Source organism: Schistocerca cancellata, chromosome 3, assembly GCF_023864275.1.
Source record: "Schistocerca cancellata isolate TAMUIC-IGC-003103 chromosome 3, iqSchCanc2.1, whole genome shotgun sequence".
Lineage (NCBI taxonomy): Eukaryota > Metazoa > Arthropoda > Insecta > Orthoptera > Acrididae > Schistocerca > Schistocerca cancellata.
In genome coordinates this window covers 186,256,671-186,545,028 of record NC_064628.1, presented here as the reverse complement: position 1 = coordinate 186,545,028, position 288,358 = coordinate 186,256,671, and the positions used below count along the sequence as shown (strand labels likewise).

The window sequence follows — 288,358 nt, the reverse complement described above, 5'->3', positions numbered from 1 at the left end:
ATTAACTTATCAAGATTTATAGAAGACGATATTATTACGAGAATCAACGCAGAAGAGGATGGCATAAGTGGTGAAGACACTGAAGAAGAGAAGGAAAAGAAGAACCAAGGATTCCAAGAAAGAAGATTTATTTCATCATCGTAGAAGAAGTCGGAAATAAAAAAAAACAGACCATATTTAGAACAATCTAATAGCCGAAGCAGTCTCATTAAGAGGACGCAAACACTCTGCCATTTCTTCAAGCAGCGTGCCAAGTTGTTTTCCATCTTAATTTAGGTAGAAAAGAAACTCTGACGTTTGCCTTCTCTATGGACTGTGATGCGGGTCGAGTCGAAATTGTCATTGTTCGTGTGAACAACTGAAAATTGTTTCATAAGTGAGCTTTAACAGTGTAAGGTATGAGACTAGAAACATTTTAATTTAAAATTAATAAAGTAGATGATTCGCCATTTAAGCGTGTAGTCATAATGACTTCGCTGTTCAGATTATAAACTTGTGTCCGCGATATAGCCCCTCCCCATTCCTCTCCAGGGGTGCACTCAACCTCGTGATGCCAATTGAGGAGCTACTCGACCGGCTAGTAGCGGCTCCGGTCAAAGAAAACCATCATAACGACCGGGAGAGCGGTGTGCTGACCACACGCCCCTCCTATCTGCATCCTCAGCTGAGGATGACATGGCGGTCGGATGGGCCCGATGGGCCACTTGTGGCCTGAAGACGGAGTGGGTGCGTGCGTGCATTCCTCTCCACACACAACCACCTCCCCCAACATAAGGCATTTCCGTATCCTAAATAGAAACTATTTTAAAGTTTTAAAGTGATTACTTCGCGATAGAGATCAACAGCAGAGCCGCCAGGGAGATTTAATTTAAGTTTTGGGTGGTTAATTTTCTAGTTGGCGAAATAGTATCTGCCATTTTGCTGTGGTCCAGCAATATAAAAAATGGCAGCATCCCAGCTGTAGGAAAGAATTGTCTTCATTCTGGTACCGCACAAACTGAGCCGTTTCTTAGCGTCAGAGTTTATCAACCACTCTGTGTCTTTCTTTCACATCCAATAAAACAGAATCTTTAACTAATTGAGTAAACATAGACTGAATGAGCAGAACAATGTTGACATTTTCTAAAAGAAATCATTAACAGTATTTCATAGTATATTTGTAACATTAGCCGTAAAGAACTCTCTTTCACATTTAGATTTTGCAATTGTCAATATAAATCGCATAAAGTGTGAATTAAGAAGGGACCGGTTGGCAGGACACGTTCTCGGGCATCAAGGAATCACCAATTTAGTATTGAAGGGAAGAGCGGAGAGTAATACTTGTAGAGGCAGACCAATACACTTAACAAATTCAGAAGGGTATATGTTGCAGAAGTTACTCACAGATGAAGAAGCTTGCACAGGATAGAGTAGCTGCATCAAACCAGTATCAGGACTGAAGACTACTCTGTGGATTCATGCTCGTGAGGAATTCTTGTAAAATGTACCTGAGGGTTGAAATAACCCCAATAAATATGCGAAATATGACTTCACTTGGCATTTTAACAAAACATAACAACTAAAAACAAACGAGCGTTCAAATAATTCCACTACACATGCGAGAGACGATTTAAATGGCATTTTAACAAAACGTAACACCTAACGGCAATCCTAGTCTTCGACTTTGTTCAGAAGTAGTTGTATTCAGTGAACTGTCACCCTATACCGTTATAACCTTATTGTCGTGTAGCTAATTTATGTGACAACATAACGCACATTAAGTCATTACAGTATTATGTTGAGGTAATGGCTCAAACTGTCATACATAAATCACGTCTGCAGGTCAAATTGCTCGAAACTACACACACTCAGCGGACTGATTAGCAGGACTCTCCCACGCTACCGAATTTGTCCATCACTTATGAATATTTGTCGCATAAATTACCCAGACATCATTACCTTTTCGTTGCACTATGCCTCAATATTTTCAACACTTAAGGCGACTCTTTCAGATGTGGTTACTGGAATTAGACTTACCCATGAAAAGTAACTTTTCTTCGTTGCATCCATAGGAACATCGATTCTTTCTGTTGTTCTTACCAACAAATAAATGTTTAAAAATAGGGCAAGCAAGTACTATTCAAAGTTCCAGTGCAAAATGTAAGCAAACAGCATTAATATTACTAACGAGGCGACTACGCCTGCTTGTCATCAGCGATTTCGTACAAATTTATGGTACCAGCAGTGCTTGACCAGACATGGAAGTGGGAGTTACAGATAGCCAAAAATATTATTTTTGGCGCGGGTCGTGGGCCATTTACGTTGGCGTACTTTCCAGACGGTGGTTGGCACAGGGGAAAAATACAGAACAGTAATCTGTAGGTGCCTAAGTGGAAACATTTTTAATTTCTTCTTTCAATTTTCACGTTAACTACACTGCAAATAAACAGACGTATTGCTCAATATATTGTATGTCATAATATTTTCATGAAAGACATGGAAATGAAAATTTGGGATTTCAAATAAATTTCCAGCAACGATTTGCAAGGTGTACACGAGAACTTCATATATAATATTAGATACTTTCATTGTTTCACAGTTGATGATTTACCCGTGCTGGAGTGATAGTTGTAAAAACAGGAGAAGCAGTAATTGCCTTGGCATCTTGCACGTTTTCTAAACGCCGCATTTTTACAATTGCATGTTAGTTTTAGAGTTTATGTAGAAGAAGAAATTTGATTTGCATTGACAAAAGGTTTCTCTTATCTCATAGTGTGACAGCAAACCGCGCCTAACACATGATTTCACCAAATATTGGCATTACAATGTATTTTGATGCAGTCTCCTTGAGATGTGATCCATTTTTCCCTTTCGATAAGAGCAGTTTTGGAGCTTTTTGGTCTAATTCTTTACCTGACGATAAAAATAGCCATCGCAGCGTTGCAGTAACGAGTGCATTTGTGGCGAATCACTTTACTAGTGCTTCATGGAAATTCTCCTCCACCTTGAAAAATCTGGTCATATAACTGTGGATTTGGTTCTCCTCTTCATGATAAAGTTAGAAGAATAAATCTGTTCTCCTGCACATAGGGCTTCAGTACATCTAATCTCTAATCTCAGTCCGAACAAGTCTCAAAAATGGTTCAAATGGCTCTGAGCACTATGGGACTTAAGTTCTGAGATCATCAGTCCCCTAGAACTTAGAACTACTTAAACCTAACTAACCTAAGGACGTGACACACATCCATGCCCGAGGCAGGATTAGAACCTGCTACCTTAGCGGTCGCGTGGTGTTCTAGACTGTAGCGCCTAGAACCGCTCGGCCACTTCGGCCGGCAAACAAGTCTCGGAAAACCCTAACAGTACTGACCGACCGCCGTGTAACCCTCAGCCTACAGGCGTCACTGGATGTGGATATGGAGGGATATGTTGTCAGCATACAGCTCTCCCGGCCGTTGTCAGTTTTCATGATCGGAGCCGCTACTTCTCAATCGAGTATCTCCTCCATTTTTCTCACAAGTGCTGAGTGCACCCAGCTTGCTAATAGCGCACGGCAGACCAGAAAGTCACCCATCCAAGTGCTAGTCCAGTCCGATATCGTTTAACTTCGATAATCTGACGGAAGTCAGTGTTACCATTGCGGCAAGGCCGTTGGCCCTTGATTAAATCAGTTACAAATTTTTGCGTGAGTTTGTGGTAAGTTTCCCAGATTTTGATGAAATAATGACGACATTCCTATAATTTGTCTCGTTCTCTTCCACTAAATTTTCCTTTGTCTTTCCTTTTCATATCTTTTTTATGAAATTCTGAATAAATACCATATATTTAGCATTAGTTTGGTTTATTTGCAGCGCAAGTAACGAGGAAACTGAAAATAAGAAAAATGTTTCCGCAAGACTCGGCCCACGACCCTTCGATTTCCTTTAAATACTCTTTCACTGCGCCAACCGCTGTCTAAAGCGATGTTAAGCCTCACCCGACCCACACCTTAAGTGCTATTTTCTCCAATCGCTTGGGCATCTCCCATCTCTGTCACTTTCAGTTCTGGTCAAGACCTGCACGTACCATAAACTTGAGCCAAATCGGTGATGAGGTGTAGGTGCGGTTCTCTTGTAACTACCCCGGAACCCTATACCAGTCGTAGGCTGCCTATCTAACGCCTTCAGCGGCAACAAACATTTGATTCGCGTGATTACTGACCGAATTTAAATGTCATCATCAACTTATGAAGAGGTATAATTTTACGTTAAAAGTTTTCCTGGTGTTTTAATAGATTACCTCTTTACTACGAACTATATTCGCAATAAACTTTGCACACAGTATCTACATATATCTCTCAATGTACCTGTAAAAGTATATGATTCTGCGACAGATGCGTGAAAAAGTACATTTCGCTTAAAATGGAGCCCAAGTTACGCAGACAATGCTCATCCAGTGTTTCATACGAGAGCGCTTAGCAACTTCCAAGAAACTTTAACTAAAACTTCAAACCTTTTCTAAATTTTTCTCGCTTACATCCAAACGTCAAATGTTTAACACATTAACAAATATGTAATCAGATGCCTGAGGCTGTTTTATACATACCAGATCGATTCTTTAATTCCCGGCGGGGTCAGGGATTTTCACCTGCCTCGAGATGACTGGGTGTTTGTGTTGTCCTCATCATTTCATCATCATCCAGGAAAGTGGCGAAATTGGACTGAGCAAAGATTGGGTAATTGTACGGGCGCTGATAACCACGCAGTTGAGCGCCCCACAAACCAAACATCATCATCTTCATCATCATCGATTCTTTAAAGAATTGGGGGTTTGCTGTTTAAACATAAGCTATCGACATCGGGGGAGGAGGGAAGAATAACGAGAGCGGTGCCAGAAAACCCTCCTGAACGAGAAGACCTGGAACGCAGCGCCCAGACGGCGGGAGAACGGACGCTGTACCTGGAACGCGCGCGGGGCGCGGACCGCACCGCCTCATGGGAAGCGCCTGAGGGAGTAGCGGGAGCCGGATTGACCTATATATACCTGGCGCCGGCTCATTGCCGGTCAGTACATCAGCGCACCTGATGATGGCAACGTGGTCGATTGCCGAAATATTGTGTCCTATGCACAATCATACCAGGCTGTTCACCCGAGATGTATTTCGTCATAAGCCACACAACTACTCTGTCTACTCACATTAATGTGACCGTCTGTCATTATTAGCAGTTATTAAAACGTGCTATACTGTATTACAATTGCTGTAAATCTCTGCAACCGTCCGTTTATTCCTCTTATATCTTGCCACCTCTAGTACAAATAAGGCACTAGTGCCCTTCACATCCTTTAATAGTCAAATTTGAGTTAGTTATGACGATTAACCGGGTATTCAGAATAAGATTACTGGTCGAAGCTCCTACCAACGAAACTATTGTGATTACAGCAAAACTGACAGCTTGTTCGACATTGAAAAATTTCGATCGCCTTCAGACAATGTGGATCGTGTGCGTGAAATACTTTCTAGAGGACATAACATATCAATGAACAATGGAACACATATTTCACAGGTTAATATTTGGGTGGATCCTCCTCAAAACATCTTCGTGGGTAAACGTATGACCTCTAGTTGCTGCTGGCTCTAGGTCCCAGAGATCGCAAGCCTTATTTTCACAGACTTCCGGTGACGAGTAGCAAAAGTTTAGTTCAGAGGTTAATCTTCGTAAAGAAAATACCGTCCATAGCTTTACAATGTAACACATTATAATTTGCCCGTTAGGCGTACGAAAAATGAAGAGGAAAGAAAAGAAGATAATATGTTAGGTGGTGTGTCATTATCTAAAACTGATTGGCAGTTATTTTCTAGTGAGGGTACATACCTTGACAGGTTCCAAGCCCTTTTTTGCATGTCGCCTCTCATTTTCATCGATTTTATTGATGTTTTACATCATTGCACGGTGGTAACAGGCCAAATAAGGTTATTGTAATGTGAGTATTTTTACTGAGAGCTCTAAATACTTTTCACTTGATTCCTGTGCATGTTGGGTTACTTCCCTGGATGGCCTGTGCGAGGCGAGCATTGGAGGACGCGGCACACTTCGTTTCTGGTTGGGCGCTGCACTTCTCCGAATACTGAGAGGATCGAACATCAGTGGGCTGAAGCATCTGGCTGAATGACTGACAACAGTCGAGTTTCACCTATTGTATGCAGGGCGAAACGACCTGCGAGACGTCTGAGTGTCGCCGCAGTTTATGTGTTTACCATTCCGACGCATCCGGAACGAAGTCTGCTGGCACGACTGACTGCATTGTCCTCATAATTCCGAGAATACTTGTGGACGGTGCCCTGCCGGGCGCGACTATTTGGCACCAGATGGCCAGTGGTCTAGGCATGTTGTTTTCGTAACCGGTCAAACGACAAGTTCAGTGGGCTCAGCTGAATAGCAGAGGCATGATTAGTAACTTAAACTGATGCTAGTTGACGTCATAAAGCCCTGCTCGAAATTGGAGGGAACGTTCGCTATTGGCGCGAATGATGTTCTGAGACAGTGTGGGGGAGTTTTGGAATGAGCACTGAATGCTGATTCGCGGATTCCGTGGATGGTAGGGAGTTGAGCAATATTGGCTTTGCTCTTGCATTGCGTGGGCGCAGGGCATTCGGGATCTGATCTTCACCAGAATCGGACGGTCTTGCGACTTAGTCGCACTTTTTCGGCAGAACTTAGAATTCTCGGACAGTCTTCGAGGCCAGGGGTTGAAACAGAGCTGCTGCACAGCAAAAGTCGGTGCCTACATCATCAGAACGCTACCTACCAACGACGTGCTGCAGATTACAGGTCTGGTACAGTATTTTGCGGCTTCGTCATTGTAGGACCAATCATTTCATACTGAATCCCTCAGCAGCACATGCACTCACTTTGCTACAAGTGCACCTTTGTTGTTTCTCCAAGTGATCCAATTTGAGCTCTCATACTAATGGCGACACTACAATATGACCTCCAGTCATTATCGTCAGTCTATTGCATCACAGAGGGTAGGAGCCCCTTGTTCTCGAGCCAACTCTTATCCTCATAATAGTTCAGTATACCCTTTCCTTTAACCCACTGTTTGTGTCAATAACCATGTGCCCTTACGTTCTGATGAATAATAAATCTCGTTGTAATATTTAATCCGCATAACATTTCGATGCAGAATCTCATTTCCTCTTGTTTATTATGATAAAGTTCTCTTTTTTTCCTCTGAGTAGATTACTATTTTTATTAAATTATTGTGTGTGTGTGTGTACCCCTTATTTTACGAACTAGCAGGGTCCACCATCATTTCCTTTCATTACCGTTGTGAGCATAATTAATTAGGTGGCAGGTAAGAAGGGCGTCGAGTGCATGTCTCGTTCTCATGCAAAATTCGTCAGAATTAAAGAGGTACAAACTTTTCTCCACCCCGGCTCCTTGCAATCCACGTATACTATCCCCCTGAAAGCACTGTTATGATCTTGATGGTTGCATTCGTAGCATCATAGTAGCAGTTCTCATTTCTGTTCAGACAGTCACCTCATTCAACTCCACGCTTACCTGTACACAATGGCCGGCCGATGTGGCCGCGCGGTTCTAGGCGCTTCAGTCTGGAAATGCGTGAGCGCTACGGTCGCAGGTTCGAATCCTGCCTCGGGCATGGATGTGTGTGATGTCGTTAGGTTAAATAGGTTTAAGTAGATCTAAGTTCTAGGGGACTGATGACCTCAGATGATAAGTCCCATAGTGCTCACAGCCATTTTTGTATTCAACGACCACCGCTCTTCAGGCCACCTGCCGAGATATAGATCGCGTTAATGTGTTGCTCAATGTTCAGTTAATAAGAATGCGGTATTTATATCACCTCGCATATGTGGGCAGCGTCTTGCTCCGCAGATGAAGTTAGGAGACGGTGGCTACCTGTAACATCAACTGCATGACTTTTTTTTTTTAATTTGTGGGAAGGTCTTATAGGACCAAAGTGCTGAGGTCATCGGTCCCTAAACTTACACACTACTTAATCTAACTTAAACTAACTTGCGCTAAGGACGACATACACACCCATGACCGAGGGAGGATTCGAACCTCCGCCGGGGAGAGCCACGCGCACCCGTAAAAGACGCCCAGACCACGTGGCTAGCCCGCACAGCAAAAGCAATTATGAGCTGTATACATTTTTGGAAGGAAGTAAGTTCATATAATAGTGTTTTAGAAACTTTGTGTTAATATTTACTATTGCTTGATCTGGTATGGGTAGTTCATTGAACTTCAATAAATATCATGTATCTATAATTTTCAAAGAATAACTTGTGGTTATAGACAATGGAGAAGTGAGAGAGAAAAAAAATACCGAAAATAATACAATCTGCACGCGTCTTTACATTTCGTAGACCCGTGCGCTGATCACTGTTTTCCTTGTTCGCAATAAGATAAATATTATTTAAAATAACGATATATGAATTTGGTGACACCTTTCATTTTGTTACGAAAGAGTAAAACCTTGAATGAACCGTGATTCTAACCCACGCTCACGAAATTTGCCCTTGATCTACAGTACATACTTAGTTTATACAACTTCACCACTACATCTGTTTGCGTTCCTCTCTCAAGTATGTCTGGAAAAATCGAATTCACGTCCACTTTCTCGGCACATCTTAGGTTTCGGCTCTGATATCTATCTAAGATATTTTGAATTTTCACCCTGATTTTATCTAAAACAGTAGTGTAGCGGCTTTAACACTTTCAGAGGTGTTATGGTTCAAATGGCTCTGAGCACTATGGGACTTAACTTCTGAGGTCATCAGTCCCCTAGAACTTAGAACTACTTAAACCTAACTAACCTAAGGACATCACACACATCCATGCCCGATGCAGGATTCGAACCTGCGAACGTAGCGGTCGCGCGGTTCCAGACTGAGCTCGGCCACTCCGGCCGGCTCAGAGGTGTTACCCTGACGTGGTTCTCAACGAATAAGCCGAAGCTCTTCGAAATCACTGGGCCACAGTCATGGGCGTCACCTGCACTAAATTGTTGCGGGGACGACTCAATGGACAGGATACAGATCACAAGGGGGTCTGAAAGGGAGATCCACCTGAAAATTTTTTTTTAAAATTACAACCTAAAACTACTTTTTGGAGCCTCAGATCAAATGTTTCAATGGTACCGTATTTAAAACCCCTGAAGCGTGCCAATCTATGCCTGCACTGAAATTTATTTTGCGATTACGGAGTATAAAGATGTTATACAATATTAATATTTAAATTTATCAATAGTGTGTGTATGATTATTATCCTAAATAGCCATGGAATCTATTCCAAAGTGATAGTTTTTCACACTAAATTCTGCTTTATTTTTACTGGAAATGTAAAGAAGTAGAGTATTACATACATGATTTTACTTAGTTCGTTTTCCTAATATTAAAAATACAGTTAAAAGAGCTAAACGGTAAACTATGGAGTAAGAACAAAAATGAAAGTCGTTAATAAGTCAGAAACGATAATTGAATACTATGTCAAGACCTTAAGGTAAAATAATCTTACAAAGTTCGTTCTAAAGTAGCCAACTACACTACTCCGTTTTAAAAAACTCAGATACAAAAATTCTTGAACAATATGATTGGATTTAATTTACTGGCACATTAGAAAACACTACAACCGTTAAATCTTACTGTACAAGAGCTTTTACTGTATGTAATTAGTTAAGTTTGGATACATTCGTTCAACGATGTTATTTTTTTTGTCAACTAAAACTCAGTAAATTGGAACTGCTTTTCAAAATATACGGAGGAGGCAGGTTACCTGCGTCCCCCTAGTGCTGACGCCCATGGTCATAAGGGCTGGTCTCTCACTCTTAGTGGCGGATTAAAACTGCGTGCCGGACCGTGACTCGAACTCGGGACCTTAGCGTTTCGCAGGCATTTCATATCAGCGCCCACTCAGCTGCAGAGTGAAAATCTCATTCTGGAAACATCCTCCCGGCTGTGGCTAAGCCATGTCTCTGCAATATCCTTTCTTCCAGAAGTGCTAGTTCTGCAAGGTATGCTGGAGAGCTTCTGTGAAGTGTGGAAGGTAGGAGACGAAGTATTGCGGGAATTAAAGCTGTGAGGACGAGTCGTCAGTCGTGCTTGGGTACCTCAGACGGCAGTCGGCTTTCAGCCGTGAGATTGTGCGGACGGGCTCGGCGCGCCGGGCAGCGCTCCGCAGGTGTTGTTGTTTACCCTCTAGCGCGTGGTTGCGTCGTTGCATTGCCTTATAGTACCAGTACCGACCCGCCATGGTGTTCTCATATCGACAAGCTACAATCAAACTAACGTTCAACGCATCGTACACGAGACCGAAGGCCCATGAAATTGAACGATTTCTTCGAGACAAAATGCACATAGAATCACAAGAACTGATAGGCATTCATTTGTCTATTGTATCCAGAACAGTGTACCTCAAACTGATTGACGAAGCAGCCTGCGACAGACTATTCCAACGATCTGCAAAAGGCTTTCGCTTCTGTCACGCAGACGGTAATGTGAGCTTGGTAGGAGTTGACCATGCTAGCCTGGGGGTGCGTACTGTGCACATCTTTGAACTACCGTTCGAAGTTTCTGGCAGCCTTGTCGTTGATGCGCTGCGGCCATACGGCACAGTTCTGAGCCACACAGAGGAGAAATGGAGCACATTCGAAATGTACCCTGTCCTTAACGGGGTACGAAAAGTGCGCATAGAACTTAAGAAGCACGTTCCATCATTTTTTCGTTGGTGGCTGCCGTGCAATTGTTATATATGATGGCCAACCGAGGATCTGCTCGGGCTGCGGACAGGAGGGCCATGTTAGAACTGAGTGTCTGCAGCGCCGCCTCGTTCAGGTGCCCCGCAATGAACTTCCCCAACGATCCACGATGACCTCTCTCCCGCTAACGTATGTGGAGGCGGCACGGCACGATGTGATGGATGATCAAAACCTGCTACCACCTCAAGCTGCTGCGAGCTCCGTTGGAGAGTCAGCGCCGTCGATGACGCCGCAGCCAAACAGTGCAGAGGTTCCTACAACCTCTACCCATCGCAGCGTCGTGTGCACTCAGCCACCGTCACTGTCGGGATAGGACGCAGGGATTCCTGGTGACCGAGACCGTGTCGAGCCCCGCCCTTCAGTGGATGTCGAATCTCGAACCCGCAAGCAAAAATCACCCAAGCGACACAAGAAGAGGCGATTGTCACTTGAAGAACTGGACAGGGATGTGAAGCCGGCGGAAGACATCTACTTCGTTGACTCATCCACAGTTGCAACGGACTCCAGTGGCATCATTCACCAGAAGGCGCCTGAAATACACGGAACACTTTCCTGCATCTGGTGGACCAGAAAACGAGGCGCATTGCGTCGACTCCCAAACTGTGAGCTCCTGTGAAAGCGACCAGCCACCACTGACATCACAATCCTCTCTTGGTGATTGGGCAGACGATATGGAGGCCGATGATGCACAGCAAACATCGATATCTCCAGCAGAGCCCATGGCTGACATAGAGCCCGGAGGGCTCTGCCAGTCAGGGGATCATACGGCACAGTAATGCACAGCATGTGGCTGGATGGCTGTGTGGTGTGCGAGATCACTGTGGGCTTGCACCAGCACACTGCCTCCGCCACTTGATATGACTCAGTCATACCGTGTGGCAACAGCCAATGTCAATGGTGTCCACTCCACTGTCAAGACTCGCATGTTACACGACATAATCAGAGCGGCAGACTTGGACATTGCCCTTCTTCAGAAGGTCCGTCCCAAGCTGCGGTTAGACCTATATGGCTACACCACCTACAGCCTATCCTCTGGCGATGGCGCAGGAGGAACGGCCATCCTTCTCCGAGATGGCAAAGACGCGACGGACGTGACGTACTTGCCGAACGGGCGAGGCATCACGCTCATACTTGGCGCAGTCTGCCTCATTAACGTCTACGCTCCCTCCGGTAATTCGCACCGTGGTGACAGGCATGTCTTCTATTCGGAGGAGGTAGCCCCACTTTTGCAAGGAAATATGGACCATTACATAGAGGGCGGCGATTTTAAGTGTTCTGCGGCCCGTGAAGCAGATACCGCATTACGTCCCATACCCAGCCCTACAAGCGTTGATACGTGACCTCGCGCTCCACGACACATGGCTCTTATATCATGGGAACCAGCGTGGAAATTCGCACTTTACCAGCCGCTCTGCCAGTCGTCTGGACCTGATATACGTCTCGCGTGGCCTCCGCACAGCAACCCGTGATGCAGAGCTCTGGCCGACGGCCTTCACGGATCATCTCGCTTATATCTGCACTATCACCTTACCCCGACAACTCACAAGACGCAGTAGAGGCCCGTGGACGCTGAACGTCTCCCTCCTTCGCGAGGAAGCGTGTAGGCAAGCTTTACTGACACGTAGCGTCGATGTATCAGGCGCCTTTCCATGTATGCTTCCACGTTGCTGTGGTGGCTGGGATGTGTCAAACCTGCACTCCGAAAGGCCCTGATGGCCTACGGGCGTGACAGATCGAACTGGTAAGGGACAACATCGGAATTTTACTGTACAGCGCTACGTGAGCTGACGACGCAACCGCCGTCTCCCGAACGTCATATGTCCGTATGCATCCAAGCTCGTCTACTTCGCATCAGGGCGGAGCAGCTAGGAGGTGTCCGCATCCGTGCGCGAGTGCAAGACTGTATCTCCAACGAAACGGAAGCAGTGTATCTCATTGTGCGCGAGCGGCGCCACTGCAAACGCCAGCTCATTACAGCGGTAAATACGGAGGAGGGCGGCCGCGCAGTGACGCAAACGAACATAGCGCACAGTTTCGCCCGACACTATGAGACCTTATACATGGAAGATCCACGAAACATACGTGATTATGACGAGCTGTTGCACGATTTTCCCGCCCCTAGGGACGTGCCACCCGATGATAGTCTGCTGTTGCCCATTACATCCGACGAGCTGACATCGGCCTTGGCACGTGGAGCGCCGAACAAGTCGCCTTACCGGACGGTTTACCCTTGGAATTCTACCGCACTTTTTACGACCTTATGGGTGACAAGTGACTCCAAATGTTTCAAGACCTGATTCGCCCTGATTTCGCAGTCCCCACGGAATTCACAGACGTCATCTTGATCCCAGTACCGAAACCGAATGGTGGTTATAGGTGGCAGGACTTCCGCCCCCTCACACTCCTCAACAACGACTACAAGATCTTCGCCCGCATCCTCCGCGCGCGTCTCCACACCGCTATCGGGAAAGCCATCCACACCTATCAGACATGTTTAGGTGGTGTCAGCAACATTCATACGGCATTAGGAGCATACCGCGACGTAATTTCTTTGACGGCGGCCTGCAAACTACGAGGAGCCGATGTCGCCGTAGATTTTGACCACGCATTCGACCGCGTCGACCATGGCTTCTTATGCGCAGTTTTGCAACACATGGGCCTCTCTCCAGAGTGTGCACAGGTGGCCCTTCGACTGATCCACGGAGCGCGCTCCCTCATGATGGTCAACGGTTATCAGTTTTGTCACATTGTTGGACGGTCAGTGCGACAAGGGTGCCCCCTATAGGGTATCGTATTTGCGGCAGCGCTTGAACCAGCTTTACATGGTCTACGGCAGCGATTAACAGGCACTTCCATGCGGGGCGTGACCTTTCGTTGTGGTGCATTCGCCAATGACGTGGTGTTCCTGGCCAGATCAGAAGATGAAATGCATATGGCGCTACAGTGGCTACGCCAGTACAGGGCGGTCGCTGGGAGCGTCATCAACGTGAAGAAGACAAAATACATCGATGTCGGAGGGGGGCTTTCCCACGCAACGGCGGTGCCCTTTGACAAGGTGCCCGTACTCAAATGTTTAGGAGAGCACTTCCATGGCAATGTTCGCCGCACGGCTGCGGCTACGTACCGCTGGCTCCTACACCAGACACGTGCTCTGCTGCAAGACAACAAATTGCGTCGCTTGGATATGCTCCTCAGGACACGTTATGTCATCACCTATCTTGTCTCCAGACTGAACTATTTTGCGCCTGTCCTTCCCTTGACGGCTACGATGGCCGACAGATTTCAAGCAGCATATGGACATTTCGTAAGAACCGGCCTTGTTTTTAAAGTCCGATACGTCACCCTGACATTGCCGCAGCGGGCGGGCGGTATCGGTTTAATTCATGTATATAACCGTGCGCGATCGCTTTATCTGAACACTATGCGTCGCACGTGGACCTCTGCCCACGTCACTCTGACGGGCACCCTGATAGCAGAAGTGGCACCACACTCTCTGCATCTCCAGGTTTCTGTAGGACACATTTCATCAGCACTCGCCCACATCAGAGAGTTCTTGATTGACTTTAGCTACTTACGGTCAGAACTTCCGGCGACACGGATACACAGCACGAAAGACTATTATCGCCTCTATCAACAGCAGCAACCTATAACTACGGTCGCCCACAGACATCCTGAAGTTGCCTGGAACGCGGTGTGGCGAGCGGTACACACGCCTTTTCTACCTACGACGGAGCGTTCATTGTGGTACTTCGTTGTGAATGGGAAGTTCGGTACCCGTCAGAGGCTACATTCCATTCATCTGATGGACGACCTCTTGTGTCCGACATGCTCAGTCGTTGACTCGAATGCACACCGCCTGACTTGTGCCACGCAGCGCGTGCTGGCATTACTCATGCAGCGATTGCCGGAGTCTATCTCCCCTGATGATATATTGCGCCCCGACGGCGTATACTTTCCATCAACCAGGACGAACGCCGTTAACTGGCTAAAAGGCATGGCCCTTTACTACATATTTTGCGATGCTCCCAAAGGTACACTCGACTTTTGGTCCCTACTGATGACGACACATGCGTCTTTCACCCGCCACCCGAAGTACAGAATCCGTTTCGCTAATTATTTAGTTTCATTATTTGCGGACCTGCTCACTACGGCGTTTCGGGTATGAGACGCTGACAATGACGAAGAATCCTCGAGCATATTGATCCTCTACGAACGGAATAGGGGGGAACCCTCCCAACAGATGAGAAGGCGACTCGGACGCTCGGCTACGGCAGTTGTAGGGTCTTTTTTGTAATTAAAAAAAACTCCATAAATACAATACAAAATTAAAAAAAGACGGTAGAGCACTCGCCCGCGAAAGGCAAAGGGCCCGAGTTCGAGTGTCGGTCCGGCATACAGTTTTAATCTGCCAGGAAGTTTCATATCAGCGCCCACTCCACGGTAGATCGAAAATCTCATTCTGGAATTTGTTAAGTGTTGTTTCATTACTAACGACACCAGACCTGTCTCATATTTTACATTCAAGGTCAGAAATTCTTCCCTGAATTTTTAAAGTGTTTTGATCCCACTTATGTTCGCATTCAACAGCCCGTTTACTTAAAACTTTTTCTATATCTGAAACTGTTCTTCTCAAATGGAAGAATACGTTCTTGCACTCAATTACTATTTCAGTTTTCAGACCGAAAGTTCTTTCGTCCACTTTCGTCACTACCAAAGGTTCTATTTTTTTCTGGATGTTAATAATTTCAACATCGAACCTTTCATTAATTTGTCCCTGCATATTAGCCACTTTTTATTTATGGAATGAATTTCATTTTTCATTTCAGTAACAGCAGAACTCAAAGTACATACTTGTTGGTCTACCTGTTCAGTATGTTGACTTAATTTTGTGTTATGAAATTTCATTTGAGTTTTGAAATCGCTAACCTGCGTTTTAAGTATTTCAAGATTACTACCTTGGGTCTTAAGCTGGCCTTGTAGGTTGCTACCTTGGGTGGCAATTAGGTTTGAATTTCATTTTTCATTTCAGTAACAGCAGAACTCAAAGTACCTACTTGTTGGTCTACCTGTTCAGTCTGCTGACTTAATTTTGTGTTATGAAATTTCATTTGAGTATTGAAATCGCTAACCTGCGTTTTAAGCATTTCAAGATTACTACCTTGGGTCTTAAGCTGGCCTTCTAGGTTGCTACCTTGGATGGCAATTAGGTTCATTTGGTCATACAACATTTTTAAATAGTCACACTCATCGGTTGTCTACTTACTTGTTCTAAAGAATTTTCTATTTTGTTTTTGCATTTTTTTCCTTTATTGTAATTTCATGCCTCAGACAAGGCGGGCTGGCAGTGGTCTACGTATGCCGCTCTACGGCCAATAGATACAACAGATAAACATAGAACGCAGACAACATAAAAAGCATGGTAATTTATGATGAACATTACATGATAGATTAGAAGCCATTCGACGGAACGCGTGGTACACAAAGGTGGTCACCAGTAAAGGAGACAAAGACATGCAGTTGGATACATGAACATAGGAGGACACCGATGAAAACACTGTAGCACAAAATGGAGAAAAACCGATGCACGGAAACACTGGTGACGATCATCAGCGAAGCACTCACAAACAAGCTGATGAAGTGGGGTTTGGGGTGGAAGGGAGAGGTAGGAGGGCAGGAAGGAGGGGGGGGGGGAGATGGAGCCAGTGGGAGAAATAAGGGAGAGTGGGAGGAAGGGAGAGAGGAGGGGTTTGAAGCCTGGGGAGGGGGGAAGTGGAAGACATGGGAGAGAGGAGGGGGGAGAAGGAAGTTGAGGAGGGACAGAGGGAGCCCTGGGGGAAAAGGGAGGAAGGGAGGGGAAAGTCAGATCTGTTTGGATGGGTAAATGAAAGGAACAAGGACATAATCAGGAATGGGTAGTTGGTGGAAGCCACGTTGGGCAATGGTATGGAGAGTGTGAAGATAGACAGCAGGCAGGATGCAAGAATACAGCTGTGGCAACGGGCTGGGATAGGTGAGGATGGGAGAGACAAGCAGGTGTGGGAGATCGAGCTTGTATTAGGTGTAAAGGATCCGAATCCGTTCGAGGAACAGCAAAATTTTCGAGTTCTGACTTTGCCTCATATAGTTCTTTCAGTTCTTTCTTTATTTGTGGCGAATTAAACAAGCCAGTTGATTTGTCCACATAACCGCCATTCTCTACAAGATTCTCATCATTTGCGCCATCTATTTTTTCTTGTTTGACTTCGGATGCTCTCAACATCTCGATGGGTTCATTTACGTATTCGTAATATTGCGTCTAGGCTAGCTGCCTATCACTAGTGCCATCTCTTATCTGCTCACGTAAACCACTACATCTGCTGACAGCATTTCCCATGGCGCCCGGCACTATTTCTTTTTGTTCACTCGGTGTGGATACTGCATTCACACCTTTGTTCACTCTCACTGTACACTACAGGCCATTAAAATTGCTATATTATACTAGAACTGACATGTGATTACATTTTCACGCAATTTGGGTGCATAGATCCTGAGAAATCAGTACCCAGAACAACCACCTCTGGCCGTAATAACGGCCTTGATACGCCTGGTCATTGAGTCAAACAGAGCTTGGATCGCGTGTACAGGTACAGCTGCCCATACAGCTTCAACACGATCAAGAGTAGTAACTAGCGTATTTTTACGAGCCAGTTGCTCGGCCACCATTGACCAGACGTTTTTAGTTGGTGAGAGATCTGGAGAATGTGCTGGCCAGCACAGTAGTCGAACTTTCTTCTGTATCCAGAAAGGCCCATACAGGACCTGCAACATGCAGTCGCGCATTATCCTGCTGAAATGTAGGGTTTTGCAAGGATAGAATGAAGGGTAGAGCCACGGGTTGTAACACATCTGAAATGTAGCGTCCACTGTTCAAAGTTCCGTCAATGCGAACAGGAGGTGACCGAGATGTATAACCATTGGCACCCCATGTAAGGTGTCAGGCAAATCCAACACCTTCCATGAAAACCCTGACATGATAGCAAATCCGGCAGTATGTCACATAGCTGCAAATAAATCCTGACATTAAATTAACCAAAGTAATACGAACAACGAGTGAGCAAATCGAATACCACAGACTAACACAAGAACGCCTAAATGCATGTCATACCTTCCCACCGTGAAACAGACGCAGTTCCGAGGGGAGAAACGAGAACAGAAGCCGAGAGCAGAATCGTGTAGCCTAGGAGGCCCTACGATAAGGGACAGACACCCACGTCGCCAGCTGACCGCCAAAGCCACCCCCCAGCCCATGTTAAAAGATAGAGCCCTCCAGAAGAACAGTATAGATCTTATGTTAACACTAAAAGGGCCACACCAGCTGCAAGTTTCAGCGTGAGACTTTTTCGCGTCTCTGTTACGTTGCAAACGTTAAAAACATTGCCCCACCACGAAAAGTATAACGTTTCTCATTGGATAGAAGAATTTTTGTAGGCGGAGCTTAAGGTTAACATTGAGACCCTGAATGGTCAGATGAAAACACAGCCAGATAGTTTTTTTTAAACCAACTTCGGTAAATTGTAGTAAGGAGAAGTTAGGAGAGAGTTGCTTCCGAGACGGTGAGGTGCGTGGAGCTGTGCCGCCTGCTGCCCCCTGACACTGCCTAAACACTGACAAGGTAACGGACGCACGCAATGCCGCATTTTTGAGCGCATAAGGCTTCACTCAGAACTGCAGAAGTCTCATCTGTTACACCCCCATTTTGCGTAATACTAGAGTCGATCGGCAATTAAAGCTCATGGTGTTCGCATTTGCTACGTGAAATTAAAATCTGAAACGTGATGATTTCTCTGTTATATAATTATTGAGAAGCCACATCAGCTACTGTAATTTACGACAAGTTAAATATGTAATTTAAGATAATTGAGGGTCACTGTAGACCATTTTGATAGTTTTCTCTTTTGTGAAACTTAATGTAAACCTAAATTATAGATGTGATATGGCATAGGCCATCCTTCGATCCATTGTAGAACTTGGAAACACATTCAGGGAATATTCGTTCACATTTTTGTTGAACGCAGTTGGTTTTTACCATCCTGAACAAAAATATTTCCTTTTATCAATAGTGCAATTTATAAACAATGTTTTATGAGTAGAGTAAGATTTCCAATGGTAAACTTAACTGCTTTTTCGACGTTATTTTACCAGCTAACTAAAAATAGGAAATTCTTGAACGCCTTCCACTGAATTTAGTTAGTATTAAGATTCTTTTACAGGGAGTGCAGTGGAGCTGACGCTGAAATCATTAAGTATTTGATTATATCATCGCTAGTCTCACTGAACTCTTCTGAACTCTACATGTCGTGTGTGGTCTGGCGTCTCCTTACCAGCAACAGGTCCCAGGTTCAAACTAGTCAATTCGCCAAAAAATACGCTCAGAGCGTCGTTGCGCGAAAGTGGTAGGGAGACACGACTTAGAACAAACAGACACCACGCAGAATGTTAGACCCATACCATCACGCCGGGTGATATGCCAGTATGGCGATGACGAATACACGCTCCCAATGTGCGTTCACCTCGATATCGCCAAACACGGATGCGACCATCATGATGCTGTAAACAGAAGCTGGATTCATCCGAAAAATGACGTTTTGCCATTCGTGCACCTAGGTTTGTCGTTGAGTACACCACCGCAGGCGCTCCTGTCTGTGATGCAGCATCAAGGGTAACCGCAGCCATGGTCTCCGAGCTGATAGTCCATGCTGCTGCAAACGTCGTCGAACTGTTCGTGCAGATGGTTATTGTCTTGCAAACGGCCCCATCTGTTGACTCAGGGATCGAGACGTGGCTGCACGATCCGTTACAGCATTGCGGATAAGATGCCTGTCATCTCGACTGCTAGTGATACGAGGCCGTTGAGATCCAGCACGGCGTTCCGTATTACCCTCCAAACCCACCGGTTCCATATTCTGCTAACAGTCATTGGTTCTCGACAAACGCGAGCACCAATGTCGCGATACGATAAACCGCAATCGCGATAGGCTACAATCCGACCTTTATCAAATTCGGAAACGTAATGGTACGCATTTCTCCTCCTTACACGAGGTATAACATCAACGTTTCACCAGGTAACGCCGATCAACTGCTGTTTGTGTATGAGAAATCGGTTGGAAAGTTTCCTCATGTCAGCACATTGCAGGTGTCGCCACCGGCACCAACCTTGTGTGAATGCTCTGAAAAGCTAATCATTTGCATATCACAGCATCCTGTCGGTTAAATTTTGCGTCTGTAGCGCGTCATCTTCGTGGTGCAGCAATTTTAATCTCTAGTAGTGTATGTTACAATTTACTTTTGTACGCAACGTCTACTGTTGTTCACTCCACTGGACTTGATGTCACTCTCGCACCACTGGACATTCACTGCTCGAACCACACTAGTTTTTCATTAAATACTTATTGTACTTTATTATCGAGAACAATAAATGTCCTGCCACGCGGCGCCTGATGTATGGGTAACACTGGCCGCCTTAAAAATCTAATCGATGTTAACGCTATATCTCTGGGAAGGATTTTTGAGGAACGTGTTTCGGGATGCATTCAGTCTCTTGATGCCAATTGAGGAGCTACTCGACCGAATGGTAGCAGCTTCGGTCAAGAATACCATCATAATTACCGAGAGAACGGTGTGCTGACCTCACGCCCCTCCTATCCGCATTCTCCTCGGACGATGACACGGCGGTCGGATGGTCCCGGTAGGCCACTCGTGGCTTGAAGACGGAGTGGAGTGACTGTGGTGTAACCTAATGGAAGGAGGGCAATAAAACTGGAATTCGATTCCGAAACACTCCAGAACAGTATAAACAATAGTAAACGATGGGTCATGAACAGACGACCTCCCAGCACAAATGCAGGTTGTAACGTTACATATTAAAATAGCTCGCCAGCCTAATTAAGCACTCATGTGTCAAGTATGATGATAAAGCAGAAGGCAGTGCTAAGGCTAACCTAACCTTCCTCGACACACGCTAAAGTCTTTCCTTATTATCTGTTCACACTACAACACATTAACCTAACCTTGCAGATAAATGTGCTAACTAGTAAGTCAGATAAGCTAATGGCCATTGAGATAGTAAACAGCAACATATGTCTCGCAACAACACATACCTAAATGAACTAGGTGCAACAGTTTATAAAACCAAATACCGACAGACGTGAAACCAGTAGCAATGCCTTGATGAACAGGGAAAAGCTTGAAATGATTCTGAATTTAAGTCAGGGGGTCTACTAGCGATCATAATCTGTAACTTCATTTGCCTAATACAGGGTCTCTATGCATGTGCATTAACCAACTTACATGAGGAACCTTAAACTTTCACGACTTGAAGAACCATGCTCATTAACAAAATTACACCAGTATGTGTGAAAGAATGTACTATTCTTGTCATTAATTATTGGTTAAGTAAAGCACAACAAACTATAACTCTTTAAAGAACAAACGTGCTTTCATAAGAAGTCTTTTGACCTACTGAAAATTATAATTGGCTGTGCAAATGACAACACAACGTTAAATTCAACTTCAGCCACTTTCTCAAAATAAATTAGGACATTAGGAATTAAATTCACTAGGATAGGAGTCCTGTCTACATTTGCGGCCGGCCGGAGTGGCCGAGCGGTTCTAGGCGTTACAATCTTGAACCGTGCGACCGCTACGGTCGCAGGTTCAAATCCTGCCTCGGGCTTGGATGTGTGTGATGTAGTTAGGTTTAAGTAGTTCTAAGTTCTAGGGGACTGATGACCTCAGAAGTTAAGTCCCATAGTGCTCAGAGCCATTTGAACCTTTTTTTAACCAGATTTGTGATAATCATGGGTGTAAGATAGAGTTTTTAGTAACACCATGATTAGTATTAAAATTAAGCAAATTTCACTAATACCTGGTACATTTACAGTGTGACAAATACAAAACAATTTAGTGGAAGGTTGGTGGAACCGGAGGCGCAGTTTGCAGTGGCTATTAACCTGGCGGCGATGCAGTCATAGCAGTACTGTTGGCCTCGCCCTATTACTGATTTTCTTGGTGTCGAAATAATAATTTTATAGGGCCAAAAACCATTCCATGATTACGGTATCACCAAATTCAGCATCCGAGGCCCACAAATACTGACCTGAAGCTCTTCCGGCCACAAAACTCCAGGAACATGAGCCACTATGATCCTCTGCTCCTAGCGAGGTGTTAACCACAGCACTGCTCATCATATACTCTTTACTCGTCACAAAGGACGAGTTGCCACTTGCGCGCCAGTCACACCTTTACTCCCGTAGCTGCAGGGATTCCCTACATATTTTACATTAAATCCCATGTTCCATAATTATGGACCAAGTCATTTATAGTACATTACATAACAATCATTTCAGTAGTTATTTAAATTCACAAGGATAATTTAAACAATATCGTTCAAAAGTTTCACATAACTGAAACATGTATACATAGTCAAAGAATTTCCATGATACGTGCAACATTATACATAAGCAATGCTACAAATTGATATACAGATATCGACACAAAACAGGTCAAATATAGGTGTTACAACTACAATTAACTAATTTGTTTATTGGGACATACCAGAGCTGTGTTTGGCGTCCCCTAGATAATTAAGGAGAATTTAAAAGCCTCAAATCACCCCAGTGTAATCTCAGTTCAGAACATAATTAAGATATACAAAGAATTGAGATGGATGGAAATATTTTAAAAAATCAGTGAATATATTTAAACCATGATAAGGTGGCATCGGACATATACTTTGAGAATTCCGTCGCCGTAAGAAGGAGGTTCGTGGGCCACGTTATTTCTGAGCTAAAGTGAGATAAATACTGAAAATACAGTTTACATATAATGTTGAAATTTTAGGATCATGGATTAAACAAATAACGAGATCACAATAGCGTTAATCATAACTATAATTACTGAAGTACACTATGCTACTTACATTGGGAATACAATATTAATCACTAGTGATATGTTGATTATCCGCACGTCTGTATGTCGTCCGCTCGCAGTGGAAATTTCCTTTTATAATTACTAGCATGCGCGAGTATGCGCCCTTCAGTGCACAGTGACTTTTTATAAAATTAAAGAATTTAAGTTAGAGTGGCCAGTCTAACGCATGAGGCTCTCCCATGACTCCATTCCAGACCAGATAACAGAAAAAATAATTAACAAAAGACTAGACATCCTTTCTGTGTCTCACCAGCGATCACATGCAACCGCGCACAATATAACTTGCATTGGCTTTCGTGCTTTTTTAAACAGGCTACTGTGCTTAAGGAAAAAGAGATTTACATGCTATGGCTAAAAATGTGCCTTTAAACTGCCCCCAAAGTTGTGAGGAAAAAGTTCACGTCTTTAGACTAGCAACTTTCCCAAGTGGATGGCAAAAATAAAAAACATAAAAATAATAAATACTCATACAATTTCTTAAACATAACAACATATACAGATACATTATGATTGCATTTATTTACATTTTGACAAATCAAGTTTTTAGCCGGTCTTTAAGTTGCCGGATTATGTCCCTTTGTTGACCATAGTCCGTTATTGTAGTCCGCGCGCATGCGCTTCACTGTAGGTTGCTGCCGCGCTGCGATGGTTGCTAGATACTCCGTCTCGCATAGTTGCCGGTTTCAGTCTCTATTGCCGCGCGTACATTCTCGGATGTATCTCGTCGTGATAACGTCCACATGACTGCATACCAAAGTTCCTTCTAGGTAAGTACTTCACTACTTTGAAAAGAAAATATTTTCCATTGGTTTTCAATGTTCATTGTACTGGTATGGTTTATAATTTATTCATTTCTTGCATCCGTTAGGTTCTCGTGCCGTCAATTGACGTCAGCGGTCAAAGTCCATTTGTCGGTGTTATTGCAGATGTGACACAGGTTTGTATTGTCCATTAAAGTTCATTACAGTGCACCTTTTCCTTGCTTTTAACTAAGGAAAGAGTTCATTTTTGTCGTTTGGTTGACTATTTTGTCGTTGTTCACAGATCCGGTCGTACGTAAGAATTGAAGTACGTAACTTGAGGTTTGCCACAAGTGTTTAGTCCCGGAGAAGGCATAGAAATCACTTCCGACGTCACAGTTTACTGATTTGGTTATCCATTGTTCTCAAGTTAGTGTTCGTCATATGTTGAATTATTAGCATTTTGAAGTGCTCCATAAGTTGCTCCTCCGGTCGCTTGCATGGCATTACATAGTTAGTTTCTCATGTTGTTAGTGAGTGCGGGCGCACTCCGACGATAATTGTTCGCGACAGCTTGCACTCGTCGTCAAGCATAATTGGCATAATGTCTTTGTTCAGAGTCGTTTGGACTGCAAATTTCACCGTATCACGTTGTTGTCACTGTTCGCATTCACACACAAGACCTAACAACGCACTTGTTCATACACGCGAATAACTACACACGTAAACACACCGATCACATTGTGCTTGACAAAAAGTTGAATTTGTCGACATTTATATATTCTGGTCCTTTTTTACATTCTTGTCCTTATTTACAGGTATAGATCAATACATTGACATGGAAATAAAATTAAGAATATAATTACAACTATGTTTCTCACTCATTCATGTGAGGGTTTCATGTTAGACATGTACAATATTATTCACATTTCTCCTTCTGTTGTGATCTAGTTCTTACAACTAAATAACATAATGAAATAAGTACCCTTTGTCAACAAGGTATGGAAAGAACTGTTTTCAAATCAAAAAGTCAACAAATATATACAAGTTTAAATTCACCTGAAAATAGAGAATATAAGGCAAAATACACTCCGGGAAATTGAAATAAGAACACCGTGAATTCATTGTCCCAGGAAGGGGAAACTTTATTGACACATTCCTGGGGTCAGATACATCACATGATCACACTGACAGAACCACAGGCACATAGACACAGGCAACAGAGCATGCACAATGTCGGCACTAGTACAGTGTATATCCACCTTTCGCAGCAATGCAGGCTGCTATTCTCCCATGGAGACGATCGTAGAGATGCTGGATGTAGTCCTGTGGAACGGCTTGCCATGCCATTTCCACCTGGCGCCTCAGTTGGACCAGCGCTCGTGCTGGACGTGCAGACCGCGTGAGACGACGCTTCATCCAGTCCCAAACATGCTCAATGGGGGACAGATCCGGAGATCTTGCTGGCCAGGGTAGTTGACTTACACCTTCTAGAGCACGTTGGGTGGCACGGGATACATGCGGACGTGCATTGTCCTGTTGGAACAGCAAGTTCCCTTGCCGGTCTAGGAATGGTAGAACGATGGGTTCGATGACGGTTTGGATGTACCGTGCACTATTCAGTGTCCCCTCGACGATCACCAGTGGTGTACGGCCAGTGTAGGAGATCGCTCCCCACACCATGATGCCGGGTGTTGGCCCTGTGTGCCTCGGTCGTATGCAGTCCTGATTGTGGCGCTCACCTGCACGGCGCCAAACACGCATACGACCATCATTGGCACCAAGGCAGAAGCGACTCTCATCGCTGAAGACGACACGTCTCCATTCGTCCCTCCATTCACGCCTGTCGCGACACCACTGGAGGCGGGCTGCACGATGTTGGGGCGTGAGCGGAAGACGGCCTAACGGTGTGCGGGACCGTAGCCCAGCTTCATGGAGACGGTTGCGAATGGTCCTCGCCGATACCCCAGGAGCAACAGTGTCCCTAATTTGCTGGGAAGTGGCGGTGCGGTCCCCTACGGCACTGCGTAGGATCCTACGGTCTTGGCGTGCATCCGTGCGTCGCTGCGGTCCGGTCCCAGGTCGACGGGCACGTGCACCTTCCACCGACCACTGGCGACAACATCGATGTACTGTGGAGACCTCACGCCCCACGTGTTGAGCAATTCGGCGGTACGTCCACCCGGCCTCCCGCATGCCCACTATACGCCCTCGCTCAAAGTCCGTCAACTGCACATACGGTTCACGTCCACGCTGTCGCGGCATGCTACCAGTGTTAAAGACTGCGATGGAGCTCCGTATGCCACGGCAAACTGGCTGACACTGACGGCGGCGGTGCACAAATGCTGCGCAGCTAGCGCCATTCGACGGCCAACACCGCGGTTCCTGGTGTGTCCGCTGTGCCGTGCGTGTGATTATTGCTTGTACAGCCCTCTCGCAGTGTCCGGAGCAAGTGTGGTGCGTCTGACACACCGGTGTCAATGTGTTCTTTTTTCCATTTCCAGGAGTGTACATAATAACTAGAGCACTGGACACTGAGGCGGTGATTAAACACAAATGTTACCGCGTAACGAAAAGGAAATTTATGCAGTAAATCATAACCTAAGGTAACCATGCAGTGAATTGACCACTGTGTTCGTGTCACTCGGTGTCGTGTATTTTTGTCTCAAATCGTTGTGCTCAAGAAATTCTATTTGTTCCGCAGGCGTGCGTGGGAATCGATGTCACAATCTACACATCGTACTGCAAACTTCTTTAATAGATGTGCCTTGCACAATCATATATACTTAATAACAAATAATATCCCTTACCTTCTATCTTAGTGACTATAATATTCAGCATCAGCGTTCTGCAATCATTTCTTCTTTCTTCAGTCAGGTACATAAATATTACTTAATTAATATTAGTATCCTCTGCCTGTCATTATTCAGTGCATTCCCTTAAAAGTACTATTTACATGTAGTTATTCTGTGTTGTACGTTTTAATGTCTTTCTGCGGATATAATCCTATAATCTTGTCATTTCTCCTGTTCTTTAGTAAGTACGCTCCTGGATGCGGTATCCCGTGGATTGTGGATTGTGTATGGACCGTCGTAGGTAAGTCTCCACTTAGCATTCTTATCCATCAGAGCTGAGGATTTGTGGTGAGTACGCATAAGTACAAGTTCATCTTGCTTGTAGTTTAGTCTTTTCTTAGTTTGTTTACTGTAGTGTCCTTTTCTTATCTTACTTTCCCTTTCCAATGTAATGTAGACTTCTCTTGGTATGTCTTCTAGTGGGACTTCTTCGTGTTTCAACTTCGGTATTGGATTACTCAATTCATTTCTTTCTACTATGTTAAACATAATTTCCATAGGTGTATAGGTAGTGTCATATATGATTTGGTTTGCTTATTTGGTATGTAAGTCCTGATAAACCGATTGAGTTCCCTAACTACTCTTTCTGTTGGGTTACCTTGTGGTGCAAATTTACTAATGAATATGGGTTGTATGCTGTTGTCGGATAAAAATTTCCTCCAACGAAATCCTGTATAGTATGTGGCATTGTCTGATAGGATTTTAACAGGTTTTCCTACATGTGGTATGTAATCGTTCTTAAATCTCCTGATAATGGCATTTGCTGTTGCAGATTTCAGTGCATCCAGCTTCATGGGATCTGGCCTTATGCCTTGTGCATTTATTATATGTCCTAGAAATTTTATTTGTTCACAGGCAAACTTAGACTTAGATAGATTCACTGTACCACCACATTCCGTAAATCTATTTAGTAGCTTGTTAAGAATGTATGAATGTTCTTCCCATGTGTGGGTGGCTATCAAAAGATCTTCCACGTAGTGTGTGACAGAATATTTTAAGTCTTCATTCAGTACCGTCTCTAAGGCTGAGATGAAAACACCAGAGCTGATATTTAAGCCAAAAGCCGGTACACAAAATTGATAACTCTTTTCATTAAACGAAAAAGCTGTGTATTTTGTACACTGAGGTTCCAGTCTTGTTTGCCAGAAGGAATTGACCAAATCTAAGGAACTAAAATATCTTGCATCTAGAAATTTCTGCAGTTGCTCAAGGTTCTCAGGCTTTGTTCTAACAGGTAGTATAATCTGGTTTATTGCCCTAGCATCTAACACAAGTCTAATGCTACAATTAGCTTTCCTTACAACTTATAGTGGGCTGCAATATGAAGATGTGCTGGGCTCAATAATATTCCACTTCAGCATCTGTTATAACTCTTTACAAACTACAGCTTTCTGTGAGTGTGGTACACTATATGATTTGTAGTAGAATACTGTATGAGACTTCACTTCAATGTTATAAGAATATGTGTTAATTACTCCTGGTCTATTTGAGAAAACACTGGCGTATCTATGCAATAGTTCTGCTAGTTCACTTCGTCCACCCTCAGATAAGGCCGATTATTGCTGTACCTTACTCTGTATAGTTGTATCTGTCTCAAACATGTCTTGCTTAGGTACTGGTGAGCATGTCTCTCTATCATCATGTTCATGCATTATCTGTAACTTGTATCCTGGACAGTGTTTATCATGGATTACTTCTCTAGTTTCTAAGTGCATGGTGTACTGATTGCCAAAATCCTTAAAGCTACATGTTTGTGCAGAAAAGTCAATTATAGCGTCCTTTTCACGCAAGAAATCCAGTCCCAGTATAGCATCACATATTAAATTAGGTACAACTAAGAATGCCCAATTTATGGATCCATTCTCCACTTGAACTGGAATATAAACGTGCTTCTTAATACTAATAGGCTTCTTACCTACAGCAGTCAGTATGTTGCATCCTTGCACTGGAAACACATCCACTTGTCCATGTTCTTGCATTAAATTGCAAAAATTCTCAGATAATATGCTTACACTATCTAATGTGAGACTTGTAGTTATACCTCCTACTTTTGCTTTAGTGGAAGCAAGTACTACTATTTTGTGTGATGAATGGCAAATATTGTCATCATTTTCAGTGAGTTCATCTGATAAATTTTGACCATAATCATAACGTAAGAATAACACAGGTTTATGTATGTAAATACTTCTTACTTTTTCTTGTTTAGTACTTACGGTGTCAGTCTTAAAAAATTCTTGTAAATCAAAGTCGCCCCCATAGTATTCCTCAGCCACAACTTGGGGTCTAGTAATGGCTGTCATTAGTTTAAATGTCTGTCTTGTGTTCCGTCAGTCTGTCTTGGTGCAGGTGGGTTATTGTCTACCTCTATTATGTTTACTTTCGTGTACTGTCTAGTCCAGTCACCCGCATTCCTTCCTTGTTGCTGTGTAAAAGTTGCACTAGGTGTCTGTTGTGTTGTGTTCTGTACTGCATTGCTGTAATTCCTTTGCGGCGGTGGCTGTGATTGAGTTTGATGTTGCCATGCGCCGTTGTTTACATTCTGAGGCTGCGGATATGCTGGATATTTCATTCCGTAATTTGGGTTATTACTGTACCAAACCTGCCCCTGTTGGTTTCGGTTACCGTTGTAATTAAAATTTTGTGGGTTATTTTGCCAGTTTGACCATTTTCATAATTGCTGTTTTGTTTATTGTTCCGCCTGCGCTTATAGCCATTGTCGCTAGGCGAAAATGTGGGATTAGTGTTCAAGATGGGTGGCTGCATATTAGGTACACTGTTGCCAGCATAATTTGCATTCGCTGCAGGGCCAAATTGCGGCGCAACATATGCTACGGTAGGTGGTGTGTATTGATGAGGTTGGCTATACTGCTTGTTTTGGTTGGAATTACGACTGTCGTATTGTTTGTTGTCATGTCGGCTGCTACGCTGATCTTCAAATAACGGAATAACACTGTCTAGAGCCTGGAGAAAATATTCTATGTCGTAATCCGGTATATGTAACAATTTCTCTTTGATATAGAACGGTAAACGTGCTGTCAGCGTACGGAACAGATCTAACGTCTAAGATTTCCGTACTTTGGATTAAATGGTTTGGGTTCTACGATCTGTCTCCTTATTCTTTCTTGCACGGTATGTGACCAGAATTTTGACAGGAAAGCATTTTCGAATTGTTGAAAAGTTTGGGATCTGTCTGCCTCATTATAGGCCCAAATAGCTGCGTTTCCTTATATATAAAATACTGCAAAATTAATTTTCCTCCGCTCACTCCACGTGCGAGGAAATGCGTCTTTGAAAGCTTTCATGAAAATTACATGATGAATGGTTTTCTTGTCTGAAGTAAAAAATTGAAAGGTTCGGTGTTTTATAAAACTTTCTTGCTGTCTGTCAGATTGATCTATGTTTCCTCTTCTCGTCCTTTGTCTCTGATACATTTCAGGACAAGAAGACTGTGGGTCAGAATCATTTCCGAAATTTTGGTTTTGTTCTACTTTTCTGTATTTACATCTGAGTTGTCTGAATAAGTTTCTCTCTTATGTCTGTTACGTCTAGACAATTTATGTTGGTTGTGTGTTTGAATGTAACTATCACTGTGATCTGAATTGTCTGTACTGTCAACATCGTGTACACGTTGTTTACACATATTCATGTGCGTGCGGCATCAGGTACTTTGCTCGCTTTCGTTACAACATATACATCTACAGTCTGTTTGACTACTGCCGATAGGTTTGTCCTAATGTATTCGTCAAGATGTTTGTCTTTTCAGTCAATCCACTCATGAAATTCTTCATTAATTTTAGAAAAAAGTCTGTCTGTCTGTAATTTGATTGTCTGGTCAATTGTCTTTGTCATGGTTTCTAAATCTGTCTCTACTTGTGTGACACGCTTCGTGATGTCATCATGAGTAGTGACGCACTTTTCTAGTTTTGTTGTCACGGTGTCACACGTGCTACTTAACTGTTTGACATTGGTTTCAAGAACATTGATTTTGGTTTAATTATGTTTTTCTAAAATTGTTAGTTTTGCAAACTTCGTGTCAATTTCATCGATCCTTTTGTTTAAGTCAGCACCAATTTTGGCTAATTTAGCGTCATTACCCTCAAGTTTTTTGTTTATTTCCTGAAATTTTTCTGTAAACAGTTTGTCATTGTTCTGTTAACTTGTATTCATCTGCTGAAATTGTTGCACGACTGCATTGATAAATTATGAGAAATTTACTGTTTGAACATTATCTGCCTCCGGTAAATCGTGAGAATTTACTGCTTTTGATTCAGTTTCCATATCTTGCGACTCTGTGTTACTGTCTGTTGCTACGGCTAGATTGTTTAGGTTCTGTATTTCATTTACTGTTTCGCTTGTTTGAGCATTAGTGTTTTGAGCAAGCGTAATTTGATTCTGTGCTTCTTCACTGGATACGGATCTCGCAGTAAGCGAACTGTTTATGTTATCTATTCTATTTGCCATACTACGAGTCGTGACCATATCATCAGCAAAAATGTAATAAAATTTTTTTGCAAATTCAGTAAAGTGAATGCGTGAAATATTTTTAAATTTGTCTCTACAGCAAATGAGTATCTACAATGTTTAGCTTGTATGTAACTGTTATTCAAACAATGCATAGAGTTGATCTATTATTGACGATGTATCTAGACGTTGTAACGGAACATATTAAAGGCTTTACTTTACCAAAGTATGCGATACCCTCCAAATTCAACCAGTTTAATGAGTATTTATGATTATAGAAAAGTTATTGGGTATGTTAACAATGATTGCATAACATGTCTGCATAAACAGTCAACCCATTAAATTATACTGAGTAACTGACCCACACAAAAGTTTATATCACTTGATCACTGATACAGCAAATGTCATCATGTAAAAACACTAAGTTCATCTTAAATTATTAATATGAAGTACGAAAAATGGTGGCCAACTTTGGTATTTTAGATCTCCTTAATAAAAATCACCCAGTGAAACCTATTTGTTCACTAGGAGCGGTTTCACTCAGTATTCACGAAATCAATCCTATTTTAGACAAAAACCAATGTAATTCTTAATAATTCATGTTATTTACTTATTTATGCAAATTAGAGAAGTCAATTGACAAACTTCTAAAAAACGGCCTTTTTGTAACAAAGAATTATTCTGTCAAGTCAACAAATCTGTCTGTCATTTTAATAACATGTTAAATTATGTAACTCAATGCAAATTAATAACTTTTCTGCACAAATTATGATAACAGATGTACATGTAACTTATAAACTATATCTCTTTTTAGTAGTTCTTTGACAATGTTATAAATACGAGCAGCAAGAAGGGTCAGGAGGCAGTCGGAATGTCACTTTGGTAAAGTGTGTTTGTGTGTTATTGTTTGAGGTAGATAAACAATGCAAAGAACATGTAAAGGAAGTACTACTTTGTGTTGTGTCATGGTCTTTGGTGGACAGTGGAATTAAGATGGCCACCAGAGTAATAAATATTTGAAGTTTACATATTTGTTGGTTTCGCTCGTTCTTTATCATCAAAAGCACATAAAAAACATGGGACCTCATGTTTTTAACTCTAGACAACCAGATTTAGAGCCAGCATCAGCAACGAGACACGGCAGCAATCCAGCAAGTAGCAGCGATTACCACAACACAATGCATTTTAATGGCGCCAACCTAACATCAAGTGCTAACAAGCTCCGTAAATGGGAGTGACATAGTACGATTATAGCAATTAGCAATATCTACGACTAGGCGACCATTACAAAAGTGGGAGCTCGTCCGGGATCTTTAAGTGCATCGATGATAATAGTGCAGCGATAAATTTCATAAGTGCTTAGCATTCCAAAAAAAGTTTATTTGTGCAGTGTGGCAACAGTGAAAATATGTCGAAAATAAATAAATAAAATAAAGTGTGTTAGTGCGACTACGAAAAACTATCATCACACCACTCGGAAGATTAACGTCTGGATTATGTCAATGGAATTCATCAATCAAGACTTCAGCTTCGATAAAACCGAATAGAAGTGAAGAAAGCCAACAGGAACACCGATCACGACATCATAGTATAGCTACATAAAGCTTTTGTTGTTGTTGTCATTTAAAATAATTAATAGTTAACATGCCTCTACCTGAGAGGGATGAGATTGTAGGAAATGTAAAAATTGAACCAGGGGATGGTGAACAATTAAACTTAACAGAGTGGCTAGCAGCCTTTGCAACTCAAATAAGCTCGCAACTTAAACAATCGAGTGAACAAGTAAGTTCAAATTTTGATCTATTAAGTACTCATCTCAATGAGAAGTGTGAGGAAATTAAAACTACCCTCAGTAAGGACACTAGAGAACAGTTGATACACTTCAGAAAAGAATTTCAAGTTAAAGTTGAAAGTTTAAAGGAAAACATACAAGCTAACACAGACAGCATTGCTGTCATCTACAACAGAGTAGATACTCAAGCTGAAAGATTAGATCAGAAAATAGACAAAACATCAGAAAACCTTAAACAAGAATACAACCTGTATACCACTAATGTAGATACAAAAGTAGAAAATATACACACTAAATATACACAATTGGAAGATGCATTGATGTCAAAACAAATGATTTACAATCAAAATACAATGTATGGGCACATCCAAGTGAAATGCTTTCCTGGTGAAAATCTGCACCCTATTGACTTTATTCATCAATGTAAGGATATTTTTGTTGTAGGAATGTCAGATAACATAAAAATTAAGTTAGTAAAACGGCTTCTAGAAGGGGAGGCCCTATCCTGGGCAAATGAGAATAATGATTCTTGGAATACTTTTGAAGAGTTTGAAGCTAAGTTTATTTGTAAATATTGGTCACAATCCATACAAGCCAGATTAAAGTCAGAATTTCTAAATGGACCAGTGTATAGAGGGAAAGTAGGGGGAATGCATAAGTTTTGCAGAGATCAATTGAAAAAGCTTGCTCACTTGAATAACTCGTTTGATATTATGACACAAATTGATGTTTTAAAAAGAAGGTTACCAGAGAGACTGCAGTGGGAATTGGTCCATGGACCATACGATTCAATGGAAGAGTTCCTGAAATTTGTAGATAGATTAGATAGGGCCCTAGAAAGAGAAAATAACCAAAGTTTTGGCTCTGGCAACAACCAGTATGGGGGGTGGAACAGGAATGTAAATAGAGATTATTATGGGTGGAGAGACTTTGAAAATTCTGGAAATAATGCTCCAAATAGGGGAGATAGGAGATATGAAAATGATTTCAGAAACAATACACAGGAGGGAGGATGGAGGAGAGATAACAGGAATGATATAAATAGGTATTGGGGAAGAGAACAAGATAGAAGGGGCTTTGTTGAAACTAGGGAACAAAACGACAACTACAAACGGACAGACCGAGGGAACCAGCCGGGAAACGGTGGACAGTCCCACTAGATGTCCGTAGTTTTGGGGCTAGACAATATTATGACAGGACAACACATAACCGAAACTGGAGAAGGAGAAGATACAATGTAAAGAGTAAGTACCATGAAAATACTGATGTTGTTAGAATGAGTAAATTAGAATTTAATAAAGGGTTTTGGGATACTACGAGTAAAAGTGATACAGTTAATGAAAACAGTGTTCAAGCACAGGTAGTTAGTGAAAGTGCAGAAGTTGAAGGTATTGCAGAGTTCCATAGTTGGGCTGAAAAAGATACTGGTGTTAATAACAAGTCAGACACACCACGAATAGAATCTATTTTGGGGGGTTTATTTGATAAGAAGGGGGATGACGAAGTGTTTAATGGAGCCAAAGACTCAATTGCTGAGATTCAGATGCATAGGGGGGAAACAGAAGATGGGGTTGTTGTGGAGGAGGAGGAAGAAGTAATAGAGGGACATTTAAATAATGATCCTAAATCAAGTGATGTTATGGATGAGAGTGTGGAGGAAGAAATAAAAGTATTTGTAGAATTGAAAAGTGATTATGTGGTAAAGGTAAGTGATGTGACAAACATGGGTAATAATGAGGTTAATTTAAGTGAAATGCAGACTAGAGAATGTGTATCTGAGGACAAGCTATTGCCTATTGGGAACTATGAAACACTAATCTATGAGAATGGTAATAATAATAATATTAATGAAAATATAAAGGGATGGAATGTAAATGTGTGTTTTCAAGAAAAAGGGGAAAAATTTTTAGAAGTTTTGTGGAACAACTATGGAAACTGTATAAACAAAGATGCCTTTTGGAAAGAATTAGCAAAGGTAAGTGCAACCTTGTATCCTACATGGTGGACAAGAATCCGTAGTGGGCTTTATAAAAAAAGGGGGTGAAAACAGTAGTTTGTTAAGTGACAACACAGTGTTAAAAGGAACAGATGAAAACAAAGGTTTATGTTTAAATGTCAATGCTTTGCAAACAGAGAGGGGTGTGTCTAAGTGTAGGAAAGAGACATTAGACTTAGGAACTAAAGAAATTGAAAATGATCTATTGTTTGAAAATACTGAAATAGACAAAGATGTTGAGCTAGGTTGTCCATATGTTAAAGTAAACATTGACATTTGTCCATTTGAAATAAAAGAAAGCCCACATCCTAATGCATATAGACTTATCTTTCCCAGATCAAGAAGGTTATTTGGATTAAGAAACATCACTGAACTGAAACCATATAAACATGATTAAGCACATTTCCCTGTTTGAATACAGTTACTTACCCATTTTCTGTAAAGCATGTTATCAGCAAAGATTTTACGGGGTGTGTCAAATAGCAACTACCACTCATCCTACAGACCCTGGAAAAGTTCCAGATCTCTGAGAGAATGGTTTTATATTTTTATTGTCACTATAGAATATTAAATTTTGAGACATCGTCTTTACTTGCAATGGGCAAGAAGGTGACAAACATTTACTACTTTCCTTTTGTATTGTTGAATATGGGACATACTTGCACCAAATAAAAGACAATGAAAAAAATTGTTGTGCAAGACCCATCATTTTGTTACTATTCTTTTCTTAGGCATAAGATTTGTGTACAATTTTCTACAGCTAATCAGATGTTCACCAAGTTTGATGTTTGTGTTATGTTGTGACCAATTTAAGTGTCCAATTTTAGTATTAAGATGTTCTTGTACTGTCTTGACTATGTCTCGCAATGGGAGACAATATTTAGAAAACTCTTCCTTTTTTTCAAATGCATATTATATTCATACATGTGACTTCTCTAGTGTTTGTGTTTATATATCATGTCCATACTTATAATTATGTTCTTTGTTTTCATTTCTTTTATGTGGCTCAAAAAGAGCAGACAGTTGCAATATTTTCCTATGGACATATGATCTGTCCATCTATGTAATATATTTATGTTCCTTCTATTATCTTGATTAATCTGTGACTCAATGAGAACTGACTTTGAAATAATTTACATATATTTTTTATATATCTTAAAATCGCAGGTGATATATTTGTGTCTGTTTTTGATCATTTTCCATGTGGCTCACTGGGAGCAAAGATTAACATTTTTTTTTTACTTTCATATATTACTAAATATTTTTATTATGCTGTCATACTGAGAGGCATAACACAAAGTGCATTTGAAACAACACAACTAAAATATTTGCAGGAAAAAGTCATTTTGAAATGGTGTAATGGTCATTGCATACATACACATTATGCATAGTAAAACAAAAAAATTATTAAAGTAGTACTTTTCCAAATTTTAACCATTTGACACATTTGTCCTAGTCAGCTATCATTAACGTTCTGTAAATGATATTACCCGAGGGGGGTATTGTAACGGAACATATTAAAGACTTTACTTTACCGAAGTATGCGATACCCTCCAAATTCAACCAGTTTAATGAGTATTTATGATTATAGAAAAGTTATTGGGTATGTTAACAATGATTGCATAACATGTCTGCATAAACAGTCAACCCATTAAACTATACTGAGTAACTGACCCACACAAAAGTTTATATCACTTGATTACTGATACAGCAAATGTCATCATGTAAAATCACTAAGTTCATCTTAAATTATTAATATGAAGTACGAAAAATGGTGGCCAACTTTGGTATTTTAGATCTCCTTAATAAAAATCACCCAGTGAAACCTATTTGTTCACTAGGAGCGGTTTCACTCAGTATTCACGAAATCAATCCTATTTTAGACAAAAACCAATGTAATTCTTAATAATTCATGTTATTTACTTATTTATGCAAATTAGAGAAGTCAATTGACAAACTTCTAAAAAACGGCCTTTTTGTAACAAAGAATTATTCTGTCAAGTCAACAAATCTGTCTGTCATTTTAATAACATGTTAAATTATGTAACTCAATGCAAATTAATAACTTTTCTGCACAAATTATGATAACAGATGTACATGTAACTTATAAACTATATCTCTTTTTAGTAGTTCTTTGACAATGTTATAAATACGAGCAGCAAGAAGGGTCAGGAGGCAGTCGGAATGTCACTTTGGTAAAGTGTGTTTGTGTGTTATTGTTTGAGGTAGATAAACAATGCAAAGAACATGTAAAGGAAGTACTACTTTGTGTTGTGTCATGGTCTTTGGTGGACAGTGGAATTAAGATGGCCACCAGAGTAATAAATATTTGAAGTTTACATATTTGTTGGTTTCGCTCGTTCTTTATCATCAAAAGCACATAAAAAACACGGGACCTCATGTTTTTAACCCTAGACAACCAGATTTAGAGCCAGCATCAGCAACGAGACACGGCAGCGATCCAGCAAGTAGCAGCGATTACCACAACACAATGCATTTTAATGGCGCCAACCTAACATCAAGTGCTAACAAGCTCCGTAAATGGGAGTGACATAGTGCGATTATAGCAATTAGCAATATCTACGACTAGGCGACGATTACAACGTCATGTTGTCTCTACTAAGCTGTGTATCAGCCATATTACAATAATTATTGTCGTACTTTGAAAATCTGAATAAAATTTTCAAAAAAAAGTCTCACTCAGTAGTAAAAATCACTTCTTTTTTTTAACTTTTGCAAAATTTCACTATGTATCGCGAGTTCGTGAAAGATTGCGCCAGAGTCAAATGCGATAGATATGATAAGTCTGTCCTACCTTCTCTGTTGTGGTGATTGTTGTCACAGTCTGACCAGATTTTCCATTATGCTTTCTGAATTTAATATTCTTTCCATTCCTTCTTGGTGATTTCTCAGAGTAATGTTTGCGATGAAACATGAAACAAAAAAAAATTATTAGCTCACAAATAACGTCCTGGCCAACGTGTCGCCAATGTAAATAATACATATATATATATATATATATATATATATATATATATATATATATATATATATATATATATATAATTTTGTTTTTTTATAATTTTTGTTGAACTGAATTGAGATGGATGGAAATATTTAAAAAATCAGTGAATATATTTAAACCATGATAAGGTGGCATCGGACATATACTTTGAGAATTCCGTTGCCGTAAGAAGGAGGTTCGTGGGCCACGTTATTTCTGAGCTAAAATGAGATAAATACTGAAAGTACAGTTTACATATAATGTTGAAATTTTAGGATCATGCATTAAACAAATAACGAGATCACAATAGCGTTAATCGTAACTATAATTACTGAAGTGCACTATGCTTCTTACACTGGGAATACAATATTAATTGCTAGTGATATGTTGATCATCCGCACTTCGGTATGTCGTCCGTGCGCAGTGGAAATTTCCTTATATAATTACTAGTATGCGCGAATATGCGCCCTGCAGTACGTAGTGTCTTTTTATAAAATTAAAGAGTTTAAATTAGAGAGGCCAGTCTAACACGCGAGGCTCTCCCTCGACTCCATTCCAGAACAGATAACAGAAGAAGTAATTAACAAAAGACTAGACATCCCTTCTGTGTTTCACCAGCGTTGACATGCGACCGCACACAAGATAAAGGAAAGATAGAAAGGAATGCAAGTGACACAGCGTTAACAGATACTGTAAATAATAACACATGTCTTATGCCAAGAAATGTCAGAACTGTTCATAATCTAAAATTGCATACCAAAATGTTTAATCGTATAATAGTTCCTGTCATTGTGTCAGCAGTTGAGGGTGGCTGCACAATTGTAACACAGTCATTTGCGAGGGAGGAGTTGATACCGTGATTTCTGTTTTATGTGGTAGATCTTAATATCACAGAGGATAGCCAACTTCTCCTAGCTCGACGAGACATTTTTACTTAGAATGTACATAAACTTCCTTCAAGCAGTTCATTAGAGGTGCTGACAAAGATCTAATCTTACTGTAAGAAGAGTATTGATACGTAAATCACACTAGCCATTAGTTTAAACGTCACTTGGACGAAACCTGTTGCCGACCACTAAATCAAGCATGCGCTTCAAGAAAACTTCTACTTCAACGTGTAGCACACACTGCTATTAACCGGTCAGTTGCAAGGTTCGGTAAAGTTATTTTTCCTACACCTGACTGAGAATCAGGCACAATTCCACGTCTCAGAAAAACAAAAAGAATCGTTAAGGATTACATTGAACTAAAAATAGGCAACCGGTTTAATGTCCTCACAATTACTGAAAAGTTAAGGGTGAATATTTTGTTTTAGCGACCTTATCTTTCATACCCCCACCCCCCGTCACGAACCATGGACCCTGCCGTTGATGGAAGGCTTGCGTGCCACAGCGATACAGATAGCCTTACCGTAGATGCAACCACAGCGAAGGGTTATATGTTGAGAGGCTAGACAAGCGTGTGGTTCCTGAAGGGGGGCAGCAGCCTTTTCAGTAGTTGCCGGGGCAACAGTCTGAATGATTGACTGATCTGGTCTTGTAACATAAACAAAAACGGCCTTGATGTGCTGCTACTGCAAATGGCTATATGCAAGGGGAAACTACGGCCCTAATTTTCCCCGAGGGCGTGCAGCTTTACTATATGGCTAAATTATGAGGCGTCCTCTTGGGTAAAATATTCCGGAGGTAAAATAGTTCCCCATTCGGATCTCCGAGCGGAGACTACTCAAAAGGACATCGTTATCAGGAGAAACAAAACTGACGTTCTACGGATTGGAGCGAGGAATGCCAGATGCATTATTCGGGCAGGTAGGTTAGAAAATGTAAAAAGGGAAATGGATATGCTAAAGTTAGATATAGTGGGAGTTAGTGAGGTTCGGTGGCAGGAGGAACAAGACTTCTGGTCACTGAATTCAGAGTTATAAATACGAAGTCAAATAATGATAATGCAGTAGTAAGTTTAATAATGAATAAAAAATAGGAACGTGGATGAACTACTACGAACAGCATAGTGAACGCATTATTGTAGCCAAGATAAACACGAACCCCACGCCTACCACAGTAGTACAAATTTATATGCCAACGAGCTCCGCAGATGAAGAAGAGAGTAAAGAAAGGTATGATGCGATAAAAGAAATTATTCAGAAAATTATTCAGGTAGTCAAAGGATCGAGGATTCAATAGCCATGGGAGAACAGAATTCGGTAGTAGCAAAGGTAAAAGATGGAAAAGTAGTAGGTAAAAATGGAGTGGTGGTAAGGACTGATAAAGGAAGCCACACGGTAGAATTTTGCACAGGGCATAACTTAATCATAGCTAACAATTGGTTTGAGAATCATGAAAGAAGGTTCTGTACATGGAAGAAGTCTGGAGACACTGGAAGGTTTCAGGCAGATTATATAATGATAAGACATAGATTTAGGAACCAAGTTTTACATTCTAAGACATTTCCAGGGGCAATGTGTTGGTTATGAGCTGTAGCTTGAAGCTGAAGAAACAGTAAAAAGGTAAGTTTTTCCGGAAATGGGATCTGGATAAACTGAAAGAACCACATGTTGTAGAGAGTTTCAGAGAGAGCATTATGAAATGGTTGACAAGGACAGGGGAAAGAATACGGTAGGAGAAAAATGGGTAGCTTTGAGAAATGAAATAGTGAAAGCAGCAGAGGATCAAGTAGGTAAAACGACGAGAGATAGTGGAGATTCTTAGGTAACAGAAGAGATATTGAACTTAACTGATGAAAAGAGAAAATTCAAAAACGCAGTAAATGAAGCAAGCGAAAATAAATACAAACGTCTCAAAAATGTGATCGACAGGAAGTGCAAAATAGCTAAGCAGGGATGGCTAGAGGACAGATATAAGGATGTAGAAGCGTATATCACTAGGGATAAGGTAGGGATACTGCTTACAAGAAAATTAAAGAGGCCTTCGGAGAAACGAAAAACACCTCTATGAATATCAAGACCTCAGATGAAAAACCAATCCTAAGCAAAGAAGGGAAAGCAGAGAGGTAGGAGTATATAGAGGGTCTATACGATGCCGATGTACTTGAGAGCAACGTTATGGAAATGGAAGAGGAAGTAGATGAAGATGAAATAGGAGATAGGATACTGCGTGAAGAATTTGACAGAGCAGTGAGAGGCACAAGTCGAAACAAGGCCCTCGGGAGTAGACAACATTTCATTGTAACTACTACTGATAGCCTTGGGTGAGTCAACCATGACAACACTCTTCAAGATGTATCAAATAGGCGAAATACCTTCAGACTTCAAGAAGAATATAATAATTACAATCCCAAGAAAAGGAGGTGTTGACAGGTGTAAAAACTACCGAATTAGCAGTTTAATAATTCATGGTTGCAAAATAGTAACACGAGTTCTTTACAAACGAATGGAAAAACTGGTAGAAGCCAACGTCATGGTAGATCAGTTTGGATTCCGTGGAAATGTTGGAATACGTGAAGCAATACTGACCCTACGACTTATCTTAGAAGAAAGGTTAAAGAAAGGCAAACCTACGTTTCTAGCTTTTGTAGACGTAGATAAAGCTTTTGCAATGTTGACTGGAATATTCTGCTTCAAATTCTCAATTTGTACAGAAACCAGATGGAAATTATAAGAGTCGAGGGACATGAAAGGGAAGCAGTGGTTGAGAAGGGAGGGAGAGAGAGTTGTAGCCTGTCCCCAATATTATTCAATCAGTATCTTGAGCAAGCAGTACATGAAACAAAAGAAAAATTTGGAGCAGGAATTAAAATCCATGAAAAAGAACAAAAAGTCTGAGGTTTGCCGACGACATTGTAATTCTGTCGGTGACAGTAAAGGACCTGGAAGAGCAGTTGAACGTAATGGACAGTGTCTTGAAAGGAGGATATAAGATGAATATCAACTAAAGCAAAACGAAGATAACGGAATGTTGTCGAATTAAATCAAGTGATACTGAAGGAATAAGATTAGGAAACGAGACTTAAAGTAGTAAATGAGTTTTGCTGTTTGAGGAGCAAAGTAACTGATGATAGCCAAAGTAGAGAGGATATAAAATGTAGACTGGGTATGGCAGGAAAAGCGTTTCTGAAGAAGAGAAATTTGTTAACATCGAGTATAGATTTAAATGTCAGGAAGTCTTTTCTGAAAGTATTTGTATGGAGTGTAGCCTAGTATGCAAGCGAAACATGGATGATAAACAGTGTAGACAAGAAGAGAAAGAAGCTTTCGAAAAGTATTGCTACAAAAAAATGCTGAAGATTGGATGGCTAGATCACGTAAGTAATGAGAAGGTACTGAAGAGTATTGGGGAGAAGGGGAATTTGTGGAACAGCTTGACTAGAAGAAGGAATTGATTGATAGGACACGTTCTGAGGCAACAAGGGATCACTAATTTAGTACTGGAGGGAAGCGTGGAGATTAAAAATCGTAGCGAGAGACCAAGAGATGAATACGCTAAGCAGATTCAGAAGAATGTAGGTTGCAGTAGTTACTCGGAGATGAAGAGGCTTTCACAGGATAGAGTAGCATGGAGAGCTGCATCAAACCAGTCTCTGGGCTGAAGACCTCAACGACAAAACAACATCTTTCATAGTTGTCCAATGGCAGAAAAGCCCAAGACAACTGCATACCTTAATGCTATAAGGGACAGAGAAGTAATATTTCAACATTATACTTAATTATTACATTTTATCTTGGATATCGGCCCAAATATTGTGGTACTGTAGCTGAAGAACATCAGGCGCACTTACATAGAAAAAAACCAAAGTTGATGTAACATGTTAGGATGGAAGTCTTGTCATAATTGCCGTCGGATATTGCAATTAACGTGATAATGTATTAGTGGTCCAGGTAGATTTTGGGATTCGGCTACAGGCGTAAGAAAAATACCGCGAATCATTACACTAGTCTCACAAAATACGAGATCCGTGGGAAGAAGCTGAATGTTTGCGGATTACTGTTTTATTTGCAACAAATATTTACCAGCAGCAGTGCAGTCACACAGATGGCAGACAAAGTCTACTTAAGTCTTACTCGAAAAGAGAGTAATATCTGAAATGCATGTTGTCACGGATTGATAGCACCTCTAGCGTCGGGATGGTAGACTCAGGGTGGTGAGTAGGACGATGGCAGTGTAGTACAATATGCTCGTCGGTCGTGGAACCACAAGTGTACCAGTATTAACATCATACTTTATTCAACGAGATACCCGTACAATGACCAAACGGATCGTCTCGATGGCGTGTGTTGACCGCAAGTGGGTGAGCCTGCCTCACCAAAACACAAGTTTGCTACTTGGTGCGGTGGTGCGTGGACGCCAGCTGAACAGATGGCCTAGGTGAAGCAGCAGCGTCAGTGGTACTGTGTGTGAGTGACTGTCAGGTATTCCCTAGACAGCAGGGTGCGTGCACGATGTACAGTGAACATGTCTGGGAGTGAGTCAGGTGGGGGGCGCGTTTGGGAGGGGGCTGAGAACCCAGGACCCACTGGAGATGCCCAGGAGGCGGATGACCACACGATATCTTCTGTTTGAGGTCTGGTAGCATCAACAGCCTATAGACCAGCAGCTAGCGGACAATGCAACTTGACGGGGACGAGCTGGGTGGCTCACATGCAACCTTTGACTGGTGTGGAGTGCGTCTGAGTATAGCCATAGTTGGACCAGATACTGCTAGGCCCACACGGGAGGTACTTATAGTCAATCGGCTCATTTTTATTGTGACAGGATGCCACTGGTTACTAGGACGGCTGAGGCAGTGTAGTATCAGGGCATTACGATGGTCTGGTGTCTTGCACTATGCCGCCTCACCATTATTCCAACCCTGAGAGCAGGGTTTCACAGCTAGCTAGCTCGCTTTGTCTTGTGCTGTGAAGCCTGCTCTGTTGATGCAACACTACTCTCTCCTTTAGAAGATTTGGTTCACAAAATCTCGGACTACAGCTGAATCTGTGAATCACTTAGGAAATAACATATTATTGACACCATTTTACACTCTTAGTTCGATTTTCACACGATCTTTTATTTTTCCTCTTTAGTCCAATCCAAATCGTCGTGTATGGAGTCTAGTACATTTTTTTACAGATTAAAATTCGAGGGGTGGCACACCCAGCCAGTATACACTGGACAGGGAGCTTGGGGGATGGGTGGTTGTAGGCATAGGTTGCACAAGTGAGGACCAGAATCAAGATGGCGCAAGAAAATGAGGTACCTATCGCCTTGCCTTTGTGTTGGTATAGTCCTGAATATGTCGGTACATGTGTTTTGTAGTGCGTCCTCTTGCACTACACAGGGCTGCTGTTTGACGCGGCATGGACTCAACAAATCGCTGGAAGTCCTCTGCAGACATACTGACCCATAATGCCTTCATAGCCATCCATAACTGCGAAAGTGTTGCCAATGCAGGGTTTTGTGCACGAACTGACCTCTTGGTTATGTCGCATACAGGTTCGACGAGATTCATGTCGGGCGATCAGTGGCCAAATCATTCGCTCGAATTGTCCAGAATGTTCTTCAAACCAACTGTGAACAATTGTGGCCCAGTGATATGGTCCATTGTCATCCATAAAAATTCCATCATATTTTGGCTGCAAGTGGTCTCCAAGTAGCCGAACATAGCCATTTCCAGTCAATGCTCGGTTCAGCTCATCCCAGGTAAACGCAACCCACACTATTATCGAGCTGCCTTCTTGACAACTTCGGTCCATGGCTTCGTGGGTCTGCGTCACACACGAACCATACCATGAGCTCTTATCAGCTGCAGTCGGGACGCATCTGACCAGGTCACAGGTTTCCAGTAGTCTAGGATCTATCAGACACGGTCATGAGCCGAGGAGTCATGAGCCCATTGAGGCCGCATTTCACCGCACTGTCCTAACGGATACGTTTGTCGTACGTACAACATATATTTCTGCAGTTATTTCACTCAGCGTTGCTTGTCTGTTAGCGCTTACAACTCTATGGAAACATCGGTGCTTTCAGTCGTTAAGTGAAGGCCGTCGACCACTGTGTTACCCTTGGTGAGACATAACACCTCAAATCTGGTATTCTCGGCACACTTTTGACACTGTGGATCTCGGAATATTGAATTCCATAAAGATTTCTGAAACAGAATGTCCCATGCGTCTAGCTACAACTACCATTCCACGTTCAAAGTCTGTTAATTCCCGTCCTGTGGCCATAATCACGTCTGAAAACTTTTCACACGAATCACCTGAGTGCAAATGACAGCTCCACCAATGTACTGCCGTTTCATACAGTATGTGCATATGGGCATAACGTTGTGCCATGACTTTTATTACGTCAGTGTAAATCGTTCCTGCTCGCATCATCTGACAGTGACTAACAGTGGCCATATACTGGTGTGGACCTGCTTTCTGAAAATAAAGTTGCGGTAAGTGGATGTCCCTTGGGTACGCTTTCACTCTGTCCCACCTAGAGAAACTCTACGTTACACGTTTCTGCAGCAGTTTGCAACATGTTCTGTCCAACGACAAAGCACATGTTAACTGTGAGTGACTTCCTCCCACAAATTATATCCCAATCTGCAATCTGAAAATACTCATAACTACACTTCGCTTATACTACACATAAAACGCGCACCATATCCTGTCAACTACAGTTTATCACAGAGCAAATAAAACTCTCAGATAACTACACTAAGAAACGAACAGTCCACCTAATACCCCGGTACAATAGGAAGCACACAGACGGGAAGGGGGGGCGGGAGGAAGATGCTATTGGTTTTACTCGACAAATTTAATTTCATCATTTATTAATAGAAACCAAAACTGTAATTAACACGTCATTGCATGAGCAAATTCACGCTGGCTGATCACAACAAATATGCACTAAAGAGCAAAAGGAACTGGAACACCTGCCTAATATCGTGTAGGGCCACCGCTAGCACAAAGAAGTGCTGTAACATGACGTGGCATGGACTCGACTAATGTCTGGAGTAGTGCTGGAAGGAACTGACACCATGATTCTTGCAGGGCTGTCCATAAATCCGTTAGTGTACCAGGGGGTGGACATCTCTTATGAAAAGCAGGTTGCAAGCCATCCCACATATGCTCAATAATGTTCATGTCTGGGGAGTTTGGTGGCCAGTGGAAGTGTTTAATCTCAGAAGAGTGTTCCCGGAGCCATTCTACAGCAATTCTGGACGTGTGGGATGTCGCATTGTCCTGCTGGAATTGCCCAAGTCCGCCGGAATGCACAATGGGCGTGAATGGATTCAGGTGATCAGAGTCATATCTAGAACTATGAGTGGTCCCATGCCACTCCAACTGCACACACCCCACACCATTACAGAGCCTCCACCAACTTGAACAGTTCACTGCTGACATGCAGGGTCCATGGATTCATGAGGTTGTCTCCATATCTGTACACGTTCATCTGATCGATACAATTTGAAACGAGACTCGTCCTACCAGGCAATATGTTTCCAGTCATCAACACTTCACTGTCGGTGTTTGCGGGCCCACGCGAGCGTAAAGCTTGGTGGCGTGCAAAGGTACACCAGTGGACCTTCGGCTCCGAAAGCCCATATCGTTGATGTTTCGTTGAATGGTTCGCGCGCTGACACTTGTTGATGGTCCAGCATTGAAATCTCCAGCAATTTGTGGAAGGATTGCACTTCGGTCACGTTGAACGATTCTCTTCAGTCGTCGCTTGTCCCGTTACTGCAGAATCTTTTTCCGGTAGCAGCGATGTCGGATTCCTGATACTCACGGTACACTCGTGAAATGGTCGTACGGGAAAATCCTCACTTCATTGCTACCTCGGAGATGCCGTGTCCCATTGCTCGTGCGCCGACTATAACACCACTTTCAAACTTGCTTAAATCATAACCTGCCATTTTAGTAGCAGTAACTGATCTAAGAGCAGCGCCAGACACTTGCTGTCTTATATAGACGTTGCCGACTGCAGCTCCGTAATCTACTTGTTTACATATCTCTGTATTTGAACACGCATGCCTTACCAGTTTCTTTGGTGGTTCAGTTTATCTCGAATTACAGAGTGTTTCAGAAGTGACGGTAAATATTCACGGATATGGCAGGAATTATCATTCGAAACCAAAAATTCAAGTAAATGTGGGCTATAAAACACTTACCATAAGAGCCATGAGCAATTCTTGATCTTGGATACTGTGAAACGAATCACTTATACTGCAAGTACTTTGCTTTCCATATTTCTGGGAAATGATTAATTCCCTGTGAGTATGTGCTCTAAAATGTATACTTTAAATGTTGTAAGCAACTGTTCATTACGAGCGTTGTCATTCAAAGTAGTGAAGATGAAAAAGTGCTCATAGCTCTTAAGGTATGCGTCTTAGAGCACATGTTTACTGGATTTTTTTTTCTGTTTTGATCCATACTACCATTTTCCAAGATATGCAAAGCAAGGAGCTTGCAGGAGAAGAAATTTTTTTATACTATAGAAGATCAAGAATTGCTCATAGCTCTTATTGTATGCATTTTAGAGCCCATGTTTACTTGAATTTTTTGTTTCAAATTATCATTCCTGTCATATTCCTGAATATTGACTAACACTTCTGAAACGCCCTGTATGATTGTTACATTTGGCCCTAAGACAACAAATCTTTAATCTTACAACTGATATCGAAAAGTATTACAGTCATCTTTCATTTACATTATACTAAAACAACAATCTCACGCAGAACATTATCAATCCATGATGATACAGACGATAACCTGAGTGGTCATGCCCAATGTTAAAACGCAAAATATTAGAACAAATATTGCAGCAAATTCTTCAAAGAGAAATTATTAATGAGGAAATGTGTACATAGTCTAAGAACGTGGCATACGTTAATTACAGTCATTCATCGTTTATAAGCAGCTTGGAGACACAGTGTGTGCATGCTGTGGCACAACTGAGAAAAACAATACTATCATAATAGCTTGTACACATTCTACTGCAATTTTGTTAACTCTCTGGATAACATAACTCTCTTACATAAGTTTAGACCTTTCCTTAAGTAGTACTCTGATGATTCTGATTCTGCCTGCCTCACCCTACATGCATGTCTAGAACAAAAACTACACACTTAACTTCTGATTCGACCATATGCTTACAACTGACGAAATTAGTAGAGGTTATGAATTCCAACAATAAAGATTTTCACATATTATTCTTGATTAGACTGAATTCTCACAGCTCAGTAGACAGTATTTCAAATCAACGTACAAATAGCACACAGTATTCCAGACATATTGAGCATAAAGTTATCCAGTGGACTAAATATCTGGAATACCTCAAATCTGCACCTTCTCATGTGACGATAAGCACAATAAATATCTTATAGCTATTGTTTCAATAAATTGTGAGGGCATATTAACTAAAAATTATTACATCAGCAGGGGCCATACCGTGAACAAGAATAGTGAAAACTTTCTGAGGTCTTCCTGATAAGTTAAACAGGAACGAATGGAAAATGCTCTTCACAGGTAATGCTGAGTTCCATATTCATGCAAAACCTTACATAAGAAATTAAGTGGCATGTACGTGAGTTCACTTGAGACGCATCGAAAAGCTTGCACACTCTGGGGCAACTGCGCAAATGAACCTTACATATTCACAGAAAACTCTGCACAAAAACATACACTGCATGTACACAAGTTAACTTGAGACACAAGGAAATCTTTATATCTCACTAAAGCATCATAGTTCCTTGCAGCGCTTAAACACATGATTACAGGTACACAACAACAACCTACGCTTAAAATTAATTTTAGGAAACAGAAGGAAACGAGAACGAAATCTGACATGGCATAATACGTGCCCTGGCTTATACAGTGTGCGTCAAATAAAAGTGGCCCAGACGAGTGGATACAATTGCACGTTAATGTATGTAGTATTATAGGACGAAAACACCCACAGCTACTTCCATCAAGATGAATCAACTGCCCATACAGCCGCCTGAACCTTGGAGCACATTTACACAATCTACACGCCTGACCGACTTGTTAGCAGAAGTCAATCTGGTCATGGCGCTAGAACGCCATTCAGGCCATCTGATCTGTCAGAGTGTGATTGCTTAGTGTGAGGATACCTCAAGTCTAAGTTGAACCACGACAACACTCATAGTCTTCAAGAATGCAGCACAACCTTTCGGATGAGGCTGCAGAAAACTCCAGCAGTCCAGCTTCGATCCTCCTTCAGCAACTGGATGACCAGGGCCTAAAAGTGCAGAGAAATGAATGGCGGTCACTTTAAACATCTGTTGTAGTCAGGTTAGCACTGCATTTCCCTCTGGTGTGTTTCTTTGTACCCTATAACTCTTCTCTGGGCCACTGTTATTTGCCCCACCCTGTATAAGTGAGCAACGAACTAATGTATACAATTTAACTACACATCAACCCATGTGCAATAAGCAACACCATCACAACTCCATGAAGAACGTGAATATGATACAGAGGACGCCAAAGGCCAAGAAACAAAACGCTGTACGAAGCATAATGACTGACATAACAGTGTCACTCACACACATGATCGACCTGTAGCAGCCCCAGCCATGCACATGCTAATGTCTGCTGAGCGCCGTACATCAGACACACACATCAGCGAGAAAATGGCAAGCCGACAGCTTACACCTGTTGCTGGTTAATCCACAGCCTTTATCTGGGCTCCAAATTCGATACACATCATCGAGATAATGACAGCCTGACAGCCTTTTTCCAATGCCTCTTAGCCCACATCCATGTGGCCTCAGCCCTCCGTGGCATGATACTGAGAAGTGAGAGACAATCAAATAGGCTACACACAGTGCACATAGCTCGGAACTGCCCTCTCTTCTCAGTGGCCACAGCCACAACTTCAGTACACAAGCTGTCCGCTATCCAAGGCTCTGCGTTGGATCATGTGTTTCCAAAATTATGACTGAGGCTACACATCAGCCAAAGCTCACTGACATCTGCCTAAGCCACACGCTATCAGTGCTACAGTGTACTCGTGGCAAACCTCCCTGATATTAGTTGCCAGAGGCATCCTGGCATGAGTCCACCCATTATTGACTGTAGCATCAGAATGAAACTGAATGGCACATCTGAACCTGCAAAGTAATGTTCCTGTCAAAAGTGCTCCAAGACTTCTTCATTATCGTATATCTCATCTATCCCCATGCTCCAGCACTTGACATGCAGTCACATAAAATATGTATATATAATATTTCAAAAGAAAAATACACGTAATAAATCCCCAAAAAATCATAATACACTGTCATTTTACAGCGACCTGACCAGCAGCCTTGGCATGCATGGTAATGTTCATATAGCGTGTGTGAGCATGGCCTGTGTATCCTTTCTCTTGCTATCACCCATTTTTCGGAATTAATGACAGTAATTAATCTGCTGCTCCCCAGAAAGAGTGCATATGCCCAGGGTATATGACTGTTATACAAGGCGGCAGTTTAGTTGAGTGTTTGCTGGTGAGGTCATTTTGATTATTTGAAATGTAAAGCAGGTGAAGAATTTCCTTGGTTTTCTCTTTGGTGTGTACACCTCAGTAACATCACACACTGTCCCACATGGTATTCTACTGCCCCATTAATTCCTGCGATTCGAGGGCCTTTCTATTGGCGCTTTGTACCAGTTACCTGTAACTTCCTTGGGAATTTCACCAAATTGGCTCATAATCCTTCCCAAACCTAAGCTTGAAAATCTCTAATGCTGATGATATCTTCTAGCTATATACCAGTTTATATGGTGCTAGACCTTTACTTTCATGGATATTAGAATTATAAATTATGACAACAAATGGTCAAACGAATATGCCAAACGTTATGATTGCTATTTACATAGTGGCTTTATATTTTTCGTATTGTCTGGTGCATGCTCTTTGTTATTTCATTTCCCTGTGGGTGTCATGCTGTGGGTGTAATGCTCTTTCGTCATTCCAAACGCAAAATAGGTTCTGTGATCTATGATTAACATTTCTTGAACACCGAATGTCAACAATGAATTGTTTACTATGGCTTGTACCACTGTGTTGGCTTGCTAATCTGGTAGAGCTATTATATCCATGTACCCAAAAAAGTGGTCTATTATGGTCCCGTATATAGCGGTTCCATGCCAGCGTTTGTGGAAAAGGACCCTAGGATATCGATACTGATTATTTCACATGGGCAGTGGAAAAAGCTGATGGCTCAACTCAGCCCACTGTGAAAATGGTACATAGCTCTTCACATATCACACCAAATCCTGTTTACGTATATACCACCAGTAATGCTCAGCAAATGATGGAACTTTCAGTGTTCCGAAACAAATCACGTACTGAAACGTCCCCATTGAACATTTATACAGGACTGTGCTTAAAATGACACACAATATTTTTTAGCGCAACGCAATCTGACTTTCAGAAATCCCTACAAAGGAATGGCCCTGACTAACATTAACCTGTACCTTTCACAAATCACTTACCTCACCAAAAATCGTCGTTACTCGAACTACTGCAATACAGCGAGCGCCACTACTGCCAGCTAAATAAAAGATTCAAACTACTGAAGGCACTAACTACTGATAGGCATAGTTAGCAAATGAAAGATTTTAATAGAGAACAAACAATGTATTTACCTTAATAATCATAATATATATGCCATCCAGTCTTACAAATTTCAAATCTCCGCCATTTCTCTCCCCACCTCCACCACTGCTGGCGGCTCACCTCCAATTGCGCAACGCTACGCGCTGTTCACATCCAGCTGCCGCTGCCCAACACTACAATGGCAGACAACAATGCAAAGTAGCCACAGACTGCACACAGCACAGCCAGTCATTTTCATACAGAGAGCGCTACGTGGCGGCGGCGTTACCAATATAAGAACCTAAACAGCCTACTTACATAGCCTACTTACATAGCCCCCATGCCCCCACAAAAAATTTTACAAATTTTTTTGGGCAGTGGTCAATAATGATTTGATAAAATTTTTCATAATTACAATAACAAAGATATCAAATGCACACACTTATTGATACAATGTTGGTCAAAAGCTAAAATTTTTTCACAGTCCATAAAGACAGTCCTGATCGTTTATCACAGTAAAATAGCAGTGTTTTTCTCAAAGTCTGAGCAGAAAAAGAAAATGCACACGGAAGTAGTGGATTTCCATGCAGTCTTGAAGAAGTAGTGTTGTCCTTCCAACGGAAAGACAGTGCTGACTCTTGACATGCTGATAGGTAACGGGCCACAACAGTGCAAACCCACAGCAGAGTCATTCGACGTTTTGAAGAATATTGGTAGGTAGGTCATCACAGAGTAGGCCCACTGTAGTCCTGGTAGAGATTATGGTATTGGTGGGCCACCAGAGGTGCAGACCCACTGCAGTCCTTGTAGAAATAATGGTATTGGTGGGCCATCAAAGATGCAGACCCACTGTAGTCCATGTAGAGACGGCCAGCAGCCATCTGTTGCGACTGTGCAGGTGCACAACCACCATCAAAGAGTCTTGCGGAGAATATAGCAAGTCCATAAACCACCGCTTGTACACTCACAAAGTTTTTGGAATTGTCCTTAGAACCAGCAATGCTGTTATCCAGTCCCTTGCTGAATTAGTAACACACGTGCAAACACTAACAGTCCCAGCTTCTCACATATTGTGCATTACTATGACCAACAGAAATGTGTGCAGTGAAATGAATACTTACAAATTACATAATTTGATGAACTGGTGTCAATTACAATTTTATAACATCAGAATACAATACCAAAGGTACAAAATACATCATTAAAGAACATAACAATACAGATAAGATTCATAGTACAAGCTTTACAAAAGAATCGAAATAACATATACATCAGTGTTACAGGAATTATGACATGATTACATACATAAAAGATCAGAATAACTTTTGAAACATCAACTTTACACATGAGCATTAAAACAAAACAGAATAAATAATGTCTAAACATCTTTACAAATTAAATAACATAGTATTAGAAAAATTCTACAACATAGCTCTCATCAGCTAAACACATAACGACAGGAAAAAGACAAATAAACAAGGGTACATAAACACATAGTGGGATAACACAAGGAAAGGACAGGTTTTGTTTTATTGCAGTATTTTGCAAACAAAACTTTCTTTGCTTCTTGGAGATCTTCCTTCATTCATCATTATTCCCAGAAAGTCCTATCTATACCTCCTTCCTGTATTCTATTCCTATTTCTTTCAAAATAATTATTTATGATTGTACAATACTCATTTTGGCCCAAATCTTTTTCATATAACTTTGCAATGCATTCTTTACCTATTCTGCATAGTCAGTTTCTTATATAGTCTACCCCTCTTAAGCTAACTTAAATCCACTGAGCTCAGATGCTAAACTAAAGGACGAGGCAATGCAGCAGCACAAAACAATTAACGCGAACAGCAATGACAAAAAAATGGAAAGTGGCCAAGCAAGCACCGTTATAGAAATTAGCAAAGCAATTGCAATATTACAACTAATATAAGGCAATGTGCAGCAAACAATAAAAATACATCAGTAGTAAAACTGGCTTAACAGAGTAATACAAAGTCAAATTCAGTAACATTATGCCTGGCAAAGAGCAGCAGCAAATGCAATAACTTATATCTAAACATGACAAAGGTCAAGCAGAAAAAATATTACAGTAAAAATGGCCATGTTTAATACCTATGTCATATCTTAACACTAGAGTGATGCATCACAAAAACTTACTCTACCAAAAAAAATTACCAAGTAGTTGAAAAGAAAATTATGTATGCAGTTCCTGTGAAGGGAAATGTCTTTGTGCTCCCCCATTTTTGGGAAATGTATTACAAAATTAGTATTTACTAGATCTGTAGACAGAAAATATTTATATTAGTACATCTATAAAATTCTATTTTAACCAATGCTGCAGTGCAGCTAGAAACTAGATATTAAAAAAATGAAAATATGTACAAAGGAAGGCATGAAACATCATTCATTAGCCATATGGCATTTCATAAAGTAGTAAAAATCTCTCTCAACTCTCGTAGAAAGATACTTGTCATAATCAGGTGTGCAGATGTAAGAATGTTTCCAAGTAATGAGCGTGTCGTATTTGCGATGCTTTCTACAAAGGAATGTCAATAGCGAGGATAATGGCCTCCCTTTTTTTTCTACCTGTGCCTCTGAAAAGGCACACCCTAATGGCTTGTTCTCCAGGTGTCTGACACAGCTGGGTGCCCACGACACATTACGTGCAGGTGGTCACTTAACTTTCTTACGGATACAAAATTTCACGGGTCGAGAATTTGCGTTGCAGATGTGTAGAAACAAAATCTTACGAATATAGCAGTGTCCAAAAAATTTTCACTGGCATTGTGATACATTCACGCATTTACACACATTTCATAACTCTTAAAGTACGATTCTTGGTTTCCAACATCCTTTTTCACAAGTCAGAGTCCCTAACCACTATTCATTACTCCTTACCTTATTACACATATATATATCTTCGTTGACACGTCAATCTTGCGACGACACTTCAATATTTCATCATAATAAATATATAGCATAATCAAATTCCTCATATAGCACCAGCTTATTGATCATAAACATACCGCAACTGCATAAGACACATAGTCATCGTAATAATAACATAAATAACACCTCAGTCAACTCTCAAAATCGTCGTAGCTTCCTCCAATAATTTCAAAACCTAAAAAAATTCTCTGCTCATGTCAAAAGTGTCATCTGCCTCAAACGTACTTTAAAAATCGTGATCCCATACCAAATATATCATTCAAAGCTCTCATAATATCACAATGGGTCCGAAAAAATATGAACAGTTCACGAAGTACAGACAAAATACAATTTTGTAAGTGTGAAGTTATCCAACGGTGTAATTACGTAAACATCTGTCACTGCCGTAGTAAAAAAGTTTGTCTCTCTCAGTTAAATGATCAGATAGCTGTGTAATTTATGTGTTAGAGGAATATGGTACCGATATGTAAAGTTGTATAAGCAAATACCATATTAGCTAGGGCTCCGTGTGCTTGCCAAACACACGGTACACAAAGTAGGCGTGTACCCCCCTGAGGATTAATGTAATTATACCCTCAGGTGTTACAGATTACAGCAATGGAATGAAATGTATCACAGAAAACTTTCTTTGTAATTCAAAAATCTTTAAAAATAAATGTTTTAAGTACAAAATTAATCACTGAAATGCATGTCCTGTAGCGCTAAATGTGCGTCTTGTTGTAAGATAATCTCTGTGGAAGTGTCCTAGTTATTTTCCTCCGAAAGCTAAGTTCTGCAGAAGCCAATGTACTTACCTCATGATAAACAAAAGTGAAATGCTTTGCATATAGATATCTTAGTTATTACACTTATTGCCGTGATGAAGAAAGTACTGTGCTGTAACGTTTTGTTGTCCTACGGAAAAGGCAGTCTCATTGTAGCTATACCACAAAAGTTACTACTAAAATATGTTTTACTTTGCAGAAGAATTCAGAAAAACTGTGCAAATATAAAACAGATACACCGCAAAAGCAACATTGTAAATTGTCACTCATTAGTAGCGTCCTGATAAAATCGTGTAGCTGTCACATAAACTAACCACTGTGTCATCTGGTATTTCTCAGAAAGTACTTTAATTCAGAATGTATTTTCAAGTAAACCAAAATGTTGCATTAAAATCTCATTAGCAGTACCACTATATGTTCTAAGTATGTAAGCCTTATGGTCGTTACGTAATTGTGCAACTAACAAGCAAGAATGCACACACACAATAACACTGTGTCGTCTGTTCACAATAACAATGCATTCGTAATTACTTGTCTAAGTTCCCTAGGTTCTTGACTGGATAGTTAACTTCGAAACATAGTTGCATGTTAACAGTGTCTCAGTGTGACAAATTGTACTAGTAGCGTGAAGTGAAAAATTTTATAGCAAAGACTAAGTTAAAAAGCAGATTATCTCTCAATAAACGGCTTTACATATGAAATGTGGTGTAAACCTTTACTCTTCCTAGTACGCAGAGTTTCAACTTTAACGCAATTATCATGTGGTATACGTCGGTAAAGAATACTGGAATTTTTCTCAAGGTTAGCGTCTATGTTATTTTTCCCTGAGCCAGCGGGTGCACGTGGCTGACTGCGGTGCGAGTCATTGTCTGTTTCTTTGTTGGCGCGCGTCATTACTGGGATTAGGAGACCTAACTTCTACAAATTCGCCATGCCGTGAGGGCCCAGCCCTGTTAGAATCCCGCCAGTTCTGATGAAATTCACGTCTGTCGTTATGATTATATCGTCTGTCGTCATGTCGGTAGTTCCTGTAGTTTCTTTCTCGTCGGTTAAGTGGTGGAGAATTTCTCCCTGAATCGTGACTGCACGCTGGACCGTTGCGTCTAAAGTTATTCTGTCTCCCTTGATAATGATTATTTTGGTTCCCATGTTGTCTGTTTCTCTGATTGTCTCTGTGATAGTCATTACCGTGGAGAGGTGATCTTTTCCTGTAATTATTACTACTCTGCCAACGGTTGTCATATGGGTGGTGTCTGTTTCGGTCACGATTTACATTGAAAGAATAGCCTTGTCGTATATTATTTCTGTCATCGCGGAATTGTGACGGATGTGATCTGTAATTGTTGTACTCCTGTTTTCGCGTTCCACGACTGTCAGTGTCAATTTCCAGTTCTTGTAACAGTCCCTGAAAAGCTTCAATGTCGTCTTTGTAACGTCCTGCTAAAATAATATGTCGTAAATGTTCAGGCAGTTTGATTAAGCAAATGCGGATAAGTTCTGAGGGGCTGTATGGGTTTGACAGGTACTGATTCTTGTGCAACATGTCTTCAAAATATTCACAAGACTGGAAAATTCAGATTGTTCGAAATGTTTCATCATTATGATGCTATGTTTTACTCGGTCTTGTGTAGCTTGAGACCAATATGCTGAGAGGAAGGCATGATAAAAATCTTCTTCACTGTGACAATCGTGAATGACCGATCGCATTCTTACAGCTGGTTCATTCTCCAAGTAGCCACACATAAATTCTAACCTGTGCTTCAATGACCAGTTGGGAGGAAAACAATGAGAGAATTGATGGAGCCACACTGTGGATGAATGTCGTTGGCAGAATTCTTAAACGTTTTGAATTTACGTGTAGTAATGAACAGCTTATAGTCAAAATCATCGTGTCGGCGAGTAGCATATCGGTCATTGTTACGTCGTGTCGGCGGTTCCATCTCAAAATTCGGTGTACCTTGCCAATTTCTTTCATACGTAATTTCTGAAGTGCCCTGAGTTATTATTTTGTGGCTGTTCCGTATTTCTAAGTCCCTCTTCCCGTATTGGAGCGCGAGTGGCCTCTGAAATATGTAATTCTTGTATTACCTGTGTCAGCTGATCTTGTACTTCCTGGATTTCCCTTTGGTGTTGCGTATTAATTTGATTCTGATTTTGTTTGAATTTCCTAATTTGTTCGCACTCTTCTGTATCAGTGATGGCTACAGGTCTTGTGTCATTCAGATCATCATCTACCTTTGCAGATAAGTTAGTGAACTGATCCGAAAGTTCGGCTACTTTCTCCGATAGTGTACTTATTTCCTCAGTGTGTTTTTCTGAACCAAGTTTCAGAGTGTCCATTTGTGTTGAAATCGTATCTACTGTGTCCTCTAAGTTTTCTTGAGTTTTTGCAAGTTGCGTAACCAAATCGGCAGATGCAACTGAGTCAATTTTAGCTTGCAAGGTGTCGTAATTTTCATGAACAATAGTTTGAAGTTCTTTTATGGCTGCTTCGTGATTCTGTAATGCATTTTCATGCCGCGAAAAAATAGGTTGAAAATGCTCACAAATTTGTGTTTTTACATCATTACAGACTTTTTGACATTTCGATTCAATGTTATGTAACTCAGTAGTTAAATCTTCACGTGTTTGTTCAAGCTTATGTTCCACTGAGTCTAACTTTTGAAGCTTTTGTTCCATTGTGTCTAACTTTTGAAGATTTTGTTCCATTGTGTCTAACTTTTGAAGATTTTGTTCCATTGTGTCTAACTGTTGCTGTGTTTGTCTTTGATTTTGTTCCATTTGTTGCATTAGCTGTAACAACAATGCATTAGTGTCTGGAATCTGTTCCTCTATGCTTTTCGGCAGTGCATTTGCACCGGCAACATTCACATTTTGACAAGCAGAAAATGTGTCTTGACTTATTTGAGAAAACGGTGAGGACGCAAAACCTGACTCTACAGTATTTGCAAAATTGTGTCCTGTCATTTCGGATTCCTGAGGCGAGCTGTTGCCAAGCGATCGATCGATAATGCTTCCCTGTTAACTAATTGTTTCACTGCCTACGCCATTGTTTGCCGCCCACTCCAGTTCCCTATGCACAATTACCAAATTACTACTTCGAATGTCTGTTAATTCAATACACAGTGGTGTTGATAAGCTACACTCGTTGTCACTATTATTTCTCAGTTTACTTTGGAGCCTAGTGTTACGTTTTTCACACGCCATTATTGTCACAATATTTCACACGACAACAAAGAAAAACACAATTTGAAGAGCAAAAATAGGGGAACACATTAACATAGCACTGAAAATAATATCTAGTTAATTGCAAGCGCAGCTGCGAAATACTTGGTGCAAATCTACATGCATGCCACAACTGTTTTATTGTACAACAATGAAAGAGTGCAACTACGAAGGAGATTCTCTCTACAATTACGCACTAGCAATAAACAAAATCTACACTAATTACACAAACTACAAGAAAAAATCAGAAGATTCCAGTGAGGTATCCTGGCAGGGTCGCCAAATGAAACGTCCCCATTGAACATTTATACAGGACTGTGCTTAAACTGACACACAATATTTTTCAGCGCAACACAATGTGACTTTCAGAAATCCCTACAAAGGAATGGCCCTGACTAACATTAACCTGTACCTTTCACAAATCACTTACCTCACCAAAAATCTTCGTTACTCGAACTACTGCAATACAGCGAGTGCCACTACTGCCAGCTAAATAAAAGATTCAAACTACTGAAGGCACTAACTACTGATAGGCATAGTTAGCAAATGAAAGATTTTAATAGGGAACAAACAATGTATTTACCTTAATAATCATAATATATATGCCATCCAGTCTTAAAAATTTCAAATCTGCGCCATTTCTCTCCCCACATCCACCACTGCTGGCAGCTCACCTCCAACTGCGCAACGCTACGCGCTGTTCACATCCAGCTGCCGCTGCCCAACACTACAAAGGCAGACAACAATGCAAACTAGCCATAGACTGCACACAGCAAAGCCAGTGATTTTCATACAGAGAGCGCTACGTGGCGGCGGCGTTACCAATATAAGAACCTAAACAGCCTACTTACATAGCCTACTTACAGTACGCAAAATGGACTTTTACAGTTGCGGCTGCCCTATAAGAAGAGCACTTCGTGAATGCTCATCTAAATCCCATTCTAAGGTCCTATGAGCCCCAAAGCGGCCCATTATTGTGCGCCCATTTTTTACACTTTATTCTGTTACGTAACTGGAACTGCAACACATATTCTGAACTTTGTTGTCTTGCATAATACACTGTTGTGCAGAATAACTGTGGCTGCATTGCAAATAATATACTGTCTTGGTCATTGTATTTCACTTTATGCCACTCCACAAGGGAGCGACCCCCTCATTGTAATACACCGCCCTTTCCACTAAGGTCATCTGCATTCTCGTGAATTTTTTCTTTTTCATGTAATACTTCAAAATTGAATTTGCTTAGCTTCAGTAACCAATGTGTTAACTTCTAAATGGATCCTGAAACCCTAATAACCACTATAGCGCCACATGATCCACTTTTACCTTAAATATCTTACCATACAAATAACATAAGAGATCCAGCATTTCTTTCTCTATGGTAGAATAATTTCTCTCTACTTCATTTACCGAACGAGGTGGCCGGCCGGTGTGGCCGAGCCGTTCTAGGCGCTTCAGTCTGGAGCCGCGCGACCGCTACGGTCGCAGGTTCGAATACTGCCTCGGGCATGGGTGTGTGTGATGTCCTTAGGTTAGTTAGGTTTAAGTAGTTTTAAGTTCTAGGGGACTGATGACCTTAGATGTTAAGTCCATAGTGCTCAGAGCCATTTGAACCATTTCGAACGAGGTGGCGCAGTGGTTAGCACACTGGACTCGCATTCGGGAGGACGACGGTTCAATCCCGCGTTCGGCCATCATGATTTAGGTTTTCTGTGATTTCCCTAAGTCACTTCAGGAAAATGCCGGGATGGTTCCTTCGAAAGGGCACGGCCGACTTCCTTCCCTAATCCGATGAGACCGATAACCTCGCTCTTTGCTCTCCTCCACCAAATCAACCCAACTGTACGTCATTTAGCAGATGCGAGGCATCCACCCCATCGACTTCTCAACACTCGACCAAGTACCCGGATTTCTTGCATCACAAAGAATATGAACTCGTTTTGATAACTTGGAAATGCCAATACCAGACTAGGTGTCAACAACCCCTTGAGTTTCTGAAAAAGACATTTGTATTCTGATATCCAACAAAATTTTACCCCTTTTTTCAATAACTGCATAAGTGGTCACATTATTTCGTCAAACTTCAGAACAAATGTTCTATAACAATTTGCTAACACTAATGAAGACTGTGGTTCCTTCTCTATTTGAGGTGCTCCAAATGTTGTACCACCTTCAGTAATCTAGGGCCTGTATGAACCCTAACATGATTAAGTGCATGTCTTCAATTTAGCGCTTCCTGTGATGCGAAGTGAATCGTTTTCGAACTGGGAAACAGGCATGCTGTGCGTAAACTCTGTTAACACCACTCTTAAAAGTAACATGCTCATACACATCCTTTGCAAAGACGATCCTACCGTCCAGATACATAACTGGCCTAGGTTTTAATCTCTACAAAACTCCATCCAACAAGTGCTAAAAATGGCTGGCACATTTCTGAAGCCTTGCAGTATATGACTCTGGCAGTATCCAAAGGTACAATAAATGCGATTTTCGGCCAGTCTTCTAGTGCTACTTCTAGTTGACGATAGCCCCTCCAGCCTTTACATTATATTTGGGATTGCATATGCATCTTCAGTCATATGACTTTTGAGGTATCAATAGTTGCTACAAACCTGATATGCATTAATTTTTGGTACAATTACTATTTGTGCATGCCATGGGCTGGTATTTTCTTTAATAATACTCTCCCATAATTCTTGATTAATGAACTCCTGCATCACCAGTTGTAGCTGATGTGGTACCCAATATCGTTTATGTACACAGATGATTTATTACCAGTTAGGATTCTTTGGTGTGTCACTAGGAACGATTCATAAAGATTAAACAGGTTTGCACATTTTAACTCTCGTAATGCAGTTATACTGGCGACTTACTTGTTGTTATGATTTGAGTTGATCCTAAACATCATTTTCATCTAGAATATCCAACAAACCTTTAGACTTCAGTTCCAGATTTACGTATACCAATGGGCACTACCTCATCATCATATATCTCCGGTACATGTACAACGCTTCTATGCACAAAACACTATGCTTTATCGAAATTCTACATTCTTTCCCAGAGGCTGAACCACACACAACACATTAACCTCCAGATCTGTTCTCCTGCTCACCGAAATGGTTCAAATGGCTCTGAGCACTATGGGACTTAACATCTGAGGTCATCAGTCCCCTCGAACTGAGGACTACTTAAACCTAACTAACCTAAGGACATCACACACATCCATGCCCGAAGCGACCGTAGCAGCCGCGCGGTTCCGGACTGAAGTTCCTAGAAGCGCTCGGCCACCGCGGCCGGAGCTCACCGAAAGCAATTTCCCTGTAAGAGGGAGTACATTATCTTTGATCCATAGTCACTTTACACACAGTTCAACTGGTTTATCTTTCTGGAAAGACAGGCCTTATGGTAGCATCATACTGACAACAGTTCTACACAGAAGAAACGATGTACCAACTAGTTGTTAGCAGCAGACGCAGTGGCTGCGCCAAAGACTGAGACGGCGTGGAGTTTTACAAGTATTTATTGAACTTTCTTTACAATTTCTCCCTCATCGTCGCTGCCTAGCCCTGCGGATCCCTCCGCCTGGCTGCTGCTGTGTAGGTTCTCCGACAATGCGCTCAACACGCGCCGCTGATCGCACTCGGAGCCTCAGGCCACCAGTGCTCCGCTGAAGCCAGGATGACCTGTGGTTGAGATGAAGTCGTCGCCGCTCGGCAGCCGCGTCGCCGTGAGGTCAGCTGCCGACGCCTGCTGCATCGGCGGCTGGGAAGCCGTCAGTCGCGATGTCCGCGAGATCCCGTCATGGACGGACCACGCGCCGTGGGGCCGGGTTGCCTTGAAGTCCGGGCGTCAGTCCTCGGCGGCGCCTGTGACCAAGACCGCGCTGCGGCCGGTCCTGCTGGAAGTTCTCGCTGTAGTTAGTCAGCCATGGTGCCGACCGGACTCGGGCCGACCCCTAGAGCTGAAGCTGACATCTGGCGGCGAACGGATGACTCCTGCGAGCTGGAATAGACTTCCGGAATCGTCACCTACGAAAATTGAACATTCGGACACTGAGCACGTCCGTCCTCAGATCCGAACTGCTCCCTGGTGGCTTCTGTCCGTTGCTTCCTAAGCTCCACTATTTATATCTGGCAGGAAGACGTTTTTTACCCTCGGTGGCAGCTTCTTGTTATTACTCCCGCAGTATATTGCAGCGTAACTTAGTGTGCTGGCCTCACTTCTCCTTACTCAGCACTCTCCAGGCTTCGCTTGGCGCCCGGTCTGTGTGCGTCCTTGCGTCAGGCGGCAGTTTGTTGGTAGACAGCAACTATCAGCAAGGCTATCTGTGCCACGCTTGCTTCGCAATGCCTCGATCCCCGGCTGCCTCTGTTTTGCCTTTCTCCACTGCGTGAAGCAACGCTTACTACATGTGACCGCAACATAGTGTTATTATACATTGTCCAAAGACTGTTTTAATGTGATGCTTATACAGGAAATGTACCCCTAAGATCATGCAATAGCTATTGCCTATAAGACGCTAAGCTTCCTTACATTCCCAGAAATGTGTTAACCCCGCCTGAACACTTAATATAACCAAACCCTGGAAACGTGCATCATTATGTGATGGTGGCTTTCGTATTGGTTTTTATATATTATGAAAAGTGTAACGTTATTTAAAAATATTATTGTGTTATCCAAATCTACCGCATGATGTGTTGTTGAGCAAATGCTGTGCTTAACCAGTTTTACTGTAATCCCAAGAAAAATTATAAGGGGACCCTCCATACTGTAAATCATGGATATTGATGCGCTTCAAATATGTAGTAGAGGCACATACCCTGAGTACCTGGCTATCCGGTTTTTTAACAACAGGCCTTAGTTTTTGAGAAAATCGATTTCGAAGTTCGTTGGCCTCTTTGTATATCCGTAACATTATATATATTCCAAGCAAGTTAGCGTAGCGTAGCGGTAAAAAAAGTGTGTATGAAGTCTTATGGGACTTAACTGCTAAGGTCATCAGTCCCTAAGCTTACACACTACTTAACCTAACTTATCCTAAGGACAAAAACACACACACACCCATGCCCGGGGGAGGACTCGAACCTCCACCGGGACCAGCCGCACAGTCCATGACTGCAAGCACCCGAGACCGCTCGGCTAATCCCGCGCGGCTCGTAGCTGTAGAGCTTCACGGCTACCGCACTGGTGATACCGTGTTCGAATCCTGCTCCCATATGCTTTTATGCCTGCAAGAACCGCCGGAAAATTTGGTCCTAACGTTCAAAACGAGTAGACGAATTAACTGGGAAATATAGAAATGTAGTCGTGTCCTAAACGAAATCCGGGAAGCTCACGAAACTGGTGTACGAACAATGTTTGCGTTCTGTAATTCTTCCGTACGTGGGATAGAATTTTTTTTTTACATTACCGATTCGTGGAGAGGGCAAACCGATTCAACGTTATACGATCATCTATTCACTGATGAAAGGAAAGCGAGCACCAGCACCCCAAAAGTGGTCCCACCAAAGTGCACTCCTTATTGCTAGCCCTGCAATGTTTATTTTTGCCGACAGGTGAAAATCTTCACGAAAATTATTCAGAATGCTCCCAACTTGATGAAAGACAATAGAGAGATCGCTTCTAGGGAAGATTCGATAAAATCACATTCGCTAATCCTACATCAATTCAGTGCACCTAATTTTGAAGTCATGATTAGATATACATAGTTCGAATCGAAATTAGCGGATGAAAGAGAAATCTTTTTGAAGTGCAAAAGAATTGTGTTGCCCGGTATCGCTCATCAAGAAACCGTGCGCCTGCAAGACGGTTGCTTTCATGAAATGCGCGTGGTGCTGCGAAAATTTCTGCTTCGGTTGTTTTTATGATAAGTATCACCCACAATACTGTTCTCGCACGTCAAGCAATGTGGACGATGAAAAATAAGATTTTGTGATATTGTCTGACAGAAAAATTAATAACTGAATGTATCTTTATAAATCCGCACACCTTACACTTTGTTGATATTCTTTGAAATAAAATTGAAAAATTCGGTCGATTTTGGAAAAAAACAAAAGTACACGAGCAGGATTCGAATACAGTACCTCCAGCGTGGTAGCCGTGAAACTTTACGGCTGCGCTACGCTAACTTGCTCGGGATATACGTAATGTTACGGGTATACAAATCGCACAATGAACTTCAAAATCGATTGTCTCAAAAACCAAGGCCCGTCGCTAAAAAACCGGATAGCCAGGAACTCAGGATAAGTGTCTCTACAACATATTTGAAGCGCATCAAAATCCGTGATTTACAGTATGGAGGGTCCGCTTGTTAATCCGTAAAACCAGTATGTAATACCTGTAATGAAATCAATCCCTCTGAAATTTAATCAGTCTCGTGAGCATCGAGTTCTATGGTCTTGTGCAATAAGCTGATAAAATTCCCTATGGAAATAAACAATGAAATACATTTTCCTTACCTCTTGAGTCGCAACGGGTGTAATCTTGGTACTCTATTCTCTCCATAGTATGCACATAAAATATTCAACCTTGGCTTAGCGAAATGCAATGCTGGCCGTAAAATAGCTTCATACAAATAATGTCAATACATCAGTTGATAAATGAATAACCTTGCAAATGTTAAGAGATAATTTTGGTTGGGATTTAAACAAACACGACATGAAAGAGGATGAGGTACTGATAAAGGGATATGCTAAGACCGAATGCTTCAGTTCGAAAATTGTATTCAAAATAAAGTTTCTCCTTCACAAAATTTAATATCAAACATTTTACATTAACTTCAAAATCAGTGAACTTCTCAACTGTTCTACAATTCTCACTTACTGACGTAATTGACGATACTTCGATAGCTACATTACGAGAGGTCTCACATCGTTTGACAAAATAGATTCCAAAATTTAACTTGTCTCTATCAGGATTAAAAAACCCACAAAAATATTACAAATCGGGTATATCTTAACAACCTATTGATTCCTACATTCAAGGGTTTGTACCGCTAGAATTAGCAAAATCCACATTGCGCTGATGGATACTTAAAACTAAATAGACACAGATCCATTACCTTACAAAACTGCATTATGCTGCGTCCATTTACCAACAGCTAAATTCTCACAGCTAGCCACTAGCTTTAACTCTCACATGCTACCTTTAACAGAGTGCAACGGCAACTGCTGCTGTTCTCTGCGCGTCTCTACTTACAATCGATTCTGCCACTCAGGCAACATCTTTGGTTCTGTGGTGTCAAAGATACAATCTCTTCTACATGTGATAACCATTTCATGTGATTTTTCATAAAATATATTACAAAATCGGGCTCCACGTATAAGTGGACCCCTCACAAAAGTTGAAGTTAATGTTATTGTGCCTGGCTTCACAACTGGAAAATTATTTACGTCAGTGACTCAGTTGTGGTGCTTCTCGCATTAATTTACCCGACACGGTGTTTTTATATTAAAAGACGCCACCACATACATATTACAATGTACTAATCATAATAATGTATATGACTTAAGCATACGACTTGTTTGTATGTAAGGGCTTTAAACTTATGATCCAATATGCAAACAAAATTACAAATATATGACTGTATTTGTTATTAAAATTGATTTTTGTTAATTATTTTCACTTTCGTGAAAATCCAAGGCTGGGGAGTTTCTCGCGATTTCGTTAAGTGAGGATCGAAAAAATTTACTGAACTCAGTTTACTCAAATATGACTCAATATTGGAAAAATTGATTGCTTTTATTGTTGCAAAGGAAAAAGAAATCTCCTACATTTACATTTATTTGTCCTTGTCAGAATTAGAGAATATTATTTATTACGACCCTGGGCCGTTATCATTTAGAACAATGGCGCTGACCTCTGCACCAATGTTCCCCTGTAAAATTTGCTTAAAGAAATTAACTTTACCACGTCGTTAACATTGAAGCTGGTACAGATAAAAATGGACAACACTTTTAAGTAATATTTGATTATATTTAAACTAAATATTATATGAAACTTACACGTTTTCGTACCACGTCACAAAATGGCTTCTTACACTACAAAAAAAGAAAACAAAAAACAACAAAAGGGTAGAGAAGAGATCTTTTTCAAAAAAAGACAGAGATTGCAATTACATTCACAGATCATATTAATTTATTGCAGAGTCTTTGTTATTTTTCTAAGAAGAGACAATATTTATAAGTTTGAAAGTTCACACAGTAACACATTTCGTTACGACGTCAATTTTTGTATATTTGCGAAGTTATTTAATACCATTTTTATCATGTTACGTGACGTACCGCGACAATTATCCCCTACTTCACATAGCTTATAACATGGAGGGTTTAACCAGGTCCAAACGAGATCCAAATTTGCCCTGGACTCGTGTGCACCTGTGCCGATAAGAACATGAATCTTCTTGCATCCAGTAAACCAATTAAACAGTATTCGATCTCTCCTTATGTATGACATGTGTTGAATTTCATTGTGAGCGCCGTGTGGCACTTTAACGGTTGGTAATTGCCATTCCACTCCTTCATAACCTACTCCCTATTCTACCTACAATCCCGTTCCCAATACCCTACTTTTCCTCACATCTTACTCTCTGCTGACGCAATCTCGCCATATGTGGCATGAGGACTCAGAACGGTAACATTTGACGTCAGCGGAAAAAATATCCTTTAAATCATACACAAGGGAGTGCAATTTTGCAAGTGGGGTCGGCACAGTTGTTCCATGCCGGATGGTGCATTATCTGAAGATGGCCTATTACGAAGAGGACGACACCGGCCATATCTTTAATAAATGACTGTGCGATCCAGACAGCTTTCTGCTAATTTCACTTAACTAAGAAATCACTGTTAAATCACAATAATGTTATCTAAAATGATATCAAGAACCAGTTATAACAGTTTTGGGTCTGGTTGCCTTAATACAGAATATAATAGGTTTATGACATTTTTCTCAACCGAATTATCGTATACATCATGGACGGAGGTGGCGCAACGTCATACTGGTAACTGCCGACTTATTTGTAATTTTGAGTTCGTAGTCGCTGAAATAACATCACATGCTATCTCAACATCTGAAGCTTTATTTAGTTACCTCCCCCCCCCCCCCCCTTTGTTTCAATTCACTTCTTTTCTCATGCAATGCAATATACATCATCAAAATAATATGAGTAATAACAAGCAAATATTAATCGTGATAGAAGCCACGCCACAATGTTTTCAAAAGAAAACACTTAAAAGACTTTGACTATATGTTTCAACCATGGTGGGTTTACACATTTTACCTAAATGAGATATTGAGCAACAGCACAGAAAAGTACCTTCCTCAGGAGAACTGCTATCGTTAAGTGATAAGAACGTATTTACTTTAACTCAAGGCAAACTGTTTCCTCGAAGTTTTTTTTCAGCATTGGTGCAGTCACTAGTATCCTCAAAGTTGAGCAACTAATGAGAACGATAATGCGTGATAAGCGGCAGAAGTACTTTTGCACAGTTGTTAGTGCTGAGAAGTATTCACAGTTTACGATACAACGTGTAATAGGACTGACACGAGTAATACTGCAGCAATGCGGAACAGTGCTCACGATGGCAGTCCACATGCGTTTCAGGTACGCGCAATTCGCTTCACTCATTTCTGATTTGCTATACAATGTGCGAAAAGTGTGAAACTCAGTATGTTATAGAATTGGTCGAATGCTGAAGTTTTAGCTTGATCATTGTCCTCTTTCGTCTCTTTCTTATCTTGTTCCATGTAAATGCATGTCTTTTGTAATGTAATATGTAAATTTGTGACGTTTTCGAAAGTTCTCGAGCGTTTCTCAAGACGTAATTCATATGCAATCACTACTTCGATGGCCACTCTTGTATTTTACAGAAACTGTTGTATTAGTTCACGAGTAATCGATCCTAAACAACTCTGCTCTATAGTCCCAGACAGATACTACTTCAGTTATTGGTAAACCGAACGAGGTGGCGCTGTGGCAAGACACTGGAAGCGTATTCAGTCTTCACGTATTCATCGAGATTCAGACATTCGGCAATCAGTCCTAAATGGCTTAAAGCAAATTCCAGGATTACTCCTTTGAAAAGGACAGGCCGATTTCCTCTCCCTCTGCTTCCGATCTTCTGCTGACTCATCGTCCGTATGACAATAAATATTAATCCTCGATCTTTCCTTTCTTTTCTTTAAGTACACTCCTATTTCATTGTGGGTGGCATACTACTTTATTGTCCACAAAGAGAGCAAGTATGGAGCTGATGACACCACTATACCCGTCCCCATTGCAAGTAAAAACTGCTGCCTTAAACTGACATTGATCCTGTACCTATACCATGTATTCCTCTCAGTCGATTCTTTCTGATAAGCTGTTACGCAAACGTGAAAGTCTGTCACGTGCCTCCACGAGGTCACCAAGCATGTGGGAGGAGGGGGGAGGGGATGTAATTATTACATGTACACACTATTTAACGTTTCAGCCATTATGTACAAGTGCAGCGCCTCTACTTCCCTGTAATACGTAAGATGTTTCAGTATGGCCGATTTTGTAGTACACGGAAGCGGGAGCTAAATATAAATATTAGGTCTCAATATAAATCGAAAGCTTCACATTCCTTCTAAATCGTATCACTAGATGAACAAATAGTGTAGCAAATATATCGAAAAGAGATCCATAGTCATGTAATAGAATAAGTGGTCGTGGAAGAAATTGCTGCTCGTTAGTCGTCTCCCTCCCTTCCACTCCCTCCTCCCCCCCCCCACCCAACAAATCAAACACACATTTACCAAGGACCACACATACGGTGCTTATTTATTCTATCTACAGCCCTCCATATCAGTCTTATATTCATGTTCTCTTCTGTTCTTTATGCTTGACTACAATGTTTCGAGATGTATGCTGTAAGTACTCTGTGTGATATTTACCCCAGAATCTTTCCGAGTTCATCCTCTCTAGCTCAACGCGCTTTCCTTGTATTTATGACTAATTTTACGCATCTCTCCATTTATACAAAAAAATTTAGAGCACCAATTGAATATTAGAGTTAAATGGAATCTGGAAGAGGGTTCCACTGCGGTTGGTCATTTCCATCATTGATTATTTGGTTATTATTAGGAGTTTTTGATTAACCTACAGTTTATTGGTCGCAAAACATTATTTCATTACCATACTTTCCTACTTCTTAATATACTACCATACTACCACTGGCGAACTTCTATCAGGACAAGACTGTTACGGAGAGGATGACATATGCACTTCACACTAACTCTAAAAGCACTCTCAGAGACATTGTCAAATTCTTATTTTCCTGAGCCCATCATAAACTTCATATTATTTTAGACCATCAGTTTCAACCAGAAAAGAGCACGACATATGTCTGTAGTTCGTTGACGGATGATAGAAGTTGATTCCTTCTGGCCTAAGGTTTAATGACTGACTTGCAATCGGCCTTGGTCAGCATTCGATTTGGTTTACATGGATGATCCAAACAATCTCTTTCTATTTTGGCATCCGTACCCTTATTATTCGCTATTTGAAACCTGTAACTTGGTTTGGTTCCTTGTGTCTCCAATGAATCTTCCTTTGCCGATACTGCTATAGGTCAGCCGTGATTTTCAAAAATCTTCAAATGTGTGTAAAATCTTATGGGACTTAACTGCTAAGGTCATCAGTCCCTAAGCTTACACACTACTTAACCTAAAGTATCCTGAGGAGAAACACATACGCCCATGCCCTAGGGAGGACTCGAACCTCCGCCGGGATCAGCGGCACACCGTGACTTTCAGACACCATAATATATACTACTGAAATAGAGTAGCATATGAGGTCTATGCTGTGCTTTCCAGTATTCTCATATTACCTTTTCAAATTCTCTTCTTTAGACCAAATTTGGAAATTTGTGGTAAGGTCTCATGGGATCACACTGCTGACGTCATCGGTCCCTAAGCCTACACATTACTTACTCCAACTTAAACTAACTTACGTTATGGACAACACACACACCCATGCCCGAAGGAGAACTCGAACCTCCGACGTCTTTACACCATCTTCTCGTTGTCTTATCTACATCAGAGAACAATTTACTTCATCATTTAAACAGTAGCAGGATACTAGGTCGTTTTACTATGCTTAATTGCAGTTAAATCTATGAAATAATCCACTGGTGTTGACATGGTGCTTAGCCAATCTTATGACAAAAGCAGAGAGAGAATTTTAAGTACTTTCTTGGTATTGTAATTCTCTCCATGTAAAGCGTTACTTACTCCGTATACATTCTCATCTATTGAATTAACTTTTCCAGTTTAATAAATGTAGAATACAATTTACATAGTCTGTGCAATAGAATGCACGGACAGTAGGTTAATGTACTGTTCTCTTGGCACGTACTATGCGCTACATTTCACGCCATTTAAACATCCTTCGGAAGTTCACAACTGGTTTATGGAGAGACGAATGCTTGGACCTATGTCGTTTTTTATTTACTCGCTCCTTGTTGTCGGCATATTCGCATGTATCCACAGGTAATCCACGTGATCTTCAGTGCCTCGAACGTCCAATGACAAGGTTTCTACACCCATGCTAATGTCTTAGACCCAGTCACGTATAATATGTAGAGGCGCAAGCATCGTACGGTTGCGTCTACACTCCATACGAAGAATGTACTCCTGGGTGGTATAGCTGCTCTCTTCTTCTTGTAGTGACGCCCTTATTAGACGAATGATTTACTGCTTGTTGCTCTTCTCCCTGCTGTTATGATCCGAAATAGTCTACGTCAGTTCCCGCTATCATGAAGTTGTTGCCATGGCCATGACCGTACCGAGGGCGTGGCGAGTCAAGTCCACACGGCAAGGACGTAGGCACAGAGCGGCCCAAAAACTGACCGGAAAAGAACCGAGAAAGAAAGACAGTTTAAGAACTAACTGGAAGAAGCGCATGATTTCTTTTAATCCGTGTGCCCACTCGCAAGTAAAGGTTTTCCGCTAGCTTGCAGAGTCTTCATGTACAAGTTCTTGGACTTAGCAAAGATCCGTAGCAAGTCGACTTGCGCAAATTTTGTCAACTTTCGAAAGCTTTGGTAAGTTAGTGAAGTCACTTTCTTGCACCTTGTAGCAAGCACTTGATGAACTTGCCAGTTTCTCGAAGTATTTCTACAACTTACAGAAATTTTTCTCCAATTTACAGAAATTTTGCGTGTTCTAGAGGGGCGGGAGGGAAGAGGGTGGAGGGGGGGGGGGAGCAAACCGGATAATCTGCCCCAGGCGGCAATTTCCAGGGGGCGCCCAATTCATTTTCTTGAAGCAAAAAATCTTGTTTCACAAAGCGCCTAGCATTCAACACATCTTGGTTTATCGATTATTCATGTGATTTTGAAACGCATCCTTGTTGGTTTTTGAACATTTTTGAATACATTCTAAGTTGACCTCTGAATGAATCATAAGTTGATTTTTGAATGCATGCTTAGTGTACGTGATGTCTCTGCTAGGAGAATCCCCGTCGCTTCTATAAATAAAAACTTTCCCGGAGACAAAAGGGCACGAGGCTATGCGAGCTGTGTCGAATAAACCCGGACGGGTGATTTCCAATCGGTGTTCCTTTTTTGTGGTTGATTGGGTGTGGGAATAATCAGCGTTGTTTTAGTTATTAGGGAAATCCGTAGATTCAGACTACCAGAGTGGAAATAAACGACTAATAGGAATAACAGGTAAGAAAGGTTACATTTTCTCTTCTCGCTGTATCCAAGAAAATGAAATATTGACAAAATTTTTAGAAGGTCGCTACATTACTAGGGACCGATTGTGCAGTCCCCTGTCAGCAGGCGCTTAGATTCCATTATCGGAAAAGCGCGGAAAACGCTCGATAATTGAAACGGTAATTCTCGCAGGTTTAGTGATGTTGACTGGAGAATAATTTTGACAGTTGCAGGAGTAGTTACAGAATTATAGATGACAAAATTTTTTGTTGGAACGAGGAAGGAGAAGAAACCGGGACATCACGCAAATTGTATGGACGAATATGACGATTCCAAACGTACGAGGGTCGTTTAATAAGTAATACTCCTCATTTTTTTCTCAGAACATATTTATTGTTAAGAGTCGGTATTTGGTGACAATATACACCAATCATGTCCTTGTCCTGTTTTTCTGCGTAGTCTCCATCACATTCTATGGCCGTACGCCAGCGTTGTGGAAGCGCAGGTATTCCCTGCTGGTAAAAGTTCTTGTCCTGTAGGCGTAGTCATGTTTTCAGTGCGTGACTGACACTCTCGATCATTGCAGACGCACTACCAATGCTGACCGACAACTGTTGGGCCAATTCTGGACTTGTGTTGCGCCGATCGGCACGAATAGTGGCACCCGCACGAGTCAGCATGTCTGGAGCAGTGGCTGTCACAGGACGTCGCGAGTGTGGCTGATCATTGAGCTCTGTTTTTGCATTTCCTGAGGCTGTAACTTTCTTTACCCATCACCCAGCTGTACTCCTATCAACTGCAGCATCGCCATACAAGGCACACAAACGTTCATGGATCTTCACCACGGCGACAGAGCCATACCACGAATACGATAGGTTTTCTCCGTCAATAGTGCCACGGGCCGTCCAGAGTCAGTTTTCTTGTAACCGTACATTTCGTGACCACCGGTACGAGCAATCACGTACAGTGCATCCATTCCTACCAAATCTTTCCGCAATATCGCAGAACACACATCCAGTTTCTAGTAACCCCATTACACGACCTCTTTCAAACTCAGTGAGGTGCTGATAATAGCGTCTTTGGCGCCTTAATAGCATTCTGCACTAACATCAACTCACCATGTGCAATCTTAACGGTGATTAACGATCATGACCATCAAAGAGTGTATTTATAGCAAACCTGATTTGCACGCTCATAGTGGCGCTACACGCGCCACTCTTACGGGACTGGCACAAAGCTTGGATAGACATCATCTATCAGATGTAGAAACGCGCCTACCAAGCTCCGTTTATGTCACAAAACTCTTTCTTACTGCTGTAATTTATTCCGTCAGTGTAATTAAACAGCAGTTAATTATCACAAAACAATCGAACTCTTCAGAATTAGCAATACGAAATATTTTATAGTGGGAGCACTGACGACTACTAAATAAGGCAGTCAACCCCAAGACTCACCACATCACAAAGATCGCAGCACATTGGCAGACCAAAAATAAAACCGCCTCTCTTTTATCAGAATAATATTAAGTACGAAGCATTTCAAGCAATAAGTATTAATTGCCATTGAGCGTTGATCATTAGCACAAATATAAGTCAAGAACTTCAGCTGATCAAACGAGCAACTACACACAGTACCTGTACAAATGGCATAAGCTCCAATGATGAATATTTATTACATCGAATACCTATTACAGAGAAGCCCTTTCATGTAATTAAATATTACATAGAGCTCTCATTAAAGAACATGATGCTTCTCCCCTAAATGCCAATTGTAAGTGATCAAAATTTTACTATTCGAAATTTTATAACATTTAAGACAGATACAGCATAACAAGTCAGTGGCCAGCGGCTATGCAAAGAACTTTCACAGTGGGTATAGGTCCTTTAAGATTTACATGAAATGTGGGTAAGAATAAAAGATGCCCATTAGTGATTACTTTAAGCACAAAATATGATCTGTAGTGAATCCACAACTGAGAGGCATGAATCTTCAAACGGCCAGATGTTCCGCAGAGCGTCCCGCACACCCACTGCCACCCCCTATGTCCGCTCGCTGGTCGCACAAGGCTTTCCACTACCTTCCGCAGTCGCTCGTAACATGTAGCCTGCCTTGAGGTGGCGCCCCTTAGCACAAAAGGGAAATTTACCAGCAAAACACCACCCCTCCGGAGAACGCTCCAGATGGCTTTTTCAAAAGTCGGCTGCTTGTGAAATAGGAAGACCCATCCGCCTAAAGTCAGCACAACCTCACAGCTAGTGCCTTCAGTATAAAGCGCAACGCCGCCAACCCTCATAACGAAACCATGATAAATGAGTACGGACTGTTTGTCTAAAGAGCCAGCCGTGACGTTTCATGGAACTCCCACCACGCCATTGCGAGCACTGGACTATTTAACATCAACGAAACTCCTATAATAAAGTAACTGTTAAAAAAGTAAAACATAATCCCAACAATAATCAATGCCCTCTTTCCACGAAAACAGGCAAATTCCATTGTCTTTTAGTTTTATGAGCAAAATCGGAATAGTTTTTACGTTCGATAGCTGGATACAATTTTCCACTCATTATTTTGTGACGTCTAACGATGTACACCACCACCAATCACAAATGATCAGCAGACACAAGCCCACCATGTGTAAAATCAGGAAAAAACTTCGACTATTTTGCTGCGAAAATTGCCTATCACCGCAAAATGTCCTCATTATCTCGAAATCGTCATAGGAGTAAAGAAAAAGCGAGGATTTTAACTCCAAACAGAAAAAATCTATGGTAAGCAATTTCTTTCAGTTTGTCGAACAAATTACACGACCAGAGGGCGTCTCACACGTAGAGTGACTGTAAATAAACTGTCACACACACGTATATTACAAACATTTCAGAAAATCTCTCACGCCATTGATTAAAATGTCGGAAAAAAACACATTCATTTTACATTCGAAAACAACAATCTATAATTCAGTAGATTGTAGGTGTTTTGTACACTATGACAGTTCCCCTTCAACCAATGCCATGCTATATTATACTAGAATTTACAAATCAAATCGTGAGAGCCTGTCTCGTCCTGTGTAGGTGGGAGACTGAAATTTCATTAAAAGATATCGACGCAACGAAAAGAAAAAGGAACGCCTGTCAAGAATCATTCCGGGATGCCCTAGCCATCTCCTCCACCCACCAGCTGACACAACATTGATATCAATTTGATAGGCTAATAAATTAAATTGATCATGAGAATCAGTTTGAATGTCGGGTAATTTTTTTTTCAGTACTCGCATTACACTCACCAAGTAGGTCTAATGGGAATCCGTGGATGGAAGAAGATGTTCTTTTCGAGGGACACTGTTGAGAACTGACATTTGAAATTGACCGCAGAGGGATTCAACAGCCCACACCATACATTTCTCGTAAGAACTGAGCTATTAAAAACACGATCGTAATGAATATGTTACCGTCACCCTGCATAAAAAGCAATATTGAGACTACAAGCACACACGCGAGTCGCTGATACTGTTACGCTTTCGGGTAGAAATGCTGCCTGTGATTTGGAATCAAGTCTATCCATTCGGCCACGTTCTTGCGTTGTGTCCTGTAGAGACGTCTTTTAATGATTACAGCCACTGGTGAATCATATTCATGCCACTCTCGTATCTCGAAATGAGTCACCGTTTTTGAACATATCTGCTAAGGATCCTACAGAGTAAAAACTCCAACGCTGTTTCTTAGAAAGTCCTTCTGCATCTTGGTTGTGATCGAAGTTACTTCCACAGCCCGGTATCAAGTTTCATCACCTGTACTGTGGGATGACCATATCCAACAGACTACCAATCACACGAGAGGGTTCCTGGTTTTAGACCATGACCCAGTGTGGCCCGCAAGAACTGTCCCAGCTCCACAGTGCTGCCTTCTGTTCCCTCACCGCATATAGCCAGTTAACACCGTAGTTGCACTTTCGAAAGATTAGATACCCCCAAAATAGCTCTCTGATCCATGGCTGTTCACATCTGAAGCGTATAGTGAAACACCAAAGCGAAATAGACAACACACAGTAAAATTATTCTGTTGCACCAATACATAACTTCAGGACCCTGGCACTACAACATAACCGTGCTGTCCTATGACGGAAGAAGTAGGAAGGTTGTTGGGAAATGGTAGGATGCTGGGTCAACAAATTTATACATACTTAAATAGTTGTTTTTAATCAAAAAACTATGCTTTACAATTAGTAAAATACAGTTTAATAGTGGGAACAGTTAGACCCAACGTTCACCAAATCAGTTAATAAAATTTTTAAGATGCACGGGTGCAGCGTGATAACGAAAACAAGCTCGCCCCCTCTTTTACTGGACCCACAGTAACATTAATTCCTTAACAAAATAATTTAAATTCCTAAGCAAGAATTATTATTTGCAATACGGTGTTGCTCGCTAACAAAATTGCAGGTCAAGAAGTTCAATTGATCAAAGTAATAACTAGATTTAGCAACTGCACAAATTCAGAATTTTTGGTAACATTTTCGGAGAAAAGCTATCTTGTAAGTTGCATAAAATTGGTGAAAAACAGTCTAGATCGGAATGGTTATTTTATTTAAATGGTCGATTTCGGCCTAGTCTTAGGCCATCTTAAGAATATCACTGTGAAGAATTGAAAGAGTGCCAGTTACATAAAGAAGTCAGTGACTTAAAATAAAGTAATTTATAACCATTAAAATCGAAAAGTCGTTCAGCTGCTGCTGATGATGTCCGGAACAGTCAGATCTCAATCGCTGAAACTGCTGCTGTTCGGTACGCAGCATTGCGTTACATAGATCTGGTTAGGGCGTGTTTGTGCTATATAGCACATCATTTGAAGATACAGTTTATCTAAAAGTGAATAAATACAAAAAAGTTGTGCCTACGTGCCAGAACCAATCATTAAAAATAATGAGTAACTGTAATAAGATTATTTAAAAATTATTTATCTTACTTCTTAAAGTATCATCTGGCGGAAATTATTTCAAGCAGTACAGATCTTTTATCAACCGAGCAAATAAGAGCATCTAGGTATTACAGTCTGCACAGCGATAAGACATAAAGCAGAATGATCACAAAGAAGACGATAGGCTCTACATTACAAAAGAGACTTGTAAATACATTTTCAAATGCCGATAAAATTTCTACCTCCCGTGTCTCTGTTTTTTACGTCATTTTGATATAATTCACTTGTATTTTGCACTAAGTTTTTCCGGTAGATTTTAAACCAAGAACAGCACGTACAATGCGTGACGTTCAGGAGACATTCATGGAAAATTGTTTAGAACATTAAGGGTGTTGCATCAGCTGAATAAAACTTATACTAGAAGCCACCTCTTGAAGCTGTTGTTCAGATTTTCTTAAGCGGAATTTAGAAGGAATCGGCTGCAGTAAATCATAAGGGAATCTAATTATAAATATAAAAGTTCCCTGGCCGGTATCATGTACAATTGGAATATAGAACACCAGCATAAGGAAAACACTTTATGTCCAGCAGTTACAGACAAGCAAACAATTCCGGTGGCCATACAGAAAGAATTAGTTAAGTCGCTGGACAAAACCGGCAAACAAACAAATCACAGTATAATTATTACACGGCAGGTAATAGTTCGGCAAATAGCTAATAACAAGTAAGTCGGATTTACTATAATATGCTGGCTAGCTATCTTAGATGGGTAGATCACATAACTAATGAGGAAGTATTGAATAGGATTGGGGAGAAGAGAAGTTTGTGGCACACCTTGACCAGAAGAAGGGATCGGTTGGTAGGACGTGTTCTGAGGCATCAAGGGATCACCAATTTAGTATTGGAGGGCAGCGTGGAGGGTAAAAATCGTAGGGGGAGACCAAGAGATGAATACACTAAGCAGATTCAGAAGGATGTAGGTTGCAGTAGGTACTGGGAGATGAAGAAGCTTGCACAGGATAGAGTAGCATGGAGAGCTGCATCAAACCAGTCTCAGGACTGAAGACCACAACAACAACAACAACAGCTATCTTACTAAAACTGATACCTTTTCCGCAGATGTTCGAGAAATTTACATTACCAAAAATTATCTGATGGAAGCCATAAGGCAAATTAAAGCATACAGTGAGACCACTTTACGGATTTGCCCTTGAATTCAACAAACAAAATACTAAATAAGGGTTGATCTGTCTTATAACACACACATATAAGCAGAATTCAAATGGTTCAAATGGCTTTGAGCACTAAGGGACTTAACATCTGAGGTCATCAGTCCCCTAGAACTTAGAACTACTTAAATCTAACTAACCTAAGGACATCACACACATCCATGGCCGAGACAGGATTCGAACCTGCGACCGAAGCAGTTGTTCGGTTCCGGACTGAAGCGAATAGATCCACTAGGCCACCGCGGCCGGATAAGCATAATTAAACACTATTTTAATAAAATAGAAAATACCAGTAAATACTCGGGCGCTGATAACCACGCAGTTGAGCGCCCCATAAACCAAACATCATCATCACCAGTAAATACGAGGTGCATTCAAGTTCTAAGGCGTCCGATTTTTTTTCTAATTAACTACTCACCCGAAACCGATGAAACTGGCGTTACTTCTCGACGTAATCGCCCTGCAGACGTACACATTTTTCACAACGCTGACGCCATGATTCCATGGCAGCGGCGAAGGCTTCTTTACGAGTCTGTTTTGACCACTGGAAAATCGCTGAGGCAATAGCAGCACGGCTGGTGAATGTGCGGCCACGGAGAGTGTCTTTCGTTGTTAGAAAAAGCAAAAAGTTACTAGGAGCCAGGTCAGGTGAGTAGGGAGCATGAGGAATCACTTCAAATTTGTTATCACGAAGAAACTGTTGCGTAACGTTAGCTCGATGTGCGGGTGCGTTGTCTTGGTGAAACAGCACACGCGCAGCCCTTCCCGGACGTTTTTGTTGCATTGCAGGAAGGAATTTGTTCTTCAAAACATTTTCGTAGGATGCACCTGTTACCGTAGTGCCCTTTGGAACGCAATGGGTAACGATTACGCCCTCGCTGTCCCAGAACATGGACACCATCATTTTTTCAGCACTGGCGGTTACCCGAAATTTTTTTGATGGCGGTGAATCTGTGTGCTTCCATTGAGCTAACTGGCGCTTTGTTTCTGGATTGAAAAATGGCATCCACGTCTCATCCTTTGTCACAACCGACGAAAAGAAAGTCTCATTCATGCTGTCGATTGCTTGGCAACATGTCACACGGGCAGCCGTGTGGTCGTCCGTCAGCATTCGTGGCACCCACCTGGATGACACTTTTCGCATTTCCAGGTCGTCATGCAGGATTGTGTGCACAGAACCCACAGAAATGCCAACTCTGGAGGCGATCTGTTCAACAGTCATTCGGCGATCCCCCAAAACATTTCTCTGCACTTTCTCGATCATGTCGTCAGACCGGCTTGTGCGAGCCCGAGGTTGTTTCAGTTTGTAGTCACACGATGTTCTGCCTTCATTAAACTGTTGCACCCACGAACACACTTTAGACACATCCATAACTCCATCACCACATGTCTCCTTCAACTGTCGATGAATTTCAATTGGTTTCACACCACGCAAATTCAGAAAATGCACGTTGTTCAAGTAAGGAAAACGTTGCCATTTTAAGTATTTAAACAGTTCTCATTCTCGCCGCTGGTGGTAAAATTCCATCTGTCGTACGGTGCTGCCATCTCTGGGACGTATTGACAATGAACGCGGCCTCATTTTAAAACAATGCGCATGTTTCTATCTCTTTCCAGTCCGGAGAAAAAAAATCGGAGGCCTTAGAACTTGAATGCACCTCGTAAAACAAGGCTAACAAGCGCTGAATAGATAATACGTCAAACAAGTAAATTACTGAATGTTTTAACAATAAGCTTGGGCTTGCGTACACTATCAACCTACTCACCCAGTAACATGGTAAATACGAATCAACATTCAAATCACAATTCACGTTCACCACAAATTGCATATGTTCATAGAAAATCGGCTAAACACACCCACATCGAAAAATACAAAAGAGCATCTTCCTTCACAACAGAGTATCGGAGGAACGACCACAAATACCAGCTAAACTTGTAAGGAACCAGGATGCAGTGCGTCCCACCTTAGTGAAGAACATGACTGCTGCCTGCTACAGAAAAGGGGCCACCAGAAAGTGCACAATATAGACACGCAACAGTTCCCGCACGCAGATTCCCTTGCTCTATGTAGTGACATGGTTTCAACTAACAGTCGAGAAGCTGACAGATAAACTCCAACCGGCGTGACAGAGCTAGTAACGCTCCACAGGCTGGGCCGCCGCCTTCCAGATGTGCTCATCCCAACGGGGCGCTCACTGGTCCCAGGTAAAACCTGACCTCCAGCTGTCCACACTGCTGCCAGCAAGTCACCTCTCCTTCCGCTTGCTTGCCGTCGACCGTGGACCCCCTTTATCCCGCCCGACGCTGCCCGCGCGCCCTCTTGCGGGCCGTCGTCCTCCAGTTTCCCAGCAACGCCACTCATTGTCCTGGATGGAGGTCATCTGATGTCTCAATCTCCCAGGAGAGTGTGTAAGGATGACGTGATAAAAGAAGAAGCAGGAATAGATGGTGGAGGGATAGAGGATCCCGCATTGACATCAGGATTCAAAAGAGTTTGGAAGACTTCAAATCAAATGAAAGGATCGATAACATTCCATTTCTAAAATCATTTGGGGGGGGGGTGAGTGGCAACAAAACGACTATCACGTTGATGTGTAGACTGTATAGGACCCGCCGGCCGGGGTGGCCGAGCGGTTCTAGGAGCTACAGGCTGGAACCGCGTGACCGCTACAGTCGCAGGTTCGAATCCTGCCTCGGGCATGGATGTGTGTGATGTCCTTAGGTTAGTTACGTTTAAGTCGTTCTAAGCTCTAGGGACTGATGACCTTAGAAGTTAAGTCCCATAGTGCTCAGAACCATTTTTTTGTATAGGACTGACGATATACCATCAGACTTTCGGAAAAACATCATCCACACAATTCCGAAGGCAGCAAGAGCCGACAAGTACGAGAATTATCGCATAATCAGCTCATGCATCCAAGTTACTGTCATGAACAATATACAGAAAAATGGATAAGCAAATGAGAGTCTGTTAGATGTTGTCCAGTTCGGTTTTAGGGACGGTAAAGGTGCCAGAGAAGCAGTTGTGACGTTGCGTTTAATATTGGAAGCAAGAGTGAAGAAAAATCAAGACACGTTGATAGGATCTCTCGATCTGAAAAAAGCGTTCCACAGTGTCAAATGGTGCAAGGTATTCGAAATACTGAGAAAAATAGGGATAAGCCACAGGGGAAGACGGCTAATACACAATCTGTACAAGAAACAAGAATGGGTGATCGAGGACGCAGTACTTGGATTAAAAAGGTTGTAAGACAGGTATCTGGTCTTTCGCCACTACTGTTCAACCTACGCATCGAAGAGGCCATGACGGAAATAAAAGAAAGGCTCAAGAATAGTATTAAAATTCAAGGTGAGAGGATATCAGTAATAAGACTCGTTGACTACATTTCTATCCTCAGTGAAAGTGACGAAGAAATACTGGATATGTTGAAAGGAAAGAACAGTCTAATGAGTATAGAATATGGAGTGAGAATAAATCGAAGGAAAGCAAAAGTAATGAGAAGTAACAGAGATGAGAGCAGAGCCGCGCGGGATTAGCCGAGCGGTCTGAGTCGCTGCAGTTATGGACCGTGCGGCTGGTCCCGGCGGAGGTCCTCCACGGGCATGGGTGTGTGTGTTTGTCCTTAGGATAATTTAGGTTAAGTAGTGTGTAAGCTTAGGGACTGATGACCTTAGCAGTTAAGTCCCATAAGATTACACACACATTTGACTCTTTTTTATTTTATTTTTATTTTTTTTTAACAGCGGGAAACTTAAATCGCTGCTGGTAATCACGAAGTAGACGAACTTATGGAATTCTGCTGCCAAGGCAGCAAAGTAATCCATGACGGATGTAGTAAGGAGGGCATAAGAAGCAGATAAGCACAGTCGAATATGGAATTCCGCGCCAAGAGAAGTCTACTAGTATCAAACATAGGCCTTGATTTGAGGAAGAAATTTTTGAGAATGTACGTTTGGAGCACAGCATTCTATGGTAGCGAAACATGGATTGTGGGAAAATGAGAAGAGAACAGAATCGAAGCATTTGAAATACGGTGCTACTGACAACTAAATGGGACACGATAATAGGACATCTGTTACGACTTCAGGGTATAACTTCCATGGTACTGGAGGGAGCTGCAGAGGCTGGTAACAGTAGAGGAAGACAGAGACTTGAATGCATCCAGCAAGTGATTTAGGACGTAGATGGGAACGAACTACTTGTCTTAAGAAACAAAGTTACGCATTTCACGAAACGTAGCAGTGAAGCATGCTATAACTACGAGTTAACCAGTTATAACCAGAGTCAATTATGTCATACAAATGTTCATGCCAGTAAGTGACACTGGATAGAGATACAAAGTGCAACGACCACATAGTTTCAGTTGCGGATAAACCAATGGAATACTACGACTAATTGATCGGATACTGCGAAACCTGCAGTTTATTTACGAAAGAAAAATCAGACAAAACGCTTGCACAGCCTGCACTTGATTACATAACTAATGAGTGTTTGAGATCCATTTCAGGCCAGACTAACAGTGTAGATCTAGAATGTACAAAGAAGAGCCGTAACAGTCAGGGTTTTTAGACAGGAGACAGTTTGTCTGTGTAACAGAGATGTAAAAAGCTTTTGTCTGGTAGACACTCGAAGAAAGGAGCAGTACATCTCTCGAGAAGAAGCTTAGAAAACTTGATGAACCATCTTTCAAGGGGGCAACAGTTGAAATTCTTCAGCTCCCTGTGCATCCATCCCTCAAGAACCGTGTTGATGTTGTTGTTGTTGTGGTCTTCAGCCCTGAGATGGTTTGATGCAGCTCTCCATGCTACTCTGTCCTGTGCAAGCTTCTTCATCTCCCAGTACCTACTGCAACCTACATCCTTCTGAATCTGCTTAGTGTATTCATCTCTTGGTCTCCCCCTACATTTTTACCCTCCGCGCTGCCCTCCAGTACTAAATTGGTGATCCCTTGATGCCTCATAACGTGTCCTACCAACCGATCCCTTCTTCTGGTCAAGTTGTGCCACAAACTTCTCTTCTCCCCAATCCTATTCAATACTTCCTCATTAGTTATGTGATCTACCCATCTAATCTTCAGCATTCTTCTGTAGCACCACATTTCGAAAGCTTCTATTCTCTTCTTGTCCAAACTATTTACCGTCCATGTTTCACTTCCATACATGGCTACACTCCATACAAATACTTTCAGAAATTACTTCCTGACACTTAAATCTACACTCGATGTTAACAAATTCCTCTTCTTCAGAAAAGCTTTCCTTGCCATTGTCAGTCTACATTTTATATCCTCTCTACTTCGACCATCATCAGTTATTTTGCTCCCCAAATAGCAAAACTCCTTAACTACTTTAAGTGTCTCAGTTCCTAATCTAATACCCTCAACGTCACCCGACTTAATTCGACTACATTCCATTATCCTCGTTTTGCTTTTGTTGATGTTCATCTTATATCCTCCCTTCAAGACACCATCCATTCCATTCAACTGCTCTTCCAAGTCCTTTGCTGTCTCTGACAGAATTACAATGTCATCGGCGAACCTCAAAGTTTTTATTTCTTCTCTATGGATTTTAATACCTACTCCGAATTTTTCTTTTGTTTCCTTTACTGCTTGTTCAATATACAGATTGAATAACATCGGGGATAGGCTACAACCCTGTCTTACTCCCTTACCAACAACTGCTTCCCTTTCATGTCCCTCGACTCTTATAACTGCCACCTGGTTTCTGTACAAATTGTAAATAGCCTTTCGCTCCCTGTATTTTACCCCTGCTACCTTTAGAATCTGAAAGAGAGTATTCCAGTCAACATTGTCAAAAGCTTTCTCTAAGTCTACAAATGCTAGAAACGTAGGTTTGCCTTTCCTTAATCTTTCTTCTAAGATAAGTCGTAAGGTCAGTATTGCCTCACGTGTTCCAGTATTTCTACGGAATCCAAACTGATCTTCCCCGAGGTCGGCTTCTACTAGTTTTTCCATTCGTCTGTAAAGAATTCGTGTTAGTATTTTGCAGCTGTGGCTTATTAAACTGTTGTTGGTAAAGTCAGAAAATTAACAGCACACACTAAGGTGTACAATCATTGATTCTTCTATTCTGTACCACTTCAACATCTTTGGAATGAGCTGTGTCAGCCACAACTCAGCATGCTTCAGGATAAATTAGCGCTAACTGCACGTTTAATTTATCAGAAATTAGTAGGAAAACTGACCCAACAGTTCAAAAGTTGCAACAGCAGTAAAAGTCCTACACGAAAATAGTTACGTGGCTGAGGTCTTTGGAACGAACAGCACTGAACACCTAAGCAGTGGGCTGCCAGAGTACTGGAGAGCAACACTGAAAGGATGCAAAACGTGAAGTTCGCACACAGAATCAGCTACTCAACTTTCACCCGTGCTCCAACTTCATCCTAGCTATGGACGAACACTTCCTCTCACAAAATTTGCAAAATTCTAAAATATATTTCATAGGTAAGTGTCTCATGTGGAAGATTCAATACCTTTTTGTGCGCTCTAAACACAACAATGTGTTACAGCAGCGAGAGACATGTTATGTTCATCTTTCTCCTGTATATAATAAACTTTCATCCATGGTGTCGAAAACCGACAAGATTAGAAAACAGCATCAATACCTAGATATTTAATATTATATTATTTTTCCATCAGTAATCGAATGCTCGAGGTGTGCTAGAAAACACTAACACTACTGTTTGTTAAACCTGCTTTTAGATTTTCCTATAACTTCGACTTTTTGCAGATAGGCCGTAGAAGTACGTAATTAATGCATTCCTAGCATTAGTACCTGGCTGACACCAAAAAAAAGAACCCGTTAGCAGGCGCTATAGTAAAACGCGACTGGAAACGCAGATTAGGATTTCTCGTCCCGTCGGTAATGAGATTGTTCAGATAGTGTATAAGCTCAGACAGAAGTGCAGAAGGGAACAAGCCACTTACTTTGCAAAGGAACTTTTCTGTTGGTGCTAAGCCGATTCCATTTCTTCATAAATATTTATACAGTTTATGGCAAGAAAATGTCTACGCGTTACAGATTTATTTTGTAACAGATGATGAGACCAGCTAACTAGGTACTGAAGAGAGAGAGAATGTGTGAGTGTTTGTGTGTATGTATATGTGTGTGTGTGTGTGTGTGTGTGTGTGTGTGTGTGTGTGTGTGCATTTGTGATTTAGGGCGCCCAACAGAAAGGTTATGAACACCCTTTGTAACGTTGTTGCTTTAATTTGTTATGAAAGCGGTGCTGATAGACAATAAAAGCGGGTTAAAAGCTGTGAGCTGTCTTGGGAAGTTAACCTTGCATTACTGAGCAACTATTTCACCAAGTATCTAGTCTAGCTTACCAAATTCCCAACCAGACTAACATTAATTATAATCTTTTAATAGTCATACGACAACCGGTGATATGTATATAAAAAAGAGAATTTAAATAAAAAGAAATAAATCAGTTTATATTTGGAAATTTATTTATATTTGGAAATTTATTTTAACATTGATCATTGAAATTTCAGCATATTAAACTCGATTCACAACTAAGCTGGTGCCTTATTTAGGATTGTGAAAATGTGAGATTGTAATCCTACGGAACACATCAAATATGGAGCCAAGATTTGGAGACTCCATACAACACTGCATCCATAAAACAACACACGAAGAACGTTGAAACATATGCAAGAGGAAATTAACCACAACCAACCGATTCAATTTTCACCCAAAGAAGTTACGTTCGTAGCACCATCCTGTCCGTCATATAGTTACCACACACTGGTATATTAAATTCATACTAACTCCCTGTGAAGTCTTCCCGAAAAGAGTACCTGAGGGCTACTTTGATGATTACACCACATGCTTCACGTGGTCAACTTGGTTTACACAAAGAGTGTAACTCCACAATAATTTTGATAATTAAAATAAATTAGATCGAAAAACAATTTACAAAAGAAAAACCTCAAACTGGTTACTATCGTCTTACTATTAACCTGATGGGTCAAACCATTATATGAGCACGTGGTACTGGTCTCACATAGTACACTCCACATGGGTTGAACATAAAGAAAAGTTGCTATATTGAAAAATATTGTCAAGACGAGACGTTATAATATCACGCACATTCGGATTTAATATTTATGATCTTAGTTAGAGTTACTGATCAACACGTGGTTCCACTTTACTCACAAAGTAGTGACAAAGCAACTACCGGAATATATTCTGAACTTCACACTCGAATTACACTGCGCTGCAATTTAAGATAACATCAGATATTTTAGAGCTAAACCTGAAATAAAGGTGATTAAATTTTCAGATAGACTAAACTTAAGAAATCCATTGTCCTACGGACTTAGCAGACACGCGCTTATCTGGAGATCTTACCACTTCATACGCTCGCCACGGACAGACTGACCCGGTCCCTTCCTGAGGGTGGCTCACAAATACAAACGGAAGTGTCCAGAGGGGCAGCTTCCCATACCAACATGACAAGGGACGGACAGGACCATACTAAGGATAGAAACCTCTTTGCTTTTAGAAAGCGTAGCTACCTGTTCCGACGTTGGTCCTACTGTTCTCTAGCAGACAGGCTTATCTGCTACCCTCAAGCATGCAACTAGAAATACATTTGCTCATTCATCCTCTCTCACAGAAGGGAAGGGGGATGACAGTATCTTATCATATACAGTATATAAAAGAAAGCGGATGTAGGTTCCGTATGAGACTGTGTGACATGAATTACATATAAACTGTGTTTTAAAGTGTAGTAGTGTGACAGATCGTTCTTGTTTATGTGTAAAAGTAACACATTTCACTGCTCAGTCTCCTCCCAGATAGTCAGAAACACCACAGTAAATTTAGAAGAGGAATTTATGCCGTAAATGACAACAGATTTAAGAAATTAACATGAAAGGAATCGAACAGAGACCTTTCACCTTGTTAAAATGTGTCTCATCTTCGATCACAACGACTTACCCAGTGATGAAGAATGTGAAAATTTGACACTCTCTCTGCGATAAAATATGTTAGTAAAATTCTAACTGAACTACGGGACAGTGGCTAAAACAATGACTCAGAAAAGTGTGACCGATTAACCACTTACCAAAAAAGTAAGATGAGTCAGTCACTCTGCTAAGTCATTAAAATCTTCTCCCTAAATAGGAATGAAATTAGACTGTCCTGAAAATCTTAAAGGTCTTACTACATTCGCCTTATTGTCATATAAGATAGCTTTTCCTGGTAGCCAAGCACGGTAGCTCAGCGTGTTGTAATATATCACGAAAAAAAAAAAGCGTGTTCCGTCAGAGGATTAGCTGCCCTCTGTAATAAAGAAACTGAGTTAGTAGATCAACAACGAACTTAAAACGGTTTCTTACGACGTCCGCCCCGATCAGATGCAACGACAAAACGAATTTTTTTTTTTTTTTTTTTTTTTTTTTTTTTTTTTTTTTTTTTTTTTTTTTTTTTTAAGAAAGCGGTCTAGGCGCCATGTCACGGTTCGCGCGGCTCCCCGCGTCGGAGGTTCGAGTCCTTCGGCCATGGGCGTGTGTGTTGTCCCTAGCGTAAGTTAAAGTTTAATTAAGTAGTATGTAAGCTTAGGGACCGATGACCTCAGCAGTTTGGTCCCATAAGACCTTACCACAAATTTCCATTTTTTTTCCAGGTAAGATACAGGACAGATCAATTGCTAAACTAATTTCTGCTCACTTTTCTGACTAGGAAATACATTTAATTAGATTTCTCGTACATAAGACTGTGAGCTACAATCACACATTTGAGGTTCTTGCATCCTGAACCGGAAGCCTTGCATCACCGGTCTGAGAACTGTCCAAGGACGAGTAATAAGCATTTCATATCGCCTCAGTGACTGGAAGGAGGTATCCACAACCAAGCAGTTATTTCATCAACCGCAACTTACTGTCCATCGCTTTCAAGAGTTCTTCTTCCCACCAACACATGACCCTGCACCTCAGTAACGACGAATTAGGGTATCGGGGAACAGCACATTAAGGCACTTGACTTATAAAACACACTTTATTGGCTGCTTCACCCGCTAATTAATTTCCCTGACTTCTCTTTTACCTCGTACACAGCAGGACGACACCTCCCTGACCAGCATTCACAAACAGATGATGAAATTCAGGATGTTCTGGATACATTTGCCTACTGAGTATATTCATTGAACAGATTTAAGGGACTTACTTGCATGTCTATACGAACACACACTGTCGATCCACAGCTGTACGAAATAGTTCTAAATTAATTCGCTGACTGCGACTTGCAAGACGTCAGCTGCTTTCTGTATAAATCTACTACTCAATAATGACATGAAAATTTGTGCCGGACTAGGATTCGAAGTCGGATATCGGGCTATCGTGAGCGGTCGCCTTAACCATTTTGGCTAGCCATCCACGCTCCATGGACCAACCCAAACTTCGATATGTCACACTGTATACATCCGTACACCATAGTCCACTAAATCCATCACCTAATATGACGGGCGTTCAGTAAGTAACGCAACACATTTTTTAATTTTTTTTCTGAAAGTAGGTTTGTTTGATTCAGGATTGTAGTCCACCATATTACCCCAATTGCGCCGTCCGGTGCGGCCAAGCGGTTCTAGGCGCTACAGTCTGGAACTGCGCGGCTGCTACGGTCACAGGTTCGAATCGTGCTTAGGGCATGAATGTGTGTGATGTTCTTAGGTTAGTTAGGTTTAAGTAGTTCTAAGTTCTAGAGGACTGATGACCACAGATGTTAAGTCTCGTAGTCCTCAGAGCCATTCGAACCATTTGAAAAAAATGGCTCTGAGCACTATGGGACTTAACTTCTGAGGTCATCAGTCGCCTAGAACTTAGAACTACTTAAATCTAACTAATCTAAGGACATCACACACATCCATGCCCGAGGCAGGATTCGAACCTGCGACCGTAGCGGTCTCGCGGTTCCAGACTGTAGTGCCTAGAACCGCACGGCCACTCCGGCCGGCGACATTGAGACATATGGAGGTTATTGTCGGTCTAGTAAGACTGCGCGAATAGCCGAAGCTTTCAGTCGGCTTATTCCGGCTGTGGTTAACAGACTTTCGGCGTGTGCTGTGCGCTGCATTCTGATGCTGCTCCGCTCACATTAAGTCAAAGCGGCCGTTGCAGTAGCTAGCTGCGGTATTTGAGGCTCTTAAAGGATTCATATTAGAAGCAGAGGTGAGTCAGCCTAATACGAGAGACTGACTGAAATATTTATTTGACCAGAGCGTTCAGATAACGAATTTGTTTGCCATTGAGACATGGATAGAGAAAACTCTTGTAAGTAGGCTGTTTAGGTTTTTATGTTGGTAACGCCATGTAGCGCTCTATATGAAAATCACTGACTATGCTGTGTACAGCCTGTGGCTGGTTTGCATTGTTGGAATTTGCTATTGTAGTGTTGGGCAGTTGGCTGTTAACAGCGCGTGGCGTTTCGGGCTGGTTTGCATTGTTGGAATTTGCTATTGTAGTGTTGGGCAGTTGGCTGTTAACAGCGCGTGGCGTTGCGCAGTTGGAGGCAAGCCGCCATCTCTCTCCCCACATCCACTACTGCTGGCAACGGATTTGGCAAGGTTAATTTGAAGGGGTGGCCAGATGCCCTTCCTGCCGCCACCCCATACCGCCCGGGACATAATCAGTGTACCCCAGCTGTCTGCATCTACTGTAAATCATGAAATAGTGAGAACGTGTTTCAAATGTCACTGAGTCGTGGAACTGAGGTGGAACGTGGGGACCAGTCCCGCATGCACCTAGTGGGATGTGGAAGAGCGCCTAAAAAAAACAGCGCACTGGCCCTCGTCGGGGCTGGCGAGCCTACCCCAGTCCAGGAAGCAGCGCATTAGCGCTCTCGACTGACCTGGCAGGTATGGAGTGGTAATGAGTAATTTTGCAGAAAAGTAGTCTTCTGCTCACAAGCTCCCCGCCTTACTTCAATTAGGCAAATGTCAGTAGATTTACAGAAGCACATGTTTGTAGTTATCGTGCTGTCGTAATGTATGATGGGCAGCCAAGAATTGCGCCTTTTGCGGCGGCACAAAGCACAAAGGCCATGTTCGCTCGGCATGTATGCAACACCGAATGGCGCAGCTGCCGGCCGTCGAAGCTGTGAGGCTGCCGACGTGTCAGCGCTGCCTTCAACCCACGCAGCGGCGACCGCCGGACAGACCGCGTAAGTCTCACGCTCCTGACGCTACCTGGCATGATACTGCTCGTGACAATGAATTAATAGTCAGCGTTGGCGACTCAACATTGGAAACGCAAATGAACAGACAAGAACAAGAAACTAACGTAATCGTTCAGACGAAGCAAATCCCAGAACCGATTACAGTTGAGGCAGTCCAACAAGAAACCATAAAAATTGAAGGCTCACAAGGGCTCTGAACAATTAGCATCCCTCTACGAGAAAAAACAAAGCAAATCATCCACGCACTACACTGTCGGAAGAAAGCTGCAATACCAAGATATAATTAACGTAGGGTAATGAAATTTCGGGAATACATTTTCCTAGGTAACATATTTAAGTGATTAACATTTCAAGATCACAGGTGAATGTAAGAGCGAGGCAAAGAACCGCAAATCAGGAATGCTGGTACTGTAATAATCGATGTAACTGCCAGAAAGTTGAATGCAAGCATGCGAATCTGCGTGAATTGTGTTGCACATGTGCCGGATGTCAGTTTGTTAGATGGAGTTGCACGCCTTTTGCACTTCGTTAGTCGATATAGGGACAATTAATGCTGGTTGTCGATGATCCTAGAGTTGTTTTCTGACGATGCGTCATATGTGCTTGACTGAAGACAGATCTGGTGTCGAAGGCAACCAATCGACACTCTGTTGGGTTACAACAGCAGTATGTGGACGACCGTTACCCTGTTGGAAAACACTCCCTGGAATGCAGCACAACAGGTCGAACCACCCAACTGAGGAACAAATTTGCGGTCAGTGTGCTTGGGATAACCAGTAGAGCTATCCTGCTGTCATATGAAATAGCACCCCAGACCATAACACCAGGTGTAGTTCCAATGTACACTATTGGCCATTAAAGTTGCTACACCACGAAGATGACGTGCTATAGACACGAAATTTAACCAACAGGAATAATATGCTGTGATATGCAAATGATTAGCTTTTCAGAGCATTCACACAAGGTTGGCGGGCGGTGACACAAACAGCAGTTGACCGGCGTTGCCTGGTGAAACGTTGTTGTGATGCCTCGTGGAAGGAGGACAAATGCGTACCATCACGTTTCCGACTTTGATAAAGCTCGGATTGTAGCCTATCGCGATTGTGGTTTATCATATCGCGACACTGCTGCTCGGTTTGGTCGAGATCCAATGACTGTTAGCAGAATATGGAATCGGTGGGTTCAGGATGGTGATACGGAGCGCCGTGCTGGATCCCAACGGCCTCGTATCACTAGCAGTCGAGATGACAGGCATCTTATCCGCATGACTGTAACGGATCGTGCAGCCACGTCTCGATCCCTGAGTCAACAGATGGGGACGTTTGCAAGACAACAACCATCTGCACGAACAGTTCGACGACGTTTGCAGCAGCATGGACTATCAGCTCGGAGACCATGGCTGCGGTTACCCTTGACGCTGCATCACAGACAGGAGCGCCTGCGATGGTGTACTCAATGACGAACCTGGCTGCACGAATGTCAAAACGTCATTTTTTCGGATGAATACAGGTTCTGTTTACAGGATCATGATGGTCGCATCCGTGTTTGGTGACATCGTGTTGAACGCACATTGGAAGCGTGTATTCGTCATCGCCATACTGGCGTATCACCCGGTGTGATAGTATGGGGTGCCATTGGTTACACGTCTCGGTCACCTCTTGTTCCCATTGACGGCACTTTGAACAGTGGACGTTACATTTCAGATGTGTTACGACCCTTGGCTCTACCCTTCATTCAATCCCTGCGAAACCCTACATTTGAGCAGGATAATGCACGACTGCACGTTGCAGGTAATGTACGGTCCTTTCTGGATACAGAAAATGTTCGACTGCTGCCTTGGCCTGCCCATTCTGCAGATCTCCCACCACTTGAAAACGTCTGGTCAGAGGCTGCCGAGCAACTGGCTCGTCACAATACGCCAGTCACTACTCTTGATCAACTGTGGTATCGTGTTGAAGCTGCATGGGCAGCTGTACCTGTACACGCCATCCAAGCTCTGTTTGACTCAATGCCCAGGCGTATCAAGGCCGTTATTACGGCCAGAGGTGGTTGTTCTGGGCACTGATTTCTCAGGTTCTATGCACCAAAATTGCGTGAAAATGTAATCACATGTCAGTTCTAGTATAATATATCTGTCCAATGAATACGCGTTTTTCAGCCGCCTGGAGTGGCCGTGCGGTTAGAGGCGCCATGTCACTGACTGTGCGGCCCCTCCCGCTGGAGGTTTGAGTCCTCCCTCGGGCATGGGTGTGTGTGTTGTTCTTAGCACAGGTTAGTTTAAGTTCAAATGGTTCAAATGGCTCTGAGAACTATGCGACTCAACTTCTGAGGTCATCAGTCGCCTAGAACTTGGAACTAATTAAACCTAACTAACCTAAGGACATCACACACATCCATGCCCGAGGCAGGATTCGAACCTGCGACCGTAGCGGTCACGCGGTTCCAGACTGAAGCGCCTGTAACCGCACGGCCACACCGGCAGTTTAAGTAGTGTGTAAGTCTAGGGATCGATGACCTCTGCAGTTTGGTCCTTAAGAACTCACACCCATTTGAACCCGTTTATCATCTGCATTTCTTCTTGGTGTAGCAATTTTAATGGCCAGTAGTGTATCTAGCATCGAGACAGGTTGGTTGCAGGCCCCCGCTAGCCTCTTTCTAACCAAAAAACGACCGTCACTGGCACCGAGGCGGAACGAGCTTTAATCAGAAAACACAACAGACCTTCACCTTGCCCTCCAATGAGCCAAGCTTGCTACCACTGAAAATGAAAACTGCGGTGTTTTGGAGTCAGTGCAATGTACACTACAGTGTGTCTTGTTCGGGGCTGTCCTTGAAATAAATGATTCGTTACAGTTCGTTGTGTCGCTGTGCTATCAACTGCTGCTCAAATTCCTGCTGCAGATTGAGACTGTAACGAGCTATGTTGTAGGGGTAAGGTGCTAGTGCCCAAATGAAACAGTCTAGTGCACAATACGAATTTATCAGACAAACTCGATATCTTGACAAATTACAGAGACCCGTGATTAAGCAATCTTGAATGATACACGACTTGCAGCCGATCAAAGCTGAATATAATTTAACTGTACTTATTACCCTAAGGTCATCAAGCAAGCTTCATAGATCAACAGTAGCGGCTGCTTTAATCTTTACACCAAGACATACATTCAACTAAATTTAAACAGGATAAAATAATTTGTCAAATAAATGAAAGACCCATTAAGTGAAATTAAACCAACCTTAGAAAAATTAAAAGGATTTAGAAAATCCCACTTGACAGCTGTTCCGAAATTTAAATTAGGCTTGTAGTCACAGAAACTGGTTACATGATAACCAGTAGGAAAGGCTAACTAGTTGAATGAACAATAAAATCAAAATGTCTTAATGAAGAGTATGGAGACGCTCTGTTCTAGTAAGTTTTGGCAGCAATAGCTGCTTGAAGTCTAACAGCTCACAACAAGGACTTATACTCATTAGGTTTTTCATATAACTTAACCAAGACAAATGTTCGAAGAACCTGAAAACTCTTAAACTTTACAGTGATTGGCTCATGTGACAATTTGAAATTACAGTTCGGAACCCAAAATCATGACAAGCCCCTCAACTCTAATTGGTGAGTTAATGCCTCAATTTATTATTTTACACAAATACGTGTTTAATCGGTGGAAGTATCCAACAAAACATATGAAATGGGCACCCGAGGAAGCACCAAGTCTCAGCAGTAATTAATCTTGCGCTCAGAACACAACGAAACTTTTTTTTGATAAAGTAATTAAAACAGTGGATCAACAAATATACCTTTTGTCACACAGGCTAGCAGGCCATGGAACCACTTTTTACGCTCTCCAGGATTCACGCCAGTTAGATAATCAAACATCGACCGCAAGGCAGTGGTCTATCCTAGTGCATCTCAAACAACTTTGCAGTAACTGAATCATCCGAATCATCTGGAATACAATGCTACACTTTGTAAAATGAGAAGGAACAATTTAACACCAAATTGTCTAACACCTAGAGCTTTGTTTCAAATACAGGAACTCTTCAACCTGTTACCTTGTCTGATCATGATTCATACAAAAATCTTTGACTGGCAGACATAATACAGGTCGTGAAATTCAATACCGCGACCCACATAGAAACCATTACCGGGCACACTGTATGCCTACAGCAGAAATAGAGAACATTAAATTTCAGTAGTACAACATACAAATCCTAATACACACAGCGGAAAGTTATATGTGAACTGTCACTGACATATCAGCCCACAAGGTTTTGAAGTAACATCACTACAAGCCAACAAGACCATTTTTAGCGTTAACTAATCTCTCCAGTTAACAGTAAAATTATGTATCTCAGTAGTTACAAAATACAAATCCGACTGCACGCAGTAAAAGGAATCATGTGTAACTGCCACTGGCATAAATCAGCCCACACGTAAGGACAATTTTAAATGTTAACTAATCTCTCCAGTTTACAGGAAATTTATGTATCACAATAATTACAAAATACAAACCCCAATACACACAGTAAAAAAGAATTGTATGAACTGGCACTGATATGAATCAACCCACACGGTAAAGCCAATTTTAAGCGCCAAGTAATCTCTCCAGATAACAAAAAAAAAAATATCTATACAATAATTACAAAAAAAAAACCAAATCCGACCGTTCACCGGATAAAAAAAAAAAAGGTTCAAATGGCTCTGGGCACTATGCGACTTAACATCTACGTTCATCAGTCCCCAAGAACTTAGAACTACTTAAACCTACCTAACCTAAGGACATCACACAACACCCAGTCATCACGAGGCAGAGAAAATCCCTGACCCCGCCGGGAATCGAACCCGGGAACGCGGGTGCGGGAAGCGAGAACGCTACCGCACGACCACGAGCTGCGGGCGCAAAACACTACAACGGGCCTTCACACTGTCTCCAGATGTGAGCTCAACTCAACTCAACTGTGCTCACGCTGCACGAGACACTACATCAGCATTTATGGCAGCTCACGGCCTACTCAACTAGACATTCGATCGACCTGTCCGCCCCAGTAGCTGAGTGGTCAGCGTGACGGATTGCCGTCCTCCGGGCCCGGGTTCGATTCCCGGCTGGGTCGGAGATTTTCTCCGCTCAGGGACTGGGTGTTGTGTTGTGTTCATCATCATTTCATCCCCATCCGGCGTGCAGGTCGCCCAATGTGGCGCCGAATGTAATAAGACCTGCGCCAAGGCGGCCGGACCTGCCCCGCGAGGGGCCTCCCGGCCAATGACGCCAAACGCTCATTTCCATTTCATTTCCATTCGATCGACCAATCTTCTTCGCCTTGGCGGAAAACTTGCGTACATGGCGTACAGATGCAGTTCGATGCCACAGAGCCATATTCTGAAAACAACGGACTTTCCTCTCGGTAGCCATGATGGTGCAAGTCGCGTCTGCCCCAAAAACTATAACGTTTCTTCCAGCAGCTATTTTTGCCTTTTGCTCATTGACATGCAGGATTTGGGTTCGGTGTGTTAATACCATCGAATCGATTGTCATCACTTTGCATACATACTGTACATTTTGATAGGCAAATCTGCCCATTATCACCAAAGTATGTCAGGTGACATATCCTTCTACTTGTTACGATGTATAAAATCTCATGTAAAGTGTGAAACTGATATTCATTCAAGCTGCCACCTTACATATCCTCCTCCTTCCATGTTCAATTTTCCGCTGGATCAATCGACAACTGAGAAATTGATTGAAGTCAGTTCAAAATTGTTCTCAACTGCTGAGTGTAGCAATTGTTGTATATTTATATTGACCAACTCTCCATTTTAATATGGCATAATGAAATAGTTTTTCTTTCAGTCTCTTTTTTGTTATCTTTCAACCGCAATTGATTTAGTATATATTACTGATTTGAGCACTAAAGTAATGTTTTTCTAAAATTGTACATGTTTTTCCTAGTTTTCTGATTTAATACAATTATTTAAGTAATATGAAGCCTTTTCTTTCTATTCTATGATTGTCTCTCTTTTAATATAAATTTAAACAAGTTAGAGATTCTTTATAAATTAACACCATTCTTTTTTTTTTTTTTTTTTTTGCATCAAGATTTACGTTAAATGGTGTAGAGGTGTACTGAAGATGAGGAACACTTCATTTTAAATTATCCTCCCCTTTTTCAGTACTTGTGTTTTATTCTCATACTTAATTTTTTTTATGCAATGTGGCTCACTGAAGTCGTCATTCTCATCTTCATGTGCCTCGATGTGTCTCGTCTGAGCATGAAATGGAAGTCGGCAGAGAGAAAGATTGCAGAAGGTTTGAGTGTATTGTGAATGCTTGATTGCCTTTGTTCCATTCTGCATGTACCCATGACAAAATTATATTATAGATCTATAATTAGCAGCATAAAAACTTATATTCTTCGTCAATCCTCGAATCTTTATGCCAATCCATCGTTAGTTAATCTGCCTCCTGTTTTATATACGAATAGTCATCTCCCATCTCTCGGTGTGTTCATTTGAAAGTGTTGCAATTTGCCATAAGGAATATCGGACATTTGTACTGCTGGAACAATTAAAATTCGATTATTTGTAGTTAGGTAGATGCAATAATGGTCTTATATGGAATGGTATTTAGAAAGGTTTCTTCCTAATCTTCTGCATTGAATCTTCTTTTCTTGTTGCATATTGCTGTCCTCTCACTTGTGCCTTCGTTCTTCTCTGGACCGGGAATTGGGATTTAAGACCTGCTTAACCTCGTTGTTGTATAATCCATTCTTATGTTATTTTCTTTCAAATCGTTGTGTATCCTTTATTGTGTCAGGTTGTTCATCTGGATAGATTGGACAGTCTTCCATCGTTCTCTTGCTTACTCCCATGAGTGTTCAGGGAATGTTTCGCAGTCACTGGCTTCCGTATGGTATGATGATAGTTTCAGCCGTTCTGTATCTTGGGTTACAGATATGCACCTCTTCTTTTTCCGGTGAATTCAAACATTTGTTCGTCCTTTATGTAACATGTCTGCCCCCATTCCGGTTTGGTGGACGTCCCTCATATCTCCTTATGCTAAGGATCTAGCACTTTAGCAAAACTGTTGTTCTGAAGATCCCATGTGACTTTCACATGAATAAAGATTTTTTTTTAACTACACGTACATCATATTATAAAATCTCCGCACCTTGACTCCGACTCCAGCTTATTTTTCTCGGCAGTCTCTTCTTTTCGGCATAAGCCGTAACAGAACTTTGAAATACAATATATCTCTTTTTTTCTTTCCAAATCTGTCTCCGCTGTCCTACTGGTGTCGCGCGGTGTAACCGAGCGGTCTGGGGTATCTTATTACCACGGTCCGCGCGACTTCCCGCGTCGGAGGCTCGATTCCTCCCTCGGGCATGGATGTGTGTGACGTCCTTAGCGTAAGCTAGTTTAAGTTAAATTAAGCAGTGTGTAAGCTTAGGGACTGATGACCTCAGCGGTTTGGTCCCATAAGACATTACCACAAATTTCCATTTTTGTCCTACTGAATTGTTCTAGAACTTGTACTTTTCTTAATTATAGTTACCTCTTTCTCCTTCTTCTAAACAGTAGACTTTCATATTACTTCCTCCCCCTGTCTTACTCTTTCTTATTGAAATCATCCCTGTGTTCAGCTCACTTCCCTCTGTCTGCATCCTTCCAAGAAATAACATGGTTCGCACTTTCCTTAATACTTCAATTCTATCTCTCAATTTTTATCTCCTATCATTCTTTTATATATATTTCCCACACATCTCCGTTTAATATCAACTTGTGGTAACTTCCACAAATCATAAATGCTTCTCATTTTCCTCCAAAATATCTCCTCAACTACATGTGTCCACCGTCTGCGACGGAACAAGCCACAAATGAAAATTTCCTTCTTACCTAAGTCTTTACACACTTATTTTCTTGGCTTCCTTTCATCTACAAAAAATCAACTTCTTTCTATTTTACACCACATTTTAAGAGAGAATCTACTACTATTTCGTCAAATTATCCACATGGTAATCTTTCTGTTCCTCCTTTCTTTCTGCTTATCCTTCATAACACATTTCTTCTCCAGAAGAGTTACTTTAGTTCTTACTTTATCGTTCTTCCTTCACAACTATCTTCTTGATATATTGAGAAATTTAACTAATTTATTTTAATAAGTACAAATTAATTTTTTTTTATTTGTATGCATTTTCTTAGCTTCCCTACTCTTTGACTTCTAGATTTTGCTCATATTGGAATCTGGATATTTGATACATGTAATTTTTCTAGTGGAGTTAATATTTACTGTTTTACCCTTTATACACTTTCAAGTGATTCACATGGTGCAAGCCCAATGATTTTTCTGCTTTTGGGTTAATCAATTTGACTTCATTATCATGAACTATTTTACTTAGTTCCATAGGGCGTTTATATACCGAAAAGGATTTATAGCTTTGATGTTTTTTCTTCCTAGAGAGATGGTGGGTTTCCACAAGTACTTTTCGTTCTAGTGAAAACACTGGTGAGGTAGCCGTTTTCTCTGCTCGGTTCTTTCTATTTAACACTGCAGCCTTCAAATTGCTCAGTGCCAATTGTACTAGATGTTGATGTTGTACTCTGGGTACTGGTGGGAATGTAACTATTTTCCGGATAAGTCCCTGTCCTATAAACATTATCTGACTTGTGTATCAATATTGGTATTGCCAATGGTGCATTATCCTCTTGGTATACCATTCCTCTCTCGGTTTCGTATAAATGAACTACATCAAAAAATGGTTCAAATGGCTCTGAGCACTATGGGACTTAACATCTATGGTCATCAGTCCCCTAGAACTTAGAACTACTTAAACCTAACTAACCTAAGGACATCACACAACACCCAGTCATCACGAGGTAGAGAAAATCCCTGACCCCGCCGGGAATCGAACCCGGGAACCCGGGCGTGGGAAGCGAGAACGCTACCGCACGACCACGAGCTGCGGACATGAACTACATCCTCCACAATTTGGTCATCATCAGTTTTTGTACAGTTGCCTACATTAACTGTTAACAACATCGTACGATTCCCAGTCAATTGTCTCTCAGCATGCTACTTCAGAATCTTGTTGACCAAAGCTAAGTCTATTTACAAATGGTCCAAATGGCTCTGAGCACTATGGAACTTAACATCTGAGGTCATAAGTCCCCTAGAACTTAGAACTATTTAAACCTAACTAACCTAAGGACATCACACACATCCATGCCCGAGGCAGGATTGGAACCTACGACCGTAGCGGTCACGGGGTTCCAGACTGTAGAGCCTAGAACCGCACGACCACACCGGCTGCCTAAGTCTATTTACATATTTAATTATAAAATCAACTTCATTTGGCGACTGAATCTCTTGTGACTGGTATGCGTACCACTCATCTCGTCAATTCTGTTTCTTACCAGGGTTTGGTGGCCTCAACTCGACTCCCTGTACCGGTTCATCTCGCCTGTATTGTCTTGCAGAAGTCTGATTCTCCCGACCTTTCTGCGTTCTAGGCATTGTAGTTCCACCCGAATAATTTGGGTTTTGTAGTGGAAAACCTCTAAACCTTCTTGCTTCGTTTGCATGGCGATCATATGACGAATTATTGTTACTACCATAATTTCTGGAACCAAAGCCATTATTGTAATTCCGCGGCTCATTAAAACCACAGTTATTGTTTGACCTCTGTGAGTTGCCGAAACCATAGGTATTATTATCCCATGGACGATTACTATTCTTCCCAAAACGATTACCTTTCCCAATATCACCATTGCCATTGTAAGCACTATTAAAGCCAATCGGTTGCTATTATTCCCCCTACCATTGGTTCCTCTCAGTGCACGTTGTTTCTTCACGTCATCTTCACTGAAGATGAATTTAGGTTCTCTTAACATCCCTTTAAATGCATATATATTATCTCCAGCTCTGCTAACCAACGACTGCTGACAACGCGAGGGTAACTTCATTGTGCGCACGCATATCAGTTCCCAATCACTGTATGGATTGTCTAAACACTGATTCTTCTTCGTCATTTCTTCAAAAATCTAACTGGCTTCTTTTCTACCGAATTTTCAAATGACGCCTTCTGTAACAATTCATATTTAATTCTATTTTGGGTTTCCACGGAGCAGTATCGCTCCAAGAATGCAGACTTAAATTGTTCATACGACTGACAGTTTGCGGCGACTCTTCGCATCGTTTCCGCTGGTGCGCCTTCCATGTGACCACAAATGAAATCAAGTTTATGGCTAACAAGGGAACCTCCCCATCGCGCACCCCTCAGATTTAGTTATAAGTTGGCACAGTGGACAGGCCTTGAAAAACTGAACACAGAACAATCGAGAAAACAGGAAGAAGTTGTGTGGAACTATAAAAAAATAAGCAAAATATACAAACTGAATAGTCCATGCAGAAAATAGGCAACATCAAGGATCATGAGTAACAAGCAGCGCCGTGGTCCCGTGGTTAGCGTGCGTAGTTGTTGAACGAGAGGTCCTTGGTTCAAGTTTTATCTCGAGTAAAAATTTTACTTTCTTTATTTTCGCAAAGTTTTGATCTGTCCGTTCGTTCATTGACGTCTCTGTTCACTGTAATAAATTTAGTGTCTGTGTTTTGCGACCGCACCGCAGAACCGTGCGATTAGTAGACAAAAGGACGTGCCTCTCCAATGGGAACCGAAAACATTTGATCGCAAGGTCATAGGTCAACTGATTCCTCCACAGGAAAACACGTCTGATATATTCTATACGACACTGGTCACGGCATGTGCGTCTCATGACAGGAATATGTTTTTTTTTTTTTTGTGGTTTTAGGGCGCAAAACTGCTAGGGTCATTAGCGACCGAGTACAGGAATATGTTGTCGACCCACCTAACTTGTACACCCACCTAACTTGTACACTTGGCGAATGGGTAAAAAGATTCTTCTACCTTGCCCGATTTAGGTTTTCTTGTAGATGTGATAATCACTCCCAAAAAAGTGATGAAAACATAAGAGTTTGTCACATAAACTGAAAATAAAAAATTAAACTTCTCACTCGAGGGAAGACTGGAACCGAGGACCTCTCGTTCCAGAGCTGCTCACGCTAACCACGGGACCACGGCACTCCTGCGCTCATGTTCTACTTGATATTGCATATCTTCCACATGGACTACTCAGTTTGTATATTTTGCTTATTTTTTCATAGTTCCACACAACTTCTTCCTGTTCTCTCTATTGATCTGTGTTCAGTTTTTCAAGGCCTATCCACTGTGCCAACTTATAACTAAATCTGAGGGGGGTGCGATGGGGAGGTTCCCTTGTAAGTGACCAATGTTCTGGTAAACCGATTTGGAACTGATGTATAAACCTGCGGGGGTGCAAGACGTTCCCGTTTTCTTTGTAATGTTGAAAATTTCTGACTGTCAAACTGTGATCATTGTCAAATTTTTCTATTGCACCATATGGCGTTTGTGTTTTCGCAACATTTTCCGTTCCCTCCAATTGCGTCCTGTTTTCCTTTATTCTTACTATCGCATTTGGATCCTGAGACGACATATTTGAGTCCCATCTAGCATCGCATCTACTTAGGGAGTTGCAATTATCTAAACCATACCTTTCCTCGTGTATCGGACTGGAAGATATGGTTAAATTTCCCGTTACTGGATCAGTGTTTTGTCTTTGTACTTGCTTCATATTGACCAGCGGTATATGACCTGTTGTACCGTAACTCGAAAATTGAGAATTTGGTATGTGTGGCGCAGTAAACTGCTCTGTTATCGCGTCGTTCACGTACGTTCGGAGGGTCGGCTGCCGGTCTGTTGATATGCGCGCAGTTACCGCTTCACGCATCTTTGTCTGCTGTGAACACACAGTACCTGCTTCGCTCTCCTCTCTCAGCTGTACTTCTACCATTTGCTTATGTTTCTGATCGGAAAATACTGACTCAACATCTTGTGGACATACAGATGGAATCTCATAACCTTTCCGGGTCTGATACGGTCCGGTGTCAACTGACACGAAAGACTGCATAACGGACTTGGTTATCTCTGGATTTTTTTCCACCACTATGTCATATGATACTGTCGATTCCGTCGCCTCACCATTTTTTCTGCACGGTTCTCAATACACTGCTTCAGTTCTGTACGTATCTTTTCATACTGCTGCTTATTTTTCGAGACGATGTTTACAATGCATCTATCGAATCTTTTTAACGCCGCTCGCGTGGCACGTTTTCTGACATTGAGTTCTTCCACGATTTGTTGCGCCTTACCAGACGCCTTACGTGCTAAGTTATCAACTCTTTGGTTGATATTAGACACTGCATCCTGCACCTGGTCAATGTCAGTACTCATCTTTTTCTGATCGGCCATAAGCGATTGAATTAGTTCGCGCTAGTCTCTCGCATCTTTCCGGATTTCAGTAAACTGTTCATTAACGTTTTTGTGAACTTTTCCATTGGTTTCAAATTTGAGATCATTTATAGAAACATTTGTTTCTGTTTTTAAGTCTTCTAACCCTGCATTTGTTTCTGTTTTTAAGTCTTCTAACTATGCGTTAGTTGGCTTGACATCTACAGTGAGTTGCTTCAACATTGCGAATACACTATCAGACTCTTCGCTATCGTCCTTTGTCTCCATTTCGTGTAAACTTTGCCTTTCGCGTCTTTCATGTGACTTCGCACCGACTTCTGTGCATAGTGCTAACGCACTTACACACATTCTTTCCGTAGGAAACTATCCCGTTTGATTCAGAATTACAACATTTGGCTCAACGTACCGAAGTTGCACGTCCTCTGATTCTGTTTCTGAACCACTAGATCCGTCATCTGTTCGGTTTTATGCGGTCGCAACCTGATATTCCAATCGCGAAATTGCCACCATTCCCTCTGCATTGTCACTTCGTTCGGTTTCGTGATTTGCATTCGATACGTTTTGTTGTACGTCATTTTCTATCCTGTCAAGTTCAAGTTGCCCTGTATGCGATGATCTACGCCCGTCCGCCATCTCAGACCTCTGCCTCTCACGATTTGCGCGATCCTGGGATCTAGTCAACATGAAGTTGTATGACCTGACACGTATCCAAATTATCATAGACAGCCTTTTATGCCATTAAGACATCATTAGCAACGCCGTTCACAGTTTGTTGGGTAGTCAAACCAACTCAACAAAGCCGTGAATAAATTCGCGCGCGCCAGAAAGGTCATGCTCAAACTACTTTTACTCAAAACACAAAAAAATTTTCTTTACTGTTACCACTTCTGCCTCTAAGCTGGTCGTAGATTGTGTTTCAAAAGTGAACAGCATAGAGTCAGAAGTGATGACACTTTTTGCAGAACCTGACCATCATTTTGCACGTACAGTGCAAGCTGTTACTGATTTGTTTGACTGATGGGGCTGCTAAATGCTATACCACCTACTGCACTCCCTGACTTAAGCCCTCGTGAGTTCAACTCGATTTCTAAACTGAAGGAAACACTTCATGGCATTCGCTTCAGAACTGCTACGAATTCGTCGGGCAATAGACCGCGCCGTTCGAACTGTCAACACAACTGGCACTACTAAGAGTATCCTACGACTTCCACGTCGCTGGCAACGGGCTATACACAATGCTGGCGACTACTTTGAAGGTCAGTAAAATTTTGAAACACCTATTTATTTTGTACGAGCTGTACATAAGTAGTTGCCACTATTAAAGTTACACCCCCGTATGTTCAAAGCATTTGCTACCTCAGTTCTCCGACACATCTCAATTTCTTCTTACAACACCTGCAATATAACTTCTAGTGTATGTTATTGTAATATCAGTAGTTTGTTTTTCTTCTAATTACGAAGAACTCCATCAAATTAAAAAGTAATAGAGAGCTGCATGCCTTATACAATATGTCTACTTAAGTATTAAGACTTAAAGTATTTGGAAAATATTTCAATCTTAAAATCAAGAACTCTCCAAAATTGTTCCACTACAAGTCCCTGCAAGATAAGTACATGATTAAATAGTATCATCTTCGCTTCTGTTGAAACATGTGTTGCTCACGTATGTTTAACATTAAAAAATCAGTACATGGCCTTGGTCTGTTAATTGCGTGTTTACTTCATTGCGGGATTTCTCGTTTCGTCTCCAGCTGAGCGAATAACTACTCGCAGCTCAGAAACAATATTGGAGAGAAATGTGATCATTACATGTACATAAACTTGCTCAGCTTAGAAGCGTAGCTTGATCGCAAATAGAAGTAAACGAAATATTGAAAAGTTGCAAAAATGAAAAAGAACGCAGTAAAGTTGTGAAACACAAATGAATAACACGTTACATCAGATGCATCGACAAAGGGTCCAAGCGAATAGGGCAGACTCAGAAGAATTGAACATTCTCGAGACCACGTCTAAGAAGGGGGTGAGAAAGTTGCAACACCGTCGTAAAGGTGAGACATTGGAGATGGCGAACTGGGAGACGTGTCTGCTGGTACAGCGGTGATGACGACGGATACAGACATGGATGTCGAACTGCCTGCCTAGAGCCAAAGAGAAAGAGTACTCAAGACGTTCCGAGAAAGTGGGGTAATAATATGGGTAGCGAATTGTAACAACCGGCGAATGTGTCTGATCATTCTATGCACTTGATGCACCTAGAAAACCACTGTACGCCATGCAAATGAGCGACAGGCTACTTCAGACACCGAATACGGCCATAAAATTATTTGTGTGATCTCTAGTAGTTTCTACGGGATTTGACGGTGGAAACTGCGACAACAATGGAATAATTCGGTACGTTATTTGCCGGATCAAATGTGGGTCAATTCACCATCCGTAATAAATGTTACCGGGAATTCAAGATGATTACCATACCGTTTGTTGAGCAGTCTTGCGATTCTACTGAAGCCAAGACACAAATAATTATATAACATGAAGTCAGAAAGCGAAATTAGCTTACAGATGTTCCACTTGGGTGTTTTCGGAATCTTCGAAGAAGATCGAATCAATTGCGCAAAATTTCACTTCTAAATCAAGAACGATGTAGCTGAAATATCCACTCCCAGTAGCATTTGTTTTAGTTCAATATTCTCAAAAAGTGTACACCTGATTTATAATTCTTTTCATATTATTACGCAGTATTCAACGAAATCAGTTTAAAACTCACGTAATTCAAATTTTGTAATTCAATATCATCTTTATCATAAATGTATGGTGACGCAGGGAATTTTACTTCTTTTCACATTTTGATAAATACTTCTAGATGGTTTCAAGTAAAGTTAGTGTCACCGATATTACCCACCCACGATTTTTCAGTCAATAGGTAGGTTTGTTACCGAGATGTGCAGTTGATAATACCTTCTTCGATTACAGGCTGTCCAGCAGACTGCCGAACACCATCAAGATCTAATGGTTGTACCAGCTTTTGAGGACATCCTGGACGCCATCGGCTCTAGAGGAAAATTCCAGAAGAGATTAAACATTGTTTTCAATTGCTTTGGTCCAATCATCAACATCCTGAGTGTCCACACGTACAATTTTGCTATGCAGACTCCCGACCACTGGTGTCACGTTCCAGGCAGAGAGCACACCAACTTTACACTTTATGAGTGGAAGAGCGTCACTATCCCCAAGTAAGACTTGTATTTAATGAATTACAAACTGACAGCATCCTGTCTTTGCTGTAGCTGAGACAATATTCTCTTTTAAAAATATCAAAGTTACATCAAATTTTGTCGATCTTTTTGAGAGAAATAATATGGAAAACTGTAAGCATTTACTACACTAACATTGTGACATTACGAAGAACAACTGGCAAATGTCAGTAAGACATCTGAATTGACTAAAGGGAAGCATCTGAGAGTGTAACTTTCTGCATAGGTCAAATAGAAGAGAACGAAAGATTTTTTTATTGTTTTCGTCCACACACTAATTTCACCTATGGTGAGTTGGTAAGAACTCACTTTGCTCTCAACAACCATTTCTCTCTCTCTCTCTCTCTCTCTCTCTCTCTCTCTCTCTCTCTCTCCCTCTCTCTGGCTCTCTTTTTCTCTACCTCTCTTTTGCGTATTCATTTGCGGTTTCTCCCTATCCTTCGCCCGATATGTTCGCACTATCAGGATCCATCACATCATTCTCTTAATTTAGGGTTTGGATGAAATTTCCTTATAAGTTCTACTAACAGAAGAACAGCTAGGTACTTTCTCACTCCAACAATGAATTCAGATGCTTCAAATATGTTTCGAAATATTTCTACATTTCTTTGTACGGAAATTAACAAATCACGTAAATTTCACAAACCGAAATACGTATCAGCAGTAGTATAATGAGATAAAAGCGAACACTGTCTAAACGTCTCCATAAGTCCATCTTTGTACAAGACGGTTGAGAAAAGTAATTTATTTATTCGACCAGTTTCGACGTTTCTCTACGCCATCTTGAAGACCCCTGTAGTAAAGACAACAACAACAATGACTGATCACTGTTATTGTCTTCGTTCACTTGAGCTTAGGCAGATTTCACGAGGTGAAGCATAATAAAAGATAGCCATGGATTTACTAAGAAAGAAAGTTAAATAGTGGAAATTGGCAAGGCTCTTACAATAAAATGTGATATACAAATCTCATATTGTGTCCTCTAATCTTAGCAACGAATCTACTGGACTGTCCCATTACCTGGTATGGTGTATCAACTCCCTAAATGAAATGACAGGGCAAAGATAATGATTGAAATTTGAAGTGAAATACGTAGTATAAGTTAGTATGAAAGACAGGAAGAGGGTAAAAATAAATTAACCGACAGAATAAGTAAAATATGTAAGGTAAAATGCTCTAGTACTTAATCATGGAGCCAGAGAAACAATTAAAAGTACAGTACATGAAGGTGATTACGTAATTATGTGTTATGGATTAGCGATTAGTTATGAAGCCAAATAAAAAAATAAAAAGCAAAATACATGATGGTGATTACATAATCATGCATTATTATGGATTGGAAGGAAGGAAAAAAGATTTTGGCGTCCCGCCGACAACAAAGTTATTAAAGGCAGAGCAAAAGCTCAGATTAGGAAAGGATAGGGAAGGAAATAGGCTCTGCCCTTTCGAAAGAACAGTCCCGGCTTTTGCCTCAAGCGATTTAGAGAAACCACGAAAAACCTAAATCTGAATGGCTGTATGGATATTCGAACCATCGTCCTTCCGAAAGCAAGTCCAATGTGTTGAGCACTGTGTCACCTTGCTCGGTACTCTAAGGAATGAATGAAATCACACGACCACGAAGAGATTAATAATTTCGAAAACGAAGTAACGATCGCTGCACCCGTACTTCGTTTGCTAAGCGTACCATATACCAGAAGAGTGAAAAACAACGTAATACAATACTTTTAAAACAGGGAAAGGAGCAAGACGCATAACTATCGCGAGAAACGAGCAGCTGAAGACAGATGGATGCTACGTTCGATACGGAGAGCTCCTCCCCCGCAAATGGGAAGTGCATCAAATCGGCCTTTGCGCTAGAGCAAGCGTCTAAGGTCTCGTTCTGCAGCTGTCACACGACAAAAAAATGTGAGAAGTACAATGCGTAGCCTAACTGAAAGTATTTAGTCGGTTCCTGTGTATCCTGCCGTATCAGGACACGGCGCACAGTCACCGAGAGGTAGGGGAATAAGACAACAAATAAGTTCAAGGGACAAAATTGAGTAACCAGTTACAATACTCAATGCTCGCTTTGGAGGGCAGTAGATGGTGCAGAACTGGCCCCAGCGGGCCATGTGAGTCTCCACCGAGCACATAAGTCATGAGAGTGAAGTAATGTAAATATGGTCGTCGTTTTAGTGCAAGGAACGTAGTAAGATGGGACACCGCGGAGGTCTGACAGTATGGCGGAAAAAAAGCTAATGTGCTTGATCCTTCCCAAGACATTATCGTGAAACAATTTTCTCCGTTTGTTTTTTATCAGTTAGACTGTCCAATGTGTCTACACGAATTGGTGTGCCCCTCCCAGCTAAATAACATGGCATAACAACAGTGTAGTTGAAGATATCCTAAATGAAAGGGGCAGAAGACCAATGTTACACCTTGTCTGTGACTTTAGGATGCAGACCCGACAAAGGACATTTGGAATCGGGTGCCTCAAAAATAGCTATTTCTCACAGCTATACATGAAGCTTTGCGTCTTCAATGATCCAAACAACAAAGAAGCTGGATTTTGGTTGACTGTGGGCGTGTAGTGTGGTCCAACAAGTAGCGGTACTGCCTCCTTTCAAATGATGCAATGCGTCCAATGTACCAACGGCCCAAAAAGGCATTTCACCCGCACTCTGTGGAAGGTGTAGTTGAGGATAGAGACGATTCTGTGATGTTTTGGGTATGTTTCTCGTACTGTGACTCGAGCCCACTCATTTACATTTCCGTGAATACGAACCAAGAGGTTTATATGAACATTATTGCTGGTCAAGCGTTGGCCTTTCTTCTAGGTGTTCATGATGAGTAACGAGTGGGCACTCGTGACTTCCAAGATGACAATGATGAGTAACGAGTGGGCACTCGTGACTTCCAAGATGACAACACCCATGTTCAGATGGCCGCATACATATGTTCCTGGTTTAACGAGCACAACGATTGCTCCGCTAAGTTAATCTTGATCCCGTAGAAAATGTCTGTGACTGTGTGGAGCAGCAGATGAGACGCAGCAGTGAATTTCCCGATAATTTAGTAGCTCTGTGGGAGTCAGTGAGTGGTTTCAGCCAGATATGGTATGCCTGGAGAATCGTTCTTCTGTGCCTCTTCGTCGTCGAGTTGAAGCCATGATCATTGCTAGAGGTGGTGTTTCAGGGAACTAACGTGATGTCTCGTGGCTACTTTTTTTGTCCAATGTGTCTAGTATCTTTCCACTGGCGATAGATACAGTTATCATCGTTTTCAGTGTTATAGTACACGGTTCAGTCACATTAATGTGACCGCCGCCTATGTTCGACGTCGACGTACGTAATCGCTCACAGACGCCAGATGCCATCGCGGGCAGTGGAGGGTATGTAAAGCGAGTCTGAGGAACTCAGAAAATAGTGCAGTCATCGTCGTAATACGGAAACGGAGCGATTTGTCTGACGTCAAGGGCATGATCGTTACCTTTCGGGTCAACGGTGGAAGCATTTCCGAAATGGCTAAGTTTGTAAACTGTTTGCGTGCCGCCGAGATTTAAGTACATCACGCATGGTATAGAGGCGCGATCCAGTACCGACTCAGGGGTAAGTGTGGTGCACCATGGGCCATAGATGACAGGGATAATCGACAGCTGCAGAGATGAGTACAGGCAAATAGACGTGCAACTGTAGAGCACCTGACTGTCCAGATGAACCAAGGGGTAGCCAATAGTGCCTTCCGTTCACCGAACACTGCTGCTCATGCACCCGCCGTGACTGCTGCTCATCAGTGACGAATGCTGGAATTTGAACGCTACTACCGCTACCGGCCCTCCAGTGAGTGCTGAGAGATGGCCTTCTCAGATCTCATGTTTTATGCTCCGCCAGACATGTGGACATTGTCGTGTACAGCGTGAAACTTCTCAAGGCAAATAAACACCCTCAACAACTGTTGGAAGGGTCCAGGCAGGAGGAGCGAGCGTTATGGTATGGGGAATGTTATCATCAGTCTCGGGAAGGCATAATGGATCAACACAAGTATGCATCTATTCTTGGGTTATTTCATCCCGGAATGTGCAGTTTGTTTATCCCCAGCATATGGCATCTACCAGCAGGACAATGCAACGTGTCACACACTTCATAGTGTATGTGCCTGGTTCGAAGAACACGATGGTAGGTTTCCGTACACCCCTGGCCACCAAACTCTCCGAATTAAACCCAATCTAGAATCTGTGCCACCGCCTCGAATACATTATTTTTTATTTATATATAGAGTGATATTAGTGCAAAGCAAAGAACGAAATCCAAAATGCAGACTCCGATTCAACGTTTAAACGAAATGGCATTACATCAATACAATTACGAGAGGCGTTCGATAAATAGTGCAACACATTTTTTTCTGAAAGCAGACTGATTTTATTCAGGATTCCAATACACCACATTATTCCCCTCTTTTTTGTGTACAGTACCCTATTTTTGAACATAATCTCCATTCAATGAGACGGCCTTGCGCCACCTTGCTGGGAGGGCCTATATGCTCGCATGGTACCACTCTTCTGATCGTCGTCGCAGCCAACGTCTTGCTGCATCAGTAACCTTCCCATCATCCACGTTATGCTTCCTGCAGACCACTGGGTCAAACAGAGGGAAGTCCGAAGGTGCGACACCCGGACGAACAGGAAGGTGGATGAGGAAGAGGAATCAAATTCAGTTCGTTTGCCATTTTTGTGGCAACGAACAAGCTGAAACGTTTCTTCAGTTTCCTGCAGGTAGCACAAAACGCTTCAGCGTTGATCGCGACACCATGAAGGAGGGCATCAAACAGAACAACCTTTACAGAGTCTCAAAAGTTCGTTGCCATGACTTTACCGGCTGAAGGTGCGGCTTTGGACTTCTTTTCGGAGAAGAGATGGTGTACCGCCGCTCCATGAATTGGCGTCTTGTTTCCGGTTCGAAGTGGTGACGTCATGTTTCATCACCTGTGAGGCTGTTCGAGGAGAAATTGTTACGATCAGCCTGGTAACGAGCATGCAGTTTCTCACAGATGGTCCTTCATTACTCTGTATGGTCTTCTGTTAGGCGGAGAGGACTCCAGGGAGCATACACCTCTGAGTACCCCAACTCGCGGACGAATTTGCCAGCACTACCTACAGAGACGTCCTGTCGAGCAGCTAGGCGTTTCATTTTGATCCGTCGATCAGCTGGAATCAGACTGTCCGCACGTTCCAAGAGTCACACCCGTATGCGACCTGCCGGTACGCGGGAGTTCGGGCAGGTTCGCGTGACCTTGTTGCCATGATGACAGACGCTTCGCCCAACGACTGACCGTGATTTTATTCATTACAAGGTCTCCGTAGACCTTCTGCAAACGCCTCTAACTATCTGCAATGCTCTGGCTTACCACGAAAAACAACTCAATGACAGCTCCGTGCTTGGTGCTCACCTCCATTACTGGCGCCATTTTGAAACATACGTACTGCCTCGCCACCTATCGGAACTTGATGAAACTAAAGGGGCTGAAGTGGTAATAAACCAACATGTCCACAACAAATTCTGCATTTTTTCAACCAAAACTGGCAAAAAAAATATATTGCACTATTTACTGAAAGCCCCTAGTTCAAATAGCACTTACCTGCGATAAGACAGACCACGTGTTCAGTTCTTTTTGTAGTGTGCATACCAAATTTCTCTAAATGTTTATGGATTTTACTCTAGAGTTTCTTCTTTTGTTTAATATCATAGTCCTCAACGCATTAATATTGTGCAGTATATCTGCGACAAGGAACGTCGCAGTTGTCAACATTATGTCTGTAACGCAGGGAACGAGGAACATTCAGCAAGTGCCGGATGTACAACGGGAGCGCCCTGGACGCTGCCCCTACGGTACCCTGCCAGCACGGCTGGGAGTACGACGACACGTGGTACTCTTTGACGGTGCCGTCACAGATGAACTGGGTCTGCGACGACAAGCACATCGTTAGTGACGTCATGTTCTACGCGCAGAACATCGGTGTGCTCCTGGGACTCCTGTTCGGCTACCTGGGTGACATGTAATAAAACAAATCTTTCTATTCTAACTACCTCTTGGACTTTCTTTCACTATGATAGACAGTTTTCCAACATCTCTCTATGAATGGTTACTGTTAGAAACAAATAATACCTGTCTTTCGCCGCAAGACTGGGAAGTTATGATACATCATCAATACAGTAAGAGTGTTATGTCTGATTCAGCTAATATATCACTCAGTTTTCATTATGTTATTTTGCGTGTTTAGCATACTTAAATGTGACAATATCAGTGTGGTTCATAGTACCGTATTAATGATCACCAAACATCCTTCTTTCGTAGTGCATGATCTCGGAAGTTGTCCGTTGAGATCCACCAAACGTCTTTTGCCCATCATCTTACCTCAGGTGTTCTCGGGTGAGATTAGATGCTAGGAGAGGCGGTGGAAATTTATTTTGTGCAGTGCGCATAGTCCATTACTGCGTAAATATGTGTTCGAGATGCTCATTATTGATGGCTTACCTTGACCAGAATGTCTTTAACGCTACGTTATAGGGATCCGCTAAAATTCTTGCATTCAATCGTTGAGGATTCCTAGATACATAAACAGCTCATACATTTTTAAGTCTTTCACACGATTAAGCTATGAACACTCTAACAGTAAGTCCCAGTCGAAACTGTTATCTTTTTTTCTTTTTACTTTATTTAGGAGTGAATAATTTTACACACACAAACATAACAATTTGTTTATATGTTGATCAACAGCCTCCAAAAATGTTGTGTAAGCAAATATTATTCAAAGTATGCCGTACAATGGTATCCTTTATTCGTTGTGCGACTTACCAGTTTCGACGAAGAATCATTTTTTAAGCACGAACAAAAGAATACATCAACTTCGACGAGTATTCCATTGAACACACACGTCGTCAAAAACCATTAAACATAACCAGAATTGTGTTTGAATTCAATAGAACCCATCTTACTTACTTATATGTAAGTATTTTGCAATAAGTCGTATCTTATATGACATACAATCGAAAAGTCATGCAGTGTATGAAGCCACGTGTGCAATAATCTATCCTAATTACAATCTAAAAGCGAAAACAGCGTCCTAGAATCGTATTAAAACGTCATATCATTCCTGAAAGAAAACAGTTTCACACGCAAACCGAGGCTGAAATCAGTGTACTAATTCCTAGCAAAGATACATTCAAAGATAACACAGATCATTATACATAACGTACGTCTTTGTATATTACATGTTTTGCTGGCGTGCCAAAAAGTGTAACTTAATCTTGTACATAATAACGGATGATATGACACATATATTATAACGTCACATTAGTTTATCAAATAAATAATGCATCGCAAATTGGTGTACACCTAAATACACTTTATGTGGCAGTACTTAAACATGTTGAAGGTAAGAATCCAAGTACGTATTTGTTAAGTGACTGTAAGTGCGAACTATTACAAGAATTACGTAGCATATCGATGATGTAATGTGCATATGTTAGTTCTTGCCAAGATATCTACATCTACATCCATACTCCGCAAGCCACCTGACGGTGTGTGGCGGAGGGTACCTTCCGTACCTCTATCGGTTCTCCCTTCTATTCCAGTCTCGTATTGTTCGTGGAAAGAAGGATTGTCGGTATGCCTCTGTGTGGGCTCTAATCTCTCTGATTTTATCCTCATGGTCTCTTCGCGAGATATACGTAGGAGGGAGCAATATACTGCTTGACTCTTCGGTGAAGGTATGTTCTCTAAACTTCAATAAAAGCCCGTACCGAGCTACTGAGCGTCTCTCCTGCAGAGTCTTCCACTGGAGTTTATCTATCATCTCCGTAACGCTTTCGCGATTACTAAATGATCCTGTAACGAAGCGCGCTGCTCTCCGTTGGATCGCCCGCATCTCGTGGTCGTGCGGTAGCGTTCTCGCTTCCCACGCCCGGGTTCCCGGGTTCGATTCCCGGCGGGGTCAGGGATTTTCTCTGCCTCGTGATGGCTGGGTGTTGTGTGATGTCCTTAGGTTAGTTAGGTTTAAGTAGTTCTAAGTTCTAGGGGACTTATGACCACAGCAGTTGAGTCCCATAGTGCTCAGAGCCTCTCCGTTGGATCTTCTCTATCTCTTCTATCAACCCTATCTGGTAGGGATCCCACACTGCTGAGCAATATTCAAGTAGTGGACGAACAAGCGTACTGTAACCTACTTCCTTTGTTTTCGGATTGCATTTCCTTAGGATTCTTCCAATGAATCTCAGTCTGGCATCTGCTTTACCGACGATCAACATTATATGATCATTCCATTTTAAATCACTCCTAATGCGTACTCCCAGATAATTTATGGTATTAACTGCTTCCAGTTGCTGACCTGCTAATTTGTAGCTAAATGATAAAGGATCTATCTTTCTGTATATTCGCAGCACATTACACTTGCCTACATTGAGATTCAATTGCCATTCCTTGCACCATGCGTCAATTCGCTGCAGATCCTCCTGCATTTCAGTACAATTTTCCATTGTTACAACCTCTCGGTACACCACAGCATCATCTGCAAAAAGCCTCAGTGAACTTCCGATGTCATCCACCAGGTCATTTATGTATATTGTGAATAGCAACGGTCCTATGACACTCCCCTGCGGCACACCTGAAATCACTCTTACTTCGGAAGACTTCTCTCCATTGAGAATAACATGCTGCGTCCTGTTATCTAGGAACTGCTCAATCCAATCACACAATTGGTCTGATAGTCCATATGCTCTTACTTTGTTCATTAAACGACTGTGGGGAACTGTATCGAACGCTTTGCGGAAGTCAAGAAACACGGCATCTACCTGTAAACCCGTGTCTATGGCTCTCTGAGTCTCGTGGACGAATAGCGCGAGCTGGGTTTCACATGACCGTCTTTTTCGAAACCCATGCTGATTCATACAGAGTAGATTTCTAGTCTCCAGAAAAGTCATTATACTCGAACACAATACGTGTTCCAAAATTCTGCAACTGATCGACGTTAGAGATATAGGTCTATAGTTCTGCACATCTGTTCGACGTCCCTTCTTGAAAACGGGGATGACCTGTGCCCTTTTCCAATCCTTTGGAACGCTACGCTCTTCTAGAGACCTACGGTACACCGCTGCAAGAAGGGGGGCAAGTTCCTTCGCGTACTCTGTGTAAAATTGAACTGGTATCCCATCAGGTCCAGAGGCCTTTCCTCTTTTGAGCGATTTTAATTGTTTCTCTATCCCTCTGTCGTCTATTTCGATATCTACCATTTTGTCATCTGTGCGACAATCTAGAGAAGGAACTACAGTGCAATCTTCCTCTGTGAAACAACTTTGGAAAAAGACATTTAGTATTTCGGCCTTTATTCTGTCATCCTCTGTTTCAGTACCATTTTGGTCACAGAGTGTCTGGACATTTTGTTTTGATCCACCTACCGCTTTGACATAAGACCAAAATTTCTTAGGATTTTCTGCCAAGTCAGTACATAGAACTTTACTTTCGAATTCATTGAACGCCTCTCGCATAGCCCTCCTCATACTACATTTCGCTTCGCGTAATTTTTGTTTGTCTGCAAGGCTTTGGCTATGTTTATGTGTGGCTGGAGAGGGGTGGCTACAGTCACATTGCTTATCTGAAATGCAATACATGTACCACTGATACAGAGATACATCAGCAGAGTCAAATAAGCTAAGCCGTGTGGGGTAGCAACTCGGTCTCAGGCGTCTTGTCACGGTCCACGCGGTTACCCCCCATAGGAGGTTTGAGACCTCCCCTCGGGCATGGGTGTGTGTGTCGTCCTTAGCGTAAGTTAGTTTAACTTAGATTAAGTAGTGTGTAAGCTTAGGGGCCGATGACCTCAGCAGTTTGGTCCCATAAGACCTTACCACAAATTTCCAAATAAGCTAAATGCATGCACTTATACACATTTCTGTTATTTCTCAGTGCAGTATAATTGTAAAAGGAGAACTGAAGAAGAAGGAACATACATCTCATTATTTACAGAGAGTGTCAGGGACATAACTAGGGAAGAAAATTTGGATATAATGACAAGTAAACATATCGTACACAGATTCACAAAATATGACAATGCAAGGCATTCAGTAATTTTACATTAAATAATGTTTACAAAACACATATTTCCACTCATCGGTATACAATCCCAGGAGGTCTAGTGGCCAGCCGATATTGTTCTCACCACGGCGTGTAAAAATGGACACTACAGTGAAAACCCGATGAAGCTTTGCATAGATGTGTTAGGTAGTGTCTCTAGTATGACCGTCGATCGCATCAAGACGCTCTTTTCAGTTGTGAACGCACTGTGAGGCTTCGCCTTGATAAATGAAGCCCACCTAACACAACTGTCACGCACTTCCTTCTTCATGGCAATTCTCAGCCGCACTCTGCAGGGGCAGTGAAGACGCTCCTGCAGACTTTTTGATGGAAAGTGTTCGATCACCGACAACACAGCTCTAATTGGCTCGTCTGAGATTCATCTCTGTTCTCATGAAACGCTGGATACGAAGACAACACTTACGCGTAGGCTACGCGCTATAGACCAGTGTAGAGAATTGTCGGAAAGCACAGGTGGCTGCCTTCTATGACGATGGTGTTGGAACTTTGGTATAACGCTCTGACAACTGTCTAACGGAGCAGCGACTATGTAGGGAAGTGTCTGGAAAGTGTAGCTAACTCTTGCAAATAAAATGTTTCTGATTTTCGATGTGGTTTCCATCTAGCGACCGATCGGACCTTACTTTCTGGACAACCCTCGTATTACCAGACAGCACGGCACTGTGGCGTTCATGCATAAAACACGGCTTAGTACTCCGAAATTGCGTAGAACTGCGAAAACTTGTATTTATAGTAGATTTACAAGACGTTTTCGGAATCAGCATGGAAGAAATCACATTTTTAGGGGAATACCAAATAGTTTCTTGGGAGTTAAGCTGGCCAGTACACCGTCCTACATGCGAAGTGAGTTGATGCCACGTTCGTGTAGTAACATGGAGCTGCTCGGGAGAACATTATATGCAGCAGCATGACACAAAAAACAAGCCGATAATATAACAAGTTTGGATTTATACATGCTAGGGACAAATGGCGTCAAACCGAAAGATGAAAAAGTAGGAACTACTGAAATTGTAAGAATAACGAATATTAGGAATGGCGTAGTATCAGGTTTACAGACGTTCGATTTCTTTTATTTTTATGCATCTCAGCCCTTAAATGAAGCGAACACCGAACACCATGACATGTCAACTTGTCCTCATGACAAGATATATGACAGCTGAAGAAGTTGAGGAGCTGATAAAATAATGTGAAGCAGGATTACAATTACAATAGAGTGTTATGAAAGAGTGTTAAAATTATTCTTGAATGTCGATATGAGAGGAGGGAGGGGAGGAGGATAAACGAAAATGTCCTGCGTTTGGTTTCACTTGGTTGTAAAGAACACTCTTCTCTAACAACCGAAGCAAAATCTGTATTTATACAGAGACTAGAGAAGCAAACGTTAGACTAATTGACGAGCAAACGTATATAGACACGAGTATATGGAAAGCAGATACTAAACTGCAAAGCATACCAAGGTGTGGATATGAAAACCGGATGCAACATAACGGTGATAAAATCGGCTCGAAATTCAAGATGATAAACGGAATGGAACATACAATTAAATAGGATATTATCACATTTTGTAAGATTTCGGTGAAGTAGAAAATCTCTGAAACTGTTAACACTAGTATAACTGAACTCATTGCGCATGATTCGGAAAAGGTAAGTAATAATTATTTTGAAGAATAAATACCGAAGAAGTGACCATAAAAGGAACTCATGAAATATCTCAGCATTTTAGTGAAGGAATGAAACAGAACAGACGAAATTACACTAATGGCCATTAAAGTTGCTACACCAAGAATAAATGCATATGATAAACTGGTATCAATTGGACAAATATATTATACTAGAACTGACACGTGATTTTCACGCAATTTGGGTGCATAGATCCTGAGAAATCAGTACCCAGAACAACCACCTCTGGCCGTAATAACGGCCTTGAAACGCCTGGGCATTGAGTCAAACAGAGCTTGGATGGCGTGTACAGGTACAGCTGCCCATGCAGCTTCAACACGATACCATAGTTCATCAAGAGTAGTGACTGGCGTATTGTGACGAGCCAGTTGCTCGACCACCATTGAGCAGGCGTTTTCAATTGGTGAGAGATCTGGAGAATGTGCTGGCCACGGCAGCAGTAAAACATTTTCTGTATCCAGAAGGGCCCGTAAAGGACCTGCAACATGCGGTCGTGCATTATCCTGCTGAAATGTAGGGTTTCGCAGGGATCGAATGAAGGGTAGAGCCACGGGTCGTAACACATCGGAAATGTAACGTTCACTGTTCAAAGTGCCGTCAATGCGAACAAGAGTCGTGTAACCAATGGCATCCCATACCACCACGCCGGGTGATACGCCAATATGGCGATGACGAATACACGCTTCCAATGTGCGTTCACCGCGATGTCGCCAAACACGGATGCGACCATCATGATGCTGTAAGCAGAACCTGGATTCATAGAACAAAATGACGTTTTGCCATTCGTGCACCCAGGTTCGTCGTTGAGTACACCATCGCAGGCACTCCTGTCTGTGATGCAGCGTCAAGGGTAACCGCAGCTGATAGTCCATGCTACTGCAAATGTCGTCGAACTGTTCGTGCAGATGGTTGTTGTCTTGCAAACGTCCCCATCTGTTGACTCAGGGATCAAGACGTGGCTGTACGATCAGTTACAGCCATGCGGATAAAATGCCTGTCATCTCGACTGCTAGTGATACGAGGCCGTGGGGATCCAGTACGACGTTCCGTATTACCCTCCTGAACCCACCGATTCCATATTCTGCCAATAGTCATTGGATCTCGACCAACGCGAGCAGCAATGTCGCGATACGATAAACCGCAATCGCTAGAGGCTGAAATCCGACCTTTATCAACGTCGGAAACGTGATGGTACGCATTTCTCCTCATTACACGAGGCATCACAATAATGTTTCACCAGGCAACGCCGGTCAACTGCTGTTTGTGTATGAGAAATCGGTTGGAAACATTCCTCATGTCAGCACGTTGTAGGTGTCGCCTCCGGCACGAACCTTGTGTGAATGCTCCGAAAAGCTAATCATTTGCATATCACAGCATCTTCTTCCTGTCGGTTAAATTTCGCGTCTGTAGCACGTCATCTTTGTGGTGTAGCAATTTTAATGGCCAGTAGTGTATTACATGAAAGAGCGGGAGCATAGGTCGTGGGTGTTACAAAAGGTGTTTTACAAGTTCACTAACCTGAAACAAGACTAATAATTGGTCTTAAAGAGTTATGTAAGGGAAGAACAAAGCATTTTTTAGACAAATTCAGTACGTGAGCACTTGTGATACTAATAATCTTCATCTTGATTTAATTTTTCCCAGCAATAATTTTTACTCTGATTTCGGAAGAGGTCTGGTAAAAATATTCTTTGAGATGAAAAAAGAGAAGAAATCCAAGTGTTTGAGTATTATAACATGTGGAAGGCGAGATAATGGAACGACTATTACATATCAAATACAGGAATGAGGTATTGTTCTGAAAATGTGACACGTCCAGTGACCTGTGATAGTAAACTACTCTGTTTGGGAAAGATCGGTAATTGATAGCCAAATCACAAAGGAATTATATACAGAACTGGCACAAGATAATCTGCTTCATTAACTGCGTTGTCAGCACAAAATAGGAACAGAAAAATGCAGTCTATAACGAGCCATTTCTATATACTACCTTTTGAGATACCATGCACCAGTTCTAGTGCAGCATGTCGGATTGTTGAGTTCCGGACAGAGATAAAATGTAGGTGAAGGACTCAATTATTTACCAACAGCTTCTTATTAAAAAGCTGTACTCCACCCTAGTTAGCCATCTCATTTCCTCATAGTATGCTTCATTGTCTTCTAAGACTTACTAACTTTAATAGAGGATAGCAATATCGTCAACATATCTAATCACTGAATCCTTTCACCCTTAATTTTAATGCTACTTCTAAATTTTCTTTAATGTCCTTCATTACTATAGCGATATAAGTATTGAAACCTAGAAGAATATTACTTGGTTTTTCTGTCTTATTCTCTGCCCTTAAATTCTTGTACCTACTACACAAACTGATTCCGTGATGATGTCACGAACTTTCACGTCAGGAAACGACTGAGCCAATGCCGTATACGAAAAACGTTCTAATACTGCTGACAGTGGACGTCTTCTACTGCAGTCCCCCTGCTTTCGATATTTTGGGAGGATGTACTATGGGTCAAAACAAGAGAGAAAAGTCTTGCAAGTCTGAGCTCTAATGTGCAAACATTAAGAGTTACGAGCGCTTGTTTGTCTTTGCTACTGTGAAACACATCTCTTTTACTGAACGAGTGTTCATAGCTCGTAAGATATGCATTTTAGAGTCCATGTTTACTGGACTTCTTTCCTATTTCGATCCACACTAAATTCTCTCAATAGCTTGCAGTAGAAGAGATCGACTATCAGAAGAATCAGAAGATATTCGCTTACAAACAATTTTCCCTAACAACTTTCGACTCAGTCTTTTCCAGGCGAGGTACCTTACTTCTAATTGGTACATTTACCCCCTCCCCCCCCCCCCCCCACCATCACGCCTGAAAGTTTGGAGCACATCATGGGATCTATAACATCATCATGGAATTTATCTGTATATTATTCGTGTTTCCCTGTATTGTCTTGGAAGCACCATCACTGAAGACATGAGATGCTATCAGGATGTGAAAACATGCACTGCTGGAGCGAAGGAGGCATTCAATAGAAAGAGGAGATTGTTATTTGGAAAACTAGATAAAGGTGTGAGGAAAATACTTTGTCTGGCGTGTGGCACTCTATCGGGCAGAAACGTGGAACTGAGACAAGAGTATGAAAAAAGTTAGAAGCATTTGAGACGTCTATGAGGAGGAGAACGTTGACGATAAGCTATAGAAAAGGAGTGAGTAACGGAAGAGCGTTGGAAAGGGTTGATGAGAGGAGAAGACTACTGCAGACTATAAGAGAAAGGAAAAATGAGCTGGTTGGGACTCCGCTCAGAGAGAAATGCTTGTTAAGAGACGCTGTGGAAGGTCTAGTTTGTGTAAACAGATTGAGAGAATGGAAGAGATACAAGATGATTGACTACATCAAGGGAAGTGGAATTTACGTGGACTTGAAGACGATGACAGAAGACAGGAGAGCACAGACAGAGAAATGCTTGCTAAGAGACGCTGTGGTAGGTCTAGATAGTGTGAAGAGATTGAGAGAAAGGAAGACTGACCACACAAGGGAAGCGGAAATGACGTGGACTTGAAAAGAATGACAGAAGACAGGAGAGCACGGTGAGATACCATGTGAAAACCTGGCCAGGGGGAGAACACTGATCTCGATGATGATGCTTACCTATCAAGAGCCTCATTGGGGACACGTATAAAAAAGGCTTGAGTCAGCACTGTCGGACTCCATCACTTTCATGGGTAATAACTGCAACATTTCTGCATGTAGAAGACAGGTTGTTACGTTAACACTGTTCATAAATGTCGTGCCTTATGATCTGGATGACAAGAAGACAAAGTTCTTCACTAAGAGTCAGAATAACAAAAACATACATATTTACAGTGATTAAGTATCTTTTTGACAAACATAATTACGCTTATACTTATGCGTGCTACTCTGGCTAAAAAAAGCTCAAAACAATTACCTGCTCACAAATCACAGATTTATACTGAACTCGCTGTCACGGCGAAGTGAGTTCCTTAGTAAAAGAGCGGATATTTAACTCAAGTGGTAAACAGTACAGTAGTTAGTCGCAAGTATTGTTTATTGCAAGTTTGAACACTACTTTTGACATGGATAGTCTAGTTTAGCCAGCGTGTGTGTACAGGGCAATCACAAACAGATTGAAAAGCTTATAAGGGTGTTGAACGGTAGGTTTCGCTGTGAAATAACTGTTAAGAAGAAAATTGGATGGGTTGCGCCCTTTAAGTTATTTGCTTCACCGGGTGCAATTTCAAATGGCCCGCCAGGTACAAGTAGCGTCAGTTAGTCTCATAGCATAGGTGATACCTCACGAGACAGCTCAGCCTTTGGCTCGGGTTGGATTCTTACTACCGGCCCATTTCCAGTTTCTGTATCACTCTCTTGTTCCGTTTTAGCAACCCAAACGAAGAATACGTTTCGCGACACCGTATCTGCCGGCCGCTTGAATTTGCGCACGCAACGATTTGATTGGCTGACTTCAATGCTAATTAACTCTGAACCGTATCATAGTTTTTGTTAACAATTATTTCCCAGCAGCCAGCCGCTGTGGCCGAGCGGTTCTAGGCGCTTCAGTCTGGGACCGCGCGACCGCTACGATCGCAGGTTCGAATCCTGCCTTGGGCATGGATGTATGTGTAATCCTTAGGTTAGTTAGGTTTAAGTAGTTCTAAGTTCTAGGGGACTGATGACCTCAGATGTTAAGTCCCATAGTGCTCAGAGCCATTTGAACCATTTCCCAGCAAAAGCTATCGTGAAACGCCCTTATAAGCTTTTGACGCTATGTGTAAGTGGATGTAATGTTTTAACTTACATTTGCTGTACTGACAATGACCACACAGTGTTCGAAATCCGATTTGCAATAAATATTATTTGCCACTGACTGCCGTACTCTTTACTTGAAATGAGTACAGTCATTGGTCACACCTATTTCATCATAGAATCAAATCGCATACTTAACTGTTCCAGTGCCTGCGGCTAAGCTCGGCTTGTTACAGATGAGTCGTTTTTATTCATACGTTTACAGCTTTTAGCATAACTAATCATACAACAACAAAAATGGTTCAAATGGCTCTGAGCACTATGGGACTTAACTTCTGAGGTCATCAGTCCCCTAGAACTTAGAACTACTTAAACCTAACTAACCTAAGGACATCACACACATCCATGCCCGAGGCAGGATTCGAACCTGCGACCGTAGCGGTCACGCGGTTCCAGACTGTAGCGCCTAGAACCGCACGGCCACACCGGCCGGTAATCATGCAACAGTTAGGAAATTGTAATCACAATATTTCTGAGACTTTCTCCTAATTCCCAGTTAGTTGTCGTCTTCGACTGGCAACAAGATTACGTTCTGAGCAAAAGCATGTCGGCGTCTTATATGACATCACTACTTTAGATAAGCAACCGTGCAAGTAAACTTTAATACCTGTCACAGCTCCCCGATCTCCTGTCAGAAAGTAACACCGGCAAATAGTTAGTTATCGGCACGGTCTTATTACGTGTTCCAACCTGCTCATTATTTGATACACAGAATGGTTGTAATTAACGTGCAGTCACAGAGGTCCTTCGAAACTTGGTAGATAATCTAACGCGTTAATGCGAAACCGATTTACGCAGGAAGACTCAGGAACAGTTTTTGCCAATAGGTGCAAATCTGACGCTGTGATTGCAAGAAAAACGTGTAGTAAACATCGCACATGTATTGGATTAGCATCGGGGTGTGGGCAGAAAAGGTCAGATAAATGAGAAATGCACAATGTTAATTTTACTGTAAATCGATGCTTACGCAATTTGTTGAGTGTGAGCACCGGACACCTCAACGAGATACTGTACAGCGTAATATTTGCACATGTGGCCAAACTTGGAACTAATTTTCCTCCAGCGTAAATCGAGTTCACATTAATGCCTTGGCATATCGATCAATTTTCGCTGCCATACGATATCTTCAGCCGGAATTGGGCCTCCGTGAGTAACTGAACATTAATTATAACCAGTCCGTATTTTACGGATAAGGAAATAAATCAGGAAATGTAATTTTCGAGGAGCAAGAAAGACATTACATTCTTCTTGCAGGTATGGACGTCGGCCACAGCAGTTTGCCTGCTTGGTGGGACACATCGTGAGCAGGGTAGCGCTGCTGTTCACGCCATCACAAATCGCGCTGTTTGTCATGGCGGAGTCGCTGGTGTCGGGTGCTGCAGGACTCATGATAGAATCGGCCATTTCTGTAGGTGAGTTGCGGAACAAGATATTTCAGCAGTACGTGCCCCTCGTCTAAAGAACCTTAGGAACAAGTTTTCCTGAAAAAAAAAAATCTTCGCTGTCTTCTCTGACTTTCTTCACTCATGCTTCTTACGTTCATTTGTATGTATATCTTTAATACACCTTGTATGAATCACCAACATTTCTACATCATATCTCATGTATTGATCTTTACACGGTGAGATAACTTTTGATTATTAATTTCAGCATTCTACTGTTACTCTTTCCTGTGACATCGTGTTTTCATTTGTTAGAATAATCTTCATTCCGTTCGTTAAAATGTTTGCCTCTTAATTGCTAGCTACTTTCGGTGTTTCTTTTCCATTCTGATATTTAATTACGACGCACACCCTGTTGAAAACCCTGCAGTTTGGGTTCTTCTCTTGTTTTTTAATGTGGTCCCAGTTTTTCTTGCATACAGTGAGACCCTAAAAGTACCTAAAAACATTCAGAGATTGGTCATGGCTTTTGATGAGTGGTTTAATGTACATTATATACCATAGTAATACAATCAAGGCTTTGTGGCAGTACGGCCCTCCATTACTACATGAACAGGTCTAGTATGCAAGGATTGCTTTGTGGAGAGCGAGCCGGGTGGCCACGTGGACGGCAGCGTGAGGCATTGTTTGGTTTTTCGCGCATTACGCGAAAACCATATAACTTAAGGTGAAGAGCGATGCGGCCGTGGATTGTGGTCAGCAATATGCGCCTTCTGAGAGATAGTTCTTTATTTTAAGTCACGAGATCCAAAAGTTATAGTAACTTGAAAATTGTTTAATATCACGAATACTGAAAAATTAATAAAAATAGTAAATAACAGCTTACAGATGTGAGCGAGAGCTCATTAAAAACGTCTCGTCATAGCAGATCGAGTGCCGTAGTCATATGTTAAGATTCATAAATAATTGAGCTCGTAAAAAGCAATAAACAAAGTTTGATGGGAAATTGTTTATAAAATTCTATAGAAAATTCATGCCGTAAGGAACGGCACTATATAATATTTTGTGTGACATCACACGTATTTTAAACTAGTTAAGCCATACCATACATTTAACTTGCAATAGTTTTCATTGTTTGCAAATTATAATTAACATTTATCGCCTATAATTAATTAATTGTTATAGATATGAAGATTCTGAGTAGTGGATTGTGTAGATCGCTATAGATTACGTCTAAAAACGGTGCTATATGCAGTTCTGTGTTAAAACTTTGCAGCACAGATGTAAACAAACAAATCTGCGATAAGTGGCGAGATTTTCCAAAAAACTAAAACTTTATTTACGGGCGATAGAATAATCCTAGAAATTAATGTAACATAGTAAATAGGATGTACGTTTTAGCACAGTTCTGATGGTGTACTTATTTCTGTTGAGGGATTTATGTGTCAAAAATTGTAACCTTAACTGGTGAGATTGGTACCTGCATAGCCAAAGAGCTAGACATCCGAGCCCATATAAGCGACCGGCCTTCTTGGCCTGGGGGTTAGTCGTTCGGCAGCCGGTGAGCGTGTGGGTGGCGGAGTTGGCCGGTGGGTGGTGAGCGAGCCCTACTTGTGGGTGGCGTGGCTCATGTGGTCGTTTGAGTAAGATTTTTTTTTGCGCCGACTTATTTTGACAAAGAGTATTGTGGAAGTGTGCAAGCATATATTTGGCTAACTGGAAGTGCTACGATTATTTGTGTGAGTACGAATTACGTGGTATTCATCGGCGTAAGTGAACATGTGTCGATCTGTGATTTCGCGCCAAAACTGCTAGAACAAAGAGGACAGTGCGACTTGTGGTTCTGTTCGAGTTTATTGAGTAACTTTCGATTATAGCAGCCTACATTACTGCTACTGGGGGCTCGAAGTAAAATTATTATTAAAGTTAAACTGTAAACCGTCTCACCAGTACTAATTTCATTGTGTGAAAGAAAAGGGCGACGCCAATAAATAGTAATGATAAAAACTTAATTGAACTGTGTCATGAAATAGGATTTTGCTATAATAATCGCCAAATTTTTAGTTCCCTAGCATAAACTGTACTCGTGCCTGAGTGAATAATAATTAAAAAACTATGACTAATGCGCGCGTGTGGAACAGTGTACTAATGTATCATGTGTGGAAGTCATCCTCTGAGACTTACGTGAGAGCCAAAGTTTGCACTAACATTTTTAACGAACATTTGTATATGCATATTCGTGTGAACTCTTCAGCCGCACATATTTTCTGCCCCGTCGCAGTTTACAACTGCATTTCTACCTTCATTGCAAGGAGCATACCTGCAAACCAGCACAAGTACTTGTGTTAAGAAACGTGTAGTCAGTGGTACGTGCTGTAGACGAAACCGTTAAATGCCCACTTGACTCAAACTACAACTGTGCATTGTTCATTACTGTCTCCATTTCTGTCGCTTACAGCGATATTTACGTAAGCTATTAAGTATACTTCATCCGTCTTGACGATCAAAGTTTTAAGGCTATATTCTGTTTCTCTGGTGACCTGTTAAAGGTCAAAATAGACACACATTTTGTAATAATTTTGTTAATCTGTCAAAAAGCATGAAGGGTTCGAATCACAGCAGTTCATCAAAAAGGCTTCCACCAGCATCTATACAGATTTGGCACAGGACGAAGTTGGGTCTCACTCAAACAATCCCGATGTGTCGTGTTCTGAATATTTCTGGATATTTCAACAACACCTCCAAATACGAGATACTGAGCCACAAAATGATACCTTAATCCAGTCCAGTCCAAAAACCGAGTATCCAGAGTAACACGTAAACAAAGCGGAGCGCACTGTCATTGCGAAGTCGCCTTGGTAATACGAGTAATTACAGGTAGTTGACAGCTGCACGTGTAGGGCGCGCACGCACTGAATCCTGTCGTCGTTGTACCTCGTGCTGTGAGTTTGGCAACCAGGAATGTGTCTATCTCTTGCAGCGCATCTTCAGTGAGATGTTTCACGCTTGGTGACCTGCTAGCGGTATCAATAGGTGGATAGTATCTGACTCTCGCCCGTCCTACCGTCGTTTACAGCATCATTTCGTTATGTAGACCACATATTTAGTGGATGCATACTTTTCTTTCGGATGCGTCCTGCTGCCGTGACGTAAGTGCAGGAAGAAGAAACCACTGACGGATACGTGTCGTAGTCCTGGGGATTTGGACCACCAGCTGCTGGTTCGACAGAGATATCGATGCCCCGGAAACGAATGCATGTAGAGAGCCTGCCGGATGCAGATAAGGTTCAAAGGTTGCACAAACGTGGTTTTTGGAGTCTTTTATAGACTCCCTACATCATGAGCTCTCCCTACATCATGAGCTATCGTAGTAGAGCGCTATGGAGAGAACTTGCAGAATTTGTGAATAAGTTTCCTGATCAAGCTGTCGTAATAGGGGGAGACCAATTTGTCAACTATAGATTGAGGCAGTCACGCTATCAAAACTGGTGCGAGAGGAAATGACGTTTTTTCCGAATGTCATGCCAGAAAATTGCTTCTAGCAGACAGAGATCCAACGCGTAAGCGTAACGTCTCAAACCTTCTAGTACCGGTAAGCCTGTTTATTAGCTCTAATATCTCCGGTTTCCTTTTCTTTGTCATTTTCCGAGATGTATGTGGGAGGAAGTACTATGTTCTCGATTCTTTCCTGAAACTGATCTCTCCAAATTGTACAACACCTCGCTTGTAACGCCTACCATTGGAGTTTGTTCTGCATCTCGCTCTCAAGTCTATTAAACGATTCTGTAACGAAACGTGCCGCTCTTCCTCCGATGTTCCCCCTCTCCTATATCAGCCTGCGAAGGCTCCCAGACTGATGAACAGTTGAAACATCCCCTTAGAAAAATTAAGAAAGACTGTGCTGGTAAACCTCTTACGTTATTTGATTTTCAAACAGCTGAGCTTTTCCGAACGTACTTAGACATTTCTCTCTTTACTTATTCTGATCATCACTAAACTGACACACAATTTATTTTTTAGCGCAACGCAATCTGACTTTCAATAATCCCTACAAAAGAATGGCCCTGACTAACAATGACCTATACCTTTCATGAATCACTAACCTCACAAAAATCTTCGTTACTCGAACTACTGCAATGCAGCGAGCACCAATACTGCCAGCTAAATAAAGGACTCTAACTACTGAAGGCACTAACTACTGATAGGCATAGTTAGTAAATGAAAGATTTTGATAGAGAACGAACAATGTATTTACCTTAATAATGTTCAAAAGTCATCATATATATATATATATCAGTTCATAATATCCAGTATTACAAATTTACTTTTTGTAATGGACACACGTCCAGATCTTCCGCTCTCAAAATTCTGCCATCTCTCTCCTCACATCCACCACTGCTGGCGGCTCACCTCCAACTGCGCAACGCTACGTGGCGTTATCGACATAAAAACCTAAACAGCCTACTTACACAGTACTTAAGAATTGGTCGAACAAGCGCCTTGCAAGCCACTTCCTTTGTGGATGAGTTTACATTTTCTTAAGATTCTTGTATGAATCTCAGTCTGACATCTGCTTTTCCCAGTATTTTTCTTGTGTGATCTTTGCACTTACGGTCCCTCTGAATAGTTGCTCCTGGCTATTTTACGGCAGTTGCTGTTTCCAGCAATTTGTCATCAACAATTTAAATGTATAGTAGCAGATTTCATTTCTTATATATGCGCAATCTTTACACTTATTTACATTCAGTGTCCACTGCCAGATCCTGCACCATTCATCAATCCTCTGTAAATATATAGTCTCTTCTGGCGTTGCTCCTTTCTTATAGACAATCGCATCGTCTGCAAACAGTCTTAACGAGCTTCCGACACTTTCCACGAGATCGTTTATGTACTCTGGAAACAGTGACGCTTCTATCACACTTCCTTTGAGTACTCTGGAAATTACATCTGTTAATTTTGTTTTGAACAGCGACGTGTTGAGTTCTGTCTGCAAAAAGTCTTGAACCTAGTCGCAAATCTGGTCCGATACTCGGTACGCTCGTGTTATTTTCACTAAACGGCAGTGGGGGACGGCGTCAAATGCCTTTCTGAAGTCAAGGAGGGCGTGATAACCTGAGCGCCGTTGTCTACAGCATTATGGATCCTATGCAAGAACAGAGCAAGTTGAGTTTCGCGAGATCTCCGTTTGCAGAATCCATGTTGATTTTCATAGAAGAGAGTTTCGTTCTCCAAAAATGTCACAATTTCCTCGGTTAACGTAGAGGAGCGCTTCAGTAATCATAAGGCTCTGACAGCCTCAAAGAGCACCGCGTTACAAGGAATGTCAACAAAGATAGGGAAATATTTTTACTTTACAAGTATGAAAACGACCTGATAGTGCTCGCCAAAAATCAGAGACAGCTGCAACACATGATGAACAATTTGGTAGAAACGGGAAGAAAATACGGCATTGACATCAACATCGAAAAATCAAAAGTGATGCGCTTATAAAAACGTGAGAAACACTTGAAGATAACTGTTGACATTTGGGAACTGAGAAATGTGAATCAGTTCAAGTACCTGGGAAGTTTTATCACAAAGGATGCCCACTGCACCAACGAAATCCGAGCAAGAATTGCCATGGCCAAAGCTGCTTTTAACAAGAAGAGGACTCTGCTGACCAGCAAGTTGAGTTTGGCATTGAGGAAAAAACTGATGAAGAGCTACATTTGGAACATTGCACTGTATGGAGCAGAGACATAGACCGTGAGAAAGAAGGAGAAAAAATACTTAGAGAGCTTTGAAATGTGGTGCTGGAGGAGAATGGAAAAGATCAAGTGGACAGATCGCATAAAAAATGACGATATACAGCGAAGAGTAGGAGAGAAGAGAAGTATTCTGCGTACAATTCTTCAGACAAAGGCCAACTGGATTGGACATGTACTTAGACACGAGGGACTCACACATGATGTCATCGAATGGAAACGCAGAGGAAACGCAGGACGAGGAAGACGAAGAATTCAACATCTGCACGATATGAAAGATGGAAGGAGACTGAAGGAACAAGCTGAAGACAGGGAACAGTGGAATCAGAAATTCTCCGTACGAAGACATGGACCTGCCACTAGGCAGAATACTACTACATAATAATCATAAGGGAGACAGGATGCAAACTGCAGTAGAGTATCTGAGTAGTTAACACCAAATATTCCGTTCAGTGGACGAACTTGTGCAGCAGAAATGGATGGAATTCAAAACCATCTTTCAGTACGCCTGAAACAAGTAAGTGTCCTCACAAGGCTTTAAGGGGTAGGAGAGACCCACCGTGGTTCGATAGCCGTGTTAGGAAGTTGCTACGGAAGCAAATAAAACTTCATCCATAGACAAAAGCGTCAATAATTCTGGAACTAAAATATTTGCAATCGATTTGACTAAGAACCCCAAGAGGTTTGGCCTTACATGAAATCAGTAAGCAGATAGAAATATCCTATTTGGCTGCTTAGTGACCGTGGTGACATGGAAACTAAATATGGCAGAGAGAAGCTCGAAATATTGAGTTCGATAGTCAGAAACGGTTTTACCTCGACGGCTTGTAATAACGATGTTGCAGTGTCTGTGTTGTTCCGATTTAAGCTGCATTGTTCCTTCTGACATGAATGCATATATTGTGCATCATTACGAGAAGAAATCCACCACCGTAATAGAGGAAGGAAGCGCTGTAGCAAATACACGGCCCAGTCACATTAATTTGACCACTACTATCGAAGTCAGCTTGCAATATGCACTCACGAACGGCAGATGGTAACACTAGCATGGGTGGGTGTCTAAAGCTCATCGGGAGACGAGGAAAACGGCGCAGCTGTTATAATGCAGAAACTGACATCCAAAAGGGCATGATCATTGGCTTTCGGGTCTAGGGTTGAAGCATTTCCGAAACGGCTAAGTTTGTAAACTGTTCAAATACACGGTACATGGATTAATGGCGCTATCCAAAAACCGGCGCCGAGGCGACCGTGGAGCACCACGGGCCCTAGATGACGGGTATGAAAGACGGATGATGCTATGTGTTGGGTCGAACAGGCGTGCAGCTGTTGGACAACCACTCAGCGAAAGTTGCTGCGTATGGACCTCCACAGCAGGTGCCCGGTTCGTGCACCAGTGCTGACTGCACTTCATCGGCGACGAAGGCTGGAATTTTCACAACGACGAAAATGGTTCAAATGGCTCTGAGCACTATGGGACTAAACTTCTAAGGTCATCAGTGCCCTGGAACTTAGAACTACTTAAACCTAACCAACCTAAGGGCATCACACACATCCATGGCAGAGGCAGGATTCGAACGTGCGACCGTAGCGGTCGTGCGGCTCCAGGCTGTAGCGCCTAGAACCGCTCGGCCACTCCGGCCGGCGCACGACGACGACAAGTGGCCATTTCAGATGAATCACCTTTCATGATCCATTGGACAGACGGCCGTTGACGTGTACGGTGTGAAATGCCTGAAAGCAAAGGGTCAGATCCGGAGCAGGGAACGTTGTGAAGTGGGGAATGTTTTCGAAGTATTCATTGGTGGTCTTGTCATTCTGAAGGCATAATGGATAAAAATAACTATTATCTATGCTGGGGACCATCCCTTCACATAGTTTGTTTTTCTTCGACACGATGGCATTTACCAGTAGGACAATGCAACGTCTCACAAAGCTTACAACGAGCGTACAAATTTCGAAGAGCACGAAGATGAGTTTACGCACCACTCTTGCCACCGAACTCCCCTGATTTAAGGCCAGTCGAGAACATGTGCGACCAGCTCTATCGGACTGTTCGCGTCATAGATCCGCAACCGAGAAACCTGGCGAAGATGCGGACGGGACTGTAGTGGGCATGGCTCCACATCCCTGTCGGTGCCTTACAGGACATCATTGACTCTCTAACAGCACGTTCCGCAACAGTCGAAGCTGCACAACAGGTGGATGTGATTGTGCAGTCTATGTATGAAAAGGCAGCGTATAGAAATACGGTTTCGATCGAGGCCCACGAGAAAGACAGGCCGCGGCGCATACGTCACGAAGGTAGTCCTGCGCTCGCTCGCTCGCTCAAGTCAGCAGACAAACTACCTTTCTACACCTGTTGACTTGTAACTAGGCGTGTCCGTGCAAACGAAAACTGAACCATCTACTGGAATCCGCTATTATGGAATCTTACTGTTATTAGTCCTATAATGATGGGAAGTCCATGGGCCTACTTATAGCCGGCCGGTGTGGCAGTGCGGTTAAAGGTGCTTCAGTCTGGAACCGCGTGACCGCTACGGTCGCAGGTTCGAATCCTGCCTCGGGCATGCATGTGTGTGATGTCCTTAGGTTAGTTAGGTTTAATTAGTTCTAAGTTCTAGGCGACTGATGACCTCAGAAGTTAAATCGCATTGTGCTCAGAGCCATTTTGAGCCTACTTATAATCTGCTACAGCTGTACTGGTGTACAATAAAATCAAATCATGCTAAAATTGTTATCAGCTGCATAAGGCACCACTTCCAGCATGTAATAAGTACTGTTAGGCAGAAGAGACTAAATGCTATAAACAAGCCGTTATACCATTCATATCGAGTATTGATTTCAAATTAAATTTTGCTCTAGTACTGTTAATCAGTAAGACTTCATAATAGCAGATTCCAGTGGAAGATGCAATTCTCGTTAGTACTTACACGCCCAGCTGCGTGTTGACAGGTTTAGAAACGCATTTTTTCCTGCTGAGTTGAGCGGACTACCTTCGTGACGTACGAGCCGCGGCCTGTCAGGACTATAACTTCGTAACGTACAAGCCACGGCCTGTCTTTCTCGTGGGCCTCGGTTTCGATGGGTCTTGGTGCTCGGTTCCTGTTTGAGCTAGGAACTTGGGGTGAAATGTTTTTCGTTTAGCCCGAACCAGCGGCAATTTGTACAGCCAGTCAAACATGTTTCACTGTAGCTATGTTATTGTATGTAAAGCAACGTTTGAACGACGGCCCGGAGCTGGCGCCCACGCAGATTGTGCGAATCGATTAATTCCTTCTGTAAAATATTTAACTGCCTGAAATTAATACTCAAGTAATAGCACCATTTCTATGTCCACCGTTCGGATTTTACGCAAAAAACAGTCACTCTTAATTGACTCCGGACTAGAGTGCAATTGACGGTTCAAATATGGTCCACCGGTGTATCGGATTTTTGTCTAAGATAAGTCTTAAGCGTTGGAAAATATTTTGATTCATTTGGGTTTTACGTGCAAAAGCCCTTTCTTCGTGGAGATTTTTGAAGCGTCCTATTTCTTGTACGAATCGCTTCAGACTTTCCACAAAGGTATATAAATGGATAAAGTCAAAACAGGTTTTCTTGAGCCACTGTCTAAATACGATGGTTTAAAGTCGAGCTAAGAGTAGCATGTGAAATTAGTCTACTGAACGCGTGCGAACAGTTAAAATGAATCAGATATATAAAAAAATGGCCTAACGATACACCTGAAAACCCGTTCTCAAAAATCTAGCTTCATTCCAATTTTACATGCCAAAAAACACGTTTTTCGCGAGTTCTTGTGCGAACCAGTTAAAATTTATAAAAATGTAGACAAATGTATATAATTAATGGTCGTCTTGTTGTTTTGTGGAAGCTTTATGCGTTGCCGCGATATAGCGAACTAAATTTACACGTAAAATGCACGCAAAGTTCGGCTTACGCGTGTCGCACTTGTTGAGACGGTTCAATTTGATACAAATGATAGTAAAAAATACATTTTTACGGTAGATATAAGAAGCATTTGCAAAAATCTTTCATCGTTCGGGTTTTACGTGAGACAAATCACATGTCTGCAAATGAAACTGTGTTTTGTATAAATGATTGGCATTTTAAGCGCAGCATTTGGATATAACTAAAAAACTGGTTATTACAGTTGATTATGGTTTCGTTGTTTATATGTTAAAAATTTTATTCAACAGTGGCTTAAAATCAATGAAAAATCATTGGACGTGCAAAACAATCAATGTGTCAAATCACAATTATGCCCAGCCCTGTACAGAATGACATGCTGTTTGATAAAGCATTTAAATCTTTATCGATGATCATGCAGAAATGTTCTTAAAATTATTTTCAGGAAAAAGGTTGCCTTATTTCTAAGCAATAGAAAATGTTTTACTGCGTTTTCTTGAAAAACTACTATGCTATGTTTCAATTTTCGTGCGGAATTGAAAAGTTGATACTCGTATTTTGTCGCATACATTGTTTCGCAGATCTACGTCATTTCCCCCACATCGAAATCAGACTTAATTCGGATTGCTTGTTGCAAAATATCGCGTCAAAATTATTCACATAGTGGCAGTTCTTAAGTTTCAATTTTTATTATTGCAGGCCTCAAATAAACAATGACTACAGTTTTAAGGTAAGAGATGATAATAAGATTTATGCTTTTCAGTAGTTTAATAATAGCTCCGCAAGTCGTTCAGCATGGGATAAAATAACCTTTTAAGTAAATATAATGAAATACTCTTACTATTTCGTTGCGTGGCTGATCACTTGATTCTTGAGGGTTACTTTGTAACTACTTTTAAGAAGCACGGTAATGTACAGTCTCATGCTGCTGCTAAATTAGACGGAAGCCTTCTGCCGTCCAGAAGCCATTTGACATATAATCTTTTTTAACAGGGAGAGATTTGAATAATTTTCTGAGTTTCAAAGTTGCTTCTTCACGTGAACCGCGTGTCCACGTCTTTTTTGTATAATCATTGCAAATTTTTATTCGTATCATACGTTTATCTATGTCATACGGTCTTATCGTAAGTTTATTTACGTAATATAAACTATGTATAGAAATTATTATCATAACTTCGCACAGTATTTAATTTTTTGTTCTATGTAGTATTTATGTTTGCCATTATTTTCTGCATTGCATGACGTACACTACTGGCCATTAAAATTGCTACACGAAACAGAAATGCAGATGATAAACGGGTATTAATTGGACAAATATATTATACTAGAACTGAAATGTGATTACATTTTCACGAAATTTGGGTGCATCGATCCTGAGAAATCAGTACCCAGAACAACCACCTCTGGCCGTAATAACGGCCTTGATACGCATGGGCATTGAGTCAAACAGAGCTTGGATGGCGTGTACAGGTACAGCTGCCCATGCAGCTTCAACACGATACCACAGTTCATCAAGAGTAGTAACTGTCGTATTGTGACGAGCCAGTTGCTCTGACACCATTGACCAGACGTTTTCATTTGGTGAGAGATCTGGCGAATGTGCTGGCCAGGGCAGCAGTCGAACATTTTCTGTATCCAGAAAGGTCCGTACAGGACCTGCAACATGCGGTCGTGCATTATCCTGCTGTCTGTGAAGCAGCGTCATGGTCATGGTCTCGTGATAGTCCATGCTGCTGCAAACCTCGTCGAACTGTTCGTGCAGATGGTTGTTGTCTTGCAAACGTCCCATCTGCTGACTCAGGGATCGAGACCTGGCTGCACGATCCGTTACAGCCATTCGGATAAGATGCCTGTCATCTCGACTGCTAGTGATACGAGGCCGTGGAGATCCAGCACGGCGTTCCGTGTTACCCTCCTGAACCCACCGATTCCATATTCTGCTAAGAGTCATTGGATCTCGATCAACGCGAGCAGCAATGCCGCGATACGATTAACCGCAATCGCGATAGGCTACAATCCGACCTTTATCAAAGTTGGAAACGTGATGGTACGCATTTATCCTCCTTATACGAGGCATCATAACAACGTTTCACCAGGCAACGCCGGTCAACTGCTGTTTGTGTATGAGAAATTGGTTGGAAAGTTTGCTCATGTCAGCACGTTGTATGTGTCGCCACCGGCGCCAACCTTGTGTGAATGCTCTGAAAAGCTAATCATTTGCATATCACTGCATCTTCTTCTTGTCGGTTAAATTTTGCGTCTGTAGCACGTCATATTCGTGGTGTTGCAATTTTAATGGCATGGCATTTTTCAAATGACCTCGTATAAAATCTCTTGCGTATATGAATGAAATATGTGTAGATATAAATCCAATAAACTTAGAAACAATGGAATAATATAAAATGGAACAAAAACAATCAAAATAATCCAAATTAAACAATAAGGACAATATTTTTAAAAAATTAAACAAAAACTTCCTGCAGGCATGTGACCTTGGTATGGTGACGAGGCTTGTGTGCCCCGAGAACACAGCAGGCTGTACTGGAAAGGTTCAACAATCTGCGCGGGTAGCCAGAGAAGAACCATCCAGAGATGTCCAACCCACGCAGAATGGTTGAAAAGACACTAAAAAGAGCTCTACCGGATCATTCGTCGCCCGAGTCAACAAAAATCTACATCAGTTGGCAAGCAATGGCGTCTGTTATTAAAATTATGGAAGAGTAAAAGTTGGTAACGTGAATAAAAAACGCTTCCATCATAGCACAAAAAAGGTGAACATGTTCTGGGCAGAGTTAGGGATGTAAGAGAAGGGAACTAGCTTTTCGACATATTTGGCAGCTTCAAAGGCGTTTAAATCACTTTTTTACGAGTGAACCGTACTTCCCTAGCACAGTGAGCTGTCTTAGCTGTTAGGTTTTGGCACGCCTGCATCTTGCAATTTATAAAGTCCCTGTCTCTGTGCCTAACATCCAAAAGAACCATAGTGAACAATACACAGGATGATCCTCACTAACGTTTCAAAAACCCCGAAGCGACGTAGATGACTCTCAGACAATGTTCCTCAATATAAGACTCATACCGCCGAAAATATCGGGAGATATCGAAAAGTGGGCGACAAATGTAGAACATATGACGTCACCAGATGACGTAACTCGCTGCACGAGCAGCGATCTTACCCTCGGAGGTAGGGAGCAGTGCTACACACCGCTCCGATAGGCTGCTCTGTTTTCGAACACCTTTCGTAAATGTGATGTATTGTAAAGGTAGAAGTTACCAAATTATTGTTCTCCCTGTAATCAAGCAAAAGGTGTTCTTACTTTGTGGTTCTTTCCTTTTGTCGCTCCTCTTTCTTGGTCACAGACTTCATTTAGTAAAGAACAAGAAGATCGTTTACTGGTAGCGATGCAATTCGGAAACGTGCTCGTATTTTTTTAGTTGTGACGCATTATGGTAGATTTTTGCTGCAGTGTTCTTTGAATTAACCAGCGGTGGCCGCGAGGCAGGTAAATACCGTAATGAACATTACGTCATTGGAAACACATGACTGTCTAACGCAATGCAAAAGACTTGAACCGTGAGCCCTACTTACGCACGTACGCCCAGAGTCGCACCGACGTGAATACTTGATTTCGGTTGGAATGATCGGGTAGGAAAGACCGATAGATTCAGCCGCAGCATCTGGTGAAATCACATCTTCAACATTTGTCATCCACTTTTGGAGGAGTATTTACTGACATTTGCGGCCCCATTTGTTTTACATTAAATGACTTGTCTCAGTACAATCTACGTCGCTTCGGGGGCATACCGTTAATAAGAACTAGCCTGTATTATATACAGATTGCCACAAAAGAACACTGTCAACGTTTGGTATGTTTTCCAGGACGGCAAACTGATCAGTTTTCAAGAAGGAATATCTATCAGGAAACGTACGGGTTCGGCGTTGGAATACGGCGAGGTCTGAGAACGAAATGTTGTGACGGTTTGTTCTGATCTATTATTGGTGTCTGAATACGGAAGGTATGCAACCTTGTAGCCATCTGTGTACTGCGGATACACGGTATGAACCTAATAACATCCTTGTACAAGCACTACATTCCCCCACACAGCCCTCGTCTGCATCGTACTGCGGACGTTGCGTGGTCTGCCACTGCAGTAATATTGTTGACAGCATTGCGACATGTACCAATATACAGCTGCTGAAATAGACGACATACTGCTCACATACGCCAAAGGGGATTGCAGTGGGAAAGCTGTTGCAATATTGTATGCGGAACGTTTTCCACACAGACGTAGTCCACATTGTTCCATTTCCGCTGCCAACGAGAGACGCCTTTGAGAAGCCACAAAGCAGCACGAGGTATTTTCCACCTGAGGCTTGTCCATTGTTAAGCAGTAGCCCTTTGTGCTTCGTACTTGCGAATACTTTCCCGTGATACCACGTACTTACACGTTTGTGACTATTACAGCGCCATCTATCACAAAACGAAAAAAGTGATCCAACTAAAACATTCACATTTCTATACGTACTACTCGAGCATGTAATAAAAAATGGGGGTTCCTATTTAAAAAAACGTAGTTGATATCCGTTTGACCTATGGCAGCGCCACCTAGCGGGCCAATCATAGCGCCATCTGGTTTCCCCCTTCAAGCTAGACAAGATTCGTTCTTTGTAGTTTTTTCGTTTGACGCTTATTTCGTGAGATATTTGGCCCGGTCACGATGAATGAACCACCCTCTATTGGTCAGTGTAAGGACCACGGAGGACCAGTGTACTGAGCGTAAGCCGCGCGAGGTAGCCGTCGGTCTCGGGCGACTTGCCACGGTTCCCCGCGCGGTACTCCCCGTCGCAGGTTCGAGTCCTCTCTTGGGCATGGGTGTGTGTGTGTTGTCCTTAGCGTAAGTTAGTTTAAGATTAAGTAGTGTGTAAGCCTAGGGACCGATGACCTCAGCAGTTTGGTCCCATAGAACTTACCACAAATTTCCAGTTTACTGAGCGTAAGCGCCACACACAACAGCTGAGGAATTCTGCAAGTGCAGAGCATTGTCTTGGCACCAGTCATCCTATGGAATACAACAACACGAATATTTTGAAATGAACTTTCCGCTATTGGGTTGATGTTATTAAAGAAGTAGTTTAAACTAAATTAGCAAGTAACCTTATAAATAGAGATGGAGGTTTTGCTTGAATCCTGAGTGGTATCGTGCTCTTTCGCTGTCAAAAACAGAGGGACAGAATTAATGCTAACTCACTTGATGACCATCCATAACTTTTGATGTCGGTCATGTATAGTTATGTGGTGGCGCTATATCTTTCTGGAATCTCCCTGCAATCAGAACTGGAAATTCATTTGCATAGCGCTTACTTCCTGCAGTTTTGCTTTGAAAATGACAGGTTGTACACCTGTCGAAATATCGGCGCTTGTCGACGACGTCATCTGGCTGCATATCCGTAGGTTATCTGAACATTGTATACGCTCAGAGAAACTCAGTTCTAGATAACTATTTATTTCTAACTCAGTTCAGGGAGACACATTCATCAAGATCTATTGCATACATTCCAGGTATCGATTTTAAAAATTTTCGATTTGCTTTGTAGCTAATTCGCCTTTGCACATCATTACTGCTTTTTTATATTAAATGTTAAGCACATATTTTATTAGTATATGATTCGTAGCTCATAACTCGTTTTCAGGGGCCACTAAAGATACTTTATGCACCGTCACACAACGGGTGCGATGTGACTATTTTTCAGTTACAAAGAAAAGGCAAGTTACGTATGTCGCTGATTAGTTACACTGTGACAGTCCACTGCGTGGAATAAACGGAAACTTTTTCTTTTTTTGGCACTCGTTGAGGGTGGTCTTCCTCACAGTGAATAACTGCACCTATCGGTCACCAGCTCACGTCGTAGTTCTCGACCACCCGCGAGTATACATTCTGAATGCCCTATTTGGTATTGCAAACGGCAACCGCTTTCTTCGAGCAACGAAACAATTATTCAACAATTCCCCTGCTCGTTTGCTGTCTGCCAATCTCTGTCTATCAAAACAGGCAGGTCTGAACCCCAAAGGCATGGCCATATACTATATCATTAATAACCCCCTGTCTTTAAATGAACTTAATGCAAATAGTCATAGGGGGCCCATCAGCTCCGAACCACAGTAAAACGTGGAATTTTTCACAAATACGAATAGTTGCACAGACATGAAAGATACGATAAGTGAAAAAAGTGAGAGTCACTGAGAACTGAATGTGGAAACTTTCGACGTATAGCCAAACACTCACTTACTTGAAACTTCCTGGCAGATTAAAACTGTGTGCCCGACCGAGACTCGAACTCGGGACCTTTGCCTTTCGCGGGCAAGTGCTCTACCAACTAGGAGTGCTAGTTCTGCAAGGTTCGCAGGAGAGCTTCTGTAAAGTTTGGAAGGTAGGAGACGAGGTACTGGCAGAAGTAAAGCTGTGAGTACCGGGCGTGAGTCGTGCTTCGGTAGCTCAGTTGGTAGAGCACTTGCCCGCGAAAGGCAAAGGTCCCGAGTTCGGTCTCGGTCGGGCACACAGTTTTAATCTGCCAGGAAGTTTCATATCAGCGCACACTCCGCTGCAGAGTGAAAATCTCATGCCACTCACTTACTTAGTTACACCAATAAAAATTTGTCCCAAAACATATTCCTTGACACTTCATAAATAGTTTGATCCGTCAGCGGACTGCTTTCGAACAAAGGGGCACCGGCTGTCATCACTCTGAAAACAGGCTGAGCATCTGAGACGAGTGGGTAGAAATTTGGGTGCAGATTCTTGACAGTTGTTTCAGATTTCCCCAAGCTACTTTTATGCTCTGCGCTAGTGTTATGGAAACAACGAGTCATAAATGAAATTCCTTCTGGGCCATTTCAATGACTTCTTCATGCGATATTTTAATTTAGTCAAGCTGTAGTTTTGGTGATGTAATATTCTGCTCTAGACATTTAATGATCTAATTATGTAACCATAAATTATACAGGGTGTGTCAAACCTTTTGAGTCAATCTGAAACAGATGATAATTATCAATAGCCGATCGTATTGAGATAGGGAGGCAATGGGCGGAAATGTATATTTATTGTGTTATGGACACACCCAGCGTACACTGCATAACAACAATGTGGCTCATAGTATTGCTCAAAGCAACCTCTGCCAGTCTCAATGCACGGATTGTAATGGCGCATGTAGTTCTGCTGCATTCCCGCAAAGATCCCAGGTGTCGTCATACACTGGAACAGTCAGCGGACAATAAAGATTGTCCACACCTGACCACCAAACAGATATATTGCACACAACTCAGCCACAGCATATGTGTCAAGTGAGACTGCTTTCATCCCACCGCTGCATTGACCTATAACGCACACACACACCCCTATGTCTGGTGTCAGTTGTCCATTGCATCAGACAGCTTGTGATGTGTCCACGGTGTGGAGTGTTACTATGCAGTGCATGACGTATGGTCAAAGATGGGATGTTGCACGTCACTAGAGTTGGTAGAGACTATTGCATTTATCGTATGGGGCGGCAGGATATAGCGCCCTTAATGTAGTACGAATGTGTAGAGAACGCTTTCCCAGCAGGAACCATTGTAATTGGAAGAAGTTTATCTCCGTGGATATCGCCTTAGGAGAGATGGGGTCATTCGCGCTACGGAGAGCCAGCCAAGGTTCCTGACAAAGATATGTCCGAACACAAGAGTTTCAGGAGATGTTGTTAGATCGTATGGCCTACCACCCAGCAACAGCCACGCATCAACTTGCCTGTGAAATAGACCCTTCGAAGAATACAGTGTGAACTGTTGGAACAGGTATTTTACCCCTATCATAATGAATACGTGCAACCAGTGGGACCAACGTATTTTGAGTCCCCCATTCACTTTTGACAATGGATTATCCACCGCCGTGTCGTAGTGCTGAACTTCTCATAGTTTGTATTGTTCACGTATGATGCTTCATTCACCTGTGATGGAGTTTTCAATAGCTGCAACAGCCACATCCGGAGTGAGGACAACCCCCGTGGCATCCAGGTAGATGACCACCAGTAACGATTATCTGTCAAAGTATGGGTGGACATTGTCAAAGATCACCTAACAGGACCGTATTAGTTGCGTCCATGTTTGACTGGTCCATGTCACCTGGTGTTCCTGTGAGATGTGCTGCCATAGTTCATGGTGACTGAACCCCTTCTTGTCTCGAAAGGATGAGGTTTCAGTTCGACATTGCACCAGCCCAATTAGATGTTAATGTACACGAGCGCCTAAACATCATATACCTTCATAGCTGGATTGAAGGGGGAGATGCTGTGCCATGGTCAGAACGATCGCCGTATCTCACACCTCTAGACATGTTCCTCTTGTGTTATGTCAAGACATTTGTGTATGAGACCCCATAAAAACAGATGACGTCCTGCTTGCTGTGGTCCCAACTGCCTTTCTGCTGGCACAACATACACCAGGAATCTTTAGGGAGTGTGGCAGAATTTCACGGGCCGTTTCCATGCATGCACTGATTACTCGCGGTCGTCACTTTGAACAATTACTATGAGCTACAATGTTTTCATGCAGTGCATGCTGTGTATGTCCACAACACAACAAACATGCATTTCCAACCATTGGTTCGCTATCTCAATATAATCGGTTGTGGACCCACTACACATGTTTTAATTTGACCCAAAAGGTTTGAGACACCCTGTATGTGGACTCAGTATCATATTTTGGTGATTATACATAGTGTTTAGCCTTTTAGGAACGTTTTTGTAAAGGGCAATATCGTACTGCATTATAGAAAATGACTTAAAGTCGAAACATAAGACGCTGGAAATTCAGTGGTTAAATATGAAACACATTTTGATATTTCAGGTCTGGAACTGACGGATATCAGAAACCGATCCAGCATAAATTGCATGGCAAACGTTGCTCTGGCTGTCGGATTGGCTTTTGCCAGCTTGTCTGTTCAGATGTTTCCCAGCTGGAAGTATTCCATACTTTTTGCGGCACTATGCTGCCTTGTGTTACTACTCTTCTACAGGTAAGATGGCCGGAGCATATGAAAGGATTACTAGTGGGTGATGATAATTCTTGTAAGCTTTATTATTATAAGTATGTTGAAAAATTAGGTAATGTTAAACTTTCTTATTGTGACAGAAGAATCAAGTGATATACGTACAATATCGATGCTATTTCCTATGCGCGTATAATACATGGCACTTACTATTCCATAAACTTATTTTTCAATTTTTTTCACACGAGATACAGAGGAATATCTATTACACTACCTGATCGAAAGTATCTGGGCACTGATTAGTAATACGAAACTGACCACTAGATGTCCCGAGAGGCGGACCCGCCAGTATAAAAGAACGCGGGGTGTGTTGTGTTGCCATCAACGAGTAGTAACAACAGAATGGGTCAGTTAGGAGAACTCGTTGAGTTCGAACGAGGACTAGTCATTGAATGTCACCTGAGTAAAAAATCTATCATGGACATTTCAGTCGATCTAAAGTGTTGTGGTAAGAAGTCGCATGGTATCAGCCGAGTAATCACTCGTTCTAATGTGCTGCCTGCAGGCTAGCTAACAGAATGACTGTGCGTAAGGAACTAAAAAAGATGGTGCTCAGTGGTTTAACAGGTTCTCGTAATCCTCATATTTTTATAGGCAGTGGAAAGTGGCGCTTGTGGTGCTATAAGCGGCGACGCCACTGGATAGCGTATGACGGAAAAAAGACTGATTGGAGTGATAAATCACGCCATATCCTGTGCCAACCCGTTGGAACTGTTTTGGTTTGTGAAATTTCCGAAAAAAGTTACCTGCCATCATGTGTAGTGCCAACAGCAAAGTACGAAGGAGATGGTGTTACAGCCTGAGGTTGTTTTTCGTGGTTAGGCTGCGGTTCCCTAAATGCGTTTATGAAAAGGTTCAATGCGGAAGCATATGAACATATTTTACACTATTGTTTACTATATACAGTGTGGAAGAACAGCTGAGAGACGATAAGTGTTTGTATCAGCATGACAAAGCACCATGTTGAGAAACACTTTCTGTGGGGAAATGGTTTGTGGAGAGTAACATTTCTAAAATGGACTTCGCTGCCGGCCGGAGTGGCCGTGCGGTTCTAGGCGCCACAGTCTGGAGCCAGGCGACCGCTACGGTCGCAGGTTCGAATCCTGCCTCGGGCATGGATGTGTGTGATGTCCTTAGGTTAGTTAGGTTTAATTAGTTCTAAGTTCTAGGCGACTGATGACCTCAGAAGTTAAGTCGCCTAGTGCTCAGAGCCATTTTGACTTCGCTGCTCAGGCTCTAGACGTTAACCCACTGAGACATCTTTGGAATGAGTTAGGACGTCGACTTTATTCCAAACTGCAGCATCCAACATCAGTTGCGTCTTTCGTTTCGGATCTTGAGGAAGAATGGGCTGTCATTCCTCCTCATACATTCAGACACCTCTTTGAAAGTGTCTCCAGCAGAGTTAAAGCCATCGTAAATGCGAAGGATGGATACACGCCATATTCATGTCCACTAATAGGTGTCCGGATACTTTTGAACAGGTAGTGTAGTGTAGTCTTTTGTACTGATGGCGATAGCCAAGTGTTGTGGCGTGACACTGAAATCATTGAAGAGATATCACGATTCATGACCGCTCAAACGTCATCCACAAGCACGTGGCTCTCTATGGTGTCTCATATATGGTTATAAGGACTGCGATCAGGAGACCTGGCCAGCCGAAGAAGCAACCTAATAGTCGTGGAGTGTTCCTAAAACGTTTTTGACAACTGCAAGAGTTGCGCATTGTGCATTTGTCTTGGTGTAGGTGCAGATCTCATGCCAAACTCTGTTGGCAAATGTACTTACCCACACGTCCAAACAGTAGGTTTATGCATCGCTCGCCGCTGAGAGACGACCACCGAGTTTTACGCCACGCAAACAACCATAAGACGAGAAAAATACCGCTTCCTAACAGAAAAGAGCTTTACTGACTAACATGGTTTGTCGGCTCTTGCGACTTGCACTGTATAGATACCCTGCCACCCGCCTGTTCAGATGAACTTCTTGTGTGCCTAGAGCTGCCCCATAATACACTCCTGGAAATGGAAAAAAGAACACATTGACACCGGTGTGTCAGACCCACCATACTTGCTCCGGACACTGCGAGAGGGCTGTACAAGCAATGATCACACGCACGGCACAACGGACACACCAGGAACCGCGGTGTTGGCCGTCGAATGGCGCTAGCTGCGCAGCATTTGTGCACCGCCGCCGTCAGTGTCAGCCAGTTTGCCGTGGCATACGGAGCTCCATCGCAGTCTTTAACACTGGTAGCATGCCGCGACAGCGTGGACGTGAACCGTATGTGCAGTTGACGGACTTTGAGCGAGGGCGTATAGTGGGCATGCGGGAGGCCGGGTGGACGTACCGCCGAATTGCTCAACACGTGGGGCGTGAGGTCTCCACAGTACATCGATGTTGTCGCCAGTGGTCGGCGGAAGGTGCACGTGCCCGTCGACCTGGGACCGGACCGCAGCGACGCACGGATGCACGCCAAGACCGTAGGATCCTACGCAGTGCCGTAGGGGACCGCACCGCCACTTCCCAGCAAATTACGGACACTGTTGCTCCTGGGGTATCGGCGAGGACCATTCGCAACCGTCTCCATGAAGCTGGGCTACGGTCCCGCACACCGTTAGGTCGTCTTCCGCTCACGCCCCAACATCGTGCAGCCCGCCTCCAGTGGTGTCGCGACAGGCGTGAATGGAGGGACGAATGGAGACGTGTCGTCTTCAGCGATGAGAGTGGCTTCTGCCTTGGTGCCAATGATGGTCGTATGCGTGTTTGGCGCCGTGCAGGTGAGCGCCACAATCAGGACTGCATACGACCGAGGCACACAGGGCCAACACGCGGCATCATGGTGTGGGGAGCGATCTCCTACACTGGCCGTACACCACTGGTGATCGTCGAGGGGACACTGAATAGTGCACGGTACATCCAAACCGTCATCGAACCCATCGTTCTACCATTCCTAGACCGGCAAGGGAACTTGCTGTTCCAACAGGACAATGCACGTCCGCATGTATCCCGTGCCACCCAACGTGCTCTAGAAGGTGTAAGTCAACTACCCTGGCCAGCAAGATCTCCGGATCTGTCCCCCATTGAGCATGTTTGGGACTGGATGAAGCGTCGTCTCACGCGGTCTGCACGTCCAGCACGAACGCTGGTCCAACTGAGGCGTCAGGTGGAAATGGCATGGCAAGCCGTTCCACAGGACTACATCCAGCATCTCTACGATCGTCTCCATGGGAGAATAGCAGCCTGCATTGCTGCGAAAGGTGGATATACACTGTACTAGTGCCGACATTGTGCATGCTCTGTTGCCTGTGTCTATGTGCCTGTGGTTCTGTCAGTGTGATCATGTGATGTATCTGACCCCAGGAATGTGTCAATAAAGTTTCCCCTTCCTGGGACAATGAATTCACGGTGTTCTTATTTCAATTTCCAGGAGTGTATTCACTGCGCCTCGTGACGACCGATGCGCAGAGGTGTGCGTGTGGACTATGGCTTGTGCGCCCTAGAGCGTGGAAATTCTTCTCGATGATACGTGCTTTCATTTCTGGTTTTCTGCTAATAATTGGCCTGACCATCCGCTGTTATAGTGTGCTAAAGTCAATGACAACCCTGCTGTCAACACGATATCCCCCAAAACGAGGTTCTCTGGGAATAGTAGCAAGAGGAAAGTCCACTGCACACTCGACCTCAGATCTAGAGGATGACAATGCGGTAGGTATCCATGACACTGCCTCAGTGAATTGCATTGGTACCGCGCTTCTTTTCCGTCTTGCTTTTGACTGTCGCGTGGAGGTTTGGTACAAGATGTCATGACTTCAAATCGTGTGGAATACCAAATTATTCTATTTTCTTTGGCAGCAGGAGCCCTCACCTTCTCACACATCTGATATCTCCAAAGAAACATAACATTAATGAAAATTATGCGTAGAATATCGAAAACAATTTTTTTGATCGTCTTTGAAGTTATATGAATAAACGTCATCTGGAAGCAGCTACTAAAGTCAACATTATCCCTGCAAGGTGTTTTGTAAGATTAATCCACAAATACCTAGGGCTGGAAAACACAAAAGTAATGTAATTTTAGTGAAACTCGAAAGTGTACATTTCCTCTTAGCTTAGCTGGTATCGTGAGGATATACTGAGTGAGGGCCACAGCTCCAGCCACACCCCCACGCCCTCCACATAACGAACAAAGGCTAAAACTTAAGTCTTTCAAAACTCCACAGATCAATAAATATCTGGCACACAGTGAGGATGTAGTATTGAATATCAAACACAGTTCAATTTTTCCCTTTTTCTAAACTTCACTTACACCTCACATTTCTCCAATTCTCCCCACACTGTTTCATTATATTTCTCCAATTTTTCTTGTATTTATGCCTTTTATTGTAACTGTCTATGAACATATATTATACTGTTTCATTAGTCATCTTCCGTATAGTAAGAGAAATTTATCATACCAGCGATATATAATTTAGCTTATGTCTCTCCTGATATAATCTTTTACTCATATTTTATAAGTAAAACCCCTTCAAGTTATTCTTCAGTACTCTTGTCTTGTATAACTTTAATTTTATTGTGATTGTTAATTTAATTTAATTTAATTTTTATACAGGCTTTTAGGTTGTTTTACCGTATGTACATCGTTTCTTCTGTTGAGTATCAGACTTTGCAGATGTTATCCTCCTCCATTTTACTTCACCTTCGAGCTTTCGGCGGTTAATGTTAATGTTTCTTGGTTTGTCCTATTTACACAGAATGTTCGAAAATTCCAATTACAAAGTTGTAGGACTTGTAGAGGGAAGAAAATAGATAATATTTTGAAATGGAACCCTGTCCGGAAAAGTACCGTTTCAGGTTACAACCATTTGAAAACACGTTAGTAACGCGACCACTTTTAAAAGTAATTGATTTGGCGTGTTCCAGTACATCGCTTGTTTTAAATTCCCCTCATTAATAGCCATAGAAATTTCTGGTGTACTCTTTGACAGGTTTCCTACAAAGTGATGCAGGAAGGCCTCCTCTAATTCGGATGTGCGGCGTCTCCTCGTAGCACTACAGTCAAGCCTGCTGACGGTGAAGGCAAACATTCTCGAAGCCGCTGCGTAACTGTGGCGAAAAGGGAATGCGATGGAATCGGACGTGTGGATAACGATCTAATTATGGCGACCAGCAGCGCTTCCATTACCGCGAGCTTCGCCGTTCAGAATGATCGTGTCGCAGTATTCTGCAAACGTATACTCATCCATGTTGCTGTAACACTCACAGGCACGTGAATGACACTACAACCACGTCCAAGAGGTGGGATAGACGACATGTAACATCAGCCGATCCTACGTAACCAACCGCCCCCCTCCCCCCACCTCTTACCATGACTACTCTGTTACATACCTAACAAGCAAATATGTTTTAAAACTGCTATAGCAAGGAACTGTATGTTTCCGAACATAGGTTCCTATTTAAAATATTATGTACTCTCACTCCTCTACAAGTCCTAGAAGTTTGTAAAGGTAATTTCTAAACACCTCGTATTTATTTACCGTTTAACTTTTCCAAAGACGTTACCACCGCACTGTTACAGATGACATTTACTATGTGTTTTCATGTGTCTCCCGATGTGTAACATCCTTTTCAATGTTGTTCACCACCATTTCATCCTCTTTGACGATGATGAAGGCATTGTAGACCAAACATATATTGCAATTCCCTGTCAAATTAAAATGTTCTCTGACCCAGAACATATCGCAGCAGGGTACAGATATACTTTAAAACTGAGCATGGTCTCGATCGCAAAAACATTTATTTCCATGGTAACCGGTTTCGGTCAGTCTTTTACCGTCTTCAGGTCCTCATACCATGGTCACAGGCGGTGGCGGTGAATGGAGCGGATGTTAACGAACGTCGATTTCAGTAGGCATTTGACTTTCGTGGAGTTACAATGCCCTCTCCATTCATCACCACCGCCTACCATCACAGTATGAGGGTCTGAGGATAGTCAAAAACTGACCGAAGCCGATTACAATCGAAATAAATGTTTTTGCGGTAGACGCTGTCTGTGTCCAGTTTTAAAGCACTTTTAGCCAGACCGCTGTTTCTTTACGAGATATGTTCTCCAAAATTAGCATACAGAAAACGAACTATTCTGGTTGTCCAGTAAACACAAGTTCACGCCAAGTCATGAAGTAACAGGCAGATCGAATAAACGTTCCATGTACCAAATTCACTTCATAATACACGCATGATTCAGACGTAGTTTCTACTGGTTCTGATCAGCAGACTTTCGAAGACTCTGAAAATTCAAGTGCTCACCTTTCTAAATACTTGGTTCAATTCTGTGAAGCTGCAAGACTTCATAATGATCTGACTTAAAGGTGAACGCTTCAGAAAAAACATCGGGAAAAACAAAGACTAACTTAATTTACGAAGGATGCGCTCGCAAAAATGCATAACACTTGAGACCAAAACTTTTGGAGTATTTAAATCACTAAATTATTTAATGTGTCATAGAAAGACTTTATTTAAATTACTTTTGTACATTCTTTATTGAATTCATATTCTATGGCGAAATCTTCTATCATCTTTGTGTTTTAATCTGTTGAACTTCGTCTGTTGCAAATCACTTATACTTTGCGTGTTAAGTCCATCCTCAGTAGAACTTAATTGTAATAGAATGAGATTTTCACTCTACAGCAGAGTTTGCGCTGATATGAAACTTCCTGACAGATTAAAACTGTGTGCCGGACCGAGACTCGAACTCGGGACCTTTGCCTTTCGCGGGAAAGTGCTCTACCAACTGAGCTACCCAAGCACGACTCACGCCCCGTCCTCACAGCTTTACTTCTGCCAGTACCCCGTCTCCTACCTTCCAAACTTCCCGAGTTCGAGTCTCGGTCCGGCACACAGTTTTAATCTGCCAGGAAGTTTCATATCAGCGCGCACTCCGCTGTAGAGTGAAAATCTCATTGTAGAAACATCCCACAGGCTGTGGCTAAGCCATGTCTCCGCAATATCCTTTCTTTCAGGAGTGCTAGTTCTGCAAGGTTCGCAGGAGAGCTTCTGTAAAGTTTGGAAGGTAGGAGACGAGGTACTGGCAGAAGTAAAACTGTGAGTACCGGGCATGAGTCGTGCTTCGGTAGCTCAGATGGTAGAACACTTGCCCGCGAAAGGCAAAGGTCGCGAGTTCGAGTCTCGGTCGGGCACACAGTTTTAATCTGCCAGGAAGTTTCATATCAGCGCACACTCCGCTGCAGAGTGAAAATCTCATTCTGGAAACATCCCCCAGGCTGTGGCTAAGCCATGTCTCCGCAATATCCTTTCTTTCAGGAGTGCTAGTTCTGCAAGGTTCGCAGGAGAGCTTCTGTAAAGTTTGGAAGGCAGGAGACGAGGTACTGGCAGAAGTAAAGCTGTGAGGACGGGGCTTGAGTCGTGCTTGGGTAGCTCAGTTGGTAGAGCACTTGCCCGTGAAAGGCAAAGGGCCCGAGTTCGAGTCTCGGTCCGGCACACAGTTTTAATCTGCCATGAAGTTTCAAATTGTAACAGGTTTCACTGTTTGGTTCGAGTTTCTGTCAAGACTGTAGAGTTGATTGCCCCCGAAAATTGACAGTACAGTGATAGCTAAATCCACAGACACAAAACAAAAGCAGAATACACCAAACATTCTGAGTAAAATCAAACAATGGAAAATCCAGGATGGAATAACAACAATATTATGAAAGGTATAGATTGCTACTCACAATATAGATAATATGTTGATCTGAAGACAGACACAACTAAAAGACTGCTGCACTCATGCTCATAAATTAAGGATGATTTCAGAATGTGGTGCCACACAACGTGGCACTACACAAAACTGGCGCTAATAGCATACGCACATAGGGAACACACACGACACAGATCTGTAAGTCCACGGTATTGGTGATAAGTTGAGAAAACCTTCCCAAAACACACGTGCTACAAAACGCCACTGTTTCCTGCGCATGTACCCCGAAATCAATATGGGATGTGATCACCATGCACACGTACACAGGCCGCACAACGGGTTGGCATACTCTGGATCAGGTGGTCGAGCAATTGCTGCGGTATAGCCTCCCATTCTTGCACCAGTGCCTGTCGGAGCTACTGAAGTGTCGTAGGGTTTGAAGATGTGCAGCGATACGTCGACCGAGAGCATCCCAAACGTGCTCGATGGGGTTTAGGTCTCGAGAACAGGCAGATATCTTCTGTTTTAAGGTACTCCTCCACGATGGCAGCTCGGTGGAGCCGTGCGTTATCATCCATCAGGAGGAAGGTGGGACCCACAGCACCCCTGAAATGGCGGACATACTGGTGCAAAATGACGTCCCGATACACGTAACCTGTTACAATTCCTCTGTCAAAGACATGCACCAATCATAATCCCATCCTACACCACCAAACCACGACCTCCATACAGGTCCCATTCAAGGACATTAAGGGGTTGGTATCTGGTTCCTGGTTCACGCTAGATGAAAACCTGGCTAGAATCACTGTTCAGACTATACCTGGACCCCTGTGAACATAACCTGGGACCACTGTTCCAATGACCATGTACTTTTTTCTTGACACCAGACTTTATGGGCTCTCCTGTGACCAGGGGTCAGTGGAATGCACCTTGCAGGTCTCTGGGCGAATAAACCATGTCTGTTTAGTCGTCTGTAGACTGTGTGTCTGGAGACAACTGTTCCAGTGGCTGCGGTAAGGTCCAGAGCGAGGCTACCTGCAGTACTCCATGGCCGTCTGTGGGCACTGATGGTGAGCTATGGGTCTTCTTGTGGTGTTGTACACTATGGACGTCCCGTACTGTAGCGCCTGGACGCGTTTCCTGTCTGCTGGAATCGTTGCCATAATCTTGAGATCAGACTTTGTGGCACATGGAGCGCCCGTGCTACAACCTTCTGTGTTTGAGCAGCCTCCAATTGCCCTAGTATTCTACCTCTCATAACGTCATCAATATGAGTTCTTTTAGCCATTTTCAACACAGTCACTATTAGCACGTCTGAAAACGTCTGCACACTTTGTCGCTGCACCATACTCTGACATGCACCAACACACTTCTTAGTATGTGGACTTCTGCCTGCGCCACTGTGCGACGACCATAGGTCAAGTGCATCGAATGGTCATACCTCGAGGTGATTTAAACCCACAAATCGCTCACCAGAGCGTTGTTTCATCATGTATCAGCATTATGCTTAATTTATGAGCCTCAGTGTATAAATGTGAGCTTTTGGCCAAAAGGCCTTTTTCTGACGTAGAAAACACAGAGACATTCATGCAAGCACAACTCACATTTACTTGACCACTCTATCTGGCCACCAAGACCAGATTGCTACCAACAGCTTCTGATGGGAGGAGCAATCTGAGTGGTAGGGGGGGGGGGAGGGGGTAAGGGGGAGGCTGGAGTGGGGATGGTGGTGGGTAGCAGGGTAGGAATGGGAGAGGGTGTAATGCTGCTTGTGGTGGCATGTGTGGACCGGGTAGGAAGAGAGTGGGGCTGCTATTTGCTGTTGGGAGGTTTGGGAGGGGGGAGGAAGAGGAATAGGAAAGGAGAAAAGCAGAGGAGGAAAAAAAGAGAGAGACTAATGGGTGCATTGGTGCAATAGAAGGCTGTGTAGTCCTGGAATTGGAGGAGGGAAGGGGATAGGTAGATGAAGGAAGTGGACTGGCCAGGGGGGGAGGGCGTTACTGGATTGCAGAATATATTGCAGTATAGTTCATAAAACTGGGATTGGAAAGAAGGATCCAGATCATACAGGCTTTGATGCAGTAATTCAAGTGAAGCACATTGTGCTACTTAGAATGTTCATTAAACAGATAGTCCAGCTGTCTCTCGGCCACAGTTTGTTGGTGACCATTCATGCCAACACAGCTTGTTGGCAATGCCAGTGTAGAATGCGGCACAATGATTGCAGTTAAGTTTATAGATCACATGACTATTTTCTCAGGTAGCCCTGTCTTTGATGGGATGGATGATGCTTGTGACTGGATTGAAGTTGGTACCGGTGGGAGAACTTGTAGGGCTGGTCTTTAATATAAGCCTATTACAGGGATATGAGCCATGAGGCAAGGGGTTGGGAGCATGGGTGGAGTAAGCAAAGACAAGGATACTGCATAGGTTTGTTAGGTAGTGGAATACTACTGTTGGGGTGGTAGAGAAGATAGTAGGTAGGACATTCCTCGTTTCACAGCACAATGGGGGGTAGTCAAAATCTAGGTGGAGAGTATGATTCAGTTCCTCCAGTCCTGGGTGGTACTGAGTCTGGAATGTTGTGTCCCTTCGTGGCTGGACAGTGAGAATGTGGGAGGTAGTAGGTGACTGGAGAGCCAAAGCAGGGGAGATTTCTTTCTGTACAAGGTTGGGAGAGCGAGAGCCCTGGTGATTCCCTTGCTGTATTGTCACTAAAGATGCAACAGCCATTATGTGTCTAGGATGTATGGAAGGGACTTGTTGGCATGAAATGGGTGGCAGCAGTCGAAGTGAAAGTATAGCTGCTGGTTGTTAGATTTGATATGGACAGAAATATTGATCTAACCATCTTTGAGGTGCAGGTAACTTATAGAAAGGTGGCTTATAGGTTTGAGGAGCACTCGACAAAGCAAATAGGAGAGAATGATTTGAGATTCTGAAGGAATGTGGATAGTGTGTCCTCAGCCTCAGTTCAGGTCACAAAGATATCATCAGTGAATCTTAACCAGGTGCAAGGTTCAGGATTTTGGGCGGTTATGAAGGTTTTCTGTAGATAGCCCATGAACAGGTTAGCAGAGGATAGTGGCATATAGGAGCCCATTGCTGTACCACAGATTTGGTTACAGATGATGCCTTCAAACGTGAAGAAATTCTAGGTGAGGACATAGTTGGCCATGGAGATCAGGAAGGGGGTTGTAAATGTGGAATCAGTCAGGCACTGGGAAAGGTAGTGTTCAGTAGAGGCTAGGCCATGGATATTAGGCATGTTAGTGTACAGGAAGGTGGCAACAATGGTGACGAGCAGGTACCATGTGGTAAAGGAACAGGAACTGTGGAGAGCTAACGGAGGAAATTTTTTATGTCTTTGATATAGGAGGGTAGGTTATGATTGACTGAATGTGTTGGTCCACATGAGCAGCGATTCTTTCAGTGGGGACGCTGTAGCAGCCGCAATGGGGCATCCTGAGTGACATGGTTTATGAGATTTAGGAAACATGTAGAAGGTAGGAACATGGGGAGTGGTAGGGGTGAGGAGAGAGACGTTCTGGGATGGGTCTAAGGAGCTGAGGAGAGACTGGAGATGTTGTATTTATGTAATGAGGTCAATGTGCCGTGGTTTGTTGGTGGATGAATATGAAAGTTGGTGGAGTCCTTCTGCCAGGTAAACCCTGGGGTTCAAAAACACTGTGGTGGAGAATCTGCCAGGTAGTCATGGGTGACAACCGACAATGTAGTTGTGATACCGTTATCGCGAATAACGTATTTTGTTTTGTAATCTGACAATAATTTTGGATAACAAACTATGTCTGAACCGCTCATCTAAGACAAAACCAGAATATGCAACATTTTTCGTTTTTTGAATTCTGTGGGGTAAGAGTATGAAGAAATTTTCTGAGCTACCAGCTCGTGAAAGGGCAACATACAAGTGGCCATGCGGAAAACTCTCTGATTGTAAATCAGTTCCTAACACAGATCCTAAAGTATTCGAATGTCTGACCTTATTTTTGCAAATGAAACCTTGATTAGGAAGTGAAGTCGCCTAAAATGGATAGATAAATCGGTTGGGAACGTTGGTATATGTTGTACGAGAGCGACCTCTCCAGCTGTTGAACCAGTGAGGATAGTAGCTTCGAGACTTAAGTTCTCATCGGGTTTCATTACAAATTTTCAGAGGCTTGATATTGAGTGGTGGTATTTCAGGAACATAACCTTTAAGCTTCAAACTGTCTGGTACGAAGCCAGCCGGATTCAATGGATTTAGAAATTATTGTGGATATTGAACTGTATCTTCCATGATAACTACAGTATCGATTGATTGGTATTCTTTATGTTGTCTTCTTAATTTTTCCAAATCTTTCTGATAGTTGGTTTTAATAGACAACCTGGACAGTTTTGTTTGAAAACAATGTACAGCCCATGTTTATTAGAGTATCATGTAAAACATAAAGTAAATCGGTCAAAAATATTTCCAGATTTTAGCTAACAATGTTTGTCCTTTATATTTTGGTACAGGATAAAGGTATTTGATTTATTCCTACACAAATTTTGAAAAACTGTACCAAAGGATTTAATATTTAGGAAGAATATTACCATAGCAGCTAAAAAAGGAGCAATTCAGTGTAAGACTTTTTTTAATTTATGCTTAAAACACAAGTGGGACTTCTGAGCCCCATGAGGGTATAATTATCGTATCGGATAGAATTATCATATCTTTTGTGTTTGTCCTATGATACTTCTCTTAAGGTGTTCTGCAAATGCTGACTAGTTTCGTACTTGTTCTTTACGCGTCGTGTCAAACATGCTCAAGTCACTTTGATGTAGATTTCATCACAATCCGTGCAATTATGATGGTAGATCCATACTGCTGGTATCTGTTGGGTGTTGATTCTAGATTTGAGATTTGTTACTCTAGAGAATTATTCGTTTTTAGGCAAAATCTACGCACTGTTTCTTTTCTTTTCTTTTTTTAAAAAAAAGGAAGTTTTACCTCTTTTGTATGTGAGTTTGTTTTGGAATGTCACTAGATGTAATTTTCTTGTGACTGTCTGCTCACATTATTTTTACCGCTGTTTATGTCTTTGTTGCCAGTGTGTCTGCAAGTATTCTTGGTATGATTTGATTTATTTGTTTCATCATCTGTGCCTTAATTCTTTTGTTCCTGTTTCTTTGTATCTTTTATTAATGCTAGCAGTTTTATACTAGCTGCCGCTTCTCAGTAATCAAATTTTTTGTGAGGAATGTCATTGAGTCCGCCGCTCGTGGTCTCGCGGTAGCGTTCTCGCTTCCCGAGCACGGGGTCCCGGGTTCGATTCCCGGCGGGGTCAGGGATTTTCACCTGCCTCGAGATGACTGGGTGTTTGTGTTGTCCTCATCATTTCATCATCATCCAGGACAGTGGCGAAATTGGACTGAGCAAAGACTGATAACCACGCAGTTGAGCGCCCCACAAACCAAACATCATCATCATCATCATCACGAATGTCATTGAGTCTGTATGAGACGTATCTGACGGCAGATTGTGATTCTGTAGGTAGCTTGGGGCTGCATTTTTTATGTGCTGTTGTTGGGGGTTTTTGTAAATCTCGTAGTTGTGTATAAGATTTTTTTTTTCTGTGGTTATACCCTGAAAGTTCAGTTTGGTTTCCTCTTCTTCCTCTATTGTAAACTTTATGTTTTTGGGTATAGTACTTATGTAATTGTATTTTATCCAGACGTTCATCTACCGTGCATATTAGATCATCCATGGACCTGTATTTTGTAGCTTTTATTTAGTAGGACATCTTCAAATGTTAGTTTTTCGTTATGATTCATGAAGATGTTGGCTAGTGTTCCTCGAATAGGTGAACACATATGTAAACCTCCTTCTTGTACGTAGTATACCTGACTGAATTCCGAATTATTTTGATTGTGTTATTAACTGTATTTATTTTATAGTTTAATCTACATGGTCCTGAGGTAGTTGGCTGTGTGTTTTTAGGTTTTCTTCAGTTAGTTTAATGGTCCTATTACAGCGGATACAGCTATACATGCTTTCTTCGTCAAATGAAAGGTATGTTATTGTGCATGGTATTGTTATAGATCTTATTTGTTGTATTAGTTGAGTGGTATTTTGCCTGTCATTTCCTGTTAGTCTCGTAGTATTAGGTGAGCAGTTGCTAGTGGGTACGTGGGGGCTGCATTATATTTAGACATTTGCCCAGTGGGAATGTCTGCCATGGAGTTTTGGCTGGCGTCTAATGTTACGTGCCTTAGGGATTTATTGCAGATGCCTCTGTTTATCACTGTCTGAAAAGATTTCGAACACATAAAAAAAAAGCTCCACAACATAGAACATGCAGTGTTATTGAGTGTGTTTTTAACATGCCTTTCCGATCTGTGTGTTGGGACGAATTGTAATGTTTATAAGTTGTTTTTGGTGATGGAGTAAAATAAATTGATGTAATTAATTTTTCGTGCATTTGCTGTTACATGTATGCAGTGCTGTTACAAGTTGAAAATAACATACCACTCTCTCGCAGCACGCCTCTGGGAAGCCAAAACTAAATAGTGTAGCCCATTAACGTAAGTGGAGAATAGGAGAGCAATTGTTTTCTACATATGAGGGAGAAAAACTATTAATAATGCATTATGAGATTGTGGAAGTATAGGACAACAATGCACTATCATATGACGCTGTGGTTAACGACACATACCCATTCTGTGCAGTCGAACAAGTCTGAATGACGAAAATCGTTGTGGCCGAGCAACTCTTTGTGAAGAACTGCGAATCGCAAGAGAAAGACAGTTACTGGTGCTCGAAGGGAACAAACAGTTACAGCCAGGCAATGACTTCGTCGGATGCAGGAACCATTTCGTAACTGTCATTTTTAGAATGACGATGTGGTGCTATTCGAGGTGTAACATTTCCTAGACAGCCAAAATGCAGTTATCCATGGCCAAGGTCTCCACCAGGTCATCCATCGTTGGGAAAGAAATGTATCGTCTTAAAGGGTGGACAAGTAGAGAAGAACCAAGTTCCGTTGTCGGAGCTTAATATTTTCGCGATGATGAATAGAACTTCATGACTACATCTTCTGCCCTAACTAGAATGAGAAATGCAGCGACAAAGCGTGAAGATTACTCTCAACATTCTTTCTGCTCTCTTTGTGGTGGACGACTTTGAGAGACCGTTGGCCTTCCGCAGGTGGTTCCCCGAGTCGCCGCGCTGGCTGACGTGCAGAGGGCGTGAGGAGGAGGCGCTGAGCGTGCTGCGGCGAATCGCGGCCACCAACGGCGCCAGCGTGCCGGCTTTCACCCAGCAGGTGCTGCACAGCGTGGCCAAGACCAAGCGGGACCGCATGGGCTACCTAAGCATCTTCTCCAGCTGGAACCTCTTCAAGAACACACTTCTGCTCGTCATTGCCAGGTGACCACGAGTTATGGGGAAACTAAAATGTTTTCGTAAACAGAAGAAAATGAAACCTATGATATTTATTTCAATTGCTATACATTGACAAAGATGCCTCACGCTGTTGTGGTCCTTCCTCGGCTCTTCAACTGAAGCGTATCGTAAGAAACGTCTTACAATCTACAGAGTAATATCTCTGAAGGGATCAGATTGTCAGCATCCCTTTCTTTGTAACTGCCTCTTCCCTAAGCACAGGAAGACTGGATTTCTGCAACCCTGAACTACGCTGCTACAGTAGAGTCGGCGTAAGTTAATCCCCGACAGTTACAAGGGGTTGAGAAAGACAGCTTCGCACCCCTGCCTCAACCAATCACGTAACGCATGTCTGTAAACGTCTATATGGCAATGCCTCAGCGTTGCCACAACTCTACAGACGGACGATGTTGCCTGCAGCCTTTCCGGGTTTGCAGCCGAAAGCTGATAACTGAGCTACTGACTGTCAGGGATCTTCTTACGCTAAATGGACTCTAGTCCATCTTCTGCTGCCACATGTACTCACTCTGAGAGGAGATGAAAACAACTACTCCAGGACAATTACTTACAATGATGGAACCAAGCAGCTTACAACTACTCTTGGATCTCTCACAACAAATGGAAGCATTTCATTATGTGTGGGAATATTGTTTCGATAGGACAGAAACCATGGAGGATAGGATAGCAGACATATACTAACGAACCGAATCATGCTTAATATCGTACTGGTCCACCTTTGGAAAGCAGTACAACAGCGATTCCGCACGCCATGGATTCGACAAGTCTAGGCTGGTTTGTGGAGGCACGTATTCCACATATTTATGCACAAGTTTTGCAGCCCTTGTAAATTACGGTCCACAGACATGTTCCATTCCTGTTCAGATCAGACGAATTTGATGCCCTAGACATTAACGTTCACTACCATTCTCCTTAAACCTCTGTAACACGCTTCTGCCCTTGTGACATGGCCAATTATCGTGTTGAAAGATGCCATCGCCATAGGGAACAACGTCGACCATGAAGGGGTGCTGGTTGACCTACCTTCACCGATCCGCCTCGCTTCTGTAGAGCAAGTTTTGAGTAGCTGTTAGCCTAAATGATGGCGTATCCCGCCATGACCATTAACCTTATATAAGAAGGAATGCGAGCACCCATTGCAATCGTAATTGATGATGTTGTTGCTTCAACACTGGACCCTTATTTAATATTTTGCAAGCCCCTTATTTATTATGCAGCCTCTTATTTAAATTTATGCAAGGAATGGTGTGTTCCGGAAACTTTGTGTTTACACCAGCATTCCACACTGTTGTTAGATCTGCCACAAATCGTCTTCTATCCTGCCTTGTAGAGCGGACAAGCCTCTGTACTCCACATTCTGTGATGAAACGTCTACTCCTGGTTTCAACATTCTTCAATCACTTTCCATAGATGCTCACCCCAATTCCACGTAAACAGTCGAATATATTCGCCGCTCCCGTTATGTTGCTACCAGTAGCCATATCACAACAATCTGTCCTTGATCGAAGTCTGATTTTTAGAGTGGGTTTCCCCACTTGCAGCCCCCTTCGCTGATAAAATCATTCCCATTTATCTCTGTTCCACTTTTCCTATCGCGTTACGTGCCTACAACGCCATTAGGTGGCATTCATGATCACTACGAACAGTGGCCATACAGTTGAATGTCAAGAAATGACAACTGCTTCTCCATTACAATAAAACAACCATAACAGGTTTGTGAAACAATCTGGACGAATTTTCACAAGAACACCGTCTTCCAAATACATTTAGTGACTGATGAATTCAGGTTACTGTCTCCATAACCTCTAGTAAAAAGCCTTCCAGGTACACTTGGCCATGTTGCCTTAGTGTTACTCATGCCAGATAATTGATTCAATTACATACTTCCTCACTTGCAGAAATCAAAACTGCACAGAAGGTTGGACTCGGACAAAATTAGCCATGTAACCAACTTAGCTGTCAACTATATTGCAATGGAGAACATATTGATTCTGGGTTGATCGAACTACCCATCCAAAAAAAATAACACTTTTACCTGGCTCAGTGTACACCTAGAGATATTCACGTTCAGAGATATCGTTGATAAGTGAAAGGCTACAGTACCTACGACAAATAACTTTGCATCATAGAAAATAAACTCGATAAGAAGTACCAATCATATTTATGTAATTTTCTCCGTATACTACTATGGACACACTATTCGTAACAGTATTTTGTTTCTTAGAGGAGTTTTATTGTTTGTGTAGGACAGGGCGTACATAAAGTCTGGTAACACTTTCAATTATTTATTGCACAAGAACTAAACATTGTACAGATGTCATACATATTGCATTTTGAAGAGAAACTCTGAAAGGTTTTTTTACCAACATTCGATATGGGAACCATGAGTGACCCGGCAGACGTCAATACGGTAATCGAATTCTTGCCATACCCGTTCCAGCATGGTGTCGTCGACTGTGGCAGTCGCTTTCCGTATTCTCTCCCGGAGCTCTGCTACATCACGTGGTAGAGGCGGTACATACACCAGATCTTTAAAGTGTCCCCACAGAAAAAAATCGCACGGAGTGAGATCTGGTGATTGGGTTGGGGGGGGGGGGGCATTTCATGAAACAGCCGTTCCCTTCTGTAGCATGACCAATCCATCGATGTGGCTGCTCCATGTTTAAGTATCCACGAACTTCACAATGAAAATGGGATGGAGCCACATCCTGCTGAAAGATGAACGGAGAGTCCGATTGCATTTGATGCATCAGCCATTGCTGCAACATGTCCATGTAGAAATATCCAGTGACAGTGCTCTCGGCGAAGAAGAATGGCCCGTACAGTTTTAGACGTGACAAGGCACTAAAAACATTTACCTTTGGGGAATCAGGCTCAAATTCAATGCATTAGAGTCGATGCTTTGTACCCCAAAGTCGGCAATTATGCCTGTTCACTTTCCCATTACTGTGAAAAGCGACTTCGTCGTTAAAAATTGAGCGATCAACAATGCCATCCCCATCCTCATTCACTTGTTGCAACTGCGAACAAAACTCAGAATTCTTGTCTTTGTCGGCGTCATTGAGCTTCTGCACTAGCTCCAATTTGAATGGTTTCATAGACAGCTTCTGTCGCAGGACTTTCCATACTGTCATTAGAACTGAAGTGTCGGCAGACGTGCCAACACTGTTTTGTTGGAGGAGACCGAAATGCACGCTATAAGCTCACGCAGGCTGGCGTGAGGTCTGAAACAGGATACGTAATGAATGCTATAAAGAAAAGTACGTAGCTTCTGGAATACTTAACTTTAATCCACATTTGTAGAACATTGCTCTTGATGATACAGAAATATTATAGCAATTGAATACGGCGCCTTGCTAGGTCGTAGCAACTGTAGCTGAAGGCTATGCTAACTATCGTCTCGGCAAATGAGAGCGTAATTCTCAGTGAACCATGGCTAGCAACGTCGGCTGTACAACTGGGGCGAGAGCTCGTACGTCTCTCTAGACCTGCCGTGTGGTGGCGCTCGGTCTGCAATTACTGACAGTGGCGACACGCGGGTCCGTCGTATACTAGCGGACCGCGGCCGATTTAAAAGCTACCACCTAGCAAGTGTGGTGTCTGGCAGTGACACCACATTCTTCCTCCGCAAATCGGCGAACGGTTGTGTTATAAGGCTTCCTCCCGCCTTGGGGAGGACCCCATGTTGACGTATGCGACGAGGTGGGTAGCCTAACAACAGGCGAGGCTGTGCCACCCGCACCCGGAAGTCCGAGGGAAGCTAGGAAACGCCTGAAAACCTAGTCCAGGGTGCACGCCAACATGAGGTGTATGCGCCCGTAGATAGTCAGGAGGGGCCGAAGGGTCGACCTCCATCGAGTCGGAGCACCCGACTGGCGAAGACGACAGATGGTCCGGAGCGGGCAAGAGTTCCATGGCGGATGACATCTGGTCACGGGAAGCGATCGGCGGCGCGTGACCCAGGGAGGCGCCCGGTGGTTGCAGCGACGCGTCCACTGCGGGCGGCGCCGGCGAGAGAACAGGCGGCGGCGGCGGCGGCGGCGGCGCGTCGCCATGAGGCAAAATGGAAGGCATCGTCGGTAACACCTGGGGATGAGGCGAGACAGTAGATGGGTCCCCAGGGTGCTGACCGGTCGGCACCGTCGCTGAAAGCAGACGGGGAGCGGCAGAACCCGGGCGACGACAGAGGCGCAGCTGATTGAGATGCCGACGCATCTCACCAGAGGCCCCCAAAACCAGATACATCGCGCGGCCGAGGCAGCGAAGAATGCGCCCTGCGAGCCAACGCCGTGAACCGCTATAGTTGCGATAATAGACTACGTCGCCAGGAGCAAAAGCAAGTGTCTGCCGCTGCACAGGAACCTGATGTGGCGGATGCTGCAAAGACATCAAGGTTCGATGAGGACGACCATGGAGCAACTCAGCCGGCGAGCGACCATCGCGGGGCTGAGAGCGATACGAGGACAAAAAGAGCAATAACGCGTCCTCCCGAGAATGCGACTCTTGCAATTTCAACATCTGTCACTTGAAAGTCCAGACCAAACGTTCAGCGGCACCGTTTGACTGAGGCGAAAACGGCGCGGATGTCAGATGTTGAATACCATTGGCCTTGCAGAATGACTGAAATTCTGCGGACATTAATTGTGGGCCATTGTCGGAAACAATAGTCTGTGGAGGACCTTCAATGCAAAAGATATCGGACAACGCTTGGATGGTGGCAGAAGACGTCGTGGAAGACATCCGGACAACAAAAGGAAAATTACTGAAAGAATCGACCACAACCAACCATCGAGCATTCCAGAATGGACCAGCAAAATCTATGTGTAAGCGTTGCCAAGGGGAAGTGGCTTTTGGCCATGCAAAGAATTTCCGCGGTGGCGCGGATTGTTGTTCGGCACACGCCATGCAAGAAGAGCACATATTCGTAATCGCAGCATCGATTCCGAACCTAGTACAGTGCTGACGAGCAAGTTGTTTCGTTCTCACTATACCCCATTGTCCTTGGTGGAGAAGCTGTAAGACAGAGGACTGTAACGAACGTGGGACCACGACCCTGGACTGATCATTATCAGAACGCAACAGCAAAACACCACGTCGTACAAAAAGTCTCTCCTTGTGAGCAAAAAATCGGCGAACCAACGGATCCTCGATCTGTGACGTTGACAAGGGCCATTGCGTAGCAACAAAACGCAAAACGGTAGCAAGGACAGGGTCAGCAGCTGTAACTGTAGCTACACGACGAAAATCAATCGGAAACGATTCGACCACGTCATCGGTTTCCGCATCAATGAACATGCAAGCAAGTTCGGAAGAATTTGAATGCTCTATCCTCGGCAACAGGCAAACGGGACAACGCATCGGCGTTTCCGTGCTTAGCAGTGGACCGATACAAGATATCGTAGCGGTACTGCGAGAGGAAAATAGACCAGCGAATGAATTTCTGCACTGTACGTGGAGGTACAGGCTTGGTCGGATGAAAAACTGATGTCAACGGTTTGTGGTCTGTGATGATGGTAAAGTGACGACCATACAACAAATCATGAAACTTGGTAACACCAAATACGAGAGCCAAAGCCTCTTTCTCGATCTGTGAATAATTTCTTTGCGCTGACGAGAGCAATTTGGACGCAAAGGCAATAGGGCGATCATGCGAACCATCTTTGTGCGCAAGCACAGTAGCGATCCCGAAATCTGATGCATCTACCATCAACAAAAGGGGTTTCTGGGGATCGAAAGGCGTAAGGCAAGTATTAGAAAGCAACGCCGATTTCAACTGGCGAAAGGCGCGTTCGCACTCCGTCGTCCAGACGAACGGAACACCTTTACGGCGTAAGCGATAAAGCGGAGCTGAAATGGAAGAGGCATGGGGGATAAATTTGTTGTAATAATTAACTTTTCCCAGCACACTCTGTAGCTGCTTCAAATTCTGCAGCGAAGGCAAGTCTTGTATGGCACGAAGGTGCTCTGGGCTGGGATGTGTGCCTTGGGCATTGAGTACATGTCCCAGATATGGCAAATCACGAGAAAAAACACACATTTGTCCTTCCGCAAGCGAAGACCAATTTGTCGCAAGACCTGAAATAATGTTCGGAGATTGTCTAAATGTTCGTCTGCCGTCTTTCAGGAGATCACAATATCGTCCAGATAGTTTGCTGCAGTAGGGACCGACGCACAAACAGTTTGTAAATATTGCTGAAACAATGCGGGGGCGGATGCACACCCGAATGGCAGTCTTTTGAACCGATACAAACCAAGATGCGTGTTAACCACCAATACGCGCTGGGATTCTTCGTCCACCGGTATTTGCAAGTACGCATCTGCTAGGTCCAACTTCGAAAAATATTCACCCGGGCACAGTTTGTCCAAAAGATCTTCCGGGCGGGGTAAAGGAAAAGTTGCAGTCACTAGTTGAGGATTCACTGTTGCCTTGAAGTCCACACAAAGTCTCAACTTTCCGGAAGGTTTTTGCAAAATTACTAAGGGTGAAGCCCAGAGAGAAGCCTGCACACGTTCAAGTACACCTTGTGATTCTAAATCGTTTAATGTTCTTGCGACCTCATCACGCAATGCGTGGGGAACATTGAGCGCTCTGAAAAATTTCGGTTGCGCGTTTACTTTCAGTTCCAAATGTGCTTCATAGTTCTTAGCGCAACCAAGGCCCGGTGCAAAAATGTCTGCAAATTCTTCACATAGACGAGAAACACTGGCAGAAGGCACAGTCTGGTTCACTGATAGGACCTGATTGACTATAGACATGTTAAACAACTGAAATAAATCTAAACCAAACAAGTTCACCGCAGAAGAAGAACGAAGGACGTAAAAAGACACAAGTTTTGTTTGTCCCTTGTATGTTGCAAGAAGGCTGCACTGTCCTAACACAGGGATATGTTGTCCGGAATAACTATGTAACTTAACATTTGCGGCACGCAACGGAGGTGCGCCCAGTTGTTTGTACGTGTCTTGATGAGCAATGAAACTGCAGCTCCGGTATCGAGCTGGAATGGGATCACGTCGCCATTAATTTCCAAGTCTACAAAAAGTTTATTGTCCTGCTGACGACAAGAGCGACTGTCTCGTGCAACGTGAACTGTTTCTGGGACAGAAGCACTTGCGACTTGACGGGATTTCCGTCGATGTCGACGCACACTTTTTGTGGGACTAACACAGTCACTGTTAGAGAGAGTGGCACTGGGCGAAGTGGCAGTAACTACATGAATTTCCATGGGCGAAGGTTCACGAGCCTGAGTAGCCTTGGTTCGATTCCGGCGCGAAGCAAAGGGCCTGGAATACATGTAAGTGTCCGATCGGAGCTTTTTCTGGCAAACACTTTGAACATGACCTTTCTTATTACAGAAAAAACAAATAGCCTGGTGGGATGGGCAATTCTCACGCGAATGTCTAGTAGCACACCACGGGCATGATTTCACTGCATTTGCGTGCTTGCGCGGCACGTGTGGCTGCGCGGACGTGCGCGAGGGCTGTTTACAGTTCCGTGCAGCTCGCCTGGCGGGCCGGTTAACGTGACACACAGCTGGCGAAGTTTCAAATGATTCCTCAGCAAAGTCAAGTGTGTCTTGCCTATCCAATATGTCTATCACTTGTTGAAGGGAGAGATTGACTAGTTTCAAAATTTGTTCCCATATACGAACATCAGAAACGTTCTGTGCAATTGCATCACGCACCATAGTATCTGAATAAGGGAGTCCACATTCACACTCAAAAGCACAATCCCTAGTAAGGCCTTGCAATGTTGCAACCCACTCCCGATTAGTCTGACCGGCCGTACGTTTTGTACGAAAGAAGGTATACCTTTTTGCAACTACATTGACTGTTTCCTTGAAACAGGCATCTAAAGCAGACAAAATTTCTTCGTAGGACAGAGTTACTACGTCGCGTCGGGGAAACAATTACACTATCACTCTGTACGTCTGGACGCCGACACACGATAATAAGTGAGGCTGCCGCTCGTTACCTTGAATTCTGTAGGCGGCGAGATGGAATCCAAATTGGCGTGACCACTCCGTCCATGTTTCCAGTGCCGCATCGTATGGACGAAACTGGGGTGCAACAGCATGTTGTGGCTGCGGTAGCGGTGAAGCGGCGGCGGCCGCATCGTTTTGCAGCGCACGTTGACCCTGGACGAGCTGTCCAAGGGCATCCAATAAGGCCTGCGTCTGCTGATTCTGCAAGCGATAAAATTCCGACAGTACATCTGGAGAATGTGGCGAAGCCATGACACAAGTAAATTAGGACAAAGCAAGTATAAAGAACAAGATCCTTTTTGAAACTCGTCGCCAATATGAAGTGTCGGCAGACGTGCCAACACTGTTTTGTTGGAGGAGACCGAAATGCACGCTATAAGCTCACGCAGGCTGGCGTGAGGTCTGAAACAGGATACATAATGAATGCTATAAAGAAAAGTACGTAGCTTCTGGAATACTTTAATCCACATTTGTAGAACATTGCTCTTGATGATACAGACATATTATAGCAATTGAATACGGCGCCTTGCTAGGTCGTAGCAACTGTAGCTGAAGGCTATGCTAACTATCGTCTCGGCAATTGAGAGCGTAATTCTCAGTGATCCATGGCTAGCAACGTCGGCTGTACAACTGGGGCGAGAGCTCGTACGTCTCTCTAGACCTGCCGTGTGGTGGCGCTCGGTCTGCAATTACTGACAGTGGCGACACGCGGGTCCGTCGTATACTAGCGGACCGCGGCCGATTTAAAAGCTACCACCTAGCACGCGTGGTGTCTGGCGGTGACACCATAAGAACCATTTCGAGTTCACACGATGGAAGAAGCACCGATTTCTTTGGACTCGTTATGAATTTCTCTCGTACGCGCTCCACTTTCACTTCACTCACACTGGGACGTCCGCTTCTCTTTGACGGGAACAGGCAACCCGTCGTAACGAATTTGTTGTGCGAGTGGTAAATGGCCTTCCTTGTTGGTGGATTCTTACCGTACTTGGTTCTAAACATCCGCTGAACAGCTGTAGCACACTTGTTTTTGTCAAACTCCAACACACACAAAAATCGCTCGGCACCTGAACTCGCCATTTTTGCGACTAGCGCTGACTATGGGCAAATTATCAAACTACGCTGTGGTGGTATACATGACAAAAAATTTCAGGGTTGCTTTTCAAAATAACGTATGTGTCATACCTGTTCAACGTTTCGTTCTTGTGCAATAAGTAACTGAAAGTGTTTCCTAACTTTCTGTATACCCTGTACTTTGTTTTGTTCGAGATAAGTTCTGTTGTCTTCTAGGAAGTGATTTATTCAGTTTTCGAGAAGTACACTCCTGGAAATTGAAATAAGAACACCGTGAATTCATTGTCCCAGGAAGGGGAAACTTTATTGACACATTCCTGGGGTCAGATACATCACATGATCACACTGACAGAACCACAGGCACATAGACACAGGCAACAGAGCATGCACAATGTCGGCACTAGTACAGTGTATATCCACCTTTCGCAGCAATGCAGGCTGATATTCTCCCATGGAGACGATCGTAGAGATGCTGGATGTAGTCCTGTGGAACGGCTTGCCATGCCATTTCCACCTGGCGCCTCAGTTGGACCAGCGTTCGTGCTGGACGTGCAGACCGCGTGAGACGACGCTTCATCCAGTCCCAAACATGCTCAATGGGGAACAGATCCGGAGATCTTGCTGGCCAGGGTAGTTGACTTACACCTTCTAGAGCACGTTGGGTGGCACGGGATACATGCGGACGTGCATTGTCCTGTTGGAACAGCAAGTTCCCTTGCCGGTCTAGGAATGGTAGAACGATGGGTTCGATGACGGTTTGGATGTACCGTGCACTATTCAGTGTCCCCTCGACGATCACCAGTGGTGTACGGCCAGTGTAGGAGATCGCTCCCCACACCATGATGCCGGGTGTTGGCCCTGTGTGCCTCGGTCGTATGCAGTCCTCATTGTGGCGCTCACCTGCACGGCGCCAAACACGCATACGACCATCATTGGCACCAAGGCAGAAGCGACTCTCATCGCTGAAGACGACACGTCTCCATTCGTCCCTCCATTCACGCCTGTCGCGACACCACTGGAGGCGGGCTGCACGATGTTGGGGCGTGAGCGGAAGACGGCCTAACGGTGTGCGGGACCGTAGCCCAGCTTCATGGAGACGGTTGCGAATGGTCCTCGCCGATACCCCAGGAGCAACAGTGTCCCTAATTTGCTGGGAAGTGGCGGTGCGGTCCCCTACGGCACTGCGTAGGATCCTACGGTCTTGGCGTGCATCCGTGCGTCGCTGCGGTCCGGTCCCAGGTCGACGGGCACGTGCACCTTCCGCCGACCACTGGCGACAACATCGATGTACTGTGGAGACCTCACGCCCCACGTGTTGAGCAATTCGGCGGTACGTCCACCCGGCCTCCCGCATGCCCACTATACGCCCTCGCTCAAAGTCCGTCAACTGCACATACGGTTCACGTCCACGCTATCGCGGCATGCTGCCAGTGTTAAAGACTGCGATGGAGCTCCGTATGCCACGGCAAACTGGCTGACACTGACGGCGGCGGTGCACAAATGCTGCGCAGCTAGCGCCATTCGACGGCCAACACCGCGGTTCCTGGTGTGTCCGCTGTGCCGTGCGTGTGATCATTGCTTGTACAGCCCTCTCGCAGTGTCCGGAGCAAGTATGGTGGGTCTGACACACCGGTGTCAATGTGTTCTTTTTTCCATTTCCAGGAGTGTATTTGTTGACTGTGAACTGAGAATATTAATCGTTTTTGAAAAAGCATTGTTATTTTTTTAATAAAGAATCTTAACTTTTTTCCAAGTATAGTGCTATTATTTCTCAAAGAAGAGCTTTATGTTTTCCACAGGATTATTGTGATAGTGTCTTGAAGAAGTTATTCATCATTACTAATTTTATTCTTCTGTCTCAAGAAGATGTTTGCTAGCAGAATGTATAGTTTAAATAAGAAAAACGTGCCTATGTGAGTACATGATGTAACACACATGAGCTATACGAAATAATATATATATATATATATATATATATATATATATATATATATATATGTGTGTGTGTGTGTGTGTGTGTGTGTGTGTGTGTGTGTGTGTGTGTGTGTGTGTGTGTCAGAGAGAGAGAAAGAGAGAGAGAGAGAGATAGAGACTGAACCGTTAAAATTTTACTTAAATTTAATTTCTACTTTGTCTGACGACAAATTGCGTACAATTTCATCACGTATCTTACGTATCAGCTATAAAAAAGTCATATTTTATTAATAGTTTGTCTTATTATTGTTTGTTTCATTTATGAATATTGTTTAAATACGCTACGTGCGGGAAAAACTTTTATACTGAGTTACGAAAGGCGCTGTTCCGCGTTGAAGTCGGCCGCTATATCTGCCGTCTGTATGCTCTTGGCGCACTACTTTGCCTGTGAAGCAGAGCATAACTTTTGTTTTCATAACGGTTTTCCGTAAATGTCAGCCAGTGGAGTGTTTAAACTGTTATTACTTGGAAAAATAAGAATATTAACCTTATTTTTCCTCATTTGAACTCTGTGCTCTCTAATTGATTGAACTAGCAATTGACTGCTGATTCCAAAGTAAATGGTGGATATAGGGGCTCGATCGTAAAATTCTCCCGCTATTACCAAAGCATTGCTTTTTGTGCCTCACCTCATTAAATCCCCAGAAATAAATTTTATGACTATGTTCTTATGGTCGATAACCTCTGAGGGAGCTAATTTGCTTTATTGATTTTGATATTTTCTCTGAATTAATAATCAATTCTGTGAACCTTTCCGCTGCTGTGGGCGAGTACACACCTTCCGGCTACGCCGTTCCCCAGCTGTTGTGGACACGTATGAGCGCCACTTGTATTTTCCTACAGTGCTACGGACGTCTTAATGCGTCCTGAGCCGTCGACCTTTCACTACTACGGACGAGGTACTGCCATATCTCGGTGAATCGAAAAGTTTCATGTATTTATCATACATCATACTTGCTTCATTGCGTGCAATCATTTGCAAATCGTCTCGTAACAATGTCTTGAATCGTTTATGAGATACGATGGTTTTTATGAGCACATGATCCGCAATGCGCACGGATGTGAATGGGCTCTTCGAGCGCCATCGTCTTACGGGTATAAAACACAATAACTCGAGAACAGAATGGGATATTCTTTTGCTCCCAATTTTAAATGAAACTTAGATAGCTTATCTACATTTCATTTACTGCAATGTACGAGGTAAAATCAACAATACACAGAATTTACGCAATCCGTTTTTACCTCTGAAAAATCCTTAAAATTTCGCTGAATGTTTTACTTCGTCGATGCAGCACAGTAACTTTGGCATATAACGAAAAGAAATTCAATCCTTTGGGAGGAGAAGATATCAGACTGATGTGAAAAAATCAAATTTCTTCGCCTAATACTTTTACTAAAAACGGACGATAAATATTTCAAAGCAGCCAGTAAGTCCGAATGGATGGAACGCAGCCGACCGTCCATCGCATATAAAACCCAGTAGCTCGTCGACGAAATGAGATATCGTTCTGCTCTCAATTTTAAATAAAATTTCGATAATTTACCTATTTTATTCCATGCACTGTATGAACTAAAATCAACCGTTCGCAAAGTTTACGCGATTAGTTTTTACCTCTGCGAACTCTTTAAAATTTCGTACAGTGTTTTTTTTTTTTTAGTTTGATGAAGCGCAGTAGTGTGATGGTAACGAAAAGAAATTGAGTTCTTTAGCGAGTGAAGATTTCAAACTGTAAGACGCGCAAAATCAATTTTTTTGCGGAACACCATCTCTGTGCACAAGTACCAAAATTTGGCGAGCAGTGTAGACATAACAAAAGCCGCCGCAGCATGGAATACAAACATCACGTCTGTAGCAGCGAAATTCAAGATGGAAGCAAGCAATACTGTTTCTAATGCCACGTTGAGGTAGCCATCTTTAAAACTTATACATAAGTAACTATTGAAAATTATTAACTGGAATGAGCTTCCTTTCAGTAAAATTTACGCCAGTAAATAGAAGAACAAAGGCGAGCAATATATAAAGCTTAGCTTTTAACCAGTTTAAGTTTCAGAAAATTCAAATACGATTATTTATATCTTTATGTTAAACCAAGTTGCTATTTGCAATATATGACGTAGGATTAAGGGTAGAACACTGTCAGTATGTTAAATTAAAGTCAAATCACCGTTAAGAACGAAATGTAACATGCAAGTTATTTGCAGATTCAGACTTGCACTAATTTGCCTACTACTCCTACACATGTCTACAAAACAAATTGAAAGTCTTGCGTTGTCGTGATTGCGTTGTCAATATTGTGATGAAGAATGATCCCACACAGCTTCTTTATATCTCTGACAAAGTTCTAATGCCGACCAACAAGATGCTTTCCATAGCCATTGTTCCAGTGGCAGTCATGGTTTTCAAAACTCCAGAGCACCACAGGTCCAGAAATTCTTGCATCTGCGACTTGAGAATTTGAGATTTGACTTAATATCATGCATATAAACGCCACATCACTTTGAGAATATTTCGACGTTCTGTTTAGCACAATATAACTTTACATTTGCGGCCAATAGCAAAACATCCATACACTTCGAAGCCTAGCTGTGTTACCTTTCCTGTTACTGTTGAACACATCACCATACAGCAAACCAAGCCAATTGTCCAACAAAACGCTTGACGTTCGCGGAAATATACTTATTTACTTTTAATTTAATTTTTATTTATACTCTTGGAGTAACGTAGTAAATTACACTTATAGATGTAACTCTTACTTACCCCTTGTTGATTTTTCAAGCTACTACATATGTAAAATAAATCTCCATTTCTAGCATAAGCATTTCGAGATGCAGTAATAAATCGACAGTTGTGTCAAAAATAGCTTTGAAAAATTTATTATTTAACGGGTTTGGATGTAGCTGTTCTTTATTTGCGCCCAACATACTCTTGAGCTATCCCCAAAAGGATAATTGCAACACCATAGTTCTGTGTGTAAGTGAGAGTATCAGCTGTCTTAAAACTAAACAAGATAACAAAAAACAACATTTAGTAAACATTTACAGTGTACAAGTAACATAACAAGCTTCCTGTTAGTCGATTTTTATCTGAAATATTTGCTAGCATTTGCACTCTTCATAGAAGTATGTAAAATCAATGTATATAAGTATCCAGATCGTTTGCTTATTTTACATACTCTACATATTTTCATTCATTTCAGGTGTTACACTTTGTAAATTGGTGTAATTCCTTTCGCTTATAAATTAAAAATTCTTCAAGTATTTCTACATTTTTTCGTCCTTATTTCCTACAAACAAATACATAAATTTATCAGTTCTATTTACAAAAATTATTCAAAATTTACGACTTGTCTGGGTAATATTTTTGACTAGTACAATGCACCCTAGAGCCTTCTTCGTTCCTACTTATTTCTTTCACTTTTTTCAAATTTTGCATTTTGTAACGAGTCCTTTTCTGACAATTTTAAACATTATTAATTATATAGCAACACATTTGTGCAGTAAATCTGTCAAAAAATACATTTTTTGTAATCACAGTGTTATATTTCGTACTTGGCTTATAGCATATCTGAAACATACAAGACATGGTTTAGATACTTGACAAATACAATAATTTTATACATACACTGAAACATAACGAACATTAAAAATATTGTATCATATTTACTACAGTAATACTACATGTTAATTTAGATTTCATTCAGACTATTCTTTTCAGTCTGGTTACTATTATTCACAATTCTTGATTCATATTTTCTTAGATCTGTGATATTCTGTACTCCTAATGGTAAACTCTGCCTAATGCGCATTGGCATTGAGACGGTTTACAGATTATCGCTCATGTTTATACACAATTCTTGTGGTTATCTCGTTTGATTTTCCATGTGCCTAAACAAAACTAAGTCACCAATTTTAAATTTAATATTCTTTAACGTTTCATTATGTTTGTGAATCCTAGCTACTGCTTTCTTACTCGCCTTACGTTTACATAGCTTTTTCTTTTCATCAATGGTACTTTCTTAACATGGAGGCAACTCGATCAACTCTTCAACAAAACTTCTGGATTTTATTTCTAGCAGAAGCTCTTCGACAGAGAATATCCCGATGTCATGATTTAAATATTCATATTTTTTTCTCAAATTTTGATACATATTTGTTCCAGTATCTGTTGTTATCATGGCAATATATATGACACTGTCTATATGAATAAAAAGTTCTCGGTTTTCCAGCAGCGTCAATTCGAATAAAATCCTCGAGCTTCCGATGGCCATCTCCGCCATCGTCGTCAGGAGTTCACTGACTACCGGGACTGCTTTTTTTTCTTCTTTTTTTGTGTTGTGATTTCATTCCCCTGATGAATGTTGTCCATACGAACATTAAATTTACTGTCGAGATGGAGCAGCATGGCAAGCTACCGTTCTTGGATGTTTTGGTTTAGAGGAAGGCAGGAGGCCAGCTAGGTCATTCAGTGTGCTAGAAACCAACACACACTGATCGGTACTTGAACGCCAATAGTTTCCACCACCCTGTACACAAAAAAGCTGTCCTGAACACGTTGGTTCATAGAACCAAGACGGTCTACAGTCTGAATTGCAGAACTTAAAACGTGTTTTCGGGGAAAATGGATATAGCAAAAGTGACATCGCATACGCTTTCAAGGGCCGCCGACGAAGGACACCTAATGAATCAGCATAAGAGGCCAAACGGACTGTATTCCTGCCATACTGTGGAGCAACTAGCAGTAAGTTAGGACTTCTGCTGGAGGAACGTGGGCTAAGACCAGTGTTCCAGCCCGCCCCCAATATACGAGATATGTTGCGACCTGTTAAAGACGACATTACTCTTCGAGTGTCTGGTGTTTATGATGTATCCTGTGAATGTGGCAGTATGTATATTGGACAAACAATTCGCACGGTTGCGGATTGTTGTACTGAGCACAAGTGCCATATAAAACGAAGGGAGCTTGACAAGTCGGCCATAGCGGAGCACTGCCTAGAAAACGGACATAAAATACAGTTCCGAAATACAAAAGTGTTGGCTCATGCCTCTACATATTGGGACTCCGTTATAAAGCGTCCGAGATTCGTTTAAACAACAACAATTTCAACGGAGACCAGGGATACACACTCAGCAGGACACGGGAAAGGGCGTTGGACTTCGAAAGAAAGCAAAGACAGATGCGCGACGCGGGAGCGGCAGTTTCAAACCTGGCGCCTGCCCCTGGTGCCACCTGACGTCACCGGTGCTGCCACGGGCAATAGCTGCGCTAGCTGCCTGGGTGGGCTTACGCGCGCGCGCCACGTTGGATCGATCTGAATGGCTGCTGATGACGTCATCATGCGACAAACCGTAACAGCCCCGGCAGTCAGTGAACTCCTGACGACGATGACGGAGTTGGTCATCGAAAGCTTGAGGATTTTGTTCGAATTGACGCGGCTAGAAAACCCATAGCGTTTTATTCATGTGTGCCGTCGCGAAAGACTCCGAGGACACACTGTCTATCTGTTTCAAGCATATGCCTTCCAGTCAGATTGTTGGCTAGGTAATAGGCAGACATATGGACTACTGGTATCCGATTTTCACCCATCCCTTATCTCCATAATTTTGAGCAAAATCGGGATGCAGTGTCGGATGTTATTCTTTGAGGTTTCCTCATATTTACAAAATACTACTTAGTCATATTGTTATAAATTACTTTGGCTGAAGGTTTACGCAAAGCTACAATTTGGTAAATTTCGAGAACAGGTCCACTACTCCTAAAATATGGGCAAAATTGCTAACTATATTTGATAAGGACTGAATAAATCAGAACCAACTATTTTCATCACATCAATTGATCAGATAGTCTGCATCGGTTCTCTGCTAGTAGCGCTGTTTACTTTGGCTTTTTGGCATAATTTATTTCTCTGCTATTCTCCTTGCCAAATTGTCAAATTTTATATATTCTCATGACTTTTCAGCGCACTTTCTGTCACGACAGTGACCTTAAGCCAGATGTAAATGATCAATGACTTCTCCCATGCACTGGGAAGTACAACACGTTCTCCAAAGTTCAGAATTTTTTCCTTCCTCACATTTAACACACTTTTATATATTTTATAAAAAATCCTTATTTTATAATCACCAGCGGCATCAATCTTGTCTGCATTTTATATCACCTCGAGTTCTTACAGATATCACTAATAGCTGACCGGAGTGGCCAAGCGGTTCTGGGCGCTACAGTCTGGAACCGCGCGATCGCTGCGGTCGCAGGTTAGAATCCTGCGTCGGCATGGATGTGTGTGATGTCCTTAGGTTAGTTAGGTTTAAGTAGTTCTGAGTTCTAGGGGACTGATGACCTAAGAAGTTAAGTCCCATAGCGCTCAGAGCCATATCCCTAATATTAACCTTTCCTTCCAATGCTTTGAAACAATTAGATCTCAATATGTCTTCATCTTTCTCTTTTCTCTTCATCTTGTCATCCTTTTCAGATAGTCTATATAAGGTATCAGGTACACAATTCTCTATTCCTTTTACATATCTTATTCCCATATAAAACTGCTGGAGAAATACTTCCCATCTAGACAGGCTGTTACGTAATAGTCGGAAGTCCTTTATGAACGTCTGTCCTCTGTGCTCACGATTTACAATAGCTTTGTGACCCCACAAACGATATTTGAATTTTCTACATCCACAGACTCTACCGAATGTCTCTTTTTTGGATATCATATAGTTCTTTTCGAATTTACTCAGAATATAAGTAGCAAAACCAATATTGGATCGAAATGATTTGATTTTGTCCTGTTTTCCTTGGAAAATTTGAACCTTCAAAGTCCAAAATTGGAATGACCCATTCACATCTGGATGATGCAATTCAGTACTTTTCAATAAATCTCTTTCAGCTTATTGAAAGCTAAATCACTGTCCTCGAACAAACAACATTGTCTGAATTTGGGTAGTTGAAAGCCTGTTCCTCAATGTATTTTCGATAAAATGAACATATGCCTACTTTCAACTATTCTCCTGTCTTGGGTACCATACAATTCCTTATAGCTTGCTCTTTCTTTAGATCACGTACAGTAGTTCCTGTAGTTATTATATCTGCTAAGAACCTAATTTCTTTCTTCAATGTCATCCTTCCTATCGTCAGGTATTAATTAATCATGTAGAATATAGAAAATATTGTGCTTTTCCTGTATTTCTACCAAGAAATGATGAAAGCATCAGTTAACAGAATAATAATAAACCAAGATTATTGGAAGTGCTTGCCATTTATAAAGCTATAAAATATCACCTCAGACATATGTATGAAGTCACACTGCTAAACAAAAGACTATGAGGTAAGTATATCTACAGAGGTTGTGGATTGGATTATCTATGTTATTAATGGGGGCTCGAATTAATGCCAGTTAAGATAAACTGTAAATAGTTGTCAGTATTATTTCTGTGAAGTGTCATTTTAAATTACTGTTGGATAGTAATAGAGCCATCACTGCTGGAAAAAGAAACGATAACGTCCTAGGCAATCAAAAATAAACGAGATATAGAGTTAAGGTATCGATGTTCAGGAATGGCGAACGTAGCAGAAAAACGCGTTAAATGTCCTCTACAAAGTTTGATAAATATAGTGGAAATCGGAGGATACCTCAAGAAAGACATGAAAGATGACATTTTAAAGGTAGTGAGTACCTCGATAGAATGTTTCATGTAATAAAATTGGACATGAGCCTGGAAGAAGCTAAAAATAAAGACAGTGCGATCTCGGAAAGTGAAGTTAACAATCCCCAGATAGAGGGAGGCAACCACAGCGTTATGGGACAAGTGGCGCCATTTATTGAACTAATACGAGAAACGGAGAGAGGCAACCATCACATACGGATACCTATCAGGACTATCTGTGTAACTACGACAACCAGCCTCTTGACCACGACACAACATTAGAAGTAAACATTATAGCAAACGTTACGCAAAATATAAGCCTCATGATGGAGGATTTCAAAAATAGTGAATTGATTTTGATAAAGGAAGAAATTGAAAGTATAAGACAAAAAGTCCCGCAGCAAAGACTCAACACTACGGACAGGGAAACAGAAAATGTGCTTCAGACGAATGAAGACCAAACACCCACAACACGAGATATGAGACAAGATCAAGAAACGGAAACGAATGTAAACGAAGAACACTGGACTAAAGTTACCAGTAGAACAGAGAGGAGACCAGCTAAGCAACATGGAACATAGGACTTGGAATATTGACAGGGCTGGATCGCACGACGCAGATCTACAAGCTGCAGATAAGACGGCCTGGCTCTATGTAGGAGGTTCGAAGCTGAGACAACAGTAGATTCAATTAAACAATTTCTCAGTAAGAACGGAATCAAAGAAAACGTGAAATGTGAAGAACTGGCAAAGAACAATAACACGAACTCCCTCAAAGTAGGCATTCCCCTTTCACAATTGCCGGCCGCGGTTCTAGGCGCTTCAGTCCGGAACCGCGAGACTGCTACTGTCGCAGATTCGAATCCTGCCTCGGGCATGGATGTGTGTGATGTCCTTAGGTTAGTTAGGTTTAAGTAGTTCTACGTTCTAGGGGACTGATGACCTCAGATGTTAAGTCCCATAGTTCTCATTGCCATTTGAACCCTTTCACAATTTACAGTTGGTGAATAAAGCTGGATTCTGGCCAGCAGTAATCACGGTCCGACGCTTTCGCTTTCGAGTTTTTCTCGAGAAAATGGAGGGTTGCCTCTTCCACAAGACACAACACCACCCAAAAAAAAAACGCAAAGAAATAGGATTAGTAGAAATTTTGAAGATCCTCCTATGGAATTACGTGGTCCAAAAAGTGCAATAAACATCGCTCCAAGAGACAAGGAATATGACATACACTATGTGATCAAAGGTATCCAGACACCTGGCTGAAAATGACTTACAAGTTCGTGGCGCCCTCCATCGGTAACGCTGGAACTCAATATGATTTTGGCCTACCGTTGGCCTTGACGACAGCTTCCACTCTCGCAGGCATACGTTAAATCAGATGCTGGAAGGTTTCTTGGGGAATGGCAGCCCATTCTTCGCAGAGTGCTGCACTGAGCAGAGGTATCGATGTCGGTCGGTGAGGCCTGGCACGACGTCGGCGTTCAAAAACATCCCAAAGGTGTTCTGTAGGATTCAGGTCGGGATTTTGTGCAGACTAGTGCATTAAAGGGATGTTATTGTCGTGTAACCACTCCGCCACATTCCGTGCATTATGAACAGGTGCTCGATCGTGTTGAAAGATGCCATCGCCATCCCCGAATTGCTATTCAACAGCGGGAAGCAAGAAAGTGCTTAAAACATAAATTTAGGCCTGTGCTGTGATAGTGACACGCAAAAAAACATCGGTTGCAAGCCCCCTCCATGAAAAACACGACCACACAATAACACCACCTCCTCCGAATTTTACTGTTGACACTTCACTCGCTGGCAGGCGACGTTCACGGGGAATTCGCCGTACCTACACCCTGCCACCGGATCGCCACATTGTGTACCGTGATTCTCACTCCACATAACGTTTTTCCACTGTTCAATCGTCTAATGTTTACGCTCCTTGCACCAAGCGAGGCGTCGTTTGGCATTTACCGGCGTGATGTGCGGCTCATGAGCAGCCCCTCGACCATGAAATCCAAGTTTTCTCACCTCCCGCATAACTGACATAGTACTTGCAGTGGATCCTGATCCAGTTTGGAATTCCTGTGTAATGGTCTGGATAAATGTCTGCCTATTATACATTACGATACTTCTGAACTGTCGGCGGTCTCTGTCAGTCAACAGACGAGTCCCGCCTGTACGCTTATGTGCTGTCCGCGTCCCTTCGCGTTTCCACTTCACTATCACATCAGAAACAGTGGACCTAGGGATTTTTAGCGGAGCGTCCCATTCTGCTCCCTCACGATGTATAATGACTACTGAGGTCGCTGATATGGAGTACCAGTAGGGGACAGCACAATGCACCTAATATGAAAAACGTATGTTTCTGGCGGTGTCATACTTTTGATCGCATAGTGTAGCAAACGAAACAGAAACATTTTTAACCGAAAACTGACACGTGGAATTTCACTGCACTCATCTCCAAGCAAACCAGATGACAAGCGAAGACCCCTGGGAGGAATAAATGTATTCGTATAACTGGAATTAACGCTAATAACTAAAACTACCAAATAGGAAGATACACTCCAGACAGAAACGATACACATTACAATAATATCTGCAAACTTCCAACCGAACAACATAGCCATTGATATAAGAGATGAAATAGGAATAGGCCAGTGATAACTCAGACAAAACATGATAAACCACTAATTATTGCCGGTGACTTGAACTGCAGAATGGATATGAAAAAAAATAGTAAAAAAGTTGCACGAAGAAGATATACAGTGTGTCCGAAAAGACTTTCCCTGATTACATAAATTGATAACTCAGGCTAGAAGTAAGATACAAATATGAAACTTGTGTCGAATCGTTTACAATTACCAAAGTTTTTCTTCTGTTTTTGGTTCGCAGTACGTAAGTAGTGGATGAGGTGCAGTGCCCAAGAAGCCATGTTAACCAATCAGGAGAAGGCACAGTGTGTCCTGTGGTACCATGAGACACGATCACCAACCACAGTGCAGAGATACTTCCAGACAACATGTGGAAGGAATGTCAAGAGCATTAAGGCTTGGTACGAAAAGTTCAAGAACACAGGATCGGTTGCTGACCTTCCGAGGTCTGGTCGACCAAGAACCTCAGCAGACAGGGTGGAAGCTGTAAGGCAGTCTTTTCTGTGAAGTCCGAAGAGATCGTTGCGCAGAGCCTCACGTGAATTACAGATGCCAAAATGTTCTCTCCATGGCATTTTACACAAACGTTTATTGTTTCGTGCATACAAAGTGCAAATCGTTCAGGCCTTGTTGCCCAATGACAGCACACGTCGATATGACTTTGCGGTCGCAATGCTATCAGGTATTTAGGACGATTATGGTTCTCTCAGATGAATTGCCTTTTCCGACTAAGCGACCTTTTTTGTCATTTTTGTCATTTGGGGTTCACAACCCCCTGGCGAGGTCATGGAGTGCACCAGAGCAGTCTAAAGGTGAATGTTTGGTGCGCGCTATTTGCACGATCGAATTATCGGGCCATTCTTCTTCGCTGAGGCTACCATCACATCTGCAGTGTATCTGGACATGTTTCAACTGCTTCCGTATCACCCCAATGTTTTGTTTCAGCAAGACGGTGCATCGCCTCATTGGGGTTTGGACGCCTGTGCCTATCTCGATATGACCTTTCCTGGGCGATGGATTGGTCGTGATGGGCCAACGGTTTGGCCTCCACGCTCTGCTGACATAACCCCATTAGACTTCTTTTTATGGGGTTATGTCAAGGACGAGGTCTATCGAACACCTGTACCAGATCTTGAAACCCTGCGGCAACGGATAACCACAGTCGTTGAATCGATCCCTCCAGTGATGTTGGCTAATGTGTGGACGGAAATTGAATATCGCCTAGATGTGCTACGTGCTACCAAGGGTGCTCATGTGGAAGTTTACTGATGTGTGAAAAAACTTTGATAGTTTGTAAACAATTAGACACCAGTTTCATAATTTATCTTACTTCTAGCCGGAGTTATCAATTTATGTAATCAGGGAAAGACCTTTCTGACACCCTGTACTTCCAACAACGGCAAAAGCACAATTGAAATTGAATTCATAAGGTGTCCAACCACGGCAATAAATACCACTCTGGACTGAAAACCACAGACCACTTCGGAAAGTACTTGTTCTGGAAATAAAAATCCAATTAAAATGGCGAAAAACACAAGAAAAAGAGGAACAGGTATTTTCGAGAACAATAGACATCAGAAAATTGGAAGCAAAGTCAGATGATATAAAACAAATTGAAGTGCTAATAGACAATTCACGACAAGAGGAAGCAACAGCAGCGATAGAGGAACTAGTAAGGCAAGCCTCCAATCTCAGGTGCAAAAGGACGAAAACTCGCTGCGCAGAGAACCCTACGCTCCTCAGGACTTACGTTGAAAAACGAAATATCTATAACAAAACTCTAAAAGAAAAGAAGAAAGAATTCTGGGAAGAGAAGGAAAGTAACTAGGGGAAGAAGCCACAAGAGGCCTATATATTACACTGTGCCCCAGAACACGAGCCGAAACATATTACATCGATATGAAAAAAGTGGGAAAATCATTTCGACAAAATAATGAACAAGGTAGGATTAAAAGGCAGAGAGAGGGCAGACAGGAGACAATTCCACAAACAATTACGGAATGGGTCCCACTGGCCACAGAAGAGCTTAAGTGTGCCATTAACAGTACCAAGAACAAAATATCTACAGGACCTGATAGTCTCTACAGCACATAATGCCAAAATACTAACGCCAATATAGACAAAACTCTACAGTAAGTACATAGAAAGAGCTTCCCTTCAAAAACAATTCAATAACGAAAGTGTTATATCAAGGGACTGGAGACCCCAAGGACGCTAGCAAATACAGGGTGATTTTTTCCACCGAGTACAAACTCTCGGGACTGATCGATGAAGGTATACGGAATAAAAAAGGTCTAATGTACTTACGTCCGGAAATGCGTGGTTTCCATGCTAGAGACCATTTATTCTGTTAAAAAGGTCGCGGTATAATAGGCGCTGTACCATGCAGCCAGAGTTACAGCATGTGTTGAAAATGTTTTCCATATGCCTCAATTGTTGTTACCATACCATGGGGGTTCTGCATACTATCCCACAGTTGACTGTTATGAAAGATGAAGATACTACTCCACGAAAAGGTGACCTCATCTGTGAATGCAATGGATGACACAAATCCTGGAATTGTGGCTGCCTTGTGAAGAAAACAGTGACAAAACTGCTACCGAAGCGATAAATCTGTAGCTAGTAAGCCCTGCGCACGATGTAAGTGATAAGGGTAGTAACAATTGTCATGGAGAATGTTTCACAAGGTCGTCTGGCTTACCCTGAACTGGCGGATCAACTGCCTGATACTGACACGGTGGTCGCATTCCGCTATGTTAATCACATTTTCCTCCAAGTCTGGTGTCCGAACATTTCGGGTACGTCCTTCATGATTTCCTGCTTGCTGAAACGACCCTGTCTCAGGCAAATGACGAAACACTGTTGCAAACACTGAACGCTGCGGTTTCTGTGGTTGTTGTCGGCGTGTATAGGTCTCCTAATACAACCTTGCTCCCCGTTACCTTTTGCCATTCCCCTTTCCGTAAGTAAACATCATGTCAACAACCTCCCGATTCGAATGCGAAACCATTGCGTATAACACTGCATCACAACCATTACAAGGTGAGTCAGCAAGAGGCGTAAATCGGACACAATACCAATTACCATGGCAGGAGGGGGCTCTAGGGCATGACGTATGAGGAACAGTACCACACTGTAGGAGGAAATTATGCATACTGTAATTGTGGCTGCCTGGTACAGCGAGTATTAGACCGCTGTCTCCGTAACAAAGTATGACTGAATAAATGCTCTCTAGCATGGAAACCAAGCATTTCCGGACCTAAGTTCATTAGACCGGTTTTGTTCCTTATCCTCTCATCGATCAATCCCTAGAGTTTGTGCACGGTGGAACAAATCACCCTCTGCAGAGGCATAACACGAGAAGACTTATCTTTCAAGGTATTCAGAAAAATAATAACGGAAATAATAAAAGAAACAATCGGCGAACACCTCCCCGAATACAAATGGCATTCAAGAAAGGAAGATCAATTCGGACCGAAACAGAACTCCAGAACTCCTGCTAAGAGCATATGGGAAGCTTTTGAAGACACAGAGGATTTTTTGTAGTATTCATAGACTTCACAAAAGCCCTTTACTTTACAATAAAAAAGTTAGTGACAAAAAAAACGAGAGAAAATCTTAAATGAAAGAAACATATGGCCATGAATCATAAGCGCGATACAGCGATGGAAAGAAATAAGGATCTCACACAGCCTCTCTCTATCAGAGCCGTTATTCCAATCAAACGGGGTACTTCAGGGAGACCCACTGGGTCTTTTGTTATTTATCGTTGCAGCGGAAGAAATTTTAGAATACCTCCAAGGGAAGGCGTTATCTCAAACGAATTTGCAGACTATATTGTTATAGGCGTCATACCAGAGAGAAAATTGAAACGCGCACCAGACTTCAAGTACTTAGGGATCACGATACAAGCAAGTGCAAAATGTTTCACAAAACATGTAAAAGAGAAAGCAGCGCAAACAATAATGGTTATCAGTGAAATAGATCACATTAGATCCCTCTGCCAACAGACAACAGGGGGACTGATGACCTTCGCTGTTTAGTCCCCCTTAAACATCCCAACAACCACCACCACCACCACCAACAGACAACAATGGCACTATTCAGAGCCAAAATCTCCCCAATACTGACATAGAAACCATCGGACCACATCTCACAGTGAAAAACCTAACGACACTATAAACAGTAAAGGCGACCTATACGAAGAAAGCAATTGGTGTCTCCAAAACAACACGATTCAGACTTGTATACCTGTTGGCAACGGAATCCTTCCTCATTGAAGACCTGCGAACAAACCTGATGCTACTCAACACCAGCGCTTCGGAAAGTCTATTAAAAACATGGAAGGAAGTAAGGGAAGACGTACCTCCAGAATTTTACAGCACAGGCGCCATGACTGAGAAAACGTGGGCTAAGGAAAACTTCGAGATGAGATATGTGATTACCAGAATGGCAGTTCGTGGTTTCCACCACCTTATTTGCAACGAGCCGTCATATCATGAGCTAAACTGCAATGTGTAAATGTCAATTATGTCATAGAATATGCAAATGTTACCGGAACTCTGTACCAAAAGGAAACGGTCGATAAGTGACTATACAAACCACAATACGTAAAATGTCTAGTTTCGTGTTTTATGATAATGGTACTCTGAACTTGTATTGTTATTTACCTGCAATAAACTTATTATTATTAGAATTAAGGTGTCCATGTCCTTTTTGTGATACTGAAATGCATAGCTCATGTATTATGGAACATACTCACGTGTTCCTTTTTTGTTATCTAAACCATGTGTTCTTTAAAAAAAGCACTTGTCTCCTAGAAACAATTACAATAATTGTTTTGGGAACACATAAATCTGCTCTTTGGCTTATAATCATACTCTTCTAGGAAAGACAGTACAGCTCGTCATTAAAGGACAATAAACAAAAAAGCCTTTAAAAGTAATTATCTGGTTATCAGAATATAATACGGCTTCGATAAACAAATACTTTTTGAAAACGGAGCTAATCCCTCCTTAGAAGGTAGTTAAATTCATTTTGAACAACAATGAAATGCTATGAAATTGCTGAAAGTCATTTTGATAATTAGAAAGTGTAAAGTGTTGCCGCTATTACGTGTTGCTGCACTGCTGGGAAAAAGTTTTGGAAATTTAATTGGTTCCACCTGTCAAATTTATCTTGTATGCTGCATTACTGATGGTGAAGATAGTCTCGCCAACCTATAAACTCTGACTCTGAACGAAAGTAACTAATGTCCAGTGAACAGGTAGAAAGGATATTTTTGATGCCAGGTAGAAAGGCCAGCATGGAGTGAACGTATTTTCCACAGAAGTCGTCCTGGTGGTACCCCAATTTTCTCCGAGTCCAACCCAGTATCTGGTTCTGATTTCTGCAAGTGAAGATGTTTGTCATGGAGGCTGATACTTGACATGAGTCGCAATAAGGCAAATCAGCCAAGAGCAATCGGAAAGACTTTCCTTTAATTGTGGAGTTGTTAGTCAGAGTGTACCAGTCGCTACGCGCATTGGACGGAAGTGTCCCATAGCGAATATTCTTCCAGATTGTTTCCTAAACTTGTGATGGTTGTTTTATTGTGGTGCAAGAGCAGTTTTCAGTGCCTGCAGTAGTATCTCCAGGGTTTCATGCCATAAATAAATCCTTTAGAAACAATATTCCCAGCGTGTTGGTTCAAATGGCTCTGAGCACTATGGGACTTAACTTCTGAGGTGATCAGTCCCCTAGAACTTAGAACTACTTAAACCTAACTAACCTAAGGACATCACACACATCCATACCCGAGGCAGGATTCGAACCTGCGACCGTAGCGGTCGCGCGGTTCCAGACTGTAGCGCCTAGAACCGCTCCCCAGCGTGTTCCCCTTTAATTGTTGTGACAGGTCCAAGTGTGTCTGTTGGCGGATTAGTTCCGAATTCTGCCTCGGGCATGGACGTGTGGTGTCCTTAAGCTAGTTAGGTTTAAATATTTCTAGGTTCTAGGGGACTGATGACCTCATAAGTTAAGTCCCATATTGCTCAGAGCCATTTGAACCTTTTTTTTTATTAGTTCCGACATTGTAAGTAATTGTTCTGGAATGGATAATGTCTCCGTTCTGAGTGCGTATGCATGATGCAGGAAAATGGACTGCCTATTTTGTTTATGACTGCCAAGATCTAAACTTCCACTGTTCAAGCGAGAGGCAGTTACAATGAAGGGTACTTTGAAAATGTGGTCCCCCCAGATATTTCAGCCCCAAGACGCTAGTAAGCTTACGATATGCTCCAGTTGAGGATGAATCATATGCAAGTAATGTAGTTTTAGCAATTCACAGCAATTGGCGTGAAGTCTATAGATGAGATACAAAGCCGGCCGCGGTGGTCTAGCGGTTCTAGGCGCTCAGTCCGGAACCGCGCGATTGCTACGGTCGCAGGTTCAATCCTGCCTCGAGCGTGGATGTGTGTGATGTCCTTAGGTTAGTTAGGTTTAAGTAGTTCTAAGTTCTAGGGGACTGATGACCACAGATGTTAAGTCCCATAGTGCTCAGAGCCATTTGAAACATTTTTTGAGATACAAAACAATGCAAAGACCTGTATCACATATTTTATTGTTTTTAAAGATTTCCTTGTGTTTGAAGATTTAAAACTTCTAGAATAGCCTTTTAAATGTACGAGGGTCGTTCAGTAAGTAATGTCCCACACTTTTTCTTTTAAAAAAAAGCCATTAATATACATTCACAAACGTCCTTCTTGGTGTTTCACATTTCATGTTTGTTCTGTGCGCCGGTGAAGGTTCGAACTGTTGTGACAGGTGGCAGAGCCGTAGTACAGCGTCAAAATGACGTCTGCACACGACTCACGTTACAAACAACATGCTATAATTGAATTCTTGTGAGCAGAAAAAGAAACCGTGGTGAATATCCATAAACGTTTATGTGCAGTGTACGGCGATGTTGCAGTTGATAGAAGTACAGTGTGGCGAATGATAATAAAAGTTACAGCCTCAGGAAATGTAGAAACACAGCTCCATGATCGGCCCGCTCGGGACGTCCTGTCACAGCCACTGCTCCAGACATGCTGAAGCGTGCGCTTGCCATTATTCGTGCCGACCGACGCATCATAACTCGACAATTGGCTCTACGGTTGCCGATCAACATTGGAAGTGAGTCTGCAATGATCGAGACTCTCGGATATTCAAAGAGGTGCTCACGATGGGTTCCACTAATGCTCACAGCGAACCACAAGATTCAAAGAAAAGTCGTTTCATGTAATTTTTTGGAGCGTTTTGAGACCGATGGAGAGTCCTTTCCCTCACGGATCGCTAGGGAGGACGAAATCTGGGTGCACCACTTTGCACCGTAAACGAAAAGACTGTCCAGTGGAGTGAGTCCTCACTCAAAACAAAAGAAGAAATTAAAGACAACCCCCTCTGCCGGAAAAGTCATGGTGACAGTCCTCTGTGATTGTGATGGCGTCATTTTCGTGGATGTGATGCTAAGAGGGCCAACCATCAATTCAGAGGCGTACGTGAATGAATAAACTCAAGAACCGTTTCCGACGTTTCCGATCGGACAAGAATCCAGCAGAAATCTTGTTCCAACACAGTAATGCACGTCCACACATAAGTCTGAGAACCCGCGAACACATCACCAAATTGGATTGGACATCATTGCCTCATCCACCCTACAGTCCAGACCTGGCTCCCTCGGACTTCCATCTCTTTGGGCCGCTTAAAAATTCTCTACGGGGAACACACTTTGAAGATGATGAGAGTGTCAGTCATGCACTGAAAACATGGCTACGCCCACACGACAAGAGCTTTTACCTGCATGGAATACATGCTCTTCCACAACGTTGGCGCTCGGCCATAGAACGTGACGGAGACTACATAGAAAAATAGGATATGGACAATACATGTTGATGTATATTTTCACCAAATTCTGACTCTTAACAATAAATATGTGTTGAGCAAAAAAACATGGGGCATTACTTATTGAACTTTCCTCGTAATTATATCGACGAGGTGACTTCAGATAGTATTTTACTCATTATTACAGCAGGCCAAGTAATTTTTATTGAATGTTACAGTACACAATGACACAGATACATGACACTGTATAGTAAATCTCTGTTTAGAACGATCGGAACAGTCTACCAGTCGTTCAATTCTCCAATGATAAAATCCGTTCCTTGATCACGGACGCCGGCCACTGTAGTCGACCGGTTCTAGGCGCTTCAGTCCGGAACCGCGCTGCTGCTACGGTCGCAGGTTCGAATCCTGCTTCGTGCATGGATGTGTGTGATGTCCTTAGGTTAGGTAGGTTTAAGTAGTTCTAGGTCTAGGGGCTGATGACTTCCCATAGTGCTTAGAGCCATTTCAACCATTTGATCACGGAGCCATTTGAGAAAACATCTGTGAACGTCCTCATCATTGACAAAACTCTTTCCCCCATATGTTCTTTCAGCTTATCAAAAAGATGGAAATCACATGGTGCAAGATCTGGACTGTACGGCGAATCAGCTTCACCCACTTCTGTGCAGCCTTGGTCAACATCCTGATAGCATTTCAATATGGATGGAAGCGACTGGACCATATACTAACAGAATCGCACTGTGAATCTGTGCAATTTAGGTGTTTTGTCGGCAAGAATCGTACTCTCCAGCGTACTTCAACTCTGGAGTACGTTTCCAGTTGCCGCACCTTTTGAATCGTACGCTGTGGCGCACCTGCCATCCGTAATATAGCAGAACAGTCACTGCAGCAAACCTGGAACAGACGAGACTCTCTTCTGACAGTGTGCCACTCTTATAGAGTAATAGTCTTAGAGAGATACGACGTGTGTAACTTACTTTCTGAAGTCCCTACATATTGCATGTAGAAGATTCTGGCGGAAATAAAAAATTGTAATACTAACTCGAGTCCTCGCACTGTGAGGTTCATCTGCATATCTCCAATTTGTTCTTGATTTCTCCTCCTACCCCCTTACCTACGACTTTACCTGCCTCATCAGGCTAATTCACATACAATCCTTCCTCATTTCAATAGTTTCTCTAACTTCCGTTTAGTCACTTGTTACCCTCAATATACTGTGACTTTTATTCTCACCTCCCACACATCTCCAGAATTTACAGCCTTTGTTTCAATTAGTATCGCCTTACAGAAACGACCTTCATTGCACTAGACTCATTAGCAGATTTCTGCCTTTCTCTTTTGTTGTATTGGTTTAGTGCTTCATAAATTTGATTCAGAATCTTCACTGTAAAATCTTTTACGATTATCTAAGAGTTTAAAAATTCCTTTTACGAATTCGTGTTCCTTTCTCAGTATTTTGTTTATGGTGCTAACTGAGTGGTTTTATTCATTTTCAAATATTTTCAGTGTCAAGTTTACAATTTATAGACCTCATATATGATTTTAAAAAGTTAATTTGTATATCACTTTTGGAATCTAAAGTTTGCAAATATTTAATGCGACGTTACAGCAATAACATGTTTTCTATTTGCTTGGTTTTGTAGCGTGCTGTATCTTGGGTTATCATACGCTCGCCACTATTTATTAAATCATCAAAATTTCTTTACGTCACTGTCCATTTTTACATGATGCAATCGTTTCCTTCTATACAAATTCTTTCATCTCTCAAATGTGATTTGTGATTCTGTCTTCTATTCCATGCTGAATGCTAATTCCATCTGGTTTCCCTTCTCTGCTGTCTAGTATTCTTCCACTTCCTTCTCCGTAATGATTCAAAAACGTATCGATCCCTTTAAAGAATGTTCGATCTTTCACTTTGTTTTTATTTTCTAAGTGTCTGTACAACTCTGACATTGGAAATTAACCAGAAAACTAAGTTGAAAGTTTTTTTCTGGATAGTTTCGCTAAGAAATGTCGAACAATCGCTAATGAAAGTCCTGTCGGTATGATTACCATGTATAGCAGTTTAGTGAAAAGGTGTCATTTGCTTCAGTTGCAACTCACTAATTAATAATCGCTCTTTTTATTCTTTTCGCACATTGTTTACGCTTAACTTCTGTGAAATGCTGGTACATTAATAACCAGCCAGACCGCAAGAATGTTGCACGTTAGCATGCAAACCTATGCGCATTGTGCTGTGCAGATGCCGGATGTGAGTTTGTGAGTAGAGTTACATGCCTGTTACACTTGGTCGGCCAATATAGGGATTGGTTGTGGATGACGTTGGAGTTATCGTTCGAGGATGTCCCATATGCTTTCGATTGGAGAGAGACGTGATGATCGAGCAGGCCAAGACAACAGGTAGACACTGTGTAGAGCATGTTGGGTTACAAATAGATATGTGGGCGAGTGTTGTCCTGTCGGAAAGCACCCTCTGGGATGCTGTTCATGAATTGCAGCACAACAGATTCAGCCAGTAGATTGAATTTCAAATCAGCAGTCAGGTTGCGTGGATAATCAAGAGAGTGCTCCTGCTGGCATACGAAATCGCAACTTAGACTACAAGCCCAGGAGAAAGTCAGTCTGTCTATCACGATGACTGATTGGTTTCAGGGCCTCAATTGGCATCCTATCCAAACACGGCCATCACTGTCACCGACATAGAAGCACCTTTCATTAGGAAACACAAGAGACTTCCTCACTTCCCATCACTGAGCTCTCTCTTCACACCAATGAAGTCGCAAATGGCGGTGGTTTGGAGGTAGTGGAATGCACGCCACGGCGAGACTGTCTCGGAACTGTCTTCATAGTAAGCGATTTGTAACAGTTCGTTGTGTCACTGTGGTGCCAACTGCTGCTCAAATCGCTGCTGCAATTGCAGTATGATGCAACAGAGCCATATGCGGAACACGATGGCCCTTCCTGGTGGTAATGCCACGTGGCTGTCAGTAGCCCTGTCTTCTTGCGATCTTACAGCCCCGTGACCACTGTTGCCAGCAATCATCTACAGTGGCTGTAGATTCCTGCCCAGTCTTTCTGCAATATCGCACGAAAAACAACATCCACATTCTCGTAGACCTATTACACGACCCCGTTCAAACTCAGTGAGGTATTGATAATGGTATCTTTGTCGCCTTAAAGGCATTCGTGATTAACATCAACTCACCACATCCAATCTTAAAGGTAACTGGCACTCACGGCCATTGCAGTGTACCGGGTGTTCAAAAAGTCAGTATAAATTTGAAAACTGAATAAATCACGGAATAATATAGATAGAGAGGTACAAACTGACACACATGCTTGGAATGACATGGGGTTTTATTAGAACCAAAAAGATACAAAAGTTCAAAAAATATCCGACAGATATCTGATCAGAATAGCAATAATTAGCATAACAAAGTAAGACAAAGTAAAGATGATGTTCTTTACAGGAAATGCTCAATATATCGACCATCATTCCTCAACAATAGCTGTAGTCGAGGAATAATGTTGTGAACAGCACTGTAAAGCATGTCCGGAGTTATGGTGAGGCATTGGCGCCGGATGTTGTCTTTCAGCATCCCTAGAGATGTCAGTCGATCACGATACACTTTCGACTTCAGGTAACCACAAAGCCAATAATTGCACGGACTGAGGTCTGGGGACCTGGGAGGCCAAGCATGACGAAAGTGGCGGCTGAGCACGCGATCATCACCAAACGACGCGCGCAAGAGATCTTTCATGCGTCTAGCAATATGGGGTGGAGCGAAATCCTGCAAACACCGTACATTCCAGCAGATGTTTATCAGCCAGGCTGAGGATGATGCGATTCTGTAACATATCGGCGTACCTCTCACGCGTCACGGTAGCAGTTACAAAACCAGAATCACGCATTTCCTCGAAGAAACAAGGCCCGATAACGGCAGATGTGATAAATCCAACCCATTCCGTGACTTTCTCGCCGTGCAATGGAGTTTCCAAGACAGTTCTAGGATTTTCGGTAGCCCAAATTCTGCAGTTGTGGGCCTTGACAGACCCCGGAGCGTGAAATGAGCTTCGTCGGTCCACAACACGTTACTCAACCAATCGTCGTCTTCCGCCATCTTTTGAAACACCCACACCGCAAATGCCCTCCGCTTCATTAAATCGCCAGGTAACAGTTCATGAAGCCGATGAATTTTGAACGGATAGCATCGGAGGGTACGCCTAAGTGCCAACCAAACAGTAGTGTATGGAATGCCGGTGCGACGTGCGACTGCACGAGCGCTGATTTCCCCGTACATAGACGAACCCGCTACAGTCTCCATTTCGTCCTGAACTATCTCAGCACCCATTACGCCTTGTTCTCGGTCGGCCACTACGGGGTCTATCGTCTAAACAACCCGTGGCTTCGAACTTCGACATCATTCTCGCCACAGCTAGATTTGTCAACGGACCTTCACCCGTTCGAATCCCCTTCCTGTGGTGATAGGATCGTAACGCTGAACTAGCACATTGCCCATGCTGATAATACAGCTTCACTAACAGCATCTTTTCAGGTAACGTCAATATGCTGCGACTGTTGGCGCATCTGATTCTCTCTCTCATTACAGCTCCTTTCATACACGATTGTCATGCGCAGTCACTGACGTTTTGCTGTCCAGCGCCATCTGTCAGACATTTGGTGAACTTTGTTTTTTTTTTGGTTCTAATAAAACCCTGTCATTCTAAGCATGTGTGTCAATTTTTACCTCTCTATCTACATTATTCCGTAGTTTATTCAAAATGGTTCAAATGGCTCTGAGCACTATGGGACTCAACATATATGGTCATCAGTCTCCTAGAACTTAGAACTACTTAAACCTAACTAACCTAAGGACAGCACACAACACCCAGCCATCACGAGGCAGAGAAAATCCCTGACCCCGCCGGGAATCGAAACCGGGAACCCGGGCGTGGGAAGCGAGAACGCTACCGCACGACCACGAGATGCGGGCTCGTAGTTTATTAAATTTTCAAATTTATACTGATTTTTTTATCACCCGGTATATTTAAAGCAAACCACATTTGCATCCTCATATTGGCGCTGCTGGGACTACTCCTATGCGACTGGTGCAAAGTTGGAATAGACATCATCTTGCATGTGTAAAAACATGCCTACCAACTTGAGTTTATGTCGCACAACTCCTTCTCGGTGTGCTATTTTTTTCCGTCAGCGCAGAAAATCCGTCATTAGCGAAAATATGAAAAGCTGTCTCGATTAATTATATACTACGTTTCTCCGTTACTTGTATACATAGTCCTCTATAGGAATTAAATACTGTTTTCTTTATATCGTTCATAGACGTATGAGAACACGAAACTGTGCTGTGTGTCTATAGGTGCATAGCATGGGTGACGCTGTTTACGCTGGTGCTGAGCGTGGGCATCATCAGCGTGAACCCGCTGGTGACGGTGTCTGCGCAGTGCGGCGCGCAGGTGGCGTCCCTGCTGCTGGTGCACTACTGCGGCACCCGGTTCGGCCGCCGCTGGTCCGGCGTCGGCTGCCTGGCGCTGGTCGGCCTCCTAGGAGTGCTCGGCGTTGTGCTGCTCACAGGTAAAGAGCCGCGGGGGCGCGCAAGGCGCACCCACTCTTGTCTGTTGCAGCTGCCGCAGTTGCCATACACTGGAAACCTCACACGTTCCACACTCAAATGCGCCCTTCAGTATTGGGACTTTTTCTTGTTGTGGTCTTCAGTCCTGAGACTGGTTTGATACAGCTCCCCATTCTACTCTATCCTGTGCAAGCCTTTTCATCTCCCAGTACTTACTGCAACCTACATCCTTCTGAATCTGCTTAGTGTATTCATCTCTTGGTCTCCCTCTACGATTTTTACCCTCCACGCTGCCCTCCAATACTAAATTGGTGAACCCTTGATGACTCAGAACATGTCCTACCAACCGATCCCTTCTTCTAGTCAAATTGTGCCACAAACTCCTCCCCAATTCTATTCAATACCTCCTCTGTACTTATGTGATCTACCAATCTAATCTTCAGCATTCTTCTTTGACACCACATTTCGAAAGCTTCTATTCTCTTCTTGTCTAAACTATTTATCGTCCACGTTTCACTTCCATACATGGCTACACTCCATACTAATACTTTCAGAAACGACTTCCTGACACTTAAATCTATATTCGATGTTAACAAATTTCTCTTCTTCAGAAACGCTTTCCTTGCCATTGCCACTCTACATTTTATATCCTCCCTACGTCGACCATCATCAGTTATTTTGCTCCCCAAATAGCAAAACTCCTTTACTACTTTAAGTGTCTTATTTTCTAATCTAATTCCCTCAGCATCACACGACTTAATTCGACTATATTCCATTATTCTGGTTTTGCTTTTGTTGATGTTCATCTTATATCCTCCTTTCAAGACACTCTCCATTCCTTTCAACTGCTCTTCCAAGTTATTTGCTGTCTCTGGCAGAATTACAATATCATCGGCCAACCGCAAAGTTTTTATTTCTTCTCCGTGGATTTTCATTCCTACTCCAAATTTTTCTTTTTTTTCCTTTACTACTTGCTCAATATACAGATTGTATAACATCGGGGATAGGCTACAACCCTGTCTCACTCCATTCCCAACCACTGCTTCCCTTTCACGCCCCTCGACTCTTATAACTGCCATCTGTTTTCTGTACAAATTGTAAATAGCCTTTCGCTCCCTGTATTTTACCCCTGCCCCTTCAGAATTTGAAAGAGAGTATTCCAGTCAACATTGTCAAAAGCTTTCTCTAAGTCTACAAATGCTAGAAACGTAGGTTTGCCTTTCCTTAATCTAGTTTCTAAGATAAGTCGTAGGGTCAGTATTGCCTCACGTGTTCCGATATTTCTACGGAAACCAAACTCATCTTCCCCGAGGTTGGCTTCTACTAGTTTTTCCATTCGTCTGTAAAGAATTCGCGTTAGTATTTTGCAGCCGTGACTTATTAAACTGATGGTTCGGTAATTTTCACATCTGTCAACACCTGCTTTCTTTGGGATTGGAATTATTATATTCTTCTTGAAGTCTGGGGGTATTTCGCCTGTCTCATACATCTTGCTAACCAGATGGTAGAATTTGGTCAGGACTGGCTCTCCCAAGGCTGTCAGTAATTCTAATGGAATGTTGTCTACTCCCGGGGCCTTGTTTCGACCCAGGTCTTTCAGTGCTCTGTCAAACTCTTCACGCAGTATCATTTCTCCCATTTCATCTTCATGTACAACCTCTTCCACTTCCATTGGGACTAACAATACTTCATCAGTCGAGTTAGAGCATTGGAAACTCTGCACTTTAACCGCTGATCCAAATGAAAAAGTCGTAAAAATTCTTTATCAATAGCACAAATATTTGTCTTTATTGTTACCCATAGCCACAGACATGTTGTCTCAAAGACCCGTAGGAACGTGCAGACAAGCACAATTTGTATCCGAAGAAGCGCACCTCCTTCAGGTTCTCAGTAGCTGTGGAATCGGCAAGTCTGGACATACCCTTATTGTTGGAACGTACGCCGTCCTGTTAGTTTTAAATTCAGTCCACGCTAAATTCTCGAGCCAACCTCGCAGACCATATATCTGTGGTTGTGTACCTTTCTCTGTTCTAGCAAATTCTTGTTTCTTTTTCGATAGGACGGACATTATTGTCATTGATGATACGATATTTTCTGAAATAATCGGCCAATACTTAGAGGACGATATCAACAACTGTGATGCAAATAAGGACATTGGTAGTGATTTTCATACTGCTATAAATGATTGGATATTTAATTTTTTATATTATTCATATGTATATGAGTTTTATAAACGTGTTAGCCGTTGGCAGAGAGCACTTTAATACACTACTGGCCATTAAAACTGCTACACCTAGAAGAAATGCAGATGATAAACCGGTATTCATTGGACAAATATATTATACTAAAACTGAAATGTGATTACATTTTCATGCAATTTAGGTGCATAGATCCTGAGAAATCAGTACCCACAAGAACCACCTCTAGTTGTAATAACGGCCTTGATACGCCTGGGCATTGACTCAAATAGATCTTGGATGGCGTGTACAGGTACAGCTGCCCACGCAGCTTCAACACGATACCACAGTTCATCATGAGTAGTGACTGTCGTATCGTGACGAGCCAGTTGCTCTGCCACCATTGACCAGACGTTTTCATTTGGTGAGAGATCTGGCGAATGTGCTGGCAAGGGCAGCATGTAACCTCCCCCTCGACCTTAATGACAGTGAAAAATTAAACCGCGTGTACCTAATGGAAATTTGGGAAAAGCAATCATCACTGAGGTTAATTTGTCGGTAAAGAGGGAGGAAAGGGTTACATCTAAATGAAAGGAAAAATGCTAATGAAACTGGTGGAAACTAGTTTTGAAATAGGGGTAAAGTTAATAAAGAAAGTAAATGTGCGGCCGTTACGTTAACAATCAACTAGCGGTAATTAGATATTTGAGATTTGGGGGAAATTATGGTCGCCAGTCCTAAGGACATTTACTATAGTAACTGAAAAAGAAAGATTATTACACATATAATTATCACTAGAAGCGAGGCAAGTGAAGGTTGACAAGTGTAGTGTGAAAACTGAAAGTTTGTCAGAAGTAATAAATTTCGCTACCCTCTGACTTAATTTAGCAAAAGAATTAATAAAACTGGAAAATCGAAAGTTAATTTAGTGACTGAAGTTAATAGTGAACTTTCTTTCTGAAGCACATCGAAATTCAGTGAAATACGGTTAGTCTTGGACTACCTCAACAATCATTTCAAAAGCTATTTGAATCTACGCAATTTAGAAATAAGAGATTTAACTTTGAACTTGAATTAAATGATTCTGAACAATTAACAATAGTAAAATTTAGTACGTACCAAGCTGAGCTGTAGTCACAGGTAAGCTAAAATACGGTAACAAAACTCGTACTCTTAATTTGTGCTAGTGTAATCTAACTATTGTAGCCAGCTATGAATACTTTAACTGAACTTTGAAATTAAAGCAGCGAAATTGTATTATGTTACTTTAATGCTGACGTTTGAATTTCAACGACACTCGGGTTCATTTCGGAAAAGGAAGGGACCCTGCTTGGCAATGCAATTGGGACAATGAGCAACAAAGGTTCATGCTAAGTTGCTGTAATTTTGTGATGCAACAATTTTAAAAGTTTGAAAAGCTGAGGTCTGCCATACAGTTCTAAAACTTTACGTGCTTCCAGTCTTCCTTGTTGGTTGATTGAAGGTTTGAAGCCGTCGATCAAGGATGTGGCGACAGTCACTCATTGTCGGCCGTCGCTGTTGCAGAAGCTGGATGTTGGCGCGCCTTCTTCTCGACACGGTCACCAGACGAAACGGGCTCTTGATGTGCGCCAGATAATGCTTCCCATCCGCGACACCATGTCAGAAACTATCATCGCAAGTCGAGCGCAATTACATGCTGCCAAACCCCGAAAGCGCGGCAACTAGTGGGAGCGTCACACAACACACCTGCTCCACTCCCTACTCCAGCCAGACTCTCTCGCTCTCTCTGCCCGCGCTCCACGCGACAGAGTTAACACTACCAAAGATCCTAAACACTTTGATTCTTCACACGACCTATCGATGTAATCGTTCGATAGCAGTTTTCCCTAGGCAAGACCCAGCGTAAAAATACAAATAATATTTACGAAACAAACCAATTATACATCGACATAAATGCATATATATATATATAGTAAAACAATTAGAATATGTAAAGACACAGAAATGTCATATATTCAGGTAACAAAAATAGGAAAAAATTATAGTACAATAGATGGAAATAGGAGGATATGCATTTCCGGCGTTACACGTGCCCCACATTGTCTGAGGATGTTCGTGTAACCTAAACAGACTCAGAAAATGTCCCAAAAAAGAATCAGCGGAAATGCATATGCTCAAAACAACAACAAAATTTAGCATTTGTCTAATTAAGCATAAATCAATTTTTAGACCACAGTAATTGAGTGGAGACACTCCTAACCTTAATCCACTCTGTCATCTTACACAAAAGAAAACAGGTTGATAATATATTAAAATTCATAGAAATCATAGAAAATGGTTTAGCTATTCTAAAAATCAAAATTCCTAGCAATATCAAGAAATGGAATACTATTTACAAAATTAATCAGATTACATGGTCATAAAAAACAGGTATATCAAAATACGCAAATTAATAAATAATTACATAGAATACGTATTTTATATAAACTTTTCATAATTAATATTCTCGTCATGATTGTGCACTTAACGCTAAACAAGAAAATAATATACAGCAGATCGACAAAAACATAAATATTGCCCGCATCTCGTGGTCGTGCGGTAGCGTTCTTGCTTCCCACGCCCGGGTTCCCGGGTTCGATTCCCGGCGGGGTCAGGGATTTTCTCTGCCTCGTGATGGCTGGGTGTTGTGTGCTGTCCTTAGGTTAGTTAGGTTTAAGTAGTTCTAAGTTCTAGGGGACTGATGACCATAGATGTTAAGTCCCATAGTGCTCAGAGCCATTTGAACCATAAATATTGACAACAGAATTCTTTCACATCAGCTGTCCGGGAAGAAAAACAACTCCGCCTTCCGTACTCGCAAGTACAAAGAATGCCGACAGCGGCACAAGAGCCGACAGCGACACAAGAGCCGATAGCGGCTCCGCCTTGCCAGTATTGTTGCGCCCGCCTGTGCGGCACGCTTGATCTCACTCGCCCTTGTAACGGCGTTTCCAGAACGTGCGTTTCACTGAATTCTTTCGGAAAAACTCACTCCTGAGTAATCTCAAGGAGTCCATAAACACTATGACAGTGGATAACTCAACACTGTCCATCATCACACGCATGTACTAGCCTGAAACTTAAAACAGCGTCTAAGTACATCGGCAATGACTAGTAAATCACATATTTATGAAATCTTACAGCTTTTTACAAAATCATATTTACATTCCTTAATCTACAGTGACTCAGCTGAAAACTTAAACTAGCAGCTTGGATTTTTCAGTTGACTAGATCATGATTAAATTGATTAAAAATTAAATTGATTAATCAAAATTAATTACTTATTAATTACAATTTCTTTAATGACCTTGGTCAGTCAAAAGCATGGTAATCTAGCAAATCGTTTAATCTTACACTCTATTTTACATACTGTACAAATTACCCATTGTGTGTTATTAATCGATCCTAGGTTGGTACAATTTCAAGTCTACAATGTTCCGTATACCTAATAGTTTTCCAGAGCTTGGATACTCTAAGCAATAAGCATTTGTGTGAGGTATGGTCCATTATAAACAAACTTAAATTTAGAGATTTTATGGTCTATCTCGCTCGATTTCTCATGAGCTTTTTTTTACAAGTACTAAGTCTCCGATTGCAAACTTAGCAAAACGCGCTTTAGCGTCATGACGACGTATGCGAGCATCGGCTTTTAGCTTCATTACTTCTCGCAAACGATCTTTTTTCACACCAATACTAATGTTAATCCGTGGAGGGAATTTGATTATCTCTTCCATTAAACTTTTACTTCTGTCATCCAACAGGATTTCCTCTGGAGAAAATCCTGTCGATTCATGTCTCAAGGTGTTCATAATTCTCTCAAATACTGCTACATATTTGCTCCATGCCCTATGGTTGCCATGGCAATAGGTACGGCAAAGTCGGCCTAGCTCACGCATATACCTCTCAGCGGGATTTCCAGCCAGACAGTAAGCTGAAATATGGATCACTTTGACCCCATTACTTTCCATGTCTTCATTCCACAACTTAGAAGTAAATTGTGCCCCATTGTCTGATAGAATCGCCTTGGGCTTACCAATATGAACAAAATAATCGTTCACAAGCTTGCTATAGACCGCTTTGGCTGTAGCTTTCCTAATCGGGTACAGTTTGATGAGTTTAGAAAAAGCTTCTAGCACTACTAAAATGTAGGCAAAGTTTCCTGATGACTTGGGCAAAGGTCCGTACAAGTCCACGCACAGTAGTTCAAAGGTGTCGTTAGGCCTTATACTTTGCATAGACCATGACTCGTACAGTTGGTAACCTTCACCTTCTGACATAAATCGCAAGTTTTCACTCTGTCAGTAACGCGTTTTAACATGTTGTTAAAATGCACTACTTCACTCAGCTTTTCCGTACATTTCTTAGGTCCACAGTGACCATACGCCAAATGGTAGTAGTCTATTATTTCCGTGACGTATTTGGTGGGCCAGCATACCCGCCAAATATTACTATCTTCACCCTTACGTATGTACAAGATATGATCGTATATCTTGTAATACTTCCTTAATTTCTCTCCTTCTGGACTCCTTTCGTCATATCGGGTTTTCACCATATTTAAACAACCATCCTCGTTCTGATGACGACGTAGATTCTTACAGATGTTCATTATTAATTTATGACCCTCAACTTCTTTAAAATAGTATAATTTGACCTCTCTGTCTGCCTCATCTTTCAATAGATCTTGATTAGACTCGGGCAACCGCGACAGCGCATCCGCTACGCAATTGTCGGTCCCTCTTACGTAACAGATGTCATAGTTAAATTGCTGTAAATACAGCGATCACCTAGTCAGTCTTTCGTGAAGTAGTTTACAATTCTTCAGATAAGTGAGCGCCTTATGGTCCGTATGAATAATCACCTTACGGTCCCATAGGTAACCCTTGAACTTCTTGAATCCCCACACGATAGCGAGACACTCTTTCTCAGAAATCGTGTAGTTTCGCTCACTTTTTGATAGAGTTCGACTCGCGAACGCTATCGTCCGGTGTTCCTTATCCTCTCCTTTATCAACCTCTTGGAACAGTTCTACCCCCACCCCGTAATTCGATGAATCCGTTCCCAGATGGAAGGGTAGCGATAAATCAGGATGAAATAGTATGTTAGATCTTAACAACTCGTCTTTTAATCTCTCGAAAGCGGCCTGACACCCGTGTGGACAAACGGAACGTTTTTGCGTAAGAGGTTATTCAAATTTTCATCATTAAACACTTGTCCTTTTACAAATTTACGGTAAAATCCTGTTAACCCTAGAAAACTTTTTAACTGTTTCCTAGACTTGGGTGGAGGACAATTCCTTATTGCCTCTAGTTTCTCTGGGTCCTTCGTAATACCAGCAGTGGTAATTACATGCCCTAAAAATTTCAGTTCCTGCTTCACAAATTCGCATTTCTTTAGCTTTAGAGTCATTCCGCCACGGCGCAATGCTCTAAAAACTTCATCTAACAGGTCACAATGGTCATGCCAAGTGGCATTGGCCAACAAAAGGTCGTCAACATATACAGTTAATCTTGAACTCAAAGCCGGTCCTAGCACTTTATCTAGGGCCCTGATGAATACGGACACAGATATATTAAGTCCAAACGGCAGTACTCTGTACTGATAACACCTGCCCGCAAACAAGAAGGCGGTGTATGGCCTAGATTCTTCTTCGAGTTCTATTTGCCAGTAACTAGCCGTCAGATCGAGGCTACTCATGAACTTAACGTCATGAAAACGTTGCAAAATCTCCTCCATACTCTCTGGTCTGTCTGTTTCACGTTGAACGAACCTATTCAACGTGCGTGCGTCAATCACAATACGCACACTACCATCCCGTTTTGCTACAATGACCAAACCGTTATTGTATGGACTCGTACTTCTTTCAATCACTCCCCATTCGATCATCTTATCTATCTCCCGTTGCACTGGTTCCATTTTGGACAGCGGTATAGCATACGGTCTCACGAAGAATGGTTCGTGCGGAATTACATGCAACTTGCATTTATATCCTTCCACAAGTCCCGGTTTGTCTGAAAACACACTCTTATTCCTCATTATCACTTCATACAGGCCTCGTCTTTGTTCGTGTGTTACGTTTGACACACCGTCTACAATACTTTCCAATTCACTTTCTACACTATTGTCAATGCCGAGATTCCTCACATTACAGTAGTTCAAATTCATACCTACGTCAATACCATCCGGCCAGTTAACAATGTGTAAAGGCTGGTATTGCCTATGCACACCGTCTCCTGCCTCGTCAAAACTAACTACTATTGTTTTATCTAGTGACATACATGTCAAAGTTTTGCTTTCGCAGTTAATCAATGCACGGTACTTTAATAGGCAATCTAACCCAATAATTACTTCCGTAGTTAAGTCTGGCACGACGACAAACTCTTGTTCAAATCGTGCCCCACATATCTCGAAGTTGACAAAAATCTGTTTTGTGACCGGTTTACTGGCCTTCCCAGTAGCACCGATAATTTTCACTCCTCTTACTGGCATAACTACGATGCCAGGTCTGTCTTTCAGTAACTCAAATATTTTCCCAGATACAGCACTCAATTCTGCACCGGTGTCAATCAACACGTTTAGTTGTAGGTCGTGCATATTAACAGACACTACTATCTGTCTACACTTGTCCTCGACTGTTTCTTTATTTTCCCACGGTAAATCCTCGTCTATATCCAGGTCATTCCAGAAAAAACCATCCGGCTTTGATCCTAAATCCGGCTTATCTGGCGGCCTTTTCAGCCTCTGTTCACATACAGTTTTAATTTCAACACGTTTGTCCTGAGGCTTAGTCTGTAGCTGCGCCTCCAATAGCGAAACCTTTTCCTCTAACTCGTCAACTAGTGAGTGTTGCTTTGCTATCAATTCACTAATTGTCACCTTCGTTGATTCCTCTTTAGTCAGATTGATCTCATCTGCCAATCTACCTGGAGAAATGTGCCCAGTAGTATCTGCAATTACTTCCTCTAGATCTGCGCAACCCACACTGTTATCGTCTGACAGTATAATGTCAGCTCTAACCTCATACACGCTGTAATCTAAGTGCTTTTCTACCAATCGTGTCCGGCTATCACTAAAAATTTCGTAATCTTTCTCGTTAATACTCTCGCAATGTTTAAACTGGAGTTTTGCGTCGGATGGGTCGGACACTTCTAACACTATAACTTTCGGTAAAGTCTGCCGGTCAGGGCCAGAACTTTCCGTTACTGCTTCAACATCCAACTCCTGCGGGACGAAACACGACGAATCTTGGTCGTGCTCCCCATTAACATCAACTATTTCTGGTAAAGTCTGCCGGTTAGGGCCAGAACTTTCTATCACTTCACAAACACTATCTTCCTGCGGGACGAGACGCGGCAAATCCTGCACGCGCTCCCCATAAACACTTCTCCCATACAGACCCCTATAATGTCTTAGATCGTCGTATAAGCGATCGAACTGCCTTAACCAGACCTCATCCCTCTCTGCATCCCCTCGCTCGATGACGGACGTTTTATCCGACATCTGATCTTCTCTCAACACTTGCGAATCATTCTTAAACTCAATCTCCAGTTCCGCTGTGTGTGTTACAGCTGCCACTTTATAATCGATTTCCGGAACACTACTTAAATTGTTCTCACTGACAGTGAATGTATTTTCTACTGCTGTGTATACAGCTGATCTACTACTTGTGGGCGCACTCCTTTCTCTTAACACTGGCACACTCTCCCGCCGTTGATTATTCCATACGGAATTTTCATAACGACGACACCTGAGTTTTCTCTTGTTATTGGGCCTCCAAAATTTCTCCACACCCGGTCGGCCCCTCACCGGCGCGGCTAATGGTTTCCCTGTCTCGTCCCAGCAGATACGGTCCCCGGATGCTGCTGAGGCGGCTGATCACACCCTCTGGCGTTATTACAATTCTGCGAAGCCCGTATCACGCTAGTATGATACTGGTTTCCGCAATTCCTGTTATTATTTGCATTGTACCGATTGTTATTACGGTCCGAACCATTATTGTTATTGCTGCCATGGTTGCAGTATGCATTGTTCCCATGGTTATCGTTGTTGTGGTTGCTGTGGTACCCGTTGTTGTTACCACGGCCTCTACCACTGTCGCGATTATTGCGCCAATTGTCCTCGTCCTCCACTCTTTCCAGGAAATCATTGATTGTCCTGTAATTGCTTTCTACGTAGCGTTTTGTATCATCTGGAAGCTTTTTGTAGAGTTCCCAGACTATTTCGGATTCCGTGCGGCGATCACGCAAATATTCCAACTTGCGGATCCAGCCCTCACAAAACTCCTTCATCGAGCAGCGCGAATTCGCATCGAAAGGCCTCGATACGACAAATTCGCGCCAGACACTTTTCTGTTTTTGCTCTGACCAGTATTCAGTCAGAAACAAATTTTTAAACTCGTCAAAAGTCAGGTTCGTAATGTTGAGGTTTAAGCCCCAACGCTTGGCATCACCAGCCAACACATCAATAACCGCATTAATTTTTCTCTCATTAGTCCATGACGTGGGTAAAACTCTTTCACAATTTTTAATGAAATCCGTCGCGTGAATACCGCCTTTTTTCAAGGGGTCGAACCGCTCCTCTTTCGTCAACAATTCCGAACTATGTGCACAGATTGGCACATAGCTCTGTTTTTCGTCAAGTTTCTTTTCTAATTCCGACACTCTCGTAATTACTTGGCAAGTGGTTGTCGCAAGCGTTTCCACTTTCCACTTTTTCTCTTCGCAGGTATTAGCCTGCTCCCTCACTTTAGTATCTACTTCGGACACTAAAGCCTTTAAAGTTTCCACCTTCTGTTGATCCTCTTATTTCACTAATTGAATTTGTTCCGTCACCTTATTCTCGATGATCGGAGCAACTGCTTCTCCTACACTTTTCTCGATTCTGGTAATTTCGGAGTAAAAACGAGTATTTATGCTCGCAATTTCCGCCTGAACGCCTATCATTTCCTGTTTAAGATTACCGATTTCGGTATTAATTACAACAATATCTTCTTTGATTTTATCAACTTTTGTGTTAACAACTCCAACATTGTTGTTAACAACGTTAATAGCTTTGTTCTGATTGTCTAGCATCCGTTCAATTGTTTCAGACTGAGCTTCTTGATAGGCAGCCTGAGCTTCTTGCATGGCAGCCTGAGCTTCTTGCTTGGTAGCCTGAGCTTCTTGCTTGGCAGCCTGATCTTCTTGCTTGGCCGATTGACTCTTGATTTCGTTAATCAAAACATTCAATAAATCGGTTAAATTCCCGGAAACTACCGGTTTTACTTCCGTAGCGGCTTCCTCTTTAATTTTCCCCCCGTATTCGTCATCAAGGGATTCAGATTTAATTTTCACTTCCGATTCCGAAACATTTTCTAAAGTTTGGAATTCCATTTCTGCTCTTTGTTGCGTTTTGGCGGTCGCGTCTTTCATGCTAGCCGCCTGCCCCTGAACAATGGGTACCGCGGTGCGCGTTTCCCACCGTTCGACCGATTGTTCCGTATCCAAGTCTACCAAATTTTAGCAGTTGTTGCCATCACTCATTTTAATAATTTTCAATATAAATGCCAAATCTCAAATGTAATTAGGATTCCTCCCACTACTTAATCTCGCTGACGTAACAGCCTGTACGTAACCAATACTTTATTACGAGATTTGCACAATGCAAGATTCGTGTCCAGAACAACCTCAAATCCGAAGATGGTCCTGTCACCAGGTCGCCACGTGCAACCTCCCCCTCACTTATAGACCTTAATGACAGTGAAAAATTAAACCGCGTGTACCTAATGGAAATTTGGGAAAAGCAATCGTCACCGAGGTTAATTTGTCGGTAAAGAGGGAGGAAAGGGTTACATCTAAATGAAAGGAAAAATGCTAATGAAACTGGTGCAAATTAATTTTGAAATAGGGGTAAAGTTAATAAAGAAAGTAAATGTGCGGCCGTTACGTTAACAATCAACTAGCGGTAATTAGATATTTGAGATTTGGGGGAAATTATGGTCGCCAGTCCAAAGGACATTTACTATAGTAACTGAAAAAGAATGATTATTACACATATAATTAGCACTAGAAGCGTGGCAACTGAAGGTTGACAAGTGTAGTGTGAAAACTGAAAGTTTGTCAGAAGTAATAAATTTCGCTACCCTCTGACTTAATTTAGCAAAAGAATTAATAAAACTGGAAAATCGAAAGTTAATTTAGTGACTGAAGTTAATAGTGAACTTTCTTTCTGAAGCACATCGAAATTCAGTGAAATACGGTTAGTCTTGGACACCTCAACAATCATTTCAAAAGCTATTTGAATCTACGCAATTTAGAAATAAGAGATTTAACTTTGAACTTGAATTAAATGATTCTGAACAATTAACAATAGTAAAATTTAGTACGTACCAAGCTGAGCTGTAGTCACAGGTAAGCTAAAATACGGTAACAAAACTCGTACTCTTAATTTGTGCTAGTGTAATCTAACTATTGTAGCCAGCTATGAATACTTTAACTGAACTTTGAAATTAAAGCAGCGAAATTGTATTATGTTACTTTAATGCTGGCGTTTGAATTTCAACGACACTTGGGTTCATTTCGGAAAAGGAAGGGACCCTGCTTGGCAATGCAATTGGGACAACGAGCAACAAAAGGTTCATGCTAAGTTGCTGTAATTTTGTGACGCAACAATTTTAAAAGTTTGAAAAGCTGAGGTCTGCCATACAGTTCTAAAACTTTACGTGCTTCCAGTCTTCCTTGTTGGTTGATTGATGGTTTGAAGCCGTCGATCGAGGATGTGGCGACAGTCACTCATTGTCGGCCGTCGCTGTTGCAACAGCTGGATGTTAGCGCGCCTTCTTCTCGACACGGTCACCAGACGAAACGGGCTCTTGATGTGCGCCAGATAATGCTTCCCGTCCGCGACACCATGTCAGAAACTATCATCGCAAGTCGAGCGCAATTACATGCTGCCAAACCCCGAAAGCGCGGCAACTCGCGGGAGCGTCACACAACACACCTGCTCCACTCCCTACTCCAGCCAGACTCTCTCTCTCTCTCTCTCTCTCTGGCCGCGCTCCACGCGACAGAGTTAACACTACCAAAGATCCTAAACACTTTGATTCTTCACACGACCTATCGATGTAATCGTTCGATAACAGTTTTCCCTAGGCAAGACTCAGCGTAAAAATACAAATAATATTTACGAAACAAACCAATTATACATCGACATAAATGCATATATATATATATATATATATATATATATATATATATATATATATATATATATATATATATAGTAAAACGATTACAATATGTAAAGACACAGAAATGTCATATATTCAGGTAACAAAAAAAGGAAAAAATTATAGTACAATAGATGGAAATAGGAGGATACGCATTTCCGGCGTTTCAAGCAGTCGAACATTTTCTGTGTCCAGAAAGGTCCGTACAGGACCTTCAACATGCGGTCGTGCATTATCCTGCTGAAATGTAGGGTTTCGCAGGGATCGAATGAAGGGTAGAGCCACGGGTCGTAACACATCGGAAATGTAACGTTCACTGTTCAAAGTGAGGTCAATGCGAACAAGAGGTGACCGAGACGTGTAACCAATGGCATCCCATACCACCACGCCGGGTGATACGCCAGTATGGCGATGACGAATACACGCTTCCAATGTGTGTTCACCGCGATGTCGCCAAACACGGATGCGACCATCATGATGCTGTAAACAGAACCTGGATTCATCCGAAAAAATGACGTTTTGCCATTCGTGCACCCAGGTTCGTCGTTGAGTACACCATCGCAGGCGCTCCTGTCTGTGATGCAGCGTCAAGGGTAACCGCAGCCATGGTCTCCGAGCTGATAGTCCATGCTACTGCAAACGTCGTCGAACTGTTCGTGCAGATGGTTGTTGTCTTGCAAACGTCCCCATCTGTTGATTCAGGGGTCAAGACGTGGCTGCACGATCAGTAACGCCATGCGGATAAGATGCCTGTCATCTCGACTGCTAGTGATACGAGGCCGTGGGGATCCAGCACGGCGTTCCGTATTACCCTCCTGAACCCACCGATTCCATATTCTGCCAATAGTCATTGTATCTCGACCAACGCGAGCATCAATGTCGCGATACGATAAACCGCAATCGCTAGAGGCTGAAATCCGACCTTTATCAACGTCGGAAACGTGATGGTACGCATTTCTCCTTATTACACGAGGCATCACAGTAATGTTTCACCACGCAACGCCGGTCAACTGCTGTTTGTGTATGATAAATCAGTTGGAAACATTCCTCATGTCAGCACGTTGTAGGTGTCGCCTCCGGCACGAACCTTGTGTGAATGCTCCGGAAAGCTAATCATTTGCATATCACAGCATCTTCTTCCTGTCGGTTAAATTTGCGTCTGTAGCACGTCTTCTTCCTGGTGTAGCAATTTTAATGGCCAGTAGTGTACTTAATAAATATTCAAGTTTAATTATAAAAATGATTTTATGAGTATGTTTTAAATATTTTCTTCTGATTTTGATAAATATTTTTCAATTACAAACAATTCTTATTTTATCATATAGCTTCCTGTGTTGCTATTTTTCTAAAAAATTAAAAAATGTAACTTTTTTGTGCTGGATTATAGATCTTGAACTGTCGGGTCTATGAGACCACATTTTGTGGTTGCGTTACTGAAGACGATATCTGGCATTAGACAATAACCATAGCATTTCCGCCACCTACGTACACTGATTGTATTAGCTTGTTATTGTATTACGAAATACAGTGACAGTAAGTAATTTTGGCTGACGAAGACTTTTTTAGCTGCCGTGAACCCGTTCGTGCCGAAGTTTTTCAAGCTACACTATGTGATCAAAACTATCCGGACACCTAGCTGAAAATGACTTACAAGTTTGTGGCATCCTCCATCGGTAATGCTGGAACTCAATATAGTGTTGGCCTAACCTTAGCCTTGATGACAGCTTCCAATCTCGTAGGCATACGTTCAATCAGGTGCTGGAAGTTTTCTTGGGGAATGGCAGCCCATTCTTCGCAGAGTGCTGCACTGAGCAGAGGTATCGATGTTGGTCGGTGAGACCTGGCACGACGTCGGCGTTCAAAAACATCCCAAAGGTGTTCCATAGGATTCAGGTCAGGATTTTGTGCAGACTAGTGGATTAAAGGGATGTTATTGTCGTGTAACCACTCCGCCACATTCCGTGCATTATGAACAGGTGCTCGATCGTGTTGAAAGATGCCATCGCCATCCCCGAATTGCTATTCAACAGTGGGAAGCAAGAAAATGCTTAAAACATAAATTTAGGCCTGTGCTGTGATAGTGACACGCAAAAAAACATCGGTTGCAAGCCCCCTCCATGAAAAACACGACCACAACACCACCGCCTCCGAATTTCACTTTTGGCACTACACACGCTGGCAGATGACGTTCACCGGGCATTCGCCATACCCGCACCCTGCCATCGGATCGCCACATTGTGTACCGTGATTCGTCACTCCTCACAACGTTTTTTCCACTGTTCAATCGTCCAATGTTTACGCTCCTTACACCAAGCGAGGAGTCGTGTGGCTTTCACCGGCGTGATGTGTAGCTTATGAGCAGCTGCTCGACCATGAAACCCAAATTTTCTCACCTTCCGTGTAACTGTCATAGTACTTGCAGTGGATCCTGATGCAGTTTGGGATTACTGTGTGATTGTCTGGATATATATCTGCCTATTACATATTACGACCCTGTTCAACTATCGGCGGTCTATATCAGTCAACAGACGAGGTCGGCCTGTACGCCGACACTGGACTCGCATTCGGGAGGACGACGGTTCAATCCCGCGTCCAGCCATCCTGATTTAGGTTTTCCGTGATTTCCCTAAATCACTCCAGGCAAATGCCGGGATGGTTCCTCTGAAAGGGCACGGCCGACTTCCTTCCCCATCCTTCCCTAATTCGATGAGACCGATGACCACGCTGTCTGGTCTCCTTCCCCAAAACAACCAACCAACCTGTACGCTTTTGTGTTGTATTTATCCCTTCAGGTTTCGCTTCACTATGATATCGGAAACAGTGGACCTAGGGATGTTTAGGAGCGTGGAAATCTCGCTTACAGACTTATGACACAACTGACACTCAATCACCTGACCATGTTCGAAGTCCGTGAGTTCCGCAGAGCGCCCATTGTGCCCTCTGACGATGTCTAATGACTACTGAGGTCGCTGATATGGAGTACCTGGCAGTAGCTGGCAGCACAATGCACCTAATATGAAAAATGTTTGTGTTTGGCGGTGTCTGGATACTTTTGATCACATAGTGTATGTGGTAAATTAACAATCTGTGGTGAATGATGGGTGTCACATTGAGGTAATAGCAGCTGAATAAAAAATGCTACAGTTCCATTTATTTCAGCAAAAACTTAATGAAAAGTATGAACTGCAATTTATGGACCAGAAACTGGCGTTCGGCTGAGGGCTTAACGTATAGGTACTCACAGAGGTCCGATGTGGACAATAATCATTGCATGGCAGTGAAGCTGGTCGTTTTTGGAGCATCACCTACGACCAGTTTTATGAAAGAAGCGGCGACACATTCTGCGCAACCCACTCATCATTTTGCACGACAATGCGCGGGCGCATAAAGCGCAAACTGTGGCTGCTCTGTTCGGTAGATAGGACTGGGAAGTACTGTACCATCCACCATACTCCCCGCACTTAAGTCCTTGTGACTTCTATTTGATTCCGAAGACGAAGGAACGACTTCGTGGGATTCACTTCAGAACTGTTGCAGAGATTCGATACGCAGTAGACCGCTCCATTCGCACTATCAACATAACAGGCTCTGCTAAAGGTATGCTACGCCTTCCACATCGCTGGCAACGGGTTCTACACAACGCTAGTGACTACTTTGAAGGACAGTAACAGTTGCAAACATGTAACTCTTTTCTACCGGTTGTGAATAAATAGTTTCCACTATTTAAGCTCCAACCCTCGTATTAACTATCGGAATGTGATGGTTACGAAATGCAATGTTGCTGCGGAACTTTATGAGTATGGTTTATTACTGATCTTTCTTAATACAATCCAACAGTGAAACTTTCTGCAGTGAAATGATACTGAACTATCGAAATGCAAAGCTTTAAACGTAATGTGGAATGATCCCTAGCAACCGTGAATGGAAACTTAGTAACTGCAATTCGGTCACACAAAAATGATTCCTATTTTATTGCTATAATACGTGAAATTCATACACTAATACCAGTATTGCACAGCTTACTGTCTTCTTACCTGTTTTGTGAAATTTTATTACTTTAAACCGAAAAAGGTAATTTGCTACCCGTTCCTTGAATTTAATAATTAATGATTCAAACATGAGAAGTCACATCGGTCTCTGGATAACATCTTACTCAACAACCCGCTCTCCAGCAATCAAGACTTATAAGTTAACTGTTGTATTGGACAATTACGTGCAGTTACTGATCCTACTTTGAAATTATACAGAATAAGCTAAATGTTCTTTGCTTCCTAAATACACCAAACAATGGTTCGTCATGACTGAAATTAATCTTTACCTGCGCAACAAATATCTGTTCTGTTTTGTGATAGCATCACTAATAAACACTACACGTGGACCTGGAAAGAATCATGCTTTTGTGCACTGCGCTGCTAAGGAAAGCCCATTAAATTAATCATGCTGAAATTCAATACTGATAAAATAGATAACGGTGCAGTGAAATTCTTGTAACAATGGTCAAGCTAAGTAAGTTTCTAATCATCACGTCTGGGATAAAATAAACCAGAACCTATTTCATGCTAACTATTATATTTTAACAAAGAAAACATGGATGGTTAAAGAGTATACGACGATCACTTGGATACAAGCATGAATAGAAAAAGCCGTTTTGTGTATTTCTTACATTTTGTTGAGAAGAGAATAGTTAAGTCCCTTGATCCAGTCAGTTTAAATAATGACACTACAGTTTTCTGAACACAATTGTGGTAGTTGTTAGATAGCTACCAATACAAAGCTTGACCAATCATGAATTCAGCACCCACTTGAAAAAGCTCGACACGAACAATCTGCCCCAAAGCATGCAATGTTAGCGATCGTCGCAAATGCAGAAGTTTTTATGCATGTTATCTTGCTCAGCGTCCCGAAAACCAGCCTCCTCACATTTTAATCGCCAACAGTAAAAATAACGAGCTCAGCCGATAGGAAACAAGTGATGACATCTGCACGTAACATTAACTCTGGTTACCAAAGAGATTTACTCAGTCTATATTTTCAGTTCAAAAAGTCTGCATTTGAAAGGGTGGCTATACGTCCCTATATATCCGCCATGTTTGAGGCAAACTGAAATGCCATGTTTTCTGAGGAGCTGTCAGCTAGTATCCCACACTGACGGATCCTGACGCACATTGATTTTCGACAGGATCTCGTTATTTAAACTGTAGAAGTGTTTTCAAAAGGCAAGTAGATAAAATTTTCTAATGGGTTTGGCGTACTATCTGATACCTTTTATCCCAGAAATAAATGGCAGTTCTGTTTGTCTCTAGCATAGCGAACGTACAGATATTTCATTAAATTTAAATTCATTGTTTCATGTACAAAACTCCCTCTGGCAGAGATCACGAAACTTCAGCCACCTCTCATCATACACGCACCTACTATACGATGTGCATCAGCTTAAAAGGGCACTACATCTTAAAATTACACAACTTCCTTCAGGTCAGTATATGGAGAAAATGTAATTCTGGAGTTTTTAACCGTTTCAATCCCTTACAGTATCCATAAGCCGCATTCATAATGCCAACTCGGCCAATATTATGTGACCACCCCAATGTTCACGGTAATGCTTTGTTCTCGATAACGTCAAATCTAAGTGACTTAGCTCAGTTGTCCATTAATTAGAGTATTCATTAGCAGCCGCAGAGTAAACTTCATTTAGATTTTTTGGTTCTTTTGTTGTTTCAATTCCGTTTCTAACAAAGTTATTTCATCCAAGCAACCCATGTGTTTCTACTTTGGCAGCTGATGTACCAAGCATCGCCATGGTGGTAGTAGTGATGGCTATGCAGTTCTTCTCGACTGCCGCTGGAAGTGTCACCACCCTGCAGAGCATCGAGGTGCACCCCACGTGTCTGCGCCAGATCACCGCCAGTGTCGAATACGCAGTCGCTGGCATTTGCTTGTCACTTGTTCCATACATCGTCTTCCAGGTAGGTTGTATCAGCGTGCAAGCCTATTACGCTGAACTCTTTAAAAATTTAAATAAGATCTAGAAAGCAATTTCGAGAAAGTGCTGAACCATCCAGTCACTGGTGACGAAATTTTGAAGGTTTGCTGCATCACAATGTATCTCCTAGTTTCCCCAAATAAATTTTGAAATGGGATTGACAAAGAAAAGATGTTCACTGTACCGTGAAAAACATACAATGGTGTCGAAAATTTTGCAAGGTTGCGTTTATTTTGCCACGAACAATAGAAGCAAGTGATAGTAAAGTAGAAACAATGTAAAGAATACAGAACGTAAACAACTGCGACATGCATGCCTTCCTAAGAGAGAGTCTCCATTCCTTCCAAGCTATTTGTGTGAGTGTAGACCAGATATGGCTCAAATTCAAAGATACAGTATCGACAGCAATAGATACATTCATACCGCACAAGTTAATAAGAGGCGGGACTGATCCGCCATGGTACACAAAACACGTCAGAACACTGTTGCAGAAGCTACGAAAAAAGCATGCCAAATTCGGAAAAACGCAAAATTCCCAAGACTGGCTAAGTTTCACGGAACCTCAAAATTTAGTGCGGACGTCAATGCGAGATGCTTTTAATAGTTTCCACAATGAAACATTGTCTCAAAATATGGCAGAAAAACCAAAGACATTCTGGTCGTATGTAAAGTACACTAGTAGCAAAAAATAGTCTATACCGTCACTGCGCGATAGCGATGGAAATGTTACCAATGATTGTGACACTAAAGCGGAGTTACTAAATACAGTTTTCCGTAATTCATTCACGAAAGAAGATGAAGTAAATATTCCAGAATGCGAAACCAGAACAGCTGTTAGCACGAGTGACATAAAAGTAGATATCTTAGGTGTTGCGAAACCATTCAAATCACTTAAGATAGGCAAGTCTTCCGGTCCATATGGTATACCAGTCAGGTTCTTTTCAGAGTATGCAGACACAATAGCGCCTTTCTTAGAAATCATATTCAACCGCTCGCTTGACGAACGGTCTGTTCCTAATGACTGAATAGTAGCACAGGTCACACCAATATTCAAGAAAGGAAATAGGAGAAACCCAATGAATTACAGACCCATATCAATGACCTCAATTTGCAGTAGGATTTTGGAGCATATACTGTACTCGAACATTATGAATCGCCTTGAAGAAAGTGACGTATTGATACATAACCGACACGGGTTCAGAAAATACCGTTCTTGTACAAGACAGCTAGCTCATTATTCCCATGAAGTAATGAGTGCTGTCGACAAGGGATCTCAGATCGATTGCATATTCCTAGATTTCCAGAAGGCTTTTGATACCGTTCCTCACAAGCTACTATTAATAAAATGACTGGATTCGTGATTTCCTCTCAGAGAGGTCACAGTTCGTAGCGATAGACGGTAAATCATCGAGTAGAACAGAAGTGATATCTGGCGTTCTGCAAGGTAGCTGTTTCCAATTTACATAAATGATCTAGGTGATAATCTGAGCAGCCCCCTTGGATTGTTTGCAGATGATGCTGTAATTTACCGTCTAGTAAAATCAACAGACGATCAATTCCAATTACAAAATGACCTAGAGAGGATTTCTGTATGGTGCGAAAAGTGGCAATTGGCACTAAACAAAGAAAAGTGCGAGGTCATCCACATGGGTAATAAAAGAAATCCGATAAATTTTGAGTATACGATAAATGGCACAAATCTAAGGCTTGTCAATTCCATTAAATACCTGGGAATTACAATTACGAGCAAGTTAAATTGGAAAGACCACATAGATAATATTGTGGGGAAGGCGAAACAAAGACTGCGCTTTGTTATCAGAACACTTAGAAGATGCGACAAACCCACAAAAGAGACAGCCTACATTGCACTTATCCGCCCTCTGCTGGAATGCTGCTGCGCGGTGTGGGATCTTTACCAGGTGAGAATGACGGAGGACATCGAAAAAGTGCGAAGAAGGGCAGTCCGTTTCGTGTTAACGCGCAATAGGGGTGAGAGTGTCACTGATATGATACGCGAGTTGGGATAGCAGTCATTGAAACAAAGGCGGTGTTCTTTGCGGCGAGACCTATTTACGAAATTTCAATCACCAACTTTCTCTTCCGAATGCGAAAATATTTTGTTAACACCCACCTACGTAGGGAGAAATGATCATCATAATAAAATAAGAGAAATCAGAGCTCGAACGGAAAGATTTAGATGTTCCTTTTACCTACGCGCCATTCGAGAGTGCAATGACAGAGAAGGAGTATAAAAATGGTTCGATGAACCCTCTGCCAGGCACTTAAGTGTGAATTGCAGAGTAACCATGTAGATGTAGATGAACGGTAGACAGAAACATTCTTCGTTTCTTCGAACGTAACGGATTGACACACGCATTCTGACAACTACTTAATGTGCTCAGTATGGGGTGTGACCACATCTAGCAGCAATACAGGTCTAACAACTGCTGTGAACCAATCTCATGTTGAGGTAATAATGCCCATTCTTCCTGCAGCAGGTCTCCGACAACGAAAGCCACTCTACTGAGCCTTCTTCATTCCGTTTACCTCGATACAACACGTCCAGTGGACGCTGCCAGGTCAGATGTCATTTGCCGTGCAGTAATAAGTCGGTGCCGTCGCGCCCTTACAGCCAAATAACGGTTCTCTCTTTCTGATGCCATACGTGGTCGGTCCTGCCCTGGTCTTCTGGATGAAGTTCAGGTCTCTTTGAACTGTCGCCACATCCGAGAAACAACACAACGATTCACTTTAAGTCATCGGGCCACCTCAGTTTGCGATTGCCCTGCTTCCATTCTTCCTGTGGCCCCTCCACCACAGAGAGTCTGGTAGGCGTCCTCTCTGTGCCATACTTCACCGTGTATGACTGTATACACAGCGATTGTGGATGTGGGATTACCCGGCAAACACAACCCTGTTTCATGGATGCCCTGATTTCATCATCGGCGTGGTTGTTCGTTGATCCGGAATGCCATCTTCCGTCAAGAACACGATCGTACGAACATCTGTTGACAGTTTGTACGATCATACTCGCATCTTAAATTAGATACTGGACAGGGAAATAACGGTTAACTGCTTTAATTTTGGACACCAGTGTAGTAAGCATGGGGATGTCACCCGAGAGAACGTTTGGCATACGTACAGTGACCATTGGCACTTCCCGTGTGAAGAGTGTCGTTCATGTTTTAAGTGTTGCTGTTTAGTGAAAGTAATAATGAAGAGAATGTGTGAGACCTACTGCTTACATTATTGAGAGCAGTACCGGCTCATAGTCTGTTCCTCTCAAACAGCAGCTTGCAGACCACTGAGCTCAGCGCCACCTGCAAGGGTGCTCACCATCGACCCGTGTCCATGAGAAACTAACTACAGGTCCTAGATTCATCTAAGGATACCGATATACTTACTGTGTGCAACTACCTCTCCTCCATTGCCGAACAAATTGTGAGAGAGCAAGCTTGATACTTGCGCCTGAGAACCGCGACGTCAGTGGGTTTACACAGGTTAACGTGCTACGACAGCGGTCCCTAAGCACGACAGAACCAGCGGCAGTGCTGAGTGACGCAAAGCGGTGTTGTATCTAGCCATACTCACAGGAGCAGCGCCGTTTAGCTTTTAGCCGAACGGTGTTGATAGCAAACTTTGAGTTTGTTAATGTAAAGGCCAGAACCATCGTCGGCCGCTGTGGCCGATCGGTTCTAGGTGCTTCAATCCGGAACCGCGCTGCTGCTACGGTCGCAGGTTCGAATCCTGCCTCGGACATATATGTGTGTGATGTCCTTAGTTTAGTTAGGTTCAAGTAGTTCTAAGTCTAGCGGACTGATGTCCTCAGATCCATAGTGCTCCCATAGTGCTCAGAGCCATTTGAACCAGAAACATCCCTACCTACCTAGGAGGGTCCCATAGTGCTCAGAGCCATTTGAACCAGAAGCATCCCTACCTACCTAGCAGGAGAAAGGGAGGAAGCTGAATGTGGTTGTCCACAGGCGCCGTGGAAGGGCAGAGCCACTCGCCAGGCTGGATTAAGCCTTTAAAGCGCCTGTGGATTGGTGGGGCGGCTATAGGAAAGGAGAAATGCGACGCCACAATCCTTGTCTTTCCTAACAGCTTGGGAATTGTGGGCCGACCTGTAAACCCTCTATCTTCCCTCTGTCTTGTATTAGGACACAACACTCCCGCGGTTCCACAACTTCTCGTTTGAGACTCTGAGTCCATTGTCTCTTCAGCGCTCTCCTCCAACAACACGTCTCGAAAGCGTGCTATCATACCGTTTCGCCTTCCTTAGCGTCCATGTTTCTAACGCATACATTATAGTATTCCAAAGATAGCCTTTTAAAAAGTACTTCAATAGTATTCAGGTATAGGCCGTATGATGTCAGTAACGTTCCCGAATAAGTGCTTCTTTCCTATGGGCTATTCTGTGTTTAACATCTGTAGTATTTCTATCATCCAACGTACGTGAAGGTAGTCTTTTGTTACAAATTTTTACGCTCACGGCAGACAGCTGCCTTTCGATTCCCATCTCTGGCGTACTTTATGATTTATGTTTTCCTCTTGTTGATCTTCATCTCATGCTTCTGTATTCACACTCATCTGGTAAACCGTTTTCTGCAGCTCGTCTTCATTTCTGCCCAATAATGCAGTGTTTTCTGAAAATCGGATGATTTTGAAATATTCTCCATTAATTCTTTCCCATTGCTGCTGGTTTGTGAGGATTACTTCATTAAAGTTTTTTGCAAACATTAAATAATATTGGAAATAAAGCACATATCTCCCTGACACTTTTTGATATCGTAGCCTGTGGTCCATCTTTCCCTATGACAGCATTCTGATTCTTGCAGTGCTACAGAATTAGACTTTCGTTCTTGTAGTCTAATCCTGTATTCTTGAACTGTTTATTGCTGTTAATGCTCTCGATCGTTTGGTGTATTCAGCCTCAAGCATTTCTCTATAACTAATCGGTAAGTGAATACAGCCTCTCTTGTTCGTTGATTCCTTCGAAATTAGGAAACTTTCTCCTCCATGTGACGATCTATAATCCTCGTTAATATTTTTTGGGCGTGTGATACGAGGCTACTGTTCTGTACTTGCTTTTCACTGGTATTCATATCGTAAGCATCTGCTCAAAATCGTCAGGGGTGAATTTCTTCATTTATGTGCGAGGTTTTTTCCATGTGGAACAGCATGTCTTTAGTTTTTTCTCCGAAGGATTACAGTAGCTCTCCATTGAGGTTGTCAGTTGATGGAGCATTATGAACGATCGTTCCCTGTGGGAGTCTTCCTCCAGTATTAGTGGTTCAAGTTCATCTTTATCAAACTTTTTCACGTTTTGCAGAGTGTTTTAATCCAAATACAACCTATCACATTGGTCTGGTGTAGACGTCACCCATACATGATGTATTGCTTCTTCATCTGATACTACTCTGTCCTCTCTGTTTTATTTCTTCTTTTTAATTGTTTCCGAATTTTTTAGCATGCTTGCTCTATGTTAACCTTTCACTGAATTTTCGTATATTCTCTTACATTTATTTTCAACTATCTTCGCATTTTTTCTTCATCTTTCCAGTAATGCTAGCAATATGAACATCCCCTCCACAAAAAATTCAAACAAATTTAAGTAATTATTGTTAAATTTTATTAACAACACACTTTTCAGGTAGGTAGTCACGTATAAGTAGAGCTGAGAGCTTGAAAATAGCTTTTAGCAGAATCTTATATAAATTTCGTTTATTGTCGAAAATTCATTAAAAACATACTTTTTTAAGGTGTACAGATTTACAAGAAGGATCCTGAACACGAAATTATGAACATGACATTTGTCGTGGAAAGTCACATTCAATATTAAGACTTAGATTTTTGGTTGAAATTTTACTGAAAATTTTAAAGCAATTATGAAATTTGGTGTAAAAAATCGTTAAAAATAATAATTACTTTTTTAAAAAGAATAAATGAAAAGTACATGACAAGATATAATATTTTCAGAAGATGGGCATAAAGTATCCCCCATCGTAGTCTTGTGAGGGTTAATCGAATTTTTATTGCCTATAAATCCATATTTATCTTGTGTTATTTCTTAATTCCTCCTTTCATTTATAATGGTATCTTTCATTACCTATGATTTGTACAACGCCCTTTCCTTCATTTCGAATCATCCTTTCGCTGTCTGGTACACTTCTTCATTAAACAATGTCCATATTTCCTGTATGCCAGTTTTCCGCCATATTTTTGATTGTGTCCGAAGTATGTGTGTTGTTCTTCAGTTTGATTAAATTCCATCTCCTTGTGATGATGTGCATCTGTTTCACTCCGAGACGTAATCGGCTCTCCATCACATACTATTTTATGATCTGAATCTTTATCAGCTTCAGTGTACCTTTTATCATTTTTTGTTTTGTTCTTGTACCTGTTTCTCATTAATATGTAATCTAGTTGGCAGTAGTCATTGACACGTGGTACAGTACAAATGTGTCTTCTCCTTTTCGGCTACTTTACGGATGGGACCATGAAATTCTATCAGTTCAGATGCTCGTTTATTCTTGACTGCGAGTCCTTATTTGCGTGCAGCGTCTAGTGTCATTTTCTGTATGTATCTTCTCCTACCACTGCGTTCAACCTTCCTAAACCTGTGATGTTGTCTGTTTCTTCAGTTTTCATCCAGACTTCTTTAATCTGTTCGTAAGCTTATTCCGCCTGATAATACGTATGGAGTGAGGCACCATATCTCTTAGCTCTGCCTTAATTTCCAAAGTGATTTTTTGTTTACTACATCGTCACATACATATTACGATTCAGGTTACTGTATTTTTCATTATAAGATCAACTCCTTGACTGTCGCTGCAAGATGGCAGGCCCTCTGGCCTCTTCATATACTTATTCAGGGCCACCAACCCAGACTACCTTGCGTTTCTAACACTGAATTTGCACATATGCAAATTAATGTTATCTCACTACTGTATTTCACTGACATGCGAAGTAGGTAATCAGATGCTATGTATCGGCATGAACATGATCGGGAGTAGGTTGCATGAGTATCAGAGTTCTGTTCATTTCATGTAGGAGACGAGCGGGAACTTTTGGGCTGTGAGGAGGTAAGCCGCCGCTCATGATAGCAGTGAATGGTCAGCAAGGACCGATGTCAGAGGGTGAGGGGGGAGGGGGGAAGGGGGTAGCATACAGTACTGGGATTTTCGGGCAAAGTCCCGACTCCCGACCAGTGGCTCGCGGCTTTCTCTTTTGATGGATCTCAGGGGCCACAGCGACGGGCACTCGTTATTTTTAAAACGGCTGTGGGCAGTTTTCTCGTGAAGACCTCACGTTTGAGGCAAGAATTCGCCAGCGTGGTGTCATGGCTGTGTAGTTGCTTGGGACGTTTTGGAGAAATGGTCACCGAGCCCCACGGGATAGTAGTGGGACGAGGTTGGTAACGCCCCACTCTCCATTGTTCCCAAATTTATTCAAGATGGCAGCACTGACGTCATCCAAGAAGGCATGTAGACTTGACAACAGTGCATGATGTCATCCAAGATGGCGGCTTTTGGCGGGAAAATAGGTCAATTGGACTATGTCCACTAACCTAACCCTCCAGAAGAAATTGTCGCGAAATTCAAATTCCAACAGGATAATGCCTGCAAAACCGTACTAGTCTTTATTATTATTCATTACTATTCATTATCATTTATGATCATTTTTATTATTTATTATTATTCATTATCATTTACTATCATTTATTATTATTACTTATTATTATTATTGGCCTACCTCCACTAGAAAATTGCGCCAAATTCAAATTCAAACACGATAATATCTCGAAAACTGTACTTCTATTTATTATTTTTATCATTTACTATCATTTATTATTTATTCAAGATGTCTGATTTTGGTGGGAAGAAAGCCATTTGTGTTACATCCATAACAAAAAATCTCTCACAAGTTGAAATTCCAAAACCATAACCGATCACACATACGAAATAGTCTACATCCTACGAACTTTGACTGTCACTTATCATTTTTCACTCTTAACCTATCAAAATCGCGTCAAAAAATGAACTGCACTTGTACTAAAATAATTCACAACCTCTGATTTTGCAAGGAAAATGGACTGAAATCTTTATTTCAAGCAGTACAGTCATCGCTTGTTGTCAAACAGACTTAGTACAGTCGCCACGAGGCCCCCAGTCCAACTGAATTAGTTCATATGGTCGTTGCCGACCTGCGCCGGCACGCGCGCCACCGGCAAGCGAGTGGTCGCCACACGCGACGGCCATTGGCTGCAATCCTCGCACACCACCGGTCTAGCGGCCACTCACATCACAGCTTACTGGCGCCGACTCACTTCGCAGGCCCGCGCTGGTCCAGCGATGTAACCATATTTTCGTGGACAGTGGAGTCTGCCTCCACTGACAAGTTGGCGCCAAAGCTGGACACGTTCAAACCTGTCGATGCCGACCGTTCGCTATCCACCATGTGTCTTTGTGCGACCAAGAAAGCCTTGCCACACTTCGGGCGCCAAGGTTTGCTCGAGAGTGGAATCCGCCATGACTGTACAACAGCACGTTTGGTCGCTACGAGACCCCTCGCTAAGTTTGTTGACTCTCTCTCTCTATAGAACACGCGCCGCGCTGCCGCGTCGCAGACGTCCGACCACTTACGTCACACACCCTCTTTCACCCTCTCCATACACGCGGACAGATATAGTCTTCTGTAAATATGCTAACACCCACATCGCGCATCTAACCTATGCAGAGACATACAGAAAGCAGAGCAAACGCTCTCCGAATGTGGAAGTGACTTGATACAGTCGAGTGCAGTGCTATATTACATGTCCTGGTCAATGCATTTGGGCTAGGTGGTGGCATCTGCATTTACAATCAATTTTAGAACACTGAACGAGATGTTGTGTCATGATCGCATATATAGATCTGACCTCAAATCGATGGTATTGCGAAAAGTGACCAGGGAATAGGTATATATCGACCGAATATAGAACCTAATGCGGTGAATTTGAGGAAGTAATTTGCTATCTTCTGGTTCGCACCAAACAATTTGTATATTGGACCAAGTATGGTGCAATAGGAGGAATCCTGGAAAACGTGGACATCGAAACGAAGGCAATAAGGGAGGGGTCAATTTTTTTCCCATTGTGGCTGCATTGTAGTGTATGTCTATTGAGGTACCAGTGATTACAGATGCATCAGTCACGTGACATAGCCTGCGTTCTACTTGTATACAGCTACGTCTTCCGTATGTATTTTAAAGCACTGTCTACTTGCGATCATTAACGGTAAACCTGTTGGTCATCAGAGGACTTCCTTCTCATGTGGGAGGAAACTTCACACACTTGTCTAAAAGAACTTTCCTTTATGCAATCGCCCCTGTCGCATCTTTGGTGTGGACTTCAGGGTCATAACTAACTTAGAGGTAAGAGCCTCTGTAGGCTTTTCCCGACTGATGCGCTATTTTACAGAGTTAGTGACGGAATGACTTGTAATTTTCACATGTCGGACGCTGCTGCTTTGCGTTTATCTGTTTCCTTGTAGGATGTATCCCCCGCTAGTAACTATAATTTTATGTAGGCCTTATGCAGGCATCATATAATTTCTGGACCGTGATCGGGTGTGAACAGTGGACACTATACGTCTTCGCAAAGCTAAATTGCGCTCATATGATGCACAGCAAATGTTTTACCATTCGATAAGGTAGTTCAGCGTTGAGAAACTATGAAGAAGGATGTATGTCTGATAGGGGGGAAACGTTTTCGATCTAACATTATAGCCAGTTTTTAAGTGCAGAACGTCGCAGTCTTAGACGTGTGTGTGTTTATGTTCTCTATCTTACCAATACCTTCCAAGTACAGATCCTAGACTCTAGAACAATAATTTAGACTTGATAGCTTCGTTGATTTAGGTAAAAATATATCAAACTCAATTCGTCTCGAACTCAATCGCGTATAAAAATAAGTCTTTTCTTGTTATTCTTAACTGAGTGCTATTACATTACGGCACTTTCAAATCTGTTACTATACATGGAAAAGGACTGCTAAGCTCCTCGACATGGTAACATCTCGAGAAATCTCGCGCAGTTGGATGGATTGGGGCTTGGAGAGCTATATTAATTCACGAGAAGTGGGAAGTGGAGTATAGTGCTCTTCTTCTGATCGCTTGGAGATTAATTCCCTAACGATGCTGCAGGGTGTGTTGGTCAATGACTGTGTGAGGTTGGTCTTTTACTCTAAGACGGGGAGAATACTCTATGACTCCCGTACACTGAGAGATAGATCGTAAATTAAACACTATGCTCGAAGTGTTACAAATATGTAGAGTGTTGTCTGATGTACTTTGATCATGTTTCTGTTCGAGAATTAATAATTAATGGACGAACTGCACAGTAACCTACCCACATTCGCAATCATAACCGCAAAGTGATGTAAAAGGGTGGTTTAGCTGTGACACTGAAATTGAGGGCTATGCTGTCACATCAATGGCCGGTGCTGAACTTAGTGTAAAATTCTTCGCACTATCAAGTCTGTTGCTTAATATTACAGTACATCGAAGGTATCTTTTCCATCACATCCGCGCATCGGTTACTATATAATGACTGAGTGAGATAGCCTGTCGGAGTTGGGGAGGGGGAGAAGTTTTGTGGGTGGGAGACAACTTCTGGAGGTTGCTAGCAGCTAAACAGCGATCGCGTATATGAGTGCAAAATTACCAATAACTCGAAATGGAAGGCCGAGCCATCATCTGTTCCGTCACGGTGACATATGAACTTAAATGTAGAAGTCATTAAAGACTTTCGCACCGTAGTTTGTAAACCCTCCACAGCGTTTCCAAACTCTTCTACTTCCCTTATGTTGTAAGTTTGTTTTATTTAAAAATAATTCAGTGTTATGCTATCCGTGGTAAGAATATGATTTACATAGAGTGATGTCTAGTTTTCTGTGAGAGGTCGTGGATCAGAGCGTCTTAATGCCAGTTTAGAATATGACATTTAGATCGAAGTCGTGGCAGAAAAAAAGAAATCTTTGGCAGTGTACAAAGTGCGTTAGAAAACAGTATTTCGAACAAGTAAACAGGGCCACAGTGGGCGTTTCTTACGATTTACAGTATAGTACGTGGGATACGATCATTCTCTTAGAGTAGAGGTAATCTTTAAACTACCCTCTGTAATGTATCAATAAGTGTGTATTTAATAGGTTTGGCCGACCCAGGGAGCAGTAGCAGCATCAGTTTGAGGGGTAAATTCAGAGAGGGGCGAAGTATGACGTTAGGGCTGCATGCTGCGCTGTTCTGGGAAGCATTGCGAAATATCTCTCTCTCTCTCTCTCTCTCTGTCTCTCTCTCCCTCTCTCCGCGCCGGACCCCCCAACGCAGCTTTGCGTCAACGCGCGTCTATGTGAGTTCTATATCGGATTAAGTTATTTGAGCTTCTATAGTTGTTAATTTTTGTCTGCTGGGGAGGAGGGGAGGGGTAGAGAATAACGATCACAGGATGTTGGGCTTATAGATTTGAATGGATGTGTATCTGTAGTACTTGTATGTAGTATGTAGTTTGGGGACGCACTACAATGCGCGCATTTCCACCGAATGGTCAAAACACGGTCCTGTTGCAGTAACATACTTCGCTCTGTTTCTAGACGGGATGCAGAAGGTGATGGATATGTCTTTGTTCGACTTCTTCTCAGTCCCGACTTAAAATGGTATGATCACATGTGCAAAGATGTATAAATAGGAGCAGTTGCAAGATGTGTAGGGACTAAATGACATGTTGGATTTTTACTGTAGACGATAGGTTCGAGAAAGGTGACCCATTTCGAGATATGATTCACGTGTCGCTGTGATCTTTCCCAATGAGTCATCGTCTTTAACTGAGTGGATATATAACGGAACATCTGACATGGTATCGTGACAGAATACGTTACACATACTGGAGAAATATCTAGCTGCATGAGGGAGTTGCAAATACCGTTCACATACTGCGCTCCTTAGCCGAATGACTTTCAAAATTCATCGGGCGGGTGTGAGATATGTCCGCATTTGAGAATCAGGTTTATAAAGTATATCTGTTTGTGTAGAGGAAATGTCTATGTGCTGTATTAGGGGGTGTGTAGATTTGACTTGGGGTACTGTGATAGGGAAGGGTGGAGTATGTCTAGTGCTAAGAAGGAAACATATTTCGAGAGCCACAACGTTCAACAGAGAGTATTTCCAATACTTAGCTCATTGCCGAAATTCTGTTCAGTTGAGACCTAGATCGTAAGATTTAACTGTAAGTATAATGATAGAAGAAATATGTGAGGCGTTTTCTAGAATGTGTTCTCGCATGCAAAGTCTGTGGTGGTACTTATTGGCGTGCCCACGTTAATGGTAGTGGTCTTCCGAATGCAGAGGCCTGTTGGAGTCTAGGAATGTATGATAGTAAACTTTACAATGTTCTAGACGAGCGAATAGCGAACTAAGTATGTCCTGGTCTACTTTCGTGATCAAGTGTAACTGCGAGAAGATGGCGCGTTTGCGGTGGAGCGTTATTCCCTCCCATGTAAATTGTTCGGTCGACTGCTTCTGCACATTTGATGCCTTTATTTAGTTGATGGAAAATGGATTGTGGTGTGCTGGACACACGTTTGCCTGTTCTCTAGACGTGGGAACGACCATAGATGGAATGTAGAGAATGTTTATCATCTCGGATCTGTTAGATGACCGACTTCGGCATTCTAGAGTGCGAATATCAGTTTACTCTACTTGTTTCTAGTCAGTCAATGGTTTACAGCACGCTGCACATCGCTAAAGTTTGGTGTTTGTGGAGAAGTAATTTACATTGTATATGTTGTGCATTTTGCTACTTTAGCGATCGAGAGGCTAGTACGGTGTTCTTGATATCGAGAAGTACAGCAAAAATTGACCGTACTCGGTGATATATACGCTGGTTGGAGATCGGTTTGACAGTCCAATATTCTTGCGAGTATCGTTTGTATTTCATGACCTGTACACAACTTCGCGCAGTTTAGTTGTCTGTGAAAGATGGTGATCAATGTAAAATAGTTTATTAACACTGAATGCAGTGTCTGTAGAAAGAAAGAACAGGTTGGCGGTGTATAGATTGAGGGAACTGTTTGTGCAATTTAGCAATCTTTGCAAAATAACGAGAGAGAGCCCCAGAAAGGAGGGGTGGATTGTGCTTTGATAGCGACGGCGTTAGTAATTCGTTGGTAAATTCGATAAGAGCTAATGAGAATGCTCGATTGATTGTGAAGTGATATAGGAGAGGTGAGAACATTTGCGTATATTGCGAGCAGGAAGGCTATCACGTTATGTCAGGGAGGAAGAATGGATTAGGCGTTATTTTGGTAAACAGGTTTTGTTATGGGAGGAATTTCCGTGCATACAAGCTGAGGCATGAGGAAAGCAAGAGTTAACTATTTCTGGCACACTATACAGCGCCCGAGAGGTCGCCTTGACTATTATTTTTTTGCAAAGAGATGTGACGTAAGAACAAGATTGGGAAGGTTGTTAGATGAGTATGTAATTATGCGCGTGCACTTGGCGGCGTTGCATCGGTCATGCTGGGGAGGGGGGCGGGGGCGGGTACCAACACGCCTTGCATTCAACAGCAGAGACAAGCAGCGCCTGGAGATGCCTCAAATATGAGACTAGCGTTAACGCGCTTTGGTGTGCTATGACGGTATAACAGTGACTGTATAGAGGAATGCAACTTTCGGTGGCTTCGGCTACCGGGTGCGGTGCAGCGCGCGTCCCTGGCCGGTGGTGCCAGGAGCTGTGTCTAGGTGAACACGTATTTGGATAGGGATTTCACGGGCGTGGAGTATGATCGTGGTTGTCGCCACCTCATGTTTGCGGAAGCTGAACAGGGACCCGTGCGCGGTTTGAGGGCTGCAGGCGTGAGACTTCGCGGGGAGAGGGTGTGGTGGTGGGTGTTTGTGCGCGTCTGTTGCGTTATTTTGTGAGCGGCCCTGTAGATTGTGCCATGCGTTATTTGGACAGTTTACGAGTATTGAGCGTATTTGCAGATATGTGTACTGCATTATCTAGGAGCAGTTTGCTATTGTGTACTGAAATTAGGAGTTGTTAGCGTGTCTGCAGACTGCGTATTGTGACGCCAAGCACATTAGGTTGGATGTTTTGTATCAGTGTGATGGATATTTCCGATCGCTAAAGAAAATGTTTGAAACTAAATAGAGCGAAGTCGTGCTTTACACCCCCCAGCAGCCGAGAGCAGGCTGAGTCGGCTTCCCTCACGATCTTGATTTATGTCACGAAGCAGACAACAGCATCGTAGACCTCGTGGAGAACACACTGTTTACCGCCATCATGGATAACTGTACTTCCGTCATCAGCTGGTGTCACTGTGGCGTCCTCTGACGGCGAGAAATGTACCAAGACAGTTGGGGTCTGGAGCTCTTGGTGAACACACTAGGTGGCGCCATCTTAGATTATGGTACTTGCGTCACTACAGCATCCTCTAGTGGCATCAATATGAACTAAGTCAGTTGGGCTATGGACTGAGTGGCGAATACACCTGGTGGTGATGTTGCCTCTAATTGTTTAAATAAAGGCTGGCGTATGATATCGACAGTTGGCGATTAGCAAGCAGAGTCTTTTATATGGATTATTATTTTGACAATTTAGGAGTTGTTTGGCTATATGGACGTAAATGGTGTGCATTGTTTATGAGTGGTTCGCCTGTCTGTAGGCTGTGCAATGTGTTATTTTTCACGGTTTACAATTAGGAAGAGTGTGTTTTGAGCTTTATACATGAGTTATGCAGGAGTGGTTTGCAGGTCTGTATGCTGTGTTCTGTGAAACATATAATCCATCCCTAAATAAATTGCTGCCAAATAAACAGAGTACACTCCTTCCTCCCTCCATCAGCCTAGTGCGGGCTGAGTCCTTTTACCACCCGCCCCATAGGAAGTGGTGGTGGTGGAGCGCTTTGTTCGCAGCAGTTTTCTTATGTTGGTAGCAAAAAGGCAAGTGAGCTTTGTTTACTGGCCGATTTCACACTTGGCGCCTGATACTAGGAGGAAGTGGCGGTCGGGTGGCTGAGGTTGGTACAAGTGCCGTTTCTTTAGGCGCAATTTTCTTAGGTTGGTAGCGAAAGCGCAAGTGACCTTTCTTTACTGACAGAATCCAAACTAGGCGTGGGTTCCTGGGACGAGATGGCGGTCTGGTCCCTGAAAAGTAGTTGAAAGTAGGTAGTTGAACACCTCTGCATACGTATATAAAATTGTAAATTGAATTATTTACTATGATTAAAATTGTAATGGAATTAAGTACTTAGGTAACTGATAGGTTAGATACGCGAGGTGGGTGTTAACATAGAAGACTATGTACGTCGCATGTATGGAGGGGCCGATCGAGGATGTGTGACGTAAGCGGTCGGACGTCCATGGGGCGGCGACGCGGCGCGTGTCCACTTATAATGCGCGCCCACGCGAGAGAGAGAGAGAGAGTCAATTAACTTAGCAAGGGGTCTCGTGGCATCCAAACATGCTGTTGTACAGTCATGGTGTATTTCCACCCTCGAGCAAACTTTGGCGTCAAAAGTGGACCATGGTGTTCTCGGTCGCACAAAGACACATGGTGGATGGCGAACGGTCGGCATCGACAGGCTTGAACTTGTCCAGCAAACAGATTTGGCCCCAACTTGTCGGTGGGAGAAGACTAGAAAGTCTACGAAAATATGTTTACATCGCTGGACCAGCGCGGGCCTGCGAAGTGAGTCGGCGCCAGTAAGCTGTGATGTGAGTGGCCGCTAGACCGGTGGTGTGCGAGGATTGCAGCCAATGGCCGTCACGTGAGGCGACCACTCGCTTGCCGGTGGCGCGGGGGCCGGTGCGGGTCGGCGACGACCATATGAACTAATTCAGTTGAACTGGGGGCCTCGTAGCGACTGGACTGCGATCTCTAAGATGTGTACTAAGTCTGTTGGACAACAAGTGATGACTGTACTGCTTGAAATAAAGATTTCAGTCCATTTTCCTTCCAATATCAGAGGATGTCAATTACATTAGTACAAGTGCACTTTATTTTTTGACGCGATTTTGATAGGTTAAGAGTGAAAAAAGATAAGTGACAGTCAAAGTTCGTAGGATGTAGACAATTTCGTATGTGTGATCGATTATGGTGTTGGAATTTGAACTTGTGAGAGATTTTTTGTTATGGATGTAACACAAATGGCTTTCTTCTCACCGAAATCAGACATCTTGAATAAATAATAAATGATAGTAAATGATGACAATAATAAATAGAAGTACAGTTTTCGAGATATTATCGTGTTGGAATTTGAATTTGGTGCAATTTTCTAGTGGAGGTAGGCCAATAATAATAATAAATAATAATAATAAATGATAACTGATGATAATTAATAATAATGAATAATAAAGACAAGTACGGTTTTTGCAGCCATTATCGTGTTGAAATTTGAATTGGCGCCGATTTTTCCAGAGGATTAGGCTAGTGGAGGTAGCCCAATTGGCTTTCTTCCCGCCAAAATCCGCCATCTTGAAGGACGTCACGGCAGCGCTCTCTGGTAACACAGTTAGACTCTGGACCTCCTAGTGAACACATATGCATTGTATAAATAATAATAATAACAAATGATAGTGATGATAATGAGTGATAATAAATGATAATAAATGATAATGAATAATAATAAATAATATTAAATTATCATAAAATATCACGAATAATAATGAAGACAAGTACGGTTTGCAGGCATTATCCTGTTGAAATATGAATTTCGCACCAATTTCTACTGGTGGGTTAGGTTAGTGGACATAGCTCAATTGACCTAATTTCTTGCCAAAATTCAAACTTCCCACCATTTTTTCTGGAGGCTTAGGTTAGTGGACATAGCCCAATTGACCTATTTTCCCGCCAAAAGTCACCGTCTTGGATGACGTCATGCACTGTTGCCAAGTCTACATGCCGCCATCTTGGAGGACGTCACCGCTGCCATCTTGAATAAATTTGGCAATAATGGAGAGTGGTCCTGTACGAACCTTGTCCCACTAATCGGGACAACTAACAGAACGGCGTATTAACCCAGTTGTCATATTCAGTTAGCGTCCATCGCCAGAAACCTTCCCATGCAAAGTCCTGCTCGACTGTTATATCGGCACACGTTTGCAGTCACCGTCGGGAAAGAACGGTAGTGGGAGTACGGTAGTGGGAGTCTAGACGAATGTGTTGTATGGCCATAACTGCCGAAAGCTTTGTTTGCTAGCGACGATTGTCCGAGTTCTGGCACACGCAGTACGGCCGTTCTGTTGCCGCGGGGCGGAAGAGAATTTGGGGATTTGGTTCCAGGCCGCCGCAGGTAGTCGGTCGCGTACTTCGCCATTCTTGCGCAGTTTCACTTGTTCGACCTTCCTGACAGACACTTCGTGTTTTTCGCGCTCGCGTTTTGATCGGTCTCCATCGTGCCGACCTCGAGCCACCGTCATCAGCACGCCGCCTAGCACTGTAATTTCGGGAATATTATGTAGCTCCGGGCTGTAGGGTTTCAGTTGATTTTTCAGCCACCCAAAATTCGAAGTGAGGTTTATCAGCGGTGGCATCTGTAGAACCACTTTGCCTTCTTAGGTGACATAGTGGTACTGCATTCGATTACCTACTTGTTTATCATTATTATACATTTCAGCTGTTGTCTTTGCACCCTCTGCTCGTAGTAGAGAAGCACACTAGATTCAGTCCAGTGTCGTTTGTACAAGGTTCTTGCCAAGACTTCTATCAAATGAGGACGATTGCCATATTTGGTTTACATTAATATGTATGATTGTCCTTTCCGCAAATCCATGATCAATTTTGTGTTCCATTAAAAGAAAATAAATGTAACTGTAAATTTATAGGACGGCATTAATGTGTTAAACAGTCATTCCCATCATTGTTTTTGGAGGGGAATATTGATCAGTTAATATAATGAACAAATTATATGAGAGGATAGTCGCCCTACATAGGATATACGTCAGAACCATTACAAGATTGCGTTACACACCTTCTGCAAATTCAGTATAGACCCACTTGCATGTGATTTGCATATCATCGTGCTAAACAGTTAAGGGTCCTACGATAGTAAACACGCGGCTTGTTTCCTTCGTATACATTTCTCGAATAAAGGACTATCCTCCGCTAAAGGAATTTCCATTGCTTCGCCATTTGATTTCACACATTACTGTCACATCCACTGACAATCTGTCCATTTCTTATCTTACGTTTTCAAGTTACTCATCTTCCTCAATGATCTTACTTTCCACGCTAACGTTGTGCACGTATTTCCTTTCTATGGAACTTGGCAGCTTCCTGTTGTCTCCTTCCAATGATCTGAATGGGGAGCTATTTCGGAATCTTTAACAAGAGACTGCTTCTTCCTTGCTAGTATTCCACGTCATGAGAGATTCGTGTTGATTTCTGTTCGCTGCAGCTCGTGGTCTAGTGTTTAGTGTTGCTGTCGTTAGATCATGGCGGCCCAGGTTCGATTCCTGGCTGGATCGGGGATTTTCTCGACTCGAGGCTGCGTGTCTGTGTAGTCCTCATAATTTCATCTCATCACTGACGCGCAAGTCGCCGAAGTGACATCTTAAATAGAAAGATTTGCACTAGGCGGCGGAACTGCCACAAACGGTGGCTCCCGGTCGGTAACGCCGTACGATCGTTTTATTTCATTTGTGGATCTTTGATGGAATGGTTGTTCGTTACCTTCTCCATTCTATGCTGTTGACTGTCTGGTCCATCTACCTTAGGGGCAGTTTCCTACCGCAAGGGCAAGAGGAGTGCCTTGCTCTTAAGCAAAATTCATTATTTTGACACTTTCATGCAAAGTAAGCCAAAACAAACATTTGTATGATTGTGGTGATTCCTGTACATCTACAGTACTAAATCAGTTTAAATGCAAAGATGCGCTTTAAAAGGTATGTTTATACTAAATATGCATGAGTGAATCAGTCATTTGCCGTTAGTAAATATGAATAATGAAATGCATTTACTCAATAACAATAAATACGTAATCACTGTTATTTTCACAAACACAATTTTTATAATGTTTATTTCTTCGATAAGCAGTCACCACACACATGCAGCATTATTCCAAACAGATCACTCAGCACACCTGTACGAAAGCTATTCGTCTTTACCTACTTCTTCAAAGGCGTAGCGTAACTCATTGCGTTCTTTAATACGTGAACTGACTGATTTCAGTGCACCAGTAAACTGAATATCATGATCATCATCACAAATGCTATGAACATCAGATACTTCCAGTGATTCTTGTGTTTCATCCTGGCTTCAGATCTTTTTTTTCCTCCCCGCTCATCAGTAAAGTACACACGTACAGCGTTTGTATTGTTCTTCAAATCAGTCTGTGGTTTCTTTTTATTCGTTACTTTCATCTTCATTTCGGCTTCATTTTGTTCACACCTGCTCTCTTTCGGCGCAACCTCAGTGTGCTTCACATAGTAACACGATTACATTCTGTGAACTAAACTGTTATGGTTAGAATCCAAATGTATTATATGGTATAGTGAATTGCAGGTTTTAATAAAATAATCAGATTTAAGAACATGATTTGTAACTGTAAGCTGTTTTCTGTCTGCTGAAAATACACGAAACTAGACTGTATAATCTGTCTCAGACTCACACAAACCACAGATTGACTAGCGCTTGACTTACTGTTCCTGTTCGTTGCTTACAGGAATGAGAGAAGGGCAGCCTTAGTCGGGAGTTATCGCATTTATGACGAACTTCAAATATGGAATGTGTACGCTTAGTCACTGTGCACTGTTATCCTAGCTCTCCCTTACTTAAGGCAGGTCTTTGGTACGTGAATAGTCCAGTGTTTGGTCGGCCTCAGAGATGGAGTTTACCATTAGTTGCGCATCCGCAATATGGTCTCAATGAAATCATCTTGACTCACCTACAATTGTCTGTGATGTCAGCTGCCACTAAAAGCCTGATGACATCCGAGTCAAGAGAATTCCGAACCATTCTCTTTGTTATGAAGGTAGAGGAAAGTGCTCTCTTGCCCACACAGCACCCACTTATAATCTCTGATAAATGCAGATTATCGATACAGTCGCCCAAGAACGCTGGAAGCATTCAGAGAAAAATATTTAACGTATAGTTCGTTATCAGGAGAAAGAAAACTGGCGTTCTACGGATCGGAGCGTGGAATGTCAGATCCCTTAATCGGGCAGGTAGGTTAGAAAATTTAAAAAGGGAAATGGATAGGTTAAAGTTAGATATTGTGGGAATTAGTGAAGTTCGGTGGCAGGAGGAACAAGACTTTTGGTCAGGTGATTACAGGGTTATAAATACAAAATCAAATAGGGGTAATGCAGGAGTAGGTTTAATAATGAATAAAAAAATAGGAGAGCGGGTTAGCTACTACAAACAGCATAGTGAACGCATTATAGTGGCCAAGATAGACACAAAGCCCATGCCTACTACAGTAGTACAAGTTTATATGCCAACTACCTCTGCAGATGATGAAGAAATAGATGAAATGTATGACGAGATAAAAGAAATTATTCAGGTAGTGAAGGGAGACGAAAATTTAATAGTCATGGGTGACTGGAATTCGTCAGTAGGAAAAGGGAGAGAAGGAAACATAGTAGGTGAATATGGATTTGGGGGAAGGAATGAAAGAGGAAGCCGCCTTGTAGAATTGTGCACAGAGCATAACTTAATCTTAGCCAACACTTGGTTCAAGAATCATAAAAGAAGGTTGTATACCTGGAAGAATCCTGGAGATACTAAAAGGTATCAGATAGATTATATAATGGTAAGACAGAGATTTAGGAACCAGGTTTTAAATTGTAAGACATTTCCTGGGGCAGATGTGGATTCTGACCACAATCTATTGGTTATGAACTGCAGATTGAAACTGAAGAAACTGCAAAAAGGTGGGAATTTAAGGAGATGGGACCTGGATAAACTGAAAGAACCAGAGGTTGTAGAGAGTTTCAGGGAGAGCATAAGGGAACAATTGACAGGAATGGGGGAAAGAAATACAGTAGAAGAAGAATGGGTAGCTCTGAGGGATGAAGTAGTGAAGGCAGCAGAGGATCAAGTAGGTAAAAAGACGAGGGCTAATAGAAATCCTTGGGTAACAGAAGAAATATTGAATTTAATTGATGAAAGGAGAAAATATAAAAATGCAGTAAATGAAGCAGGCAAAAAGGAATACAAACGTCTCAAAAATGATATCGACAGGAAGTGCAAAATGGCTAAGCAGGGATGGCTAGAGGACAAATGTAAGGATGTAGAGGCTTGTCTCACTAGGGGTAAGATAGATATTGCCTACAGGAAAATTAAAGAGACCTTTGGAGAGAAGAGAACCACTTGTATGAATATCAAGAGCTCAGATGGAAACCCAGTGCTAAGCAAAGAAGGGAAGGCAGAAAGGTGGAAGGAGTATATAGAGGGTTTATACAAGGGCGATGTACTTGAGGACAATATTATGGAAATGGAAGAGGATGTAGATGAAGACGAAATGGGAGATAAGATACTGCGTGAAGAGTTTGACAGAGCACTGAAAGACCTGAGTCGAAACAAGGCCCCGGGAGTAGACAACATTCCATTTGAACTACTGATGGCCTCGGGAGAGCCAGTCATGACAAAACTCTACCATCTGGTGAGTACGATGTATGAGACAGGCGAAATACCCTCAGACTTCAAGAAGAATATAATAATTCCAATCCCAAAGAAAGCAGGTGTTGACAGATGTGAAAATTACCGAACTATCAGTTTAATAAGTCACAGCTGCAAAATACTAACGCGAATTCTCTACAGACGAATGGAAAAACTGGTAGAAGCCGACCTCGGGGAAGATCAGTTTGGATTCCGTAGAAATGTTGGAACACGTGAGGCAATACTGACCTTACGACTTATCTTAGAAGAAAGATTAAGAAAAGGCAAACCTACGTTTCTAGCATTTGTAGACTTAGAGAAAGCTTTTGACAATGTTAACTGGAATACTCTCTTTCAAATTCTGAAGGTGGCAGGGGTAAAATACAGGGAGCGAAAGGCTATTTACAGTTTGTACAGAAACCAGATGGCAATTATAAGAGTCGAGGGGCATGAAAGGGAAGCAGTGGTTGGGAAAGGAGTAAGACAGGGTTGTAGCCTCTCCCCGATGTTATTCAATCTGTATATTGAGCAAGCAGTAAAGGAAACAAAAGAAAAATTCGGAGTAGGTATTAAAATTCATGGAGAAGAAGTAAAAACTTTGAGGTTCGCCGATGACATTGTAATTCTGTCAGAGACAGCAAAGGACTTGGAAGAACAGTTGAATGGAATGGACAGTGTCTTGAAAGGAGGATATAAGATGAACATCAACAAAAGCAAAACGAGGATAATGGAATGTAGTCAAATTAAGTAGGTGATGCTGAGGGAATTAGATTAGGAAATGAGACACTTAAAGTAGTAAAGGAGTTTTGCTATTTAGGGAGTAAAATAACCGATGATGGTCGATGTAGAGAGGATATAAAATGTAGACTGGCAATGGCAAGGAAAGCGTTTCTCAAGAAGAGGAATTTGTTAACATCGAGTATAGATTTAAGTGTCAGGAAGTCGTTTCTGAAAGTATTTGTATGGAGTGTAGCCATGTATGGAAGTGAAACATGGATGATAACTAGTTTGGACAAGAAGAGAATAGAAGCTTTCGAAATGTGGTGCTACAGAAGAATGCTGAAGATAAGGTGGGTAGATCACGTAACTAATGAGGAGGTATTGAATAGGATTGGGGAGAAGAGAAGTTTGTGGCACAACTTGACTAGAAGAAGGGATCGGTTGGTAGGACATGTTCTGAGGCATCAAGGGATCACAAATTTAGCAATGGAGGGCAGTGTGAAGGGTAAAAATCGTAGAGGGAGACCAAGAGATGAATACACTAAGCAGATTCAGAAGGATGTAGGTTGCAGTAGATACTGGGAGATGAAGAAGCTTGCACAGGATAGAGTAGCATGGAGAGCTGCATCAAACCAGTCTCAGGACTGAAGACCACAACAACAACAACAGTTTTTTTTAAAGACACTGGACGTTTATAACTCACACGTCATTTGGTCGGAGGTTCCCCATTCCACTTATCCATAAAACGTGTTTTGATATGCAGTGTCTGACATAAAACTAATAAAAATGAAGCATCCGAAAGACATGGTCGGATGTCAATTTAATTTCATTCACGGACAAATTCGTCGGTGGATATGTAATTGATTATAATTACAGTTCTCTGTGGTATGTAGAGCGGCCACCAGAGTTCATTAGAGATGTTCGTGTCCACTATAGTCACGGGTCCAATCCATACAAGGGGCGGGAACAGCGGTAGATGTAGGGTGGGTGACCACTTCGAAGAACGCAAATATGGCACGTACTCGTATGAGATAGTGTTGTCAGCACCGGTAAGAGTTTGAGAGAGGCCTCGTTGGGGATCTCTGTTAAGCTGGCTGGCCGAATCGTGCTGTATCAAGATTTTTGGGGCGTTTTGCCTGCGCTAGTGTGCTTCTCCTATCGTCTTTGCATAGTCCGTCATGGGTCACTTCGCTTCGAACGTAGCAGAATTGCTTAACATCGTCTGCTTCGTGATCATAAGTTTGATGTTAAGTTTCTCACTGTTATCATTCCTGCTACTTCTCATTATTTTTGTCTTTTCCCGGTTTATTCTCAATTCATATCCTGTACTCATTAGGCTGTTCGTTCTTGAATGCTTCTTCACTTATAACCGTGTCATCAGCGAATCTTATCATTGATAACCTTCCACCCTGAATCCAGTTCTTGAACGTTTCTTTTACTTCCGTCATTGTTTTTTCGGTGTAGAGACTGAATAGTAGGGTTGAAAAATTGCATCCCTGTCCTACTCTCTCTTTAACCAGAGCACTTCCTTTTTGGCCTATCAATCTTATTGTACATAGTGTGTAGCACCCGTCTTTCCCTGTTGCTTACTCCTATTTTTCTTAGAGTTATGAACACCTTTCATCTTTTCACACTATCGAACCCTTTTTGTAGCTCGACATATCGTATGATCGTGTCTTGATTTTTCTTCAGTCTTCCCTTCATCATAAGAACTGCTTCTCACGTGCTTTTACGTTTCCTAAAGCCAAACTGATCGCCATTTAACAGATCCTCAATGTTCTTTTCCATTCTTCTGTATTTTATTCTTGTCAGCAGCTTGGATGCATGAGATATTATCCTAAATGTACAATAAATCTCGCATCTGTCTGGCTTGCTATTTTCGGAATTGCGGATGACATTTTTCCGAAAGTCTGATGGTATTCACCAGTCTCATAGAGTCTACGCACCAACTTGAATAGTCGTTTCGTTGCCAGTTGCCCCAATGATTTTAGAAATTCTGACGAAAATTTATCGACCCCTTCTGCTTTGTTTCTTCTCAATACTTCCAGAGCTCTTTCAAATACTGATTATAACTGACTCTAACACTAGATTAACTATGTCTTTCTTATCAAATTTCTTCTTCTGTCAAGTCATAAGACAAATCTTCCCCTTTACAGAGGCCTGCAGGATACTCTTTCCACTTATCCGCTCTTTCCTCTGCTTTTAACAGTGGAATTCCCGTTGCACTCTTCATTTTAGAACCCGTGCTTTTAATTACACCGCCGGCCGGGGTGGCCGAGTGGTTCTAGGCGCTACAGTCCGGAGCCGCACGACCGCTACGGTCGCAGGTTCGAATCCTGCCCCGGGCATGGATGTGTGTGATGTCCTTAGGTTAGTTAGGTTTAAGTAGTTCTAAGTTCTAGGGGATTGATGACCTCAGAAGTTAAGTCCCATAGTGCTCAGAGCCATTTGAACCATTTTTTTTTTAATTGCACCGAAAGTTGTTATGTCTGTTCTGTAGGCTGAGTCAGTGCATCCGACGATAATTTCTCTTTCGATTTCTTCACAATTTTTCCTGAATTCCTTCCACTCATTATTTATTTCATTCCTGAGTGATTTATATTGCTGTATTCCGGTATTGCCCTGAGCATTCTTGTAATTCTTTCTCTTGTCGATCAATTTAAATATTCCTTCTGTTACCCAAAGTACTTCGGAGCTACCTTCATTCTACCTACGACTTTCAAATATCTGTGACCGCCATTTTTAGTGATGTCCATTACTCTTCAGCTCATCAACCTATTGTGATACTCCTTATCGCAGTATCCACATTCTTGACGAACTTCAAACGCGACTCTCCATTGCTCAGTACTTCAGTATCCCTCTTCTTTCCACACCGATTCTTCTGTATGTTTCTCTTCAGTGTACTCTCTATCATTACTAAATTGTTATCTGATTCTCTATCTGCTCCTGGCTGCACATTGCAATCCAGTACCTAATTTCGAGATATCTGTCTCACCATAATGTAATCAGGTGGAATTTTCATGTGCCTCCAGACCCTGTACAAGTAAATCTGCTCCTCTTGAGATTCTTGAACAGATTATTTGCTATTATCATTTGAAATTTTATTCAGACGTCAGTTAGTCTTCCTCTTCCCTCATTTCTACTGACAATACCATATTCTCCTGTAACTGTTTCTTCTATTCCTTCGCGCACAACCGCGTTCAAATTTCCATATGTATTAGATTTCCAAATCCCTTTTTTATACTGAATTATCCGTTCTGTATTGTCAAACACTTTATCTCTTCTTCCGTATGCGATGTCGTCGTGGCTACCTGCAATATCGTTTTTGTTGGTTTGGTGTTGAATCCAACGAGAACAATCCTATCACCGAACTGTTCAAAGTAGCTCACTCCATGCCTTACTCCCCTATTCGTAATGAATCCTACACTCATTATACCATTTTCTTATGCTTATGCTGTTGACCTTGCCCAATATTCGTTTGTCCAGAAATCCTGGTTTCTACTTAACTTCACTGACTCCCACTGTATCTACATTATCCTTTATTTTCGATTTTCAGATTTTCTAACTTCCCTACTACGTTCAAACTGCTGATACTCCATGCTCCAGCTCGTAAAATGTTATCTCATCGTTGGCTGTTCCACCTTTCTTCATGCTAATCTCCACCTTGGCAGTCCCCACCCGAGCGGCCGCAGTGGCAGAGCGGTTCTAGGCGTTTCAGTCTGGAACCACGCGGCTGCTGCGGCCGCAGGTTTGAATCCTGCCTCGCGCTTTGATGTGTGTGATGTCGTTAGTTTAGTTAGGTTTAAGTAGTTCTACGTCTAGGGGACTGATGACCTCAGATGTTAAGTCCCATAGTGCTTAGAGCCATTTCAACCACCCAGAGATCCAAAAGGAGCAATAATGCAATTTTGTCATGTGATGACATGGTTGGAGAACATGGGTGTTATTTGAAGACAAATATTGATGGTGTTGAGACAGCAACCAGCCACAAATTTGTTTTAAGTTCTTTTACTCAAAAGGTACCGTTACCGGTTTCGAATCATTACAATTCATCGTCAGACGGCTTTCATGCTTTCAATAGAACATGTGGTGCGTGCATTTTTTATTGATTAGTTGTCCTAAAATATAAATAATAATTATAAGCACGCCACAGAGATGGTTGCGTTACAGATTTGCATTGGAATGTGACTTGCGTGAAATGTCGGTCTGTAGTATTTGTTTTCGTAGTTTTCGTCCAACTAACTACGAACATCATCCACAGTAGTTCGCAGTTCTTCAACAGGTAATATGCTTTCATGGGTCCCGACACTGTTGGTATAGGCCTGTAGGTGGAAGGTTGGTAGAGGCCGTATCTGTGGGAATCTACACTAAAGACGCGACTATAATAGCAATATTACGAGTGCCACTGACTTGGACTTTCTCCACGCGAGTCTGTAATGATATTCTTTATGATACTGCCTTATATTCCCAAACAGTTACTCCATTCTGTTCGGCCAGAATTTGGTCCAGAGAGGCACAAATTGTCTAGTCCAGGGAACCTTCAGGTAGATCAGGTTTTCCCTAAAAAAAATTTCAAGGGGGACGTAAGGTAGTCGTTGTTTAACTCCCCCTGGCCGTTGCATGTGGAGCTGACAAAAATTACCGGGTAGGCTACCAGAAAAAACAAATACGAGCCTGATAAAAATGGTCTCGGGTTTCCAACCGCGTCAATTGCTTAAAACTACACGAGCTTTCAGCCAAGAACTCCTTGGCGATTGTCAAGTGTTAAGACTGCCAGTGGGCTGTTGGTGCGCCCTTATATACGCTAGCTGCCGGCTGTGGCGTCACTGGTGCCCGTGACATTGCCATATATGGGCATGTTTTTAGTCGGCGTTCGATGTGCCCTCTTCAACCGCGCGATCGCTGGATCCCACGCAGCGCTGAGCTGCAAGCCAATGTCTCTATTCACGGTGTTTGCGGTAATTTTTATTTCAATAGCTTCCTGTATTTAACTGTCCCAGAAGCCGTTAGTGCGAGCCACGACAGAGGTATCGTCAGATTTTATGTGGTGACCGTTTTCTAACGCATGCTCAGCTAACGCAGATTTCTCTGGATAGCTAGACGATAATACCTCTCATGTTCTTTCCTGTGTTGTTCCACAGTGCGCACTGTTTGTCCGATGTACTTCTGGCCACACTCACAAGGTATTTCGTAGACTCCAGGTGTTCTGAGACCTACTGCGTCTTTAACTGGTCTCAGTAATTGACGGATTTTCGTTGGAGGCCTGAAGATTGATTTGATCTTGTGTCTTTTCAACAGGCGGCTTATCTTGCGCGACACAGACCCACAGAATGGCAGCAAAGCAAGTTGCTTTTCCTGCTCTTCGTCGGTGATCTTATTCTGATATTTCCCAGATATCACTTCTTTCTCTTGATGGGCGCTGTAAGCCGTTATTCCTGAAAACCTTGCGTAGGTGGCTCAATTCATGGGGCAGGTAATCGTCGTCTGATATTACTCTTGCACGATGCACCAATGTTTGTAATACTGTTCACTTCTGTGCTGGATGATGATGGCTGGTGGCGTGCAGGTGCAGGTCTGTGTGGGTGGGTTTTCTGTAGACGCCGTGGCCAAAGCACCCATTTCGTTTACGATGGACAAGGACGTCAAGGAAGTGCAATGCATTATCTTTTTCCACCTCCATAGTGAACTGGATATTACTCTTGATGCCATTGAGGTGTTCCAAAAACTCGTCTAGTTTCTCGCGTCCGTGTGGCTAAATGACGAACTTGTCGTCCACGTACCGAAAGAAACACTTCGGCTTCAATGGCGCAGTATCTATGGCAATATCCTCAAAATTCTCCATGAAGTCGAGGAAGTGCAATGTATTATCTTTTTCCACCTCCATGGTGAACTGGATATTACTGTTGATGCCACTGAGATGTTCCAAAAACTCTAGTTTCTCGCGTCCGTGTGGCCAAATGACGAACGTGTCGTCCACGTATCGAAAGAAACACTTCGGCTCGGCTTCAATGGCGCAGTACCTATGGCAATATCCTCAAAATTCTCCATGAAGAGGTTTGCAACAGATGGAGCCAACGGGCTACCCATTGCTAAGCCGTCTGTCTGATAGTAATACTGGCCGTTGTACACGAAATAGGACGTAAGATGTGCCTAAATACCTCGACCACGTCGCTTACAAAGTACTGGGAAATTTGGTCCAAAGCGTCTTTGATAGGCACATTCGTAAACAACGCCACAACATCAAAACTGACCATAATATCGTCCCCACTAAGGCGTATACGGTTGATTCTGCTGATGAATTCTGCTGAGTTTTTTATATAATGTTCGCAGTATCCCACATGTGGAGCGAGGAGTTGGCCAAGTACTTCACCAGCTTGTATATTGGAGAACCTATTGTGGACACAATAAGGTGAAATGGCGTCCCGCCCTTGTGTATCTTCGGTAAACCATAAGCAGTAGGTGGTTTAGGTGCCTGTGGGAGAAGATTCTTAACCATACTGTCTTCCACTGAAGATCGCTTAAGAAGTTCTGATGTTTTTCTTACTATTCTTGATCAGAACTTAGAAAACGGTTACCACATAAAATTTGACGTTACCTTTGTCGTGGCTTGGCTCGCACTAACAGCTTGTGAGACAGTTTAATAAAGGAAGCTATTGAAATAAAAATTACCGCAGACATCGTGAATAGAGACGGTGGCTTGCAGCTCAGCGCTGCGTGGGATCCAGCGATCGCGCGGTTGAAAAGGGCACATCGAACGCCGACTCAAAACATGCCCATATATGGCAATGTCACGGGCACCACCCCACTGGCAGTCATACACTTAAGAATGGCCAAGGAGTGCTTGGCCGAAAGCTCGTGTAGTTTTAAGCAATTGACGCGGTTGGAAAACCCGAGAACGTTTTATTCAATGTCATCGCCGCGAGACTCTACTTTCATACAAACACGAGCCTATACTTGCAATCAGTTTTATTTATAATCACTTCCCGAAGACACTCATATGCAGGTTTCTCCATGCAGGACAGGTTGAAGTCGCAAGATCTTGACCCCATATGTATCACCTTTGTAAGGCATAGTGTGATTCGTTCGACCCAACACTGTAACAAATCCGAGGTGGAAAGTAAGGCGCGGTGTTTTCTGTACGGCGCGACTAGTGGCATTCGATGCACCTTCAGTTGTATTAACTTCTTCGTAGGCTGCCATGCTATTGGATAGGAATGGATTACATAACACTTTAAGCAGCGCTCTGTACATGAAATGGAAAATATATTACCTACATATATTCTCATATGATAACAATTGCTCAGTTGATACTATTGTAGCTCTTTTCAAAATCTGAGTTATGCTTCTATCTAACGCACGTTCTTCAGCAAATACAATATCATAGCCTCCAGACACTGTAATAACAAGGATAATCCCAATCCTGATACTCATCATACGTACACAAAGTTCCTGTGCCTTTGTTTACACCATAACAGCAGTGGCTGGCAAAAGTACCCCCAATACCAACTTCTCAACATGTCTCTCCTTTCGACACCAAACCTGCCTGCGACACCATAACCTCCCTTCAACTACATTATCAGATACACAGACTCCATGAACCACATACTAACATGGGATTGTCTCTTATGAAATCCTACAACATACAATACTCTGTTCCCTCAGGAGCTCCTTTCTCAAATTCTCAAAGTAGAGACTCTCTGGTGCTTCTTTTCCCATACATTATGTTACAAGTCCGCACTGGACGAAAACCTACTTCTACACAAACTGCTGTTACTACGGTGATGCTAACCTCACAAAATAATCTACATATTTCACTACATAACATCGATACAGCAAATTAATAAAACATGCGAAGTTTGACCTATCAAGACTGTACATACTGTAATGGGCCACCTCGTGATCTTAGAGCTTACATCTGGGGTACCCGTAGGAGTATTTCGTTCATTCTGCCTGCTCCTACCTCTGTTCTCTATCATCTCCCTCTCTCCTTCCAGAAAACCTCGGGAAAATGACGCAGGGCTTCAGGGGCAACTTCAATTAGTCAGACTCATCGCATGTGCGCCGTAGTGATACGAGTTCGATGCTATTACTATACACTGGCTGCAGAAGTCTCCGGTATCACATTCTGAACTTTCTCTTTCCTTTCAGGCCATAGGGGTTGGTTAGTATTACCCATTGCCCAAAATATTACTTGACAGCTTGGCTTTCTCTTTTGCGCACCTTCTAGGACTCCTAGAGCTTTTTATTAGCTTTCTGAACCTAATGTCATATTCCCATCAATCTTTTAGCAAAATTAGGTGCACTTGACACATCGTTCCCATTGGGTGGTTTACGCAGTTCTGGAGGGAAAGGCATCTTGTATCCATAAGCCGCCTCATACGGTGGTAATCCTGTACTTTGGAGTACCTTTGAGTTATAGGCTACCACCACAAATGACAGTAGAGCGTCCCAGTCACTATGATGACTATTGACTTAATAACGCAAACCGTTTCCCTATGGCTCTGTCCTCCAGTTTGCATGTGGATGTAGTGCACCACTTCCGAATCCATGAAAGTTTACGCAACTATATCATCATTTTGGGCAATACATTAGTATCCTGATCAACTATCAAGGTTTCAGGTGTCCCAAACTTCAAACATAGAGTTTAAGAAATTGCTGAGCTACTGTCTCCTTTTACTGATTTGGCACAGCTATTATAGATTAATAATGCGAAGACTGATCAATTACTGTCAAAATGTGCTAGATCCTTGACCGTTTCTGTGTCAAAGGGTCCAAGGATATAAATGCTAAATCATTTCGAATGGTCTGCTTGGTCTCCGATAACTGTGCAATGAAATTCGCTGATCTAGAAACTCAGCTGTTTGCGCACAGGATACACAGTCATTCAAATTTTGCTGCACATTCTGCTTGCATGTTTTCAACCAACAGTGCTCTGAAAAGCTGTAAGTAGGCTGTTTGTAAGTAGGCTGTTTAGGTTTTTATGTTGGTAACGCCACGTAGCGCTCTGTATGAAAATCACTGACTGTGCTGTGTGCAGTCTGTGGCTGGTTTGCTATTGTAGTGTTGGGCAGTTGGATGTGAACAGCACGTAGCGTTCCGCAGTTGGAGGTAAGCCGCCAGCAGTGGTGGATGTGGGAGAGAGATGGCAGAGTTTTGAGAGCGGACGATCTGGACGTATGTCCGTCAGAAAAACGAAATTTTTAAGACCGGATGTCATGAACTGATATATATATTATGACTTTTGAACACTATTAAGGTAAATACATTGTTCTCCATCAAAATCTTTCATTTGCTAACTATGCCTATCAGTAGTTAGTGCCTTCAGTAGTTAGAATCTTTTAATTAGCTGGCAGTATTGGCGCACGCTGTATAGCAGTAGTTTGAGAAACGAAGATTTTTGTGAGGTAAGTGATTCATGAAAGGTATAGGTTATTGTTAGTCAGGGCCATTCTTTTGTAGGGATTATTGAAAGTCAGATTGCGTTACCCTAAAAAAAATATTGTTTGTCAGTTTACTGTTGATCAGAATAAGTAAAGAGGGAAATGTCTGAGTGCGTTTAGTTTTGCTCAGCTGTTTGAAACTCAAAGAACGTAAGAGGTTTACCAGCACTGTCATGCCGAGCGAGGTGGCGCAGTGGCTAGCACACTGGACTCGCACTCGGGAGGGCGACGGTTCGATCCCGCGTCCAGCCATCCTGATTTAGGTTTTCCGTGATTTCCCTAAATCACTACAGGCAAATGCAGGGATGGTTCCTTTGAAAGGGCACGGCGACTTCCATCCCCGTCCTTCCCTAATCCGCTGAGACCGATGACCTCGCTGTCTGGTCTCATCCCCCAAAGAACCCAACCCCAAGCACTGTCATTCTTAATTTTCTGAAGGGGACGTTACAATGCATTATTCAGTAGATCTATGCTCTCCATACCTACATAAGATAGTATTGTGGGCCTTTGTCAACAGCTCACCGCATAAACTTGCTGGCGTATCTATACGCCATCTGCACTTTGTGTGTTTGTACAGCACACCACCGTCAGCAAACAACTGAGCTTGCGTCATAAAGTGCTGACAATCTCAGACAGTGGCCTGACCCTTTCGTTACTAGTCTGTAGGAATACCAATAAATTTCACCGGAATTCTTTATGACTCAGTCCATTGACACTACCACGCATTTACACAAAGCTGTTTATTACTTAAAGATCAGACTCACCTAAGCTGTAAAGCCTAATGTGTCAAGCAGTTAGCTGTATCTTCAAGGCTTATCAGTTGTTTTAATGCAGTATGATCCACTACAGCTTTGAAGTGTCTGTTTCAATGGAAATATGTCATATCATAAGTAAGGCTAATCATCTCCTTTTCTATGGATGAGTAATTCTTTGCGGGGTTATTTTATTACCTAGAAGCACAGGCTACAAGATTCTCTGCCCCAACTGTTTCCTGACTTAATACTCACCCTAAGCCGTGGTTGCTTGCATCACAAGATAACATTAATTGTTTCTGATAATCTGTAAACTCTTTATTGCTTTCTTTACCAAATAAGTAAAACATCTCACTACTTCCGCATATTTCGGCTCTAACATCCAATCAGCCAAACCTAAAAAGAAATATAGCTCTTTTTTTTCATAGTAGGAATATAAGTGCCCGCATAGCTTGCATGAGTTGGAGGTCCGTTCACACACCATTCTAGATATTAACATGAAGCAAATAGCGAATTGCCTTCAATACTTTATGACAGTTTTGCAAAGTAAATGTCAGGTACAGGCATACGAAGTGGGGTCTGGTCAAGCAGGTCGAGGATGGGTGTCAAAAGGGAGCGTCGAAATAAAACAGTGAAATACACACAATCATCTATTCAATATATTCTGTCAGTATTTGATGCAGATGGGTTCGTATGGGACAAGAGTAGAGCACAACTGCCCGTGTAGGTGGTTAAATGAAATAAAGGAAGCTGGAAGCATGAGAGGTGACGAGTCATATTGGTTTGGCTGGTGGCCGGCGCTGAAGAAGACAGCCACAGGCGGATAGACATCTTACTCTTTTGAAAATGTTAGTGACAAGTGAGACAGGCAGATGGCAGGAAGTCGTCTGCTCTATCTGAAGGCTGGAAACCAAGAGTGAGACTCATCTGTGCTCTGAGTCCAAGGACACAAGCAGCAACAACCATGTGACTCCATTCTCTTTACAATATATTTTTATGTAAATATTTTGAAAAAACTTGATAATAACAATGTAGGAATTCGGTATCAAACTAGTTAACGTCTGCACAGAAAATAAGCAGCAGTTGTAAATGAACTCAGAGTCATTGGTAAAATAAGATCAAAACACAGTGATACATTTTTAATCTTAAACAAAACTTACACATTACTTACATTTATAAAACTCCTATCAGCTAAATATTGTGGTTCTTGCTAAGAGAACGCAATTCCTCTAAAAGAACGCAGGATCACAGGGGACTAACCATCCTCGAAAGTAAGATACTTAGTATGTACCTATATTGACACCACCAGTTTTCATTGCTTAAGGACATGACTTGTATCCTAGATTTACCCAAACAAAGTTCTCATACAAAAATTCCTGGAAAATCAACAACTGTAAAGATAAGAGTACCCTTTTATCCATAATATAAGCAATGGAATCAGTATACAAAATCAAAAGGAAACATTTCTGACAGCGGAGTCATGGCGTTATTGTTTCAGGAACCCAGAGAGAAACAAGTACCGGTGGAAATATGTGACAGAAAAATCTGCAATACTGGAAGTGGCCAAGCGGTTCTAGGCGCTACAGTCTGGAACCACGCGACCGCTACGGTTCGAATCCTGCCTCGGGCATGGATGTGTGTGATGTCCTTAGGTTAGTTAGGTTTAAGTAGTTCTAAGTTCTAGGGGATTAGTGCTCAGAGCCATTTGAACTACTGGAAGGATTTAGCCTTAACTACTCTTCTTTGACACAAGAGGAAAAACGGAATAACATCAATGGCACACCAAGAGAGAGAATAAACAGGGCAGGCTTGCAATTACCTGGGAAGTGTTGGGTAGAAATCATCCATCGACACAAACATTATGACGCAGAGCGACAGACCAGACGATTATAGTTCCACCTCTCCAGCTGTGCGAAGAAACCATACCACCATAAAATTTTCTTGAGCAAGCCAGAATGGTTGCAGGAAAGAGGAGTGAGAAACCAAAGCTCAGCATGTATTAATATTGAAATTAATGAGCTATGAACCATAAATGTCTGACTTCCCCACTAAGGGAGGTAGGCTTCCTGGTAAGTTTACAAGAAAACTCAGTGTTAATAATTCACTATAATCAGTACCGCCTTCCCTCCTGTATTTTTCAAAGAAGTTGGATTTTGTTAAATGTTCTCGTTTATCAGCCAAAGGAATTTCATGTGCATTTTAAAGTATTATGGCCAGCACTGCAAGCTGCTGAGCCTGAAGCTAGCGTTGATTTTTCTTTAGCAAAATTATATTGCAAGTTAAGTTTGGATTATTCAGAAACATCTGACAACTGAAGTTACATTACTCTCAATTGATTCACAAAGAATGATGTCTGAACAGCAAGTATTATCTAACTTCACTAATCCAAAATAAATGCAAACCATCACATTACATATAGCTCTGTTAACAAACCTTACAAGCATTACAACAGTGAAATATCTAACTAGATTTTTCATCAAAACAGTGTACGTGCATTCTGGGGTTACTCAACAATTACAAATTGTCAGACAACTTTGCTTGCATCAAGACTTCTGTTTCCAGGTTCAACAATATTGACATACCAACATAATCTAACACTTGGTGGCTTCACACAGCACATCACAAAAACTGCCCACTCCATAGTATTTCCCTCACAGACAGCTACCTACAACTGTGCACCAAGCGCTTTCTTACTCCAACCCTCTCAGAGCAGAAGTAGTATCTCTGGGTCTGCGGTATTACACAGTCAGCTATATAAAGCATACATCGTTTATAAAGTCATATTCTGGTGCCACATACAAATGTGCCCCAGTAGACTCCTTTCATTCTTGGGTCCAAGATCGGACTGAAAACAGAAAAGAGAAGCACTCATGTTTAGCGAGTTGTGCTAAGTATATCCGAAAGACTGTCTGGAGCAGCTAACTTGGCAGTTCACTCGCAATGGAAATATATTAGACGTTGCATCTTCAAATAGGCCGATCTTGTCGACAATGTCAGTATAGATACGGGATTAGCGATCATGGTCTCATAATAGCAACTATAGTTATGAAAGAATGCTATGGGAGTGATTCAGCTACATAGAACAGATAAACAGTTTTTAGCATCTCACTTAGAGAGTGAATTGGCGTCACATTTCACCAATAAGATGGACAAAGTGGCAAAGTTCAAGCAGATTTAAATCATGGTCTGGAGAGTTCAGTGCCTAGTAAAGAGTGCCTATAAAGGATGGGAAAGACCCACAATTGTTTAATAACGAAACTCGAAAGATGCTGATGAAGCAGAAGAGAATGTGCAAATGACGAGAAGCAAATGCTAGTAGAGAATCGCCCGCCTGTGAAAAGATCTATCTTAGCAAAAGATCTGGCAGAAAACCCGAGAAATTTCTAGTCTTATTGTCCTATGTAAACTGTTAAGTGGGTCTAAGGTTTACACTCAGTCCCTTGTTGACCTGATTGGTGTGGCAGTTGAAGAGAGCAAAACTAAAGCCATAATTCTAATTTCGCGTTCAAAAAGTCGTTCAGCAGGAGAATCATACAAACATATCGTCATCTGACCATCGGACGGACTCCCGTATGGATGACATAGTAATAAACATCCCTGGCATAGAGAAACAACTAAAAGGTTAGAAAGCAGGTAAATCACCACGTCTGCATACAACCTCAATTCACTTTCACAAAGAGTACTCTACGGCATTGACTCCTTACCTACTAGCTTGCTTTTATAGTGAATCTCTGGCCCAGCACAAAGTACCAAGCGATTGGGAAAAAGTGCAGATGACTCCTGTATATAAGAGGGGTACAAGAAAGAGCCCGCAAAGTGACTGACCAAAATCCCTAACTTTGGTTTGCTGCAGAATCCTTGAACAATTATCAGTTCTAATATAATAAATTTTCGTAGGACTGAGTACCTTACGTTCACGAATCAGCATGGGTTTAGAAAGCATTGCTCGTGCGAAACTCAGTGTGCCCTTTTCTCAGATGGTATACTATGAACAATGGATGAAGAGCAACAGCAGATTGCATACTCCTAAATTTCCGGAAAGTATTTAACACAGTGCCGCTTTGCAAAAAATGGTTCAAATGGCTCTGAGCACTATGGGACTTAACTTCTGAGGTCATCAGTCCCCTAGAACTTAGAACTACTTAAGCGTAACTAACCTAAGGACATCACACACATCCATGCCCGAGGCAGGATTCGAACCTGCCACCGTAGCGGTCGCGTGGTTCCAGACTGTAGCGCCTAGAACCGCTCGGCCACTCTGGCCGGCGCCGCTTTGCAGGTTGTTAGCGAAGGTACGAGTATATGGAATAAGGTTAGAGATATGTCAATGGCTCGAAGATTTCTTAAGTAATAGAACACAGTATATCATCGACGGCGACTGTTCATCAGACATAACGGCATCGTCAGGAATGCCGCTAGAAAGTGTGAGAGGACCGCTGTTGTTCTCTGTATACATAAATGATAGGCTGACGGGGCGGCCAGCAATATGCGGGTGTTTTCTGATGATGCTATAATGTACGTTAAGGTCTCGAAGTTAAGTGACTGTGAGAAGACACAAGACGACTGAGACAAAATTTCCAGTTGGTGTGATGAATGGCAGCTAGCTCTAAACGTAGGAAGATCTAAGTTAATGAGCATTAGTTTTGTCGTGCTTGATACAGTCACATCGTTTCAATATCTGTGTGTAGTCTGTAGTGCTGCAAAGCAATATGAATTGGAACGAACATGTGAGCATTGTGGTAAGGAAGGGGAAAGGTCAACTTAGATTTAATGGGAGAAATTCTGGGAAGTGTGGTTCACCTGTAAAGAAGATCCCATATAGGACGCTGGTGAGGACTTTTCCTGAATAATGTTCGAGTGTTTGGGATCCATACCAGGTCGGACTAAAGGTGGACATCGAAGCAATTCAGAGGCGGCTGCTAGATTCGTCACGTAAGCATTATGGAGATGCGTCGAAAACCCAAATGGGAATCCCCAGAGGGAAGGTGATGTTCGTTCCGAGGAACACTATTGTGAAAATTTAGGGAACCGACATCTTAAGTTGACGGCCAAATGATTCTACTGCCATCAAAATATACTGCACGTGAGGACCACGAAGATAAGAAATGAGAAATTAGTCCTCACACGGACGAATATAGATAGTCGTTTTTCCCTCGCTCTATTTGCGAGTGGCACAGGAAAGGAAATGAACAGTAATGGTACACGGTACCATGCATCTCACTCCATACAGTAGCTTGCTGAGTATCTATTTAGATGTAGACGTTGATACAATAAGACTATCTCCCTTTCTACCCAACGACATACAAAGAATGAGAAGGAAAAAAAGCACGAAAATGAACTCTGAATAACCCTTAATTATCTAGAAAAAAGACAATCACCTTAAAAAATAATCTAAAAATTTGTTCACATTGTTAATTATTGAGGTGGTCTCAGTGCATAAAACATCCTGTGTGCACCTTGCTTGTTACTGGCTGGTCCATCTTTGACTCTTCTAGACTCAGCATTATATAGTGAAGATGATGATGTAACTTGCGGTAAAGCATCTGCAGCTCACCCTAGGTGAATCATAGGAGTTCTCGTCACTATTTGTAACATTGATGAATGGCGTGGTTTCCGTAACTTGGTATGATCTCTGGTATCGGGTTAGAAATTTCTTCAGATGTGGACGAATTCGTTACCAAAACCCATTGCCAAAATCACCATTGGCGAAGAGAAATTTAGTGTTGATAGTGTAGGTGGTGCGACATTAAAGTAATGAGACTGATTTTCTTTGCAAGATGTGGCAACCCTGCAGTCTTGCGTAGGCACAATATCTTTGACCTTGGTCTATAAGCTGCTTCTAGTCCAAGTGGCACATCGAAGCAACTGCTCAGTCGTGAGTTGTGCTGTAATAAGTCAACAAGTGTTTGTGTCTCTCGTCACGGAAATGGAACCGCATAATATTGCGCAACGGTATTCCATTTCTTTTTGCGTTAAATTGGGTGAAAACGCGATGACAACTTATGGTAAGCTTCAGAAGGCTTTTGGAGAGGAGGTTATGTCAAGAGCTCAATTTTTTCGTTGGCATAAAATGTTTAGTGAAGGCAAAACGAATGTCGAAGATGAAGACCGCAGTGGACGACCATTAAGCTTACAGACGGATGTCAACTTGGCCAGGGTTCGTGAACTCGTATGATCTGATCGAAGATTATCTGTGAAAATGATTGCAGAAGAACTCAACATCAATCGAGAAATGGTTTGTCTGATAATAACTGAAGATCTTGGTATGAGAAACATTTGTGCAAAAATGTTCCCCAAAAATCTCACACTACAACAGCGAGAAACACGGAAGAATGTGGCAGCCGATCTGTTAGAGCAATCGGAAATCAATCCAGAATTGTTGAGCCGAGTTATCACTGGTGATGAAAGTTGGTTCTTTCAGTACGATCCAGAGGCAAAACGCCAAAGTTCGCAATGACGCTCAAAGGGGTCACCCAGACCGAAAAAAGCTCGCATGTCAAAAGTGAAAAGTGAAATGCGTGCTTGTGTGCTTCTTTGATTCCAAGGGAATTGATGACAAAGAGTGGGTGCCTCCTGGACAAACAGTTATCCAATATTACTACAAAGAAATTTTAGAAGGAGTTCGTAAAAGAGTTCTTGTGTCCGTGCCAACATTGCTGATAATTGGATTCTGCATGACGATAGTGCGCTATCCCATACAGCTCTGTCAGTAAGGCAATTTTTAACCTCAAAACAAATTTCAGTACTACCACAGCCACATTATTCACCAGATATCGCTCTGTGCGACTTTTTCTATTTCCAAGAGTCAAAACGGCGGTCCACAAACACAATTTTCAAACAAGATGTCCAAAAAGCTGTGACGAGGGTCTTGGAGGATATTACAGAAGATTAGTTCCGGAAATGTTACCATTAGTGTCAGAAGCGCTGGAAAAAGTGTGTGCAATCAGAAGGGAACTACTTTGAAGGAGACAATACTAAACTTGACTGAAACGGTAAGCAACATTTTTTTCACATCAGTCTCATTACCTTATTGTCACACTTCGTATTGCAAAACTCGAGATCGTCAGTGTTTCCCATATTTCTCACTTTCTGTCACTCCTGTCGTTCTGTTACATAGTCTTATTTCATAACATGAAAATTGGTATTTAGCAGTAATTAATAAATTTCATCCCCCATGATTGATTGATTGATTGATTGATTTTAACAGGAGAGCTAAAACAGCTTAGGTCTAACACGCCACTGCCCGCACCGAAACTAGGTTTATTGTGCGGTATTGCTCCCTGTATATCTAGTAAAGCCAACCAGTGCGCTTAAATAGTGCAAGGAGTCCCTCTACCAGTTTTTTGTTAGACACAATTTCTTCAGCTCTAGTTGTCCCGAAGATTCTGTATTTTTTAACCTCCAATGCCATGCATTCAAAGATTGTGTGTGATGCAGTTTCTTCACCCTCATCACAGATCCTACATTTAGGGTCCTCTTCCATTATACCCATTGTGTGTAGGTGTTTTCTGAAGTTCCCATGGCCGGACATCAGTCCATTCATGAGTCTGATCTCTTTCCTGTTCGATCCCAGGATTACAGAGCTTCTTTTAAAACATGGCTTGGGTATCATTACCTTACCATGTTTTTGTTTATGGGTCTTGGTCCAATATCCTACGTGCTGTTTCCTAAGCCAGTTCCGTAGTTCTAATTTGATCATAGCCTTGGTGATTGTCAAGACAGGTTCCGGTCCAATAAATGGAGTTGTTGCTCCCATCCTAGCCAATCTATCGGGTTGTTCATTGCCACAGATCCCTGAGTGGCCAGGGACCCACACTAGGTACACCCTATTGCTTCCCCCTAGCGCAGGAGCTGCCAATGACTTCAGGGCTGCCTGGTTGTCTGAATAGGTGTAGATGCTACGGTCATTGTAGCACCTACTCATATTCTCCTCCACACATGCCCTGATTGCAGTAATTTCGGCTTGGAATACAGAGGCCAGTTTCCCTAGAGAGATGCTGCTCTCCAGTCTTGGCTGAACCCCGTACCACCCTGCCCCAATGCCTTGATCTGTTTTCGACTCATCGGTGAACCAAACGATGTCCTCCATACGGTGTCGAACTGTTTTCTCCCACTGCTCCCTACTTCCAATTATTATGTTGTAAGGCTTGTCGAAGGATGGGGCCCCTCCACGCCCACACCAACGTGGTGACAAACCAAAAGTTCTACTGTCACCTCCGTATAACATGTTAGTTTTTGAATCAGGAGTCACAGGATGCCGGCTGTGATGTTATCCATGCGTCTGGGTAAGATTACTCATTAACATGGTCCATCAGGAGATAGAAAGTGGACGAAAGCGATCGAAGGGTACCGGTTGCAGGGCAGAGGAAAAAAAGTGCCAAGGCAAGCGTCAAGGGAAAAAAACCTCTGCGACAATAGGACGGGTAGTAAGGGCAGTAGCGGTTCCTTGTTTTTGTCAAGTTGTGCCACAAACTCCTCTTTTCCCCAATTCTATTCAATACCTCCTCGTTAGTTATGTGATCTACCCATCTAATCTTCGGCATTCTTCTATAGCGCCACATTTCGAAAGCTTCTATTCTCTTCTTGTCCAAACTATTTATCGTCCATGTTTCACTTCCATACATAGCTACACTCCATACAAATACTTTCAGAAACGAGTTCCTGACATTTAAATCTATACTCGATGTGAACAAATTTCTCTTCTTCAGAAACGCTTTCCTTGCCATTGCCAGTCTACATTTTATATCCTCTCTACTTCGACCATCATCAGTTATTTTACTCCCTAAATAGCAAAATTCCTTTACTACTTTAAGTGTCTCATTTCCTAATCTAATTCCCTCAGCATCACCCGATTTAATTTGACTACATTCTATTATCCTCGTTTTGCTTTTGTTGATGTTCATCTTATACCCTACTTTCAAGACATTATCCATTCCGTTCAACTGCTCTTCCAAGTCCTTCGCTGCCTCTGACAGAATTACAATGTCATCGGCGAACCTCAAAGTTTTTATTTCTTCTCCATGAATTTTAATACCTACTCCGAATTTTTCTTTTGTTTCCTTTACTGCTTGCTCAATATACAGATTGAATAATATCGGGGAGAGGCTACAACCCTGCCTCAATCCCTTCCTAACCACTGCTTCCCATTCATGCCCCTCGACTCGTATAACTGCCATCTGGTTTCTGTACAAATTGTAAATAGCCTTTCGTTCCCTGTATTTTACCCCTGCCACCTTCAGAATTTGAAAGAGAGTATTCCAGTTAACATTGTCAAAAGCTTTCTCTAAGTCTACAAATGCCAGAAACGTAGGTTTGCCTTTTCTTAATCTTTCTTCTAAGATAAGTCGCAAGGTTAGTATTGCCTCACGTGTCCCAACATTTCTACGGAATCCAAACTGATCTTCCCCGAGGTCCGCTTCTACCAGTTTTTCCATTCGTCTGTAAAGAATTCGTGTTAGTATTTTGCAGCTGTGACTTATTAAACTGATAGTTCGGTAATTTTCACATCTGTCAACACCTGCTTTCTTTGGGGTTGGAATTATTATATTCTTCTTGAAGTCTGAGGGTATTTCGCCTGTCTCATACATCTTGCTCACCAGATGGTAGAGTTCTGTCATGACTGGCTCTCCCAACGCCGTCAGTAGTTCTAATGGAATGTTGTCTACTCTGGGGGGATTGTTTCGACTCAGGTCTTTCAGTGCTCTGTCAAACTCTTCACGCAGTATCTTATCTCCCATTTTGTCTTCATCTACATCCTCTTCCATTTCTTTAATATTGTCCTCAAGTACATCGCCCTTGTATAAACCCTCTATATACTCCTTCCATCTTTCTGCCTTCCCTTCTTTGCTTAGAACTGGGTTTTCATCTGAGCTCTTGATGTTCATACAAGTAGTTCTCTTCTCTCCAAAGGTCTCTTTAATTTTCCTGTAGGCAGTATCTATCTTACCCCTAGTGAGATAAGCCCCTACATCCTTACATTTATCCTCTAGCCATCCCTGCTTAGCCATTTTGCACTTCCTGTGGATCTCATTTTTGAGACGTTTGTATTCCTTTTTGCCTGCTTCATTTACTGCATTTGGTGCAGTGCATACCCCTGGGGCTTAGGCCCCAGTTTTTGCCACAAGCCCTCCTAGTACTCACTAAAGTGCTTTTTGCCTTGGAGCAGATACTCTTAATATGAGGGGTCCATGTTAGCTTCTCACCCAATGTTACCCCTAGATATTTCACTATCCCCTTCACTGGTAGAGTTTCATCGAAGAGCTTTAGATTCCAACTTGCATGTTGAATATCTCTCTTCGTAAATGGCACCACAACAGTCTTCTTAGGATTAACTCTCAGATCCTGTTTAATGCATCATTTTTGCACAATGTCCAACCCTCCTTGTGCCACATTCCTGACTGTGTCAGTGAATTTGCCAAGTATTACTATGACAAGGTCATCTGCGTGTCCTTGGCAAACGCATTGTCTGGAATTTAGTTCCTCAATGAGTTCGTTCACCACTAGATTCCACAATAGAGGAGACAAAACTCCTCCTTTTGGGCAGCCTCTAGTGGTCTTAGTTACCATCTTTTCACTCACCATGCTAGCCTCTACCTTCCTTCCAATAAGCATGGCTCTGGTTCACCTACATATAGCGGTTCCCAGGTCATGCACCTCTGATGCCCTTACCACGGAATCGAAGGTCGTGTTACTAAAGGCCCCCTCGATATCGAGGAAGTTGCAGAGGGCTATTTCTTGGAAGTGAAGTGCTTTTTCCACCTTTCCGACGAGTTGGTGGAGAGCTGTCTCACATGATTTACCTGGTTGGTATGCGTGTTGGTTCAGGTGTAGAGTGACCCTACTTAGCCTCCTCTCCCCAACGTATACACTAACCAGTTTTTTTAATGTTTTGAGAATGAAGGAGGACAGACTGATTGGTCTCATATTCTTCGCCTTGGTATGATCAATTCTCCCTGGCTTTGGAATGAAGACAACCTTCACTGCCCTCCAAACATTGGGAATGATTCCTGCGGCTAAGCTAACCCTAAATAGCCTGCATAGGATTCTCATAAGCTATCCTCCTGCCTGTTGCAGGAGAGCTGGAAAAATTCCATATGGGCCAGGTGGCTTGAACGGCTGGAATGTTCACACCACCCACTGGATTTTGTTGAAGTTCAAACACTCCTTGGCCGATTCCCAGTGCTCTCTTCGAGTGTCTGAGAACCGTTGTCTCTCTGTGGTCACATACTGGTCTGTGTTATCCGGCAGAGCATATTGAGGAAAGTGAGTTTTGAGGAGCCATTTCAGCGTCTCATGTGCTGTCTTGGTATATTCCCCATCCTCCTTCCTCAACGTACGTCATGGATTAGTTGGTACTCTAGTGAGAATCTTGTTAAGTCTGGATTGTGCAGCCATGCCTTCCACTTCCTCACAGAATGCCTTCCAGGATGCCTCCTTTGCTTGTCTCATTGCAAGATTGTAACTGACATGGGCTTCACGATATTTTGCCCATTGTCCTTTACATCTCGCAATATTAAACAGTCTCCGTGCCTGTTTTCTTTGCGTTTCCAGTTTGTTATTCCACCAGGGAACACTCCTATTTGTGCACTTTCTGATGATTGTGCAGCTGTCCTGATATGAGGTCACTATGGCAGAGGTAACAGCCTCTGCTACTTCCTCAAATTCTACTGGCTTCCTTATTGTGGTTTTAATTTCCGGTAAGCCTAAGTAAAGGTCCCTCCTATATGTCTCCCAGTCAGTTTTCCTGGGATTTCTGTAAGTCACGGTCTGTCTGATTCCCATTTCAATCTTGAATTTAATGTACATGTGGTCCGATGAGGATGACTCCAACACCACATCCCATTGTTTGACATAGCTATCCATCGTCATGGAACCAAATGTTATGTCAATTACTTCTTCCCTTCTGCAATTCCTGAATGTAGGACCATTGCCCCTATTCAGGACCTCTAAGTTGTTAGCTAAGAGGAATTCAAGAAGGTACTCACCTCTACTGTTGGTGTCCTTGCTGCCCCACACTAGGTTGTGGACATTGACATCGCACGCCACCAGCAGTTGGTCACCTTGCCGATGACAAGTCCCTACCAGTCACCTCACCTCCAAGGAATGGGGAGAACTGTCTTCGTAAGGAAGGTATGCTGAGGCCTAGATAATTTCCCCCGTGATACCTTCCTCACCTAGAGCAGAAATCGATCATTGGCATGAAAGAAATACCATTTCTAACATAGATACATGTTCTGGAGTTTCTTAGATTCTTAGCATAGATCAGCTTACCTCCAGTGCCTCCGAGGCCCGATACACTCCCTTTGTATGAAGAGGTTTCGTGTATCAGGGCCACGTCCACTTCCTGTTTCCCCAGGCAACAGCTCAGGACAGCAGTGGCCCCTTTACTGTGTTGCAGATTAATCTGCATCACCTCCAGGCTCCATCTTACTGCCATCTTTGAGGTCTTTGAGAACCCTCATGGTGACCTGCGAGAACCCTAAAACAGTTTCAGGTCCTGCTCCAGCATCGCCTTGAGGGACCTCTCACCAACTTCCACCATAAGGGTTCGTCCTTCCAGAGCAACCTTCTGGTTAATCACTCTCCAGTCTTCTTTCGGGACTTTTGGGTTCTGGGCCCCTATTTTTCTGAACAGAGTCTTGGGAGAGACTTCCTTAAGGATCTTGGTTACCCATAATGATATCTTTGCTGTCTTAAGAAGCTCTGCTGCCATCTTGACCAGCAGCTTCGCATCTTCCAATGGGGATATAATGGGCAACTTGTCCTTGAGTTATTCTACTGTGTGCACCCCCTCACAGACAAAAATGAGTGCACGACGATCTAAATAGACCCTCCTGAAGTTGGGACCTGGGCCAGCGTCCCCCCACCCCTCAATCTTTTCGAAGAGGGCCATCTGTACTAGTTCCTCCTGCTGTGGGGTAATACCCACCAGCGTATAGCCTTCCTGGATAACTGCCATCCTAAAAACCGAGACTGCAGTACTGTTAGTCTATTTCTTGCCTTGGTTTTTTTCTGGACTCGCTTTTCCAGTGTGGAGGGAGTCTTTGATTCCTCCTTTATCCGCTTACTACATGTCTTTGACGTTGTGTGGGTCTGCGTGTCCCCTCCTACCTTCCTTTTCCCTCTGTTCCCTGAATAGCTTCCTCCTTTGGGCCCCAGACAAGCCTTTGATCTTAATCTGGTCTAGCTTCTTGGTTACAGTTCCCACTTCTGGCTAGGTCTAGACCCTGATTCAGTAGTGGAAATGCCTTCTATCGGTTCAGTCCCTGATGTCTGGGTATCAGATGTCTCAATTTGCCCCCCAGTTTCTTTTTCTATTTCAGTAGTCATGTCCATGTTGGTCCCACGAGATTTGGGGATGTAGAAGGTCCACACCACGAATACCCCATCCGTTGTAAGGCTAATTACTCAGGGAGGTTGCCCGGTATCCTTGAGGCTCCATTTGCGACACATCTTCCCATGTGCCACGAACCCCTCAGCACAGATCGCATCACACCTTGGGTTGGGTCCGGGAACAGGGTAGGACTAGGAGTGGATATGGAAGATGGGATGATGTGGGACACTCTTTGTCTGATCCATCAGCTGGGGCCTTTCCGGCAGTAGGTCATCTACCTTCAGCATAGCCCTCAGCTTCCTGCGGATACGCAAGCCTCTCCACCCACACTGACAGTGCTTCATCAAGGTGGTGTCCCCCAGAGAGGTCTCCCCCCATGACCCATGGACCTTGCTGTTGGTGGGGAGGCTTTCGTGCCTCAGTGATGCAGATAGCTGTACCATAGATGCAACCACAATGGAGGGGCATCTGTTGAGAGGCCACACAAACGTATGGTTCCTGAAGAGGGCAGCAGCCTTTTCAGTAGTTGTAGGAGCAACAGTCTGGATGACTGACTCATCTGGCCTTGTAACACTAACCAAAACAGCCTTGCTGTGCTGGTACTGCGAATGGCTGAAAGCAAGGGGAAACTACAGCCATAATTTTTCCAGAGAGCATGCAGCTTTACTGTATAGTTAAATGATGATGGCGTTCTCTTGGGTAAAATATTCTGGAGGTAAAATAGTCCCCCATTTGGATCGCCGGGTGGGGACCACACAGGATGACGTCGTTATCAGGAGAAAGAAAACTGTCGTTCTATGGATCGGAGTGTGGATTGTCAGATCCCTTAATCGCTCAGGTAGGTTAGAAAATTTAAAAAGGGAAATGAATAGGTTATAGTTGGATATAGTGGGGATTAGTGAAGTTCGGTGGCAAGAGGAAGAAAACTTCGGATCAGGTGAATACAGGGTCATAAATAAAAAATCTAATATGGGTAATGCAGGAGTAGGTTTAATAATGAATGAAATAAATAGGAATGCGGGTAAGCTACTACATACAGCATAGTGAACGCATTATTGTAGCCAAGGCAGATACGAAGCCCATGCCTATCACAGTAGTACAAGTTTATATGCCAACTAGCCCCGCAGATGAAGAAGAGATTGATGAAATGTATAATGAGATAAAAGAAATTATTCAGATAGTGAAGAGAGATGAAAATTTAATAGTCATGGGTGACTGTAATTCGGTAGTTGGAAAAGGAAGAGAAGGAAACGTAGTAGGCGAATATGGAATGGGGGTAAGGAATGGAAGAGGAACCTATCTGGTAGAATTTTGCACAGAGCGTAACTTAATCATAGCTAACACTTGGTTCAAGAATCATGCTAGAAAGTTGTATATATGGAAGAGACCTGGAGATATTACAAGGTTTCAGATAGATTATGTAATGGTAAGACAGAGATTCAGAAACCAGGTTTTAAACTGTAAGACATTTCCAGGGGCAAATGTGGACTCTGACCACAATTCATTGGTCATGAACTGCAGATCAAAATTGAAGAAACTGCAAAAAAGTGAGAATTTAAGGAGATGGGACCGGGATAAACTGACAGAATCAGAGGTTGTAGAGAGTTTCAGAGAGAGCACTAGGCAACGATTGACGAAAATGGGCGCAAGATATACAGTAGAACATGAATGGGTAGCTTTAAGAGATGAAACCGTGAAGGCAGCAGAGGATTAAGTGGGTCAAAAGACGAGGGCTAGTAGAAATCTTTGGGTAACATAAGATATTTTGAATTTAATTGATGAAAGGAGAAAATATAAAAATGCAGTAAATGAAGCAGGCAAAAAGGAATACAAATGTCTCAAAAATGATATCCACAGGAAGTGCAAAATGGCTAAGCAGGGATGGCTGGAGGACAAATGTAAGGATGTAGGGGCTTATCTCACTAGGGGTAAGGTAGATACTGCCTACAGGAAAATTAAAGAGACCTTTTGAGAAAAGAGAACCACTTGTATGAATATCAAGAGCTCAGCTGGAAACCCAGTTCTAAGCAAAGAAGGGAAAGCAGAAAGGTGGAAGGATTATATAGAGGGTGTATAGAAGGGCGATGTACTTGACGACAATATTATGGAAATGGAAAAGAATGTAGATGAAGATGAAATGGGAGATATGACACTGCGTGAAGAGTTTGACAGAGCACTGAAAGACCTGAGTTGAAACAAGGCCCCGGGAGTAGACAACATTCCATTAGAACTACTGATAGCCTTGGGAGAGCCAGCCCTGACAAAACTCTACCATCTGGTGAGCCAGATGTTTGAGACAGTGGAAATACCCTCAGATTTCAAGAAGAATACAATAATTCCAATCCCAAAGAAAGCAGGTGTTGACATACGTGATAATTACCGAAACATCAGTTTAATAACTCATGGCTGCAAAATACTAACACGAATTCCTTACAGACAAATGGAAAAACTGGTAAAAGCCTACCTTGGGGAAGATCAGTTTGGATTTCTTTAAAATGTTGGAACACGTGAGGCAATACTGACCCTACGCCTCATCTTAGAGGATAGATTAAGGAAAGGAAAGTCTTCGTTTCTGGCATTTGTAGACTTTGAAAAAGCTTTTGACAATGTTGACTGGAATACTCTCTTTCAAATACTGAAGATGGCAGGGGTGAAATACGGGGAGCGAAAGGCTATTTGCAATTTGTACAGAAACCAGATGGCAGTTATAAGAGTCAAGGGATATGAAGAGGAAGCAGTGGTTGGGAAGGGAGTAAGACAGGGTTGTAGCCTCTCCCCGGTGTTATTCAACCTGTATATTGAGCAAGCAGTAAAGGAAACAAAAGAAAAATTAGGAGTAGATATTAAAATCCATGGAGAAGAAATAAAAGCTTTGTGGTTCGCCGATGATATTGTAATTCTGTCAGAGACAACAAAGGACCTGGAAGAGCAGTTGAATAGAATGGAAAGTGTCTTGAAAGGAGGATATAAGATGAACATCAACAAAAGCAAAACGAGGATAATGGAATGTAGTCGAATTAAATCAGGTGACGCTGAGGGAATTAGATTAGGAAATGAGACACAAAGTAGTAAAGGATTTTTGCTATTTGGGGAGCAAAATAACTGATGATGGTCGAAGTAGAGAGGATATAAAATGTAGACTGGCAATGGCAAGGAAAGCGTTTCTGAAGATGAGAGATTTGTTAACATCGAGTATAGATTTAAGTGTCAGGATGTCGTTTCTGAAAGTATTTTTATCGAGCGTAGCCATGTATGGAAGTGAAACATGGACGATAAATAGTTTGGACAAGAAGAGAATAGAAGCTTTCGAAATGTGGTGCTACAGAAGAATGCTGAAGATTAGATGGGTAGATCACATAACTGATGAGGAGGTACTGAATATAATTGGGGAGAAGAGAAATTCGTGGCACAACTTGACTAGAAGAAGGGATCGGTTGGTAGGACATGTTCTGAGGCATCAAGGATCACCAATTTAGTATTGGAGGGCAGCGTGGAGCGTAAAAATCATAGAGGGAGACCGAGATATGAATACACTAAGCAGATTTAAAAGGATGTAGGTTGCAGTAGGTACTGGGAGATGAAGAAGCTTGCACAGGATAGAGTAGCATGGAGAGCTGCATAAAACCAGTCTCTGGACTGAAGACCACAACAACAACAACAGTAAATTTCTTAAATTTTCTGTTAGTTATTGGAAATAGGGATAAGTAACCATCAAGAACACTTCAGTATACAACTTACAAGTAACAATATTGTTGACAGGTCTGATGCAACAGTTAAGTAGTTTAAAACTACCAGGTACGAACAATAACCTAAACGGTAATATTGTTCTAATATTTCGGTTGTCTTACTTTCTCATACTCCTCTCCAAATGTTGTCTTCTTTATTCATTTCCGTTATTTTACTCTGACATCTTCTTGTGTCTCAGTTCATGCTGCTTCTGTTACAGGGAGGCTCCGTGGACCGTAGGGTCCCATTCGCCATCTTGTCGGCGATGAACCTGCTGGGAGCATTCTCAGTGTCCTTCTTGCCGGAAACTGCGCTGGAGAAGTTGCCAGAGTCGCTGCAGGACGCTGCCCTCTTTGGGAGAGGCCGCCACTACTGGAGTTGGAGACTTACGCCCTCGCCTTCATACGTTCAAGAATAATAGGTTCCCTCGAGTTCCGCACAATCTCCGTTTTTATCTTGCATACTCGGAAATGACGACAGTTTGTCTACTCAAATACGGAAAACAGCGTTAGCGATCATGGTCAGACTGGCTGGTCGCACCAGATCAACGACTTTAAACAGGGACGATTCTTGTGTGGGAGATAACGAGGCTGCCAGATACATCACAACATTTGTGACATGGGAGATACGTACTTTAGAAAAAACCTAGAAAATCTCAATATTTATGATCGGTACTCGTTGCTTTCCCTCCACGTCACAAAAAAAGAAAGAAATGCACCTGCTCCAAAGCAGCCACAGCCTACGTGTAAACTAACTAGATTACGACGCACACAGAGCTTTGTCATCACGTAATAACGGCATTCGATGGCTCTGAACATCCATGTCACAGGCCCGACGAGCTGGTTCAGATGTGCCTCCAACAAAAGATAGCTCTCGTATCTGTTGCTAAGGTATATGGAAACTGCCTTACCATTTGTGCCCAAATTTGCCTTCCGCCATGATATTTGCAAACTCACCGTTGCCCCTCTGGTGAGGAGGAACCATCCAATTTGTGCACAACTAAAAGTTCAGATATCTCAAGTTTCTTAGTGGATGCCAGTGGAACCAAAGCTCTTCAGGTAACACAACGTGACTGAAGTCGTGGTCAAACAGCCTGAAACCTCTCGATTACCATTTCTAGCTGCTTCTGAACAGCGGCCAGTTCCCCTTGTAGGAAAGAAGTATAGTCACTATCCGTCTCCCGCAACGTAGAAATCTGAGAAGGGTTTTAAGTCGAGTCATCATACAATCAACTAAATGAAGACTGAACGAAGTCTCCTAAAATAGATTAAACTACGGCAATTTGATGCTAATCTACTGAATTTACGAACTAAAAAGAATAAAAAGAAGAAAATAGGAACGAATCCAGGTGTATTTTAGACAGCAATAACATTTTACTCGTATAAATTACAGACACTGAGCACATTTACACGAAACAGATACACACAGTATGGGAAAAGTTAAAGTTTTACGCAAGTCTGTTAAACATAATCTAATAGTGACGTATTTATCAATTATTCCTGATTGTACACCCGATGTCAGACATATAGAGCAAATTTCCGCGATCACTTAAATTGTTTATATTTTCAGATAAACTGTTGGAGCCTCCGTGGATACGTCGTAATTAATCAGCTACAGGAAATGTTACTTGAAGATTTACGTAGACAAGATATGATCATCGGAACAACATGACACCGAAGGAAAGTATTCATAAGAAATTTGGCAATTGTTTATGTAAACCCCAGTGCGTTTTATGTTTCTTCCACCTTGAATCATGAGAAGAATTGATCCGCTTCCTGGTGTGTGGAAGTGATCTCTTTCTTATTTTGTGTTGTTCAGTATCTCAGTATCGTCTATCAGTTTATTCACGGCACCACGATAGCCTCTAGAGTCATGTACAACCACCAATAGTAAAACCTTTAACTAATAGTCTTTGACTAAATGTAACAATGTTCATACTTCTCCTAGATAAAATTTTTCAAATGTGTATTAGATCACAAAAGAAACGTTCTTCGAAATTCGTGTCCTATGATAACAAGGGCAGTAGCCCATGGACTGCTTACAAAAAACTCCTCTTTCAAGTTTGTCGTCGCCATTTGGCATTGTACCAAGTCAACATGACCAGTCAAACTAGAGTTTAACGTCACATGGATGACGACATCTTTAGAGGGGGATAGAGGAAGAATGAAGCAGCAAATCTTTCGACCCCTTTCAAAGGAACCATCCTGGTATTCGCCTTAAAAGAATTACGGTAATCGTGGAAAACTTTAGTCTACCTTAGTCTGGTCAATGAGTCAGATTGCTCAATATGTAATAGATCAATGTCTCCATTTCAATTGTAATAAATGATCTGGAAAATACCGAATAATATTTCAAGAAATAGTTGAGTGATTAGGAGTTTTAGAAATTTTTTGTAGGTGCAGGACAGTTGGTTAAGGAAATTGAGATTTCAGCCAAAACTTACTTGGAGGTAAAGAAATTCGTTCAGTTATGAATCAACATAGGAAATCTCTACTGATTCCAAACAAAAATTTTGAGCAAACATATAATACTCTATACTGGACGTTGAGGAAATATTCAAGTACTATCATTTAATGGTAAACGTGGTAGGTGTCTTTAAGGATCCAATAAAGAAAAGACCCAAGTAAATAATGGACCCTTGTTACTGCTGGGAGAAGCTTTAAGGCAGCCGAAGGTGAGAGGAATTTTTTCCTATTCCCTTGAAGGACATAGTTTTTGCTGGACGTCGCGCAGAACTGTCATGTGTAACCAATATCATAATAGAAACCAACACTTGAAATGTGGGCTGTTCTATCTGGCACAACAAGTGGGAAAATGAGTGTCCTTATCTGATTATAGTCCTCCACATTTTTAAAGATCTCTATATAACTTACAAGAGAACGTTTTTGAAATTATGGGTAGTTAAAAAATACCTCCAAAAGTCAGTAAGGCAGCTGGGCACAATCGTCAGTATTAGTAGACAATAACACAATTTGGGAGCAAAACTCTGAAGTCCCTTTCAAAGATTTTCCCAGCGAGAAAAATACCACTGATCTCTTAATAAGAGTGAGACTCAAAATTTAACGGGTTCTGATTGACTCAAAGTGTCCCTGTCACGTTAGAAGATTATTTTCAACACATCGTTCAAAAATACCGCGTAAATATTGTAAGTGCTGAATATGTATACTAAAAGAATTTTCGTAGTGTTTCTTAACACTATCCGTTTATTTTCACTTATTTCTCGGATTCTGTTTAGTCCCAGTTATTAATCGTGGTTTCCCAAAGTTTAGTTACTGTATAATCCTTTTCTTGGTAGCATAAATGGATTCAATTATGACTGGATTCTATTACACATACGAAGAGACACACAATATAATTTGGGTTCATCTTTTTGTGTAGGTCATATTATTCTGAAACATTAAAAAATGACTTCAGTCCCCCAGGTCAAAGGAAGATTTTAATGGCTTCCTAAGGTTGTAAGGCAACTGGATATTCTCTCAAAAAAAAAAAAAAAAAAAAAATTCCCATCTGCAATCCCTATGTCACATTTCCGGCTGAGAGTTGGCTGAAAAGAACAGAATTCCCCAATGAGCCAAATCTAAAACAGTCTACAGTGATACATAGATAAAAAAACTGAATTCAAATTAGTGACATACATGCTACAAACTCAGTACAATACCACCTACAAACATATGTAACTACTCATCGTGGTAATCGGGATTGGTAGTTTTGTTAAATTCTATATTTACACTGATTAATCAAAAAAATAAATACTCAATCTGCAATATTATTCACACTGTTAAATATTTGGGCAGCACGGGACTCTGAAATAACCCAATACCACAATGACATACTTACGGACATGGGCTATTCCGAAGTAAGCATGAAATAATATTTAATACACAGCTCGCGACTCACCGCCTTCTATTATGGAGAGAAAATATGCGTGCTTTTACACAAACCGTAATGATTAATTTGATTCTTAGGGGCTACTGGTCATTTATGTAGCAACTTTCCCAAAGAAAATGAGATATTTTTATGCTTATTAAACGGAATATTTTTCTGTATTTACTGCTTGCTATCTGCAACGCAAAAACTGAGGAGAATCTCATCTGCCGTTAAGCGGCCAATCTTAAACACACTGAACTCATTCAGTACGAAAACATTAATGAATGGAATTTGTCGTTACTTTACTAGCTTTGAAACTATTAAAAGATCAAAACAGAGAAGTCTCCCGCATTTACATTTAATATTACAGACTGAATTTCTAACTAAAAACTATCGTCAGCGTAATGCCCGAAAAAAATACTGCTAGGGAAAGAGAGCTTTCCGAAACACGAAGTTCTGAAATAGAGTTATTAATTACAATTAATGATGGCTATTATGGTAGGTGCCCATAACTTCAATAACCAACACTTTCTAATAACAATTGGACATATATTCTGATAACTTACATTAAATATCCGACTTGCTAAACTGGCGGACATCCGCTGGTGGAAAACAAGCTAGAATTTAAAAAAATCTAATCCAAAAAAACATTATCTCTGTTCTTCTTCATCACATTACACAGATACTATGCACAGAAAGGCTATTTGTTAAACGCATCGCTGTTTGCGAACATTACAGATAATAAACAACGCTTCTTAATATTTGATATTCATCGCACACACGGACGTAGTCTTTCATATTTTTTAACACACAAAAAACTCTTTTAATTTTTCTCTAAATGTCCATTTATGTGACGTTCAATCACATACTGGAACGTTTTTCAGCATATGTTATAAGGTTTCTCCCTCTCCAAAGAAACTAATCACATCCTGACAACATAAATGATACTGACTTTTTCGCCTGCTGCCCCCAGAGCAATTTAAAATAGGGATAATTCCAATCCTGACACCTCCACGGCCCCAAACGTCCATATCTGCTACTCTCCTCGCTCCTAGCTCCCAGTATCTGCACTCCATACCAAAAACAGAATTAAACACTTCAGCCATATGATACGATATACTATGGTATACAATTCAATATTGCAGAGAAACACAACGCAGTCCCTGGTCACAACACCAACCCAGACCAACAGCTTTGTCCCTTTTTCTTCCTACAAATCCTTGTAATTCTTTGGATCACTGATTTTAACCCTGGATTGTCAGATAACTTAAAACTAGTTATGTTTCTGTATCAGAACTCACGTTCTAGTATTAATCTTGCTATCGACCCGATAGCCTTACCATATTCTTCAGTAAGGTCCCTGAATAAGTCAGCTTCTAACGCTTTGACATACACCTCAGATCATATTCACTTCATTCCTCTTTCTAAATTTTTGATGGACGTAAGTACTCCCTTTTCCTATGTTTAAGACATTAAAAATTTTGTGTTCATGCATGAGCTCTGTAGCTCAAAAGCCACTCTAACTGTAAAGTTTTTGCATCCAAAACAGCGCTAAGCGTCACTGTTATTCCAAAAATTTGTGTCCATTCCAATCAATATTACTTGAAGGTGACTATTAAAGGTTGCTGCTTAAATGACGAATATCAGTTTCTCTTACCCATGTCGATTTGATAGACGACGAACTTCGATAAAAATCATTTTTTAATAAAATAACATGAGTGGTGATAAGATGTGCCATGCTGGCATCAGTTTTCGTAATTAATATATTATATGAAATATAATTAGTCTAATGTTAACATTACTTTCATAAACGCGAGAACAATCCCCACTAGGTGCATGCTTGGCAGCAGTTACCCCTACCAAGATTTTTGATGGCAGTGTCTGAGCAGTCAGTCATTAGAGTAAAAATAGCCCCTATTGTTAGAAACGGTTACTGATTGTGCTATTATGCTGCTGTTCGGGAATATTATTCCTCCACAAGACTGAGAAGCGTACAGGACTAAAGAAATAAACAAAACAATATATTAAAACTTTTGTGGACCTCCTCTTCAAACTCCACTGGTACACGCTTCCAACCAATTAAATTCGACTAACTGCGTGTTTCTTAACTAGCCTTCCATATTCTGCAACAATGAAAATTAACCACTCATGATTCTTTCACCCAAATTGTTATACATAACTGTTGGCCCAAATCTCTCCCCTCCTACCTACCTATTACAAGACTCTAACAATATGATCTTTCTTGGACCTCATCCACTCACCCCTAACCCGGCCCTCCCAATGACCTCTTCAACTTTATCTCGACAATTTCGCTACCAGTTTCAGTGGTACTTTTACATCAACCTACAAAAGACCATTAAGGTAATACTGGTGATAAATGCATTACAATTGCTGGTAATTGGTATTAAAGATAATAACGAAAGGAAAATCAACACAAACGTCCATTGTCTCAAAGACCATGATCTTGCAGTCCACAGCCATCACACTCCACCCAATTGCATAACGCTCTTAGAACTAAAACTATACAAAACAAGATGAAATCGTACTCACGAAAAGAGAGACCACAGTACAGTAAAATTACTAAGAAACCGAGTATGAGGACCGTATCTCTTGACCTTCTACATCTACATCTACATGGATGCTCTGCAAATCATACTTAAGTACCTGGCACGGTAAGTAGTAGGACTCGCCTGTTCCGACACCTATCTCTTCCTCAGACTTCTCAGGCTTTTTTGGCCTACCGGAGTATACTTTCTGGATTTGTAAGGTAGTCTGCCAAGGTTCATTCTATCAAGTGGTTTACTCCACTTTCTTTTGTTGTCTTCAATTTCGTTTATTACATTAAATATGTTCAATCCTTTCTTAAATTCGCTGTTTTTTCGTCTGTCTACTCTGGTACAGTCTTTCAAAGCACCAAGAAAATTCATTTCACCTGCAGGATCTTAATTTCTTGTTGTCTGCGAAGAACCTACGTATCACATCCCTAGAGTAACGTGAGGATGGCCATTACCTTACAACTTTACAAAACTTCATCGAGCTATTTTTCATGTTTTTTTTGTCTTGTTTTAAATTACCTGTTTCTTGTTCCTTGCTACTTTCTTGTCTATATCGATGTCGTGTGATATCACATCCCATATAATTAAAGTGGCTGACATGCTTTATAACAGTTATTTATCAATATCATTGTCTTATAGGGCCCTGTCATGCGAAAGTAATGGTTTTAGTTTTATTTGTGGGTATAAGTAGAAATGTAGTGTATTTTGTGGACTAACAATGAGCTTGGAGGTGGTCATTTAATCATCATGTTAATACCCATGACATAACTCCCTACTCTCCTTCTCAAAGACGTCATCAAGTCACGTCTCCTCCTCCCATCTTTTTTCCCCTCCTCCAGCTAATCAAAAATCCAAGATGGTGGAAATAGCACATCTGTGCTAGGTGAAAAATTAAAAACCCTCTCTTCATTTGCAGCCAACCACAGCCTAGAATTTTAGGGCTAATTAAAGGGAACTGTCAATCGAAATCCAAGGTGACGGAACTAGCTCAATTGTGCTTTATACCCCACGACCCCTTCCCCACTTTCCAACCAGTTTAGTGAAGTATTAAAATGCTGTAGAAAATGGTGTCAAGTTATATAATTTCCATGAAATTGCATATTGTGTAACCACATGTACTGGATAATGTAATTCCTCCGTTCGTTATCTTCCCATCACAACCTAGTATTTCAGTCACTGTAAAAATCAAAGCGCCAATCACAGTGTAGCCCCATCTCGGCTATGCTAAAGAAAATACGCGATTTGTTTGTTCAAAAATTACGTTTGCAGTATTTCCACATGCAAAATATCTTAACTGCATAAATGATGCCACAAATATTGTCAACGATGTTTTCATTATTGACTATAAAAAGCTGTTTATGGGCCGGCTCATCAGTCTCACTTGTGGAGTTTTCTTCTTTATTTTTATTTCGGTTTCCCAGAAAGGGGGCGGGCTGACAGCAGATAAAAACCACCCTTCAGCTAAAGGTTATATGTATTTAAAATATGATTAAAATATAAAAAAAGATGTCAACAACCGATTACTTTGTAAAAAACACACTGATGGACGTTATTTACTATTTTCATATAAAAACGAATCACAATAGGAGAAGTTTTTGTAAAAAACACACAAATGTAATATATAGATGGCTTTTTAAATACGTTTGACGATTTTATATTGCAGTTAAACCATAGACACTGATGAAAGTGAATGATCCAGTTGTGTAACGGTGATGTTAGTAGTACATGAAAATATTCATCATGATGAGGGTGCAGTGATGAGAATGAGTAGGTGGCCTACAGAAATGCAGGTAATCACTAAATGTCAGCAAGGTGTATGAAGGAGGCAGGAGAAAATGGAAGGATGATGTGAGGTGGAGCGTTATAATTAGGGTTGGAAAGAGGGGTGTCTCTTGGCACTGATTTAATTGTTGGAGAATGGAAGTTTGTTAAAATTCCGGTAGGAGAGGACAGATAAGGCACGAAGGTGCATGGAAGATGGAATACGGATGTAGTGGCTCAGCAGTGTATCTGGTTTGGTTATTAGTGGGTGGAAAATTGGATGCTAGGACTGTGTTTTGCGATTAATGTATCAGATCCGAAGGTGTTCTAGGAATAAAATAAGGTGTGGGAGGTGGATAAGCTGGTATAACATGCGACGTGGGGAGGGTAAACAGATGCGGAAGGTGAGTTGGAGCGCATGGCTTTCCAGGATTTCAAGGGCCTTGTAGAATTTAGGGGAAGCAGAGATTCAGGTAACTTTGGCGTAGGAGCGGATGTGGCAGATGAGGGCTTTATAGTTAAGGATAATGGCTGTAGGTTGTAAACCCCAGGTGCAATCTGTTAGTAGTTTTAGCAGCTTTAATCAGATTCAGACTTTATGCTGGACGGCAAGAAGATGTGCATCCCGTGTTAGTTTTCTGTCGAGAGTTGCTCCTGAATATTTTACTCTGTTGGTCAGAGAAATAGGTTGGTTGTAGATGGACATAGAACGCCGGGTGATGTGACCGGTGATGGCGGCTTGGCTTTCTGTGGATGTACCTGAAGTTTCCACACATTACACCACTCGACCAGGAGATTCAGGTGGCGTTGGAGGAAGGCATGGGGGAGTTGAAGGGTGTGATGAGTGGCTAGGGAGGCGACTTCGTCAGCATAGTGCAGGTAGGTTGGAGGTAGAAGTTTCGGAATTTCTACAATGTACAGTATGTGAAGGAAGTGTAAAAGGGTAAAGCATTGAGGATTCCCCACAGCTGGGTGAAATATGCGGGAGGAGGCGTGGTTAATTACAACATACGTAGAGTGGTTGTAAAGAAAGAATGCTATAAGGCTGACATAGCCCATTGGTTTGTATCTTGAGGAACAATCAAGAGTGCCATACATGGTCAAAGGCTTTTTGAGTATCATGGGAAACAAATATAGCGAACTTCCGTTTATTCAGAGATGGAAGTTTAGGTGGGTAAGGTAAAGAAGTTGGTCGTTGATGGAACAGTTGGGACGAAAGATACACTGGGTGTTGGGAATGGGTTGCAAGCTGTTGATGTAATCATTGGGTAAGAGTGGTTTCAAAGGTGTTGCTGAAAACTGATGTGAGGCTGATAGATCAATAGGATGAGGTCCGTGAGGGTGGTTTATCAGGCTTCAGGAAGACTAGAACTTCAGATATTTTCCACGAATTTGAATAATAACAGATGAACGTGGCATTGAAACTCATGGTAAGGATTTCGTGTTAGGTTCTGGGACATTCTTTGGGGTAGCATGGGTAATTTTGGCACGTCTGGGTGCAGTGTTTCGCTTTTTAGTGAGCATTTATGTAATGTCTTCAGCTTTTACTGTCTTGTTTAGTCCTGTTCCTATGGTAGGTTTGTAAGTACTGGAAGTTTTGTGTGAGACGTGGTACGTTCATACACCGGGGGGGGGGGGGGGGGTCCATTGAGCAGCCAAAATTATGACCATGTGGGATGGTGAATGTGTCTTCCAGGTAGAATACAAAGTGGTTCGCTTTGGAGAAATTGTCCAGAAGGTGTCCGTAGTTAGTAGGATTGGGTGATTTCCGGAGAATCAACGAAATGCTTTTCAATACTTCACAGAGTTTATAGGTGCTTTGTTTAACTTAGTGCATGTCATGTGCCAGTCCCGACATAGCTTCGCTTGCAAGTAACTGTGAACATCTCGGCTGGAGTTGTCGGTGGTGTGTAAGGAAAATGGTTCAAATGGCTCTGAGGACTATGGGACTTAACTTCTGAGGTCATCAGTCCCCTAGAACTTAGAACTACTTAAACCTAACTAACCTAAAAACATCACACACACCCATGCCCGAGGCAGGATTCGAACCTGAGACCGCAGCGGTCGCGCGATTCCAGACTGTAGCGCCTAGAACCGCTCGGCCACCCCGGCCGGAGGTGTGTAAGGACATCCCTGCTATGAGAGCAAAGGAATTCTCTGTATGCACGATGAGATTCTTGGAGCAGCGCAAATGGATGTGGAGCGACAGTAGGACGATCATACCAAAAAATTCGGAGGGGAATATGGTTGGAAGTTATACCACGAGGTGTTGTAGGAAGTCACTTTGGATCTCATCAGGATTTTGAAGTTTGAAATCGTAGTTTTCGATTAGGATATAGATTTTGGCATGGTATTCATTGCAGTCTCCACAGTAATAATCCTGGATTTGTCAGGGTGGTTGATAGGAGGGGGATAGGTTGGGTTTGGTACATACTATGAGGTCTGCAGAAGGACAGGTAGTTGATCATTCTCAGTTCGATCTAGTACTTCTACTGTGGTGAACCTCAACAGGTTAGGGCAGACAATAATGGCATCCCTCTCAGGATGGGTATGGACAAGTGTATGGATATCATGGCCATCAGGACTTTCTCAGCTGGTGTGCAGCAGTGAAGGTTAAGTTTGGCTGCAATTATATACAGGTTGGCCCATTGATCGTGACCGGGCCAAATATCTCACGAAATAAGCTTCAAACGAAAAATACTACAAAGAACGAAACTTGTCTAACTTTAAGGGGGAAACCAGATGGCGCTATGGTTGGCCCGCTAAATGGCGCTGCCGTAGGTCAAACGGGTATCAACTGCGTTTTTTTTTTAAATAGGAACCCCCATTTTTATGACATATTCGTGTATTACGTAAAGTAATATGAATGTTTTAGTTGGACCACTTTCTTCGGTTTGTGATAGATGGCGCTGTAGCTAAGCATAAGGTTATTATATACTAAGCTTACCGTTTAGTGGAATTACAGGCAACTATTTGTAAAAATGAATGAAATTCTGCAATGAATAAAAAATGTGTGTTTAACGAGGCGATAGTGATTCCCTCTCGCCACCCCCACCTACCCCTCTCTTGCTCATTTCCACGCAAGTGTGGTCGGTTTGAAGGCTTGGAAGCCTTTGTTAGTGTCTGCACTATATATGTTTGTATAAACATCAGAATAATCTTTGAAATGGATTTATATCTAGAATACTCCTATTCCTGCAGCACGTGGTACCGGCCCTAAACGTGACTCCCCCACCACGCTACTGAGCGTCGGTGTGGCACGTGCACTGGAAGCTATCCGCCTCCGCACTTGCCTTTTCTATGGCGATCGTCAGGTGTTACAAAAATGCTGCAGTCGTCAGTGAAGAGAACCTGTTCAAGGCTACGTTTCAGATGTTTCCTTACTTACCATCTTAGTGCACTAGCATCCTAAGGGTTTTATGCTACTGTTCTCTGTGGATGCATAGAGGACAAACAGATATTGTGGAGAATACGTTGTATGGTGTCTGATAAACAGGACGAGACTTCGCTAGTAGCAGTGGAGACTAAAGTTCCAATTGCCGCGATTGAAGATGATCTCTTAATAAATGCATATAGTCTAAAGGAATTAATATTATCACTCGACCTGACTGTCCTCCGGAGTAATTCATAGCAGACACGCATACCTAACAATGGAAATTCTGTTGACATCTAAACTGATGTACTGTTGATTATGGTGCCCTAACAATGTAACGTTGTCACAGAGCATAATAACGAGACGATGAAACAGCAGTTGTCTCGGAATTCTCGACGTAAACTTACCTTCCGTTATCTGCAAACAATTTACTGATCCTAAGAAATGTTTGTTATTTCAGTAAACGGCTCCCAACAGAAGTCGTTACAATTGAACTATCGATCGAATTAAAGTGCGAGGATATTTCTGTAATTACCTCTGCATAAAGCATTAGTGCAAAGCCCCTTGAATATTCAGTGTTACTATCTTGCTAAAGTTGTTTAATAATGTTTAGATAATTGATTAAAGGAGCAAAATAGCACTAAAGACATGAAATCTTGTTTTTACCTTCAGTGGTATTACTTGAGCCCAAAAATCGCAGGGATGCTACACCACAATACGAGGTTAATGTTAAGATAAAGAAAAAAAAAGAAAAAACAAGACACACCACTTTGTGGCGAATGACATATCGGCTTTCTATAACCAATCACGAATCAAACTGTATGCAAAAAGAACGGAATCTGCCCCACACTGTTAGTAACTGGGACTCTCACCCTGCTACTAATTCGATAACACAGTCTAAAGAACCACACTGTTTCAGTGTAACTGGTCAAATCGCGAGGGTTAGGAACACATCAGCTAGTACACAGCAGTATGCTGGACGGGAACGCAGAGCCAAATTTTTACATATTCATTAAAAACCAGTGCAGTTGTTTTTACCACGGAACGCAAGGGTAACGTAATTAATATAATGGAAAAGCTGGAGATCTTTCGTGCGTTAAGAAAATCTTCAAACTAAACATGAAATTCTGAAACTTAGTGAAGGCATAAAAATATTTGGGCTAACGTTGACTAATAAATCCTTCATTCACCTTCTTCGCCTTACCTCCTCTTCCTTCATGCTTTTACTAGTGCTATTCTCCCTTTTAAGTGATTTTTAAACTCTTCCTCCCTCCCCCGTTGCCACCCTCCCCCCCACCTCCCAATCTTTCAGGCACATTCATAATATTTTCTCTAGATCTTTTTGTTCATGGGTTCTAGGTTGATACAGCGTTTTTAATCCATGACTATCGCTTCTTGCGAAACTTGCTAATTTTTAAAGAAAGGTTTGGGATCGGACTGTGCAAGTGGCCTGACCACTTAATGTAAGTTTTCAGTTTTCCGGACTTTTTTATCACTGTCGTACGGTCTTTGTGTAATATTGTTTACTAACTCTTTCTTCTTTTTATTCACTTTTGCACCTGATGGTGTAATTTAAATTACGAAACCGGTTCTGCCTTCAATAAAGGATTTGCAGCAGCTCTACCAGTTTTTATTCGACCTTGCCCTGTATCGCAGAATAGGCTCGTAGAGAGGCGTTGTAAGTGCTTGTCATAAACACCTCATTAATCGAAACCCATTGCTGCTTTGCGCTTTTATGCATGGCAGTCTACCTTTCTCTGAATGTATATTAACGCAGCTGCACTCAAAAGAAGCTCAAACGGAAAATCCTGAAGCAGAACACCTAGTTTTCCGTCCAAACCGGTAAGCCACGTGTGGCGACCACGCCCTTGCTAGACACTGGCTGAAGACATTCTCGCCTCAAAGATCTCAGGCAGATCCATTCGAATAGCCAAAGCAGCCGTTAATATGCGGAAGTCTACCTATGTGTCCCAGACTTAACAGCAAAGATCGCTCGGAGACAAAGCTACGTAAAAATATAACATATCGAAGATGGCTGATTGTAATTGAAACCTTCCAAGGCTGTGACACGTATTTACCAGTTTTCTCCAAAAAGGCAGTGCACAGTTGTGTTTCGTTTTCCTCAGGGTATCTAGGCCCGTAATTTGTGTGTTGCGCTCAGCGGCTGGTGTTTGTGACTGCGGGTGATAATTATTAGGTACATGTTCAATGTTTTGTGCCATTATGTACCGGTCGAATGCTCATATGACTTCTCCGTGAACAGGGAACAGTAAACAGCAACCAGAAAAGGGTGAATGATAAATGGTGAACGGTTCACTATTTACCAGTCGCTGTGTAGCATTCACCATTTGCTGTTTACCATTAACCGTTCATCATTTACTATTAACTGTTCACTGTTAGCTGTCCACCATTTACCATTGGCCGTTACCTGCTAATCATTTACCTTGGACCATTTTCCGTTTGCTGTTTAACATCTACCATTTATTATTTACTGCTTATCATTCACCGTTTACCGCTTCCATTCACCGTTTACCTTTCTTCATTTACCGTTACGTGTTGACAATTACCTGTTTGTTGTTTACTGTTCATCTTCTGCTGTTCATTTCCATTCTCCGTTAACCATTATTCTCTAGATTGGCCATACCTGTCTCCAATGACTGTGATTCTCGATTGGCTGTCATTTTACAGTGACCGTCATTCTTTCCACGTAATAATATGCATGTTAATGGTGGCCAGATGTTTCTACATCTCCCTAATCTACTCAACTGCCCCGTCTTTGAATTTAATCACACACATCTGCAAGTCACATCAAAAAAGGTTCGTACAATGTTTGTATCTTCATCATCATCCTCTCTTTGATATACATATCACAGTAAATTAGCTCTCTCTTTTGCGCTTATTTTAAGGAGGCAACAACATTACAATTTATTACAGATGAGATACAGTTTTCCACCATGCAGCAGTAGTAGATAACAAAGTTCCAGACTGCAAGGTGAAGTTAACAGCCTAACGTAGGGTCACAAAAATATTTGACTTTGATATCAAACGAGATTTTTACTTGGGAATAACACTGGCAATTCTTGTTGTATGTAATATTTTCAGTATTTGATATAAATGAATTAAATACTGTAAATAAGCGAGCTGTGTATATTTCAATATACAGACAATTTAGGTGCAGAAACATTTAATTTAAAGGTTCACTGTATTTGCAGAGTGTGGTAGGAATACAGAACTTTCAGCGAGTTTTAGACGTGAGAGTAATATTGGTAATTTTCGGTGACTTTTAAGCTTTAAGTTAGATTTGTAGTAGTGCTCATATGTAGATTTTTGCTTCCAATTTTCATCTATTCAGATGCATTTAATGTGTGATAGAAACATCGAATTAATGTCACCTATTACCCTATAATTTACTTAAGTAGTGCCAATGACTTGGCTGTGAGATTTTAACAACTTATACAGACAATTTAGGTGCCAAAATATATTAATCTAAAGGATCATAGGGCATGAAAGGTGTGGTAAAGCAACCGAAGTTGCTTAGTAGCTAGTTTCGCAATGAAAAAAAATAGAAGATACTCATAGCATATGCAGAAGAATATGGAAACAGAGCAGCTGAGCTGAATTTCGCCCCTCCACCAACAGAAAAAAACCATTCGCGATCGGCAAGCTATTAAAGAAGAACTGAAAAAATGAGGAAGACTGGATGTGGAAAGAGAGAACTGAAAGCAAAACGGCCAAAACTATAAGGTGACGTATTGACATGATTTCAAGGACATGGCGTAAATAGCACTGGAATTAACACAAAAACGATTCAAATACTGAATTTTGAAGACTACAAGACGCTACGCACTGAAAGACGCGCCTTCATTTTCAGCAATTTTTGTAACAAATGACATTTTTAAATTTTTTGTTATTAGATTGCAAAGCCAGACTAAAAAATTTATTAGTTTATAAAACCGAACTGACCTTTAAAATCCTTGAAAATCGTCATCCAAACTTTCTTCTCTTTTTCTTCTTCTTCCTCTTCTCCTTCATCGTTGTCGTCTTCATATATAAGATGGTCTTCACTGCCATCGAATGTGTTACTTCTGTCGCACCTGTTGAAATAGTTATCAATAATGTCTCCTCTCACTCTGAATTACGACTGTTTTATCCACTGACACACTTGTTTGATTGCAGGCAGGTTTAAAGCTACCTTTGGCTTGAATTGCCGCTGGGTTTCATTCGTCATCCATTTGTTCCATTCCTCTCTCATATGCACTTTAAATGGTGTATTGTAACCTCCCCACAAAAATGTAAATGAAAATATTTTAAATGTCAATGGACATAGAGCCAAGTGTAACCTCCCCGTAATTATTTTTAAATGATATGAATTGAATAAAAAATGCAAATAATCCCATATGTTAGCTTCCCACAGTAATAAAAGTCCCCACAAAATTAACGTTATGCTAAACCTGATAAATCTTATAAGGCCAGCTGCGCTAACCTTGGGCCCTGTGCAATAACCAACGTGATAAATTGATTCTTGGAGGAAAAGCAAAGGAAATTTTCTTTCAATAAAATGTTTGTTTTGTTAAAATACTTGGTTTGAAAACAAAATTATTATTGGGGCGATTCTTGAACAAATTAATTACACTTAAGATCCATTACATTATCAGATGAGCGCAATGCTGCTTCATTACCTTATTTAAAAAATACACCTCGTCCTGAATCCCGACCATAGAGCCATGTCGACGCCCGCCGACTCCTCACACACAACTAACTCGCAACTGTACTACATGCTCTCGCGACTCGCTACGTACCACTACTGCCTCGCAACTGCATCTACCGACTCCCTACATGCAACAGCACTGAACTCCCGCGCGGTCAAGCGCAGACAAGCAACGATAAATAACTCTCTGGTCAGAGATTCTGTCATGGCTCGCCACTGCTGCACCAAACACATACGCGTTTTAGTGTTTACCGAGATATCAAGAGGCTGCAGTTGTGACGTAAGTCCTCTCAGAATAAGAGCAAGCTCCGTATTGCCCTGTCTCAGTTTCTCTTTCACAGACTTTTTCATATAACTACTAAACTGATGTAGCATAAGAAGAGAACTCTTCTTCAATAAAGCACCTTTTTTCTCCCCCACTCTCTGTTAATCCATAATTTCATGCCAAACCCGCCCATCCAACGTTTGTCAAGTTCGTGAACAACAACAGCTGTCGGTATTTCAGGACGTTATGAAAATGATCACTAGATTAATTTTAGTACCGTCAGCACAGCATGAAAGGACAACCATGCAGTTTCCATGAGTACTTGTTGTCACAGTTACAGTTTTAGCACCTTTCATGACAACAGTTCTGTTCCTCAGCACATCAAATGCCAGAGAAGTTTCGTCCATATTCGCTTTTTGGCTTAGTTCCACGCTGGTTTTCTTCCCGATCTTGAAAAATAAAGCGATGTAAAGATGATATTTTCTCTTCATACTCTTGCAACATTTTCTGAGATTTTAGGATTTAGTTCTCAAGCTAAGTTCTGACGCTTCATAAACCTGTAGCATCAACCAACTCCCCCCATAAAGCCTGTTAAGTTCTACTGTAGGGCTAGCTTACTAGCGTCTATCTGAATCATTATCGTATTTATTCCACTACGATTAGACTGTGTCCTTGAACCCTTTTCAATGCACCATCTTATAGTTTTGGCCATTTTGCATTCAGTTCTCTATTTGAACAATTAGTTCTCGTCATTTTTTCTGTTCTTCTCTGATAGCCCGCCAATCGTGAATGGTTTTTTCTGTTGGTGGAGGGTCGAAATTCCGCTCAGCTGCTTTGTTTCCATGTTCTTCTGCATATGCTATTACTTACAATTTATAGCTCGCATCGTATGGATACCTTTAATTTTTGTCGATTACGAAACCAGCTACTAACAAATATATTATACTGTCACTGACAACACAAATCACTTACAGTTCAAGTTCACTGACACCGTAGATGCAATGACACATCATAGGCTACACAGTTTTCTGGGTTTGAGATAGAGGAGCTTGAGAGAGACAGAGTAAGCAACCTTCTGAATCCCTGGAACTCATGTTAATCACATCGGTGCACTGCTGCTGCTATTTGAGTCCAGTGTTGCATGATGGAGATACGTTTTCCGAAGCAACGAATATATGACCATTTTATGATTGGCGGATATTTTAAATCCAACAATGGATAGTTTTACATTAATTCAAGTATAAGACGCATCTGAAATTTGAAGGCAATTTTTAGAACAAAAACGTGCGTCTTATAGTCCATAAAATACGTTACACGCTCGTAAGCTAGCGCTACAAGGGAACTTAATTGATTTTAATGGTAGAGTTGGTTCATGAAGGGCAATGTACTTAGCATGTGGACTAAAACCAAAATACTTCACAAAATGCCGCAAGAGTATAAAGAGAAAATATTATCTTTTCATCGCTTTATTTTTCAAGATCAAAAGAAAACCAGTGCGGAACTAAGCCAAATAGCGAATAGGGACGAAACTTCTCTGACATTTGATGTGCCGAGAAATAAAACTATTGCCATGAAAGGTGCGAAAACTGCAACTATATAAAAAAAGTGAACAAGAAAAATTGCAGTACACTCTTGTCTTTACATGTTGTGCTGACGGTACTAAACTTAACCTAGTGACCATTTTCATGCGTAAAAGAAGGTCAAACCTTCTTAAATAGTGCCCGGTGTTGTTATTAACGTACATGACAGGGGATGGATTGATAAGTGTGGTATGAAATTATGGATCAGCAGACTGTGGGAGAGAAGAAAATGTGCTTTACTGAAGAAGAGTTCTCTTCTTGTGCTACATCAGTTTAGTAGTCATTTGAAAATTCTTGTGAAAGAGAAACTGAGGCAGGGCAATACAGATTTTACTCTTATTCTGAGAGGACTTACTTCACAATTGCAGCCTCTTGATGTCTCGATACATAGACCATTGAAAGTGCATATGAGGGAGGAATTGGAGGGCAGCATGGAGGGTAAAAATCGTAGAGGGAGAAAAAAATGGTTCAAATGGCTCTGAGCACTATGGGACTTAACTTCTGAGGTCATCAGTCCCCTAGAACTTAGAACTACTTAAACCTAACTAACCTAAGGACATCACAAACATCCATGCCCCAGGCAGGATTCGAACCTGCGACCGTAGCGGTCGCGCGGTTCCAGACTGTAGCACCTAGAACCGCTCGGCCACCCCGGCCGGCTGTAGAGGGAGACCAAGAGATGAATACACTAAGCAGATTCAGAAGGATGTAGGCTGCAGTACGTACTGGGATATGAAGAAGCTTACACAGGGTAGAGTAGCATGAAGAGCTGCATCAAACCAGTCTCAGGACTGAAGACCACAACAACAACAACAACAACATGTGAGGGGAATGGGAGGAATGGTCGATGAATGAAACCCAACATTAATTCACGCTGGAAGTAACTTTAAAACGACAGACAATCAAACAAGTGTGTCAGTGGATAGAACGGTCGTAGTCTAGAGTGAGAGAAGAATTTATGGTTAAATCTTTCGATAAGTGCGGCATAAGTAACGCTCTCGGTGGCAGTGAAGACCATCTTATATATGGACAGAACAACAATGACGACGAAGAAGAAGAAGAAAAAGAAGAAGAAGAAAATTCAGATGGCGATATTCATGGATTTTAAAGCTCAGTTCGGTTTCATAAAATAAGAATAATTTTTTTAGTCTGGCTTTGCGTTCTAATAATATAAATGTCAAAAATGTTATTTTGGGAAAACATTGCTTAATTATTAATTAAGGTGCATCTTATAGTGTGCAGTGTCTTACAGTTCGAAAAAATACGGTATACAGTAGACCACTTTCTCCTTGTTTCACACATGGCTTCAAATAGATCATGTCATTTACTATGCTACAAGTGAAAACATGAAGTTTTCGTCGACATCACTCAACATTCAGAGAAATAATTACTAAATTGCTTTGGAAGTGCCGCTTAGCAAAGAGTCAAACTGGGGACCTGAGAACAGTCTTAGTTCTGTTATATGCTGTTAAAGCGCTTTTTACATCATACATTTTCAGTGGAGGCTTATCACATGCCACTAGACTAATAGTGGGTCTAGTTTATACTGTACACCAACTATCCAGAACATGCAGGTTCTAACACACATACGCTCAGTTTTAATTACGCCATTCAAACGTTTGTGATTAATATTTTACAAAATCACTATATCAGCAACTTACACCAAATGTTTGAAATAACCTTGTTTGCATAATCACACTATAAACTGTCGCAACTTTGAAACACTCCTAGAACAAGACAAATGGTTTTGTTTTTATCCATGACGGTTTAATGTAGTGTTCCTGTATTGCGAGTGTCTACTGCATATACCAGCTACACTCCTGGAAATTGAAATAAGAACACCGTGAATTCATTGTCCCAGGAAGGGGAAACTTTATTGACACATTCCTGGGGTCAGATACATCACATGATCACACTGACAGAACCACAGGCACATAGACACAGGCAACACAGCATGCACAATGTCGGCACTAGTACAGTGTATATCCACCTTTCGCAGCAATGCAGGCTGCTATTCTCCCATGGAGACGATCGTAGAGATGCTGGATGTAGTCCTGTGGAACGGCTTGCCATGCCATTTCCACCTGGCGCCTCAGTTGGACCAGCGTTCGTGCTGGACGTGCAGACCGCGTGAGACGACGCTTCATCCAGTCCCAAACATGCTCAATGGGGGACAGATCCGGAGATCTTGCTGGCCAGGGTAGTTGACTTACACCTTCTAGAGCACGTTGGGTGGCACGGGATACATGCGGACGTGCATTGTCCTGTTGGAACAGCAAGTTCCCTTGCCGGTCTAGGAATGGTAGAACGATGGGTTCGATGACGGTTTGGATGTACCGTGCACTATTCAGTGTCCCCTCGACGATCACCAGTGGTGTACGGCCAGTGTAGGAGATCGCTCCCCACACCATGATGCCGGGTGTTGGCCCTGTGTGCCTCGGTCGTATGCAGTCCTGATTGTGGCGCTCACCTGCACGGCGCCAAACACGCATACGACCATCATTGGCACCAAGGCAGAAGCGACTCTCATCGCTGAAGACGACACGTCTCCATTCGTCCCTCCATTCACGCCTGTCGCGACACCACTGGAGGCGGGCTGCACGATGTTGGGGCGAGAGCGGAAGACGGCCTAACGGTGTGCGGGACTGTAGCCCAGCTTCATGGAGACGGTTGCGAATGGTCCTCGCCGATACCCCAGGAGCAACAGTGTCCCTAATTTGCTGGGAAGTGGCGGTGCGGTCCCCTACGGCACTGCGTAGGATCCTACGGTCTTGGCGTGCATCCGTGCGTCGCTGCGGTCCGGTCCCAGGTCGACGGGCACGTGCACCTTCCGCCGACCACTGGCGACAACATCGATGGACTGTGGAGACCTCACGCCCCACGTGTTGAGTAATTCGGCGGTACGTCCACCTGGCCTCCCGCATGCCCACTATACGCCCTCGCTCAAAGTCCGTCAACTGCACATACGGTTCACGTCCACGCTGTCGCGGCATGCTACCAGTGTTAAAGACTGCGATGGAGCTCCGTATGCCACGGCAAACTGGCTGACACTGACGGCGGCGGTGCACAAATGCTGCGCAGCTAGCGCCATTCGACGGCCAACACCGCGGTTCCTGGTGTGTCCACTGTGCCGTGCGTGTGATCATTGCTTGTACAGCCCTCTCGCAGTGTCCGGAGCAAGTATGGTGGGTCTGACACACCGGTGTCAATGTGTTCTTTTTTCCATTTCCAGGAGTGTATTTTAGGTGGTTCCACACATAATAATCGAAAGTATTGACGTTGGTGAAAAACGCAGGGCATGATGCTAGTCCTCGTCGACGTATCCACGTGTAATCATAGATATCACCCATCACACATTTATTTAACAGCGTGACTTGATTTGTTTCGATATTAACTATAAAAGAATTTTAAGTACCGTTTGGTGACTATAGTTCCTTAATTTAATCTTGGAACATTGATCTTAACCCTTCGCTTGTGTGTGTGTGTGTGTGTGTGTGTGTGTGTGTGTGTGTGTGTAGTTCGCCCTCAGACCTAATAAATGTGTTTCCCAAACACCCTATAGATGGCTTGAAAGCATAAGTTTATTCCCTGCTTGTCTATTTTCGATGATACTTAGCAATGGCATTTTTTATTCTTATTTTGCACTTCTAGTTCCGTAGAACCAAATTGAGGAGAAAATCTCCAAGGTCATGTCAGACGTGACAGTACATGAATTTACAACATAAAGTAATAACAGATAAAATAAAATGTTCATGATCCAGAAAAAGACAAGCCATGAGTTCATGTAAACGTAACGAACAATATAACTCAGGAATAAGCTCAATTTTTCAAGGATCTCTTTGACAGAATGGAAGGAACAACCCATGAGGAAACTCTTCAGTTTCGATTTGAAAGCGCGTGCTAAGATCTTTGAATTCTTGTGGTAGCTTGTTGAAAACGGTTTTTCAGCAGTATACTGCACACCTTTCCGCGTAAGGGTCAAGGAAGTGCCATCCAAATGCAGACTCGATTTCTGCCTAGTATTAACTACTTGAAAGCTGCTGATTCTTGGGAATAAGTGATACTGTTAACAAGAGAGGCCAATGTTAGAATACCCAGACTAATGAACAAGGGTCGACAAGAGGTTCGCGAAATTATTGGCCGAACTGCCCGTTTCTGGGCCAAATATATCTACATCTACATTTATACTCCGCAAGCCACCCAATGGTGTGTGGCGGAGGGCACTTTACGTGCCACTGTCATTACCTCCCTTTTCTGTTCCAGTCGCGTATGGTTTGCGGGAAGAACGACTGTCTGAAAGCCTCCGTGCACGCTCGAATCTCTCTAATTTTACATTCGTGATCTCCTTGGGAGGTATAAGTAGGGGGAAGCAATATATTCGATACCTCATCCAGAAACGCACCCTCTCGAAACCTGGCGAGCAAGCTACACTGTGATGCAGAGCGCCTCTCTTGCAGGGTCTGCCACTTGCCTTTGAGAATGGGAAGAATTACCCCAAAATACAATATCATACGTCATAAGCGAATGAAAATAAGAAAAGTAGACTACTTTTCGTGTCAAACTGTCACTTACTTCAGATACCGTTCGAATAGTAAAAATGGCAGCATTAAGAAGAAGATTGTGAACGTGGACATTCCACGAGAGATTAGTATCTATCTGAACACCTAAAAATTTAATTGTTCACTTTCATTAATCATATGGCCATTCGGTCAAATTAAAACGCCGGGTTTTGTTGGATTATGAGTTAGAAACTATAAAAACTGAGTCTTAGCATGATTTAGCGGTAGTTTATTTTCTAAGAGCCTTGACTTATGTCATGAAATACACTGTTTGAACACTCACTTATTGAAGGTGATCTGAATACCTCTTTCACCTTGCTCCTAAACGATTCTAGCAATATTTCGCTTGAACCACTCAAACATGGATTAATAAATTATTCTGTGTCGCCATCCACAAATGGAGTGACCGCTGAATAACTGAAGACCTCACACGATTCGCAGTGCTTCATGTGGTACAAAATACAAAAATCACGAGGAAACACACATTTTGATCAAAACACGTATGACATAATGATTCGAAACGCAAATGCGCAAAACAATCAGCCTCAAAACCGTTAGGTATAATTGTGAACTAGCTGCTGGAACAAATTTAGAGAAAGAGAGATCCTACAGACCAATGAATTAAAGTACATTTTAAAAGGCAGTGGTGGTGGAGAAATAGCGAGCTTTTACAATGAAGAACAACAATATTCCAGTGACAACAATATATTTCTCATTCATCAAATGTTGATGTAACGTAATAATAAGATTCTCATTCCCCATGTTTAGGGCGGGGTAAATGAATATCATGTATATAATAGGGATGTGGGGCTATAAACCCATCAGTTTCCCTGCACATGCGATGGTGTATGGGGCATGGGTAGTGGTATCATCTTGACCATGTAATTAATATTCTTATAGACGTGCACATTTCTGCTTACGACGTTTGCGGGCCTAGAACAAAATTGAAATACATCTAGCACTTTTTGACCTACGCTGCTAAGAAATGATTTCGTGTATGCCTCATCCAAGGTCTGCCGACAAAGCGAAAAATACAAATCAGGGAAAACTGGCACACACAGGACAACATAACACAGCATTTGGTATCGGTAAACAACGTGCGCCAGGTCTGGAACGGAGGCTGCAAAACAGCATTAGAAAATTTTCAATGCAGCTTTGTATCCTCTCTCTCTCTCTCTCTCTCTCTCTCACACACACACACACACACACACACACACACACACACATACACACAAGAACGTAAAAGCTAAATATCGTTCATTGCTGACTGCTGTAAAGGACCTGTACGAGAAAAACAAAAGTAAATGACTTGTGAATATTCAGCGAGTTCTAACAACATCTCGCAGACGCAGTACTATGTCGTGTGTACTGCTACTTATTTCGTCTTGCCTGGTGGTCTTGTGCTAAACCGCTTTAATGAAATCCAAGAGGTCGTTCCATCGAAATCACAGCTGGACATTGGATCTTTCACTCTGCGTTTTAAAGGTTAACTCAAGTCACCTCACAACGATGTCAGGAGTCGTAAGAAACGACTTTTGGCTCGGATTCCATGTTAAACTTGATGACTCCTTACCCCAGTGGGATAAATGGGGGAGGGGGTGAGGACGTTAGCGACATGCAGGTGGCTGAAATGGCATCCAATGGAAAGACTTGCACCAGGCCAGTGAGCCACGTGAAGTTATTACTATCCTTATTCCAATCACAACTCAGATACTTCCTGGCAGATTAAAACTGTGTGCCCGACCGAGACTCGAACTCGGGACCTTTGCCTTTCGCGGGCAAGTGCTCTACCAACTGAGCTACCGAAGCACGACTCACGACCGGTACTCACAGCTTTACTTCTGCCAGTACCTCGTCTCCTACCTTCCAAACTTTACAGAAGCTCTCCTGCGAACCTTGCAGAACTAGCACTCCTGAAAGAAAGGATATTGCGGAGACATGGCTTAGCCACAGCCTGGGGGATGTTTCCAGAATGAGATTTTCACTCTGCAGCGGAGTGTGCGCTGATACGAAACTTCCTGGCAGATTAAAACTGTGTGCCCGACCGAGACTCTGCAAGGTTCGCAGGAGAGCTTCTGTAAAGTTTGGAAGGTAGGAGACGAGGTACTGGCAGAAGTAAAGCTGTGAGTACCGGTCGTGAGTCGTGCTTCGGTAGCTCAGTTGGTAGAGCACTTGCCCGCGAAAGGCAAAGGTCCCGAGTTCGAGTCTCGGTCGGGCACACAGATTTAATCTGCCAGGAAGTTTCGTATCAGCGCACACTCCGCTGCAGAGTGAAAATCTCATTCTGGACAATTCAGATAGCCGTAAACGCCCTCAATTTATTTATCTAGCGAAGTCACTGTTATCGTCAGGACGATAAAGCTATCTTCAAATTCTCAAAACAAATTAAAAAAACTAAAGGCACCTGATTACATCATGTATCCTTTTATTGATTCGATAGTTCTTGTTACCATAAGAGCTTGAAAGTCACATGTAAGGAAACAGTCTTAAATGTATTTGCCGACTGATCGCAGTGGAGACTATGTCCAAACCGATCACTTAAGGCGCCAATAAAACTGGCGACCTCTCAGAATTCTAGCTCTGGCCACGTCCACGATTTGGCAACATTGTACAATGCAAATGTTTCTGGAGGGAGTGTTGTCTTCCAGACTAACTGTTGCGTGCTGCATGTGCTTGTGGTCTAGTGCGAAACGACACTTCACTGCAGACACAAAGTCGCGAGCCCGAGTCCATTCCTTCCTTTTTTAACGCATTTCTTTTGTGTGTTAAACGTATCAGCCAGCGAAATTTCAAAGACAATTTGCTTCACTTTCTAATCCATCAGTAATAGCAAAAATTTCCAAAAAAAATTTCCGCAAAAGAGACTCCGGCTATATCAAGATCAGAACAATTTAGCTCGACCCTTTCCTTGCCATGCAGTACCCACTGGCCACCCAGCTCCTGATGCCAGTCTGCAACAGCTGCCGCTCTGTGATAGCGATATGGTGTACTTTGGGAACTTCTCTGCCGTTACATTGGCAAGCATAAAATTGTTTATTATCGTAGTTTGTTTCCACGCAAAATAAACCGAGGGAACACCGTGAAATAACACAATGGTACAGCCATTCGTCATGCAGCATATGACGTGAAGAATATTGAAGTGTGTATACTACCATTATACTTAAAATTTACCTAGTTTAAAGTTCTAAACTTTACTTTGTTAAGTGTATTTCTTGATGTATCTACTCCCACTGTCATATTACCCTACTTAAGTGGTAGTTCGAAATTGTACTTGAGTATGTCACACGATTTCATGTAGATGCAGATTATATTTAGATTAAAAGTGCGTAACATATTACTAATACGTGAAGTTTTTGATAGGGTCCTATTAAAATACATTTTCCTCATTAAAATAGACTCCTATTGTCAGGTTATACTGATAAACAGCACTTTATTAGCTTTAGAACAATGGATGTTTCGTCAATATCTTTTAGTTAATTAAATGTAATGGAGATACATACCAACAAATATTATCTCTCAACAGTCTGACAACGCTTTTGGTTGTTTTCAATACCACGCCAGAAGAAATCTACTGATCGTGAATTAAATATGTGAAGCCCAGTTTGAAGCGAATTAAGCGAATTCATGTCTGGAATGGAATTCCCATGACGGTGGTTAGAGAAGAAATGAAAAGGAAAAAATATAGTAATGGTGTCTCTGGGACACATGCTGCCAAATTTCTAGAAAAAGAATCCCCAAACGATCTGGTTTCCCTACAGCCAAGGGAAGCGCTGTAGTGGAGGGTTGACGTCATCAGTAGCAGAGGGATTCTTCTCGCTAGTGCTGCGTAGTAGAGGGTGCTCTTGTCACAGTGTGTCCTGCCAACTTGGTAGAAAAAATATACCCTAATCACCTTTGATCTTTGCCTACATGAAGATCCAAATGAATGACGCTATCAATGGCGGAGTGTGCTTCTTACCAATGTTACATGGCAACAGTGTAATGACAGGCCCAGTACCACATTGATCTCTTTTGTTTTGAAGTGAATCCGGTAGTAATGGTGCTGAGCAAGGCATCTCGTATTGTGAAGCATTCAGGAGGTACAAGCTCTTGCAATGTTTTGAATGACTGCTTTTGGATTCCATTTTTATAATTGTTCTAGGTATTGAATCATATTTAATAATGCCTTTAAATGAATTTAAATATTTTCATGAAAATATTTAGATTTTTATTTACTTAACCACTATCTTGCGCACAGAACTGCCTTCTCGAATACTATTTGTCACGTAACCATAGATCTTTCGTGTGCAAACTCATAAACAATGCAAGTCTCCTAACCATATTCTATAAGAATCTGAGTATACAGCCTTAAGTTTACCACTTTTTCAAACGACCTCTGTTAATTCTACCAATTTTAACTTCTGCAGACGCCTTTTCTGTTGGG

General features: G+C 42.2%; 1 protein-coding gene and 1 non-coding gene across 3 annotated transcripts; both read left to right on the top strand.

Annotated features, from left to right (window-relative positions):
- The first annotated feature begins 67,500 nt into the window (after window positions 1–67,500).
- On the top strand, window positions 67,501–265,261 carry LOC126174806 (solute carrier family 22 member 7-like). Of its 2 annotated transcripts, XM_049921180.1 has the most exons (10): window positions 67,560–67,623; window positions 103,502–103,633; window positions 105,348–105,607; window positions 111,432–111,662; window positions 123,516–123,673; window positions 142,173–142,341; window positions 157,257–157,478; window positions 192,062–192,276; window positions 211,454–211,641; window positions 261,488–265,261. In XM_049921180.1, the coding sequence occupies exons 2-10, from the start codon at window positions 103,613–103,615 to the stop codon at window positions 261,683–261,685; spliced, it is 1,662 nt and encodes a 553-aa protein (XP_049777137.1). In that variant the 5' UTR covers window positions 67,560–67,623; window positions 103,502–103,612; the 3' UTR covers window positions 261,686–265,261. The 2 variants fall into 2 exon arrangements, with proteins under 2 accessions (XP_049777136.1, XP_049777137.1); XM_049921179.1 differs by lacking the exon at window positions 103,502–103,633 and having other exon boundaries at window positions 67,501–67,623.
- Window positions 149,798–149,872, top strand: Trnas-uga (transfer RNA serine (anticodon UGA)). Its single transcript has one exon. It is a non-coding gene; the product is annotated as a tRNA-Ser (tRNA).
- Window positions 265,262–288,358: the final 23,097 nt, after the last annotated feature.

Bases quoted from the DNA above. Each gene is read 5' to 3' on its own strand.
- LOC126174806 (XM_049921179.1), top strand. From the start codon at position 67,582: ATGCGGAACAGTGCTCACGATGGCAGTCCACATGCGTTTCAG. The intron at 142,342-157,256 runs GTAAGATGGCCG...GGCCTTCCGCAG, and splicing joins GTGTTACTACTCTTCTACAG to GTGGTTCCCCGAGTCGCCGC. The intron at 157,479-192,061 runs GTGACCACGAGT...GTGTGTCTATAG, and splicing joins CTTCTGCTCGTCATTGCCAG to GTGCATAGCATGGGTGACGC.